The sequence below is a fragment of the Thalassophryne amazonica genome, chromosome 12 (genome assembly GCF_902500255.1).
Source record: "Thalassophryne amazonica chromosome 12, fThaAma1.1, whole genome shotgun sequence".
Classification (NCBI taxonomy): Eukaryota; Metazoa; Chordata; class Actinopteri; order Batrachoidiformes; family Batrachoididae; genus Thalassophryne; species Thalassophryne amazonica.
This window is the reverse complement of record NC_047114.1, coordinates 62102425-62321304: the sequence shown is the minus strand read 5'-3', so window position 1 is coordinate 62321304 and position 218880 is coordinate 62102425. Positions and strand designations below refer to the sequence as shown.

Here is a 218880-nt window from a genome sequence, read left to right as displayed (position 1 = left end):
CAGGTGAAGGATGCAAGCTAAATAATGACCATTAAATTTGTTCTTTTTCAGAGCTTAACAATCATTCCATTGAAAATCAGTAATCAAAATTACAAAATGCCTGTTGAAGTAATTAAGGAAGCCGATGGGCTGTGGCAGCTGGATATGAGCATATTCCACAGCAACGGACATTACAGTAATGTTGCTGCAACATCTGATAACATTTTGGTCAATGGCTGGTTGATTGATTTTATTTAGTAAGATCAATGTAAGTACATAATATAATTGTAAATGCATGAACAATGCTGACACCAGAAAATGAAAACACTTATTTCCATTGTGGTCCATCCATGCAAGACAGATGGCGATGTTGTCGCAACGCTTGCAGGAGGGCACAGATTTATGTTTTGTTAGGTTTTGTCACAGTTTCCGTTTGTTGCAACGTTGTGAAAACATAAAATTGTTAGTGAGAGACGCCTTGCGGAAGAAAGTGTAAAGAAAAAAGGAAAACCGATCGTTGTGCCGCCCGCAGTACAAATAACAAACGACAGGAGGGGCAAGAGAGCAGCTAAAACTGCAAAGACTGCTGGAAATGGATAAAGCGAAGAAGTGTGTTGTTTGGGGACGACGTCTAGTTCAAGATGGCTGCTGGAGATAACAGCGGCAGGCCTCCTTGCCTTAATTTCTCGGCTCCTGGTCCTTTGGGAAACAGTCAGCCCAGTAACAGCGTTTTTTCCATGCCAGCGTCTAACGGCGGAGCGGTCGGTTCGTCTGGTGGACCACAGGTAGCCGCGCGGCGTCCCAATCCACAGCTGGGGCCTGGTGGCGGAGACAGCAGCGGTGTTTCTTCCGGAGTTCCGCCGGCGGCGCAGAACTCCCTGCAGCAGCCTGCTGCGGCGGCTACCGCCATGGCCACCCCGGCGTCCAACATGATAGCCACAGCGGCGTCAAACGCGTCCGCGGCATCAGCGCCGACCCCTGCAGCTGCGTCCGTGCTGGTGTACCGAGAACCGGTGTACAACTGGCAGGCAACGAAAAGCACCGTGAAGGAAAGATTCGCTTTCCTGTTCAACAATGAGGTGCTGAGTGACGTTCATTTTTTAGTGGGCAAAGGAATGGGCGTCCAGAGGATACCTGCGCACAGGTAAAGTGCTCGCACTGTGCAGGTGCATCTACAACCCCTGGCTATAATTATGGAATCACCAGCGTCGGAGGATGTTCATTCAGTTGTTTAATTTTGTAGAAAAAAAGCAGATCACAGGCATGACACAAAACTAAAGTCATTTCAAATGGCAACTTTCTGGCTTTAAGAAACACTATAAGAAATCAGGAAAAATAATTGTGGCAGTCAGTAACGGTTACCTTTTTAGACCAAGCAGAGGGAAAAAAATATGGACTCACTCAATTCTGAGGAATAAATTATGGAATCACCCTGTAAATTTTCATCCGCAAAACTAACACCTGCATCAAATCAGATCTGCTCATTAGTCTGCATCTAAAAAGGAGTGATCACACCTGGGAGAGCTGTTGCACCAAGTGGACTGACTTGAATCATGGCTCCAACACGAGAGATGTCAATTGAAACAAAGGAGAGGATTATCAAACTCTTAAAAGAGGGTAAATCATCACGCAATGTTGCAAAAGATGTTGGTTGTTCAGTCAGCTGTGTCTAAACTCTGGACTAAATACAAACAACATGGGAAGGTTGTTAAAGGCAAACATACTGGTAGACCAAGGAAGACATCAAAGCGTCAAGACAGAAAACTTAAAGCAATATGTCTCAAAAATCAAAAATGCACAACAAAACAAATGAGGAACGAATGGGAGGAAACGGGAGTCAACGTCTGTGACCGAACTATAAGAAACCGCCTAAAGGAAATGGGATTTACATACAGAAAAGTTAAACGAAAGCCATCATTAACACCTAAACAGAAAAAAACAAGGTTACAATAGGCTAAGGAAAAGCACTCGTGGACTGTGGATGACTGGATGAAAGTCATATTCAGTGATGAATGTCGAATCTGCATTGGGCAAGGTGATGATGCTGGAACTTTTGTTTGGTGCCGTTCCAATGAGATTTATAAAGATGACTGCCTAAAGAGAACATGTAAATTTCCACAGTCATTGACGATATGGGGCTGCATGTCAGGTAAAGGCACTGGGGAGATGGCTGTCATTATATCATCAATAAATGCACACGTTTACGTTGATATTTTGGTCATTTTTCTTATCCCATCAATTGAAAGTCTGTTTGGGGATGATGAAATCATTTTTCAAGATGATAATGCATCTTGCCATAGAGCAAAAAACTGTGAAAACATTCCTTGCAAAATAGGGTCAATATAGGGTAACATAGGGTCAATGTCATGGCCTGCAAATAGTCCAGATATTAATCCAATTGAAAATCTTTGGTGGAAGTTGAAGAAAATGGTCCATGACAAGGCTCCAACCTGCAAAGCTGATCTGGCAACAGCAATCAGAGAAAGTTGGAGCCAGATTGATGAAGAGTACTGTTTGTCACTCATTAAGTCCATGCCTCAGAGACTGCAAGCTGTTATAAAAGCCAGAGGTGGTGCAACAAAATACTAGTGATGTGTTGGAGCGTTCTTTTGTTTTTCATGATTCCATAATTTTTTCCTCAGAATTGAGTGAGTCCATATTTTTTTCCCTCTGCTTGGTCTAAAAAGTAACCGTTACTGACTGCCACAATTTTTTTTCCTGATTTCTTATAGTGTTTCTTAAAGCCAGAATGTTGCCATTTGAAATGACTTCAGTTTTGTGTCATGTCTGTGATCTGCTTTTTTTTCTACAAAATTAAACAACTGAATGAACATCCTCCGAGGCCGGTGATTCCATAATTTTTGCCAGGGGTTGTAAAAGAAATAGAATATTGTGAAAAATTCAAATGCATATGGCATTTTCAGTTCTGAAATGTCTGACAAAAATACCGAACTCTTCACGATAGTCTGTTTTTTGTGATGCACTTGTAATTGTTGTACTTAGCTGTGCGCACTTAAAAAAAAGGTGATGTTTTTGTTGCTATCGCCAGGTTTGTTCTCGCTGTGGGCAGTGCAGTGTTTGATGCAATGTTTAACGGTGGGATGGCGACCACCTCAACTGAAATAGAGCTTCCAGATGTGGAGCCTGCTGCCTTTCTGGCCCTGCTAAAGTAAGGAGACAGATGATTTGTCTGGTATTGGCAGATTTTTGTCCTCTATTCTTCATCCAGATTTTGCAAGACAACCTTCACAAATACATTTTATGTGTGCTCATTCAGTCAGATGGAAGAGGGCGAAAAAGTAAAACACTTTAATCAGTAAAGCATGCTTACAACTGCAGAAGTGACTGTTGCTTTCACCATAGAATTTAGTCAAAGGCAAACTGTTTTGACTTTAACCTGGAAAGTAGACACCTGGTAACCAGATGACCAGGCCTACCTTGACTGAACCAGGGCTACCTGACTGGGACCAAGTGTGAACCTGGTGACATTTGATATATGGACACTCAAAATTTGTAACTGGGGTGCAAATATTATATGATGGATGGACCTCCCAGAACAAATATTACACTTGAACCCACCCCATGATCAAAGTACCACTACACACCCTTATTAAAAAAAAATATATATATATATTTTCACAACCTTTAAATAACATTAAGGCACAAACAATAGAGTATGTTTATTCATGCCTGCTAATTTAATATTGCCCATTTTTAAACTTATACCGCAATGGAACAATCAAAAAGCAAGTTTAGGGTTAGGGTAGCGTTTTCTGCAGGGCCCCCAGATGTTGTTCTGGGAGTTGCTCCCGTTTGTTGTTCACATCCGCACACATCCATCCACATTAGGATTTGGTACAAGTTTTATGCTGGATGCTCTTCCTGATGCAACTCCAGTTTTACCTGGAGAAACACACAGCCCCTAGTCTTCCAAAGAGGACTCCCAGCCAAGTACTAACCAGGCCCAACCCTGCTTAACTTCTGGGATCTGACAGGATAAGGCTTACATATAGCAGACTGACTGCACCCCTCCTTTCATAGATAAGAATTATAATTTTTGTTTTAATTGTTATTTATACAAAACTATAGCTTGGTATTGAACAAAATAAAGTGACAAATAATCTTTACAGTGGAACTTTGTGACATGACATGCGTCATATTTATTTATTTCACACAAACTTGTGCATGTTCTAGCACTGCTCAAGCATGCTCATCATCAGTGTTGCCAGATACAACTGATGGTTTCCAGCCCAAAAGTTGTTTAGAGGGTTCCAGAAGAAGAAAAATCTTGAACCAAGCTCATCAACTACAAGGTGAATTATGATCATAAAAAATAAAATATTTGCATCAAAAAATAATGGGGGTTAAAAAAAAGACAAAGGTACAAGACTGTGCACATAATTAATAATTAAGAAGGAACTACTCGTTCCATAATGCATTGAAAATCCAACCTTCTCGATCTTCTTCTCAACCTTATGAAGTCATCATAATTTTCATTATCGTTATCATAATTAATAATGGTATAATAATAGTTTTGTATATATTTTGTAGTTTTCTGTTGTGTCTGGGGCAACACAGTGGCTTAGTGGTTAGCAATGTTGCCTCACAGGAAGAAGTTAATGGGATCGATTCCCATGTTTCTGTGTTAGAGTTTGCATGTCCTCCTCGTGTTTGCGTGGATTTCAGCTTCCTTCCACATCCAAAGACATGCAGGTTAGGTGGATTGGAAACTTTAAATTGTCCGTAGGTGTGCGTGCAGGTGTGAATGTGTTTGTTTGTCTATATGTGGCCCTGTCCAGGGTATACCCCTCCTTCACACCTTAATTGGAGCAAGTGGGTATAGAAAATGGTCCTGACTGCAATCACTGTTTGAGTTTACGTTACAACAGTGACATTTGTCACTTGATTCATCATGTGCTCACAAATGTCAAGTCACATACCAAATCTCCTGTGGCAAATATGATAGTTTAGTGAGCAGCAAATTACAGCCACCCATGACAAAAGATGTCAAAACTAACAAAGGGGGCTGGGGGGTTCTGTAAACTCATCTCTAGCTTGATTTGAACTCAGTGCAGAGAAGCATTTACACAAACACTTAAGTGTGTTGCTCTGTACGGTGAACAGCTGAGATGCTTACTTTTGCAGCATTTCCCATATTGGTTCACAGGCTCAAAAAAAAAAAAAAAAAATCCTGGGAACAACGACGTCCGCCAGTCAGAGACATCACAAGTTTAATTTAGGATTTTGGTTAGTGTAGTTCTTTTTCACTGACATCATGGATAAAACACGTTATTTTTTTTTAGGTTGTTATAGACTTGTGGCTTCTGCAGGAGCACATACCATCATTACACAATGTTGTAGTGCTTAGTTAGTCTACTTTGGATGGTTACAACTTTTTAGCACATAATCTAAATCCCTATGAAGAAAATGAATGTGATTTTTAGTTTCAGAACCTTACTGCTGAGCTCTGCCTCGGATAGTTATTGTGACAATAAATCACACCTCAGTGGTTGTGTTTTGTGTCACATGTAAACCATTTCCAGATTCCTGTACTCTGATGAAGTCCAGATTGGGCCTGAAACAGTGATGACTACACTATATACAGCCAAGAAGTATGCAGTGCCAGCCCTGGAGGCTCACTGTGTGGAGTTCCTCAAGAAGAATCTGAGAGCGGACAATGCTTTCATGCTGCTTACACAGGTTAGATTCTTCAAACTATTGTCACATCACAGAATTATGACTTTATTTGCTTTTGAGAAATGCAAAAGTCTACAATAACAGTTTGTGTGGGAAACTGCTGTGCTGAAAAGCTTTATCTCTCTCAAGCAAAAACTAACTAAAAAAAGTTTTGGCAGCATCCCCAATCACACGTTCTGTCCCTTCTCGAATTCCTATTTTACTTTTGTATTCAGTTGTGTATTAGCCTAACTGATAATGGATTTTTTTGGGGGGCAATAGCAGTCCCTATATTAAAGAGTAAAAAATTTACGATACCGATATACATGCTGATCCATCCATCCATTTTCTTCCGCTTTATCCGGAGTCGGGTCGCGGGGGCAGCAGCTGAAGCAAAGCCGCCCAGACCTCCCGATCCACACACACCTCCTCCAGCTCCTCCGGGGAAACACCAAGGCGTTCCCAAACCAGCCGAGAGATGTAGTCCCTCCAGCGTGTCCTGGGTCTTCCCCGGGGTCTCCTCCCAATGGGACATGCCTGGAACACCTCTCCAGCGAGGCGTCCAGGGGGCATCCAGAAAAGATGCCCGAGCCACCTCAACTGGCTCCTTTCGATGTGGAGGAGCAGCGGCTCGACTCCGAGCTCCTCCCGAGTGGCCAAGCTCCTAACCCTATCTCTAAGGGAGCGCCCAGCCACCCTGCGGGGGAAACTCATCTCGGCCGCTTGTACTCGCGATCTCGTTCTTTCCGTCATGAGCCAAATCTCATGACCATAGGTGAGGATCGGAACGTAGATCGATTGGTAAATCAAGGGCTTTGCCCCCTACTCAGCTCTCTCTTCACCACGACGGTCCAATACAGCAACCGCATCACTGCAGATGCTGCACCGATCCGTCTATCGATTTCACGCTCCATCCGTCCCTCACTCGTGAACAAGACCCCAAGATACTTAAACTCCTCCACTTGAGGCAAGGACACTCCACCGACCTGAAGAGGGCAAAGCACTTTTTTCCGGTCGAGAACCATGGCCTCGGATTTGGAGGTGCTGATTTTCATCCCGGACGCCTCACACTCAGCTGCAAACCGCCCCAGTGCACACTGAAGGTCCTGATTTGATGAAGCCAACAGAACCACATCGTCCGCAAACAGCAGAGACGAGATTCTGTGGTTCCCAAACCAGACCCCCTCTACACCCTGGCTGCGCCTAGAAATTCTGTCCATAAAAATAATGAACAGAACCGGTGACAAAGGGCAGCCCTGGCGGAGGCCAACGTGCACTGGAAACAGGTTTGATTTACTACCGGCAATGCGAACCAAGCTCCTGCTGCAGTCGTACAGGGACCGGATAGCCCTTAGCAAAGGACCCCGTACTCCTGGAGCACCCCCCACAGGGTGCCCCGAGGGACACGGTCGAACGCCTTCTCCAGATCCACAAAACACAGGTGGACTGGTTGGGCGAACTCCCATGAACCCTCGAGCACCCAATGGAGTGTGTAGAGCTGGTCCAGTGTGTCCAGGACGAAAACAACACTGCTCCTCCTGAATCCGAGGTTCGACCATCGGTCGAATTCTCCTCTCCAGTACACTGGAATAGACCTTACTGGGGAGGCTGAGGAGTGTGATCCCCCTATAGTTGGAACACACCCTCCGGTCCCCCTTCTTAAACAGAGGGACCACCACCCCGGTCTGCCAATCCAGAGGCACTGTCCCTGACCGCCACGCGATGTTGCAGAGGCGTGTCAGCCAAGACAGTCCCACAACATCCAGAGACTTAAGGTACTCAGGACCGATTTCATCCACCCCAGGAGCCTTGCCACCGTGGAGCTTTCTAACCACCTCGGTGACTTTGGCCTGGGTAATGGATGAGTCCGCCTCTGAGTCCCCAGTCTCTGCTTCCTCTTCGGAAGACGTGACGATGGGATTGAGGAGATCCTCGAAGTATTCCTTCCACCGCCCGACAACATCCCCAGTCAGGGTCAACAGCTCCCCACCCGCACCATCGACAGTGCTTGTGGAGAGCTGCTTTCGCCTCCCGAGGCGTCGGACAGTTTGCCAGAATTTCTTCGAGGCCGACCGATAGTCCTCCTCCATGGTCTCCCCGAACTCATTCCAGACCCGAGTTTTTGCCTCTGCGACCGCACAGGCTGCGGCACGCTTGGCCTGCCGCTACCTGTCAGCTGCCTCCGGGGTCCCACCTACCAACAAAGACAAGTAGGACTCCTTCTTCAGCTTGACGGCATCCCTTATTTCCGGTGTCTACCACCAGGTTCAGGGATTGCCGCCGCGACAGGCACCAGAGACCTTGTGACCACAGCTACGAGCGGCCGCATCGACAGTGGAGGTGGAGAACATGGTCCACTCGGACTCCATGTCTCCAGCCTCCCCCGGGATCTGGGAGAAGCTCTCCCAGAGGTGGGAGTTGAAGACCTCACTGACAGAGAGTTCTGCCAGTCGTTCCCGGCAGACCCTCACGATATGTTTGGGCCTGCCAGGTCTGACCGGCTTCCTCCCCTCCCAGCGGATCCAACTCACCACCAGGTGGTGATCGGTCAACAGCTCTGCTCCCTCTTCACTCGAGTGTCCGAGACACGTGGCCGAAGGTCAGATGATACGACTACAAAGTCGATCATCGACCTCCGGCTCAGGGTGTCCTGGTGCCACGTGCACTTATGGACACCCTTGTGCTCGAACATGGTATTCGTGATGGACAAACTGTGACTAGCACAGAAGTCCAACAACTGAACACCACTCAGATTCAGATCGGGGAGGCCGTGCTTCCCAATCACCCCCCTCCAGGTCTCACTGTTGTCACCCACGTGGGCATTGAAATCCCCCAGAAGAACAATGGAGTCCCCAGTCAGAGCGCTATCTAGTACCCCTCCCAGGGACTCCAAGAAGGTCGGGTACTCTGCATTGCCGCTCGACCCGTAGGCCGAGACAACAGTGTGAGACCTGTCCCCAACCCGAAGGCATAGGGATGCGACCCTCTCATTCACTGGAGTGAACTCCAACACATGGTGACTGAGCTGGGGAGCAATAAGCAGTGCGACCCCAGCTCTCCGCCTCTCCCCGTGGGCAACACCAGAAAAATGAAGCGTCCAGCCCCTCTCCAGGACTTGGGTACCATACATGCTGATATATATACATAAAAGTGACAGTGATTCCTAACATTTCTTTATCAAACCCATATGACAAAGAAATGTAATTGAGGCTTTAAGCTATATTTTAGTTTAAACGTGAGCTCTATTATAAATAACTGAAAATATAACCAATGTCCAACCAACATTCTACAAATTGTTGTCACTTGGATTGGCAGTCATTATGTCACATTGGACAGCATTTGCATAAAATAAACTTCTTGTCTATTTTGATCCTGCCGAGCTGGTGGCATTGTGACCTCTTGTCTTGTCCTTGTTAAACCTCCACTCTTCATTAAAAATGAATGACAGCCGGTTGCTTTACCTCAGTCCTCTTGTAGATTATCTGACCAAGGGGTAATGTGGGTCCCAGCCATGCTTGACAGCATTGTGAACAATGCCCCCCATGCACCCTCTGCTGGACAAACTATATAATCATACCATTTCCATCAGCCAGTGTTTTTCTGGATTACTTATGGATTCTGGATTGCTCAAAACAAAAGTTTTCATATTGGCAACAATAAGACGATATGTTGGGGCCCCTTCACACATAGTATGATTGAAGCCAACTAGTGCACGAAGCATGCCATTCATGAAAAATCGGAGCCGCCTCTAACGCCTCGTCGCCACAACCATTCGTGCACATCAGTGGCCGAAAGACAGAGAGTGCCCTGTGAATGCCCGTTTGATCCCTCTCTCGGCAGGTGTCGGCCAAATTCCAGGCACTACACACGAACATCCAATACCACTCGTAGAGCAGTTAGGAAATGTGGTGGCTAACGTGCAGTCAGGACGAAAATAGTAAGTAGGCGGCCACTTTCGAGCTGGCCGGGAAATTTGCCTAAGTGCCCCCATGACTGTGGCACCAAGCAACACGTGGAGTCCAAGTGCCTGAGTGTCGGCTCCCCCCTCAACACATGTAGCGTGCGTGTGTTTTGCGCTGCCCCCCCCCCCCCCCCAATACATGAAATGCGGATTATGTATGTACAGATGAGGAGCGGCCAGCCACGTCTGAGCGCGCACAGCGAGCCGCCTCTCAGCTGATCACCGGCCAGAGACTCATCGACACCTGGAAATGACATTCAGATCACCTGCAGTCTGTTTCACCTGGGACAGCCTGCGACGTCCAGGTCCAGAGATCTCAACAGCTGCTGCTGTTGGCAGCCACGCCCCCTGTCTGTTCAGCGCACACACCAAAGTGTCACTCTCTGTTTCTGTGTTATGTGATCATTGTTTTTAGTTATTTTGGCATGTAATTGTGTATGTAATTATTGTAGTAATTGTTTCTATACCTGGATGGACATACTAAAACATAATAAGAGCACACCGCTTCATTCATGTCATTTCATGATTGTATGTCTATGACCATGGGTCATATACAGAGGCACAGAGGGATCATACTTGTATTGTCCACGCAATAAGAGTGATTAAATATTGGAAATTGCGGTGTTTTATATGGTGTGTGGTTGTCATTTTTTTTTCTCCGTAGCAGCAGCGCAATGTGTGCAACACGTTCCAGCTGCTCACATTATGTTCGTGCACACACGTGCACGAAACCATCGCAGTGGGATCATTCACGCCTGCCCCACTGCGTGATCCCTCCCGACGTTGGCTCGATGTTTTTGTGGTTCGCTCATTTGGGCTGTTTCGCTGTGATTTGCCCTGATTCGTACTTATTTGTGCTGTGTGTGAAGGGGCCCGAAATGAAAGCCTAATATTAGCCAATGTTATTGGCCAACCGATATATTGGTCAGGCTCCAGTATTTTGTCCTGTATTCACTCGCGCAGTGGCTAAAACATGAATTCAGCCACACAGACAGCCATCAGCCATGTAGGACTGCTTTTTTGCATTTACGCAATATCTCTAAAATCAGAAAGGTCTTGTCTCAGAGTGATGCTGAAAAACTAATTCATGCATTTATTTCCTCTAGGCTGGACTATTGTAATTCATTATTATCAGGTTGTCCTAAAAGTTCCCTAAAAAGCCTTCAGTTAATTCAAAATGCTGCAGCTAGAGTACTGACGGGGACAAGAAGGAGAGAGCATATCTCACCCATATTGGCCTCTCTTCATTGGCTTCCTGTTAATTCTAGAATAGAATTTAAAATTCTTCTTCTTACTTATAAGGTTTTGAATAATCAGGTCCCATCTTATCTTAGGGACCTCGTAGTACCATATCACCCCAATAGAGCGCTTCGCTCTCAGACTGCAGGCTTACTTGTAGTTCCTAGGGTTTGTAAGAGTAGAATGGGAGGCAGAGCCTTCAGCTTTCAGGCTCCTCTCCTGTGGAACCAGCTCCCAATTCAGATCAGGGAGACAGACACCCTCTCTACTTTTAAGATTAGGCTTAAAACTTTCCTTTTTGCTAAAGCTTATAGTTAGGGCTGGATCAGGTGACCCTGAACCATCCCTTAGTTATGCTGCTATAGACGTAGACTGCTGGGGGGTTCCCATGATGCACTGTTTCTTTCTCTTTTTGCTCTGTATGCACCACTCTGCATTTAATCATTAGTGATCGATCTCTGCTCCCCTCCACAGCATGTCTTTTTCCTCTCCCTCAGCCCCAACCAGTCCCAGCAGAAGACTGCCCCTCCCTGAGCCTGGTTCTGCTGGAGGTTTCTTCCTGTTAAAAGGGAGTTTTTCCTTCCCACTGTAGCCAAGTGCTTGCTCACAGGGGGTCGTTTTGACCGTTGGGGTTTTACATAATTATTGTATGGCCTTGCCTTACAATATAAAGCGCCTTGGGGCAACTGTTTGTTGTGATTTGGCGCTATATAAAAAAATTGATTGATTGATTGATCAGAAGGCAGAAAAGTGCTTCAAAAAATGTTTTTCTGCATTTTTTGTTACAAGCAGGCATCTATGCTAGATCAAGTCCTTATATAGTAAGGTTTCACATCAGGGGCGATGCCAAAAGTAAAAATCATTTTTGGGCCCAAAACCCCCATTTTGGGGTCAAAATTCAATAATGGTTCAATCCTTTTGATATGCATATCAAATTACTCGTCTTGACGAGTAGAGTTCAAAAATATATAGTTTGACCTATTTTTGACATTGCGTTATGTCACAATGACCGAAAATGTGGAAAGGTCAATGCACTTTTCGTGAAGGGTCAAATTCATAAAATCTGTTATGATGGTCCGATTATGACAATTTTGGTGTCTAATTATATGTTTTCTTGCACAAGAAAACCAATAAGACAACTTGCATAGACCATTATGCCAGTCGTAGCTATGAAAATACAATTATGTCAGATAATATGGGTCTGTTGATTAACTTTATCCAACTTCAAAATGGTTATGACATCAAAATTGATCAAAATTGGCCTCTTTTACATCAAGCACATTAATTAAATATAAAAATTGCATAAGTATGTTTTTTGTGAATATAAAGAAAATCAGAATACAAAAGCAAAGAAGACAGACATTTTAGAGTACACTATGGCTAATTTATTAAAATCATTTTTTATGATTCATTGTTTCTATTACACAACATACACTTGATACCTCAAGTATCAGAACCATTCAAAATAAGTTCAATACACCCACTAACATTATTTTTTTGTTATTAGTACCAAATTGACAAATTTTAGTTACCTTAAAGGGGCATTCCATAAAAAAATTAAACTGATTACCACCCATGTTATGGAAAAACATATATTAATATGAGGACTCTGAGGAAGATGTGACTCTCACATCGAAACGTTAGTCCCGTTGAACATTTTTTACTTTCAGCACCTTATTAAATTTTCTGGCACTTATTCCTGTGTTGCACCAGTTATTTTTCTTTTTTAAAAATTAGTCCTACTTGGCTGCACCAGATTTGATTGTGCTATACAGAAGCACGGTGAACTCTTTGTTTTTGATATATTAATATGATTTAGGTAAAACTATGATTTGATGTGATTTGCCATCATTTGAAGTATATTTGGGTGTAAATAGAGGGAAAAAGGGATATGAGGCAAAATGCAAGACTGTAGCCTGTAAGTGCTTTAAGAGTGGTCAGTGTTGCATGGGTGCCTGTGGGTTCCGTGCAGAAGGCTGTTTAATCCCAGGTTGATTGCTTTAAGTAGCTAACACAACAAAACACTTAAAATGCAGTATTTTCAGTTTGGAATTTATATAGAATGTCCTTTGAATGCTTTTATTTGTAACCTAATTTCAGAATTATGCAGTTTTGGATCTACATTTATTACAAGAGAAAAAAGGTACCTCTTGGAACTTTAACAACACAATTTACAGCTCAAGGCTCTGATGCTTGAACTTGCAAATTATAATGTGTAAAGTTAACAATGAATCAGAAAATGTGATTCTAAGAAAACTTATATTTTTTGCCCTAAGATGTCTTGTTTGGTTGTTGTTTGTACCCTTTTTCCTTCTTTTTGATCATTTATCCAGCATCTACTAACCATCCAGCAGGTGGCAAACATGTTTATAGGATATTATGTAGGAATAACAACAAAGTTGGTTTTTCAATCTGGTGCGTCAAAGTTTACCAGGTGAAATGGGATTGGTCGTCATTATGCGTTATTTTAATTTGGTGACAAGGTGATTGCATTTAGTTTGAGTTATTGTCTACATAAACTGGGGAGGATAGATTAACACACTCATCCACATTTTTGCTGTCCAAAAAATAAATAGATAGATAAATAAATAGACATGTAGACTGTTATTAAAATAATACACCATACAAGTGCATATTAGAGTGATATTTTGATGTATGAAGCAAACAGATAAAAATAAAATATTGTTGTATTAAATTACTTTAAAAACAATAGCTATTGCACATAAAACAATGGAATATATTGCACATTTGCAAGTTACACCTGAGTATACATGTCCTTGCCAGCTAATCTCAGGGATTTTTTCTGTGTATGTGGACACCTTGCAAACATGATCACTCAGTAAGAATACATAGTAGACACTTTATACTTATACTATGTACCATCTGGGGTGTTTGGAAAGTAGAATACTACTTCCACTTCTAGGCCTGGCTTTGTGCAGTCCTGGCAGTCTTGCTCAGTAGCACAATTGGTCCAGGTCCCCTCAGATTTATGGAACTTCCAGCACTGGCTTGTTTACAATATATAAGACTCTTGACAATTACACCATTGGTACCCTGTTTTTAAGTGTGCCGTGGACATTTTACTTATTTGCTGTGCTCTTTTGTTTCAGGCACGCTTGTTTGATGAGCCTCAGCTTGCTAGCCTCTGTCTAGAAAACATAGATAAGAACACTGGAGATGCGCTTGCTGCTGAAGGCTTTACAGACATAGATTTGGGTAATGTTGCTGTACTCAGTCTGAATGTTGTTTGTCCCTGTTTACATATTGCTGTCAGGCAATTTTATTTATATATATATATATATATATATATATATATATATATATATATATATATATATATATAATATATGTGTGTGTGTGTGTGTGTGTGTACCACCCCTCAAATTGCAAAACACATACACAGGCTCTTAGAAACACAAAGCAATGGAGGAAAATAAATGAATTCTTGAAAAAAATTACAGAAATATTTTAACATATAATAAATTGCAGTCTATGAACTTTGCAAACATGGGACACCATAACATACTAAGAATGATTTATTGCTGCACTACAAAATGTAGTTTTAATTTTTTTTATTTTTTTAAACTAAGGTTGATTCACTCTGCGGGATCGATTGAGGTTTTTAAATCTTCACTAAAGATGCACCTCTTCTCCCTGGCTTTTAATCAATTTTTAGTGGACTTAATTAATTTCAATTTATTCATTTTATATAGTACCAAATCACAACAGAGTTGCCTCAAGGCGCTTCACACAAAACAATTCAGGTTTCAGAGGTAAAATTAAGAGGATCTGTGGGGGTCGGGGTTATTTGTATTACATATGCTACAGAGATGTTAAACAAGTTGCTTCAGTCAGGAATTCTGCTTAAATCAGGAGAATATCAGTGACAACACTCATGGAATTGTGAGACATTGGCAATATTAAATATAAAATGCATGAAAATGTAAAAGACATACAAACTGGTTTGGCACTATAAAACCCCTTTAATAACCTTATCAAAGATCATTTCATTGTTAAATTTGTCCATTGAACAATAAAATCTGTATGAAAAACTATGAACCAAGCATAAGGTCTTAAACCTGGAGCTCTGTGGCTGCTAATTAACTATCGTTAAAGCTGAATTAGCATCAGAACCCATGTTCATGCACAAAACCCCACATTTGAGGTATAACAATGGCAGTTATTAAAGCAAGTTACTCTGGTATGAACAGTATTTAACAGTATTTCACCTGCATGTGTCACTGACCAGGAGGAAAAATTTGGCTCTTTTAGTCCTCATGTCGGAGAACAACATGAAGTTAATCTGTGTGGTGTAGATGTGCTGATGGTGTTGTACTTTCTTGGTGCTATTTAATATATACACACACACTTCTGGTCTAGTGCTGTTGTGTAAACCGTGCAGCAACAAAAACTGTCCGAATGCACGGACATTAAACCAGTTATTGCTCTCAAAAATCTGCTGTTTCCATCCAAGTTGGTAACGTCAAAAGAAAAAGGATCAAAGTGTGATTGAGATTTTAATCATTAGCAGCACTATGTTCCTCTAATTATTTTGAGCAGTGTATATTTGCCACATTGCATATTTACTGCTCTCTTCCTCAGACACATTGGTGGCAGTGTTGGAGCGGGATACTCTGGGAGTGAGGGAGGTACGTTTGTTTGGAGCTGCAGTGCGTTGGGCTGAGGCAGAAGCACACAGGCAACAGCTGCAACCCACGCCAGAGAACAAACGTAAAGTCCTGGGCAAAGCTCTCACGCTCATCCGCTTTCCGCTCATGACCATTGAGGAGTTTGCTGCAGGTGAATATAGTAAAACTTTCACTCTTGCTTTAAGTTCTTTTTCCTTGACCTGCTCTTGCCATTTCTCCTTTCATCTTTAAAATATATCAACATCTTCTGATGTGTGTTTTCTTGCCTTCAGGCCCAGCCCAGTCCAGCATTCTGACTGATAGAGAAGTGGTGAGTCTTTTTCTCCACTTCACTGTGAACCCAAAGCCACATGTTGATTTCATTGATCGGCCTCGCTGCTGCCTCCGCGGGAAGGAGTGCAGTATTACACGCTTTGGACAGGTGGAAAGTCGCTGGGGCTACAGTGGTACAAGTGACCGGATACGGTAAGAGAAGTATTTAAAAGTTTGGTTATGTTCTATGGAACTGTAATCATGTTTTTAGACAATTGTTTCCCAAGAGTATAAATGGCAAAGAAACACGTGTTGTTCATAAACCAAACACAGCACTCAATAATTAGTAGAGGACAATCCTCTCTTGCTCTGGAGTTTCCCCACCAGGTTTTTTTTTTGTTTGTTTTTGTTTTTTGGGAGTTGTAGTGTTTTGTGCTTAAATTTAGTTTCAGGCAAATTGCAACATATGTTTTTCATAGCTTACACTGTAACGTTTGCAAAGATTAAACTGAACATGCAAGACATGTCATTAATATTTCAGCAAGAAATTATAAAATATCCAACACAGTCCATAATCCTGTGCTTTGCTTCTTCGTATGTCTACTCGTGGTGGCAGGTTTTCTGTAAACCGAAGGATATTCGTGGTTGGCTTTGGCCTTTACGGCTCCATACATGGACCCACAGATTATCAAGTCAACATACAGGTATGATGCTGAACTAGTTTCCTTTCAGCCATTAGAAATTTAGTTTGATCTCAGTGAGTGCACACATGTTGTGGAATGGATTTTGTGCAGTTGTGTCTGGCTTCCTGCAGATAATTCACACAGACAGCAACACCGTGCTGGGCCAGAACGACACAGGCTTCAGCTGTGACGGGTCGGCAAACACCTTCAGAGTTATGTTTAAGGAACCAGTGGAGATATTACCCAATGTCAACTACACTGCCTGTGCCACACTTAAGGTATGTACGGAAGATAATACACATGTAAAAGTACTCTATGGTAATAAAACACACATGTGAATATGCTACTATGAAATGTAAATATACTTTTCGTTAAAATTACTTTCAAGTATTGTTAATGAGAATGAGGTCACCAACAGCAATTTACTTTCACTGTAACTGCAAAAAATAAGTTCATTGTTCTGAAAACAGACAGAAAAAGGACAATTATTGAAGTGGTCATACTGGAAAAAAAAAAAAAAAAAAAAAACTTTTAAAGTGTAATGCACTTGGGATATCATGTCAAAGTAGAGAAGCTTGAATCTTCGACTGGACTGGGTTGCTCGACGCGAGGACGTTTCGCTTCAAATCGCAGAAGCTTCCTCAGCTAAAATTCTTGCTCTGGAAGTCTGACTTCTGTCTGACTCTTGTAGAATCGTCTCTACAAGAGTCAGACAGAAGTCAGACTTCCAGAGCAAGAATTTTAGCTGAGGAAGCTTCTGCGATTTGAAGCGAAACGTCCTCGCGTCGAGCAACCCAGTCCAGTCGAAGATTCAAGCTTCTCTACTATGGAAACCACCTGGACAACTGAGAGCCTACACAGAAACATTTCATGTCAAACATCATCAAAGTCCCATGATTCTGCCCATTATAGTTTCTTGCCATAAGTAAAAAATTTAGGGGTACCGGCTGATAGGCTGCTAACCCTATGTCGTGGCGCGGCGTTGGTTGTAGTCGTCGGCATTGTCGTTCTTCTAGCAATATCTCAGAACTGTCTTATAACTTCTTTATAATTTCGCAAGGGCATAATATGGGTCATTAACATTGTTCCCATCTAAAAATTATATTTGTAGAGTCATTTGTTTGGAAATGGTGGCCATTTTAATGCCGAAAATAGCCATTTTGAGCACTTCAAGGCAGTTTTATCAAAAACTGTCTGATAACTTTTCTTCTAATTTGTCAAGGGCATAATATGGGTTATTGACAGATTTCACGTCGAAAAAGTATAGTCATATATTCGCTAGTTTGGAAATAACGGCTATTTTTATGCAGAAAACGGCCAGTTTGGGTATTAGGCTCAAATTTTCCCCAAAACTGTCCAATAACTTATTTTAATTTAACAAGGGTACAATTTTGGTCATTGACATTGTTCCCATCCCAAAATTATATGCCTAGATTTGTTTGTTTGGAAATGGTGGCCATTTTTATGTCGAAAATGGCCAAATTGCCTTAGACCATGGGTTAAAGTTCTCTGTCACAGCGACGGATTTGCGTCATTTGGAAAATTTAACCACACATACGCGTGCGCACGTGGTGTCATGCGTGTTTTGGGGCCGAAATATGATAGTCTCACTGTCAAAGCAACATCCCATTCTGCACTAATCAAAACAGCAGCAATGTCAGCGTGGACTGTGGAGGAAAGGACTGTGTGAATTTTCACTCCTCTCCGCTCTGTTTACTGCTTGCTATGAGCCACGGTCCTTCTCCTCTCTGTCTTCGTGGGAACATTGGCAGACACTCCCCAAGTAGAGCGAGGCGTGGCTTTGCTTTGAACCAATGAAGCAATGAGCCGACTCTGCTTTGATGGTTTGTCGCTTTATCTTAATTTTCCCCCTCTAAAACCCTAAAGAGCATATAATTTCCATTACGAGATTTGAGTGCAATTCCAAAAAGGTGCTTTCCGTGGTGCGAGTAATTTTTACCCAAATGAAAGATCGTGAAATTTAACGGTAAATTATTCAGAGTATATGCACAACTAATATAAACATAAGATAAAATAAAATGAAATGTGGACTAAGTAATGTAAAACGAGAATTATGTACAACTGGTTAAGTTTAATGACAATTTGTTTCGGTCAAACCACATCTGTGTTTTTACACAAAAAAATAAAATGCTGCAAATTGCACATTTGTGTCTTTTTCATGAAAATAACTTATTAAAGATCACATATTACATTTTAGTCAGGCCTTTAAAATACTTTTGTGGACTCTTGCTGTAATATGTTGTCAGTGGTTGAGATAGTTTCTGTAGGCATCTAAAAATGCTCATAATTGGACGAAACCTGATGGAAATCTCTCAAAATAAAACAAAACATTATTCGAGGTATGTTTTTGACGAGAATATAACATCATAACTTTATTACAAGGTCAAACGTTGATGTTGCGTGATAAAGGCCTTTTAATAATAACTCACTTCAAGAAATAATGGCAAAACTCACATGTAAGTAAAAAAAAAACAAAAAAAAAAAAGATTAATCGATTACTAAAATAATCGTTAGTTACAGCCCCAGTTTGTTTTAGGAGTGAGAGCATTTTACAGATTAAATGTGAATAAGCCAGTTTTGAGTTTCTCAGTGCGCATGCGTTTTCAAAACTGGTGACAGTGTTACTTTTTGCACAGCAGAACAACGTTGTCAGTTCCTTTAGGCCCTAATTTTGTATTTTATGGACTGTACAGCGACACAGCACCCATTTGGTGCATTCACTGGATTAGAACAAATCAAAATACTACAGAAGACAAAGAATTTTTACTTGACAGTTTGAAGTGCGTTTTCTTTGTTTCAGAGGGCTTCATGCCTATTAAAATTCACCAGAATATACAAAATTTGACTTGCTTTTAAAAAAAAAATTTCTGGGGGAGATCCCCCAGACCCCCCAATAATCAATACTGTGTTTTTACTTAACAGTTTGAAGTGAGTTTTCTTTGTTTGAGAGGGCTTCATACCCATTAAAATTCACTAGAATATACAAAATTTGACTTGCTTTAAAAAAAAAAAAAAAAAAAAAAATTCTGGGGGAGAACCCCCAGACCCCCCATAATCAATACTGTGTTTTTACTTAACAGTTTGAAGTGAGTTTTCTTTGTTTCAGAGGGCTTCATACCCATTAAAATTCACCAGAATATACAAAATTTGACTTGCTTTTTTAAAAAAAAATTCTGGGAGAGAACCCCCAGACCCCCCATAATCAATACTGTGTTTTTACTTAGTTTGAAGTGAGTTTTCTTTGTTTCAGAGGGCTTCATACCCATTAAAATTAACCAAAATATACAAAATTTAACTTGCTCTTTTAAAAAAAATTCTGGGGGAGAACCCCCAGACCCCCCATAATCAATACTGTGTTTTTACTTCACAGATTGAAGTGAGTTTTGATTCAGAGGGCTTCATACCCATTAAAATTCACCAGAATACACAAAATTTGACTTGGTCTTTAAAAAAATGTACTGGGGGAGCACCCCCAGACCCCCCCAGAATCAAGACTACACCCCACCCCCACCACCCTTTTATGTACCTTTATGTTCAGGTTTTGCATTCTTTTTATGCTTTGTCTGTCTCTCCTTAGAGGCTATTTAGAATTGATTTGTATGCTGTATAATGTGTTTATTGTATTTATTGAGGGAAAAAAACAGTGTGTGCCCCCACTACGCCACATTTTAGGGAATTGCTGGCATTGATTTTTGCCAGGAAAAAATTTCAGTCAGATGAAAATTTATTGCTTTAACCCATGCCTTAGACTTTAATTGAGCCCGTAACCCACAGGGCCCTTGGCACTCTAGTTTTGTGAATCTTCCCATGTTAAGCCTCTGTGGTATAACTAATGTAAACCCATATCTGGACTCCTGCTTCATTTGTGAGAAACACCCAAAGAGCTGGTCTGCACTCTGAGACACACTCACATAATTGGTAGGAGAGGGAATGCATCCAAACTGCTAGAATATGATTCACCAGTATTAACATCTCACCGTATGTGTTTTGTAGGGTCCAGATTCTCATTATGGCACAAAGGGAATGAGAAAAGTAACACACGAGTCATCATCAACAGGCACAAAGACCTGCTTCACCTTCTGCTATGCAGCTGGTAACAACAACGGCACTTCTGTAGAGGATGGACAGATTCCAGAGGTTATCTTCTACACATAGTCCCTCTGCATCATCCTTCCAGCTCATGTGATAATCCGAAGTCATCATGGGGCCAGAACACGGTGCCAGTCTCTGACATCAAACTGTTTTCTATGTAGAGCACTACTGTTGATACATGGGAAATCAAATGGCCGTCAGGTGATGTTGGCCACTACACTGGGGATAGCTTGTCATTTGAGATGCTGTCTCCTACAGCTTGTTTTATGCTATTTGGTTTTAGTCACATCAGCGTTCTAAACAAATATAACCCAACAATGCAAGGGAAGGACAGAAGAGGAGCCTCTTGGACTCATCACAGTAGTGATGTCACTGCTGTGAATTGAAGGCATGATACAGAGTATTTTACAAGTACTTGCTCTGTCATTCTTTCCTGTACTACACTGCATTAGTGCAAGGAAGTATTGGAAGTGCATAATGTATTGATTTTCTGAGAAATCATTGTCCTCAGCTGTTCAGTGCAGAGTGAGATTTTATGATTCCGCATCAGCTGTAAACTTCATTGAGTCGGAGTTCACTAGCCTTGACAAATTTGGCCCCAAGTTGTAAATCTTAATCACAACTATAGTAAGAAATTCTGTTTCTACATATAGTGTTCTTGCTTGGTAGTTGCCAATACCCCAAATATTTTGCACTACTTAGTCTGGCATGTGTGTTTGTTTGCTGTATGGATGCACGCTGGGATACTTTATTTCTGGCTTTACTTTAAAAAGTGTTGGTGGAAGAGACATTTTCCTTTTGGTGCAAAACAGTCATATGTATGATAAAGTGGCACTTATTAAGATATATATGTACCTTGAAGCTATTGATTAAAGAGTGCAAAAGAGGTTTATTTGGTTTTTCCAGGTCGAGCCTTTTGTCCAGTATGATAAGGGACTTGTGTTTGCAAGAATCTGTCAATGAATTACACAAAAAAGATCATGGATTAAATGTATTTATTCATAGCATCCACTGAACAAAAGTCCAATTCAGGAAGTACGAGCTGTGTAACACTTAATTCTGTGGTTTTTACTGGTCATAACCAATTTCCTTTATGTATTATTGCAGCAGTATCACAGTGCACTATACAGGCCCATCATGGCATGTGTTGGGCAGAAGGTGATGTTGAGAAAAGAAAAACAGAATTGGTAATACAACTGTTTCATGCCAAATTTTTACCCAAAACCCTCGCCCAAGGCACTTGGTGTACTGTAACTGTGAAATGAGGACAATAAGCATACTTGCTTACACCATCTTCTAACAAAAACTGCACCATCATTTAAGTTCCTGACTTAAGTCAAAATTTGAGCAATATAGTTTTAAGCCTGTGCACAGATCTTTTTTTTTTTTTTTTTAAGTGTCCATGGGGTAGGGTTTGGAGATTAATTTGGTTTTAATTCCACAAACTATTCAAAGTTTGTCCAAGTAGTTGTCAAGGGCGGGGATGCCTTCTTTCAGACCTTTACGTTTTCTGGTTTCAGCCACGATCTGGGAGGGTTTGGAAGTGGCATCAAAGGGATCTCCTTGGAGAATCTGCCAGTGATCAAACACACACTGAGGAAAAGCCTGGCCTCCTGTGTTACTGCGCAGGTCAGCTGTAAACCCTGGAGAAAGTATATACACAATTAGTACAGTTTCACGTGCTGGAATTTTCCTGTCTACTAAGAAAAAAGGAATCTTGAAGAAAAAGTTGGCGCCTAATCAAATAGTGACATCAAAGACCACCATTCAAACATGGAACAACACTAAGGAGCACTTGGTATGCTAGAAGTACAACTGATGTGCTTAAGACTGAAATGTTGTAATTTCTGCAACCAATAGATTGTTTTTATTTTTAAAATTCAGCTTCCTTTTCGATTGGTTTGACCAATTATTGTGCACACCTTATTAGGCCATTCTGACCTGAGGGACTGCATATATATATATATATATACATATATATACACACACACATTACTGCACATTTTGTCTAAAGGATGATCAGACACCAATGCTGTAAGAGTACCCTGATGAGCATATCAACATATTCCTCTTATATGACCATTCTAAATATTACATACACATTAGCTTTAGACCTTTTGTAACCTTGACATATGAGCAAAACCAAAAACACTATCCCTCCTGCATTACTGTGTGTGGATGTAAAAATATTTTTAAAAATAGGTTGCTGTTGTAAGATGAAATATTTGTACAATTTGTGTTAGTTCTCAAATTTATTATCGCTCAGAACTCATTAATTTTAAATGCCCACAAAAAAGGCCCCCAATCAAAAAACTGCAGTGTAGCTGGTCACTTGCTGAAAGGTCACAATGTGACGACACTGAGAAGCTTCTAAGTTTGAATGTGAAATGAGTGACGTGTCAATATACTTGTCAAAACATCATTAACCCCATGAATAAATAAAACTTAAAAAAAAAAATTATGAAAACATCTTTTTAGGGAAACATTGCATAATAGGAAGTTCTATCATGATCACATATGGCAGCCAGTTCTTTTATCAGGAGCATTCCCAGCTAAGATTTGAGCTAGCAGTCTTCTGCACAGAAAGTCGGTGCTCTAACCAGAGTATATTATGAACATAAATGAAACCAAAACGGTAGTTCCTGCAGTGACCCCCTTGATCACATTAGCAACAAGAGACAGAAGCAAAGCAACCAGTTGCCATTCAATCCTAATCAGAGTGGGCATTTTATAGTGACAGACAAATGGTCAATATACCACCGGCTAGGCGGGGCCCCTGCGGGACTTCTCTGTGTTCCCAGGGTGAAGAAGTAGTCAGCGGGTCAAAGGGTTTTTTCGTATCGTGCACCCACCCTGTGGAACAGTCTTCCTACGACCGTGAGGCAGTCGGAGTCTGTGGACATTTTTAAGTCAAGACTGAAAACCTATTTTTATTCTCTTTATGAACAGTTTTTACTTTTTTATTATTTTACTTCTGTTTTTAATTTTTTTTTAATTAATTTTTAATTATTTATATTTTATGTTGAATTGTTTTATGTAAGGTGCCTTGAGATGGCTTTTGCTGTGATTTGGCGCATTATAAGCTAATTTAAATTAAGTCTATTATTCAAATGCTGAGCGATGAGACACGACTGCCAATCCAAGTGAAGGTAATGTGACTGACAACATAGTGTACATTGGTTGGTTGCTTGAGAAAAAAAAAAAAAGTCTAACATGGCAATTTACACGCTCCTGGGCAGCTCTATTTCTGTATAAATGTAATATATTTAGCATTTTTTTCCTCTTTTGTCAAAGATTTGTCATAAACACTTTTATATTTCTAATACCTCTGAGGTGATTCCTATGACACATTACCACTAACAAGATGTACGCAAGCTATCAATACATGAGTGTCACCATGACACACTTTCCGGAATCAAATGAGTAGAACTTTGGTTCTGTCAAGCAGTCAAACATGGAGGAAAAGCTTATATAACCCCTGGCAAAAATGATGGAATCACCAGCCTCGGAAGATGTTCATTCAGTTGTTTAATTTTGTAGAAAAAAAGCAGATCACAGACATGACACGAAACTAAAGTCATTTCAAATGGCAACTTTCTGGCTTTAAGAAACACTAAGAAATCAGGAAAAATAATTGTGGCGGTCAGTAACGGTTACTTTTTTAGACCAAGCAGAGGGAAAAAAATATGGAATCACTTAATTCTGAGGAAAAAATTATGGAATCATGAAAAACAAAAGAACACTCCAACACATCACTAGTATTTTGTTGCACCACCTCTGGCAGCTTGCAGTCTCTGAGGCATGGACTTAATGAGTGACAAACAGTACTCTTCATCAATCTGGCTCCAGCTTTCTCTGATTGCTGTTGCCAGATCAGCTTTGCAGGTTGGAGCCTTGTCATGGACCATTTTCTTCAACTTCCACCAAAGATTTTCAATTGGATTAAGATCCGGACTATTTGCAGGCCATGACATTGACCCTATGTGTCTTTTTGCAAGGAATGTTTTCACAGTTTTTGCTCTATGGCAAGATGCATTATCATCTTGAAAAATGATTTCATCATCCCCAAACATCCTTTCAGTTGATGGGATAAGAAAAGTGTCCAAAATATCAACGTAAACTTGTGCATTTATTGATGATGTAATGACAGCCATCTCCCCAGTGCCTTTACCTGACATGCAGCCCCATATCATCAATGACTGGAAATTTACATGTTCTCTTCAGGCAGTCATCTTTATAAATCTCATTGGAACGGCACCAAACAAAAGTTCCAGCATCATCACCTTGCCCAATGCAGATTCGAGATTCATCACTGAATATGACTTTCATCCAGTCATCCACAGTCAACGATTGCTTTTCCTTAGCCCATTGTAACCTTGTTTTTTCTATTTAGGTGTTAATGATGGCTTTCGTTTAGCTTTTCTGTATGTAAATCCCATTTCTTTTAGGCGGTTTCTTATAGTTCAGTCACAGACGTTGACTCCAGTTACCTCCCATTCGTTCCTCATTTGTTTTGTTGTGCATTTTCAGTTTTTGAGACATATTTCTTTAAGTTTTCTGTCTTGACGCTTTGATGTCTTCCTTGGTCTACCAGTATGTTTGCCTTTAACAGCCTTCCCATGTTGTTTGTATTTGGTCCAGAGTTTAGACACAGCTGACTGAACAACCAACATCTTTTGCAACATTGCGTGATGATTTACCCTCTTTTAAGAGTTTGATAATCCTCTCCTTTGTTTCAATTGACATCTCTCGTGTTGGAGCCATGATTCAAGTCAGTCCACTTGGTGCAACAGCTCTCCAAGGTGTGATCACTCCTTTTTAGATGCAGACTAACGAGCAGATCTGATTTGATGCAGGTGTTCGTTTTGGGGATGAAAATTTACAGGGTGATTCCATAATTTATTCCTCAGAATTGAGTGAGTCCAGACTTGAAGTCTATTTTGGCCTGCCTAGGTGGTGGCAGAGTGACTGTTGTCTCTTGCAACTGCAAAACACCCACTCTGAAAATTAATTGCAAGTCGTCGCTTTGCCTGTAGCATGCTATCACTTGTAGCTAATGTGAGCGTAAGGTAACACTTCAATGCACGGAGTTCTGTAAGCATTGGCAGTCGGCAAAACTGCTGACAATAATGTCGGACCTCGCAGATTCAAAAACGACCCCACTAGTGGTGTAATGGATCACGGCTGATCCGTATGGACCGCCCCACGGATTGGCACACAGGTGAACCGTGGATTATTTGAACTTTACATGAATGTGAGTTTTGTGTCACTGTGACTTGTTTTTAAAGTATTAACTGTTTAATTTTAATGCATTTATGAGAAAGTTACATTCAGTGGATGTCAGCGTGTGCACGTCATGAACGCAGCCTGTGAAATCCACTGTGCACCCTGTTGATGTGAAATCCACTGTGCACCCTGTTGACAAATAGATGAAAACTGATTGAATACAGGAAGAATCAGTCCAATTTGTGACTTGTCAGTTAAACTTGAGTCACTCAAAAAAACTGTGTGCATACTCTCTCTTCATCTGCGAGGTGGAGCCAGCAGCCAGGGGATCAACACACAGCATTGTGTATTTTTAAAATGTACCTAGACACACTGCTTCGCTTTAAATACGCAATAAGTCTCTTTCAGATAATCAACAGTGAGCATTTGTTTTACTGTTTGATAGCGCAGAGTCGAACAGCCAGCAAACCCTCTTTCTCTTGTCTGTTCTCCAGCTGCACACATCTGGCAGGCCTCAGGTGCAAGGACGGGCCCACAGAGGATAGAGGTGGGAAAGACACCCCGCCGCCCAACCCCTTAAAGGTCCACTGTTGCAGCCATTTTAAAGACATTTTTTGGACATAGTAATACTACTAATAATAACCAGATTCTACTACTTTGAAAAAATGAGATTATTATTGATGTACTATCTGTAACATTTAATCAAATCAAATCAATTTTATTTATATAGCGCCAAATCACAACAAACAGTTGCCCCAAGGCGCTTTATATTGTAAGGAAAGGCCATACAATAATTACGTAAAAACCCCAACGGTCAAAACGACCCCCTGTGAGCAAGCACTTGGCGACAGTGGGAAGGAAAAACTCCCTTTTAACAGGAAGAAACCTCCAGCAGAACCAGGCTCAGGGAGGGGCAGTCTTCTGCTGGGACTGGTTGGGGCTGAGGGAGAGAACCAGGAAAAAGACATGCTGTGGAAGGGAGCAGAGATCAATCACTAATGATTAAATGCAGAGTGGTGCATACAGAGCAAAAAGAGAAAGAAACACTCAGTGCATCATGGGAACCCCCCAGCAGTCTACGTCTATAGCAGCATAACTAAGGGATGGTTCAGGGTCACCTGATCCAGCCCTAACTATAAGCTTTAGCAAAAAGGAAAGTTTTAAGCCTAATCTTAAAAGTAGAGAGGGTGTCTGTCTCCCTGATCCGAATTGGGAGCTGGTTCCACAGGAGAGGAGCCTGAAAGCTGAAGGCTCTGCCTCCCATTCTACTCTTAAAAACCCTAGGAACTACAAGTAAGCCTGCAGTCTGAGAGCGAAGTGCTCTATTGGGGTGATATGGTACTATGAGGTCCCTAAGATAAGATGGGACCTGATTATTCAAAACCTTATAAGTAAGAAGAAGGATTTCAAATTCTATTCTAGAATTAACAGGAAGCCAATGAAGAGAGGCCAATATGGGTGAAATATGCTCTCTCCTTCTAGTCCCCGTTAGTACTCTAGCTGCAGCATTTTGAATTAACTGAAGGCTTTTCAGGGAACTTTTAGGACAACCTGATAATAATGAATTACAATAGTCCAGCCTAGAGGAAATAAATGCATGAATTTGTTTTTCAGCATCACTCTGAGACAAGACCTTTCTAATTTTAGAGATATTGCGCAAATGCAAAAAAGCAGTCCTACATATTTGCTTAATATGCGCATTGAAGGACATATCCTGATCAAAAATGACTCCAAGACTTTTCACAGTATTACTAGAGGTCAGGGTAATGCCATCCAGAGTAAGGATCTGGTTAGACACCATGTTTCTAAGATTTGTGGGGCCAAGTACAATAACTTCAGTTTTATCTGAGTTTAAAAGCAGGAAATTAGAGGTCATCCATGTTTTTATGTCTGTAAGACAATCCTGCAGTTTAGCTAATTGGTGTGTGTCCTCTGGCTTCATGGATAGATAAAGCTGGGTATCATCTGCGTAACAATGAAAATTTAAGCAATGCTGTCTAATAATACTGCCTAAGGGAAGCATGTATAAAGTGAATAAAATTGGTCCTAGCACAGAACCTTGTGGAACGCCATAATTAACCTTAGTCTGTGAAGAAGACCCCATTTACATGAACAAATTGTAATCTATTAGATAAATATGATTCAAACCACTGCAGCACAGTGCCTTTAATACCTATGGCATGCTCTAATCTCTGTAATAAATTTTTATGGTATCAACAGTATCAAAACCAGCACTGAGGTCTAACAGGACAAGAACAGAGATGAGTCCACTGTCTGAGGCCAAAAGATCATTTGTAACCTTCACTAATGCTGTTTCTGTACTATGATGAATTCTAAAACCTGACTGAAACTCTTCAAATAGACCATTCCTCTGCAGATGATCAGTTAGCTGTTTTACAACTACCCTTTCAAGAATTTTTGAGAGAAAAGGAAGGTTGAGGATTGGCCTATAATTAGTTAAGATAGCTGGGTCAAGTGATGGATTTTTAAGTAATGGTTTAATTACTGCCACCTTAAAAGCCTGTGGTACATAGCCAACTAATAAAGATAGATTGATCATATTTAAGATCGAAGCATTAATTAATGGTAGGGCTTCCTTGAGCAGCCTGGTAGGAATGGGGTCTAATAGACATGTTGATGGTTTGGAGGAAGTAACTAATGAAAATAACTCAGACAGAACAATCGGAGAGAAAGAGTCTAACCAAATACCGGCATCACTGAAAGCAGCCAAAGATAACGATATGTCTTTGGGATGGTTATGAGTAATTTTTCTCTAATAGTTAAAATTTTATTAGCAAAGAAAGTCATGAAGTCATTACTAGTTAAAGTTAAAGGAATACTCAGCTCAATAGAGCTCTGACTCTTTGTCAGCCTGGTTACAGTGCTGAAAAGAAACCTGGGGTTGTTCTTATTTTCTTCAATAAGTGATAAGTAGTAAGATGTCCTAGCTTTACGGAGGGCTTTTTTATAGAGCAACTGTTGTGTGGGCCGCTGAAGAGGAGGTACTGCTGGCCCACCACCACCAGAGGGCACCCTGCCTGGAGTGCGGGCTCCAGGCACAAGAGGGCGCTGCCGCCTCACAGGAGCAGCCGGGGTGACAGCTGTCACTTATCACCCACGACAGCTGTCACCAATCATCTGATCTTCAGTGGTATATCAGCAAGACAACATCTCCACCTCTTTGCAGAGATATCGCTCTACCGAGGAGGTAACGTACTCAGCCGATTTTGTTGTCTTCCTGACAGGAATACCTGTTGCTTTGTTGGACAGCAGATATTTTGTTTCCTTTTTTTCCGACGAGAGGTGGAGGTGGTTTTCCACCATACGTGTTGCTGGGTGCAGACGCACCCACATCTAACTGTTTTTGTTCCTCGCCAGCAGTACCAGATCCGACAAGCGGAGGCAGTGGCCACCTGGGAGTTCGGGACTTGGCGGCTCCAGTATTCCCGGGGTTCGGTGGCGGAGGAAATCGTGTGATTCCGGTTCTGCTTTGGACAGACGTCTTTTATCTTCGAGCCTGCCCACACGACACATTTTTGTGAATTGACTTCATTGACTATTATTGTAATCTGCTGTGTTTGTTGTGCTTATTCACAACAGTAAAGTGTTGTTATTTGACTTCCTCCATTGTCCGTTCATTTGCGCCCCCTGTTGTGGGTCCGTGTTCCTACACTTTCACAACAGCAACAGACTCTTTTTCCAGGCTAAGTGAAGATCTTCTAAATTAGTGAGATGCCATTTCCTCTCCACCTTACGGGTTATCTGCTTTAAGCTGCGAGTTTGTGAGTTATACCACGGAGTCAGGCACTTCTGATTTAAGGCTCTCTTTTTCAGAGGAGCTACAGCATCCAAAGTTGTCCTCAATGAGGATGTAAAACTATTGATGAGGTAATCTATCTCACTCACAGAGTTTAGGTAGCTACTCTGCCCTGTGTTGGTATATGGCATTGGAGAACATAAAGAAGGAATCATATCCTTAAACCTAGTTACAGCGCTTTCTGAAAGACTTCTACTGTAATGAAACTTATTCCCCACTGCTGGGTAGTCCATCAGAGTAAATGTAAATGTTATTAAGAAATGATCAGACAGAAGGGGGTTTTCAGGGAATACTGTTAAGTCTTCAATTTCCATACCATAAGTCAGAACAAGATCTAAGGTATGATTAAAGTGATGGGTGGACTCATTTACATTTTGAGCAAAGCCAATCGAGTCTAACAATAGATTAAATGCAGGTTGAGACTGTCATTCTCAGCATCTGTGTGGATGTTAAAATCGCCCACTATAATTATCTTATCTGAGCTAAGCATTAAGTCAGACAAAAGGTCCGAAAATTCACAGAGAAACTCACGGTAACGACCAGCTGGACGATAGATAACAACAAATAAAACTGGTTTTTGGGACTTCCAATTTGGATGGACAAGACTAAGAGTCAAGCTTTCAAATGAATTAAAGCTCTGTCTGGGTTTTTGATTAATTAATAAGCTGGAGTGGAAGATTGCTGCTAATCCTCCGCCTCGGCCCGTGCTACGAGCGTTCTGGCAGTTAGTGTGACTCGGGGGTGTTGACTCATTTAAACTAACATATTCATCCTGCTGTAACCAGGTTTCTGTAAGGCAGAATAAATCAATATGTTGATCAATTATTATATCATTTACTAACAGGGACTTAGAAGAGAGAGACCTAATGTTTAATAGACCACATTTAACTGTTTTAGTCTGTGGTGCAGTTGAAGGTGCTATGTTATTTTTTTATTTTTGAATTTTTATGCTTAAATAGATTTTTGCTGGTTATTGGTGGTCTGGGAGCAGGCACCGTCTCTACGGGGATGGGGTAATGAGGGGATAGCAGGGGGAGAGAAGCTTCAGAGAGGTGTGTAAGACTACAACTCTGCTTCCTGGTCCCAACCCTGGGTAGTCACGGTTTGGAAGATTTAATAAAATTGGCCAGATTTCTAGAAATGAGAGCTGCTCCATCCAAAGTGGGATGGATGCCGTCTCTCCTAACAAGACCAGGTTTTCCCCAGAAGCTTTGCCAATTATCTATGAAGCCCACCTCATTTTTTGGACACCACTCAGACAGCCAGCAATTCAAGGAGAACATGCGGCTAAACATGTCACTCCCGGTCCGATTGGGGAGGGGCCCAGAGAAAACTACAGAGTCCGACATTGTTTTTGCAAAGTTACACACCGATTTAATGTTAATTTTAGTGACCTCCGATTGGCGTAACCGGGTGTCATTACTGCCGACGTGAATTACAGTCTTACCAAATTTACGCTTAGCCTTAGCCAGCAGTTTCAAATTTCCTTCAATGTCGCCTGCTCTGGCCCCCGGAAGACAACTGACTATGATTGCTGGTGTCGCTAACGTCACATTTCTCAAAACAGAGTCGCCAATAACCAGAGTTTGTTCCTCGGCGGGTGTGTCGCCGAGTGGGGAAAAACGGTTAGAATTTAAGAATAAAGTAATTTTACCTAAAACCCTAAAGCTTCACACACTACATACCTTTATCATACATTGTTTATTAAGTAAAGTAACTCTTAGAATAGTTAGACTAAATGCATATACGACAGTAGAAAACAAGAGCGATCAGGGATTTCTGATGTCCCCAATCCGAATCCGGATCACCTCTAAAATTCAGTGGAGTCTTCCATGTCCGAATATCTGTCTGTTGTGCAAATTTGGTGAGAATCCATGAAACTGCTTTGGTGTAATCTTTCAAAGTCTATATAAAGTGAAATCCTGAGCCAGAATCTGTTTCCAGGTCACCTCCAAAATTCAGTGAAGTCTGCCATGGCCTAATATCGATCTGTGGTGAAAATTTCATCAAAATCCATGCAGTAGTTTTGACATAATCCTGCTAAAAGGCAGACAAATAAAAAAATAAACGGCGATGATTTATTATGTCCTTGGCGGACGTAATAATTTAGAACATTTCATCAAAACAAGCTCTGAGGTAACGATAAATGCATAATATGGAAATTATGTCCATCAATTATAGGTGACTGTAAGCAAATGGTAAGTTGGGAGTTCTGCTGGTCATGTTCAGGTTCAATACACAAGTGTATACAAAATTGATTATGCACAGTCACAAAAAATGGTCCATCTAAGTGGAAATTTTTACAAAATTTCCTTTTCACTTTTGATACTCTGTGTACTTCTTACCCTGTGTGCTGCTGTACAGTGCTGCTGGAACCTCAATTTCCCTGAGGGAGTCTTCCCAAGGGATTAATAAAGTTCTGTCTTATCTAATCTAATATTGCTGCCTCTTATTAAATGTTAGCTGGTTCTAATTACTTGGTTGAAAAACTCTGTCAATGTGTGAATTAGGGCTGCTTTAGTTTATACTATACTAAGACATGGAATGAATATGAGAGGAAATGGTTTTACATACTTTACTCTGTGACACTCACCAAAGGATTCATTGACTGGCATGTATGCTTTCACCACAAACATTGGCGTGCCCACCACCTGACACTCCTCAAACACGTGGCCTCGCTTCCTGTTTAACACGCCATAGATCCCACCGACCACCTGCTCTGGGCACTGCACACACGAGGCAAAGAGGTCAGACATGTAAAGCAGAGGAGCAAACATGTTTCCCCCCCCCCCACTGATTAAATGACAATCCTGAAATGGTTGTCACAAAAAGTACTGAAAAAAAATCCTCAAATCAGTTCTGTAAGACCCTCGTCACACAAAGTAAGAATGAGCAGGAATCAAGCAGAATCATCCGGAATGGGGAAAAAACAAACATCGAGGCGCAGCTGGGAGGGACAGACAGTCGGACAACCATGTACGACTTCTGAACAACCACATAGAATGTGAGCAGAGCCAGTCCAGACTAAGTGGTGTACACCCACACAACTGCAGTCCAAACATTGTTGGATAACAGTACGTAGACACGGACTGCTGTCAGACTGCACCAGAATCATAAATACAGTAAATCGCCCAGACTGCTGGACAGATGCACCCGAATGCTGTCACTCACTCACTCACTCAATCACTCACTCAATGATTTGCTCATCCACTCGCTCCCTCGTGCGCACGGACCTCTGATCAGGACACCAGGATGGACATGTGTGGTACACTGTGCTCACAGACACAGCAGGGCGACAGCAATGTGTCGAGTGCACAGAAGAGCTGTGCTCCGCGCTGACCGTTTGGATCACCGGAGCACCACAGGACACCTCCTGACATGGGATATTTTTATGCCATGGTGGACAAGGCATTGTGGGCCGCTATTGTCAGCAGAGTGCATGGAAGAGCTGTGCTCCGCGCTAACCGGTCAGATCACGTGCGCGAAATGGGATATTTTTATGCCGTGTTGGACGAGGCATTTCTGAGCCGATGTCATCAGCACACAACGCAGCTGGGGAAAGAGGGGCTTTCCTGGCTGCCCTGCACTGTTAAACGCACCTGAGGCTGTACTGGAGGTGAATTCACATGTATATTTATGGTGTCATGGGCTGGCGAAACAATTCCACTGTCATTCCTCCAACAGAGTTAGATGGTGAACATGTCATAATCTGTGTATTACAGGGATGACATCTCATTCAGCTGCGTTGCAGGCACAGCGCCCTCCCTTTTGGCAGGCACAATGATGCATGGACTCGCAGTGACAGACTGTGCTTTCGGTTTGATTGCGCAATGTTCACATCCACTTCACATGATGGATGCGTGCCACATACATGTTGCATATCAATATGTGCTTTGCACTCCCTGAGCGGGATCCAGTGGAGGTGCATGTAGGTGACACAAGCGGGACGTGGACAGCATCTGATGTGCCCAATCCATTTCGGGGTTCCTCCGACCGTGATCACTTCCGAATGCTGTTATGATGCCATACGAATATGTAGACTGCTGTGGGACTGCGCTCAGACTGCAGATAGACTACAAATCGATGGGTGTCCCACCTGGACCACCTGCAAAGCATTCAAAGCAGGCGCGCGAATGGGCCCACCCAAGACTGCTGCCTGATGTTTTCAGACTGCACCTTGACACTTTTTGGATGTGTGTCAATTCACCATTCTGACCCCATTCATGCCATGTGTGACAGCGGTCTAAGCCTGTCACAGGATTTTGTCAGTACTTGGGCTCTAGTTCTTGTATATGCCTGTAGATATGAATGAACAATAAAACTTAACAAGATTTAGCTTTTGCTTAAACTGTATCCTAAAATATTTCTGCAAAACTGTAAAATGTAATGAAATCTAGTCTGTATAAATGTTCTACATATTGATGGATTAGTGACGTGACACTTCAGATCACACTTGACATCAGGATGTTTCTCTACACAAGTGGTTGATTTTACATTTGTTATTTCTGACTGAATTTGGTAGTGGTGGTTTTATGATCTGATGTGTTGTGGAGACGGCATGTGTTGATACACTACCTGTATCTCCACCAGGTAGACAGGTTCCATCAGGCGGGGCTGTGCCGTGAGCTGGCAGGCGTACAACACTCGACGAGCTGTGGGGATAATCTGACCTCCGCCACGGTGGATCGCATCTGCATGAAGTGTCACGTCATGTATGTCAAAGCGAACAGCGCGCATGTTCTCCTCACACAGAACACCCTGAAATATGTAACCGGAGACTGTAACCATATACCCAAGATGATAAAAGTTTGTTCCATGGTCTAAAATACTGCAAATAATCTAAATTTCAAAACTTGTCAGATATGATTGTAACTGGTCTCCATGACAACCTACCTCTTTAGATGCCCACTGGAAACCAGCCACCACGCTGTCCTTGATCTCATTGAGATACTGTACCCCTTTTGTTATGTCTATCAGCAGGTTTGGCCCAGTTCCATCTGGACCAAAGCACCAGATCTTCCTTGCTTCTGTTACTTCCCACTCAAACTTTTCAGCCAGGTAACGTGCACGAGTCTTAAGCTCCTGCCGAGAGGTGACATCCCCTTTGTCGATAGCCTCAGCCAGGCCATCTGGGAAGGGTCGGGCCTTCATATAGAGGCGATTGTGCTTGTTGGGAGACTTGGAAAGACACATCTGGTCTGATTCTTCACTGACCGTCTCTCTGTAAGACACCACTGGGTCGGATTTCTAGAAAGAGACGGAAAAAAAAACTGAGCCTATGGGTGGTGATACAGCTACAGCCAGTGAGAAATAGCTCTTTATACTTGCTTCCTGGCAAGACCATTTTTGTCATTTTCAACCAAGGTTCCACCCCCCCAACCCATTAAACACATTCAAACCAGTAAAAGCCATTTCAAAATGTCTAGCCACATTTACAAACAAGGTTAAGATCTTTAAATTTTCTGTAATTTTTACTGAGACCTCTCTAGCTAATATGTAACTGTACATGCTGTTTAGTTGTGTCCCTCAAAGTTTAGCAGGAGCAGAAACACCTGAGATTTTCCATCCATGCTAATTTGAATGTTCATGAGTTGAACTTTCCACCAACAGTTATTGTGGATTACGGAAATAAATACAAAGTCCCAGAAGCAAAGCCAGAGGAAATACACATCGCAGAGAATCACTATATAATTCAAACGTTCACAGCCAAAATTCAAGTGTGACCACAGCAAAAGCCTCTTCAAACATGCCGTATGTACACTGAAGTTATCATGAATACATGTTGAGTTAACTGAGCCAATGATGATGCAAACAAGCTTTTGGATTCTCTTCTGAGCTTTTAACATTAAATATTTCTTTTGAGTATCATTTGTTCTGCACTTAGGCAGCATTATACTGTATTTGAGAATTCTACTTGTCCGTTATTACTGTGTCACCTTGAGGGGAATGCAGGCATGATCCTCCTCCAGATCCTTAAGGCAGATCTCCAGATGCAACTCTCCTGCTCCAGCTATGATATGCTCTCCAGACTCCTCAATGATACACTGCACCATGGGATCAGATTTAGCCAAGCGCTTTAAGCCCTCTACCAGCTTGGGAAGATCAGCTGGATTCTTGGCCTCCACAGCAACTCTGACTACAGGACTCACGCTGAACTTCATCACCCTCATGTTGTGGGCCTGCACAAAGAGAACCAACAGCCTCAGAGAATTTCTGCTTGTGTGATTCCGTAAACTGATAAATGATTATGAATATCAGCCTGTGTGCAGAGTGCATGCAATATTTCAAAATAACTAACCAATGACTTACTATACCAGGGCTGTGAAATGAAAATTGCAAAATCCGAGGTAAATTTGCAGGGGGTCGAGCCAGGGTCTAAGGCCCGTGGGGCCCCAGAAACCAAATTAATTTTGTATGTAATATATTTTCAGCATCTCCTGGAAGAAAAAATCTCAAAAGAAGTGCATATTTAAATTATCCTAGACTCAACCTTTCATTTGACCTGTCAATGATAATGTTGAAATAACAGAATATGATGTGGAAGTAGGACCTGGAAAGATTTTTCTTTTAATTGTAAACCAAATTATACATTAACTCAGAACAATCCACAGTGTCTTTTTTCCCCATGAAAAAAATCTACATTAATAAAAACCCATTTATATTCTTGTGTAAATTCCTGTAAATCAATTCAAAGCCACAATGTCTTTTTTCCAATGAACGAAAGTGTAGATTAATAATAAAAAAAGTCACATAATCTTGTCTGAAATTCTGACTGAACAGCACAATGTTTATTTTGCAGGGAGAGAAAAATTTTTACAGTGTTTCCTGATGGCACAGTTCACTTTTCCCGTTTATCTTTCAGGTGTGTTGATGAAGCCAGTGACAATTCCACGGAGTCTTGTCATTGTCAAACCTTTTCAAACCGTCTTTCTCGCCATCTTCACTCTGTCTGATGTCGCTCCGTGACACAGACATGCTGCAAAATTCTTCTTTTAAAAACCTGAGAGCTCTAAAAGTTTGCGATGTCCACTACGTTTAGCTTAAGCGTCTTGCATGAGCCACACAGCGTCGCCGCAGCAACCAACCAGTTCCGCTTTACAACAAATGTCGTAACAGCTATGCTTTGAGTGGCTTTTTTCCTCCGCGAAGGTCAACGGATCCGAGAACACAGATTTGTATCTGTAACACACAGATCGGTGTCCGTGGACTTATAAAACTTGCATGATGTAAAAAAAGAAAACGCTTTGCGATAGGCATTTTAAAAACTCTGTGATGATCACAATTACAGAGTACAACACTAACCCCCCCCCACCACCACCACCAATAATGAAATCCGCAGAATTCCTCGGATCTGCAGAGTTTTCACAGCCCTGCTATACTCATATATTTTTGTACAATGTACGAGGTCTATTAGATAATAGAGGTTAGGAGATAAAAGAGGCTGGCATGAGGAGTTTATGCGGACATTCCACTGTTTAAGGACATTTTGTAATGAAAGACGTGCGCGCAAATTCGCCGAGTCATTTCCGTGACGACTCGGCAAATCTGTGTGCGCCACGACAGGAAAAACACCTCCGTGTTGAAAACCATTTGTAAAATTCAGGCGGCTTTTGATGGCTTTCAACAAGTGAGTACCTGAGAAATTGTTTAACAGCTTGGGCATGTTCCAACTTGCCCGTTAAGGTTTCCAACGGAGGTGTTTTTCCTGTCACGACCCCCCGCGGTCAGGTCCGGCCCGACATGCGACTCTGCCCGCACGTTCTTTCATTACAAAATGTCCGTTAACAATGGAATGTCCGAATAAACTCCTCATGCCGACTTCTTCTGAAAGTTCTCTGTTCTCTGACGACTTACTGGGTCAACAGAGCCGGAAATGTGGAAGTTTTTAACTTGAAACGGCGAGACACTGCCGCCTCGAAGCGCAGATCGCCGTCAGGCGCCGTGGGCCGTCCTTACGGCGACACTACCAGACCAAAATCTCTCATCAGCTGTTAAAATGTTTACCGAAAACCAGCTGAATTTATCGAATGGTGTCCACTCAGTTGTGCCTTACAGTTTTGAAAAAATTTTGATCAAACAAAGCAGCAGTCTCTGAGCCATTCCTAAACAATGAAAAAATCGACGAGAGGGTGGGCCACTCCTCACTCAAAGACTGCCCACAGGCGAATGACGTAACCGACAGGCGTGAAAAAACTGTCGCATGCCCACGAGCGTTCAAGCATGTCTGATGTAATCACACGTGATTCAAATCCATATGGTTTTTGAAAAAAATAATAAGGTCTGATACTTTTCTAATAGACCTCATATGTCTTAAAAAGCTTTAGGAGAGAGGAGAGGAAAAAAAATCCATTACGCTACTTGCTCAAACGTGGTTATGGTCCCTGTCTTAACCAGGAACTGGTCTACTCCAACAAGACCCACAATGTTTCCACATGGGACATCCTCGATAGGCTCTACATACCGACCCATCATCAGAATTGTCCTGATGAAGAAAGAGAAGAATGCTTTGCCAGAAATGTAATAAAAACAAATACACAAATTACCAGCCTCCTGTGACCCTTACCTGGAGTGAGTATAGAAAATGAATGTATGAATGAATGAATGAAAAATAAGAACAAAACAAAGAGCGGTATATGCCCCCGCTCATATGTTAAATTTCGTGTATGGTTTTAATTTAAAGGCGACAATTAAGTTGGAAAATTATTCCTATACCAAAAGACTGGTGCTTTGAATACTGTATATCGTGTATTTCTATACTGCAAGATTACCGCTTTACAATTGGAATGTGGTGTATTGACCCCTATTTTCACAAGGAACTACTCCTCCAGCCTCCCACAAGACACCACAGTGAACTGTTTTCAAACAGACATGGTGTTTTTTTTTACTGCATGAAAATAAATATTGAGACAGTGCCCATGGCAGCTTTTTAAGGAACCTTCCTCACGCCTATCCCAATTCACCTAGAAATGGTTCCAATCACATAAAGTGTAACTGCATGGAAATGAAAATCAAGATGGCGCCCACAGAGACCATAATGGATGAAAGATGACCCCCGATTTTTTCAAAGAGCGTTCCTCTAGAGTCTAGGCTATTCCAATTCACCAAGTGTGGAAATGAAATGTGTACAGACGGATGAAAGCATAATGACCTGAACTTCACTAAGCAGGGGCATAATAAGCTCACCTCTGGATGGGTTTGAGGTAGAGGTCCTCTTTTTTGCCAGGACTGAAGTTGGGTCCCATAATGCGCACCTTCTGGCCTGTGGACACGCAACCGGAGAAGACGCGGCCAAAGGCATAGAAGCGACCTTTGTCACTGGTTGGGACCATTTTGGAAATATACATCATGAGAGGAGCCTTGGGATCACAGTTCTTTATGCCTGAGTGGAGAACAGAAAGATCTCTCTGAACTGTCTAAATCTATAAACACATCTGGACACCATGTGTTGTTGTCTGCACAGCTAAAGGCAAAGGTTTACATACACCTTGGTTAAAAACTTTCAAACCAAATCTTCCCTGATTCCATACCTTTTCATTTAACCAAATAATGTCTTAAATCCAGAGCTGCAACTCACAGCTATTGTTTGCTTTTGTGTACAATGCATCCGGAAACTATTCACATCCAGAAGCTATACACAACTATTCACTAATCCAAAATGGATGAAATTCTCAATTTTTTCCCTCAAAATTTGATTCACAACAACTCATAGTGACAACATGAAAAATATTTTTTTTGCAAATTTTTAATAAATTTGCAAATTTATTAAAAATAAAAAACAAATCACATGCATATAATTATTCACACCCTTTGCTCAATACTTTGTTGATGCACCTTTGGCAGCAATTACAACTTCAAGTCTTCTTGAATATGATGTCACAAGCTTGGTGCACCTGTCTTTTGGCAGTTTTGTCCATTCCTCTTTGCAGCACCTCTCAAGCTCCATCAGGTTGGATGGGGACTGTCGGTGCACAGCCATTTTCAGATCTCTCCAGAGATGTTCAATCAGATTCAGGTCTGGGCTCTGGCTGGGCCACTCAAGGACATTCACAGAGTTGTCCTGAAACCACTCCTTTGATATCTTGCCTGTGTGCTTAGGGTCATTGTCCTGCTGAAAGATGAACAGTTGACCCAGTCTGAGGTCAAGAGTGCTCTGGAGCAGGTTTTCTTCCAGGATGTCTCTGTACATTGCTGCATTCATCTTTCCCTCAATCCTGACTAGTCTCCCAGTTCCTGCCACTGAAAAATATCCCCACAGCATGATGCTGCCACCACCATGCTTCACTGTAGGGATGATGCCTAGTGTCCTCCAAAGATGACGCCTGGCATTCACGCCAAAGTGTTCAATCTTTGTCTCATCAGACCAGAGAATTTAGTTTCTCATGGTCTGAGAGTACTTCAGGTGCCTTTTGGCAAACTCCAGGCAGGCTGCCATGTGCCTTTTACTAAGGAGTGGCTTCTGTCTGGCCACTTTACCATACAAGCCCGAATGGTGGATTGCTGCAGAGATGGTTGTCCTTCTGGAAGGTTCTCCTCTCTCCACAGAGGAATGCTGGAGCTCTGACAGAGTGACCATCGGGTTCTTGCTCACCTCCCTGACTAAGGTCCTTCTCCCCCGATCACTCAGTTTAGACGGGCGGCCACCTCTAGGAAGAGTCCTGGTGGATCTGAACTTCTGATGCAGGCCAATGTGCTCATTGGCACCTTCAAAAGAGCAGAAATGTTTCTGTACCCTTCCCCAGATTTGTGCCTTGAGACAATCCTGTCTCAGAGGTCTACAGACAATTTCTTTGACTTCATGCTTAGTTTGTGCTCTGGCATGCACCGAGGTCTACAGACAATTTCTTTGACTTCATGCTTAGTTTGTGCTCTGGCATGCACCGTCAACTGTGGGACCTTATATGTAGACAGGTGTGTACCTTTTCAAATCATGTCCAATCAACTGAGTTTACCCCAGGTGGACTCCAATTAAGCTGTAGAAACATCTCAAGAATGATCAGTGGAAACAGGATGCACCTGAGCTTAATTTTGAGCTTTGTGACAAAGACTGTGAATACTTATGTACGTGTGATTTCTTAGTTTTTTTTTTAATAAATCTGCAACAATCTCAAACTTTTTTCCACATTGTCATTATGGGATACTGTGTGCAGAATTTTGAGGGAAGAAATGAATTTCATACATTTTGGAATAAGGCTGTAACAAAATGTGGCAAAAGTGAAGCACTGTGAATACTTTTTGGATGCAATGTTATGTCTTACTAACCCATGGCAGCCTCATCATCTCCAGGGCCTTCGTAGAGCAGCTCACAACGATACCTCTGTGCTGTGACAGGGGAAGGCAGATGGATGGTGATCATTTGGAGAAGGGCCTCCCCAGCAGGCAGCCAGCGACGCATCACAGCCTTCAGAAGGGGTTTCCCCTCCTTGTCCTTATCTTCTGTGTCCAGTTTGATGCCCAGCTTCTCAATTAGCTTGGCTACTTCTTCCTTCTTGAAATTCATTATCGCATCAAACACCTATGAGCAGAGCAACAGAAGAAAGAATGAACTCTCCCAGTCTAGATGTGTCGTCATCACGGACCTTCATGACAGCATCCAAAGAGATGTACAAAATTAAATGATTTAAAAGTACTCATATGCATCTAAATAAAGAAATTAAAGTAATCATGACACCAATAAACCCTCATCAAAGCCTTCCATAAAATAAACAAAAAAATTCCTGGTGACTGGTACTAGATTTTTTTCACCTTAAAAATTGGATCCAAAACAAGCTGGCTAAAGGTGCGAGGAAATTTTTCACCGTTCGGGCCAGTTGCACTCTTACTGAACTTGCCAGCAGCTGGATCAAAATATCTAGGAGGGGAACCACAAAAAAAGTTTTTAGATATTTCATCACAACACTTACATGTCTTTAACATGTTAATTTTTAAACACTGGCACAATAAATGCTACAAGTAACAGGATGCGGTATCACAGAAAGCCAAGCCCATCCATGGGAAGTACCACTGACCGATAAGGGACGTGGCTGACATTAATGAGTCCAACCAGTGGCTAGAAAAGGTCTCCTTAAAGGACAGTACAGAGGCTCTGATCATAGCAGCACAAGAACAGGTCCTAAAAACCAGATCCATAGAGGCAGGAGTCTACCACAGCTGAGAGGACCCAAGCTGCAGGCTGTGCAAATGTGCCCCAGAGACAGTCCAGCACATAGCAGGATGCAAGATACAAGCTGGGACAGGGTACACTGAGAGAGGCACAACCAAATTCGCTGTTTCGCAGTTGTGAATCTCGTGCCATCTCACAGTCCGTGACTCACGTGAGAGGTCAGTTTCAACAGAGTTTCAATTTAATGCACAGTGTAAACAAACCTTGTGAAGTATGGACAATAAGACAACATCAGGGCAGAGGTGCTACACCTCTTCTAGATAACCCTCTCAACTTGGGAAAACGTGTCATCATCATAATCGCCTGTGAACTCGCTGGATCAACGCCATCCACATCCTCGCTTTGCCATTGTTCACATGCACTGTGAGACACCAGAACTCTGCTGTCACTACGGTGCATTCTGGGAAGCGCAGGGGGCCACCAGGGGGATTATGGGAAACATTAAAGTACCAAACAGCTGGAATAGTGTAAGGAACACCTGTGCTGCATATGGATTACAAATCCCAATGGAAGACACTTTCATAGGTGGTTGAGGTCTCTGTCCAAAAGAGTGCAGTACTAGCAACAGCTAAGAACACATGGGTGATTCTTTAACTACGGGCACTATTGGCCTTGTAAATGTAATTTCCACCACACCATTGCCTTACAATATAAAGCGCCTTGGGGCAACTGTTTGTTGTGATTTGGCACTATATACATCTGCTCTGATGTTACTGTTTATCTCCATAGAAACTACCCACACAACCTTTCATACAAACTTTTTAAAGGGACATTATTGTTGTGGTGGAAATTACGGCAATAGTGTGGGACAACTACATTTCGTTTAAAAAATCACAACAGTTGTATGACATTGAATACCCCAATTATGTTTTGATTATTTTACTGATATTTTATTCAGAGATATTTTAAAACATTAGAAAAAAACGTTTGTTTACTATTCATTTTTATCATTGAAGATCATAAGTCTGGGTGTGAGACAAGCACAAAACGGCAATATTTGCATATAATGATGCTGAAAAAAGGTGAAAAAGTCATCATAGACTACTAGGACAAATTTCTTAAAACACTTTCATTGTAAAGATAACTATAAAAGTGTGAAATTTCCCCTTTTTTCTTTTTTTTTCATAAAATATGATCAAGGGACATAAAAGTGCCCGTAGTCTAAGAATCACCCACATATACCATCCCCTGGGGAAGGTTGGCCCGGGGGGAATATAGGTAGTCTCTCGAGAGTTGAGCAAGACAACTTGTTGTGTCATCAGTTATGAGAACACAAGTGGCTTCATAATCCAAAGGCAGAAGCACAAACACAGTTACAGGTGAGACATGGAACACCAGTTGTAGGGAGAGGGGGCAAGGACAGCTTTGTGGCTTGGTCAGGGCATGCCAGCCTATTCTGTCTGTGGCAACAGCCTCCAGCTGTTTGGAATTGAGATCAGCCCATTTCAGGTACGATTTCAGATTGTCCTTGAGTCTTTTCCAAACTCCAATAATAAAATAATGCATGCCAATAATAAGAAGTACACTACAACAATGCACAAAAATCCAAAATTGATGAGCTGACGATACAGAAAAAAACCCCAAAAAAAAAACAGTACTCCAGTGCGATACTCTGGAAAATAGAATACACACACACATACATACATGCATACATAGAGAGAGGTTTCATTTACTTGTCACCCCATAGTTTCTTCATCATGTCCTCCACTTTCTTACACCGCTCTGCTGGTCCCAACTGAGCATACCCTTTTGCAGCAAACTTCGCAACATACATCTCAGCAAACTGCTTCAATGTAAAAGCCCATCCATGAAGGCCAGAACCAAACCCAACTGTACCAATCACAGGATCAATCTAAAGAAAACAAAAATCCAATTTTTATTCAAACACAGTCATGGACAAATAAAACAGGAGGCAGCAAATGTATTTTAAAAATCTCAGTGTCTGTAGACAACTGAGTGGACTTTTGAGTGCTCCTCACCATTATGTTACCCATTGGTCCTCCGTCTTCCTCTCCATAGGTGGAAATAATAACGTTGACGTTTTCAACTATACGCTGAAAGGTGTGGTAGAGCTCCTCGGGCTCCAGCTGAAGCTCAAGCAAAGCCCGGTCCATCTTGTTCATCATCAGAACAGGCTTGATGCGCTCAGCAATAGCCTGCCGCAGTACAGTCTCAGTCTGGACACACACACCTGACAGAGAAGTAGAATGGGTGACACTAGGTGACAAATATAGTGTGTATGTGATGTAGGACATGTGACGGCATTAAATGCTACTCAATTACCTGAGACACAGTCCACCACCACCAGGGCTCCATCAGTTACCCTGAGGGCAGCAGTAACCTCAGAAGAGAAATCAACATGACCCGGAGAGTCAATCAGGTTGATCAGGAAGCCACTGCCATCTTTACACTGTTTGATAAATGCCAAGTCATTGTCGCTGAGCTCATAGAACAAGGAGATTGCCCTGAATAAGAGCCAAAGAAAGTGACAACACCGGAGATAAGTATTACTGCACTGTATTTCAGATAGGTTGTTGCAATATTTTAGTCACCAAACCTCCTTCAGATTAGGTAAATGTGCTAAATGGAAACTAGCTAGAGTGAAAGGATTTCAATACATTTACCGAGGCCTGAATAAAGCCCCGTGTTTATTACTGGAATTAGCCTCGAACATCCTGAGAGGAATGCAAACTGTATTTACTGCATCTCTAACATTTCTGATGCTAAAGTTTCATCCCCATGAATTGCAATTGTAGTGACAACAGAATAACTAATGTGAATCAACCTAGCAAATACTGCAGTATATGGCAAATAAACTGAGAAAACAACAGCACCAACTGGCATTAAGAAAGTAGAGATGCTGATGAAGCCTGTGTGTAGCAGGATCAAACCAGAAACTGTCTTCAAGTATCTGAATTTATAACTAGGTTGTGTTACTGAATGTAAATGTTTCTGGACAGGGTGTTCCCATTTGTTTCTGGATCTTTTTTAAATTTAGTTTTTTCATCCCGAGACACATGTCCTTATTACTAATAATGAAAATACAGTAGCTTAAAATATACATGAAAATGTCCAAGGTCTTTCAATGTACTAGCTAACCCACAGCTAAAATTATGCACATCAGAGCTGACCAGACAAGAAAAAATGGTCAGAACATGTTGAACACAAAGTATTTAACTGGACCTTGTTAATTTCACCCGGTTCTTACTGTAATACTGTCTCTTATAGAGTACAAACTCAAACTATTTCACACTTTTTAATTTATTCAAAGTCACAGTGAAAAAACAGGCTTGGATTCTGAAGAGCTTCTCTCTCACAGGAGATCCATCCGTTCAGAACCTCGAACAATGGACTAAAACAGTTTTTATAAAGCACAACATGGGCAGGACAAAGACGAGACCTGCAATACACCTAGTGGTGCAACCTGGACACATCTTCAGTGACTCTCCCGAGATCACTGGGTGTTTCGGGTCTTAGTCATACACCCTCACTCGGGCGACCCAGCCGGGGGTGATCAGTCCCCCGACTTGTGTCCAGGTAGCGCACTACGCCACGCCTCCCCCCTCCTCAACCAGAGCCACCGTGAAGCCTTCTCAGCTGCTTCCAAGATGTTCTTGGTGGCTCTTCACCTATGCAGTCCGCAAATCCCAAGGAGTCCAAGGACGCGGTGTAGGGATCTGCCTGCAAAGCCCCTGCAGCCCACCTCAAGTGGCTCGCAGCAGGCATTCCAACCGTTCCTCCGGCACTCAGCCACAAGCTCTGCATATTTTGCTCTCTTCTTCTCCTGGGCTTCCTCCATTCTGTCCTCCCAGGGAACTGTTAGCTCAAGGAGCACCACCTGCCGGCTGGATGTTGACATCAACACCATGTCTGGACGGAGTGTCGTGGCTGCGATGTTGTCCGGGAATCGCAACTGTCTTCCCAGATCGACCAAGAGAGATCGACCAGATCAACCACCTTATCTTGCAAAATCCTTCCCTTATTGGTCCTGTGGGCATTCAAGGGAGGTCCCACCCCCCCTGCCAATAACCCGCATGATAACGGGACATATGATTTATATTGTAACTTGAATCTCTTTGTTCTAAGTGGTAAAAACCAGTTCAACATGCATTTAGACAAATAACAGACTAAAAGTCTATCAAACTAAGAATATAACCATTTAAGTAAAGTAATTACTTCATGTCAAAACAAATAGCAAAGAAAACAAAATAATAGATAAACACACAAATATATCTAACAACCACAACATACATTTTCAATTTAAAACCTTCACTGGATGTACAACAGGGGTCACCAACTCTGCTCCTGGAAATCACCTGCCCCGGATTTTGGTTACATTTTATTGATATGGTCATTCTTACATTTTATGGACATGTACAGTATATCATCAAATTTATCTTCCTTCTCAATTGGAATATTTTTCATATCATTATTTTCTATGTTTTATTTCTAGACTATGATTATTATTATTATTTTCATTTACATTATTGTAACTTGTGGTCTTGCTGGGGAAATTAAATTTTAATATTATTATATATGGAAGTACATAATGATCAATGACAATAAAGGAAAAGAATGAATTTTTCCAACTTTCCTGGCCACACCCACAGCTCATGAAATACTTGGTGGTGAGGTGTGCTCAGCCAGTCAATTGCTGGGAAACACCAAACTTGACTAATTAGTTGTGGTTGTAGCAGGTGATCTCCAGGAGCAGGTTTGGTGAACCCTGTGTGTGTGCATGTATGTGTGTGTGCAGCCCCAAAATCCGTACGTTGATTTGATGGTAATACAGCGCTCTTGTTCATCTTTGCGTGTGTCTGTGAAGCGGGTCTCTCCAGCCCGAGCAGAAGCAATGATTCCCGCCTTGGACACCAGGGAGTCAGTCAGAGTTGACTTTCCGTGATCAACATGGGCAATCACAGACATGTTCCTGATGTTGGACTTCTTGTCCATGATGGCACGGATCTGATCCACAGTGAAGTTCACCTGGGGGAGCACAGGAAGTGGTAGGTGTTACATCCAGCAAAACTGTATTTTGTTTCACACATCGCTCTTTATTTAACTACCATATGATTATCTCTGCAGCAGATACAAGCCAAGTTATAAAAAGAAAGATATGTCTGAAACTGAATCTATAAGCCTGACCAGCCCATGTGAGCAAACACTAACTTTACCATATGTCTTCAGAAAAAGCTACAGATCAGGAATTACTGAGTCATAAATCAGTTGCTGCAGAATGGGCGGAACTTTTCCATCTCACAATCAAATGAACAGCAGACCCAGTCCCACACAGGCCCTGAGGCCCACTGGGCAGGTGCCTCATCCTTGAGGCATGGAGCTGATGAGTGTCCACGACTACCCCTGGATGACATCCCAGTCCACTGCATAGTGAAGTACTCATTATTTAAATTTATTCTCTGAAAATATTCATAAAGATTATACTCAAATGTATCCAGAGCAAGTAAAACAGTTAAAGTGTTTCCTAAATGAATAAATCTACAATCAGTATAAAATATTATGTCGATATGAATGTGTAAGGTATTCTAAGCACTAAGAAAAACATGGCATCAATTTTAGTTAGGCTGTCAACAAATGTGCACCAAATTAAGCCATTATAACAGGGCTGTAGTTATCAGGTAGTGCTAATCTTCCCTTGTGAAAGGTGTTATTGAATTGCTGCAATATAGCAAATACAAATACATTCCCCATACAAAACTAGCAGTCACTGACCCATGACAGAGCATTACCCTGTGAAATTGAATAAGAAAAGTCACAGAGTGTTAATAGATGAGACGAGATTGCTATTGTGTAACAAGTATGAGGTTTATTAGATAATAAACCGACCCTTTTATTTTTTTTTTAACTATATGGATTTGAATGACGTGCGATTACACCAATCATGCTTGAACCCTCGTGCACATGCGTGAGTTTTTTCACGCGTGTCGGTGACGTCATTTCCCTGTGGGCAGGCCTTGAGTGAGATGTGGTCCCGCCCTCTCGGCTGAATTCCTTAGTTTCACACGCTGCTCGAGACGGCGCGCGTTGCTTTATCAAACTTTTTTCTGGACCTGTGAGGAATATCCGAGTGGACACTATTCGAGAAATTAAGCTGGTTTTCGGTGAAAAGTTTAACGGCTGATGAGAGATTATGGGGTGTTTCTGTCGGTGTAAGGACTTCCCACGGAGCGGGACGTCCTGCAGCACTTCCAGGCACCGTCATCGGCCTGTTTCGACCTGAAAACATCCTAATTTAAGGCTTAATTCACCCAGGATGTCGTGAGAGAACAGAGAAGATTCAGAAGAGGCCGGCATGAGGACTTTATGCGGACATTCCACTGTTTAAGGACATTTTCAATGAAAGACGTGCGCGCAAATTCGCTGCGTCGTTTCCGTGATGACTCGGCAAATCTGTGTGCGCCGCGACAGGAAAAACACCTCCGTGTTGAAAACCATTTGTAAAATTCAGGCGGCTTTTGATGGCTTTCAACAAGTGAGTAACTGAGAAATTGTTTAACAGCTTAGGCATGTTCCAACTTGCCCGTTAAGGTTTCCAACCGAGGTGTTTTTCCTGTCGCGACCCCCCGCGGTCGGGTCCGGCCCAACATGCGACTCTGCCCACACGTTCTTTCATTACAAAATCTCCGTTAACAATGGAATGTCCGAATAAACTCCTCATGCCGACTTCTTCTGAAAGTTCTCTGTTCTCTGACGACTTACTGGGTCAACAGAGCCTGAAATGTGGAAGTTTTTAACTTGAAACGGCGAGACGCTGCCGCCTCGAAGCGCAGATCGCCGTCAGGCGCCGTGGGCCGTCCTTACGGCGACACTACCAGACCAAAATCTCTCATCAGCCGTTAAAATTTTTACCGAAAACCAGCTGAATTTATCGAATGGTGTCCACTCAGTTGTGCCTTACAGTTTTGAAAAAATTTTGATCAAACAAAGCAGCAGTCTCTGAGCCATTCCTAAACAATGAAAAAATCAACGAGAGGGTGGATGACTCCTCACTCAAAGACTGCCCACAGGCGAATGACGTAACCGACAGGCGTGAAAAACTCTCGCATGCCCACTAGGGTTCAAGCATGTCTGATGTAATCACACGTGATTCAAATCCATATGGTTTTTGAAAAAAATAATAAGGTCGGATACTTTTCTAACAGACCTCGTAGATACATGTGCAGGTAGGCAGCACTGACAATACTCTATAGGAATTCAAAATTCTGTACAATTTTGAAAGTCTGAAGTTATCTTATCTGAGAATTTTTGTCCCCTGCCATGAAATAAGGGGAACCACTGAAATGGACTCCGTCTGTGTGTCCGTCCGTCACGTTTTGAGGGCTCTATATTTCCCTCTTACCCCTTGCATACATAGGACACACCCATACTATATTGTACAGAGACAAATGTGACATCCAGGCATACAGTATGACCTTGCTCCAGATGTTCAAGGCCATCCAAGATAATGACCGACAAAGATACCTACCACCTGACACCAGATTGTCACTTTATTTCTCCAAATATCACTTCTACAGCTTACAATTTTATTGAACACCTATAGGAAATCATGCATCCTGACTCCCTTGACCTGACTGCATTTGACCTTGGACCTCAAGGTCAAACATGACAAAGAGTGAAAAAAGGTCCTGTCTGACCCCAGACATGGTTACTTTCACTTTTATCCACACATTTTGGTCTGAAGAAATTTACACATAACAGTACACATGCACTTCAATTTCAGCAGTGATTTGTAGTCTTCAGTGAACTTGCCTCCACCTGTTATATATCATTCCATAGAAACTCATGTTTTCAATGCCCCCAAATATCTGTTAACACTTGCATCTACATATCACATGTACTGTACATATCTGCACAATCGGCCGGGAACCTCAGCCAAGTATAGGTTTGTTTTTTGTTATTGTTGTTATTATTATAAGAAATTAATTATTAAACTCCATACTAAGTACATAATACCTAATATGACTGTTACTAAATAATCATAACAAATCAAGCTAAACTAACTACTCACAGAACACTTTCCTCAATAAAGCTTAGTTACACCCCTGTTATAGTAGGACCGGGGGGAAAAAAGAACTGCAAAATGCTGTGTCCAGATTTTTTTAAATTTATTACTTTTAGCAACTAATTTGGAGAGGGTGGGTGGGGGGGGGGGGGGGGTATAATGTTGAAATATATAGAGAGAAGTGTGGCGGAGGTTAAGTCATCACTGTGCCTGCTGGTGTCCAAGCTATCTCATGCAGTTGACTGGTTTAGACAGAATTCTACCTGGGTGGGGGAGTCATAAAGGAAAGCGTTAGCTATGTTTTGATGTTCTTCTGGCTCTTGCTCAAAATGTTTCTTTCGTTCTTTTTTTTTTTTTTAGCAATTTCTTAAACACTGCGAAGCAGAGGAATGACATTAGGAAATGTTAACATTCTTGCTTTATGCCATCATAAAGCTCTGTAACAGCCAAACTCTAGGTTATTGGTGTTCACAAGGTGATTTGTGATTTGGTGTTTACAATCTACATCAATGTCCACTAAGAGCAAGCATAAACTAGAGAAGAATGATGACATCAAGAACACTGAAAACAGTCTTTGTTTGAGTAACTGCATCAACATTACATTCTTGACTAAATTAAAAGGAAAATAGTATCTCACTGGTGAAAGTAATAAACAATGCCAAAAAGGTTGGTGGTGGCTATCATATTAGCTATAAAATTATTAATGTGTACTGTAGACGCTGTGACTACGTAAATACTGGGGCCTACTCACTAAAATGCTTTCTATTAACTAGCCGCAATACATAATTTACTAAACTTCTGTCCTAGTGAAATATAAACTGTTTTATAAACACAACAATGCAGTTTTCATGTGGCATTCAGCTGGAAAATAATACTGGTTAGCAGTGGTGGGTACAGCTAACCAAAAAGTTAGCTTTGATAACATTAATCAGATAAATGAAAAGTTATCTTTTATGATGATAAACCGATACACTGCTAAAAAATTTAGCTTTATTACAGATAACCGATAACTTTTAGTATTGATTTGGACGCGGCCACATCAGATTACACTGTCAGCATCTGATAAACCAGTTTCACTTTAAGCGCCACAGGGGCTGCTGGGTAAATTCAAGGATCACAAACACAAAGAACACACGAAAAATGAATAAATAAAAAAATAAAACCCCAAACACTGTCATCATCTTTCAAAAGCAGTAAAACACAGTATTAGAAGTCACAGTTTACCTTGGTATTAGATACACCTTCATTTACAAGCTAAAAGCTGCCGCTTTTTTCACATGCTTTGAACCCTGTGACTTAAACAACCGAAATACATCCATTAATGCATTGATTGGCAGAATAAAATACTCATAGTAAATATAAATTCTTACCTGCTAGTTTCAGTGGGATTCATCTGATTAAATAATCCACATAAAGCATCCTTTTTAAAAAAAATCCAAAACAGTGTCTAAACATGAAGAAAAGTCCCTCCCTCTGTTCACACAGCTGCGCCGTGAGAGCTCATCTCCTCCACCTAGTCTTGGCGATTAAATTACAGCCACAAAGAAATAAAATAAAACAATGTTAAAGTTAGTCTGTTTTGTTTTTGTGTTGAGTGGACGGGTCACTGTAACGTCCAAAGTGAACCTGAACTACACTACCCACAATGCTCCCTGCATCGAGCGGCCAATCACTTTTTGCGATTAATGATGACGTCATCAGCAAGTGGCAGGCAGCCAGTCTGCTAAAAACACAATAAACGGACTAAAATGTTTGATTTTAGGGTTTACAAACTTTTTTGACGTTAAACTTTACCAGCAAAAAAATGTTATCGGACTGAAAGTTAATGGAACTAAATTTATTGGAAGATAACTGGTCCGATGATGGTTTTAAAACTTATCTGAAAAGCTAATCCGACAGCAAAAACATTAGCTTCGATAATTATCTGCTATCGGATTAGCTGAACTGTGCCCGCCAATGCTGGTTAGTACCAATGCACTCCCATCACATAATAGTATTGTTGGTTAGCACCCATGTAAGCTTAGCAAATATTTACCTTGGAAATAAGGCTGTCAAGCGTTCTGCTTCTGTGATGTCTTTGCACCATTCACATAAAGGCTTGGAGTCAAACCCAATTCTAATACTGTGTTATGTCAAAGGAACTAGTTTTTCATTATCTATCCAGACTGTTCAGAGATTTAAAGTTCTTCAAATAACACAGTTTTGAATAAATCTGACCTTCAAATGAGACTAAAACCACAATGAGTCAAAATAATTGTGTATGGAGTTTGTTTTTCTTCTTCATGCATCACAACTCCAACTCCCTTGATTGTTTGCCTTGGTCACATAAAGACATTTGCCATCTTAACAATGCCACCAAGTCATAAACCTACTCGCTGAAAAAAAATATTCTGCTTGAAATTGGAAACAAAACTTGCTATTTCTTCAAAAACTGCATATTGTTTTGAGTTAAGAATGTGTAATGATTGGCGTTCTCCCTTACCACTGTTGCTAATTTGCTTATTTATGGGGTAGATAAGGTTTATGCGCATGTGTTGCTGTATAAGTTAATTAAATTGCAACAATACAAAAGCTGACAGGGCTGGATATTGACTTTCAAAACTGTTGTGACAAAGATCAAATTGCTCCAAAAATACTGAGTAGTGAAAATTTCCTTGTCATTCAGTACCAAATTTCAAAAGTGAAACCGTAAATCTCAGCGTCTGTGAGGAAATATCACCACACAGGCATGCTTGTAACAGGATCTGAGAATGCTGGTTATTAGTTGGCTACCGTCATAGACATGTATAAACGAAAAACATTACGCCAAGGAAATTTTTAAAAGTTGTGAAAATAGGGGAGACTGATTGAACGGTCTCCCCTAAAAATCAGTCCACCTTTTGCATCTGTGCATGCATCATTAGCCGCGGTTCACGGATTAAAACCCCGTTTCTGCTTCAAACTGCACTCTAGTCATCATCTATCTCAGCGAGATAACTGAAGCTTTTGTACAACAATCATTTCCACATAAATTCAGCATTATTCATCATCAAAGGCGGCGGAAGCGATCAGAGCACCACGGCTAAATGAGCTGCTAACTGATGTGTTCACTGCGCGTCAGTCATTTCAAAGCATCACGGAATTTCGCCAAGTTTCTGCTTAAAACAGACTTTACAATGATTTAAGAGGTTTTACCTTTATCATCTGAAGGTTAATAATCCCATTAATCCATTTGATTGCTTTGAGTGAAGAGACCCCATCTCAGACGTACTGCTGTGGTCCGAAATGACGCGTGCGCAGATGCAAAAGGCGGACTGATTTTTAGGGGTGGATCGTTCGGTCAACGATACCAGAGAACCTGGTCTTTTATCATCACATTACAATTAATGTATCACATATTTCTGTAGTTCACTTGAGGATAGGGATGCACCGATCCACAATTTTTCCCTTACGGAACAATTCAGTTCATTTTTCGGAAAATCCGTGCTTGGTGACACAGACCATTTGAAATCGAGAGCCGGCGGAAATTTGCCATTACCAAACTCTCGGCTGCGATGCGCGGAAGAAACAACTTGGCTTCAAATCAGAAATGTCCCCCCTCCCCCTCCTCACACGCAGCAGTAAACAGAGCAGAAAGCAGGCAGCACTAGACAGGTTTCACAGATGTGGTTTCTCTCTGGTACCGGATTGGGAAATTCCGATCCACGAATTATGTCGGTATCGGAACCTGATACCGATCCTGGATCGATTCAGCCCCAACCCTACTTAAGGAAGCAAAATATTAATTTCAGCAATTTTGCCTGTGTTCTTAACACGGCTGCACAGGGAACAAAAACAAAAACGCTGCGCCCTCTACTGTTCTGGCAGTGAATTGCATTGCGACGCTCACCAACCCAGATGGAGACTTTGAAAGGTTCACAACTGCGTCAAAGCGGTTACATGGCCACGGAGTTACGGAGTAGCAGAAGCATAAAAAGGCTTTTATTCCCTGGGCCGAGATCCCCGCAGGTTAAACGTAGCAGACACGGAATATATGTTTTAGCATGCATGCAGTCTCGTATAAATTTTATGAAAGGCACACCAATGTACATTTTGGTAGCATAATGTTCATTTGCAATTGTTGTCATGTGGTTTCTTTATGTTGTTTAGACTGCAGCGACTCTCTGGCACACATCTGATTATGGGATATCTCAATAGGGTGAATAAACCTAAATTATCTTAACTGATAATTTTGTTATTTTAGTCTACTAAATGAGAAACTTTCTCGCTGATGTTTGGAGTTGTGTGGAGGTAGTAATACCCTTTGGAATGCTTGAATAATCATGTCAGTCGCACAAAGAAATCAAATAATAGCAAAAACATATTAATTGCGCCCAGAATGTTGGTATATTGGTTGTTGAACTTTCCTAGCATCGAATGTAAAGCCCAGGTCACACGGCACTAACGAAGGACACCGAAGCCAAAACAAAACAAGAAATCGGGACTTAAGTTGACTTCCGGAGACATCGTTTAACCAGCGTCCAGCTTCGATTGGTCAGCCGCTCTGTGGGGCGTCACTACATCCGAATGGTTAGCCGCTCCTGAGGCGTCATAACATCTGATTGGTTAGCCACTCTGTGAGATGTCATAACATCCGATTGGTTAGCCACTCAGTGAGGTGTCATAACATCCGATTGGTTAGTCGCTCCGTGAGGCGTCATAACATTTGAACGGTTAGCCGCTCAGTGAGGCGTCATAACATTTGAACGGTTAGCCGCTCCATGAGGCGTCATAACATTTGAACGGTTAGCCGTTCCGTGAGGTGTCATAACATCTGATCGGTTAGCTGCTCTGTGAGGTGTCATAACATCCAATCAGTTAGCTGCTCAGCAAGGTGTCATAACATCCGATTGGTTAGCTGCTCAGTGAAGTGTCATAACATCGGATCAGTCAGTCACTCTGTGAGGTGTCATAACATCCGATTGGTTAGCCGCTCCGTGAGGTGTCATAACATCCGATTGGTTAGCCGCTCAGTGAGGTGTCATAACATCAGATCAGTCAGTCACTCTGTGAGGCGTCTTAATATCCGATCAGTTAGCCGCTCAGTGAGGTTTCATAACATCCGATTGGTTAGCTGCTCAGCGAGGCGTCATAACATCCGACTGGTTAGCCGCTCAGTGAGGTGTCATAACATCAGATCAGTCAGTCACTCCGTGAGGTGTCATAACATCTGATCGGTTAGCCACTCAGTGAGGTGTCATAACATCCGATTGGTTAGCCGCTCAGTGAGGTGTCATAACATCTGATTGGTTAGCCGCTCAGTGAGGTGTCATAATATCGGATCAGTCAGTCACTCCGTGAGGTGTCATAACATCCAATTGGTTAGCCGCTCCGTGAGGCGTTATAACATTTGAACGGTTAGCCGTTCCGTGAGGTGTCATAACATCTGATCAGTTAGCTGCTCTGTGAGGTGTCATAACATCCGATCAGTTAGCTGCTCAGCAAGGCGTCATAACATCCGATTGGTTAGCTGCTCAGTGAGGTGTCATAACATCGGATCAGTCACTCCGTGAGGTGTCATAACATCCGATTGGTTAGCCGCTCCGTGAGGTGTCATAACATCCGATTGGTTAGCCGCTCAGTGAGGTGTCATAACATCAGATCAGTCAGTCACTCTGTGAGGTGTCTTAATATCCGATCAGTTAGCCGCTCAGTGAGGTGTCATAACATCCGATTGGTTAGCTGCTCAGCGAGGCGTCATAACATCCGACTGGTTAGCCGCTCAGTGAGGTGTCATAACATCAGATCAGTCAGTCACTCCGTGAGGTGTCATAACATCTGATCGGTTAGCCACTCAGTGAGGTGTCATAACATCCGATTGGTTAGCCGCTCAGTGAGGTGTCATAACATCTGATTGGTTAGCCGCTCAGTGAGGTGTCATAATATCGGATCAGTCAGTCACTCTGTGAGGTGCCATAACATCCAATTGGTTAGCCGCTCCGTGAGGCGTTATAACATTTGAACGGTTAGCCGTTCCGTGAGGTGTCATAACATCTGACCAGTTAGCTGCTCTGTGAGGTGTCATAACATCCGATCAGTTAGCTGCTCAGCAAGGCGTCATAACATCCGATTGGTTAGCTGCTCAGTGAGGTGTCATAACATCGGATCAGTCACTCCGTGAGGTGTCATAACATCCGATTGGTTAGCCGCTCCGTGAGGTGTCATAACATCCGATTGGTTAGCCGCTCAGTGAGGTGTCATAACATCAGATCAGTCAGTCACTCTGTGAGGTGTCTTAATATCCGATCAGTTAGCCGCTCAGTGAGGTGTCATAACATCCGATTGGTTAGCTGCTCAGCGAGGCGTCATAACATCCGACTGGTTAGCCGCTCAGTGAGGTGTCATAACATCAGATCAGTCAGTCACTCCGTGAGGTGTCATAACATCTGATCGGTTAGCCACTCAGTGAGGTGTCATAACATCCGATTGGTTAGCCGCTCAGTGAGGTGTCATAACATCTGATTGGTTAGCCGCTCAGTGAGGTGTCATAATATCGGATCAGTCAGTCACTCTGTGAGGTGTCATAACATCCAATTGGTTAGCCGCTCCGTGAGGCGTTATAACATTTGAACGGTTAGCCGTTCCGTGAGGTGTCATAACATCTGACCAGTTAGCTGCTCTGTGAGGTGTCATAACATCCGATCAGTTAGCTGCTCAGCAAGGCGTCATAACATCCGATTGGTTAGCTGCTCAGTGAGGTGTCATAACATCGGATCAGTCACTCCGTGAGGTGTCATAACATCCGATTGGTTAGCCGCTCCGTGAGGTGTCATAACATCTGATTGGTTAGCCGCTCAGTGAGGTGTCATAACATCAGATCAGTCAGTCACTCTATGAGGTGTCATAACATCCGATCGATTAGCCGCTCAGTGAGGTGTCATAACATCAGATCAGTCAGTCACTCTGTGAGGTGTCATAACATCCGATCGGTTAGCCGCTCAGTGAGGTGTCATAACATCAGATCAGTCAGTCACTCTGTGAGGTGTCATAACATCCGATCGGTTAGCCGCTCAGTGAGGTGGAGAGAGCATATCTCACCCATATTGGCCTCTCTTCATTGGCTTCCTGTTAATTCTAGAATAGAATTTAAAATTCTTCTTCTTACTTATAAGGTTTTGAATAATCAGGTCCCATCTTATCTTAGGGACCTCGTAGTACCATATCACCCCAATAGAGCGCTTCGCTCTCAGACTGCAGGCTTACTTGTAGTTCCTAGGGTTTGTAAGAGTAGAATGGGAGGCAGAGCCTTCAGCTTTCAGGCTCCTCTCCTGTGGAACCAGCTCCCAATTCAGATCAGGGAGACAGACACCCTCTCTACTTTTAAGATTAGGCTTAAAACTTTCCTTTTTGCTAAAGCTTATAGTTAGGGCTGGATCAGGTGACCCTGAACCATCCCTTAGTTATGCTGCTATAGACGTAGACTGCTGGGGGGTTCCCATGATGCACTGTTTCTTTCTCTTTTTGCTCTGTATGCACCACTCTGCATTTAATCATTAGTGATCGATCTCTGCTCCCCTCCACAGCATGTCTTTTTCCTGATTCTCTCCCTCAGCCCCAACCAGTCCCAGCAGAAGACTGCCCCTCCCTGAGCCTGGTTCTGCTGGAGGTTTCTTCCTGTTAAAAGGGAGTTTTTCCTTCCCACTGTAGCCAAGTGCTTGCTTACAGGGGGTCGTTTTGACCGTTGGGGTTTTACATAATTATTGTATGGCCTTGCCTTACAATATAAAGCGCCTTGGGGCAACTGTTTGTTGTGATTTGGCGCTATATAAAAAAATTGATTGATTGATTGATTGATTGAGGTGTCATAACATCCGATGGGTTAGCCGCTCAGTGAGGTGTCATAACATCAGATCAGTCAGTCACTCTGTGAGGTGTCATAACATCCGATGGGTTAGCCGCTCAGTGAGGTGTCATAACATCAGATCAGTCAGTCACTCTGTGAGGTGTCATAACATCCGATCGGTTAGCCGCTCAGTGAGGTGTCATAACATCAGATCAGTCAGTCACTCTGTGAGGTGTCATAACATCCGATCGATTAGCCGCTCAGTGAGGTGTCATAACATCAGATCAGTCAGTCACTCTGTGAGGTGTCATAACATCCGATCGGTTAGCCGCTCAGTGAGGTGTCATAACATCAGATCAGTCAGTCACTCTGTGAGGTGTCATAACATCCGATCGGTTAGCCGCTCAGTGAGGTGGAGAGAGCATATCTCACCCATATTGGCCTCTCTTCATTGGCTTCCTGTTAATTCTAGAATAGAATTTAAAATTCTTCTTCTTACTTATAAGGTTTTGAATAATCAGGTCCCATCTTATCTTAGGGACCTCGTAGTACCATATCACCCCAATAGAGCGCTTCGCTCTCAGACTGCAGGCTTACTTGTAGTTCCTAGGGTTTGTAAGAGTAGAATGGGAGGCAGAGCCTTCAGCTTTCAGGCTCCTCTCCTGTGGAACCAGCTCCCAATTCAGATCAGGGAGACAGACACCCTCTCTACTTTTAAGATTAGGCTTAAAACTTTCCTTTTTGCTAAAGCTTATAGTTAGGGCTGGATCAGGTGACCCTGAACCATCCCTTAGTTATGCTGCTATAGACGTAGACTGCTGGGGGGTTCCCATGATGCACTGTTTCTTTCTCTTTTTGCTCTGTATGCACCACTCTGCATTTAATCATTAGTGATCGATCTCTGCTCCCCTCCACAGCATGTCTTTTTCCTGGTTCTCTCCCTCAGCCCCAACCAGTCCCAGCAGAAGACTGCCCCTCCCTGAGCCTGGTTCTGCTGGAGGTTTCTTCCTGTTAAAAGGGAGTTTTTCCTTCCCACTGTAGCCAAGTGCTTGCTTACAGGGGGTCGTTTTGACCGTTGGGGTTTTACATAATTATTGTATGGCCTTGCCTTACAATATAAAGCGCCTTGGGGCAACTGTTTGTTGTGATTTGGCGCTATATAAAAAAATTGATTGATTGATTGATTGATTGAGGTGTCATAACATCCGATCGGTTAGCTGCTCAGTGAGGTGTCATAACATCAGATCAGTCAGTCACTCTGTGAGGTGTCATAACATCCGATCGGTTAGCCGCTCAGTGAGGTGTCATAACATCAGATCAGTCAGTCACTCTGTGAGGTGTCATAACATCCGATCGGTTAGCCGCTCAGTGAGGTGTCATAACATCCGATTGGTTAGCTGCTCAGCGAGGCGTCATAACATCCGATTGGTTAGCCGCTCAGTGAGGTGTCATAACATCAGATCAGTCAGTCACTCCGTGAGGTGTCATAACATCCGATCAACATCCGATCGGTTAGCCACTCAGTGAGGTGTCATAACATCCGATCGGTTAGCTGCTCTGTGAGGTGTCATAACATCCGATTGGTTAGCCGCTCCGTGAGGTGTCACAACATCCAATTGGTTAGCCGCTCAGTGAGGTGTCATAACATCCGATTGTTTAGCCGCTCCATGAGGTGTCATAACATTGGATTGGTTAGCCGCTCCATGAGGCGTCATAACATCTGGTTGGTTGGCCACTCCGTGAGGTGTCATAACATCTGATTGATTAGCCGCTCAGTGAGGTGTCATGACATCGGATCAGTCAGTCACTCCGCGAGGTGTCATAACATCCCATCGTCATAACAAGCTGTTGTTTCTAATGACGCAAAACATGCGAGCGAAAGGCTCAGTAACCAGAAGTTTTGGTTTCAAGATGGTGACACAACTTGAAAAACCCCCATTATACTGTTATAACCAGGCGGAGGTATACGTATTCTGAGTGCTCTTCTAGTTCTAGCATGTTATTGACTTCAGTGGGGCCTTATGTCAGCGGCCGTGTTCTACAAAAAGCTAATAATCCAATCCATTCCCGTCTGAATTTACACGTCCGTATTTGGAAATAAAACACCTTATAATATTTGGGCAGTAACTAAGTCATGGTGTACTAGAGTGATATTACCGGTTTGGCAGCGAACGGCCCAGAACACTGAGCGGGCCACAGCCCTGTTTGTGTCAGAACACTGCGTACGTTCTTATGTCACATTCACAGCCCGTATGTGGTGACATAACCACAGAACATCGACAGATATTAATATTAACAGGCTGCTTTTTTGCGCCCAAACGTTGAACTCCTACATGAAGGTTATACGCTGGAGTAGCTGACGGCGCTCATTTCATATGCGTCAGCCGGCGTGAAGACAAACATGGACACGCGTTAAGTTTAGTAATGACTCACCATTTTGACTGCGGGTCGTGGGTCTTCGCGTGTGAGTGGGTTATTGCTGTGAACACGGCCTCAGAGGTCAGCCCGTCCCGGCGCCGACAGGAAAAAAGACTGTTTCTTCCGTGTGGCTGCCGTATACAGTCTGCGATGCAACTCACACAGTCTACCAGCAGGGGGCGCTTGTGCTCTCTGAGATGACCATGACTCACAGAGCGACGCCACATTAAAAAAGTTGCCGAAGTTTTCCCACCTACAAAGAATAGAGAGGTCTGTAATTTTTCTATCGTAGGTACACATCAACTGCGAGAGACCGAATCTAAAAAAATAAATTCAGAAAATCACACTGTATGATTTTTAAATAATTAATTTGCATTTTATTGCATGAAATAAGTATTTGACCCCCTACCAACCAGCAAGAATTCTGGCTCTCACAGTCCTGTTAGTGTTTCTTTAAGAAGTCCTCCTATTCTGCACTCTTTACCTGTATTATTGCACCTGTTTGAACTCGTTACCTGTATAAAAGGCACCTGTCCACACACTCAATCACACTCCAACCTGTCCACCATGGCCATGACCAAAGAGCTGTCTAAGGACATCAGGGACAAAACTGTAGACCTGCACAAGGTTGGGATGGAATGGACTACAGGATAATATGCAAGCAGGTTGGTGAGAAGACAACAACTGCTGGCATAATTATTAGAAAATGGAAGTAAGACAAGATGACGGTCAGCCTACCTTGATCTGGTGCTTCATGCAAGATGGGTAAGGATGATTCTGAGAAAGTCCAGAACTACACAGGAGGACCTGGTCAGTGACCTGAAAAGAGCTGGGACCACAGTTGCAAAGATGACATTAGTAATGCACCATGCCATCATGGTTTAAAATCCTGCAGGGCACGCAAGGTCTCCCTGCTCAAGCCAGCACATGTCCAGGTCCATCTGAAGTTCACCAGCAACCATCTGGATGATCCCAAAGAGGCATGGGAGAAGGTCAAGTGGTCAGATGAGACCAATATAGAGCTTTTTGGTATCAACTCCGCTTGCCATGTTTGGAGGATGAGAACAACCCCAAGAACACCATCCCAACTGTGGAGCATGGGGTGAAAACATAATTTTTGGGGGTGCTTTTCTGCAAAGGGGACAGGACGACTGCATCGTATTGAAGGGAGGATGGATGGGGTCATGTATCGGGAGATTTTGGCAAACAACCTCTTTTCCTCAGTAAGAGCATTGAAGATGGGTTGTGGCTGGGTCTTCCAGTATGACAATGACTCGAGGCACACAGCCAGGGCAATTAAGGAGTGGCTCTGTAAGAAGTATTTGAAGGTCCTGGAGCGGCCTGGCCAGTCTCCAGACCTGAACTCAATAGAAAATCATTGGAGGGAGCAGAAACTCGAAACCTGTTTGATCTGGAGAAGATCTGTATGGAGGAGTGGACCAAAATCCCTGCTGTAGTGTGCAAACCTGGTCAAGAACTACAGGAAACATCTGGCCTCTGTCATTGCAAACAAAGGTTTCTGTACCAAATATTAAGGTCTGTTTTTCTATTGTATGAAATACTTATTTCATGTAATAAAATGCAAATTAATTATTTAAAAATCATACAATGTGATTTTCTGAATTTTTCTTTTTAGATTCTGTCGCTCACAGTTGAAGTGTGTCTACGATAACAATGACAGACCACCTCAAACTTGCAAAATCGACAGTGGATCAAATACTTATTTGCCTCACTATATATATATACACACACACACACACACACACACACGAGGTCTGTTAGAAAAGTATCCGACCTTTTTATTTTTTTCAAAAACCTCACAGGACATGTTGTGACATGCCCACCTCTTCCACAATTTCTCGGATAGTCACACGACTGAAAAGCCACTGAAAGCTGTCTGAATCTTCCGAATGGTGGAAGAGCTGGGCATCATTTTTCGGAGTCCAGCATGTCCTGTGATAATTCAACACGGAGGCGCTTTTGCTCCGTCGGCAGCTTCGTGCTGAAGCCATCGGCATGAATTTCGCTGCAACTCTTTTCATGGCCAAATCTTCTGTCACAGTGGAATATGCCGAAAAAGTGCTGATGTCTACCTCTTCCGCAATTTCTTGGATAGTCACACGACGGTCCCGCATCACCACAGCGTTCACTTAGGAAATGATCTGGTCATTTCAGCATGTTGATGGCCGACTGGAGTGCGGCGCGCTCTCCACCGTTGTGCGGCCGTCTTTAAACCGGTTGTACCGCTCCTTAATCTGTGTGATGCCCATAGGATCGTCACCGAAAGTCATCTGAATAATCCGAATGGTTTCCACCTGGTTGTCGCCCAGTTTCTGGCTAAATTTGATGCAGTCGCACTGCTCCAGTTGTTCCGCCATTTTCCTTGCAAAGAAAATCCGACGAGAAACTCCACCCATCCTCACACAAAGGCTGCTTACCAGCAAATGACGCAATCGACAGGCGTGAAAAAATTCATGCATGCGCACGAAGGTTCAAGGTTGGGTCATGCAAGCACACGTGATTCAAATCCATCAGGTTTTTGAAAAAAATAAAAAGGTCGGATACTTTTCTAACAGACCTTGTGTGTATATATATATATATATATATATATATATATATATATATATATATATATATATATATATATATATATATATATATATATATGAGACCAGGGAGGCTATGGGTGTGAAGCTTGATTTCTCATTACTATGTGGTAATTTTAATCATTATAATGTTAGCGGTGTCACGTACATAAGTTGGTATCAGGTGGGGTGGAGGTATTGGATCAGTCGAGATTAACAGCTGGGGAGATTTCTGGTGGATTTTTTGTATCTGTGCATATGAGTGACTATTTATGTATGTATTGTTGGTGTTCTAGCAATATGTTTCTGTAATTCACATTAATATTGGCATAATATATCATATCATACATAGCAAAAATAATTTACATATAAAAACTTAAATTATTTTATGTCATAAAACATTTGATCAATCCATTATTTATTGATTATCGGGGTGTAAGTCTCCAAGATGAGGTTTTTTTTTTTCTTATTTTTTTCCTCAAGTCTGGTGATTCTACTTGGTCCAATGGAATGGGAAAAAAAACAGCACTGGGCTTTTGCTTGCCCTGAAGCATCATGGGATATCAAGGTCCGACAAGTCCTTGGGGAGTCTCCCCATAGACATTATGGTTACATCCATGTCTATGGTTACATCTATTCAGCCTATGTAAGGCCAAAATCTGTCCTGTAGCCACAATGGATCCTGAGCCCTGAGGAAAGTGGAGCCGATGACTGTTCGGGGCCAATGACTCATGCCCAGGATCCTCTCTGTGGTCATCCTGCACCACTGACATTGGCAACACTGAGGGCTTCCAGACAGAACCTGAGGAGGGGCTGCTGCAGCCCTCCTACACATCATTTCCAGCTTTGGACACACAGTGATTCCCTGTGCCGACATCTGTTGTGCACCATCCACTGCAGAAAAAAACAAATGAAATATCATTGCATGTTTCCATTGATCTGGGTAAGATACAATCACATGAATCCTCTTATACTGGCATGCTGTCACTGAGGTCTGGTGGAAAAAATGAAGAGCAGCTAGATTGTTGTGTTTTGTTTGATTCCACAGGCTGGCTGTCAGAAGAGCAGTGTGAAGTTTGTGTCACGACTCACGACCAAACAAAGTGCCACATTTTCCTTGAGTCAAACGGTGACGGTGAAGGATCTGCTCTTATCCAACTTGGGACACAAAGTAAGGAGATAGAACACAGAGAGGAGTGGAACCATTCCAGTGAAAGAATTCAGATTTAATCCTTGTCTACTGGGACATTCAGTGAAAAAGAATTCAGTTGTGTTGAATAATTTAATACAGTAATAACAAAAATATATGAACAAATAACCAAATGGACTCTGAACTGAATCACCAACAAAAACTTGAAAAGTAGATGGTGCACTCAGAGCACCTGCACCTTACATTTTTTAGACAGATTTGTGGAAATTACTGCAAATCCTTGTGATTCACCATAATATATGACTGTGTGACAGCAGTCACAATTTGCAAACTACTCTGTACAACAAACTGCATCAAATAAATGTCATGTGATGTTTTGTTAAACTTGCTTGAGAGTTGATGTAACTGGAATATTCTGCCAGATTTCCCGGCAGGACCTTGTGCTTAGTGAGGATGAGAAGAAGCTTCTGGCTAAAGAAGGTGTGAGTTTACTCAGCAAGCTGCCCCTGACCAAGGTACAAGAACCACATCAACACACTTATGAAGGAGTAGGGCACAAACACAACCATACACATACTCTTTCTTCCTCTGTCATACACCAAAACTTTGTTTTTCTTGCGGACTTTTTGTCATCCCTCTCATGTGCTTTTCATCTGACTGACAAGTTTGAAGAGAAAGTTCTGAAGAAGATCCGTCGGAAAATCCACAACAAGTACTCAGCTCAGGAAAGTCGGAAGAAGAAGAAGGAATCCATTGATAGTCTGGAGGGAAGGTAGGGCTACAGATTTTAACAATTTCACACTAATATTCTCCTGATGACAAAGCACAATTCAGTAAATGCCTTTAATAGTCGTTTAAAAATTTTTTTTTAATTTCTTGTCAACCTAAAACCAATTGTCAAATTCAAAACCTTGCCTTGATTTTAATGGATTTCATTGGTTATTGTTATTATGTAGGCTTTTTATTTACTGTAAATGTAAATTTAAAAATACATAACTTCAATGAAGCGTGAAGTAATTTCAGAATGGTACAAATATTTTCACAGACAGCTTCACACACCAGCAGAGTGATATTAAATATATTTTTGTAAAAATCCCACAGTTCAAAATAAGGATTTTGCCATAGACCCAACATTCATTGAGATAAAATAGTGTTCAGGGTGCATACCCCCCCCCCCCCCCCCCCACACACACACACCCATCAGACCATGCAACATTAGTTCTATTTAAATAATAAATGATAAATGTAATAGATAGTACACCTCATCAAATTTAGTTACAAGTGTAATTTAATGTACCCTGAAATTAATTTAAGAATTACTTAACATGTATATGAATACAGGTACAAACCCTGTCCTGAATGCTTTATTTGTTAAATTTTTAAATGGTTCAACAGAGAATGAACAATGGACCCATAAATAACGCAACTTTTACTTATTTTTTCATTGTTACTTATGTACTTATGTATTGTTTATGAATCAAAATACAGTAATCGACATTATAATACCCAAGTGGCCTCTGTGTATGGCTTCGATCACCAAGGAGAGCTGACATTTGCTGTTTGGTATGTTTATGTATTTTGGGTCAAGGATGAAAGCTGTGAAAAAAGAAAGTTGATGGGACAAATATTTTTTTAAAGAAATTAGGAACATTCTTGCTTGATGTACAAGTTGTACATCAAGCAAGAATGGGAAAGAATTCCACCTTCAAAGCTTCAACAATTAGTGTCCTCAGTTCCCAAATGCTTATTGAGTGTTGTTAGAAGGAAAGGTGATGTAACACAGTGGTAAACATACCACTGTCCCAGCTTTTTTGAAATGTGTTCCAGGCATCCATTTCAAAATGAGCAAATATTTGCACAAAAACAATAAAGTTTATCAGTTTGAACATTAAATATCTTGTCTTTGTGGTGTATTCAATTGAATATAGGTTGAAGAGGATTTGCAAATCATTGTATTCTGTTTTTATTTACATTTCACACAGTGTCCCAACTTCATTGGAAATGGGGTTGTAAAGTCAGTTTTAAGCGGCAACGAGGGCATTTTAGGCAGAAAATGAGGCGATAATCGGTGAGTCGTTACTTACGCTCTGAAATGACGTAGGTGCAGCAACACGTCAGACTCAGATGTGCTCTGATCGCTGCCCCCCGTCTTTTATTATGAATTAATGCTGAATTTATGTGGAAATGATTGTTTGTACAAAAGCTTCAGATATCTGCCGCTGAGATAGATTATGCCTGGAGTGCAGTTATAAGCAGAAACGAGGTGATAATCCGTGAATCGCTGGTGATGCTCAGAAATGACACTGCTGAGCTCCAAAATGATGCATGCACAGTGACGGCAGGGCAGACCGATTTTTAGGGGGGGCCGTTCAGTCTGCAACACCAGGCTTGCATACAGTTGTGTTGTGATGCGTATGGAGTACACTGGAAAATTGCGCAGATTTGGCGTAGTCCGTGTATAAGCTGGTGTGTGATGGTGTATGGTTGCATTTCTAGTCTTGCTTACAGTTGCATATGGTTGCTTACTGTATGCTAACTGCCACGTATGTAGCCCTCGCCACGATTTTTCTGCCTCTCACAGTCCACTCCTACCTACTTTGCATTACTTGGTATTGTGGAAATGCGCTCCGTTCTGGAAACGGTACATGAAAGGCAAATAGCATTCACGTTTCCAGATGCACAGTGGGACAGACTGCTGTCTCCTCAGGGCTTGTAACATCAGATCGCAAAGTTCAGCATCCATTGTTGGCTCCCCCCACAAAAAAGTAGACAATATTGACATTTAAACCCAAAAGCATATTAAACATCCTGTTTCAGCATTCTAAAGAGAGGAAGGCAGAGGGAGAGAGAGAGAGAGAGAGAGAGAGAGAGAGAGAGAGAGAGAGAGAGACAGAGAGAGAGGGAGGGGGAGAGAGAGAGAGAGAGAGCGCAGTGTCTCTTTCGCTCTTTTTTCCCCAAGACTTGCTGTTTCTGTTCTCTGGATTTTGACAGAAATCCAATTTATGAATTGAAAGAATATAAACCATGTTTTCTGATTATCGGATTATATATATATATATTATATACATATAATGAATATGCAATCTTCCAGCACAAATAGGGGAGTTAAATGGTGTTGTTGCTGTGATTCAGTTTCTTAATAATAATAATAATAATGCATTTTATTTATAGTCACCTTTATCAGGTTGTGGATGGCCTTGAATGTTAAATGAATTTTGAATTTGATGCAGAATTTAACTTCATTATTTGTGTCCGATGCTGATCACATTTACACAAAAAATGTTTGATTTTTCTTCGTGAAGCACAAGACTGACAAAGTGAGAAAAGGAGGAGAGATGATTATTATCTTTTGCAGCCTGAGTTAATTTCTTGTTGTTTCTGTTTTGCACTAGGATGTTCTATAGAGCTCACAACCTCAGATTACAGAGAAAGATCCAAGAACTGGAGCAGACCAATAGGTGAAGAAATGACTGCTGTGGAAATGCCATTTACACAGCTCAGCGCCACTCACTGGTTTAGTCCATGTGGTCTCCAGTAGTATGAGTGCTAAAACCTCTTCAACCTTTTATCTAACAGAGGACATGTCCATCCATGTGGCCCTTTCAAGATAAACAAATTTAATATTAGGAATGCAGAAATAAATAATTGTTGAAATGTTGGCATGAAAACCTTTAAAACTAAAACCCTGGTTGAAGTCTGCAGCACTGCTAAAGTGTCTTCTTTTTTATTGTCCCTTTTTTTTTTAAATAACTGGACATCTTGTTTAGACTTCAGGATCTTTAGTCACTCAGTGCTGTGGCAAGTCCAAGCACACTCAGGTTCACACACACATTTTGTAATTTTACTTCTGTAATTTTACTCCTTTGTCAGATGATGTCTGTATCTGATGAGGTGCATTGTACAACATAAATACAACACATAACTGTTCAGGTTGTTCTCATATGAACACGTACCTTTCCTCAAGGAAAAATTTTAGTCTGTATTTCTGTTGTAGTGCTCTGATGGAACAATTAAGACAGCTGCAGGCTTTCCTTCCTAAGAGCTCCAGCAAAACAGCCCAAAGAAGGACCTGCATCCTGGTGAGACAGGCAAACAATCACCACTTTATTAGGCACATTCATCTTGCAGATGTCCCGTTTGCTGATTTCTTTGATTGGTCTGTTGTCTGACTTCTTGGATCAGGTTTTGCTCCTCTTCTTCTCATTCCTGATGTCCTCACATCTTCAGCCACACCAACACAACCCTCTCAACGGCGAGTACACAGAGACTAAAGGTTAGAAGACGGACTTTAGTGTCAGCCCACGGTGGATTTTTTAAATTTTTTTTTTAACAAATTCAAAATTCTAATATCACTTCTTTGCCATCTCAGTGCCGTCTCGCTCCTTGAAGTCAACTGAGGAAGAAGAAGGTATCCTTCCTTCCCGTCCACCATCTCAAAACAGTTGCACTCTTTGTTCAGCACAGTGGAAAAAATGTGGGCCTGGACAAATCCTCAGCCTGCTAACTTCCCATCATCCCACCACCATGATCACAGCCATCGGAATGGCTTTTGATTTCCAAGAGGAACCCCATGAAGACAAATATAGTAAATATAGGCAGCATCCGAGTGAGTTGTTTGGCTGCATGTCCGTGCGTTTCTCACTGTGGTTTTATGGAGTGACCCTCATCTGTTCCTCATGAGGAAATACACTTGTTTCCTTTTACTCCAGAAAAGGGGGAGCTACAGTGGATGAGGTACTGGACATTGTGGGACCTATCTTACAAACCAGCACAAAGTCACTGAAACAGCAGAACTTTCCAGTCGAGGCAGTTATGAACTATATGCCCTGTGCCTGAGTGCAGCACGGTGGTTCAGTGGTTAGCACTCTTGACTCACAGCAAGATAGTCTGGGGTTCAGTTCTGACCAAGGCAGCGTCTCTACATCTGGAGTTGGTCCCTGCGTGCTGTACTGTGGCTGACCACTACTGCTAATGGTTGGATTGTGTCTAACTGTCATCAAGATGGGTTAAATGCAGAGGACACATTTTGTTGTAAATGCCCTCCTTTCTCTTAATTTAAAAATAGAAAAGTAAGTCCCTTTGGTTGCACCCTTGTTTTCACTCTGGGTCACTACATATTGATTTGGAACAAGTTCTACACTGGATGCCACTTCTGACAACTCCACATTAGTGCAGCAGATAACAGAATATTTACAGAGAAATCTTTTATAGATGGAACAGACACCAATTTCAGCACAAATACTCCTCTTTTGAAAAAGCAGATTATCTACTTGATTTTTCAATAGGCGGCCAAGTATGACTTAATGAGGAATTACACAAGGGTCAAAATTTACAAATTCTCCAGTCATATTGGAAAGTATACATTATTCATCTGATCATAAAGACTCCAAAAAGGTATAGTGTGGACCATCTTTGAGTGCAGTGGCTTCTGGACAACTCTGTGAATGTCCTTGAGTGGCCCAATCAGAGCCCAGACCCGAATCTGATTGAACATCTCTAGAGAGATCTGAAAATGTCTGTGAACTGACGCTCCCCATTCAACCTATTGGAGTTTGAGAGGTGCTGCAAAGAGGATTGGGCAAAACTGCCCAAAGATAAGTACACCAAGCTTCTGGCATCATATTCAAGAAGACTTGAGGCTGTAACTGCTTGTAAAAACCTTGTAATTGTTAGAATGACCTAAGCTTTAGGTCACCCCTTTGAGTCTGGTCTGCTTGAGGTTTCTTCCTCAATATCATCAAGACTGGATTAGGAAATTTTGTGTAACATGTTAGCACAAAGAGTAAAAGAATTTCACTCTTCTTTTCCCTTCAGCATAAAATTTATATAACTGAAATTACATTTTTAGTCTTCTCATCATTCTCCAAACATGATTAATGCAACCTTTTGATGTTACTGTGTTGGTCTTGATATTACCTTCAAACTTTGAACAAAAACATTTCACTGTTAACACTTTTTTTTTTTTTTGAAGCGTACACTATGTGTAGTGCACATTGAACATGCACAAGGGACAAAAAACATTACTGTCTCAGCTAAATCACCTCAATCAGGTAGTCTGGTGATGAATCTAAATTCGGTTGTTAGTGTCAGAGAGTCAGGATACACTGTCCTGAAAGACACAGCATGAAGACGTCATGCTCAAATTTCTCTGCAATTAAAGGACATTTCTAAAATATTTGATACTGTAAATTAAAAAAAAAATCCATCGAGTGTAATTTAATCTGCCTTCTACAATTTCCAGTATATTGTAAAACAAAACAAAAATGGTCTGCAGCAGGTTCACAAGCTTTTAACAAATAGGACCCGATCATAACACCTCAGTCTTCATACTTTTTTGCAGTGGTGGGCACAGATAACCAAAAAATTAACTTCGATAACAGATAATCGGAAGTTACAGATAACCGATACATTCCAGTATTGTCTCTGATACATCTGCAACTACTAACAAGCTGAATTTGAGTTTTAACACTACGACCGCTTTTGGAAGCATCAAAAGCAATGTGCTTCTATGTTTGAACAAGCTGCCCCTGCTGGAAACTACACAACTACAGCACAGAAGCACCCTGAGAGCAGCCACAAAGCCAGCTCTCTACCAATCACAATGCTCCGGTCAGGCGGAGGTCTTGAAAAATAAAGTCATACTGACTTATGGTTTTGTGTGAATACTGATAGAATAACTCCATTAATGTCAATTCTGTCATTTGTACAAAGTTAAAATATAACATAAAAAGAAAAATAACTGGTGCAACACAGGAATAAGTGCCAGAAAATTTAATAAGGTGCTGAAAGCAAAAAAATGTTCAACGGGACTAACGTTTCGATGTGAGAGTCACAAAATGTTCAACGGGACTAACGTTTCGATCGAAACGTTAGTCCCGTTGAACATTTTTTTGCTTTCAGCACCTTATTAAATTTTCTGGCACTTATTCCTGTGTTGCACCAGTTATTTTTCTTTTTTACTAATTAGTCCTACTTGGTTGCACCAGATTTGTTTGTGCTGTACAGAAGCACGGTGAACTCTTTGTTTTTGCTTAAAATATAACTATATCTTTTAATGTTGAATAATGCACTAATTCTGAGGTTTTGTAACAAACATAGACAGATCGCAAAGGATTCTGGGTAAAAGTGCCTCTGCTAAACACTGATTGGTTCAGTCATTCATTATGTAAACCAACACATTAATGTGACGTGTCATGTGTTGGTGTTTACAGATAAATGTGCTTTTGTAAAATATTACATTTTTTTTATTTGTAAAAAACGGCATTTTTACAGAGCCCTGGAAGTGTCATCGCAAAATGTTTCTGCATGTGGAGAGAATGTGCGCACGTTTTATTAGTGCCGTGCGCACGTTTTATGATGTGTGCACGTTTTATGATGTTGTAAAACGTGCACTCAATATTGTCTTGACACATAAATGTTGGCTTTACACTGTGCGAGTTTTGGCCCTTTTTCAGATGATTTTTCATTTGTGCGAGAATTTTTTGGACCGAGTTTCAGGTTAATCGCGCGTCCTGCATCGTGTAGTGTACATGGAGTAACAAGCTGCGTTCAACCTCTTACGACCACCTCCTGATTGCCGATCGTATGGTCGAATGAAAATCAAACCTGTTTCATATTATTCTGTATCCTGCTGCTAAAGAGCTACAAGCATCCAACTGCTTGCACTGTGCATGTGCAAACACTGCAGACCTGTCTTGTAATGTTTTTTGTTGTTTTGTTTTTAAACTTAATTTGTAAAAAAAACAAAAAAAACAAAAACATTTGCAAAGCCAAAAAGTTGATTTGACAAACATCTGATATAACCGGGGTCAAAATAAATAGAACACTGCCATCTACTGGTGCCCAGACGCTTAGTACTTAGGGCAAATACTGCCATGAACACTACTGTCCAGTAGATGGCAGAAGAGGCCTTGAAAACTTGCCAAAACAAAATTCCAGATAATCTGTGTCTGCTACATTTAAGATGCATGGAATTTAACAAACGCAAATACAATAACGTCTAATACATTTGTCCTGTCGTGAATGTACTAAGATTACCCTAACCTACCCATAATGCACTGCTGGGCACAGCATGTGCTCACAAAACCTTAAAAATTAGCACATTACTTTAAAACTAAAACATATATCTGATATTTTCACTTATAAAACTTCAGACATGGCAGTAATTTTAAATAACTTGTCCAAAATTAGTTTGGTTAAAATTTGAACCACAAGTTAAAAATGTATGCCTCTGGATGACTTGGGTGATATTGCCAGTGTATCAGTATGGTGTTAAAGAAAATGATTGGTTTTTTTTTGTGACCAGTTCTTCTTTGTCTGCAGAGAAGAACTATACATCTCTTAGGAAACTTTTAACAGGTAGGTCTCAACTGATTTTAAATTTTAAAAACGTTTGCCTCTGAGAAGTTATCAGACGACAATTTATTGGAAGATAATTAGTCCGATAATGCTTTTTGAAGTTATCTAAAAAGATAATCCGATAATGAATACATTATCAGAAAAGGTCACAAAATCAGAAAGGTCTTATCTCAGAGTGATGCTGAAAAACTAAGTCATGCATTTATTTCCTCTAGGCTGGACTATTGTAATTCATTATTATCAGGTTGTCCTAAAAGTTCCCTAAAAAGCCTTCAGTTAATTCAAAATGCTGCAGCTAGAGTACTGACGGGGACTAGAAGGAGAGAGCATATCTCACCCATATTGGCCTCTCTTCATTGGCTTCCTGTTAATTCTAGAATAGAATTTAAAATTCTTCTTCTTACTTATAAGGTTTTGAATAATCAGGTCCCATCTTATCTTAGGGACCTCGTAGTACCATATCACCCCAATAGAGCGCTTCGCTCTCAGACTGCAGGCTTACTTGTAGTTCCTAGGGTTTGTAAGAGTAGAATGGGAGGCAGAGCCTTCAGCTTTCAGGCTCCTCTCCTGTGGAACCAGCTCCCAATTCAGATCAGGGAGACAGACACCCTCTCTACTTTTAAGATTAGGCTTAAAACTTTCCTTTTTCTAAAGCTTATAGTTAGGGCTGGATCAGGTGACCCTGAACCATCCCTTAGTTATGCTGCTATAGACGTAGACTGCTGGGGGGTTCCCATGATGCACTGTTTCTTTCTCTTTTTGCTCTGTATGCACCACTCTGCATTTAATCATTAGTGATCGATCTCTGCTCCCCTCCACAGCATGTCTTTTTCCTGGTTCTCTCCCTCAGCCCCAACCAGTCCCAGCAGAAGACTGCCCCTCCCTGAGCCTGGTTCTGCTGGCGGTTTCTTCCTGTTAAAAGGGTTTTTCCTTCCCACTGTAGCCAAGTGCTTGCTCACAGGGGGTCGTTTTGACCGTTGGGGTTTTACATAATTATTGTATGGCCTTGCCTTACAATATAAAGCGCCTTGGGGCAACTGTTTGTTGTGATTTGGCGCTATATAAAAAAATTTATTGATTGATTGATTATCTTCGATAATTATCTGTAGTGGATTATCGGAAGTGTCCACCACTGCTTTTTTGCCACCACTTTTATGGTTCCAAATAAACAGCTTTGTGTGTGTTCTTTACAAATTCCTTCATATAATTGTAATCTAGATTCTGATCATATTATTTGAGTCCAATTGGTAACTACATGACAAGAGACTAGGAGCCAAATACTCGTACAAAAGATCTGTTAGCAGGAATTTATTGTCAAAACACCCATATAAAAACCCCCACAAAAATAAACCAAACACACAAAAAGCTACTTTATGTCAAATAGTTTTTCTCCTGAGACAAACATTTACTTTCATACGTAGCTGGTTCCAGATTTTTTACTTGTTAAAATGTAATAGTCTATTTTAGACACAATAGAAACGTCACACAACAGAAAACCAAATGTCGTATATCGTTACATTTTTGTCCAGCTCCTCAACAGGTGATCATCACCTCTACTGTCTGCCACCAGATGGAGGGAGAGAAGATGAGACTTCTACATTTTGCTGTCAATGGCGCATTTAAGTATGAACAGAAAACTGTCACAAAAATGCTCTCAAATGTGTACTCAAGTTCAGCTGGTTTAATGTGGAGGACTGGAGGTAATTGTAAAGAGGAAGTTACCCACTGTTTGCATATGAGTTAATATACTATACAACCAGAGTGTTTGTTCAAAAGTAGTAATAGACCCCCCCCCCCCCAAAAAAAACCATACACATAATTACAATCACTGCACTTTAGACACAAAGGGCCACATCTTTGACCTATGCAAAACAGAGCACAGCAAGTGTCACTGAAGGTGTACAACTGGTGCAGTTTTTATGCCAAGTCCCCATATTGTGTACATAGTCAGAGGCATTGTGCTCATTTGTGCGCCCATAAGAATGTTGGTCTGAAAATGAGGAGTGATCAGATGCAGTGATGGAGTATTACTATCTTGAGGCAGCAGAAAGTAACTACATCACAGAACAACCAAACCTGGCTAAAGTCAAGCGCAGGCTGCTTGCTATTTATCCTTTGTGATACTCAGACGTGCCTTACATAAGTGGGTTCATGACACATGTACACCTTGCTTGTACACTCAATGACAATGAATTGAACAAAATCAGTAAATGGAATAAAAGTTAACATTTATGGGAAAACAAGTACTGAGTCACTGTTTCACATCAGGACGCTTTGGTGGCTGCTCTCTGCTGGCTTACTGTGATGCGTTGAACATTCCATAGCCCACCAGAAAACCTCTCACGAGCCTGCTTTCTAAATCATCGTGCACCAGGAGATCTCAGAGGACAATGTGACTTGTTGATTTCACGTTATGCCCAAAACATACCATGTTTTCTAGACTGTATGTCACACTAATGCATTACATGCATTTGTCCAAAAATGCATCATGAAGATAAAAACGACATAAGACACACTGGTCTATAAGTTCTATTTACTTTTGAATCATGCCACCTCATACAACAAGCAGTAAAGTGCATTTAACTGGCACATTAAATATTTATAGTACAAATGCTGCATTAGCAAGCAAAGGCTAATGGGCTAACTAATGTTTTTTTTTTATGAGCCTCAATACTCAACTGCTTCTTGTCGCCATTAAAAAAGACTATCATAGATGAAGTAAACATGCAATATTATACAAATAATGAATGTTTAAGAGTTCAATGGTACAAATATTTTATGAGGTGAAAGCTGGAACATACATTGTCATTTTATATTATACAACCCCTGGCAATAATTATGGAGTCACCGGCCTCGGAGGATGTTCAGTTGTTTAATTTTGTAGAAAAAAAGCAGATCACAGACATGACACAAAACTAAAGTCATTTCAAATGGCAACTTTCTGGCTTTAAGAAACACTATAAAAAAATTGTGAAAAATAATTGTGGCAGTCAGTAACGGTTACTTTTTTAGACCAAGCAGAGGGAAAAAAATATGGACTCACTCAATTCTGAGGAATAAATTATGGAATCACCCTGTAAATTTTCATCCCCAAAACTAACACTTGCATCAAATCAGATCTGCTCGTTAGTCTGCATCTAAAAAGGAGTGATCACACCTTGGAGAGCTGTTGCACCAAGTGGACTGACATGAATCATGGCTCCAACACGAGAGATGTCAATTGAAACAAAGGAGAGGATTATCAAACTCTTAAAAGAGGGTAAATCATCACGCAATGTTGCAAAAGATGTTGGTTGTTCACAGTCAGCTGTGTCTAAACTCTGGACCAAATACAAACAACATGGGAAGGTTGTTAAAGGCAAACATACTGGTAGACCAAGGAAGACATCAAAGCGTCAAGACGGAAAACTTAAAGCAATATGTCTCAAAAATCAAAAATGCACAACAAAACAAATGAGAAATCATTAACACCTAAACAGAAAAAAACAAGGTTACAGTGGGCTAAGGAAAAGCAATCGTGGACTGTGGATGACTGGATGAAAGTCATATTCAGTGATGAATCTCGAATCTGCATTGGGCAAGGTGATAATGCTGGAACTTTTGTTTGGTGCCGTTCCAATGAGGATTATAAAGATGACTGCCTGAAGAGAACATGTAAATTTCCACAGTCATTGATGATATGGGGCTGCTTGTCAGGTAAAGGCACTGGGGAGATGGCTGTCATTACATCATCAATAAATGCACAAGTTTACGTTGATATTTTGGACACTTTTCTTATCCCATCAATTGAAAGGATGTTTGGGGATGATGAAATCATTTTTCAAGATGATAATGCATCTTGCCATAGAGCAAAAACTGTGAAAACATTCCTTGCAAAAAGACACATAGGGTCAATGTCATGGCCTGCAAATAGTCAGGATGTTAATCCAATTGAAAATCTTTGGTGGAAGTTGAAGAAAATGGCCCATGACAAGGCTCCAACCTGCAAAGCTGATCTGGCAACAGCAATCAGAGAAAGTTGGAGCCAGATTGATGAAGAGTACTGTTTGTCACTCATTAAGTCCATGCCTCAGAGACTGCAAGCTGTTATAAAAGCCAGAGGTGGTGCAACAAAATACTAGTGATGTGTTGGAGCGTTCTTTTGTTTTTCATGATTCCATAATTTTTTCCTCAGAATTGAGTGATTCCATATTTTTTTCCCCTCTACTTAGTCTAAAAAAGTAACCGTTACTGACTGCCACAATTTTTTTTCCTTTTTTCTTATAGTATTTCTTAAAGCCAGAAAGTTGCCATTTGAAATGACTTTAGTTTTGTGTCATGTCTGTGATCTGCTTTTTTTCTACAAAATTAAACAACTGAATGAACATCCTCCGAGGCCGGTGATTCCATAATTTTTGCCAGGGGTTGTATTAATTTAGAAACAACAGAAAAGGGACTTACATTTCGGTACCTTCTCAGTGCAGCAAAAAAAAAAATAAATAAATAAACGTCAGAAATTGACATCAACAATCCAACACAAACTTTAAATAGGAGTCCAAAAATCATTCTGACGATGAAGTCCGCCATCAAATTGTTGTCCATCAGCAAAACAAACTTTGCCATGTTTGTTTTAAAGCTAAGCGCTGCCTGGCTTGTTTGAGCGTGCACGCGGTGTGCACTCACACAAGCGGGAAGGCACTTGTGTGTACTACCAAAAAAGCCTATTTCCTCAGTGCAACAACAACAACAAAAATCACGTCAGACAGCTTACAGCGCAGTGGATTTGTTTTGTGTGTGTGTGCATGTGTACGTGTGTGTGTGTGTGTGTGTGTGTGCGCGCGCATAGTGCAATGGTACCAAATGTATGGAACCAAATGGCACTCTAAATGTAATGCAACGCAAATGGGACGAATAATCCATGTCATGTGACATACAAAGCCCCAATCAAATGACAAGGATCCACTCAGCTGTTATATAAAATCAAATATTTTAAAACTTTAATGGAAAAAAATGCAGAAGATACAGCCTTAACTTACCAGCTTAGCCTAGCTGACCTGCTGCTGTAGTTCTTGTTTCATATGGTCCTAATAAGTGGAGTGGCAAGTAGTATGAATGTTATAATTCCCTCTTTTTATTCCAGAGTGTGGTCTTTCAGTTTGAGAGCCTGATTTCTTAAATTTGTAACATTTCTAAGACATAGAACATCACCCTTTTTCAGATCTTCTTGTTTTACAGTGGTTCACATCCAACTTATTGGTCCATTACAGCCACATTTTTTTCTGGCTTGTGAATCACAGTACTTCATTTTGTACATAGGAGCAACATGTCACACATGTAGATGGCACCATTTTGTGACCACAGATGATAAAAGATAACGCAGTATTCTGTGATATATAAATCACAGGACCTCAAAAACTAAAACCTAAAAACAACAACAACAAAACACAACAAACAAACAAACAAAAAAAAACCCTGTGACTTAGAGTCCGGAAAATACTGTACTCATGACTACTTAAGCAAATAAGTCCAACCCCTTTGCACTCTGCATCCTGTTTTCTGCTGAAATTATGTGTCCTCTAAATAGCAAAGTGGAGCTGAGCACACCTCAAATTCAGTTGCAATCTGCACCATGAATCACCAAGATAGGGCCTTTGTTCCTGACAGCTTTAGACAAGAAGCTCCGTCCTCTGAGTAATTATTCAAACCCTCAGCTGTAGGGTTGATTTGTGCCCGTATTGTGAGGTTGTTATAAGAACAATACCTGAGACTATTTTTCTTCATTTATCTTCACTGGAGAGTCTGTTCTCTCTCGCTTCAGCAAAACGTCCTCCTCATCCTTAACAATTTCGCTGTTGGCTTGCTGTGTTGTTCTTTTTCTCTCCTCCTTAATGATGTCCTGTTTCACTTTACCCTTAGCACTGTTCACACGAGGTGGTTTAATGTCTGTGTTGCCGTCAGAGGTGAGTATGGAGGTTTCACAGACTGTTGGCCCCTCCCACTTTGGAATGTCCAGTCCCAGCAGCTCCATTAGCCATTTCATGACTTCATCCACGTAACTATGGATGCGCAGGTCTGCATGTTTGTCCTACAAAACAGAGAATTTGAACTGTGACACTAGATAAGAACCGCTTTTCATTAAGTGGTAAACTCATTCCATCACATACACCAAAACACATACGTTAGTAGTACACCCTTAAATGGCAAATACTTCAAAGTGTCACATCTGAATAACTGTGTTAGTATGAGTACCCTTCATCATCACTTTTACAGGCTGTTTTTAAAAAGACAATTCAGCAAATAAATACAAGAACATTTCCACATTTCCATATGACTGAATATCTCTTGGTGTTCATTTATGTCAATCAGCAATGCATAGAAACAACAGGTGTATGTTCATTTTGTTTGAAGCAGGTTCACTTCAAAAACAGCCATAGTAAACAAAGCAGACAAGTGAGGGAAGCTTCATGGTAGAGTGGCACAAACAGACTTTTCAACTAAAGATGTGAAATTTCAGCTATACGAGGTCTATTAGAAAAGTATCCGACCTTATTATTTTTTAAAAAACCATATGGATTTGAATCACGTGTGATTACATCAGCCAAGCTTGAACCCTCGTGGGCATGCAAGAGTTTTTTCACGCCTGTCGGTGACGTCATTCGCCTGTGAGCACGCCTTGTGGGAGGAGTGGTCCAGCCCCCTCGTCGGAATTCCTTTGTCTGAGAAGTTGCTGAGAGACTGGCGCTGTGCTTCATCAAAATTTTTTCAAAAACTGTGAGGCACATCCGAGTGGATACCATTCGAGAAATTAAGCTGGTTTTCGGTGAAAATTTTAACGGCTGACGAGAGATTTTGGATTGTTTCTATCGCTGTAAGGACTTCCCACGGCGCGGGACGTCGCGCAGCGCTCCGAGGCGACATCGTCATCCTGTTTCAAGCTGAAAACCTCCAAATTTAAGCTTCTGTTGACCCAGGATGTCGTGAGAGAACAGAGAACTTTCAGAAGAGGTCGGAATCAGCAGTTTATCCGGACATTCCACTGTTAAAGGAGATTTTTTTTAATGAAAGACATGCGGACGGATTGGCGCGTCGGCTGCGCAACCACCACAGGAAAAACACCTCCGCTGGAAGCCTTAAGGACAAGTTGGAACATGCCCTGATGTTAAACAATTTCTCAGATACTCACTCAACTGAAAGCCACCAAAAGCCACCTGGATTTTACAAATGGTTATCAACACGGAGGTGTTTCTCCTGTGGCGGGCGCGCCACAGATGTTTTTGTATCCTCCTCCTGACTTGTCTGAAGACAACTGGCTGTAAAAGTGATGATTCAGATTTGTTATATTCAAGGATCTGCATACTTGTACTGACTTTTGTTACACCAAGTTTCTACTTTGGTGCCTATATTTTCAATTTCATCTTTGTTTGTCAACACAGACAAAATACAGTTACATTTACAGTTATGAGGCATGACATTAATGTGCACAGGGTGGAACTCACTTTTCTTCCATGCTATAACAACATTACATAGATGTGACTGGTGGAAGGAGACTCACATGTTTGGTGGGCTGTAAGTTGACTATGACCACTTTTCCACCGTTGCGCTTAGTGAGGAGGGGAAGGTCTCCACTGGGTTTGATCTGCATGGATGTGCCCAGGGTCAATGCCAGGTCTGCTCGTCTGTGCAACAAAATTTAGAAAATGCGTCATTAAATGACATGCACCTGTTTGAGCCACTGTTCCGTTATGCTCACTAATTTTCAATTTCTAGTTCTTTGGAATAATCTATCAAGATACAAGCGCAATGTGCCATCTGATGATTTTCCTGAAACACTGTTCAATGAATTTTTCTGGAATTTGGTACAGATAAACTTTGGGTGATTGTCTGTACACACAGAATACCCTCACCTCCCAGAAATCTTGTACACACAATCGTTGGGGGACTGTATGGTTTTCCTAAGTTGGACTTTCTGATTGAATTCTGGTAATTTGACAACATTTAGCCAGCGTTGGCGTTACTTCAGATTTTTCTAAAAGCAAGCTTAAAAACATGTATAAATATTGAAACAACTTATTTTGCAGGGAAGACCATTAGAAATCATTCCTGTCCAACTAGCTTCTATCAACTGTGACTGATGACATCTTCACTCATAATACACTGGAATAAAACCAAAACTGGAGATCCAATAAAATAAAAACTGAAGCACTGATGTGGACATATGGACGTTTTCCACAATGTTTCACTAAGCAATGAAGCTGAAGTACGTACATCATATCAACTCTGTATGTCAGGACAAATACAGTTTTCCGGATTTTGAAGGCTGATCCACGGGTTGGATTACATTGTGCTTTGGACAAAAAACTTTTTAAAACAACATTCTGAAGGTTCTGTGTAATTATGTCTGACCATCTTCAAATAATACATATTCCATCAATCCCTTTTATTTGCATATAATTTAAGGAAAATACTCATTAATAAAAGCAATATTAAATACTATACTTCATCAGTTTGAATATTATCAATACTTATTATAAAATCTATGCACATCAAATATTTTATAGTTATACTTAGTTTCTCAAGGCCACACCAGCTAAAAATATCATTATGTACACCTCAAAATTTTAAGAGCAAGTGTATTAAAATTCAAAAAGGCCTGTCAGGCTGTGGAGGAAAGTTTGTGGCCTGACCACAGGTCCAACAAGACAAGTCTAAGGAAAACAGCTTAAATCATATTGTTCCTCCCCACCTTATTTACACAATGACATAGAGGCTTGTTAACCCCCAAAACGTTTTGCTGAAAAAAATATCTCCCAAAACGTGAATGCAGGTCTTGCAAAAAAAAAAAAAAAGTATGTGTATATATATATATATCTGTGATTCTTTGTAACATCTTACATATTATAATTCTCTTTCACCATCAAGGCAGAGAAAAGCAGAGACTAGTGGCAATTTCCAGTTACATCACTCTTCAGTTTTCATTCCAGCTTCTTTTTGATTCTTTTGAACTAGCCAGCCCTCAAAGAGACACCATTATACTATAGTTTACTTGAGAACTGAATAAGGTGCAGCAACAGGAAATTAAAAATAATGGAAAATGAATGGCAATCTAGTTGGCATTCACGGTATTAAAATAAATATTACAGTAAAAAAAAGATATCTAGCAACAGTTGTTCTGGTTTTTCCCATTTATGTTCATGAAACATAAATAAATAAATAAATTATATATATATATATATATATATATATATATATATATAAAAATTAAAAAGGTAAAAACAAAAAAACTGACAAGTACCCTGTGGATTCTGGAAGCACAGCTGAAAGGACAGAGCTGCATTCATGGGCAATGAATCAACAGGACATTTTTAAACAAAGAGATTCTGAGTCCTCATTCTGTGTCTCACCTGCTGGCATCATCTGCTTTGTTCAGGTCTTTGTCGGGAAGCGCATCCTCCCAGTCCAGGATGGTGCTGATCAGCCTCCCTCTGTTTGGTGAGCGCGTGCACGCACGCACGCACGTGCACACACACACACACACACACACACACACACACACACACACACACACACCAATAATATGTATTTTCAATACCAATGCAACTTTTTGACGAATGAATTACATGTACAGTGCTTCTGGAAAGTATTCACAGCTCTTCACTTTCTTCCACATTTTGTTATGTTACAGCCTTATTCCAAAATGGATTAAATTCATTTTTTCTTCAAAAATACCCCATAATGACAATGACAATTTTTTTTTTTTTTTGCAAATTTGTTAAAAATGAAAGAAAAAAAATTAAGAAAGCTACAAATTGAGCTCAGGTGCATCCTGTTTTAAACTGATCATCCTTGAGATGTTTCTAAAGCTTAATTGGAGTCCACCTGGGGTAAATTTAGTTGACTGAACATGATTTGGAAAGGCATACACCTACCTACATATAAGGTCCCACAGTTGACAGTGCATAACAGAGCACAAACCAAGCATGAAGTCAAAGGAATTGTCTGCAGACACAATGAGTTGCAAGACATGGTTGCCTCGAGTTACAAATCTGGGGAAGGGTACAGAAACATTTCTGCTGCTTTGAAGGTCCCAATGAGCACAGTGGCCTCCATCATCTGTAAATGGAAGAAGTTCGGATCCACCAGGACTCTTCCTAGAGCTGGCTGCCCGTGATGTCAGGCAAGCTCGTTAGAAAACTTATATGCGTGTTCAAAAATTTGAGCAGTGATCAGGCAGAGAGATTTCCCACTACCTGCAAGTTTGTTTGCTGTTTTGTCCTCTGCTTGTCTTTTATTTTTCCTGCGGCTGTCTGACGGTTCATTCTGGGCTTCTGATTGGCCAAAGCTCCAGCACAAGCAGAGAAAGGAACTCTTTCTCCTCATCTCTCTCTCTCAGCAAGGAGCATATTTATCTATAAAGCTCCAGAGAAAACTGATAATTTGCCAATGGAAAAAATACTTAAATATTTAACTAATCCTTTTACTGCATCAGTCAGTGTGACATAGCCTTAAGATAAAACTAAAGCAATTCAGGGTTACTTTTGTTACATATGTCACACATGTCAAAAATCCTCAGTGTCCATGTTATGTTCTTTTTATAGCAGGAAAATTACTGTGAGCAGTTATACAATTATGAGACTTTGAGATTGTTTTATATCCAACCTCAAACACGTAAAAATTTAAAACATAGATCAAACTAATTTTGTACCTTATTTGATCAAGATTGTAATATAACGTATTTTCATTTTTGCATCTGCTACCTGAAAGTTAACCCCAAAAAACCTCCATGAATCATTTAATTTAAAACTGTTAAATAAATATTTTAAACATTTAACTTAGAATTAATGCAAAGAATGTCATGTAAATGAACTGGTGCTTGTTAACTTTGTTGCTCCTGTCACCTTACTTCATTCACAGCTCTGACAGCTTTTTTTTTACTCAACAGTTTAAGAAGACTTCACAGGAATATTTTACTTACAGTTTTATGTGTTTAACAAATAAGCACTGTGATAGCGAGGCCTGTGTATGTTTGCAGTTCATGCACAGAATCACATTTTACTCCATCTTTCCATGACGGTTTATCATCATATTGTATTTAAATCACAGCCTTTAACCACAATTTTATAATGGTGCAGGCTCCTGATGTATTTAATCATGGAACCCTGGAGTAAAGCATCAAATATTCATATTCCTGAAAATGGAAGCAGCAAAATTTGTGAGTTATATACACTCCTGAATAATCACATCATACTCCAATTATCTCAGGTGTAGGTACCACACAGAAGATTAATTCAAATGCGTGCATCCAAGAATGCATTACCTGCAGGCTCTGAGACCCCTGGAGCGGACAACATCGCAGTAACGTCCTGTTGGTTTCAACCCCATCACGCCGATCACCTTGTCTCTCACATATTGCCTGGAAAGCCAAGACAGTGAAAATCACCTCATTAATATTTAATTTACAGTTGCAGTAAGATCCAATACAAACCTGTTCACAAATGCTTAGACATGACAGGTGGGGATGAACATTTAGTGGTCACTTTATTAGGTCTACCTGCCAAAATGCACGTGCACTGAATGTTTAGTGTGCAAGCCACTGAGGTAAAATGAAGATCAGACATATTACCTCATTTGCCTTTAACTGTGACACAGTTATAAAAAATAACATTCAACATGAACGATGACCAAGGCATCATAACTTTAACTAGGAATTTTGACTCTACAATAAACTGTAGAGATGAGCAGTGATTGAACTTAACATCACAAATGAAAAAATGAGTTGACAAAACCACTAATCCTATACAGAAAATACATCTCTAATATATTGGTAATGGCTTCACTGTTGTAATTGCCACTTTAGCAAAAATGCCAAACTTCAACTGTTTCATCTTCTAAAATGTTATGTTTGGTCATTACGCTTTATATCACTGTATTTGAATATCTTTGAGCTTTTTCTGCTCAGAAAAACATGCAATATTTGCCAACTGTGTCAGTATTATCTACTGACTGAACACATAATGAACAAGAGCAATCACAGATTTCTAACATCCGCCAACATATATGGAGACTTCCATGCCATAATGTCTATCTGTGGTGCAAATTTGGTGAGAATCTGTGAATTAGTTTTGGTGTAATCCTTCAAAGCCTATATGAAGTGAAATCGTGATCCAGGATTCGGATCACCTCCAAAATTTAATGGAGTCTTCCATGCCCTAATATCTGTCTGTGGTGCAAATGTGGTGCAATCCGTGAAGTAGTTTTGACATAATCCTTCAAAGCGTATATAAAGTGAAATCTTGATCAAGAATCCGGATTCGGATCTGGATCACCTCAAAAATTTAATGGAGTCTTTCATGGCCTAATATTTACAACCCCAATTCCAATGAAGTTGGGACGTTGTGTAAAATGTAAATAAAAACAGAATACAATGATCTGCAAATCCTCTTCAACCTATATTCAATTGAATACACCACAAAGACAAGATATTTAATGTTTAAACTTATAAACTTTATTGTTTAAAAGTTATTGTGCAGTTATTTATTGTGCAAATATTTGCTTATTTTGAAATGGATGCCTGCAACACGTTTCAAAAAAGCTGTTTACCACTGTGTTACATCACCTTACCTTCTAACAACACTCAATAAGCGTTTGGGAACTGAGGACACTAATTGTTGAAGCTCTGTAGGTGAAATCTTTTTCATTCTTGCTTGATGTACGACTTCAGTTGTTCAATAGTCTGGGGTCTACGTTGTATTTTGCGCTTCATGATGCGCCACAGATTTTCAATGGGCGACAGGTCTGGACTGCAGGCAGGCCAGTCTACTACCCACACTCTTTTACTACGAAGCCACGCTGTTGTAACAGATGCAGAATGTGGCTTGGCATTGTCTTACTGAAATAAGCAGGGACGTCCCTGAAAAAGAAGTTGCTTGGATGGCAGCATGTGTTGCTCCAAACCCTGGATGTACCTTTCAGCATTGATGGTGCCATCACAGATGTGTAAGCTGCCCATGCCATGGGCACTAACACACCCCCATACCATCACAGATGCTGGCTTTTGAACTTTGCGCTGGTAACAAGCTGGATGGTCTTTTTCCTCTTTTGTCTGGAGGACATGACGTCCGTGATTTCCAAAAACAATTTGAAATGTGGGCTCAACAGACCACAGCACACTTTTCCACTTTGCGTCTGTCCATGTCAAATGAGCTCAGGCCCAGAAAAGGTGGCAGCGTTTCTGGATGTTGTTGATGTATGGCTTTCACTTTGCATGGTAGAGTTTTAACTTGCACTTGTAGATGTAGTGGCGAACTGTGTTAACTGACAATGGTTTTCTGAAGTTTTCCTGAGCCCACGTGGTAAGATCCTTTACACAATGATGTCTGTTTTTAATGCAGTGCCGCCTATAATGTTGGTTTTCGGCCTTGTTGGTTATGTGTAGAAAATTCTCCAGATTCTCTGAATGTTATGATTATATTATGGACTGTAGATGAAGGAATCCCTAAATTCCTTGCAAATGAATGTTGCGAAACATTGTTCTTAAACTGTTGGACTATTTTTTCATGCAGTTGTTCACAAAGTGATGATCCTTGCCCCATCTTTGCTTGTGAACAGCTTAGCCTTTTGGTGATGCTCCTTTTATACCCAATCATGACACTCACCTGTTTCCAATTACCCTGTTCACCTGTGGAATGGTCCAAATAGGTGTTCTTTGAGCATTGATCAACTTTCCCAGTCTTTTGTCACCCCTGTTCCAGCTTTTTTGAAATGTGTTGCAGGCATCCATTTCAAAATGAGCAAATATTTACACAAAAAACAAAAACGTCTATCAGTTTGAAGATTAAATATCTTGTCTTTGTGGTGTATTCAATTGAATATAGGTTGAAGAAGATTTGCAAATCATTGTATTCTGTTTTTATTTACATTTCACACAACGTCCCAACTTCATTGGAATTAGGGTTGTATCCGAGGTGAAAATATGGTGAGAATCTATGAAGTAGTTTTTACGTAATCCTTCAAAGGTTTATGCGGTCCCACGGAAAAGGCACGTTATGAGGAATGAAAGAAAAAAAAAAACACTACTGTGTGAATTAAACGGCAGACTTTTCTCTTTTCTTGCCCGCAACAGACAACAGTCCCTGTTCATCATGATTGACATCTTTAAATGTCTTTGACAGAGGTTGATGAATAAATTATGGACCTACTTCTAAATCAGAACCAGCAGGTCCACAATCAATGTAGATAAACGATCATTTTCACACCCTCGGAAACAGCGCAACAGCCCAGCTGCATCGTTATTTTTTCAGGGATGCTGTTCCAACACTGTGGGAATTAAAATGAGAATTGATTCAAAATCAATCTTTTCAACTTAGCACTACTTGTGCGTGCTAAAAACTATGCACAACAGAAAACACAGGGCGAAGCGCTTTTCTGACAAGATCTCTACATCGCTTTCTTCTTGAGAAAAGATTCCCTCCATATTTTCTGCTACATATTTACTTTTTACATGCACAAGCGCCAATTATGTACACACCTGTTTATTTATTGCCTCTTTTTCTCCTTCCTGACCAATCACAATGAAAAAATTGTTTCCACTTACAGAAATGACACTGACTGCATCTTAGTGTTTTTTTATTTTATTATTTAAATGTTATTTGTGCAGCTGCGCATCTGGTCTTACACTGTGGTGCATTACCCAAAATTTCTGGCTGATGTACCTGGCATTTTGTAATCGATCAGGATTGCTCATTAAAATGGCCACTAAGCAAATGTCACTGACTGAGATTATCAAAAAGAAAACTGAAAGGTTTGAGGAACTGGGTTTTTTGGAAACAAGTGTGTGTGTGTGTGTGTGTGTGTGTGTGTGTGTGTGTGTGTGTGTACGCTCACATACCTTCCACATTTCTCACATTCCTCAACAAACATGTTTCCATGGAGCTCTGAGAGCAGATCCCTAATAAAGTGAGATGTAGAAAAAGGCAACAAAATCACACAGATGACAGTCACTGAAATTACACAGTTAAATGCTTCTACAAAACTTTATACCATCCTTCCTTCTGAGCCACACTCTGAAATATAAATAGATTCCTTTCTAAATTGCATCTTCTGAGTGCACAGGTTTGTGCCTTCCGTCTCAGTTCAGCCTTTCTTTCAATTATATCTTTGGTGAACTTGCATTAAAATAGATAAAATAAAATAAGACAAAAAAAAAATCTAACATTAGGTGGAGAGAGAACTAAGAAAAAGGAAAGTAAATCCTGTGGGTCAAAAGTCACTCACTCATCTTCAACCACTTATCCAGGATCGGGTTGCGAGGGCAACAGCTCCAGCAGGGGACCCAAGACTTCCCTTTCCTGGGCCACATTGACCATCTCTGACTAGGGGATCCCGAGGCATTCCCAGGCCAGTGTGGAGATATAATCTCCCCACCTAGTCCTGGGTATTCCCCGGGGTATCCTTCCAGATGGACATGGCTGGAACACCTCCCTAGGGAGGTGCCCTGGGGGCATCCTTACCAGATGCCTGAACCACCTCAGCTGGCTCCTTTCAACACGCAGGAGCAGTGGCTCTACTCCAAGCTCCCCACAGATGACCAAGCTTCTCACCCTATCTCTAAGTGAGACACTAGCCACCCTCCTGAGGAAGCCCATTTTGGCCGCTTGTACTGGCGATCTAATTTTTTCAGTCATGACCCAACCCTCATGACCATAGGTAAGAGTAGGAACAAAGATTGACCAGTAGATCGAGAGCTTCGCCTTTTGGCTCAGCTCCCTTTTCGTCACAACAGTACGGTAGAGCGAATGCAATACTGCCCCTGCTGCACCGATTCTCCGGCCAATCTCACGTTCCATTGTCCCCGCACTTGTGAACAAGACCTCGAGGTACTTGAACTTCTTCACTTGGGTCAAGGCCGTATTCCCTCCCCGGAGTAGGCAATCCATCGGTTTCCTGCTGAGAACCATGGCCTCAGATTTAGAGGTGCTAATCCTCATCCCAGCCGCTTCATACTCAGCTGTGAACTGATCCAGTGAGTGTTGGAGGTCACAGGCTGAAGAAGCCAACAGGACCACATCATCTGCAAACACCAAACTGGAAACCCTTCTCCCCCCAATTATGTCTCAATATCCTGTCCATGAATATCACAAACACTATTGGCAACAAGGCGCAGCCCTGGTGGAAGCCAACCCCCACCGGAAACAAGTCAGACTTACTGCCAAGCACTCTAACACAGCTGTCGCTTTGTGCGTACAAAGATTGGATGGCCCTGAGAAGGGACCCCCTCATGCTATACTCCCGCAGCACCTCCCACAGTATCTCCCGGGGTACCTGATTATACGCCTTCTCCAAGTCCACAAAACACAGTTTTTGGGTCAAAATGAAATATCTATATTGTGTAAGCACTCAATATATGGGCCCAGGGGCTCGTTGGTGCTCGTGTTTATTCTCAGATTCTGTAGTGTAAAGCACAAATGCCTAATTATCACCCCTTGGAAACATCAGACAAGAATTATTTTCCTTCACACACATCTTCATATGAGGTGCTGCCATTATGCAAAAGTTTATCAAATCCACTGACCAGTTAAGGAAGAGTGGAATGTACAATACTCATGGACAGACAGCCAAAAAGACCTCAACTTTTATTTGTGTGTCTGTGTGTATGGGGTCCATAATAAAATTAAAGACAAAGTTGTAGAGATGTGCATCAATAAGTTCAAATTAAAATTAGGAATAAAACAGGACATAACCCACAAGATTCTAAACCCAGTGTTATGGTGTTAAAATGGATGCATGTGTTGGACAAAGATGAAGTAATTGGATCTGTTGTTTCTTATTGATATCCCTTTATTTCTTGCATAAAAAAGAAAGAAAAAAGAAAGAATAAAATAAACAAATGTTCACAGTAAAAGCTTCAAAGGTCACTTTCCCTGTCAGAAAACACATGAAGTGGGCTGTTACCAGAGAAAAGACTATGAATGCATGAATTTATGCAAACACTTGATTTCTGTGAATCATTACTTTTTTCTGGACCAAACCAGCCAATCACCAAAAAAAAACAAACAAACAAAAAAAAAAAACCCTCCCAGATCAACAGAACACCGCTAATGCCCAGACCTGCTGACAATGTATTTTGATGATTTTGGATCATATCTTGTAAGATCATGCACATTTCAATGCAACATTAACATTACAATTTATCCGTGAAATAATACATCCATTAATGTCCCCCAGTATTGACGATTTAAACTGCTTTACATCCATGTGTCTATAAATATCTTACCTTGGGAACCCTGAACGGACATGCAGGCCATCCACATTCTGGCTAATGAGGTATTTGAGGTATCCAGCCCTTTGCAATCCTAAAAGGGCCCTGTGAGTTAAACTGGGCCGGGCATCTTCAAATGTCGTTTCAAAGTGAGGTGTCTCACCCTTTTCTTCTAATGTCCATACACCTTTTGGGCCCCTGAAAGGAAAATGCTCATAAATACACAGACTCCAAAATATGTAATCATTACTGGAGAGACTGTAGTGCAGTGGGCAGTTTGGAGGCAGTATTAATTAATGCTACTACTACTAAAAACAACAACAAGATACTTTTTTAATTGATTAGCTGAGTTAAGGCTCTCTCTCTCTCTCTCTCTCTCTATAACCCATCTTTGCACAGTCACACAATCACTAGAAGCATAAATAGTACATGGACATGTCTTCATTACAACACATACTGAGCATTACCATTGTGATGAACTTCTACTAAGTCTGGTACTTTTACAGCTTTGTGCCAGACGTTGTTGCATCCCAACAGAGAATAAACGTCCTCAACAAAATCAAACATATATATATATATATATATATATATATATATACACACTGCGATTTTGCAAGTTCTCCCACTTAGAAATCATGGAGGGGTCTGAAATTTTCATCTTAGATGCATGTCCACTGTGAGAGACAAAAAAAAAAAAAAAAAAAATCCGGAAATCACAATGTATGATTTTTTAATAATTTATTTGTATGTTACTGCTGCAAATAAGTATTTGAACACCTGTGAAAATCAATGTTAATATTTGGTACAGTAGCCTTTGTTTGCAATTACAGAGGTCAAACATTTCCTGTAGTTTTTCACCAGGTTTGCACACACTGCAGCAGGGATTTTGGTCCACTCCTCCATACAGATCTTCTCTAGATCTTTCAGGTTTGGAGTTTCAGCTCCCTCCAAAGATTTTCTATTAAGTTCAGGTCTGGAGACTGGCCAGGCCACTCCAGGACCTTGAAATGCTTCTTATGGAGCCCCTCCTTAGTTGCCCTGGCTGTGTGTTTGGGGTCATTGTCATGTTGGAAGACCCAGCCATGACCCATTTTCAATGCTCTTACTGAGGGAAGGAGGTTGTTTGCCAAAATCTCGCAATACATGACCCATCCATCCTCCCTTCAATACGGTGCAGTCGTCCTGTCCCCTTTGCAGAAGAGCACCCCCAGAGTATGATGTTTCCACCCCCATGCTTCACGGTTGGGAAGGTTTTCTTGGGGTTGTTCTCATCCTCTAAACATGGTAAGTGGAGTTGATTCCAAAAAGCTCTAATCTGGTCTCATCTGACCACATGACCTTCTCCCATGCCTCCTCTGGATCATCCAGATGGTCACTGGTGAACTTCAAACAGGCCTGGACATGTGCTGGCTTGAGCAGGGGGACCTTGCTGCCCTGCAGGATTTTAAACCATGACAGCATCATGTGTTACTAATGTAATCTTTGTGACTGTGGTCCCAGCTCTCTTCAGGTCATTGACCAAGTCCTCCTGTGTTGTTCTGAGCTTTCTCAGAATCATCCTTACCCCACAAAGTGAGATCTTGCATGGAATCCCATACCGGGGGAGATTGACAGTCATCTTGTGTTTCTTCCACTTTCTAATAAATAATCATAACAGCTGTTGTCGTCTACCAAGCTGCTTGCCTGTTGTCCTGTAGTCCATCCCAGCTCTTTGGTCTTGGCTATGGTGGACAGGTTGGAGTGTGATTGATTGAGCGTGTGAACAGGTGTCTTTTATACAGGTAACAAGTTCAAACAGGTGTAATTAATACAGGTAAAGAGAGCAGAATAAGAGGGCTTCTTAAAGAAACATTTACAGGTCTGTGTGAGCCAGAATTCTTGCTGGTTGGTAGGGATTCAAATACTTATTTGCAGCAGTAAGATACAATTATTAAAAAAAAAAAAAAATCATACATTGTGATTTCCGGATTATTTTTTTTTTAGATTATGTCTCTCGCAGTGGACATGCACCTAAAATGAAAATTTCAGCCCCCTCCATGATTTCTAAGTGGGAGAACTTGCAAAACCACAGGGTGTTCAGATAGTTATTTTCCTCACTGTATATATATATATATATATATATATATATATATATATGAATCCCCATAAGGTGACAGGTTCAAGAAACTCAATATAAAATAGAAGAGATCTCTGTCTCCTTATCTGAATTTGTACCAACATTTAATAAGCTCTGCCTTGGCCCAAGGTGGACTTATCCACTAATATCCCCGTCACACATAGCCAGAATCACGCAGAATGGCGTCAGAATGACAAATCGGCGCACAACCGAAAAGTGTTGGGTTTCAGTTCCAAAATGTTCTGACAGCCATCTGTGAGAGTCCACACAGCTGGTCAAAATTGGTCAGCGGCCCTGAGTGTGATGCACATGCTCAAAATCCTCCAGGCACTGTTGAGATGGGACACCTATCCAACAGCGGTCCACGTGCAATCTGAGAACCATCTGACTGCAATTTACATATTCTGATGGCGGAAAAACAGGATCTGAAATGTTATGAGCGCATACGAGGGAACCTCGAGATGGCTTTGGTATGGCAAAGCCTGTCAGTATGACCTGCACGTGCCACGTATAATAATATTTGCCGTGTCGGGCTGGTTCCTGCACATTCTTGCTGTGTGTGACAGGGCTTTAAATTTCATTGAAATCTATTCATGTCTCACAGCTATCCAGCTATCTCCCTAACTCACGGTACAAAAAAAAAAAAGTTATTCCAGCTTTTGTATAAATTTTCATAAAAGACGTAAGTCTGACAGCCACTTTCTTGACTGAAGTTGTTGTTATGCTAATAAACACATATAACCCCCCACCTGAGATCAACTTTCACAAGAATCTGTTGGTACACTGAATTCTTTTTTTATTTTAATTATTGAAAAGTTAATACTTATGTTCCTTTATCTACATCTAACTCAAATTTTAATGATGTTGTTTGTTGTAAGATAGGCGAGACACTCAGTAAGTTTCATGAAAATCTGATCAATTATCAAACTCCGTTATTAAAAGTGTTTCTGTTTCCTGGGTATGCCCTTATAGCAGATTTAATGGCATTTAGCTAGTGTTACACTGAAATCTTTCCTCTATGTTTGTGAGTAATATGCTCACCCTGCCTAAGGACAAGGTTAGTGTCACTGTGAACAACATCATGAATGTCAAGCTTTTTGACGCATCCCTTTAACTTCTAAAACTTTAGATGAGCGTTTTTTTCCACAGAGGGGAAAAAAAAAGAAAAAATCATGTATAGGTGTCATGGCTTTGCATTTGTGCTGGCAAGTGTTGTGTGGGCCACCACCAGAGGGCGCCCTGCCTGAAGTGCGGGCTTCAGGCACGAGAGGGCGCCGGAGCAACCGGGAGTGGCAGCTGGCAGTCATCACCAGCACCAGCTGTCACTCATCATCACCACAACCACATCTCCATAAAAGCCAGGCAGCATCTTCACCTCACTGCCGAGAAATCGTCTACCAATCAGGTAAACACTCAGTTGTTGTTTTGTGCCGTACAACATTCTGAACATTTGCAGGCGTACCTGTTTGACTGGTCAGCAGCTGGAAGCTGGGAGGAGACGACGTTCTTCACTCCTCGGATAAGTAGTCTTTCAGGCTCTGCACGTTTTTGTTCCTGTGTGACTGTACTTAAGAGGTGGAGGTGTTTCCCACCCTTTCTGACTGTTTGCTGGGTGTTGACGCACCCACCATCACCTGTCTGTTCTTCCTGCCAGCAGTACCCGATCTGACAGCCGGAGGCAGTGGCCACCTGGGGACCCAGCGCTTGGTGGCTCCGGGGTGCTTCAGATCTGGTGGCAGTGGAAAGCGTGTGGGATCCGGCTCTTTTCTGGACGGGCGTCTTCTATCCTCGAGCCTGCCCACACGTCACCGTAAATTATTGACTGTTGATCTCAATTGTGTTGTCTGTTGCCCTGTTGTGCACATTCACAACATTAAATGGTTATATTTTGGCTTATTCCATTGTCCGTTCATTTGCACCCCCTGTTGTGGGTCCGTGTACCTACACTTTCACAACAGGATTTCTCGGCCAGCATCATGGATCCGAGGGGCGTCAACCATCGCTTGAACCGCCAATGGAAACACAGGGTGCACAGGCGTCGGCAGGAGACGTGTTAGGTGAACTGCACCACATCTTAACCGCCTTCACTGTTCGGTTGGACTTGGTAACCGAGCAGAACGTTATACTTTACCGGAGGATGGAGGCTCTCACCAGCCAGGTGGAAGCACGCACTCAGGGTGCTGCTGCAGCACCTCCTCCTGCTGACCGAGCACTGAATACAGACATTCCAGTGGTGATTCAACGAACCCCCCCCCCATCCCCTGAAGCATACATAAGCCCTCCGGAACCATACGGAGGTTGTGTCGAGAGGTGCGCAGACTTCTTAATGCAGTGTTCGCTCGTCTTTGCACAGCGTCCCATTATGTACGCGTCAGATGCCAGCCGGGTGGCTTATGTTATTAATTTGCTTCGAGGAGAGGCACGCGCCTGGGCTACGGCGCTCTGGGAGCAGAATTCACGGCTCCTAACAACATATACTGGGTTTGTGAGGGAGTTTAAACAGGTGTTTGATCATCCCAATAGAGGCGAAACCGCTTCGACCGTGCTGCTGTCAATGAGACAGGGATGTCGGAGTGCAGCCGAGTATGCAGTCGACTTCCGCATCGCGGCTGCGAGGTCTGGCTGGAATAACGTTGCACTCCGCGCCGCCTTCGTAAACAGACTGTCTCTGGTCCTGAAGGAGCACCTGCTGGCTAAGGATGAGCTGCGGGATTTTGACGGGCTTGTCGACCTGGTCATACGGTTAGACAGCCGGTTAAAAGAACACTGTCGGGAGCGGGGCGAAGGGCCTGGCCGGGTGCGAGCCGTCCCTCTTCCTTCCGGGACTGAAAGGGTGCCGCCGTCCCCACGCTCCACAGTCGGAGAGCTCCGTGGGGCAACAGCTCCCCCTGCTGACGAAGCTATGGACACGAGCAGGGCTAAAGTAAAATCACATGACAGACAACGGAGGCTGGCTCGCGGAGAATGTTTTTTCTGTGGCTCGAATGAGCACATACAAAGAAACTGCCCCAAGCAGTAAAACTTCAACGCCCGCCCTTAGAGACTGGGTTAAGGGTGGGCCATAACATCCACGCGGGGAAAGCCCGTAGATCCGAACGCATCCCCGTGACGATCCTTTGTGGGGATCTTACCCTTCACGCTCCAGCACTGGTGGACACGGGGTCTGAAGGGAATCTGCTGGACAGCAGATGGGCCAGGGAGGTAGGGCTCCCTCTAGTGGCTCTACCTTCACCATTGAAGGTACGGGCACTAGATGGCACCCTTCTCCCATTAATCACACACCAGACACCACCCGTGACATTGGTGGTGTCTGTGAATCACAGGGAGGAGATTGTGTTCTATGTAACACCTTCTACCTCCCGAGTGATTTTGGGATTTCCATGGATGATTAAGCACAATCCCTGGATTGATTGGCCGTCTGGGGTAGTGACGCAGTGGAGCGACACCTGCCACCGGGAATGTTTAGGATCCTCGGTTCCACCCGGTGTGACAGCTAATGAGGAGGTTAAAGTCCCCCCCAATCTGTCGGCGGTGCCGGAGGAGTACCATGATCTTGCTGACGTCTTCAGCAAAGATCTGGCACTCACTCTTTCCCCGCACCGTCCGTATGATTGTGCCATTGATTTGATCCCGGCGCTGAGTACCCGTCCAGCAGGTTGTACAATCTCTCTTGTCCTGAGCGCGAATCAATGGAGACCTACATCCGGAACTCCTTAGCTGCCGGGTTGACCGGAACTCCACCTCCCCGATGGGTGCAGGTTTCTTTTTCGTGGGCAAAAAGGACGGCGGACTCCGTCCATGCATTGACTACAGAGGGCTGAACGAAGTCACAGTTCGCAATCGATACCCGCTGCCTCTGCTAGATTCTGTGTTCACGCCCTTGCATGGAGCCCAAATCTTCACCAAACTAGATCTTAGGAATGCGTACCACCTGGTTGGGATCCGGAAGGGAGACGAGTGGAAGACGGCATTTAACACCCCATTAGGTCACTTTGAGTACCTGGTCATGCCGTTCGGCCTCACCAATGCGCCCACGACATTCCAAGCGTTGGTTAATGACATCTTGCGGGACTTCCTGCACCGGTTCGTCTTCGTATACCTGGACGATATCCTCATCTTCTCCCCGGATCCTGAGACTCGTGTGCAGCATGTACGTAAGGTCCTGCAGCGGTTGTTGGAGAACCGGCTGTTTGTGAAGGGCGAGAAGTGCGAGTTCCACCGTACTTCTTTGTCCTTCCTGGGGTTCATCATCTCCTCCAACTCCGTCGCACCTGATCCGGCCAAGGTAGCGGCGGTGAGAGATTGGCCCCAACTGACAAGCCGTAGGAAATTGCAACAGTTCCTCGGTTTTGCAAATTTCTACCGGAGGTTCATAAAGGGCTATAGCCAGGTAGTTAGCCCCCTGATGGCCCTAACCTCCACTAAAGTCCCCTTCACCTGGTCGGATTGGTGTGAAGCCACGTTTAAGGAGTTGAAACGTCGGTTCTCGTCTGCACCCGTTCTGGTGCACCCCGATCCCAATCGCCAGTTTGTAGTCGAAGTGGATGCCTCTGACTCAGGGATAGGAGCTGTGCTGTCCCAGAGCGGGGAGTCCGATAAGGTTCTCCATCCTTGTGCCTATTTTTCCCGTAGGTTGACCCAAGCAGAGCGGAACTACGACGTCGGCAATCGGGAACTCCTTGCGGTGAAAGAGGCTCTTGAGGAGTGGAGACACCTGTTAGAGGGAGTGACGGTGCCCTTCGCGGTTTTCACCGACCATCGGAACCTGGAGTACATCCGGACCGCCAGGCGTCTGAACCCCAGGCAAGCCCGCTGGTCACTGTTCTTCGGGCGTTTTTGACTTCCGGATCACCTACCCTGTCCCGGGTCCACGAAGAGGAGGTCAAGGTCAAGCTGTCAGATCCACTGGAACCCATCATCCCCGAGTCCACTATCGTGGCCGCCCTCACCTGGGACGTGGAGAAGACCGTCCGGGAGGCCCTGGCACGGAACCCGGACCCGCGGACCGGCCCAAAGAACAGACTTTATGTCCCACCAGAAGCCAGAGCTGCAGTCCTGGACTTCTGTCACGGATCCAAGCTCTCCTGTCATCCCGGGGTGCGAAGAACCGTGGCAGTGGTCCGGCAGCGCTTCTGGTGGGTGTCTATGAAAGCTGACGTCCTGGAGTACGTCCAGGCCTGCACCACCTGCGCCAGGGGAAAGGCTGACCACCAACGGGCACAGGGACTCCTCCAGCCGTTACCTGTGCCTCACCGCCCCTGGTCCCATATCGGCCTGGACTTCGTCACGGGCCTCCCGCCGTCCCAGGGCATGACCACCATCTTCACGATAGTGGACCGGTTCTCCAAGGCGGTCCACTTCGTGGCCCTCCCGAAGCTCCAGACGGCCCAGGAGACTGTAGACCTCCTGGTCCACCACGTCGTACGTCTGCATGGGATTCCATCCGACGTCGTCTCTGACCGTGGTCCCCGGTTCTCCTCGCAAGTCCGGAGGAGTTTCTGTAGGGAACTGGGGGCCACCGTGAGCCTCTCGTCCGGGTACCATCCCCAGACAAACGGACAGGTAGAGCGGGTCAACCAGGAATTGGAGCAGGCCCTTCGCTGCGTGACCTCAGCGCACCCGACGACCTGGAGCAACCATCTGGCCTGGATCGAGTACGCACACAACAGCCAAGTTTCATTTGCCACCGGCCTCTCCTGGTTTGAAGTATGTTTGGGGTACCAGCCCCCATTGTTTCCGCTTGTGGAGGGAGAGGTCGGGGTGCCCTCAGTCCAGGCCCATCTGAGGAGGTGCCGTCGGGTGTGGCGCTCTGCCCGCTCTGCCCTGCTCAAAGCCCAGACAAGGGCCAAGGCCCATGCAGACCGCCGGCGATCCCCGGCCCCTGCATACCAGCCCGGGTAGGAGGTTTGGCTGTCAACGAAGGACATTCCATTGCAGGTGGAGTCACAAAAACTAAAAGACCGGTACATCAGCCCCTTCTCCATCCTCAAGGTCCTCAGCCTGGCGGCAGTGAAGCTGAAGCTGCCAGCTTCACTGCGGATTCACCCGGTTTTCCACGTCTCCCGGATCAAGCTGTACCACACCTCTTCCCTCTGCACTCCCGGACCGGCGCCGCCTCCTGTCCGGATCATCGATGGAGAGCCGGCCTGGACAGTGCGTAGGCCCCTGGACGTCCGTCGACGGGGCCGGGGTTTCCAGTATCTGGTGGACTGGGAGGGTTATGGACCCGAAGAACGCTCCTGGGTGAAGAGGAGCTTCATCCTGGACCCGGCCCTCCTGGCCGATTTCTACCGCCGGCATCCGGACAAACCTGGTCGGGCGCCAGGAGGCGCCCGTTGAGGGGGGGGGGGGGGTCCTGTTGTGTGGGCTGCTGAAGAGGAGGTACTGCTGGCCCACCACCAGAGGGCGCCCTGCCTGAAGTGTGGGCTTCAGGCACGAGAGGGCGCCGGAGCAACCGGGAGTGGCAGCTGGCAGTCATCACCAGCACCAGCTGTCACTCATCATCACCACAACCACATCTCCATAAAAGCCGGGCAGCATCTTCACCTCGCTGCCGAGAAATCGTCTACCAATCAGGTAAACACTCAGTCGTTTTGTGCCGTACAACATTCTGAACATTTGCAAGGCGTACCTGTTTGACTGGTCAGCAGCTGGAAGCTGGGAAGAGACGACGTTCTTCGCTCCTTGGATAAGTAGTCTTTCAGGCTCTGCACGTTTTTGTTCCTGTGTGACTGTGCTTAAGAGGTGGAGGTGTTTCCCACCCTTTCTGTTTGCTGGGTGTTCACGCACCCACCATCACCTGTCTGTTCTTCCTGCCAGCAGTACCCGATCTGACAGCCGGAGGCAGTGGCCACCTGGGGACCCAGCGCTTGGTGGCTCCGGGGTGCTTCAGATCCGGTGGCAGTGGAAAGCGTGTGGGATCCGGCTCTTTTCTGGACGGGCGTCTTCTATCCTCGAGCCTGCCCACACGTCACCGTGAATTATTGACTATTGATCTCAATTGTGTTGTCTGTTGCCCTGTTGTGCACATTCACAACATTAAATGGTTATATTTTGGCTTATTCCATTGTCCGCTCATTTGCGCCCCCTGTTGTGGGTCCGTGTACCTACACTTTCACAACAGGCAAGATTTGTATGTGTGAGATACAACAATATGTGACAAAGAAACATGGAATTATTTTGGTGATTTACCTGAAGTCAGGGATGCCTGCAGAGGTGCTGATTCCTGCCCCACTGTGGACAACCATGTACTGTGATTCCTTTACCAACTGAGCTAGTGCCTCAACCTTCATCTTCAGTTCTTCTGGACAATCAAATGCCTGCCACACATCACACCACAATATGTTCAAGATTAATCTAAGAATGAAAGTACAGTCACAGAACAGAACCTCTCCAACTATAAATCTAAGAGAATTTGAAAGTAAAGAGCTGAATGGGTGCTTTTACGCAATATTTTATTTAAGCAAAGTGTGAGTCAAGTCAAGGCCGCCCAAATCTGCTCCTGGAGGGCACCTGCCCTGCATGTTTTCATGTCTAACTGCTCTACTCACTACAAATTATTTGATTCCTGTGTTTCCCAGTGCTTCATTGGCTGAGGACACTTGTCAGAGTTGATTGGCTGTAGGTGGAGCAGGGACGGAAAAACATGTGAGGCACATGGCAACCAGGAACAGATTTGGGCAGATCTGTATTAGATGAATGTCAACAGACAGGAACCACAGCTGGAAGTGTCAACTAACATAGATAAAAAAAACAAACAAACAAACAAACAAAAAAAAACACAACAAAAAAACTGTGTCATTGAAATAATACACATTGGTAACACCAAAATGAATGCATGAGACCAGCATCATTTCATATGTCAATCATGCAATTGTGGCTACTTTCAGAAAGTGTATGCTCAAAATCATTGCATAACTGGTACCACTGAGAAGCAACATAGCATCAGGCAGCTTCACTTTGCTCGAGTGCTGAGTCAACCAGATATTTAGCCAAAGGTTTCTCTTTTTTTTTTTAATTCATCATGTGGATAAAGCCAAGGGGACTCCACACAGTCAGGCCCACAAGCATTTGGACACTGACAAATTTGGTAGTCTTGTCAAGTATGTAAGTTCCTTCTGCCTATAACTTTTCCCCCAACTCTGAGTTGCCACAGTAGATCCGAGATGGATATGCTTGTTGATTTAGAAATCTTCTCAGGATTTTATTAAAAACCAAGATGTGAAATTTCAGCTAAAACACATGGAGACTCAAACCTAATCTATTTTTTTTTTTTTTTGTATGAAAACTCCTTTGTGCCACTCCATGAAACTACAGAACTGCAACAGACACAGGTTACACAACAGTTTCTCCAAAAAGCCTCAAAAACGTATAATTCCATCAGAAATGTCATGAAATGACTTGGTGTCTTCCCTTAATTACTTCTCATTGCATTCAGGTTTTGAGAACTGCCTCCTCCAGACAGATTCACCATACAGCACAACATTGTTTGTAGCTCTTACTGACTGATACAAATGAAGTAAAAAGTATATTTAGTAACTTGCAAATAGTAATGTATCATCCCGACTTGTCTAAAGAAAACTGGCTGTAAAAGTATTTGTATTTACAATAATCCTTATATTTAGATTGTCCGATTATAGTACTTACGGGCTCTGCAAATCGACTATGTATACAAATGGCCATAATTCCTAAATGTTTAATACAGTATGCTGAATATCTACACTACAAGCATATCTTTATTATTTTTTTTTTTACTTTAACTCCAACTTTGGTGGCAACATTACAAAAACTGTCACTGTCAAAAGACATATGGACCTGACCATCATCTGGCTGCGACAGACAGATGGTTTCTTTTGTGGAAGAGAGATCACTGGTCTGGATGTGGCAACATGAAAAAACAGCCTATGTTGCCAAACCTGACTCGATCCGAAAGAACAGTCGATTACCAACAAAGTAGTTACATACACATTACGTAAATAGCATTTTACGTCTTAACACATGACTGGGCTCTTGCTGCTATGAAGTTCGAGGATCACAATGTTAATAAGCGTCCCATTTTGAAAGCTTTTTTTTGTGAAGCAGACTTCATATATTTTTTAATGTAACTTCACTGCCCAAATATTTTTTTCTTTCTTCTACTGGTATTAAAATATCTTTATGTCGGGTTAGTACTAATGCCTTTCACCACTGCATTAAACAAATTATCCACTCTTTTAAAGGGCTAAAAGTAGTTAACAAAGCTAATGCTAACTAGCTCGCTCGTCTTTTACCTCAGGGAGTCCGCAAACTCCTTTGTTTGCGTACGGCGACAGCCCAGCAGCATAATTCACAGACATGGCTGATGTTAACAGCTTAAAAACGGTTAATTTGATTTATTTTTAGTCTCACAGATGATAAATTATGATCCCCATAGATCAGTGTTTGTCGGTTTTACACACTGACTGCCTCGTCGTGTTTTCGTGACGTCATCCTAAGCGACAGCCTGTGCTGCGTTCAAAGAAATGGAGGGTTAAAAGCAGTCTAGTTAAAACTAAAAACAACTTATGTGTGCAGTTCCCATCATAAATGGTCAAACGAAGAACTACCATATTCACATAATTCCATCTAATGTTGCAGTCGTAATTTAATTCTGCCCAGCAACATTTCACTCATTTCCAACAACAAAGCAAGGGCTTCCCCGCAGGATCCTAAAGGCACCAGAAGGCCCATGGCCTTTTCTGTCTCACTAGGCTCCAGTTCCCAACGAACAAATAATTACAATTAAAATGACCCCCCAAAAATAGGACATTTGTCAATCCTCAGGTGCACATGTATCTATTAAAATTTCTGAGTGAAATAGTTGTATTTATGAACTTACTGATTGAAATTATGCAGACCCACTCACTTAAGAGGTGCAGGTTGACTCTATTACACCTTAATTGCTTTAACTGCAATGTAATAGGTTGTACTTTTATTGCAACCACCCCCTCCCCCCAAAAAAATCAATTTAGTCTTAGTTTGATAAGTAACTATGAATATGACTTCCGTTTGAGCAGTGTGTATACAGATCTTGAACATACTGGGCTTAAATTCTGACCTTCGCTGTGACCTTTACTGATTTTTCTCAAACTCATCACTTTGTCCTTGGCTGACCGACCTTCAAACATTGTACCAGCTCAGTCAAAAATGGTTGCAACAATTAACATTTCACATTTACCAATCTGTGGGGTGTGTGCTGTTAAAACACTCACCCTCACACACTAACACATTCAGATATTGTAACATTACTATGCAAAAGGTAGGTGTAGTGCCCAAGTGGTTAATACACTTGATTTTAGTGTGGAAGGTTCCCAGTTCAAACCCCACCCCCACATTTCTTCATGTAATGTGGAGTTGCATCAGGGTATAAAACTTGTGCCAAATCAACATGCAGATCCACTTTGGATCTGTTGTGGTGACCCCGAGTGAAAACAAGGGAACAGCCGAAGGGACTTGCTATGTAAACTGCAATGTAAGAGGATATCCTGCTACAGAAACTGTAGATCCTCAAACCAATTGTTGAACATTTCAAGTGAGATTATTCCATCTTGAGAAAACCTGGCCATAGCAAACAGTGATTTGAACTGCACCTTGACCTTGAACCAGTGATTCATGCTGCACTGAGGCAGTGTTGCACACAAATCAGGTCAAAACAATTATATCACACAAGGATGGACACAGCACCAAAAATGCTTCCCATGCGCCATCAGTGCACATGGTGCTAATAAATTAATTTTGTATTGAAATTTATGCATTTATAACACACTGATGTGGTCAAACTTTGCATATATTTTTAGATGCTTTAAAAGGAAAATCTTCATATTCTGCGGAGTACCACGATTACATTTTGAAGGATGAACGAGTTTTTTCCTCCCCAGGGGAAATGGATGGGATGGATTCTTTCAAAACTGTTCCAGTCATCACAAGTAGGTGCAGCCCATATCAAAAGAAGGATCATCTACAGATGTATATGAACTAAGCATACAGCTTTGAAGAAAATGGATTTTCAAGCTTTTTCTCCAAAAACATAATACAAGCACAAAAATGAACTCTGCACCAGGTACTACAAACACTGAGTGTATATACCATCATTCTTGTCCAAGCTTTATTTTTCAGTTTTAAATAGCAGAAAAAGTAGAGAGAAGAAAAATGTGATCATCCGTACAGTGAAATGCGCATATCAGTAATTGCTGAACCAACTTAAAGAGTACAACAGTTGCTCATTTTAATTTAATCATATGTAATTAATGATCCTGAGAAATTCAGCATTAAGTCCAATTGGAGTAAACGAAACAATCAATATGCTGATGCAAAATACACACAAAGGGACACACATACTCGTACACTCTAAAAATGATGTCAAAACCTGTCCACTCTCCACTAGCACAAAAAAATAGCAACAAAAACTAAAACACCACCTCCTTTTGTTTTTCCACTTTCAGGGATGAAAACCGAGTCATACTGCAAAAAGAGTTTTCTGAAATACTTTTTCTAGCTTTTGCCAGTCTATCGCATCACAATCACTATCAGCCAAAGATTTCAGGCATTTATGCTCATCAAAACAAAGTGACTAAAATAAAATGTGGAAAAGCGTAAACAGCAAACAGACAACACGATAAAGACTACTGTCACAAAATGTTTCGGGCTTTCTTTTACACTGTGTTACATCTTTGGCTCCATCAGGTGTCTCGGAGAAAGAACCTGAGGAGAAATACAATTCTGATCAGTAATTAGTTCTGCCCCCTGAAAAACTTTGTATCTGAGCTACTTCACATAATAGAACCCCATACTTAAAATGACAGATAAACACAGCCAACAGTAACCAGAACACAGCAAAGATCAAATTCCTATTACCAGAAGTCTTCTTATAATGCTCTGACCCACTCCAGATAGGGAATTCTTAATGACCTCCACAGTCAAGTCTGTAGTTATCACAGAAGTGGACATGGGTCAAGATGTCGGTGAAGTCCACCGCAAAGAGACAAAAAGCTTCTGAGATGCTCTGGCATGCACAAGAACTTTAAAAACTTTGTCCCTTCACAACTGAGGTCTGTTCCCATCGAAGCAAGAACTAGAAATTATTCAGCACATCAGTGTTGGCAGTTAAGTGAAGTCCACATTCTTCTGTCAGTCACAGAGACAGACAACTGCTGACTAATGGCTGTGCAAAATTAGGGAAATAAAGATATGAAAGACAGAGACTGAAGAAAATGTGTAAGAGTTTGCACCAGTGCAAATGAGCTGTTGTTGACAGTGGTATTAACCCCCCACTAGCAAATGTAGGGGGTGCATCCTCAGAATACGACTGGGTTTGTGTCAAGATAAGGTTTCATGTGATAATAATGAAAGCAGCTTGCAAAACTGAAGAAACTGGTGATCTATTTATTTATTTTGTGCTGGTGCAAGTCTTAACATGTCAGACGCGCCCTCAGAGCGGTGCATTGTTTTCAGCCACTGAAATGAATTCAGAGAAATGAATTCAAATATCTGTTTTCATTGGTTTAACGTGGGAGGCCTCAAATCTTTCTTGGTTTTAGACCTAGAATTTCTTGCAACCCTAAAGACAATGGGCAACATGTTTCAGCAAATATAAGTGTGCTGTCAAGATGCACGTCACGACTCTTCATTGCCCGAGTCATCTTCATCATAGCAACAGTCGCCGTCCCCGCCCTCCAGGTCCTCATCGTCATAGTAATAGTCATAGAAGAGGTCTGAGCCTTCATCGGGAGCTGGGGCACGTGTGCGGACGCAGTACTCAGCCAGCGTGGTGGGAACCTTTACGCCATCACGTTCAGCCTCTGCCTTGGTGGCCAAAACCTGTTTCCTGAAGGAGATGTGAAATTATTTAGTCAGTCACTTAAAATTGTCCCTCTCTCAAACACATACATTTGGGCAAATGAACATGCAAGAATTTACCCCCTGATTAATTGACCTCAGTTTGTAGATAGGTCTCCTGCTGTTGTGTCTCTTTACCTGATGATTTCTACATATTCCCGGTCCTTGCCTTTGCTGTCTCTCCATTTACGGTACATGACAGAAGCATCCACATTGGCAGGTGAGAAAGTGTTTGGTTCGTTCAGCAGTGAGATTACACTCAGCAAAATGGTCCTGGAGGGTGAGTATATATGACAAATTACACACTGTCAAAATTATTCTATGAAAGACTCCAACTTGGCTATTCTCATTATAATGAAAGACCATCAATTCTAATAGTGATAATATACTTTCAAAATTAAAATGGCTTTCAAAGATTTAGACAAATGTATTTAAACACAACATTAGTTGTCATCATATCCTGAAATAAATAACTAATAGATTGTGGATATTGATAAATGGCACCTTCAACATCTGTGGCATGTCCACTCATGAGAGACAGAATCATGGACACAAGTCCAACTTTGATGCATGGCATAGTTTCACAACAAATAAACAAGGGATATGCTGATGCTCCAACAGTGTCTTTAATTAGAAGATAATTGTCCCTAGTGTTATTGCGAGCACAGGATGTAGAAGAGAGAAGTCAGTGGCTTAGACGTGTATTAAAATAAACCAAGGTGATAAAAGTAAAATCGGAGTGAAAGTTCATGGGCCAGGCAAGTTTTTGGTACCACTTAAGGTACCCAAACAACTATAATCCAACCTCAAAACACAATGGCCTGTACAAAATAATTTTGGTCCATAGGAAAATGTGGTATTGGATCACTCCAAACTCCCCCAAAAACAAAGAGTTGGGTGTGGCGTTCTTCGCACACCGATTCTTTCAGGAAGCGCCACTTTTCAAAGCAGGCCTTCCTCCCAACCAAACACAATTTCCTAAATGATTGCTTTAATATGTTTTCTAATTTTCATTTTGTAATGTTTTATGTTTGACTGTGTCTAAAATGATTTGCATGGCTGTTTTGCCCAGAACACTCTTGGAAGATCTTTTTTGTTTTGTTTTTTTATTTCTATGAGTCTTTTACTCCTAATTAAATAGCAGACAAATAAACTAAACTGCTTTTTTCCATTGAGTGTCAGCATAGTGTGTTGCTGTACCATTTGATTAATATGGGTGTCGGGAACACTTAACAGTAGCCAGAATATATATATATATATATATATGTGTGTATATGTGTATTTTACGCTAACAAGGGTGGCAATCACAATATCTTGAATGTCACTGTGACCTTGAAATTGACCCCAAGTTCACCGCAATTAACAGGTGTCAGGGGATCACCCAAGTACACACTTATGCTAAATATGAATGAAATTGATCAACTGGCGCTTGAGATATCGCGTGAACAAATGAAAATGAACCGACAGACAAGCTAATCGCTATATCCCCCTGTATTTCATACTGGGGAATAACAAGACCGGTAAACAAAGCAAAAAGAGATAATCTTTTAATGTCATTCACACAGATATAGATAAGAACAGTTTCTTCCCCTCTGCCGTTAGACTCATGAACTCCTCATAACTCAGTCACCTTAAGCTTAACTCTGTCACTTTATCATTTTATCACGGGTCACTTTAGAAAGTGTACTTTGGTTTTTAATTGCACTCCTCCCACTGCACTGTTTTTTCTGTTGCACACAGCCTTTCATATTTCTTTTTTTTATCTTATATTTTATCTTATTTTGACACATGTTATATTTTATCTTAGCATTTTATCTCTTCTTAATGTTGCACCATTGTACTGAAGCAAATTCCTAGTCTGTGAATCCTGTTCACTGGCAATGGCAATAAACTTCTTCTGATTCTGAGATATAAAACATGCATCTCATTTCCATTTTGTAACAGGTGTACGTGAGCTCATTCATTATTGAAATGAAAGATTTAGTGACAGAGTAATGTCAACTTTTGCAGTCACCAACCAAAAATGCAGTCATAAATGCCAACTCTGTCAAGCTAGTAACTTTATCAGAAAGCTGCCACTCATCTCTATGGTAACGTTTTTGAAGCTGAAGTCTGTGTTACTGTGTTAGTGGACTGTACTGCGTTGTCACGTTTCTAAAAATTTTGCTCCATACATGTAACGGTGGTGGACAAATGTTAGAAATACCTTTAAATATACGTAAAACCAGTACAACACCGCTGCAAAATAACCAGCCCAACACAACCAAACAGCATTCTTAAACTTCTGATGTACCCTGTTCTCCCATCAGAGGGCCCAAGGCTCTCTATGCAAAATTCTGACTGAAGAATTTACATACTAGCCATGCACGAGCATGGCCAATATCATGTACATCGGAATGCCAATTTCAATAAAATGCCTAATTTCATCACAAATAAAAACTATATCACAAATAACTCACCTGATTTTGTCCATTTTTCATTCATTAAATGCATTTCATGTAATTTTACTGAATTTCTGGTGGGCTTAAGTTTAACCAACTTTCTTCAAAAAAGGGGGTGGCCTGGTGCTTGGCCCTGAGCCCTGTCTTACTCACTCATCTTCAACTGCTTACTCCAATTAAGGGTCACAGGGGGCTGGAGCTATCCCAGCAGTCATAAGGTGTGAGGCAAGGTACAACATGAACAAGACGCCAGTCTGTCGCAGGGCCACATATAGACAAGCAAACACATTCACACCCGCACGCACCCCTACAGACAATTTTAAAGTTACCAGTCCACCTAACCTGCATGCCGTTGGAAGTGGGAGGAAGGGAACCCATGCAGGCATGGGAAGAACATGCAAACTCCACACTCAGGCCACAGGTTGGAATCAATCTCATGACCTTCTTGCTGTGAGGCAACAATGCTAACCACTACACCATCATGCTGCCACTAAATTTTGTCTGTGAAGGAATATTATCAATGTTCACTTGTGGTGGGTTTTTTTTCTGTAGTGATGGGATATCTTGATATGGACTGCTAAGCAAATTATTTTGTGGTGCTGTGACAAATCCACAATAAAACACTACGATTACATTTGTTAGGTATTTCTTTTCTTCTTCTTATTTAAAACACTCAGTACAAGTACAGTTTCTGCAATTTCACTGAACAAGATAGCAAAATGCTGCCCAAAACCAGATCATGACATACATCATGCTAGACACAAAACGTGGATTAAGTGTTGGCCCTCAGTGCCATCTGGAGATGCTTGATTGATGGCAAATAGCAGATGATATAAGTATGAATCAACCGAAATGAAGGAGTGCTCAGAGGTAGCGAGAGGAGGATGTATGAAGGACAGGAAGTAAAAGTAAACTTACCGAACATTTTGAGTGGGATTCCATCTCTCTGAAGGCAGCTCTCCACTCTGAGGGTCATCTACTGGAGGGTGCAAAATAGATATGCAGACATCTCCATTCTAAGACAAAAAAACAAACAAACAAAAAACAGAATGCACTCAATTTAGGCAAATGTTCATGTCTGATGGAGTTTGTGAACCGGGGCAGTCTTTTTTTTCCCCATTAAACTCTCAAATGTGACTGTCATTTCTGGAAGGGCACTGCACACTTACAGGGTTCCATGGCTTGTGTGTGCCACGACACCCCTAATAATGTGTGTGTGTGTATATATATATAGATATATATTGCACAACTTATACTATAGGATCAGGAAATAAAGGCTTCAACGCTTTACCTCATAAATGTTGGGGTGCCACATCTTTGTGAGAAATCTGAAGGCAGGTGGGGAATATGGGTAGTCTATGGGGAACTTGATCCGAGCCTAGGACAAAAATCAGGTCAGAATGCGCTGACATTACTTACAGGTTTGTCTGTCACTGATTTCACATCCTCCGCTTACCTTAAAATATCCCCCTTCATAATGAGTGTTTGGGGGTCCGAAGATAGCTACTTCCCAGTTGTACAAATCTGCCTCATCCACCAGTGTAATCTTAAATCCTTCAACAGGCTCCTCTTGAAGGCTCTTCATTTCCAACATGAGTGCTTTCTGAGAACTGGCTACATGTGTGGGGTCGTGCTGCGCCATAATGAACTTGATAAATGTTTTCTCCAACACCGCAGTTAACCTCGCTGCCTGAAGAACAATTCGTGTTTTCGATGCTCGTAGACAAAAAACAAAAACAACAACAAAAAAAAAAACAGGCCAAATCAGCCAAGCTACGTACAAATCAAACCAAGACTGGCACGAGTCGACCAATTATTTACCAACGCCAGTACTCAGAAGGGGTGATCTAATAAAATTCATTGTGGCAGAGCAGGTCTGAGAGGTTTAGATGTTAGCCGTGGTCAGAAAGCTGCGGATACAAGACGTAAATCTACTGGAAGCTGCTGCTAATATTAGCTAGCTATCGCCTGAAGCCGTTTGTGCACGAAACCGTAACTCATTTGTTTAAGTCCCTGTTGCTCACCCTCTAGAACGAGATTATAAAAAGAAAGCAAATACAGAACGAAGCGTTACCAAAACAAACCGTGATATCGGCTGAGAAGAGAAGAAATATTACTAAAAGCAGCCCCCTTCTCTCAAAACTGAGAATAACGCCTAGTGGTTTGTGGGATTTGTAGTCCTATTTTTATACATTAAACGCTGCTTGTTTCCTTACAGCAGCAAAATAATCACATAAGGCATACTATACACAAATTTGTCATTCTATTAAATAATTTCAATGAAATTAATCGATGTGCGGCTGGTATGTTTGAATTTTTTCCCCCAAAAGTAGATTTAAAACTGCAACTACTTGGAATCTAACCTCAAGAAAACGCGAATGTTGTTTGTCATTTCAATGAACTTTTTACTCTTTCATTCGATTACTATTTTAACATATCACTGTGAAGATAATTCAAGTGTACACAGGACATATGATATAAAAACTATTTCTGCGCTTTTGCTAAACCTTCGTGACGTCATTGATCTACGCGAGCGTTTTGGCAAGCCCCTTCATGAGACAGTTCAGGTGCCTGAATAATTTTTGGATATGCGTTTGCATTTTGTTTTGTATTTTTATTTTTATTTTCAAGTACGTGACGTAAGCACGCATGTATATACAATGAATGCATAATATTATACGCACTAGAAACGTAAACAAACAAAAAGGGATAGGTGGCTTTAAAATTACGACATATTTGTGTGACGCAGCAGAGTTAGGGCTCTGGGTGAAAAGAAAAAGAGTTCGCGACTTCTTGTGTTTTAACAGTTAAGCGTAAAGATATTCTTTAAGTTTTGTACAGTCAGTATTCGTTACCAACACATCAGTATTGATAAGGGGCCTGTGATGAGTTCGAAGTCACGTCGGCGGAGTCGCTCCAAGTCGAGAAGTCGGAGCCGAGGCCGACAGAACCGATCTAGAGTCAACGATTCAACGGCGGAGAGGAGAGGCCGCAGCCGGTCTGTGGATGAAAAACGAAGCGGTCGGAGATGCTCCAGTAGCTCAGACTTCAGCGACGGCTCTACCGGCCGACGGAGGAAGCAGCACCAGAGGCGTTCGACATCCAGGAGCGACCCAGAGAGTGACAGAGGACGGAGGAGTCGTCCGTCATCCAGGTAACTAGCTGATCGCTAACTGTTACTATGCTGAATATTATTTTTGATTGATTCATTGATTGAGCTTATTTCGTAAAGTCAATATAAACACACGGATGACACAAAGCGTAAACGCTTATTTCTATAACATTGAGGAGCTAGACTGAACATGATGTACATATTGCAAATACATTAGAATCTCATTAATTCATGTAAGTAGCAATAAATGTATAGTGTGTATGTATGTATATATATATATATATATATATATATATATATATATATATATATATATATATATATAGTTTACACTGGGATACCAATAAAATAAGTATGAATTGAACAGAGAATTTAATAAGATATTAATAAATGAATAAATTAAAATAAACAGCAACTGTATCTTTGTAGAAGTGTAGACAACAAGAAATTTAGATTTAGATAATATCGAGATTCGGACAGGAAAATAATGGACTAGAAGATAAGCTAGTCTCTTGGAGTAGAAATCACATTAAAAACAAATAAAAGGGTTGAGTTTCTGTAATTAAAAGCATCATCAAAATCACCATCATCGTAGGAGCCATACTAAAACGAAGTATATATTTTGCCGGATAGGGCAAACACGCACCTAGCGATATTTGAGCAGATCTCCTCGCTGATTGGCTAGTTCAAATGACGTCATTGTAGAGGGTATTTCAACATGGCGTGGCGGCATCCTCAGCATTGAGTGTTGCGGCGCCCTCGGTATTGAGTATTGGTGCTAATTTTTCATCTTTAAATGCCGTTTTGGGTGCCATAAAGCCATTTGAATCGGAACAGAAAATCACCTACTGGCGGAGGGATTCTTTGCTGTTTTGGGTGCCATGAAGTCGTTTGAATCTGAACAGAAAATCACCTACTTCCGGATGGATTCTCGGACACTAAAAGCAGCTCAAAAACGTGGCATAGCTGTGCCTGAAATAATTTCCACCACCGCAGCCGAAATGATCTCCATCGGCGCTTTTAGCCAGGCGGTGGAAATAGCTCGAGGGATTCTCGCACGCTAAAAGCAGCTCAAAAACGTGGCATAGCCATGCCTGAAATTACTTCCACCAAGTGTCGAAAATTATTTCCACTGTGTGGTGAAAATTATTTCCACTGCCGTGCCCAAAAATATGTCCACCGGCGCTTTTCGCCATGCGGTGGAAATAATTTCGGGCACGGTGGAAATAATTTTTGCAGTCTTGGTACCTGCAAATTCAAGACAGAATAAAAACAAAAATAAAACGTGTGTTTATCCTGTTTTTTCTCTGTCAGTGTCATGTCTGCAAAACCTTCTATCAGTCCACCCCTGAAAATAGTGAATGGTAAAGTATGCCAATTTTCAGTAATGAAAATCACCAATATTGAGCTACTATCATGAATGTGAAATAAGGAGATCTTAAACTCCGATCGCCTCTAAGTTCCCGCCCGACCGCGGCCGTTCTGTTGTGAATAAATTTAGACAGCAGACAAAACGGCGCAACCCGCCATTTTGCCAGTGCCGCCTACGCAAAATATCGTCCTGTTCAACTTTGCCGAGGGCGCCGCCATGTTGAAATAAACTCTACTATGATGTCATTTGAACTAGCCAATCAGTGAGGAGATCCGGTAAAATATCGCTAGGTGCGTGTTTGCCGTATCAGGCAATATATAACCTGCCATACTAAAATACAAAATGGACCAAAACGGGAGAAGAACAAGAAGAGAAGAGGTTCATTATTTAACATCGGTAGCAAAAGAAAGCCCTTTGTCACCAGCTTGTTTCCAGAAGGGCCCATGGCACGTGTCTCTCATTTCTCCCCAGCACATCTGTTCAAGGTGCCAGTTGGGAGCTTGGGTGCAATCGGGAATCGCAAACTCGGATCGCTGGCATCCTAGTCCAACTTGCAAACCATTAATAATCTCGTCCTCGTATTTTCGTTATATTAGAGTTGAATGTTGCGGGCATGTAGTCCACTGTTTTGTGCAGGGCTTTGAACCAGAATTTTTTCCAAACTGAAAATTGGGGCAGCATTTTAACATTTCCGGTTTTGGGTTCCACCCCAAAATTGACATTCCTGAACCGGTTAGAACAAAAGATATTGGTCCAAAACCAGTTAATAAAGTTCCATGGTAGCTGTGGGACACTGAAAACACTGTATATGCTGACCTGTATGTGGCGCTGTAATGCTCCCACGAAAAATGGAGAAGACAGTAGAACGTACTGTAGCAGGCAGCAGAAGTTGATCACTTGAAACAGACTTATCGTGTATTTAAAGCAAAGCAGTGTGTTTCGTCTTAAGACATGGCGCTGTGTTTTTCTTCGCTTCACAGAGAAGCCTGTGGTACCAATGTAATGGACTGAGGGCTAACCCACTGCTGTCCATTGATTGGCTCAGAAGCAAAAGCTTCAGTCCTCGCATGACCGTTTGTACAGTTTGATTGTTTAAAATTTTGAAACCCTTCACACACTGAATAAAAATAAAGTCTTAATCTGACCTGTTACGTCATTTCAATCAGATTCATCATCACAGCCTGAAGAGAAGATGTTATTGTGTTGGAAGACGACATTTAGGAAGCACTTTAATTCCTTATTGTGGAAATATACTAAAGAAATACAGCTTTTTTTTTTTTTTAAGAAGTCCCTCAATGTTTGTCTGCTTCAGATGAGTTTCTCAGCCTGAACTACGAGAGAACTCCAGCACTTTGTCCCGTCAGCAAAAAAAAGAAGTTATTTTAAAAGCTGAAATATATTCACGCCAGCGTTCAGCCATCTGATGCATCTTCAGCATTCTGCTTGCAATGAAAATAAATCCCATTTGATCCATGAGACAAAAAAAAGCATAATAATTACCTGAATAAATGTAGTATTTTTAAATAAGTCCCTCGATGTTTGTCTGCTCCAGGAGCATTTCTCAGCTTAAAATAAAAAACACGGGATGACAGCGATTTGTCCCACCAACGACAACCAAAATATACGACAGGTGGAAGTGAACCTCACCGGGTCTTCTTCTTCTGTCGAGTTTATTGGCGGTTTGCAAATCAGCCGGTGCATTACTGCCACCAACTGTTTGGGTGTGGAGCATTAATGGAGTCTGACGTCCTCACCAGGTCATTGTAAATGGAAATCTTTTCAAGAATGAAAAATAAGGGTATTAACCAGTTACCATTATTTTAAATAAATGGTTTTGTTCTGGACCATAAAAGAATATAAAGTTTCCGGTTCAGAACCATAGTTCTATAGTTTTATAAATCTTGTTGTTTGTTTTAGTTCTGATGCTGATGATCCCAAAGAGAGAAGACAGGAAAAGAAGAGCCAGAAAGGACTGAGGGGAAGGTCCCAGTCCAGCTCAGATTCCGGGAGCAGTGAGAGAGAAGGAAGACGATGGAGAAGTCCTCACCAGGGAAGTCCACTGAGAGACAGATGGAGGAGGGAGCGAGAGAAGTGCAGGAGCAACAGTAGGTCCCAGTCAAGAAAAGGAACCCAAGAGCGAAGGAAGAGGAATGAAAGCAGCGAGGAGCGAGAGAGGGATGAGGGAAGCAGAAAGGCTGATGACAGAGGGAGGCAACGCTCCAGTTCACCCGATTCCTCGAGTAACTCAGATTCTGATCAGGAAAAGTGTGCCACCAAAGAAAAGGAGGAGAGGCAAAAGCAGAAGGAGGTGATGAAGGCTCTGGAGACCCCAGAAGAGAAGCGGGCTAGACGATTGTTAAAGAAGGAGGCAAAGGAGAAGAAAAGGAGAGAGAAGATGGGCTGGAGTGAGGAGTACATGGGATACACAAATGCAGATAATCCCTTCGGCGATAACAATTTATTAGGTACCTTCAAATGGCAGAAGGTGAGTTATATAGAGCAGTTTCAGAAGGCCTTTTGAACATTTGCTTGTTGTAGAATGTTTAGAAATTTGCTGCCAAAAGTTGTATTTCATGCAGGATTCTTCTTTATTGTATTTTATCCTCCCAGGCACTGGATAAAAAAGGCATTGGACATCTTGGAGAAAAAGAGCTTAAAGAAAGGAACAAACTTATTCAGGAAGAGAACCGCAGAGAGCTGCAGAAGGTAGGAGCTGATGGATATGTTTTGGCAGAGAAAGCAATGCCAGATACGTATGTACATCTTGTACAACCCCTGGCAAAAATTATGGAATCACCGGCCTCGGAGGGTGTTCATTCAGTTGTTTAATTTTGTAGAAAAAAAGCAGATCACAGACATGACACAAAACTAAAGTCATTTCAAATGGCAACTTTCTGGCTTTAAGAAACACTATAAGAAATCAGGAAAAATAATTGTGGCAGTCAGTAACGGTTACTTTTTTAGACCAAGCAGAGGAAAAAAATATGGACTCACTCAATTCTGAGGAAAAAATTATGGAATCATGAAAAACAAAAGAACGCTCCAACACATCACTAGTATTTTGTTGCACCACCTCTGGCTTTTATAACAGCTTGCAGTCTCTGAGGCATGGACTTAATGATTGACAAACAGTACTCTTCATCAATCTGGCTCCAACTTTCTCTGATTGCTGTTGCCAGATCAGCTTTGCAGGTTGGAGCCTTGTCATGGACCATTTTCTTCAACTTCCACCAAAGATTTTCAATTGGATTAAGATCCGGACTATTTGCAGGCCATGACATTGACCCTATGTGTCTTTTTGCAAGGAATGTTTTCACAGTTCTTGCTCTATGGCAAGATGCATTATCATCTTGAAAAATGATTTCATCATCCCCAAACATCCTTTCAATTGATGGGATAAGAAAAGTGTCCAAAATATCAACGTAAACCTGTGCATTTATTGATGATGTAATGACAGCCATCTCCCCAGTGCCTTTACCTGACATGCAGCCCCATATCATCAATGACTGTGGAAATTTACATGTTCTCTTCAGGCAGTCATCTTTATAAATCTCATTGGAACGGCACCAAACAAAAGTTCCAGCATCATCACCTTGCCCAATGCAGATTCCAGATTCATCACTGAATATGACTTTCATCCAGTCATCCACAGTCCACGATTGCTTTTCCTTAGCCCATTGTAACCTTGTTTTTTTCTGTTTAGGTGTTAATGATGGCTTTCGTTTAGCTTTTCTGTATGTAAATCCCATTTCCTTTAGGCGGTTTCTTACAGTTCGGTCACAGACGTTGACTCCAGTTTCCTCCCATTCGTTCCTCATTTGTTTTGTTGTGCATTTTTGATTTTTGAGACATATTGCTTTAAGTTTTCTGTCTTGACGCTTTGATGTCTTCCTTGGTCTACCAGTATGTTTGCTTTAACAACCTTCCCATGTTGTTTGTATTTGGTCCAGAGTTTAGACACAGCTGACTGTGAACAACCAACATCTTTTGCAACATTGCGTGATGATTTACCCTCTTTTAAGAGTTTGATAATCCTCTCCTTTGTTTCAATTGACATCTCTCGTGTTGGAGCCATGATTCATGTCAGTCCACTTGGTGCAACAGCTCTCCAAGGTGTGATCACTCCTTTTTAGATGCAGACTAACGAGCAGATCTGATTTGATGCAAGTGTTAGTTTTGGGGATGAAAATTTACAGGGTGATTCCATAATTTATTCCTCAGAATTGAGTGAGTCCATATTTTTTTTCCCTCTGCTTGGTCTAAAAAAGTAACCGTTACTGACTGCCACAATTATTTTTCCTGATTTCTTACAGTGTTTCTTAAAGCCAGAAAGTTGCCATTTGAAATGACTTTAGTTTTGTGTCATGTCTGTGATCTGCTTTTTTTTCTACAAAATTAAACAACTGAATGAACATCCTTCAAGGCCGGTGATTCCATAATTATTGCCAGGGGTTGTAAATTCACAAGCATCAACCAGTGTTTTAGCTTCTGGGAATGTAGTATTATTTGGAAGAGCATATTTATTTATTTATTTTATTTATTAGTCCTTGTTTCCCACAAGCATTTATTCTGTGTTTCATGTGTAAATCATGGTAAAATGTATTCAAAGTCTAAATGCCAAATAAAATGTTGTAACAGGTAAAACAGCTGCGTCTGGAGAGGGAGCGAGAGAAAGCCATGAGGGAGACGGAGCTGGAGATGCTGCAGAGAGAGAAGGAGGCGGAGCATTTTAAGACCTGGGCTGAACAGGAAGACAACTTTCATCTGCAGCAAGCGAAATTACGGTTAGTGTGTTTTACCCAGTGTCTGTGTAGTTGATTGAGTTTGATTACATGGTGGACATATTTCAAGATTAAGTTTGTTCTTGTATCAGAGGAGGGATTAGCTAATTTTGGTGTGCATTTTTTTTCCTTCTGTTCACTTTCTTTAAAAATATAATTTTGGTTTATTATGTCCCTGACCAAAAGCACAACGATGTAAAGTAGTAGCCAAAGAATTAAATCTGCCCATCAGTTCAGAGATTGTTTTTGATCTGTACAATATTACAGAAAATACTAAACTGATTTTTTTTTTCTTCAGAGTTGGTGTATATCATCTGTGCCACTAATAGAGATGCAGTGCAAAATTTAACTTAATTTTATAATTTTTTTGGCAGTTTTTACATTTTTCAAATTTTGACCTCGAGAATTTTTTTGTTAAATTTGTCTATTTATAAAAATTGTGCAGATGCTACCTTTCAAATTATGCTCCAAATACATTTCAAAGTTTCAAATAATTTTTTAAATTTTTTTTTAAATGTAAGAATTTTTAATATTCATTTGTCTGTCTGGTTTTATGAGCGTTATTCAAGCAGTTCATTTACAGTTAAGTTCACGTAGTCAATGCTGCTGTAACCAACCAATTTTATTTTAATTTTATTATGAGTAGGGGGGCAAAGCTCTTGATTTACCGATCGATCTATGTTCAGATCCTCACTTCGGTCATGAGATTTGGCTCATCGAGATCGCGAGTACAAACAGTCGAGATGAGTTTCCTCCGCAGGGTGGCTGGGCGCTCCCTTAGAGATAGGGTGAGGAGCTCGGTCACTCGGGAGGAGCTCGGAGTCGAGCCGCTGCTCCTCCATGTCGAAAGAAACCAGTTGAGGTGGCTCGGGCATGTTTTCCGGATGCTCCCTGGACGTCTCGCTGGAGAGGTGTTCCGGGCACGTCCCATTGGGAGGAGGCATATATATATATATATATATATATATATATATATATATATTATATGGGGGTATTAGTTAGCATCATTTACTTTTCTGCTTGTCTCTAATGTCTTTAACATTCTTGTTATGATGTCAAAAATGGCCTATAAGATCCACGCACATTTCATGGTTGGCGTTTTAAAAGCTCTTCTTGTCCAACGGTTCTCAAGTTCCACCTGGGCTTTACAATTTTCACATCTCCGTGCTCTGCCACAAGCTGATTAGCTGTGATTGACTGTGCAGCCAATCACAGCTAATCAGCTGGACAAGAAGTGGAAAATGTGTAGGTCATGTGGTACTTGAGGATTAGGCTGAAAACCATTGTTCTTGTCTTTGTACCTCTGTCCTAGTTACGTTAGTGAAGGTTTGCTGTTTGTTCATTGCTGTTTTCATAATTCCAGTTCTTCCAGCATTCCTTAACACTGCAGACTATACAATGTGTCTTTTATGTTTAGGTCTAAGATTCGAATCCGTGATGGTCGTGCCAAACCCATTGACCTTCTAGCGAAGTACATTAGTGCTGAAGATGATGATTTTGCTGTGGAGATGCATGAACCCTATACGTTTTTGAACGGACTAACAGTCACAGATATGGATGACCTTCTGGAAGACATAAAGGTGTGTGTGTGTGAGAGAGACTTTGCTACATTTATAATAGTCCTGTAGCACAAGCGCAGAATATTATTTAAAGAGGACCATTTTTGTGAAGGAGTTTCACATATAAACATAATTATTTCTTCTTTTCTTTGTTGTCAGCAAGTTTTGCATTAGGACAGTTGCATCCTCTTTGACACCTATAAATATGAACTCTGATAAAATGGATGTCCAAGTTGATTTTTTAGGAATACTATCAAACCAGTTATTTGGTGACCAGTCTTTTGAAAGTGATATTTATATTATAACCACATTTTATTTCATGCTGTAGTCTGTGGATTACCCCAAATAAGCTTGCAGATAATGTTTGTTGTCTTTATCAATTAATCAGTTTGTCAATTTCATAATTAAAAGCCATTCATCTGTGGATTCTCAGAAAATTGCATGAAACTCATTGTTGAAAGTCATTGTTCAACCAACAGCTGAAAGCCTGAATAATAGTGAATATAAAGCAGGTCGGGGTGGGGGGCACTGCTTATATGCGTGGTCATCTGTTCATTACCCTCACTAACTGGACAATAAACAGTGCACAGCCATGTTTGTGTTGTATCAGTGAAACTTAAAATTAATCACTTCACTATAAGTGATTGCACATCCTCATCATAGAGACTCACCTTGGCTAATAGCATGGAAATGGTATTTAGAAGGCTTCTACTGTAATCAACTTGTAGCTCCTGGTAGCACACAGCCAAACAATTCTCTGCAGTATACGATTTACTAGCTGTAAACAGAAACGAGATTTCAACATGTACTGCACTATACCGGGGTGCTGTCCGGGTGCAGGTCTTGTCCATAGCAACAAACTAAACTATAATATATCAGCAGTTACCTCCTGTTTTCCAGTGCTTTCTGTAGTAAATAGAAGTCCTATACTAACTCTAAACAGAGGGAACGATCCCTCTGTTCCCATGGAAGGGAGGTGGGCATTGAACTCTAAATACCCTTGTGGGACATGATGTGCATTGAGGGAAAGTTGGATCCCTGTATCCCTGGGGGATGGTACTGAACTAGCAGGTGACTACAGACAAAATTGGCAAGGATTTACCGGAATATGCCTTTTTTTTTCCTTCATTAATAATCCCTGTGTCTCAAAATAGTTGGCACTTATGGCTCTCAGTGGGTTAAGCATTGAAGTGTAGTTGAAGGTGCTACACTGGTTTCCTTTCTGTTCCTATTTCCTTCCTGAACTACTAAATTTTACTTATGCAAAATTACCGCGACCATAAAGTTTACTTGTTGCTGCAGGTGTGTGTTTTTAATAAACTAAAATTTACTGTATGTACTGTTATTGCCCTGGCAGGTGTACATGGAGTTAGAGCAAGGCAAAAATGTAGATTTTTGGAGAGACATGACCACCATCACGGAAGATGAGATCAGCAAACTGAGAAAACTGGAGGCCTCTGGGAAAGGAGCAGGTACACAGTATTTTTTCCATTGCCTGTAAAAAGTACAGAAACTCTTGGTCCTTGATGCTCATCGAAGAGATTAACTTTTCGCTGCTGTTTGTCAGCAGGACATCTCAGGAGAATGTAAATGGATTTCCGTGAAATTTAGTGGAGGGTAGGCCTTAAGATGGGGAAGACTTGAATAATTTTTGGTGTGGTTCAATACACAGGATTGGAGCCTTTAAGCTTTGCTTTGTGGGCTTTACAGAATCAAAAATTAGCAATCAGTCAAACAAACAGATAGATAGATAGATAGATACTTTATTCATCCCCTATAAGGGGAAATTCATCTGTCCGAGAGCATACATACATACACAATTCATCCATACAATAAAATACCAATAAATAAGACAAATATAAAAACATATGGAAGTAAAACTACATTAACAAGAAGCGTTAAACAATCTCATGGCGGCCGGGACAAATGATCTTCTATACCTCTCAGTCCTGCATCTCATGGAGAGGAATCTGTCACTGCGGTTGCTTTTCTGAGCAACCACAGTGTCGTGTAGAGGATGAGATTTGTTGTTAATAACAATTCATAATACACCTCAACCTACACTCCACCAGACGGCCTCTGTGGGTGAACTGAGTGATTACAATTAAAAATAAGTATTGGAGATCAGGATAAATGATCTGGATCAACCCTTTGATCCTGAGCTTTGGTCTTGACCCTTACACAGAACTTTGAACCTGATTCCTTTCACTCACTCACTCACTCACTACTATTAAATACATCAAGATGCTTCTCGGTGTCACTGCCTTCAGTTACTACCTTGTGACTGCAGCTTTCCACTGGGAGGTGTCACTAGGTGGCATCTATCCTCCATCAGACTTTTCAACCCAGAACCACAGTGCCCTCAAGTTGGTGGCTCGGCAGCGACGGCCAGTCACTGCCCATCTTTTCCCGGCTTCCAGCTCATCTTGTCTGTTCCAGAACCAGCAAGAGGCTCTCTCTGCTGCTTCCCACAAACTGAGCTTCAGACTTCCTTCCTCTCCTTAATATTCCCAGAGCTGTAAGAGTCGTCCAAAAGACTGGCCTGGAATACCCCTGTAGCCAATAGCGCTTCACTTTTTCCACATTTTGTTATGTGACAGCCTTATTCCAAAATGGAGTAAATTCTTTTTTTTTCCCCTCAATATTCTGCTCATGACACCCCATAATGACAACATGAAAAAAGTTGTTTTTTTTCCCCCAGATTTATCTGGGGGAAAAAAAAAATCATGTGTACGCAAGTATTCACACCCTTTGCACAATACTTTGTTGATGCACCTTTGGCAGCAATTACAGCCTCAAGTCTTCTTGAATATGATGCCACAACCTTGGCGCACCACTTTTCCCCATTCCTCCTTTCAACACCTATCAAGCTACATCAGGTTAGTTGGGGAGCATCTGTACACAGCCATTTTCAGATCTTTCCAGAGATGTTCAATCAGATTCGAGTCTGGGCTCTGTCTGGGCCACTCAAGGACATTCACAGAGTTGTCCTGAAGCCACTCCTTTGATATCTTGGCTGTGTGCTTAGGGTCATTGTCCGGCTGAAAGATGAACCGTCGCCTCGGTCTGAGGTCAAGAGTGCACTGAAGCAGGTTTTCATCCAGGATACCTCTGTACATTGCTGCATTCATCTTTCCCTCAATCCTGCCTAGTCTTCCAGTTTCTGCCGCTGAAAAACATTCACAGCATAACAACACAGCATGATGGATCAGGCAGGGGCAGTGATGGCTTGTAACCCAGCGGCTGTGAAGGCGGATGAAGGCCGCAGCAGAACTTCACATCCCGATCATCTGGGATTTCCCAGCCATCGGACCAGGCTGATGATCTGTCAAGGACTGTGTGTTTGTTGGCATTCAACAACATTCCAACATTAAACAAACCCATGCACAGGTGTTTCTAGGTAGACCCTGGATGTAGATTTACTACATGTCAAGACAGGGCCTGCTTGGTCATCTCTTCATCCACTATACTGCCTGGGAATTGATCAAAGAGATGATCTTCCTCTCCACCAACAGACTGTCATGACGACTTGGTCCAGATAATGACCTTCGATCCAGATCTACACAGCAGTTTACTTTTTCCTTATGCAGAGTCTAACTCGCCACTAAATTTCATTGAGATATTGTGCTAAAACACAAATGGCAGTGACAGAGGTAAAAGTTAATGCTTTTATATGAAAACGTGGGTTTGAACTCTTACCAGAGTGAACACAAACAAAGTGTTAGAAAATACTCCCCCCCCCCAAAAAAAAATAAAACCTCTGGTCGTTTTGCTTCTCAGATCATCGGCGTGAAGGCATCAATACGGCTGTGAGCACTGATGTCCAGACAGTATTCAAAGGAAAGACATACAGCCAACTGCAGGCACTACATCTGAATATTGAGGCAAAGATTCGGGCAGGTGGATCCAATCTGGATATTGGTTACTGGGAAAGTCTGCTGCAGCAAGTCAAAGTCTACATGGCAAGAGCCAGGTGCAAAAGTTTGAACATTCCATGTCTATGCACGAATAACTCAAGTGAAGAATTTTAATGCCACTATCATCAGTAATGACCTCAACTGTGTTTGAGTTGATTAATTTGAGTTGCCTGAAATTGTTTAAATTAAATTTAAAAAATTCTCAGGTTGAGAGAGCGTCACCAAGATGTCCTGCGTCAGAAGCTGTTTAAGTTGAAACGGGAACAAGGAGTGGAGAGCGAACCTCTATTCCCCATCGTTAAGGAGGAGCCGAGGAGTGAGGAAGATGAGTGAGTCATAGCAAAACTCTGCACATCCTCGTGATAAGCCACTGGCACCCGGTGGTGACATATCATTCGGTTTAGGATTATTCATGAATTCTTTTGTATGACAGCAGGGGCAGCACAAGACAGCAAAGTGGGGAGAGTGCTGCAGAAGGAAGTGGGCAGGACGCAGAGGCAGGATCGTCCTCATCTGTAGTGGGAAACACAAATCAAGGTGATGATCGAGAAGAACAGGGAGACAAGGCAGAGGATGGAGAAAAGAGTGAGGTAGTGGAGGCAGTGCTGACAGAGGAGGATCTGATCCAGCAGAGCCAGGCAGAGTATGATTCTGGTCGCTACAGTCCAACGCTCCTAGCAGCGAATGAGCTGCCATTGGACACACACACAGTCACGCCTGAAGAGGACATGCACAGGCTGCAGCTAGCCCGCAGACAGCTGCAGGTCACAGGTACGAAACCACACATATGTGTAATGCTTCAAAGTTGGGAGGGTATTTAAAAAGAAATTATACCATAAGTAGCAGGAGAGAATATGTAGTTAGGTCAATAAGTACTTAGTTTTTCCAGAGTACAAGTCAAGTATTTATTTTCTTTTAACAATTTTGGAACATCATGTGACTTGTATACAGAAAAATCACAAGTTCCCAAATGAAAGAGCTGATTTAAAAAAAAAAAATCAAATTGGACTCACATTTTTCTTGTATAGTGTTTCCCTATAGGCGGAGAATCTGTGTCCATCTAATATCTTTTGTCCATACCATAACAAATAACATCCGATATATTGTCCAGCACGCTTATTAGTCCATCCTGCTTATGTTATTGAAAAGTCCCTATATTAAGAAACAGCACAGGCTGTAGTGTGCACATGTGCTACGCTGATGTCCTGTCTGTTGTTAAACACACTCCCAGGGAAATGCTGTGTGTAAGTTCCACATATAGAAAAAAGGTGCAACTTACGTGACTTGGACAGTGAGACAGTTTTTTGAATTTTGCCATCTACACTGTCACAAAAGAGTTGAAACCATCAAGATGTGCTTGTTAACTGCTCTGGATCGCTAAGCAGCTGACGCTAAATCCAGTTGAGCATGACCCTCACAAATACCTTTGCCCAGCAAAGAGGGCAGTGTAATAACCTTTTTGTTACAATCTAGGAGGTCACCTTTTGCTTTCCAGAGAAGGACAAGTTCTTTCTTCCTGTGTGTTTGGATAATACCTGCCTCCCAAATGCAAGTAGAGATTGCAACACCAAGCGCAATCTGCTTCACCTGTCTGAAGGAGTTCAGCTCCAGTACTGCAGATCCCCTCAAATGTTTCACCACCTTTGCAAACTCACTTTGATTTTGTGGTTTGCAGCTGACTGGATCAGCCACCAGAACCCTGGCATTGGAAATGTCTAACAGCCTTATACAGATATTTAAAGTAGCTGGACCAATGGGACACTACAGTAGATTCAGCTGTTAGGACCATGTCCTCACTTGCCCCAATGAGAGACAATGTGAAAAGTTTGGTGGAATGCAATGCTTCCATTCCTCTGTAAGCAGGCCCAGGATCACAAGACCACAGATGGTCTGTCACTTACTCACAGATGCCTCCTTATTGCTCCTCTATGCCATCACAGCCTGTCAGTTTCTGCTCCCTGTTGAGCCCAGAATTTGCACCAAATCATGTACGGGGACTCCTAGTGGATAGTCAGAATGGCCTCTGAAACACTTCGTCCTTTTTGATTCCAGTGCATTCTGCGGCAGCTTTCAGGGTTTTGTTGCAGAAGAATTCCCACATTCCATTCGGGCCGTCTGCAGGGATTAAAGTTCTCTGTTGCTACAACGGATTTCCATCAATTGGGCTGCCAAAAGTCAGAATTTGCAATCAATCAATCAATTTTTTTATATAGCGCCAAATCACAACAAACAGTTGCCCCAAGGCACTTTATATTGTAAGGCAAGGCCATACAATAATTATGTAAAACCCCAACGGTCAAAACGACCCCCTGTGAGCAAGCACTTGGCTACAGTGGGAAGGAAAAACTCCCTTTTAACAGGAAGAAACCTCCAGCAGAACCAGGCTCAGGGAGGGGCAGTCTTCTGCTGGGACTGGTTGGGGCTGAGGGAGAGAACCAGGAAAAAGACATGCTGTGGAGGGCTTAATGACGGTGTCTTTAAGCAAAATCAAGGCTGGATGCAAGGTATAAAATTTACCGCATTCAAAACATTCAAATTTTTTAGAATAACGTCTCTGTTTAGTTTTTTTTTTTTTTTTTCCCCTCCTGGCAGCGAGTCCCTGTGTCCTCCTGCATTCTGCAATAACGTTTTGCGCTTAATGATGATGTTATCAGAAAGCGACAGCTGCAAAGACACAACAGACTGACTAAAATGTTAGATTTTTCGGTTTACAAATGTTTTTGACCGTTAAACTTTGCTCATTTTACCAGCAAAAAAAAAATGTTAGTGGACTGAAAGTTATCGGAACTAAATTTATCGGAAGATAATTGGTCCATTGATGGTATTAAAAATTATCTGAAAAGCTACAATCCCTGGCAAAAATTATGGAATCACCAGCCTCGGAGGATGTTCATTCAGTTGTTTAATTTTGTAGAAAACAAGCAGATCACAGACATGACACAAAACTAAAGTCATTTCAAATGGCAACTTTCTGGCTTTAAGAAACACTATAAGAAATCAGGAAAAATAATTGTGGCAGTCAGTAACGGTTACTTTTTTAGACCAAGCAGAGGGAAAAAAATATGGACTCACTCAATTCTGAGGCATAAATTATGGAATCACCCTGTAAATTTTCATCCCCAAAACTAACACCTGCATCAAATCAAATCTGCTCATTAGTCTGCATCTAAAAAGGAGTGATCACACCTTGGAGAGCTGTTGCACCAAGTGGACTAACATGAATCATGGTTCCAACACGAGAGATGTCAGTTGAAACAAAGGAGAGGATTATCAAACTCTTAAAAGAGGGTAAATCATCACGCAATCTTGCAAAAGATGTTGGTTGTTCACAGTCAGCTGTGTCTAAACTCTGGACCAAATACAAACAACATGGGAAGGTTGTTAAAGGCAAACATACTGGTAGACCAAGGAAGACATCAAAGCGTCAAGACAGAAAACTTAAAGCAATATGTCTCAAAAATCAAAAATGCACAACAAAACAAATGAGGAACAAATAGGAGGAAACTGGAGTCAACGTCTGTGACCGAACTGTAAGAAACCGCCTAAAGGAAATGGGATTTACATACAGAAAAGCTAAACGAAAGCCATCATTAACACCTAAACAGAAAAAAACAAGGTTACAATGGGCTAAGGAAAACCAATCGTGGACTGTGGATGACTGGATGAAAGTCATATTCAGTGATGAATCTCGAATCTGCATTGGGCAAGGTGATGATGCTGGAACTTTTGTTTGGTGCCATTCCAATGAGATTTATAAAGATGACTGCATGAAGAGAACATGTAAATTTCCACAGTCATTGATGATATGGGGCTGCATGTCAGGTAAAGGCACTGGGGAGATGGCTGTCATTACATCATCAATAAATGCACAAGTTTACATTGATATTTTGGACACTTTTCTTATCCCATCAATTGAAAGGATGTTTGGGGATGATGAAATCATTTTTCAAGATGATAATGCATCTTGCCATAGAGCAAAAACTGTGAAAACATTCCTTGCAAAAAGACACATAGGGTCAATGTCATGGCCTGCAAATAGTCTGGATCTTAATCCAATTGAAAATCTTTGGTGGAAGTTGAAGAAAATGGTCCATGACAAGACTCCAACCTGCAAAGCTGATCTGGCAACAGCAGTCAGAGAAAGTTGGAGCCAGATTGATGAAGAGTACTGTTTGTCACTCATTAAGTCCATGCCTCAGAGACTGCAAGCTGTTATAAAAGCCAGAGGTGGTGCAACAAAATACTAGTGATGTGTTGGAGCGTTCTTTTGTTTTTCATGATTCCATAATTTTTTCCTCAGAATTGAGTGATTCCATATTTTTTTTTTTCCCACTGCTTGGGCCGGTGATTCCATAATTATTGCCAGGGGTTGTAATCTGCTAGCAACAACATTAGCGTCAATAATTATCGGTTATTGGATTAGCTGAACTGTGCCCACCACTGCATCTGTTTCCCTCTGACTCACTGTTCTGTTGTTGAACTGTTCTGTGTGTTGTCAGGTGATGCAAATGAGAGTGCAGAAGATGCTTTTGTACGACGGGCCAAGGAGGGAATGGGCAACGATGAGGCCCAGTTCAGCGTGGAGATTCCTGTCACAGGGAAGATGTACCTGTGGGCAGACAAGTACCGTCCCAGGAAACCCCGTTTCTTCAACAGGGTTCACACCGGCTTTGAGTGGAACAAATACAACCAAACTCATTATGACTTTGACAACCCTCCACCCAAAATTGTGCAGGGATACAAATTCAATATTTTCTACCCGGACTTGATTGACAAGCGTTCCACCCCACAGTATTTCCTTGAGCCAAGTCCCGACAACAAGGATTTTGGAATTCTAAGGTTCCACGCAGGGCCTCCATACGAGGACATTGCTTTCAAAATAGTGAACAGGGAGTGGGAGTACTCGCACCGACACGGCTTTCGCTGTCAATTTGCAAATGGTATATTCCAGCTGTGGTTCCACTTTAAGAGGTATCGCTATCGGCGATAAAGGCCATATGCCACAAGGAACTAAAACTTCCATCAAAGGACCACTCGGGATGTTTGATCTCAACATGTGAGATGGGCACACACACACACACGTTACTGACGAACCCCCAAAAGCTCAAGCTAAACAGAAGTTGGAAATATTTTTATTCCTTTCAGCTGTATTTGATTTGTCTGAGCACTTGTAGCTGTTAATGTACTTCGTGTTGATTCTGACATATGAATATTTGCTTTGAGATATTTGGTAACTATTGAAAATGGCCTGGTTATGAACTCGTTATTGATGTTTAAATCAAACCTTTGCTTTTCTACTGCCTGCCCTTTTGATTTGTGAACATGGCTGGCTGCTGTACTTTTCTTATTACCCTCACGATTCAGTTTGTTTTTGTAAAGTTTCCTAAAATACTGAAAGTGTTTTATGTAATCTCTCAGACATTTAAATTTCCAGGATTAGCTCCTTTATTTAGAGCCACCTCAAGATTAAAATGGTTGCTCTTTTCGAGCAGGATCAGAAGGCGTGTGGAGGTTTTGTCAATCAAAAATAGATTATCACCCAGTTCAGGGGCATCCAGTCTGCTCTTCATAAGTGCTGGCTATCTGTAGTCAAAAAATTATAATAACAGTTGCGGTAAGTAACTTCTCCATCTCTGTGGGCACATCAGCCACACGTGTCCTTTCTCATTAAAAAAAAAAATGCTTTGAGAATGTGTTGTTGCACTTCCAATCAAACTAAAGAGTTTACTTTGGTGAGAATATAAATCAGAGCAACCAGAAGATAGAGGCCTGTAAGATCCATCGCTTGATTATGGGAACATGAATGTTCATCAGTGCAATGATAATATTTTCCTGAATTAAAACATGGAATGTTTCATTCAATGAGGCAAAACATTCAATCTTTGAACAAATGAAAATATTCTTTCCATGGCACGAATGGAAAACGTTATTTGTGTCATATTACACCTAAACCGGTCCATGTCATTTGATATTTTATTTAAAATTGTTTCTTCTCTGAACAGGAAACCAAAAGCAGCGGGGCAGACGCGGCTTTGTGTCCGCACAGAGCTTCACTGTCGGGCAGACGAGCCGCCGGCACACTGCTAACAGCAAAAACCACTGAGGGCAGATGTGGGATGCTTGAAAGCAGACTTGCACTTTCTGCAGTCCAGAATACTGGATTTAGCTTCCTCATATCACAGACATGTTTTTACAAAAAGGTAGTGGAGTCATTCAAGGAGTGGAAAGGTATGGAACCAAAATCCATGAAGAATGGGATCAATCACACAACGGAATATTTTTCTATACAATGGGACAAATAATCGGTGCCACGAGACACAATCCACAAATCAAATGACAAAGATCTATAATGAATTATATCATGAATAGTGGCTGCACTGTTTTTAAATGTAACAATACCTTAAAGTGCTTAAAGGGGAGGTGATAGTCTAGTGGCTAAGGTGTTGGACTGAGTCCAGAAGATCATGGGTTCAAATCCCCACCTGACTGGAAAATCATTAAGGGCCCTTGGGCAAGGCCTTTAATCCCCTATTGCTCCCGGTGTGTAGTGAGCACCTTGTATGGCAGCACCCTGACATTGGGGTGAATGTGAGGCATAATTGTAAAGCGCTTTGAGCGTCTGATTCAGATGGAAAAGTGCTATATAAATGCAGTCCATTTACCATTTAGTGCTCAACACCTTGTTGCAGCCGTCATTCATGATATATGAAGTTCTAAGGCAGTCAAATAATGGTCATGTTAAAGTTCTGTTTATGGGTGATTCTTTAACTACGGGCACTATTGGCCTTGTAAATGTAATTTCCACCACACCATTGCCTTACAATATAAAGCGCCTTGGGGCAACTGTTTGTTGTGATTTGGCGCTATATACATGTGCTCTGATGTCACTGTTTATCTCCATAGAAACTACCCAAACTTTCATACAAACTGTTTAAAGGGACATTACAGTGTTGTGGTGGAAATTACGGCAAACTACATTTTGTTAAAAAAAAATCACAACAGTTGTATGACATTGAATACCCCAATTATGTTTTGATTATTTTACTGATATTTTATTCAGATATTTTAAAACATTAGAAAAAATGTTTCTTTACCATTCATTTTTATCATTGAAGATCAAAAGTCTGGGTGTGGGACAAGCACAAAATGGCAATATTTGCATATAATGATGCTGAAAAAAGGTGAAAAAGTCATAGACTACTAGATCAAATTTCTTAACACACTTTAATTGTAAAGATAACTATAAAAGTGTGAAATTTCCCCTTTTTTCTTTTTCATACAATATGATCAAAGGACATAAGTGCCCGTAGTCTAAGAATCACCCTTATTTAAGATGCAGCAGAAAAAGAGGAAAAAACAGTTTGGAACTGTGTCACATAATTGTCCAGGCTGCAACAGGTGAGGTGACTGGTTGGTAAATCAAACAAAAGACCATAAACTGCCTTGAGGAGAGCAACAGAAGGGATGAGCAGAGATCAGACAGGTCAATATACAATAAACAAAGAAACCAGACGTATCAAAATTATTTATTTTATAGATATTGAAATAATTTCAAGCAATTCTGAGATGGAAAAAAAAGTATATTAAAATGACAATGTCCATTTAAGTATTTAAATCAGGGAGTTGCCTCAAATTTAATCTTTAAAAGACAACGAAGACAACAGGCCTCTATGGCTGTAGGTACAGAGCAGATAAAACAGGTGACAGAAAGCAAAAAGGTGAAGAGTTTCAGTCAGGCTGGTGATCTCCAGACAGGAGCAGCCCACAGTGACAATCCTTCAGTGGACAAACTCAGAGACGCTGTCAAGGTCGTACCAGGTGGGTATGTGTTCTGTGAAATCAAGAGATCTGAAGTTCTAACGAGTAGTTGTAGAGTCCACAAATCAGGCAGAATATACAAAAGTATGAAAACAGTCCAATCTTTCTCCAAGAGGCTGAGGTGTACAGAGTATTTAGAGTGTCCATGGATGCTGATTGAGATCATCTGTCAGAGGTTGTGCAACAGTTATTTAAGAGAGGTGGTAGAAATGGACACAAGAAAGAAACTACACAACAGAGTATCAGAACAGTCAGGTTGGTTGATGTAGAGGGAGGAGGACAAGGGGGATTTGTCCTGGTGGTCCGAGTAGGAATTGCAGAACTTCCAGTCGCAGCAGTCATAGAAAATTGTATAAAGGACTTCATGCCACATGTAATTATGAATCTTTCCACACTTGTCTTTGTCAACACAGCCCAAACCCTTCATGATGGTGTGCTTCCCATAGCGAACGTAGGCCTTGTAGCATGTCTTATTGGCAAGATACTCAGTGGGGACAATCAGAGGTGTCCTCTCCTTTTCTACGATAGAGCTGTAGCGACACAGCAGCTTGTCAGAAAGGGCCGAGGGGAGGCGAAGGTAGACGCACAACAGCGCAGCGACACAAACTGGAACATCTTCAACCTGGTAGGAAGCAGAACAACTTACATTTAATCAGCATTACTGAGTGAAGACATCAAACACACATAGACCAGAAAAATAGACACAACTGGCTGAAGTCCAACACAATTATTCAAGATTAATTTAGTATATATTTTAAAATATATATATATATATATTTACAAGATATGCTGCTTACCTCTTAACAACCTGCCAGTGTGGGGCTCAAATGAGGCAGATTCAGTTGACACAGCCTTTATATCCTGATTCAAAAGGGCTCACGCATCATCAAGTGACTCCATGAGTCAGAGTAGCTGCTTTATGACATCACAACATGTAACTGAAGATGGCTGCTTTAACAGATCTCAATGATGTGAATATTTTAAAATATGAAAAATAGCTGATCACATTAACTGTAATATGACACACTTTAATCATCCCTGGGGCAAATGAAGCTAAAAGAAAACAATGTAGGAATCAAAACTGAATATTAGCGTCATCACAACTGACAAGTTTATCGGATCTGCTGTATTTAGCAAACTCCTCACTGACCCATTGATCATTTCTTCACAAGTTTTGTGCAAAATCCATTCATATTTTAAATTTTTAGAACTGTATTTTACATTGTTTGACACCAGTTGGTTTCCTGGACTTTGAATTTAACACAAACATTCAACTGCCAACAGTAACAAAATGTCCATGGAAATGTCTCTCTCTCACACACACTTCCCATGTTTACTTCTTTTTTCATGACATTAGTGACTGCACTGAGAAATGACCTATTTTATAATAGCCAAGCGGCCTCTGTGTGTGCGTACATGCGTATGTATGTATGCATGTATGGCTTCGATCACGGAGAAACTGAGGAGAGCTGATATTTGCCTTTTGGTATGCTATTTGGGTCAAGGATGAATGCTGTGAAAACGTAAAGTTGATAGGTTGTAATATTTTTGGGGAAATTAGCCATATTAGCTAACAACAGTGAACAATGGACATTGTGCTACAATGCACCATGGGAGTTTGGGGTTTTAAATGTTATTGTGATTCATTTTAGTTCAAGTGTTGTTACCGTTATTGATTTTTTTTTGTAGTTGAATTTGTTTACGTAGTCAGTTAAGTGTCATGTTGCCATAAAAGCACCTGTTTGTGGCAGAATGCAGAAAAGACAAAAAGCTCTGTGTGCGTACATGTGTATAACTTTGATCACAGGCAAACTGGAGAGCTGACATTTGCCGTTTTGCATGCTTATGTATTCTGGGTCAAGGATGAATGCAGCCAAAATGGAATGTTGATGGGATTAAACTACGGATATTAGCTAGGAACACTGAACAATGAATGTTGATAGTTACATTCTGAACTAACATGCCATTGTGGCAGAGGGTGGTAAATCATCTATATATTAAAAGCGTGTGTGCATGATTTTATTTAGTAAGTTCAATGGAAGTACATAATATAATTATAAATACATTAAAAATACATGGATGACGGAAGAAATTGAAAACTTATTTCCATTGTGGTCCATTTAAAAAATCAAATGACAAAATAGAAGTAAACATAAAATAATAATACCGATAATAATAAAAGTGTGTACATAACAAGAACCTAAACAATTTATAAACATATTAAGACCATAAATTAGCAATAAAAAATATGACATAATTATAAGGAAATAAGAGTTTAGTTCTAAAAACTGTTGAGGTCTAAGGTCAAAGGTTCTAAAAACATTCTGGACTCACACACCATTCCAACTCATTATAGAAACTTTGCATAATTTATTACCACCCTTTAAAATGTCAGCTACCTATTTTACAAACACTACTCAATCTAGAGCCGAGGGATCCCCACAGGAAACATGCTAGTTGTAATAATTATATTTCATGACTGTTATTATAACATTGACCACATCAAGCATCCAATATTGCAATAATGTGCACAGTTGTAATATTTCACATAAGTGACTTATTACAACAGTGACTGCATTGAGCAACCACTTCTGCTGTAATGGTCACTAATGTATTACTACTCACTGAACATAATTACTACAACAGCGCACATTATGATATATAATAGAGGTCACTAGTAAGGATCCCTTGAAAAGTGTTCATATTAATTAGTTCTTTCAAATTTATCACTCGAACACAATATTAAGGTAACAGAATTTCAAAATGAACGATGAGATGGACTAAAACAGTGAGGTAAGTAGCCACTGACACATACACAACCCCTGGCAAAAATTATCACTGGCCTTGGAGGATGTTCATTCAGTTGTTTAATTTTGTAGAAAAAAAGATCACAGACATGACACAAAACTAAAGTCATTTCAAATGGCAACTTTCTGGCTTTAAGAAACACTTTAAGAAATCAAGAAAAAAAATTGCGGCAGTCAGTAACGGTTACTTTTTTTTTAGACCAAGCAGAGGGAAAAAAATATGGACTCACTCAATTCTGAGGAATAAATTATGGAATCACCCTGTAAATTTTCATCCCCAAAACTAACACCTGCATCAAATCAGATCTGCTCGTTAGTCTGCATCTAAAAAGGAGTGATCACACCTTGGAGAGCTGTTGCACCAAGTGGACTGACATGAATCATGGCTCCAACACGAGAGATGTCAATTGAAACAAAGGAGAGGATTATCAAACTCTTAAAAGAGGGTAAATCATCACGCAATGTTGCAAAAGATGTTGGTTGTTCAGTCAGCTGTCTAAACTCTGGACCAAATACAAACAACATGGGAAGGTTGTTAAAGGCAACATACTGGTAGACCAAGGAAGACATCAAAGCGTCAAGACAGAAAACTTAAAGCAATATGTCTCAAAAATTGAAAATGCACAACAAAACAAATGAGGAACGAATGGGAGGAAACTGGAGTCAACATCTGTGACCGAACTGTAAGAAACTGCCTAAAGAAAATGGGATTTACATACAGAAAAGCTAAACGAAAGCCATCATTAACACCTAAACAGAAAAAAAAAACAAGGTTACAATGGGCTAAGGAAAAGCAATCGTGGACTGTGGATGACTGGATGAAAGTCATATTCAGTGATGAATCTCGAATCTGCATTGGGCAAGGTGATGATGCTGGAACTTTTGTTTGGTGCCGTTCCAATGAGATTTATAAAGATGACTGCCTGAAGAGAATATGTAAATTTCCACAGTCACTGATGATATGGGGCTGCATGTCAGATAAAGGCACTGGGGAGATGGCTGTCATTACATCATCAATAAATGCACAAGTTTACATTGATATTTTGGACACTTTTCTTATCCCATCAATTGAAAGGATGTGAGGAAAGATGCATCTTGCCATAGAGCAAAAACTGTGAAAACATTTCTTGTAAAAAGACACATAGGGTCAATGTCATGGGCTGCAAATAGTCCGGATCTTAATCCAATTGAAAATCATTGGTGGAAGTTGAAGAAAATGGTCCATGACAAGGCTCCAACCTGCAAAGCTGATCTGGCAACAGCAATCAGAGAAAGTTGGAGCCAGATTGATGAAGAGTACTGTTTGTCACTCATTAAGTCCATGCCTCAGAGACTGTAAGCTGTTATAAAAGCCAGAGGTGGTGCAACAAAATACTAGTGATGTGTTGGAACGTTCTTTTGTTTTTCATGATTCCATCATTTTTTCCTCAGAATTGCGTGATTCCATATTTTTTTCCCTCTGCTTGGTCTAAAAAAGTAACAGTTACTGACTGCCACAATTATTTTTCCTGATTTCTTATAGTGTTTCTTAAAGCCAGAAAGTTGCCATTTGAAATGACTTTAGTTTTGTGTCATGTCTGTGATCTGCTTTTTTTCTACAAAATTAAACAACTGAATGAACATCCTCCGAGGCCGGTGATTCCATAATTTTTGCCAGGGGTTGTATTAGTTGCTGTTATTACAATAGTGGTTTCTTGACGCAGTTACTATTGTAATAACATCTAAAATACATAGTGAGGTTTTGGGGGTTAGAGGGGTGACCTGTACATGCCTCTATGAGAATGGCCTTTATTTTGGTAAGGGTTAGGGTTAACCTAATCCTAACTCCTGATCAAAACTTTCATAGGCCCTTTCAAACTACTAACATAATAATTATTACAATAGACTGTTATGACAATAGTGATTTTGGTGATTGTGATGGACAACAATCATTACACTGCTTTTTATTGTTTTACTTATGTAGTCTTGAAACTATACATTCAAAAGCCATTTTATTGTGTTTGTTGCAAGCTGCCACTGGGAGATATGCATCTGCTTGGGATGGAATAGTAAGGTTTCATTTTATAACACTTCAAACATGTGGAAAAACTTTCACTATTCAAAAAGAGACCATCCTCAAGGATAGAATTGACAGAAGTACAGCGGAACTAACTCAAAACTGCAAACAATTTCCACATCTGTGCTTCAGACATTCTTGGCAAGTCCGGTCTCGTTGAGAATCGGCTAGATGTGCAAGCTACTGGCATACCAAGTAGAAAAGTTTTACTACAGTTCCACAAAGTCTTTGTAGCATCTGGGAGTGAAATAGGTCAATTTCAGTAACTTCCCCCTGTAGAATAATACAAATAAAACTGACGTATTATGAGCCAGTGAGAAGTAAAGTTGGCTCTCCAACCTGACGGACATGCTGAGATATTGGCCTTTTAAAGTTCAGGGAAAAGACACATACAAAAAAAAAAAAAATTACAATGTGAGAATTTTTTAGGAACTATAAAATATATGAATTATATCCAAAAAATATTTGGAATATTATTATTCATTAGCTTAAAAAAAAAAGTTCATTTTTTTGTGGGTTAGTCCTCTTTACGGCTCACCAGCTCATATCTGAATATTTGGATTAGGCACAGTTAGTGAAAAATAGTCACTCACTCTAGAAAATAAAGTAGTAAAGTAAAACAGGAGCTCAAATGTATCAATCAGTTGCATTAAAAAAAGTAGTTTCATAGAACTTGACAATCTCAACTTGGAATTTACTGCATTAGAAATGTAGCATTAAACCAAACACTTTTTAGTCATTTGTTTTGATTACACTAGAACAAAAAGTCATTTTTAGTCATCATATTTGATGAGTAATTTAGAAAAAGTACTGTGCTTATGATTTTTAAATCTCTGACTCCTCATCCACACTCTGCAGAGACTTTAAGATAACTTTCACAGAATCGTTGTGCTGCTCGTCGTTGTTAGATTCCGCCTCACTGCTGGTGTAGTTGTTCTTGGTGCTGCTGTCGGCTCTTCCAGGCGTCAGGGGCTTTTGCTCCGTGTGCTGGTGCGTTGCGCTGGAGCTGAGTTGTGGTTGTTCTTGTTTCTTACGTCTACAGGACAGGGGTAAGTGGCCTTTGTAAAGGTTCCAGCCTAAAAGAGCAGCAAGAAGAATCACAAGGACCGCCACTGCCGCCTGTAGTCCAGACACAGAGGGACCCCCTGTCTGGGGCTCAGGGCTCGTTATGTGATTTCTGCTGCGGGTGTCCACTGGAATGATGCTGACTTGGTACTCGACCACAGCTGTGGTGTACTCATTTGCTCTGGAGTGCTCTACAGATAAACAGCGATATAAACCGCCGTCTGAGTCCGAGGCGTTGAGAATAAGCAGTCCGTCAGGTAGAAGCTGCAGGTGAGCTGAATTGACAACAGGGACGGTGTCCCGCTGCCAGATGGGTTTTGCAAGGTTGGAAGGATTCGGGCAGTGTAGCTTATGTCTGCTGCCTTGCCAGATGGACTGATTGACAAATTTCACATTGTCTGAAAACAAAAAGATTTTCATCTATACATTTTCATTGCGACAACTTGATCAGATAACTGAGATAATGTATTTGTGTAGAATTAAAAAAAAAAAAAAAAAAAAAAAAGCTCAGAGGTTCAAATTCTTCTCATATACAACCCCTGGCAAAAAATTATGGAATCACCGGCCTCGGAGGATGTTCATTCAGTTGTTTAATTTTGTAGAAAAAAAAGCAGATCACACACATGACACAAAACTAAAGTCATTTCAAATGGCAACTTTCTGGCTTTAAGAAACACTATAAGAAATCAAGAAAAAAAGATTGTGGCAGTCAGTAACGGTTACTTTTTTAGACCAAGCAGAGGAAAAAAAATATGGAATCACTCAATTCTGAGGAAAAAATTATGGAATCACACTGTAAATTTTCATCCCCAAAACTAACACCTGCATCATATCAGATCTGCTCGTTAGTCTGCATCTAAAAAGGAGTGAACACACCTTGGAGAGCTGTTGCACCAAGTGGACTGACATGAATCATGGCTCCAACACGAGAGATGTCAATTGAAACAAAAGAGAGGATTATCAAACTCATAAAAGAGAGTAAATCATCATGCAATGTTGCAAAAGATGTTGGTTGTTCACAGTCAGCTGTGTCTAAACTCTGGACCAAATACAAACAACATGGAAAGGTTGTTAAAGGCAAACATACTGGTAGACCAAGGAAGACATCAAAGCGTCAAGACAGAAAACTTAAAGCAATATGTCTCAAAAATCGAAAAATGTACAACAAAACAAATGAGGAACGAATGGGAGGAAACTGGAGTCAACGTCTGTGACCGAACTGTAAGAAACCACCTAAAGGAAATGGGATTTACATACAGAAAAGCTAAACGAAAGGCATCATTAACACCTAAACAGAAAAAAACAAGGTTACAATGGGCTAAGGAAAAGCAATTGTGGACTGTGGATGACTGGATGAAAGTCGTATTCAGTGATGAATCTCGAATCTGCATTGGGCAAGGTGATGATGCTGGAACTTTTGTTTGGTGCCTTTCCAATGAGATTTATAAAGATGACTGCCTGAAGAGAACATGTAAATTTCCACAGTCATTGATGATGCCATAGAGCAAAAACTGTGAAAACATTCCTTGCAAAAAGACACATAGGGTCAATGTCATGGCCTGCAAATAGTCTGGATCTTAATCCAATTGAAAATCTTTGGTGGAAGTTGAAGAAAATGGTCCATGACAAGACTCCAACCTGCAAAGCTGATCATCAATAAATGCACAAGTTTATGTTGATATTTTGGACAATTGAAAGGATGTTTGGGGATGATGAAATCATTTTTCAAGATGATAATGCATCTTGCCATAGCGCAAAAACTGCAAAAACATTCCTTGCAAAAAGACACATAGGGTCAATGTCAATGAGCAGATCTGATTTGATGCAGGTGTTAATTTGGGGGATGAAAATTTACAGGGTGATTCCATAATTTTTTCCTCAGAATTGAGTGATTCCATATTTTTTTCCTCTGCTTGGTCTAAAAAAGTAACCGTTACTGACTGCCACAATCTTTTTTTTCTTGATTTCTTATAGTGTTTCTTAAAGCCAGAAAGTTGCCATTTGAAATGACTTTAGTTTTGTGTCATGTCTGTGATCTGCTTTTTTTCTACAAAATTAAACAACTGAATGAACATCCTCTGAGGCCGGTGATTCCATAATTTTTGCCAGGGGTTGTAGATGCTGCACACAGTATGCAAATGTGCAATATTCCAAGTGACAAGGCTTGTGCACGACTCTCCCATCCTGGTGCACATACACATATATTTGTTGCACGAAGTTCAACAAGTGGAAATATTCTGGAACTGGACAAAGCACTGTATCGTAATTCTGCTATTGTGCAAGATGTCTGTAGGTGCACAAAGCCATGACCAAGCAGCGAAAGTATTGTTCAAATTTTTAAACATTTCATGTATTTCAATAAAATTAAACCCCAATGACTACTATTATCCTAAAACAAAGTCATTTCAGATAAAGTCATATATGCAGGGTTTGCTTGCTGAGACATCAGGTTTAGAGCCTTGTTACGACACCAGAAGCGCACAGCGCCCTTCCAGAAACTGTGGTCCATTTTATGTCAACTTAAGTAGGTGTCAGTGTCCACACATCCACCATACCACAAAACCAACCTGGGTACTGGATGGCAACCATCCAGACAGACAATCGGCTTATCCCCACCCCTGGAAAGTATTCATGTATCTGCTGCATCCTGTTGAACCGTGAGCGTCCCCTTGGCCTTTTCCAGCTGCTGGGTCCTCAACATTGAGGCACCTACATGCTGGATCATATGCAGAGAAACTCGCCAAATGTTTGACACAAAGTAATTCTAGTGGTACCCAAGTTGCCTCTGCAAAGACCTAATGCCAAAGACATCCAGCTGTCCCCTTAGGTCAGGTTCAGGTGTGCCTAAAAGTCTTACGTTTCTCTCGACTGTGTAGGACATATACACCTTGGACAAACAGAGGCCTTGCATTAAAGTGTGCACTAAATAATGTGGGTCACTGTACTCACCAGAATCTGGGCACAGAGAGGCATCTCCATGTAGCACACTCTGGATGAGCTGACTGGAGCAGAAGAGGAACATTTAATATAAATATCACTCGGGGTTCCAAACCCTGCTCCTGGAGAGCACCTGCCCTGTGGGTTTTCGTAGTCCCTGCTCCAGGCACTGCTAACTAACCAAATTAGGTCTGCTCGAGAGCTAGGAAACACCAGACTTGACTAAAGAGCTGTGATTACAGCAGGCAGACGCGGAGAACATGCAGGGCAGCTTTCCCTCCAAGGAACAGGGTTGGTAACCCCTGCAATAAGTCACAGAATGGGATACACTATAACATCATCACAATGTGCTGATAGTTTCCTACCTTTGTGCATCAGAAAGAGCAGCACATTTTTCCGTTTGTGTGTCCCAGCCGCAGTACGGGTCTCTGGCTAGAACACAGTCCACACAAGATAGGGACCGCCCACAGGTGGACAGTGGAATCTGCACTGCTCCATGGTTTGATCCTGCATAGATGTGTCTCTGTACACACACACACACAGACATGCCTTAATGTGGCATACTGTGCATCAGATTTGGCTCTGCTGTGTACATAGTTGTGTTAATTTAAATTAAAACTTGAAGGTGTACTGTAAGAGCGCACACCTCCATTCAAATAATAAGCAGCCTTCATGATGTTTGCAAATTGCCAAAGGAAGGTGAAGATTTTTGTGGCATTGTAAAGTGAGGATGCTACAAACTGAAATAAAAGAAAAACTTATACAATGACAATTAAAATAACTAAAAATGAAGAGGCTTAATTATGAGACATATCTGGGTTACATCACAATTTCCTCAACTCTTTATTGACCAAAGAATCGTCTCTTCATAAAACTTGATTTTGAGTTTTGGTGTCCCTAAACAGATAAATATGACTGATAACCCTCTTCATTACTGTGACTATATTAGCACTTTGCTTTACCGTGCGATTAGAGAACTGCAGAATCTTGACTGGATCCGGGTGCTCGAAGAGCTGTACTTCCTCAATAATAAACATTTCTCCATCGTAGTTCACAGCTTTCAGCAAGGTACCTTCCTCTGTTTAAAACAGACATTTTGTGTAATCATCTGTCACAGTAAAGTTAGCCTTAAGCCCAGGTTACACATAGACGGTTTTGTCGGCGGGTAGTACGTAGACCGAAGTTCGCGGTAGTTCCGGCTGTTTTCGCGGTGGAAAGGGGCAGAGCATTTCGCCGGCGTTTTGAGCGCCATATTAGCCGCAAATACGTGAATAAAACGCCGCTAAATCTGCCGAATAAAGCAGAGTTTTGACGCCGTAGCATCCGGCACACGTCAGGCAACGGGGGTTAATACTCAGTTCTATCCTTTACGATCGCAGGTTAAGACGCGCGTGAGAATGGCGGTGTTCTGCTGCAGCCAATAATGCCCTGTGTACCGCTGGATTTATCCAGGCAAATCCTGCGTTACTCCAGGAACTTTTGCTTATAGGCACCGCCCCCAGAGTATAATAGGCTAAAGCAGCTGTCAGTGCAGGGGGAGGGAGTGACAGGGAGCTCATCTCTCAGCCTTTTCTTTTCTCTCCTTTTTCCCCTCCTCAACGTGTTGCTCGTTTCCACCACAGGGCTACCCTCTGCTTCTGAACCAGACCTCTTGGTAAGTCCTTGCCGCTGCCAATTTTATTTTAGGAGGTATACTGGAGCTTTTCTGCAAAAATATCTGGAACTGGCCGCAAGTGAGAGACCTGCATGCAGCGTGCTAGAGTTTTTATACTGACCGCCGCCTATCGGCCGTTTGGAACGCCGTTAACCAGGAGGTGGAACAGCGTACTGTCCGCTAGCGCCGCCGTTTTGTCTGCCTCTGTCGCCGGTTAAAACGCCTTTGAGGACGCCGATGTGGGCTCTATCGCCGTTTTACATGCCGTTGGTTAGGGATACAACGCCGGCCGGCAATTACGGCGGTGTAAACTGCGGCACTACAGGAAGGGGCGGGATGACACAGCGATTAAAAAGTATCAAACGCCGTTGTTCGCGTTGTCTCCGTCATCAGGCCACTTCTCCGGGAGCGCTCCTGGAATTATTCAACATGTTGAATAATTTTTTCGACGATTCCCGGTGAAGCCGGAACCAAACCACGCCCCCGTGCGCCGGTGTTAACTACGGCGTTTGATCCCTAAAACGGCCCGGAGGGGGCAAAATCTCTGCCGGGACGCTTCCGGGAGAGTTTACTGTCTATGTGTAAACGGGGCTTTAGACAGTAAGTGGGTGTATGTCCTTCTGACAATCCTGCACGTACACACCTGTACCTATGAACATCACGCGGTATTTCCGCCCATCTGCGGCCTCCACTTGGTCAGCTATGATGCGTGTAAATCGAGCTCCTCTCCACACCAGATCGGCCTTTCCTCCTATTGGCTGAATAGTCTGGTCCATGAGAGGCTTGTCTCTAATAAATTGAAGGGTCTGGTCTGGGAGGTCTGACGTCTGACTTATGCCTGCTTCACGAGCTTCATTGTCGATACACTGAAGAAGTGACGAGAGAAGAAACATGGGAAGGGGAACTCAGGAGTCATTAGGAAAAGACAGTCTTCCTAAACATTCATTTGTCATCTGCTGCTAAGAAGTGGCCCTACTCAAAGTCCCTCCTGGACAATCAAGCTTCTCACCCTCTCAAGGAGTGTAAGCCCAAATACCGAAGAGAGGAAACTCATTTCCACTGCTTAAAATGATGCCTCATATTCACCCATTGATGCCAGGGTGCTGCCATGCAAGGCACTCACCAAACACCAGGAGCAACTTGGGGATTAAGGACCTTGCCCAAAACCCTTAGTGATTTTTCATTCTGGCTGGGGTTTGAACCAAGGGTCCTCTGGTCTCAAGCCCACCACTTAACCACTAGACCATCACCTCCCTGCTTGTTTCCGCAACACACCTGTCTACATATGACGTCCCACAGTTGACAGTGCATGTCAGAGCACAAACCAAGCATGAAGTCAAAGGACTCCGAGACATGATTGTCTCGAGACACAAATCTGGGGAAGGTACAGAAACATTTCTGTTGCTTTGAAGGTCCTAATGAGCACAGTACTCTCCATCATCTGTAAATAGAAGCAGTTCAGATCCACCAGGAGTCTTCCTAGAGCTTGCCACATGTCTAAACTGAGCAATCATGGGAGAAGGACCTTAGTCAGGGAGGTGACCAAGAACTGGGTGGTCACTCTGTCAGAGCTCCAGGATTCCTCTGTGGAGAAAGAACCTTCCAGAAGGACAACCATCTCTGCAACAATCCATGAATCAGGCCTGTATGCTATCATGTTTGGAAGAAACAAGGCACCATCCCTACAGTGAAGCATGGTGGTGGCAGCATCATGCTGTGAGGATGTTTTTCAGCGACAGGAACTGGGAGACGAGTCAGGATTGAGGGAAAGATGAATGCAGCAATGTACAGAGACATCCTAGATGAAAACCTGCCCCAGAGCACTCTCGACCTCAGACTGGGGCGATGGTTCATCTTTCAGCAGAACAATGACCCTAAGCACACAGCGAAGATGTCAAAGGAGTGGCTTCAGGGAAGATCTGAAAATGGCTGTACAATGACGCTCTGCATCTAACCTGATGGAGCTTGAGATGTGCTGCAAAGAGGAATGGGGCAAAAAACAAACAAAAAACCCCCACCCTTTTCCATGTTGTCATTATGGGGTTCTGTGAGTAGAATTTTCAGGGAAAAATGAATTTACTCCATGTTAGAATAAGGCTCTAACATAACAAAATGTAGAAAAAGTGAAGCACTGTGAATGCTTTCTGCATGCACTGTATATGCTCGCTCACACACACACACACACACACACACACACATCATACTGGCCCACCCATTTAAAAGTATGCCTCTGAGAGTTAATTTTGTAATGAATACCGATCAATGCTTAATATTAATGAGCAGACTCACAGCTCCAGGACGAGGGACGGGGACTTCTCCACTATACATCACCCATTTAACAAAGGAAGTTTCTACATGTACTGGGGTTTTGTAATTCCCCTCTCTGAACACTGTGCTGATGTCTGAGGCACGGTACGAACACACTGCAGACAGATCGGATGTGTCACTGAAACACAATGAAGGAAAAAAAAAAGTCAAGTGTGTGCCAAAGTTTATGTGTTACAAAACACCAAATCTCACCCCTACAGACACACAAACAAATCTGTTAAAACATACGACTGTGGTGTGAAGATGGCAAAGAACAGGCAGTCCTTCCAACGCTGCTGGGGCCCACACCAGCGGTAAACATCCTGGATAACATGTGGCAGCTGAGAGTGCAGCACAGGACAGTCTATTCTGGCCTTCAGAAAGGACGTCCATTTCTTTTGCAAGGTCCTCAAGCCTCCAATATCCCCCTGTTAAACACAAGTGTCTTCATATATATCACAGGTAAAGGAAAAAAATGTGCAGCTAATCAAGAGTTAGCAAAGAGGCCAGAGTGATGGAAATGAAATGAGGAAGGCCTGTCAATATATTATTTTTTAAACACAAGTGTCTTCATATATATCACAGGTAAAGGAAAAAATGTGCAGCTAATCAAGAGTTAGCAAAGAGGCCAGAGTGATGGAAATGAAATGAGGAAGGCCTGTCAATATATTTTTTTACTGATATCGTGTGAGCATTTTTGATATATTTGATATGATCAATCACAACAGTGCTCGGTTAGCATAAACTACTGTAACCGTGACATTATTGGGAAAATAAATTCACTTTGTCACTAAATAAGAGCACAGCTCCCACAGAAACCTGTGATACTTTGTTCTTATTGTAGTTACTGAGCTTTGATTTCAGCAGATAGTGATGAGTTTTGTGAGGGTGGACGGGCTTAGGATGTTCCCAACATGCTGAGTTTTGTGGAGGGTAGACTAAATCCTCAGTCATTTCAGTTTGAAAAACATGATGCTACCGAACAACTTGGTAGAACTGGCTTGTAGTCAGAGGGTGTTCAGACGAGTTGCCAACTTCGTCTACTTTTGCTGAGATTTTCATACTGGTGCTCATAAGGGGTCCATACCCGATCACGTTATTATTGAAGTACTGGTATAAGATAGTCTGTGCACCGGTAATCCAGATCTTGCATCTATATATTAAAAGCCAAGTGGCCTCTGTGTACATGTATGCGTGTGTATAACTTCGATTACAGAGAAACTGGGGACAGCTGACATTTGCCATTTGGTATGCTTATGTATTTTGGGGCAAGGATGAATGGCGCGAAAAAAAAAAAGTTGATATCCAATATTTCTGGAGAAATTAGGGATATTAGATAACAACAGTAAGCCAGGAACCTATGATGTGAAGCACTATCTTTTTTTTTTTTAAATAATGTCTCAGCTCAGGCATTACTGGATCTGTTTGGGGTTCTTGCTTTAAAATCAGGTCAGTTAGGTTTCAGGAAGCCATAAATATTGAACATGATTACAGCTCTTGGGGTGAGTTATCTTAATTTGGGATAAAAGCAAAGATAAGGTAAAAATGTGCAAAAGAAAATATTGATACAACATATTAAGCAGTACAACTAAATTGGGGGGGAATTGGGAGTGAGCAAATAGTTATCAAAAATACCCCTCCAGAACGCATCCTGGGACATCAGGAAACCAAGCATTTCTGGGGGCCATTACAGGAGGGGGTTTGTGGGCCTCGGCACAAAAGTTCACCAAAAACAGAACCCCCCCCCCTCAGATCCTGGGTACAGGCCTATAGGAACCATAAGTATTTCCGACCTTGCAGACACGGGCCACACGAGACACCACGGATTTGTCGAAACAGTCGTACTCCACAGCTGTCTCACTGAAGAAAATGTACACCTTGTCATCGTCTCCCCGATTGCTGTGCTTACTCTCTTCCATTAAGGCCATGGAAACAAAATTGGGCTCTGGAATAGGAAGAGGAGAGAGACTTGAATACACAAGATTTCACTGTATAAACACAAACCCTAGCCGTAGAACACACCATCAGATCTTACCAAACAGCCAGGTGCTCTTGAACTCGGTGCGTACAGACACAGGAGAACTGCGCATCACAACAGGTTCAGAGCCCAGGAAATTCACTGAGGTGGCTGAGTATAGGTCATTATCTGGCAAGGCAGCAAATACAGAGACATTACATTAATATTCATCGCCACTTCCTTATACCATCTTGTAATAGCTACTTACCAACCATGAGGGAGGCATATCTCTGAAAGGGATCAAATGGACACTTTCCTTTCCCGTCCTCTGGTTTTTTCTCAAGTATCAGCTTTCCATCCTCAAATGACTATACACAGAAACAGTGATATTCATTCAGAAAATTCTCAGATTTTAAACCTAAATGTGTTCTTCTTGACTAAATTAGGATGAAATAAAGTGTTGAATTGGACTCACCATATGATCACACTCTGGATCGAAAGCATTAGTTCCACACACGTACATTCTGTTGTCTTTCAACTTCTGCAGGATCCTTATATAGTTCTTGCATTCAGTCTGTGAAATGTCATGTAAAATGCAAAGACTAAATATGTTGCATATACGTCTTGTTTTAATTCAGTGTAGTGAATTTTCCATCCTTTTAAGGAGGGTCGGTGTGTTGTGCACGCAAAGGAGCATGGACGAAACCGTTGCAGACGATATCGTTCACGCTTGCCCGACCGTGTATCCCTCCCGACGTCTTGGTTCGATGTTTTCGGGGTTCGCTCATTTGGGCTGTTTCGCTCTGATTCCTACTTATTCGTGCTATCTGTGAACGGGCCTTTAGACTTGACCATATTCATCTGTTGTATTTATTCAGGCTTGAGACTTGCACCCATTTTGGATGTTGTACTCTCTAGTGACTCTCCAAAATATGACAATTATGCAATCAGGTAAAAACAACAACAACAACAACAACAAAAAAAAACAAGATTAAACTGACCCACCTCAGGATTTTTTCCTTTGCCTTGACATGCATCTTGTTGATTTCGTGTCACTTCCCATTTCACCTAAACAACGGATAATAAATATTAATTACAAACATTCAAAATTTTTCTGTAGTTCTGAACTTTAAGAAACTAGCATGGTGGCCAAGCAGTTAGTGTGCTTTCCAGAGCAGAAGGTTCCCGATCCAAGACCTCCCGTGCCCAGTCTCCATGTAACGTGGCTTTGTGCCAGGAACAGCATCTAACATAAAACTAATGCCAAATCAACATGCAGATCCATATTTGCAGTAATGATCCCAAATGAAAAAGGGAGACGCTAAAATAAGTTACTTTTGACGTTTAAGAAGTTCAAACTACTTTAAGATGTGTGAAACATTTCCAATGAGTGAATGAAAGATCTGCAGTAGGATGGAATCCATGTATAAAGCAGCACTTCAAATACACTAAAATATATGTGAACTGGAGGTACAACTTAAAAATCAGCAACATTTAATAAAGCTGCTTGGCTTTGCTTGGTTTAGTATTGTCTGATATCAAGTACTGTGAGAGATGGGCAATTCAGGTACAACTCTTTGGTGCCGGATTCCCTTTTAAGGTTCCCTGACACTTGCATGACTTTGATTCACGCACGTATATGCAGTTTGCCATGCAGGAAGGTAAACTTGTCTCAAACTCACTGTAAACTGCTGTAAACTGTGCACGGCTTTGTGCAAACAAAATTTTTGAAATGTTCAAAATCTCCATCACGCATTAATAACGTGAACATTAAGCAAACGAGATGTAAAATCTATCATAAAATGTAGTTTTACATATGCCCACAAGAAGGAATGAACATGCAACTGATTTATCAAGCCATTACAATATAAAACATGACATATTTACCTTTTAGACAATTCCAAATATGTTCTCCACCTCATGCAGCGGACGAGAGAGTGAGGAAAAAAAAAGGTCCAGCTGAAACGGTCCTGTGTGATTCCGGAAATGATTAGAGATGTTTTCAACAGCCAACTCTGACAGAAAATGATTAATCCACCAGGAAATAATTATTTTATATAAGCAGCACCCAGCGCACTAAAGTGCAGCGTCCAGTGGAACAAACTCTGGCATCCAGCTGGAAACACAGTGGGGGGGGGGGGGGGGGGGGGGTGTTGTCATGACGAAGTGCGTGCAAGTGCGCGGATCAAAGTTGTGCAAGTGTCAGGGCACCATTACACTAACCATAATAATGACTCACTTTGGGTTGAAAATCATGTCAATGTCTACTTCATGTCCCTATAAATTTATTTTAAAATAATAGCTAAAAGAGTTCAACTGTTATTCACAATGTTATATTTTGAGCGGTTCAACAGCTTATTCACACAATGTTGATGACCTCATTAAACAACAGCATACAAGATTCCAGAAATGGATAATTACTTTTAAATGCTGCCAAATGCCAAGGGATAATTTGTGCCCTGTGGATATATGCAAGGGTCAGCCCATAGAATTTCCCAAGTGTTTAAAAGCAGAGTGATAAAGCAAAGACCTCTTCATACATAAATCAGGTTCCTCCACAGTAAGTATTTCCAAAACCTTCAAGGTACCCCAAGCAGGTGTGCAATCTACTGTACAAAAATATAAGAATTTTGGGAACATACAGATTTTACAGTACACTGTTCAGAAGGAGGACCAAATTAACACTCAGTGATGAACTAATGTTGCTACAGAGAGTCCAGCAGAAACCCAGGATCACAACTAAGAAAGCAATGAAGGGGATAGAGGTATCAGCCAAATATTAAAAGAGCTCTCTATCACTTCATCTATAAACATATCAACGAAGGATGAAGTCATTACTCAAAAAAAATCAAAAATTAAAAAAAAAAGGCTAGGCCTTTGTTCTGGTGATCAACTACAAAGTTGATCACCAACTTGCACTTGGGTGAATGTTTTTACATTAAATGGATTGCCCATAATTCTACCAACTCCATCTGGCAGTTGGTGGGAGACTGGTGTTGATAACAAAATGACTTTTAAAAACATAATTGAATACAACACTGTTTTGCTATAAACTGCTGGAGAAAACCAAAAAGAAACTGTGGAATTGTTATTTTCACCTAAAAAAAGGACACATTTAAAATAAAACATGATCACAGATGTCAAATTTTAATTCATTCATGATTCAAAATGTTTAATTCAAGTTTCCAAAATTGACAAAAGTACACTTACTGAAGCAAGTTTCTTTGAGATGTCATTGAGGTCAAGTGCATAAAGTGCCTCCCTGGCACCGAGCACAAGCAGGCCCAAGTCTTCATTCAGCAACATGGTGGAGTAGTTGAACACACCCTCCTCATGAAACAGATGAGCATTTTCCGCTGTGGACAGAATTAGACATATCAACTCAGCTGTGAGTAAACGGTGATTAAGCTTTGTTGTTCTGCACAAACTGCCCTTTAGCATTGCCACATTGTTGGTCAAGGTTAAAATAAACAGGCAAACCCAAATGTGATAGGACTCACAGTGGTAGGGCACAGTTTTGCGGGGGATACAGTCTAGAGGTGAGTCCTTGTCCAGCATGAAGACCATGGGCAGCAACCAAAAAACAGTAAGGATCAAGAGCTGATGCATGGCTCCTTTGTTTCAACTGAAGTTTTATTGTCCTTATAACAGTCAGGCATGTACTGGTAAAGGCAATAAGTGGCATCTATGATGTGATGAAGTCTGCACTGATTGGTAGGCACTGGTCCCTTTAGTGGCCTCATGCAGCAGGTTGTTCATGGTGAGCTGGATGGCACTGATCTAAGAGACAAAGAGGAGGAGAACTAAAAGAGAGAAATTCAACAATCTAAACTGATCCACAAAAATGAAGAACTGACAGACCACAAGCTATTTCATCAAAAGCAAAGAAATGAAGTAGTAAGATGAGATAAACATTTTTCACTCCTAAAAGGAAACAATGTAACAACAAAGGTAAAGCGACAGAAAGAAAAAGCAGAGCGAGCGAAAGTCACCACGGCAGTAATTCTGTCAGTGCCATAGTGATGTTAATGCAGAGCTGTGAAAGGCATTCAGCAGGGTGCAGGGATGTCAACTTCAGCCCTCCTGCAGGACCAAACACAGCCGCACAATAAGAGATTCACTGGGGAATCGAAAGTCGGTCCCAGACTCTGGAACACTCTGCCCCTACATGTCCGATCTGCTCCCACTGTGGAGTGTTTTAAGTCCCGTCTTAAGGCCCATTTTTATTCCTTGGCTTTTAACACCGCGAGTTGTACGGTCCTTGTGTCTTATTTTATTTTACTGAAATTTATTTTTTTTATCATGGCTTTATCTATTTATGTATTATTTTATCTTATCTATTTTATTGTTATTATTATTATTATTATTGCTATTTTCCGTGTCTATGCTTTTGTTGTGCAGCACTTTGGAGACTCGGGTCTGTTTAAATGTGCTTTATAAATAAAGTGGATTGGATTGAAACTAAAACCTGATGCAGAGGACTCTGCTACAAAAACACATCTGCTGCAAGAGCAGTTTCACACTTGGACAGGAAACATGTTGATCTGTCTCACCGTTTTACCCAGTGTCTGAAATCATCAGTTTACACAACTCTGCCAACAGAACATCAAAAACCCTCCTCTATGTGCACCGTTAGCAGCTGTTTTTTGTTTAATTTCTCAAGTATGAGTACTAAAACCTGCAGAGTGGGTGTGTCCTTCTTTTAGAAAGAGGCGTGTCATGCTTCCCTGATGAGCCACAACATGTCAGAGAAGGCAGGCCAAATAAGATGCTTCACATATTTAACCCCGAGGGCCAAAGTTGGCTTCATTCAACACCCATCTGCATGCACATACACACATGCACTCTCCACCTTGGTTTTCACGTTGATGGATTAATGAACAAATCCAAGATGACACTAAATTCTGTCACCTGAGTGAAACTATTGTTGTTTCAGCTAACTGACAAGTGCAAAATGCTTTTTCTGCAAAGGTATGTTTGAAATAAATGCTAAAAAGAAATGTGCAACAATTACAGAATACTGTGACAGAAACAAAGAAGCATGGATGCATTTTTAGGCAACAGGCAGAAACAAATTATGAACTTTTTGAAAACCATTTTAACTTATTTACAATATTTACAGCTAGAGCATGTTCACCAAGCTGGGCATCAAAATGTAACAGCAACAGTGAAAAAAAAAATCTTCAAAACAAGTGGAACATGTATTTGTTTTTAAGTATGGACCACTAGGATCTTGAGAATGTAGTTTTTTTTTTTTAAACAATATTCTCTGAATAAAATCCTGGTCGCTCTTTTGCATGAAAAGGCCCAAAACTGGAATATTTTGCCAAAATAATGATCCCTGCTCCACAAATGTGTCAAAAGACACATTTCCAAATAGGTATGGAGCTATGCTAACTTCCTGCACAGTTTCATTGATGCCAGTTGTTGCACCATGCATCAGTGTGGTAAACAATGTGTTAAGTTTGAATTTTTTTAAACAGGTCCATTATTTCACTTGCTGTAAAAACAAAAAAACTGTGTTTGAAACATGCCTTCTGTAGTGCCCAAGCCTCATGCAAGATGTTTTGCTGCAAGGGGTATAGTTTTATGTAGCGAATGTGTTGAAATATCTGTGATGGACGGACACTGTGGGACAATGTGCATGTGACAGACAGACACTGTGGGACATATAGACCATCAAAAATATAACAAGGACTTACATATAATGTTTTCTATGCATAGAGCACTGAAATGCAAATGATATTAAAGCCGTTGTCCATTTGAATTAAGCGTGCCACAATTAATTTCCTTTTTTGTTTACTTTTCAAAGACGCTTGCATTTTCTAATCTGGTCTGTCAATATCGCAAATCCTATTTAGCCAAGTTGCCAATACAAACATAAATTAAAGGGCAAGGTTTTATAGGAGTAATTTACTAAAAGTAAACAAAAGCCTGATTTTACATGGAATGGACCATGGCTTTAAGGATTTACATGCAATTGAAAAGGCTGTATTAAAGGGACACTCCACTCATATTAAAATAGCAGTTTCTAAAAGATAAAGATCATATCAACCTTGAAATACAGTTTCTGACAATTACTGAAATTTATTTTTTGAGAATTTTTCAAATAAAGTTTCCTCCAGTTGCCTGTGCTATGACATCACATGTGCTCTTAACACACTGTTGAATGTAAACATGTATAGAGATATCAGTAAAACTCCTTACAAAATCTCAAAAATAGGCTAATGACTAATATTCATAAATAAGAGCAAGAAATATAATTTGCTACTTTCTGATGTCACATTATAATTTAAGTGTAAGATTTTCAGGTGTTTTACTGCAGTATCTATTCATGTATGCACACCAGGCTGCGCAAATTCAGCACTTGTGACTTCATACATGTAGCACAGTTTTTTAAAAATCATAAAAATTAAGCTAATCTATTGCAAATCTTGTTTTTATTTAATATGTCACTATTTCAATATATAATCTCTTATTTTAGGGGTTAACATTGATGAGCAAAGTGTCCCTTTAAGCATCCAAACATACCTTGAAATGAAAACAAATTGACAAGATATTAACGAGTTATTTAGTGGAAACTAAAATCAAGATGGCTGCCATGGGGGCATCTTGATTATTGGAGCATGCCACAAATCTATATGAACATACTTAACATACTAACATACTTTTAGTACCCTGAGAAAATGAAAACAAAAGGACCAGGCATTTTTAAGATTTATAAGGCAGAAAATAAAATCAATATGGCCACCATGCATGTAGTAGCCATCTTGATTTATCAGAGTGGGATGTGAATTTAAAGGGAAATCATAGCAGGATGTGCATAAAAAGGAATCATCCTAAAACCAACCTCAGCACACCCTAGAATAATTGACACATGCATTTTTTTACTTATCAAAAGTCAAATTTGACAAACAGCTTTTGAAAGAATGTGAACTGATGGAAAATCAGGAAACTCATGGTGACTCAACTTCAGAAAGCTTTATAGAGGAGGGCTATATCTGTACAGTTCAAGATTTATCTCCAATATCATTAAAAAGAACAAAATCAATGAGCCTTAAGAGATCTGTCATCATGCAAAAAGTAAATCCAATTTGTGAAAAAATGCACAAATATCTGTTGTAAACACTGTGACTATGCAAAAATTATGCATACAAATGATACCTTTTCCATACAAATAATGTACAGTACCAAAGGAAAAAATGCCCCACAGTGTGTTTGTCCGTCACATGTGTGACGGACGGACATTTTGTGAGACGGAAATGGTTCATTAGTTGTGGGGATTTGGCCACTTGAATTTTTTTTTTTTTATGGATTTCATTATAGAGTATGCTTGTGGGTAGGTATTCATCACACTTAGGTCAACATTTTTTATCTTCCCACAGTGAGGAGCAACATGTAGCGTTATGGACGGATACTGTGGGACAGAAAAAATATGCCCAAAATAAAAGGATTACAGTATCAAATTCCAAAAATCTAATGAAAAGTTGTTATTTTTGTCAACTCTTATCAACCAATAGGTGTTCTAGGTACTTCCACAAGTTTTAACATGTTTTTTTATCCACTAAATGCAAGGTGAATTGTGTGTACGGTAAATTTAGGTATTTTTGCATTATGCTTCAGTGAAGAAAAACAGGACAGACCAGCTCTAATTGCCCCAAAGTATTACATGTGATATATCAATGGAAACTACAACCCCTGGCAAAAATTATGGAATCACCGGCCTCGGAGGATGTTCATTCAGTTCTTTAATTTTGTAGAAAAAAAAAAGCAGATCACAGACATGACACAAAACTAAAGTCATTTCAAATGGCAACTTTCTGGCTTTAAGAAACACTATAAGAAATCAGGAAAAAAAAACTGTGGCAGTCAGTAACGGTTACTTTTTTAGACCAAGCAGAGGAAAAAAATATGGAATCACTCAATTCTGAGGAAAAAATTATGGAATCATGAAAAACAAAAGAACGCTCCAACACATCACTAGCATTTTGTTGCACCACCTCTGGCTTTTATAACAGCTTGCAGTCTCTGAGGCATGGACTTAATGAGTGACAAACAGTACTCTTCATCAATCTGTGGCTCCAATTTTCTCAGATTGCTGTTGCCAGATCAGCTTTGCAGGTTGGAGCCTGGTCATGGACCATTTTCTTCAACTTCCACCAAAGATTGGATTAAGATCCGGACTATTTGCAGGCCATGACATTGACCCTATGTGTCTTTTTGCAAGGAATGTTTTCACAGTTTTTGCTCTATGGCAAGATGCATTATCATCTTGAAAAATGATTTCATCATCCCCAAACATCCTTTCACTTGATGGGATAAGAAAAGTGTCCAAAATATCAACGTAAACTTGTGCATTTATTGATGATGTAATGACAACCATCTCCCCAGTGCCTTTACCTGACATGCAGCCCCATATCATCAATGACTGCGGAAATTTACATGTTCTCTTCAGGCAGTCATCTTTATAAATCTCATTGGAACGGCACCAAACAAAAGTTCCAGCATCATCACCTTGCCCAATGCAGATTCGAGATTCATCACTGAATATGACTTTCATCCAGTCATCCACAGTCGATTGCTTTTCCCTAGCCCATTGTAACCTTGTTTTTTTCTGTTTAGGTGTTAATGATGACTTTCGTTTAGCTTTTCTGTATGTAAATCCCATTTCCTTTAGGCGGTTTCTTACAGTTCGGTCACAGACGTTGACTCCAGTTTCCTTCCATTCGTTCCTCATTTGTTTTGTTGTGCATTTTCGATTTTTGAGACATACTGCTTTAAGTTTGCTGTCTTGATGCTTTGATGTCTTCCTTGGTCTACCAGTATGTTTGCCTTTAACAACCTTCCCATGTTGTTTGTATTTGGTCCAGAGTTTAGACACAGCTGACTGTGAACAACCAACATCTTTTGCAACATTGCATGATGATTTACCCTCTTTTAAGAGTTTGATAATCCTCTCCTTTGTTTCAATTGACATCTCTCGTGTTGGAGCCATAATTCATGTCAGTCCACTTGGTGCAACAGCTCTCCAAGGTGTGATCACTCCTTTTTAGATGCAGACTGACGAGCAGATCTGATTTGATGCAGGTGTTAGTTTTGGGAATGAAAATTTACAGGGTGATTCCATAATTTATTCCTCAGAACTGAGTGAGTCCATATTTTTTTCCCTCTGCTTGGTCTAAAAAAGTAACCGTTACTGACTGCCACAATTTTTTTTTCTTGATTTCTTATAGTGTTTCTTAAAGCCAGAAAGTTGTCATTTGAAATGACTTTAGTTTTGTGTCATGTCTGTGATCTGCTTTTTTTGTACAAAATTAAACAACTGAATGAACATCCTCCGAGGCCGGTGATTCCATAATTAGTGCCAGGGGTTGTAGAAACAATAAGGATGCTGCAAATATGTTTCCTAATGATTAATATGTGTATATCTTATTTCCAGCTGAATTTACATTATATCAAAGATGTTACATTATTTTGGAAAAAACATATTTTTGGGTCAATTAATACTCACTGTGGGACTACTAGAAATGGTTGTCCTTCTAGAAGGTTATCCTCTCTCCACAGAGGAATGTTGTAGCTCTGACAGAGTGACCATTGGGTTCTTGGTCACCTCCCTGACTAAGGCCCTTCTCCTCCGTTTGTTCAGTTTAGAGACACGACCAGCTTCAGGAAGAGTCCTGTTGGATCCAAACTTCTTACATTTATGGCTGATGGCGGCCAGTGCACTCATTGGGACCTTTAAAGCAGCAGAAATGTTTCTGTACCCTTCCCCAGATTTGTGTCTCGAGACAATCCTGTCTTGGAGGTCTACAGACAATTCCTTTGACTTCATGCTTGTTTTGTGCTCTGATATGCACTGTCAACTGTGGGACCTTATATGTAGACAGGTGTATGCCTTTCCAAATCATGTCCAATCAACTGAATTTACCCCAGGTGGACTCCAATTAAACTGAGGAAACATCTTAAGGATGATCAGTTAGTGGGGCGGCATAGCAAAACAACTGTTCATTTTGTGATAAAAGCATGGAATTTGGCACACATATTCTAAATTAAGTAATGTTTATTTTCAGATATGGAGCCATCCTGGAGCTGACCTCTAATGAGCTACAGGGATCAATATAAGAATTACACAGGGGTCACAATTTAAAAATGCTCCAATCATGCTGAAAACTATACCACATTATTTGTCTGATCACAACTATTCCAAAAAGGTATTGTTTGGACCATCTATGACTGAATGTTCTGAAGTTACGTGGTAAAAACAGCAAAAATGGTGACAAAGATCAGTTTCAGTTTGTACAGGGGTCAAAAGTTAAAGCTGCTCCAATTTTGGTAAAAAAAGTGATGCAAATTATTGGATGAAATAAGAGGATTAATAAAGGGAATAGCTTTGACTGTTGAATGCTAGGTCTCCAAAGTAAAGGTCAAACAAGGTCGACATCCACTGGATTCTATGACGTATGACATGTTACCCCATAACATGATAACTAAGCATGACAGATGATCAATCAATCAATTTCAATCAATTTTATTTATATAGCGCCAAATCACAAACAGTTGCCCCAAGGCGCTTTATATTGTAAGGCAAGGCCATACAATAATTACGTAAAAACCCCAACGGTCAAAACGACCCCCTGTGAGCAAGCACTTGGCGACAGTGGGAAGGAAAAACTCCCTTTTAACAGGAAGAAACCTCCAGCAGAACCAGGCTCAGGGAGGGGCAGTCTTCTGCTGGGACTGGTTGGGGCTGAGGGAGAGAACCAGGAAAAAGACATGCTGTGGAGGGGAGCAGAGATCAATCACTAATGATTAAATGCAGAGTGGTGCATACAGAGCAAAAAGAGAAAGAAACACTCAGTGCATCATGGGAACCCCCCAGCAGTCTAAGTCTATAGCAGCATAACTAAGGGAAGGTTCAGGGTCACCTGATCCAGCCCTAACTATAAGCTTTAGCAAAAAGGAAAGTTTTAAGCCTAATCTTAAAAGTAGAGAGGGTGTCTGTCTCCCTGATCCGAATTGGGAGCTGGTTCCACAGGAGAGGAGCCTGAAAGCTGAAGGCTCTGCCTCCCATTCTACTCTTACAAACCCTAGGAACTACAAGTAAGCCTGCAGTCTGAGAGCGAAGCGGGTTGCCATAAAATTGCCATTGGGGTGATATGGTACTATGAGGTCCCTAAGATAAGATGGGACCTGATTATTCAAAACCTTATAAGTAAGAAGAAGAATTTTAAATTCTATTCTAGAATTAACAGGAAGCCAATGAAGAGAGGCCAATATGGGTGAGATATGCTCTCTCCTTCTAGTCCCCGCTAGTACTCTAGCTGCAGCATTTTGAATTAACTGAAGGCTTTTCAGGGAACTTTTAGGACAACCTGATAATAATGAATTACAATAGTCCAGCCTAGAGGAAATAAATGCATGAATTAGTTTTTCAGCATCACTCTGAGACAAGACCTTTCTAATTTTAGAGATATTGCGTAAATGCAAAAAAGCAGTCCTACATATTTGTTTAATATGGGCTTTGAATGACATATCCTGATCAAAAATGACTCCAAGATTTCTCACAGTATTACTAGAGGTCAGGGTAATGCCATCCAGAGTAAGGATCTGGTTAGACACCATGTTTCTAAGATTTGTGGGGCCAAGTACACATGTACACACATGATGAAAACTATTCCTTTTTAAAATGCTATTAACACTACAGGGGGGCATCACACTACTCAGCCTCCCTGGTAAAGTCTACTCCAGGGTGATGGAAAGGAGGGTTCGGCCGATAGTCAAACCTCTGATTGAAGAGGAACAATGCAGGTTCCGTCCTGGTCGTGGAACAACTCTTTACTCTCACAAGGATCCTGGAGGGTGCCTGGGAGTATGCCCACCCAGTCTACGTGTGTTTTGTGGACTTGGAGAAGGCGTATGATGATCGGGTACCCCGAGAGGTACTGTGGGAGGTGCTGCGGGAGTATGGAGTGAGGGGGTCCCTTCTCAGGGCCATCCTATCTCTGCACTCGCAAAGTGAGAGCTGTGTTCGGGTGCTCGGCAGTAAGTTGGACTCGTTTCCAGTGGAGGTTGGCCTCTGCCAGGGCTGCGCCTTGTCACCAATCCTGTTTGTGATATTCATGGACAGGATATCGAGGCATAGTCGGGGGGAGGAGGGTTATGACCAAAAGAACTAGATCGTGGATACAAGCCGCCGAAATGGGCTTCCTCAGGAGGGTGGCTCGTGTCTCCCTTAGGGATAGGGTGAGACGTTCCGTCAACCGTGGGGAGCTTGGAGTAGAGTCGCTGCTCCTTCGCATTGAAAGGATCCAGCTGAGGTGGTTTGGGCATCTGGTAACGATGCCCCCAGGCGCCTCCCCTAGGGAGGTGTTCCAGGCACGTCCATCTGGGAGGAGACCCCAGTGAAGACCCAGGACTAGGTGGAGAGATTATATCTCCACAATGGCCTGGGAACGCCTCGGGATCCCACAGTCAGAGGTGGTCAATGTGGCACGGGAAAGGGAAATCTGGGTCCCCTGCTGGAGCTGTTGCCCCCGCGACCCAAACCAGGAAAAGCGGTTGAAGATGATGATGATAAATGAGTGTTTCATTTTATATTTTAACAAGAAATGAATGGATCATTAAAAATGTCCATGAAATCAAAGCCCCACCCCTATTATGCACAATTTTAAAACATTCACAATCACTAGTCAAATTCATATGTTAGAAATTTTATTTATTTAGGTTTATCTGAATAGGGACAAGTATGTTCCATGAGTTATGTTACATACAACATTTTAGCAAACGCTAATTCGCAATGTCCGTCCCTAGATGGCTCTTGCATGAAACAAAAACAACAACAAACAAAACAAAACAAAAAACATAAACACAATAAAAGACATTACAAAACAAAGTTAATAAGCGGTCAGTTCTGATCACAACATTAAAGGCAATCACATATTCTGATGTGATTACAAGTTGAGATGACTCAATTAAAAAAATATATCATGAGGTTTATGTCATATTAAGAAATCTTACTTTACAATCACTGCAGTCATTGTTAAACCATCTGTTGCATTTATAATAAACATTTGTATTTACTTAAAGTGTCTGTTTTTCTTGTTGAAATGAGATATGAATAATCTACTGGACTTAAAAATGTACACATTTCCATGCTATTTTACTTGTCAAAAAATAAATGTCCAAGGTTCCTTATGTTAAACAAGAAATCATCTAATCTGAAATAACAAGTAAGTTATGGTTACAGATGATTTCGAAAAAAAATCTTTTTTTTTCTATTTTAATTGCAAGTGTTCTAAAGTTTTTACAGTAATCAGAAATTAATTTTGAGGTAAAAGAAAAACTAAGGATTTTCATCAGAAAACTGCTTGTATAAATGAGCAGTTCTGTGACACGTTTCTGCCACTGATCTGTATATAACACAGTGTTTTATACAGATCAGTGGGTTCTGCAGTGTAGTCTTCTGTGTTTTGGTCTTATGCCTCATTTCTATTGGACAGCGCAGCGCTACATAACAGCACACAACAGCAAAAGTTGGATTGGGTTGAACTTTGACCGTGGCAGCTTGACAAGTGGCAACGCGCACTCCTGGCGAGGCATCACTTCAGCTTGGTTTTGGACACAACGCATCAAAGACACAAAGCCTCTCACTGAAAATAATGCTTTTTAGACCGATCTGCGACGCTTCTAACACCGTCAACGCTTCCGGTGTAAAAGGCCCATAAGGTTTCAGACAAGTTTGATGGTGGGCTCAGATTTGTTACCATTTTCTCTTATATTCCTGTTATGTGTGTGACTGTCTTGAACCAAGTGGCTGAAATTTGTTTTAGTGTACACATGGTGCAAAATTGTAACCATGTGTGTTTTAGCATTTAATTAATTTATTTTTTAAGGTTGCACATTAGAAATGACAGGTCACAGACCAAAATATATGTGCATATGAGTAACAACTGGTATGATTTTTTTTCCAGTCACTACTGTGTGAATGTAGCAGAGATTTATCAAGTTTTCAAGAAACTACTTTCAGAAATAGATAAATAAATACATCTGGAATACTATCACATCAACAAGAGAAAAAAAAAAGGTGACTAAGCCAGGTGACTAAGCCAGTTGAGGTGCGTGATAGCTGTGACATTAACACCTCACTTTATCAGGTTCCATCATTGCTACTATGACACACCCCAGGATGTAAACATAAAACTTCTGATCGAAGAGGAAACAGTGTGTTTTCATGTAATAGCTTACATATTTGCTATGCTTATGAATACTACTGTGTGAAAGCAAACTAAACCAAAGAAATAGTCCAACTGTAACTGAGTCCAACATTGTAACTGATCCCTGGTCTGGAGCTAAAGGAACTAACTATAAATACAGGACTGCAACTAATTATTATGGCAATAAATTAATCCATCTGTATTTTTATTATTATTCGATTAATCTAACATTTTTTTATTAGTTTAATTAATTTCTGATTAGTCAATTATCCTTTGCTTCATTTACCAGTAAATCATAACCATAAATCCTACCAATAACTTTCAATCTTGCATTCAAATATTCTGTCATTAAACAAAAAGTTATTTTACAAATTTAAAAAAGAACTACTGACATCTAAAGGATATGAAGTGCCAAAATTAATAAGACAGTCGTGGAAAAAAATATGAAAGCCTTACATACAAAAAGAAAATCAAATCAAAACATTTCAAAGGACTGCAACTCAATTATCTTTATTACCAATTAATGTTATTTTCTGGATTAATCCATTAGTTTCCTGGTCCATACACTGTCATAAAATGATGAAAAATATCATCAGTGTTTCGCAAAGCCCAAGATGGCATTGTCCATAACCTAAAGATATTGTGTTTATTGTCACTTGGACATAAAAAAAAAAAGACTCAAAATGATTAATAAAACACCTAAATAATTAGCAATTATCGTTTAAGCTTTACATAAGTGCAAAAAGCAACTTATGGAAAAGGTTAGTGGGGGAACGCGTCCCCTCTGGCCCCCCTCGTTCCATCGCCTATGCTCACTGCTGTAATTTAGAGCGATAAGAAAGTAAGGAAACGTTTATTATCACGTTAAACAATTCATACTGATAATATGCAGTCTAATGAACGCAAAATTCACAAAAAATTCACTCAATAAGCTACGTTAACGTTAAGCACTCACCTGCAGACACGCCCAAAAAGCGTTCCACTTGCAATAAAATAAAATTAAATAAAAGCCACCACCTGTTGAAGGTTTAAATGTAAACCAAAGCGATTAACACTTTTAGCACATTTGTAAACGCATTTCAAGATAAACCCACGGCGTCGTTAGCAAATTTTAACCCACCTTAATGATTAGTGAAACTTTCATTCCACTTCCTTAATCCGTAGAAGGACACTTTGACTTCTCAAAAGCCAGAATTAAAGCGTCTGCGGCTGTGAGGGAAAAAAAAAAAAGCCAAAACAATGTAATGAAAAAAGCACTCGGTGGTCCTCCGTGACTGCTCGGACTCCGACCAGAACAACTGTCCGCATGCGGCCTCGCGAGCGCTTCTTCAACCCAAGTGGTGCCGCGCGCGGATTCCCTGTGCCATAGTTTGAAACTGGTCGCTAGAGGGCACTGTAAACACAGAGTTTTACTCACGCTCACGAGCGCCACCAGCTTATTTTATGGCAAGCGAAAAGTGGACACTCTCGTTTTGGGCGAACTACTGTGGTAGTATGCGCCGGCGGCCGACGTGCTTGATGAATTCCTGCTCAAAAAGTAGTTCCCAAACAATGCTGTATTTGCGATGACAGTGCGTTTACATGGGTAACAAAAAGATCAAGAGTATATTCGGCACAAGAACTTGTGTATCTCGTGTGTTTTTGCGCCTAAATCATCGTAAGTCAATATAGTCACTTCAGCGCTGGGTCAAGCGAAAGTAGTCCGGCGAGTTATCCCACAATGCCAAAATAGCAGAGATGTCGCTGAGCAGGGTGGGTTTTACTCCTTAAATAACAAAAGCCCTTTTTTTTAAACAAAAAATACGCAGTCACATTGAAATTCTTAAAGTATTGAGTTTTTCGTATGTTTATTCATGATTTCTAACTGTCTCATGATTAAGATAACTCGTCCGCTTCTTTGATGCAGTTATATTTGGAAAATTCCACATAAGTACTTGTCATAATTATGTTGAAGTTATCCTGTTTAACTCTACAATTTGAATTGTAATACCAGAAGACGCTCAAAAAAAACCCCAAAATTCATTATCCTCCTGCACACCAAATTTTGTCAACACACAATACCCATAATGAGAATGTGACTTTTTTTTATGATTTTTGCAATTAAAAAAAAAGAAGAAAAAAAAAAAAAAAGAAATCACATTTATATAAGTATTTACAGCCTTTGCCATGAAGCTCAAAATTGAGCACAGGTGCATCCTGTTTCCATTGATCATCCTTGAGATGTTTCTACAGCTTAATTGAAGTCCACCTGGGGAAAATTCAGTTGACTGGACATGATTTGGAAAGACACACACCTGTCTGCATACGAGGTCTGTTAGAAAAGTATCTGACCTTTTTATTTTTTTCAAAAACCTGATGGATTTGAATCACGTGTGCTTGCATGAGCCAACCTTGAACCTTAGAGCGCATGCGTGATTTTTTTCATGCCTGTCGGTTGCGTCATTTGCTTGTAAGCAGCCGCTGTGTGAGGATGGGTGTAGTCGCTCGTCGTTTTTTCTTTGCAAGGAAATGGCGGAACAACTGGAGCAGCGCGACTTCATCAAATTTTGCCAACCATTTGGATTATTCAGACGGCTTTCAGTGACGATCCTCCGGGCATCACACAGATTAAGGAGTGGTACAACTGGTTTAAAGACGTCCGCACATCGGTGGAGAGTGCGCCGAGCTCCGATCAGCATCAACACGCTGAAACGACCGGATCATTTCCAAAGTGAACGCTGTGGAGATGTGGGACCGTCGTGTGATTATCCGAGAAATTGCGGAAGAGGTGGATATCGGCACTTTTTCGGCACATTCCACTGTGAAAGAAGATTTTGCCATGAAAAGAGTGGCGGTGAAATTCATCAACACAAAACTGATGGCGCAGCAACAGCGCCTCCGTGATGAAGCCTCACAGGACATGTTGTGGCATGCTCACCTCGTCCACAATTTCTCGGATAGTCACACGACTGAAAAGCCACCAAAAGCTGTCTGAATCTTCCGAATGATGCAAGAGCTGGGCATGTCAGGGCATGTCCTGTGAGGCTTCATCACGGAGGCGCTGTTGCTGGACCATCAGCTTTGTGCCGATGAATTTCGCTGCCACTCTTTTCATGGCAAAATCTTCTTTCACAGTGGAATGTGCCGAAAAAGTGCTGATGTCCACCTCTTCCGCAATTTCTCGGATAATCACACGACAGTCCCGCATCACCACAGTGTGCACTTTGGAAATGATCCGGTCGTTTCAGCGTGTTGATGCCGATCGGAGCGCGGCTCGCTCTCCACCATTGTGCGGACGTCTTTAAACCGGTTGTACCACTCCTTAATCTGTGTGATGCCCGGAGGATCGTCACTGAAAGCCGTCTGAATAATCCGAATGGTTTCCACCTGGCTGTGGCCCAGTTTCTGGCAAAATTTGATGCAGTCGCGCTGCTCCAGTTGTTCCGCCATTTCCTTGCAAAGAAAAAACGACAAGAGACTACACCCATCTTCACACAAAGGCTGCTTACAAGCAAATGATGCAACCGACAGCCGTGAAAAAAATCATCCATGCGCACGAAGGTTCAAGGTTGGCTCATGCAAGCACACATGATTCAAATCCACCAGGTTTTTGAAAAAAATAAAAAGGTACGATACTTTTCTAACAGACCTCGTATAAGGTCTCACAGTTAACAGTGCATGTCAGAGCACAAACCAAGCATGAAGTCAATGGAATTGTCTGTAGACCTCCGACAGGATTGTCTCAAGGCACAAATCTGGGGAAGGATGCAGAAACATTTCTGCTTCCTTCAAGGTACCAATGAGCACAGTGTCATCCGTAGAGCTGACCGCCCATCTAAACTGAGTGATCGGGGTAGAAGGCCTTAGTCAGGCAGGTGACCAAGAACCGGGTTGTCACTCTGTCAGGGCTCTGTGGAGAGAGAACCTTCCATAAGGACTGTCATCTCTGTAGCAATCCACCAATCAGACCTATATGGTAGAGTGGCCAGATGAAAGCCACTCCTTAGTAAAAGGCACATGGCAGCCCACCTGGAGTTTGCCAAAAGTCTTACAAAGGACACTCAGACCATGAGAAGCAAAATTCTCTGGTCTGATTGAGACAAAGATTGAACTCTTCGGTGTGAATGGCAGGTGTCATGTTTGGAGAAAACCAGGCACTGCTCATCACCTAATGCCATCCCTACAGTGAAGCATGGTGGTGGCAGCATCATGCTGTGGGATGTTTTTCAGCAGCAGGAACCGGGAGAGTCAGGACTGAGAGAAAGATGAATGCAGCAATGTACAGAGACATCCTGGATAAAAATCTGCTCCAGAGCACTCTTAACCTCAGACTGGGACGACGGTTCATCTTTCAGCAGGACATCAAGAATACTTGATGTAATTTCTGCCAAAGGTGCATCAACAAAGTATTGAGCAAAGGCTTTGAATACTTATATACACCACTCACTCATCTTCAACTGCTTATCTGGGATTGGGTCGTGGGGGCAACAGCTCCAGCAGGGTTCACCAGACTTCCCTTTCCCGGGCCAAACTGACCACCTCTGACTAGTGGATCCTGAGGCATTCCCAGACCGGTGTGGAGATGTAATGTCTCCACCTAATGCTGGGTCTTTTCCGGGGTCTCCTCCCAGATGCTCGAACCACCTCAGCTGGCTCCTTTCAACACGAAGGAGCAGTGACTCTACTCTGAGCTCCCCACAGATGACCAAGGTTCTCACCCTGTCTCTAAGGGAGACACCAGCCACCCTCCTGAGGAAGCTCATTTCGGCTCCTTGTACCCACGATCTAGTTCTTTCGGTCATGACCTAAACCTTATGATCATAGGTGAGAGTAGGAATGAAGATTGACCAGTAGATTGAGAGCTTTGCCTTTTGGCTCAGCTCCCTTTTTGTCACAACAGTTCGGTACAGCGAATGCAATACCGCCCCTGCTGCGCCGATTCTCTGGCCAGTCTCATGCTCCATTGTCCCCTCGCTCTTGAACAAGACTCAGAGGTACTTGAACTCCTTCACTTGGGGCAAGACCACATTCCCTACATGTGGGGCAAGTCACATGTACATGGTTTTATTATGGGGTGTTGTGTGTAGAATTTTTAGGGAAAAAAATGAATTTACTCCACTTTGGAATAAGGCTGTAACATAACTAAATGTGGATAAAGTGAATTGCTGTGAATACTTTCTTTATGCACTGTATTTGTTGTGATGTACCAAACATCCTTCTGGATTGCAGTTCCACAATACACTCCAAAACTGAATCATGCATTTCCTGGAACATTACTTATCTGCTCACCAAATTTAATTGAAATCAGTTCATTACTTTTTACCCCCCGGTATGAAATTCGGGGGACATTGCAATCAGTGTGTCAGTCTGTCTGTCCGTTTTCGCTTGTTAGCACGATATCTCAAGAACTAGTTGACCAATTTCATTCATATTTAAGATAAGGGTGTACTTGGCTAATCCCCCAACACCAGTCAATTATGGTGACCTTGAGGTAAATTAATACGGTATAAGGAAAAAAAAAAGTGGTTGTGTCTTTGGCAGCCAACCAGAGACTTTCAAAAAGGAAACTGCCAACCTCATTTCACAGTACGGGCAACTTCAAAACCACACGTTTGTAGCGACAGAGAGAAAAAAAATTGTTTTAGCTACATTCATACAAAATCCTTTCTGTAGGATTGTGAGGACTTATTTTAGTTTTAGAACTTAATTGTTGCAAAACTTTTAGAAAATAACATACTTCTGATTTCATAAATTGCTGTGCAGAAATGGTCTCATCACTGCTCCTAATTTCCGTTATCTCTCCAGTATCCACTAACTCTCCAGCAGGTGACAGTGTTCAGCAGATGAGTGGCAGGTCTACATATTACATAACATCAGAATAGCCTTTATTTGCCAAGTATTTTCAAAGAATACAAGGAATTTGACTCCAGGTTGAACTGTACTCTCTCACTAAATAATTCACAACAAAAATGTGCAAATAAAATGTGTACAAAGGAGAACCAGATTGAAGTTGTATATGAAACAGTGAGTTTTTTGGCAGGTTAAATTGTTCATCAGTATGATGGCCTGTGGTAAGAAACTGCTTCTGTGTCTGGTTGTTTTGACGTACAGAGCTCTGTAATGTTGACCAGAGGGGAGGAGTTTAAACACTGTGTGAGGGGTCTGCAGAAATGTTACCAGCTTGTTTCCTCGTCCTGGAATGGTATAAGTCCTGGATGGAGGACAGGCTGGCTCTGATGATTTTTTTTCTGCAGACTTGAGTTTGTTGAAGTCTGTGCCTGTCATGTTTGGAGGCAGAGGGAACCTAAACAGAGATGGGAGATGCACAGGACAGACTGGATGATGGATGTATAAAAGATGATGATCAGGCTGAACTTCCTGAGCTGTCTGAGGAAGTACATTCTCTGTTGTGCCTTTTTTTCCTGATGGAGTCTATGTCTGGTGCATTAAAGTTCTCCACATTTTAAAATCAGTTTATAAAATTCCCGTAAAACAAATTAAATGTAAACTGGAGTTGTTAAATAGTATTTACTGTTTGTGAGTCATGTTGAGCTGCAGGTGCTGGACTCATTCATTTATCTGTTCCCTCACCACATTTTATAGGGTGCCTTGACTGAAGCCTAGGAATTATAATAAATAATTCTATACCAGTTGCAGGAGCGCCCCCCCCCCCCCCCAAAATGTAATAGCCAGATATGAAAAGGATACAAACGACTTGGTGAGTAACGCCAATATTTGCTTTGTTTTGTGTGTTAATCTGACTGCAGGATTGAGCAGATAAAGTGTATCGACACCATTTATTTGGAAAACAGTCCACTAGAGGGTACCCTAGGACTCAAATACAGTACAGTGACTTTGACTTTAAACACGGGTCAGTCATAGCACCAAACAGTAGCACATACACAATATCAGAAAAGTAGTAAACACTTTGAAATAAACACCAGTAAGTTGCATCATAAATAAACAACAGCAGTTCCACTGAATGAGCAAACGGCACATGAATGCTTACAGCAGTGGTTCTGTCAGTTTCTTACCAACTACACCTCAGAAGTATTCAGCTGATGTTGAAGTCCCGCATATGGAGGTGATTTAGTAGAATATCGAGCTGGAACACGAGTGTCTTTGGGTCATTCGGTAGTTTGCCGTTTCTTCTGGAGCAGCAAGTACGTAGTCAACTTGGACACAAAAACATCACATCCCTTTGCTGGTTCAGGACGTGTCTGTGGTTCTCTCTTCGGCTGTACAGTTTTGTTTTTGGAGAAATGCATTCAGGAGACTTGTTTATGACACCTTTTTTCCTCTCCTCTCAGAGGCAAATTGTAAACTGAATGAAGCTCTCCTGCCTTAATCAGTGAGGAAAAGAATCACTTTGAGGTGCTGTGTGTCTCTAATCAGGTGCTCAACTAAACAGTGTTTCACTTAAATCCAAAGATTACACACCAAAACCTAAAGAACCAAACTGAGAACACCCTTGCGCTCCCATAACCAAAAGTGTCGGCGCTTGTAGCCACATTTTTCACCTTGAAGGCACGGGATGGATCTCCAGCTGCAGTGAGTAAAAGGTTGGCACTGTAGATTTGGCTGTGCTTTGATAAAAAATTAGTCCTCATGATGGGAGTCACTCCTGACTGGCTCGTCTCTTCTCCAGCTTCATCTTGAGCTCCTCGTTGAGTGCTGCAGAGCAAGAGGTCAAACAGCACAAACAGAAGAGGTGACAAAGGACATCTGAAGTGACATGGAGAAAATGAGTTTGAACATCATCTACTCACTCTGCGTGAGAGGAGAAGGGGAGAGAATGAGTCGTCTCATCGGGTTGGTGGGCGATGACGGCACCGGTGAGGTTAGGATACGGCGGTCTGGGACAGGGGACCTGGAGAGGGAGTTACTGGCCCATCGATCTGCACCACAGTTAAAAAAAAAAAAATAGTGACCACTATTGTCATCCAACTGTGCCTGTTTGCACGCAGCTCGGTTAAAAGAGAGAAACCTTGTTTGGGAGGCAAGAGAGGAGCCTTCTGCAGGGGGCTGGACGGGGCAGTATGGAGGATCCTTTCCCCATTTTCATCATTGGCGGAAACGTATGCTGAAAATACAGAGATTAACATAAGCAATCTCATTGTTTCATACAATAGAAGAGCACAGAAATACAAAATACAGGCTCATGAGGGTGTGTACTGCACGGCCGGCTCACTGATGTTCTCCTCATAAGGCTCCTCTAGGAGGAAAGGCTGCAGCGTCCCAGCTGTCTTCTCTACCAGGGCATCAATTACTTCATGAAGTGTGGCACAGGGAATCTGCATCACAGCAATTGGAAGTATTAGAAGTTTGCACTACTGCTTTTACTTCTATACAGTATACAATTACTCCAACAATATGCAGTTTATCTTCAAAGTGAGTAGTGACTGGAGTGGACATCAATGAGAATATTGGCGAAGGGAACGGAGGTGATGAGTAGATATAGTGTCTAAGAGGAATTTGGTAGGACAGATGGTGGTGGATTTGGGAAATTGATAGAAAATGGTGTGGTGAACATGTTAAGTGCACACAGGTGGACTATGTGTTATGCAGGAAATACAGCCTGAAATAAAGTGGAGATTGTGAAACAGTGACTTTGGATGTGAATAACAGGAAGAGTGTGGGCTCCAAGAAAGGTCTGATGGTCAAAGTGGAAGGAGGAAGATGTGAAATTCATGGAGGATGGGAGACAGGTGCAGGGTGGTGGTAAAGAGATACATACTGGATGAATGGATATCTACAATAGAAGTGGTGAAGAAGATAGTTAGAAATGGACTGGATGCAACATCAGTAGAGAGGAAGGAAGAGAAGTTAGTACAAGGATGAAGAGATTATAAAAAATAATTAGGATAGCCAGATTAAAGTAGCCAGGAATACAAGGAGATGAGGATTAATGTTGAGAGAGATGGCAAAAGCAAAGGAAAAGACATACATTTAGGTGTATGGCAAGTCGAACAATAAGGAATGAGAACGTTATATATCAGTTCAGGGAAGAGGAAACTGATTGTGCAGTAGGTGCAGACTGAAATCGGCCAACAAGTGAGGAGAGCTGATAATGTAGAGGTGGTACTTTGAGGAGCTGATGAATGAACAAAAGAGGGAGTGAAGGTTGGCTGATGTGGAGAGCCTGAATCAGAAATTGTTTTGGATTAGTAAGGACTAATGAAATAAGGACAGTTATGAAGAATAGAAAGGTAGCTGATCTTGATTACGTATAAGTGGAGTCATGGAAAGGTTTAAAGAGAAATTCTTTGGACCCGAGGAAGACACTTTAATGTAGACCTGGGTTTGAATCCTGCTTGTGCTACCTGTTTGTGTCCTTCTCAGCCCAACCAGCTGTAAAAATGGATACCAGCTTTGGCTGGGGAAGTACAGTAGTGTTCAGAATAATAGTGCTATGTGACTAAAAAGATTATTCCAGGTTTTGAGTATATTCCTTATTGTTACATGGGAAAACAAGGTACCAGTAGATTCAGTAGATTTTCACAAATCCAACAAGACCAAGCATTCATGATATGCACACTCTTAAGGCTATGAAATTGGGCTATTAGTAAAAAAAAAAAAGTAGAAAAGGGGGTGTTCACAATAACAGTAGTGTGGCATTCAGTCAGTGAGTTCGTCAATTTTGTGGAACAAACAGGTGTGAATCAGGTGTCCCCTATTTAAGGATGAAGCCAGCACCTGTTGAACATGCTTTTCTCTTTGAAAGCCTGAGGAAAATGGGACGTTCAAGACATTGTTCAGAAGAACAGCGTAGTTTGATTAAAAAGTTGATTGGAGATGGGAAAACGTATACGCAGGTGCAAAAAATTATAGGCTGTTCATCTACAATGATCTCCAATGCTTTAAAATGGACAAAAAAAAAAAAAAAAAAAAACAGACGCGTGGAAGAAAACGGAAAACAACCACCAAAATGGATAGAAGAATAACCAGAATGGCAAAAGCTCACCCATTGATCAGCTCCAGGATGATCAAAGACAGTCTGGAGTTACCTGTAAGTGCTGTGACAGTTAGAAGACGCCTGTGTGAAGCTAATTTATTTGCAAGAATCCCCCGCAAAGTCCCTCTGTTAAATAAAAGACGTGCAGAAGAGGTTACAATTTGCCAAAGAACATCAACTGGCCTAAAGAGAAATGGAGAAATATTTTGTGGACTGGTGAGAGTAAAATTGTTCTTTTTGGGTCCAAGGGCCGCAGACAGTTTGTGAGACGACCCCCAAACTCTGAATTCATGAGAACCTACTGGTACCTATGTAACAATAAGAAATATACTCAAAACCTGGATTAATCTTTTTAGTCCCATAGCACTACTATTATTCTGAACACTACTATAAATGTGAGGCATCACTGTGCATTTTGAGCATCTCCTAGTTGGAAAAGAGCCTTCTTTGATGTGTAGTGAGATGTTGGGGTCCACTGTGGGGGTGGGTGGGGGAAGGGTTCCCAGCCAGTCCGACGTGACATCTGGATGTATCCTTCCTGAATGACAAAGATCCTGCATTGATGTACACACCAGTCCATTTACAGTATATGCACTTTGTTTCTCTGGAACTCTGATCTACACCTCATTTTTATGTTTTCATTGTCCTGCCACTGTGCACAATGAGCTATAGTTGATTGTTCAGTAGAGCATTTCCAGTGCACTCGCTTCCAAAACAGAAAAGTTCCCGGTTCAAGGCCACCTGTGCCATTTTTGATGTAATGTGGAATTATACCAAGAAGGGGTTGCAAAGTAAAACATCATGAAGGTCTACAGGGGAGGCGATGGTCTTGTGGTTAAATGTTGGGCTTCAGACCAGAGGATTCTCAGGTCAAATCCCAGCCTGACCGGAAAATCACTAAGGACCCTTGGGCAATGTCCTCCAAGTTGCTCCTGGTGTGCAGTGAGCACCTTGCATGGCAGCACCCTGGCATTGGCGTGCGAGTGTGTTTGTGTGAATGTAAAGTGCTTTGAGCATATGATACAGATGGAAAAGCGCTATATAAATGCAGTCCATTTACCACTTACATCAGCTCTGCTGTGTCAACCCTGAGCAAAACTAGAGAAGCTGAAAGAACTTACTAGTTTCCTGTTGTAAGTAACTTCATATTCTGTCAATCTTGTGTAGTGCCTTTGATTCCGTCTTGATGGAATGTCTAACTTGCCTAGTCTGTCCCCACAGTTCATCACCATTTTTAGTCTGACTAAAGCTTGACTACGAAGTCTGTCTTCCTTAGTACTGCTTCATAAATCTGGGCCCTGGTACTTCCTGTCTTACTGTATGGTTTGGAGACTTGGACACTAACCAGTAGTCGAGGCAATGACTGTCAAATTAATGCATACTAAGATTTCAATTTTCAGTTTATTTCAACTTATTTTCATTTATATAGCACCAAATCACAACAAGGTTGCCTGAAGGTGCTTCACACAAGTAAGGTCGAACCTTACCAACCCCTAGAGCAGGGGTGGCCAAGTTCGGTCGTCGAGAGCCACATTCCTGACACTCTTAGTTGTCTCCCTGCTCCAACACACCTGAATTCAATGAAAGACTCGTTAGCAGACTTTTAACGAGCCTTTCATTGGATTCAGGTGTATTGGAGCAGGGAGACAACTAAGAGTGTCAGGAATGTGGCTCTGGAGGCCCAAACTTGGCCACCCCTGCCCTAGAGTAATAGTGGCTAGGAAAAACTCCCTCTGAGGAAGAAATCTCAAGCAGACCAGACTCAAATGGGTGACCCTCTGCTTGAGCCATGCTACAGACACAAATTACAAAACAATTCACAAAACGAATATACAGGAAATGTTGCCGGTGCACAGACAGTTTCTGGAACAGATACCACACCCATCTCTGGATGGAGCCACACCTTAAATAGAAAGGAAAAAGAAAGAAAGGAAAAAAAAAAAAGCAGAATCAAGCATTAGAAAGACAACAAATATAGTGTAATTTGTCAGCATTAAGCAGCAAGAAAAACAGAAGAAATACTAAGGTGATCGCCGGCCACTAGCCCTAAGCTTCACTAAAAGACCCAGAATTTAGATAAAGTTGAGGCTGCGGCACACTCTGTTCACTAATAAAATTAATTAAAAGAGTAAAAAGCATAGTAACATACTATGCCAGTATGCTAGCCATACAAAAAGAAAAATAAGTGCGTCTCAAGTCTGGACTTGAAAGTCTCTACAGAATCTGACTTTTTTTTTTGACGCAGGGAGATTCAGATGAGGAGATTCACTTGCCCCATGAGGACATCAGGTATGACATTTTGGCTATGATCCAGCACGTAGGTGTCTCAGTGCCGAGGACTCCAGCAACTGGAAATAACCCACCTTCCATTTCACTTTGGCAGATGGATGGTTACTTTTAAGCCATGTGGTTGGACCAGTTGTATTATGCACTTGCTTTTGGTCTTGTTCCGTCATGTGGTACAGTCAGGTCCATAACTATTTGGGCAGCAACACAGTTTTATAAACTTTGCCTCTGCACATCACCACAATGAAGCTGAGAAGAAATGATCCACCTGCATGTTTGCTAAAGAAGAATGTAAAATTCATTGCGGAATTACAGCCACTTCTATAGAGTGCCTTCATTTTCAGAGGACACAAGCAAGTGGACAAACTAAATATCAGGACTAATGTTAATACAAATAAATTTTACAGTCCGTTTGCTGTAAACAAGTTAGGGGATGGATACCTGAACATTTTCAAGTCAGTAAATATATTGTGGACTTAATTTACACCTATCATGTTGACATACAAACAGTATGGTACTGTATGGTAAATCTGTCTAGAGAATACAGTTCTTAAAAACTGAGTGACTATGCAAGAAGACTCGTAAGGGAGGCCACTGAGACACACATGACAACTCTGAAGTTATTGATTTCTTGTGGGTGTGACTGGAGAAACTGCACAGTGTAATTTTTGTCTGCTGCATCATTAGTTGTACAATTTCATGGTGTAGTGGGGCAGAGAAGGGTTTCTTAAATTGAGGACATACAGAAGACAGAAATTTCAGCTACAGTTCACTCAAAGGCATGCAGGGCACACATGCCTATGTTTGATCGGTTTTCTTATTTGAAAATCTGTCTCTCTTGCACTCCACTATGACAATAGGGAACACTTGTATTATCTTCAGTTTTCCAATCACAATCTTGGTGGCTTCCCTCACTGGTCTCCTTCTTGGACAGTTTGGTAACAATCCAGCCACCCAAACCTGACTACTCCATGAGTGCAGGAGCACTCGCTATTTTAGGAACATGTGGGCTGGACATGAAAACACCAACTATGGAGGTTGGAAACTAGCAATAATGCACATACTGCACTATGGGCTGCTTTGGGTGAATTGTAGGGCCTGTAATTTTAATGGCTACAAATGTGAAGCAGATTTTATACAAAACATAAAGAGAACTTTGTAATTCCAAGATGGTGTCCGCAGGCAGGATGCACTTACTGGATTTTCGACATCAATGATGTAACCACCTTGGTCCCTCTGAGTGACACGATAATGTCTAAACACTGACCTAAAGCATAGGAGAGACACAGGATGGTTTGCTGTGACTGATGCCTGACCATGCAGCTGGATGTTGTGCAGCAGCCCTACCCGTTGAGGTCCTGTCGTGTTGTGACGGCCAATGAGCATCCGTCTCTGCCTGGACGCAGCAACATGTTGCCGCAGTCTGGATGTCTCTCCAGGAGGACTTCAGCTTCTGTCCGAGAGACAGGTCGGAAACACCTGCAAGCCAGAAACATAAGGGTGTAACACAAGCATGCAACACAAGCGCTGATTAGACCAAGTCCAACTCACGGTGGGATCTCTCCTACTAAGGGTACAGACAGAGGTGACGGGGGAGCACGCATAGGAGTGCGAGTTCTTCGCCTGGATCTTTCTTTGTCCACCACCTCCTTCAGCATCTGCAGCTGGCCTGGCAGCAATGTGAGGCATGACGGCACGTTCAGCTGCGAAGCAGAAACGTGTGATAGGATGGCAAAGTAATAAGCAGTCTGCTACAGCAATGCAGATATGGACAAAATATTTACGTCGATAACTGAGTAGAGGAACCCCTTCCACAGTTCCCTCGACTCCAAGCTGGGTGCCTAAAAAACAAAAGCACAATTGCATTTTGACTCCTCGCAGAAACAGTGCAGTCTTTGTGTGTGCACTGAGTGACATTACTGAGAGTTTAGTTTCTCCATCCTTCATGCGAAGGATGAGCCTGGCTGCCTCCAGGTTCCTGTCTCTGCTGCAGTCATCCTTCAGGGACACAAACCCACTAAGGTCCAGCTTTTCCACATACTGGAAGACAACACATACGTGCACATTTCAGCATCAATGTACAGCATAAAATAATAATAATGATAAAAAAAACCTGACTTACATGACTGTCCTTAGCATTGTTGAAGAAATACAAAGCATTCCCACACAAGCAGGTCCACAGACGCCTGGAAGCCTGTCACAAATGAGACAGGAAAAAGGGGATTCTGTGTGCCGATGTGTAATGGCTATCCCATACTTTTGTGTCCCAAGAGATACGAGCCACAGCTGCTGCCAATCTGCAACTCTGCACCTGAACCACGCTCAAAGGACATGACAAACCTGCCTTTTCCATCACCCCACGCGTGCAAAACAATCCTTTAGGAGGATTCTCTTTACTGTCACATGCACTCTGCACGCAGTCAAATCTAAGTGCACAATCAAGCGGTTTTCCCACACAAATCGCCACCAGCAGCGGAGATCGCCTCGCCCATTCATCCACGAGGAAGTGTCAGTTTCCACACCACGCGCACAACACGGCTCACGATCGCCTACCTTTTCTTTCGCTCCCCGCTTCTCCAGGTAGCCTTCGTAATAGCAAGGCGGGAGCTGCGCCCGGGCTCCGCCCGGCCCCGAGCGCTGCCTGACGGGTGCAGCCGCCATGAGTGTCGCTGGCTGGACACCGAGCGAGGACAAAGGGCCGCTGAGTGATTCGGAGAGTGACACGCCTTCCCAGATGAGACCGAGCACTGTGGCAACCAGACAACAGCTGTCTGATGAAGCCTGCTGTGGTTTGGGGATTAAAATTATGGTTGGGTAATGAATGGCCAAAGCACGATTTCTTTTTTTAAAAGAGCATGGATGAATGAGGCGGAGTGTATTAACTCTATTATTGAGATAAGCCTACACCCATACATAAATATCAAACAACACCGTGAGCCAAATTTTAGTTATTTATTTAAAGAAGCAAATGACATTCTCTTTACACAATAAAAATACAATATAGAGATTACATTTAATACAGAGGTAACTTGTATGAACAGAAGATAAACCCCACCAAAGGTAAAGCACATAAATAGTGTCTTTAATGAAACATGCCAAAGTAGTAACACAATAATACATAAAGCTTTTACGTCACATAATGCTTAATTCACCACTTTTGCAAAATTGAGACATTTGTGTGGGTTTTGTTATAACACCACCCAGAGAATGCAGTGTATTTTTTTGAAAATCCACAGTGCCCCCCCCCCATTGATCTTTGCCCTTTGATCCACAACATTAATGAATGTTAGAACTGCTTAATAGTTCAAGCTGAGCCCCTCAAGCTCCAGGCTTTTTTTTTAGTGTAATGAGGCACATTAACACACACCTGAACCACACATTTATTCAGCACAGACAAGCCCCGTAACACAACATGAATAGAAGGAGGGACATGCAAACATAAAGCGACGAGGCCCGTACAACGCTAACGATGAAGAAACTATCCCAGGGAAGGACCAGAAGACTGATCTCCAGAGGGATTGAGACAGGGCACATAATGAGAGCCCGGGCTTGCAGGGGCAGGTGCTGAATTAAGACCAGTGGGGGAGGGCATAATCCACTGCTGTGTGCCCCTCTCTGGTGAAAAGACCTGTCTGTTCCACTCCAAGTGTGAATAGAAACAGTGGAGATGATCGAGGCAGGAGGCGGTCAAACAAGAGAATCACGACAGAAAGATAAAGTTGGCATTTTAGTGAAGAGCATAAACTCTCACAGTTCGTAATCGCTTTACGGTAGTCTTAAATGAAACTGATGCCAGCCATCTCCCAACTATTGTGTGCGGCGCTTCCTCATTATAAATATTCTGCACACAAAAACAGCACTTTTTGTCAGTCTGGGTAGTTTCACACTGAAAACAGAAGCAGGTACAACAATGCCCAAAACCCATCATTAATTTCCATGCTCAAAATTGTAGGTTTGGGCACCAAAGCCAAGCCAATGGCAACACGGAGGAGGATAACATTCCATCCTGAAAATTCAATGACAAACTGTTGTAAAGTCCACAAGATGTGAGCTACACTGCCAGCAGTATCAGCAGAGCCTGAGAAAATAAGCTTATGGCTTAACGCAAGGGCTTTCTCCCCTCCTTAATTTCTGCAGGGGTGGGGCACTGGAGTGTCTACATAATGTTTAATATTTTATTTTATCCTTAATGGAATGTTGTAGATAGGATGGAGGCCAGTCTCCAAAATTTCCAATTTGTGACACACTGCATGCTCCTGCAGTCTGGGAATTAACTGCTCAGCCTTTCTTTGGTGTCAGGTCTAAAAAGTTGAGGATAAAGCACAATGCATTGGAATAGCCGAAAATACACACACACACACACACACACACACACACACACACACATACATAGATATATATATACACATACACACACACATATATATAAACAATCACATACAGCTGAGCATCTCCTGTAATAAAGTGGGCAAGAAAAAAAAAAAAAACTAATGGAAAACTTCTGAATGCCATCAAATCATGTCCAAAACAAAATCACAAGCTTTTTTTTTTTTTAGACTAAATGTAGCCTCAATATTTTGCATAAAAGACACCAAAAACCTAAGTCAACCTATAACATGAAGATTTGGGGAAAGCAAACTGATGTCCAGGAATAGTGTCACACAAACCAAGCCATCCATGAGCCAACAGTGATTCCACCACCAGATGGGAGTAGAGGATAGCCTCAAACAGCAACACAAGTCAGCCAGTCCTCCATGTTGGCTTGAAGGACTCCATGATGATGACGACTGTACTACAGCTCTAAGGCACAGAGGTACTTTACAAACACAGCCGTGTCTGTTTGTGGAGTACAAATACCAACAATACATAAAAACGAAAATGGTATCTCATACTTAAACTCAAGAATAAGAGGGGAAAAAGTTACACGTTAGTGTTCATGTAAACTTTCTGGCAGGTGTTATTCTTTTTTGAGGATTTCTTCTTCAGCCCCAGCGACAAGTATGGTGTGCAAAGTGCAGAGGTGCATAAAAAAAAAAAAAAAAAAAAAAAATCAATGGAATGGGGAATCAGAGAATATTAACTGCACCAAAACATTGCACCAACATTTTTCTTACTGAAAGTCCAATCTTAATCTAAATAGAAAATACCTTGCTATCTTTGAATAACTTCTACATTAATGTTTAGATCCCTGTATTGAGAAGATTTTCCTTTGATCACAATAATATTTAAAAAGCCAGCTATTGATTGTTGAGGATAAGGCTCCATCATCCCTTCCATCCTCTCCACGCCATCAGTCCACTTTATCCATTTTCAGTACTGCAAAGGTACGATCACTTCAACATAGTTGTTGGGGAAGTATCCAGATCTGCCATGAAGCATTCCCTCATACCAATTCTCGTCAATTTGACTGACCAAGGTGATTATTTCACCCTCGCTGAAGCCCAGCTCGCCATCGTTCTCTGGCTCAAAGTCATACAGGGCTTTACAGCACGGCTCTCCTGGAGAAAGATTCACACAAAACCACAATCAGATGGAGAGAGAGAAGGAACAAATTCAGCCATCATGGGAACAGGGTGTTAATACTGAGATGGAATTGTCCCTGAAAGGTTAGTACAGTCCTGGCCATTATAACTGCACAACATGAACTTTAACTACAGAACATAAAATATATTCAGAAACAAATGCAAATGAACCAGTTATGCATATGTAAAATCAGAATACCAAATGTCCAAATTTAGTGAACAACAATGAAACATTTTCATAAAGAGAATAAAATATACATGGCCATTAAGAATGTACAGTAAATCACTTTTAGATCCAATTTCTTTTGATAGAAATGTTCATCTGTTATTTGACCTAAGAGTTGATGTGTTTTAAGCTAAGTGCCATGTCACACCTTGACGATTTAGTCAGCCCATGCTGACATACAAAAAATATGCCAAATCCGCTGGATACGTTGGATAATTTATGCAACTGTCACACCACTCACAATTCAGCCAGAGTATGCCGACGTACAAAAAATATGCCAAATAAAATTAAGTTATGCAGCTGTCACACCTTTGACGATTTAACCAAAATCAGGACGCTTTATGTGGATAATGTTTTCGTCAGGCTGTGATGATGAATCTGACTGAAACAAACAGGCAAGATTAAGACTATATTTACTCCATGTGTGAATGGTTTCAATATTTGTAACAGTCTGAATTGTTTGGATAACAACTGCAGCCTTCAGCAAATCAATGGACGTATTTCAACTTATGAATAACTTACAAGAAATGTGTCAACAATCGCATAACTTACCTACAACTTATGTCCCGCATATGCGGAACGTATGAGTCATACGCTGGCATCTGTCAAAAATATTGTGCATGCTCAAAATTTTTGGTGTAATCGCCGTATATCAGTGTGCTTCAAAATGCTAACTTATTAGATGTACGCCAGTGTATGCCAGCATTTTTAATACAGTCGGCATACGCTCAATAACGCTGGACATTTTACAAAATATTATGATTATATGAAATTGGTTAATTTGCATTTTTTGCTGAATATGTTTTAAATTTGTTATTTATAATACAGGCGTGCCAATAATTATGGCCAGGACAGTATAATGATGTTGCCAGTTCATGTTCCAGTAAGGCTGCTGAAGCACTTTGGAACATGGGAGAAATTAGGAGTTACTCAACCTGTAGAAGGTTAAAATTGGTTATTGGTGTAGTTCTAAAGACACACAATCCTTCTGAAGCTCAAGATCAATGTTATATGACCACAGTCAGATTTTGGGGCTTGGAATTGCACGTTTAGCTTGTATTTTCTGAACACTGGTAAACAAGAAAATAAAACGCAGCACCTCTACACTTTAATAACAGCGTGACATCAACAATGCAGTTTGACATCTTGAGGCTCAGAAGCATATCATTCAATACACAGGCAGGGATGGGAATTGAGTAAAGTTTGATTAAGATTAATCTCATTATCAATTCTGATTACTGGTCCTGTTCCTTAAAGATTCATCATTTTTCTGTGTGGAAAAATGTAGATCTACAGATGCAGAGTTTGGCATCATGATGTCATGTCTGCATGAGTTTTTGAAAAGCCAAACTCAGAAAAACATGGTGGCATTGATAAAAACAAATCAATAACGTCTGATGCATGCAATACCATTGGACTGAAAAATCTGCAACTAGTTCTCGATTCCCATCCTTACACAAAGGCTGACAGTGAAAAACATACAATTCAGCAAACTGGAACAGTGGCTAAGACACAGAGTATTAAAATGATGTCATTTTGCTAATAGCATGGATTAAAATAGCACAGCCACTATAAAAATGGAAAGATGGGGAGGATTTTGCTGACCAGTATGCCTCAACAGCAGTGATCAAACAGTCTGGCAGTTTCATTTCACTGCTCATTGTGGTGACCCAAATACTGAAGACAATGGACCCAACAAAACACCTTTCTGCCATGTTAGTGCAACATGTTCCCATCACATAGTGAGCATGTCTCTTCCACACAAATGTGCAAATGAATGAGTACAATTAGTGCCTCGAATTCTAACAGACTAACTTTATCTGTCTCACTCACGCGGTTTGCTCTTGAATGACGACCTTTTGAAGGACGGACCTGGATATTTTACTGGTGCTGGTTAATTTAACAAAAGGAAAGATACATCAGTCCTAAAAATGAGTCTGATTTACATGACATCTTGAGAGTCAATCCTGCATTCAAATGCTTTGAGTGCACTTAATGCAGCTCTTGCACAAAATACAGAAAAATGTTTACCAGGACTGGAAACTGGAGAACTTATTGGAGCTGGCGAGGGTCCCCCATTAGCATTAACTGGCTCTCCAAAGTCGAAGGCTGGTCGAGGTTTGGGTGTATATTCACGCTTGGGGCGAGCTTGGGCTTCACTCACCCTGTAAACAGTTATAACAAAAACATCTGTCTGAGGCCACAGGTAACAAATTATGAATTATAAAAGTACATTATTGTCAATACCATAAAATTGCTACAAAAATACCCTTTTAGGCAGGGGGTTAGCATGATTCATTTCCCACATGCAATGAGAGAATCGTCACATCACAATTAAGTTTTGTCACAGAACAAAAGTAAATCATTTTGAGCTGTTCATTAAAATAAAAAGTTTAAAAGTTGAGACAGTTACTGTTCTCTTCAGAACCTTGTAACATTACGTTTTTGAAGAAATAAATTTAAAGTTTTTCCTGACAATTCTGAACAGCAGGTGCTCACAAAGTTTATCAATAGGCCTTGTACTGACATTTATCCCCATTTTTAAATTCATGATGGAGTGTCACAGGTTAATTACAAGTAATGGCTACACCTATCACTGTTAACTGTACAATAAGGTCATCAGAGCCCTTTTTTGCTAGTTGTGAAGAGAACTGACATGATTTTTTTAATGAAGTCTACATCTATTCAAGTTTCCTTGGTGTCCAATGTTAAATGAAAGAACTTAGCGATATATTTTAATAAGATTGTAATATTCACATTCCATACTTTATCATCTTTCAGTTGGTCAAAAACTATCTCAAGGAGGCAATCCTATGTGCACAACCCAAGTGTGCCATTTACAGATCTGGAAGCCTAGACTGGAGTTAAGAAACCTGAATATAAACTTGCACAAACAAAGTAAAACAATTAGCTTTACAACACACACTTAAACACATCATGCAAGTGTGTTTATTGTCTGTATAATTCAATAATTTATATTGCACTAAATCACAACTTAAGTTGCCCCAAGACGCTTTCCAAAATTAAGGTCTAACCTTACCCATATAAGCACAGTGGCAACGGTGATACGGTGATGTGCTCGTATTTACAGGCGTATCCTATGCTCTGGTTAAACAAACTTGTTTACAAACTGATGTTTCAACGGTCCGGTCACGGATGAGCTAGCTAGAACAACCTCAAAGGGCCAAAATTCAATTGCATAAGATGAGAAGGCATACCTGCTTTACTGTACAACATATCTGACCCACGGTGAATTGAGTTTGACACAAAACACAATGAAATTTATTTAGGGGATATATGAGGGGTTAAAATACAATTAAATATTTCCAGGTGACAGAAGAGGGCGAGCCTGAGCGGATTTGAACCAAGCTCCCACCAGGAAAAGAAAGAAGAAGAAGAAAAAAAAAAGAATAAAAAGAAAGCACTCAGCAAAAATGCAGAAAATGAAAGTACTCAAGGTCTTGTTAACAATAGGTTTTACAGATACATACTTTCAGACCTGTGAAGATCACCACATAATCCCTCATTATGAACGAGACAATATGAGCTCACATACAAAATGCATGGAATGGTCCACAGACAGCCACAGTGCTGACCTTCCTCTGAGTCTGTCAGAAAGCTCCTCCAGGATCTGTGAGGCCTGCCTGTGGTACTGCAGCAATGACTCCACAAAAGAAGACAGCTGACTCACCTGCTCCACCTACGTACACCCAAATACACACAAGAGCTTTTTTAAAATGAAAGCAAACACTTAAGACCAGTCATGCTCCTTCAGTAATCTGGTTTTACTGTGTTTGCTGCCCTCTGCCACCCTTTTTCCATTCATCATAATTCCACTGTTGTCACAACAAACTTGTCACACTAAAACCTTTCCAATAATTCAGTAGCATGGGTATGAAATGCTAATTGCCACACCAAACAGGTTTGACAAGTTATTAGTCAACCATCACAGACGAGATTTTTGAGATTCTGAGAACAACTTCTCAAGATAAAATGTTAACGTTTTCAGAGTTTCTCTTCAAATACCTGCTGATGGGTTGAGCATGCAATAGAATCATAGCTTTCATAGAATCATAGCTTTCATATACAGGCATGAGAAAGATGACATTTAAAAGTAGAAATTCAACAAAAGTTAGTTCAAGTATGCATGGATTTAAAACAAACCATGCAAATCACTTTTAAAGTCAGTTTGTGTGTGTGTTTTTTTAAATACATGTCATGGATTCTGCAGAAGAAGATAAATATAGTTTGTTCCACTGGCTACTCACATCTGTTTCCAGTAGGTTGTGCATAGAGCTCTCAGCCAGTTCTTTGGACTCATGAAATTTCTCCAGGGCCTGCCTGATCTCTTCATCCTGGATTTTACCTTGACGTCTCTTTTTATAATCATAATCCAGACGGCGACCTTCCAGCTTCTTGAGGTGGTACTAATACAGAAAAACAGTTTGGATTCAAAATATTACAAAAAACATTATTATATGACCAAAGTATTTATCAAAATTTAAGAACTTCACTTTGTGGGATTCAAACATTTACGTCATTTAACTGTAATGATTTCTTTAAACAAGTTGAGGTAACACAATCATCAGCCCAACTTACACATACAGAAGCACTCTGCTGTTTTAATTCTACCTGAATGTCTTTGACGTCTTTCTCCACAACCGCCTGCAATGGGTCAATAACGTTTTGCTTGACATCAATATCTAGAGAGTCCTTGATCTCAGCCATCCTCTTCATTGACTCGCCTACATCTACTAGAGCACCACCTGCCGTATACACATGAAACATACATGCCAGTATTAGGAAACTTGGGTCTTACAGTGCATCTAAAGCTTTCACAGCGCTTCACTTTTTCTACATTTTGTTAAGTTACAGCCTTATTCCAAAATGGATGAAATTCATTTTTTCCCCACAAACTTCTACACACAATACCTCATAATGACAATGTGAAAAATGTGTGTATACAACCCCACTTCCAATGAAGTTGGGATGTTGTGAAAAATGTAAATAAAAACAGAATACAATGATTAGCAACATTTAAATGCAACCAGTTTGAAGGGAAAAAACGAATTTACTCCATTTTGGAATAAGGCTGTAACATAAAATATGGAAAAAATGAAGTGCTGTGAATACTTTCCAGTTGCACTATAATACAGCAGAAGTAAAATCATTGGCTCTATGTATGATGGCAAAAACATGAAAGAAAAAAATATTCCACATAACTCCATAGCAGTCTATTCTGTAAAATATATAGCCCTGAACACATACTGCATTTTCTGAGTTATAAATTGCAGCTGTTAAAGAACAACTCATGAGGGGAGAGGGGGAGCATATGTGGTGCTACCACTTCATGCAGCAAGAAGCAAAATTAATTTAATCTGCACATTATTTATTTGTAACACAAACACCATGTTAAGGAGCACAAGCTAATTAATGTTACTGTACCGGGCACAAAACACATAGTGGTTGTTTTGCTTGCCGAACAGACAACCATGTGTGAGGCAAACAATGAAAAATAATTAAATTAAATATTTAAAAACTTGTCTCATTATTTATTCATTTATAACACAGTGTTGACCAGCAGATGCTAACAAGCTAATTAATGTGATTTTAACAAACAGAAAACATTAGTAAACTACTTCTTTTTGCCACTGAACAGGCAATCATACATGCATAAACATTTGCATTTTGTAAAACATAACAGACTTAGGGAAAATCACTTTAAAATAAGGATCTTTACTTGATGAAAGATGTACACCTCACCAACTTAAAAGTAATTAGGTGGACTTACTGGGGTTTGCATTTGAACTCTTTGTACACAGTCAAAGAGTGTGAATCAAATTACCTCATTTATTATACAGGAGCAGCTTGTCACATGTACACAGACTGTGCCATCATGTTGCCGTAGATGATAGTATTTTTTTTTCATGTACAAGGTGCACCAGAGTGCAAGTTGAAGGATCTCCCAAACTTGGGGAGGGGAAAAAAGAAACAAACAAACAAACTAACAAACAAACAAACCGTGATTTATAATACAATAATATTGTACTCGTTTAAAGTAGTTTTCAATGCAAGCTTGTTTTTTTCTTCTTTTTTTTTTGCACTTCAGACCCTTTTTCCATCAAGCTTTTGCTTTGGCGTATTTGTCTGACTCACTTCTATGCTGAAACACTTGAGTGTTTCCACTAAGCTTAAGCGTATGCTTCGAAGTCAGAACCTGTGTCGCTGACTGAACAGTCCCCCCTCAAAATCCGTCCACACTGCCTTCACTGTGCATGCATCATTAGCCGCAGTTCGATGATCACCTTGTTTCAGCTTAAAACTGCACTTCAGTCTTCATCTATCTCAGCGATATTTGAAGCTTTTGTACAACAATCATTTCCACATAAATTCAGCATTATTTCATCATAAAAGACGGAGGAAGCGATCAGAGCACCACAGCTACATAAGCTGCTAGCTGATGCATTCACTGCGTGTTGGTCATTTCAAAGCATCACAGAGTATCGCCTCGTTTCTGCTTAAAACGACCTTGTTTCTACTTAAAACTGACTTTAGAATGATTTTAGAGGTTTTACCTTGTCATCTGATGGTTAATAATCCCATTAATCCATCTGACTGCTTTGGGTGAAGAGACTCAGTCTCAGACAAGCGGCTGAGCTCAGAAATGATGCATGGGCAGCAGAGGCAGGGAGGACCCTTTTTTAGGGGTGGACCGTTCGGTGTGCTACAGCAGATGCAACTGACGCATCTGCAGGGAATTATAATCTTGATGGATGCCTTTTCTGTGCTGTGACGCCATCCATGTCACATAGAAAGCAAAAGTCTATGGGCCTGTTCATCAAGAGTATAGCAGTAGTAAGCTATTCCTGTGCTCAGCATGTGGCAGAACGTTTGTTTATCCTGCAGAAAAATAAGCAATACATTAAACACAGGAAAGCTAATTCAAGCTACACAGAAACGAGCAATGCTGTACGATAAAACCGAACGGGACCACATCGACTGTGATGTTCATCCTCCACCTCTTCTATCTCAAATTCCCCTTTTGTCAGCCATGCTGCACCCAAGAGTTGATCAAGCAATTTTAGTTCGTTATGTGAAATTTCAGGCTCAAAAACCGAGAAAGCATAATCTTGGTGTCAACATTTAAATGCAAAATGAAATACCGACATTAATGCTGATGCTGTCGCCAAAGCTTGGTGGAAATGGGGTCTTCATCTTTTAAAATATACACAACTAGTCTGTTTCAATTATTTCACCTTTTAATGATTTACTAAACATATATGATTACATCCCTCTTCCAAGATACAGCCCATCTTCTCACCAGCTGTTCTTACCAAAGTTTGTGTTTTCACCCATTTCCCGTCCATACTTAGTCATGCATTCCCCCAGGAGGCCTTCAGGCTGGGGGTAGCCAGGACTATTCACCTGCCCACGGATTTTGGACACAGTATTGAGCATGGACAATTTAGCTCTCGTTGTTGGGTTCGGCTGGAGGTACTCTGAGGTCTTAGAAATGACTTCCACCACTGCTTTACTGGTGACATCTGCTCTCTGTGGAAAAACAGCAAGAGAGAGAAATTAACCACTAGCCAGACACGCAAACGTGGGTGTCTCTCTACAGGTGCAATACAACTTAAAACATGTTGCATTACATGAACTATGGATGTGCTTAAAATGTCTAATTTTACCCTCTCCAGGTCTCTGAAGTCCTCATCAAATTTGGTTCCTTCAGAAGCACCAACTTTTTCACTCACCAACTACATATGAAGACAGAATAATCCAGCATTTACAATTATGACACATTATGTCATAAAGATTTTCTGTGCTTTCGACATAATTATGACATCAATTTGGTTAAATTGCAAATTGACAAAATCATAGTTTTTCATTATTTATATTGATACTGCAGAGTTTTAAGCTTTCTGTCAGTTTTTGCTTAAAAATCTACAGAGGTTGGAGGCAAGACTAAACTAAACACTGGGTCTCCACTCATGTGCAGGAACAACCAAAAGCATGCAGGTTTTCATGGCAGCCAAAGACTCCACTGGCTGATTTCAGTGACTAACATCACTGAGTAGAGGTGAAACGTTCATCAGTAAAAACCAGCTGATAAGACTTCAGCTGCTGTGAAGGCCCAATGGCTGCTGGGACAGGCTCCAGCCTCCCATGACCTTTAACTGGAATAAGCAGGTATAGACAATGAATGATGTCAACATATATTGTGACAGAGTGATGCAAAGTGTTGTTTACGTTCCAAATTTTGTTTTCCAAAACCTGGTCAAAAAACTATTCTGTTCCAAGCGGTGTCCACTTTTTCAGAAGTGGATAAACCTCTAAAGGTCTGCCTGAGTAAATGGGTACTGTGTGGACTTGACATTCCTCACACTACAGAAAGCCTTGGTTCCACTGGCATTCCACAGTGGGTTCTCCATTTCCATAAGGTCAGCATGTTCACTGCAGTTCCTGACAGGCACACCCATGCATAGCTCTAACAAAAACTACAACTTATTCTTAATGCATGTCCTCACATTCTGCTCTTCTCACAAAGAGCAATAAAGTCCAGTTTGGCAGATTAAACAAGTCGTTACCTCTGTCAAAGATGTCATAATTACATTAGTCACTATTGGCTGGTTGGAGGGTTAATGATTTTGTTGTTGTCAGGATCGCTCATACATTTATGGATTAATTTTCATGAAAGTTGAGGAGGATGATTGACGCACAGGCCATGAAAGAACACATACGATTTTTGTGCAGGTTTCACTTTTTTCAATTTTGCAAGACAGGCATTTTATGTTATTGTCTCATGAAACAATGCATGGAGCCTAAAATGTATATATTTTAAAAAATTCTAACAACAATCCTACACATGTACAATTTTAATGTCTATAAAAAAAACAGTGAAAATTAAAGCCAGGAACTATGGGCAGTTAACAGTCTTTACTGACTGAAAGGTTGCAATATTGTTTGGAATATTGCAACAAGCCCTTCAGCTGGTTTGTCGCACTTTACACACATTGTACTGTACAAGTTCCTCTCTAGGTGCTGTGCATTTTCACTTTGTTCAATTTGATGCAGCTGTTATCATTACAAAGGACATTAAACTTTGATCAGATGTAACAATCATCTGCTAGACCTGAAATACTGTATTTTCTGTTGTGTGTTTTTTGTTTGTTTTTTTTTACTAGTTTGAGAGGTCCTGCAAATTATCCTCAGGAAAATACAATAATTAGTCAATCAGTTGCAGAAAAAAAATGAGTCAACTGCTGTGATGGCATTTGCTGACACACACACAAAAAGAGTTTGACTATAGGCTAAGTCCTAAGTCACTGTAAACTGGTCACTGTGGACTATATCATTTGAAGTAGACAAAAGGAGTTTTTTAAATACATATTTTTGTGAAATAATATTAATGCTTTATATATATATATATATATATATATATATATATATATATACACACACATACATATACATACACACACACACAAGGTCTGTTAGAAAAGTATCCGACCTTTCAAAAACCTGGTGGATTTGAATCACGTGTGCTTGCATGAGCCAACCTTGAACCTTCGTGCGCATGCGTGATTTTTTTCCACGCCTGTCGGTTGCGTCATTTGCTTGTAAGCAGCCTTTGTGTGAGGATGGGTGGAGTCGCTCGTCGTTTTTTCTTTGCAAGGAATTGGCGGAACTACCGGAGCAGCGCGACTGCATCAAATTTTGCCAGAAACTGGGCGACAGCCAGGTGGAAACCATTCGGATTATTCAGACGGTTTTCGGCGACGATGCTATGGGCATCACACAGATTAAGGAATGGTACAACCGGTTTAAAGACTGACGCACAACGGTGGAGAGCGCGCTGCGCTCCAGTCGGCCATCAACATGCTGAAATGACCAGATCATTTCCAAAGTGAACACTGTGATGTGGGACCGTCGTGTGACTATCCGAGAAATTGCGGAAGAGGTGGACATCAGCACTTTTGCTGCGCCATCACCTTCGTGCAAATGAATTTCACTGCAACTGTTTTCATGGCAAAATCTTCAGTCACAGTGGAATGTGCCAAAAGTCATTTCCTTTGGCTTCTCAACCAAGTAATATTTTAGTCATTATTAAATATATAAATGTTTATATACATGTGCCATAAACAAGACAGCACCCCCACACCCCATCCTCATTTTGAGCCAGGAAAAACCCTGAGGGGTTTATTTTGTCACTTCTTCCACTGAGAAAACAAATAATAATAAAAAAAAAACAAACAAAAAAAACCCTGGATTATAAACTCATCTGGGAACATAAGCAGGATTCCATGAGCTGTACTTACAGACACACCCACTGAATAAGGAGCCGTCTGTCCTGTCACTGGTATATGATACAGGGCTCTCCCTAAGTAATGGAATAACGGCATAGTGCTATCATGCACATTTTCAAATTTAGGGTGTTCCCTCTCAGTTTTCTCTGGTAATTTTGCTTAAATTCATTGAAATTTGTCCATTTGCATCCGCGTTGCATCATTTTCCTCAACGGCCATTATTTTCCTGTAAAATCTCATAAAGTGGCATCATAGCATCATAGACCCATTTCTCTAACCTCAGCCCCAACCGTAACAAGAACAAAAAAAGTTTTTTTTTTTTTTTTAATAATGAATTTTTCTCATTGAGCACAACGCAGTCTCTCGCTCATCACAGATGATAGCAGAATGCTGAAGAGACAGAGAATGGCTGTGATAAATGCTGATGTTAGCAAAGGGACCTCTGTGACACTTTCAGCTTTTAAAATAATTTTTTTCCCTTCTTCTTAAGGGTAGGTTGAGAAACGCACCCAGAGCAGACAACCACCGAGGGCAGTTTCCACAACAAGAAATTAGAGCATTTCTACATTGTCCTCTAAAACAAAGGCGTCTCATGTAGATAACAGCTTTTGGCAAGCTGTGATGATAAATCCGACTGAAAGGACGCAACAGGTCAGATGAAAGGGCTTCATTTTACTCAACGTGCCACTTTGTAAAATTCTAGCTTCTGCTGCTACACTGATTAGTTCCTTACACCAGTTATGCAAATGCTCCACAGGGTTCTCCCCAGAAATTTTTAGTATCACGCTGCTGTTGGTAACTATCATCGGAAGCGGCATGCAACGCTTCCACTCGGGGTCCTATCCGACCCCGTGTCCTGAAGTCCTAAGACAAAGTAAAATTTTTTTAGTACTGTTTCTGGTCTGATTCTGTGCTTAATTGTTGATTAGTGACATTAATTTAAACTGTTTGTATTCCACTGACACACTGTATAGATGTTACAAATGTGTAATAAACATATTTGAAAGGAAAAAAAAGAATGTACAGAAAGACAATTGAAAATGTGGGAGAAAACGTAAAAGTTTGAATTCCCAAGTCACAATATCATCAGGCTGGAAGCATTCACTTTAAAGTGTGAAATTCTCACATTGTCCTTGTGATTCAGATTTTGACACCCCTCTACAATTGTTAAAAAATAAAATAAATAACTTGGCAAGGGCCAAAGGCCCAAAGCCCCTGCCGAGGGGTCTGGGGCCTCAACCTCCAATCTGATAGATCCCACAGCAGACGGTGTCAATCGAGGCGGTTGTGCAAAGGCCTTGGCCTCCATGACGCTCTGCGCCGGTATGCCCACCTCCTGGGACGGACTGGAGGTCGCAGCACCCCGCACATCGGGATGTTTTTCTGGCTGCTCCTCCTCAGCTACATGGGCTGTGGTCACCGCCAAGAGGAAACAAAAAAATGCAGAGACTGTCCTCTCATCATCAGGCTTTGTGTAACGCTTGCATTTTGTCATTTTTTTGTATCATCTGGATGTAAATAGGATAAAATAAAGAGCTGAAGTTCTTTATGTGAAATTCATTCATTCATTCATCTTCTACTGCTTAGTCCAATTAAGGGTCGCTGGGGCTGGAGCCTATCCCAGCAGTCATAGAGCGCGAGGCGGGGTACACCGAGGACAGGACGCCAGTCTGTCGCAGGGCCACAAATAGACAAACACAGACACACCCACACACACACACCTACGGACAACTTTAAAGATTCCAATCCACCTAACCTGCATGTCTTTGGATGTGGGAGGAAACCGGAAAACCCGGAGAAAACCCACGCAAACATGGGGAGAACATGCAAACTCCACATAGAAAGGCCACGGGAATTGAACCCACGACCTTCTCGCTGTGAGGCACAGTGCTAACCACTAAGCCACCGTGCTGCCCCTCTTTATGTGAAATTTCCCCGCAAAATTGGGTTCGCGGCTTTGCGCACGGTCAGATTCCCACCAAGTCTCACGCTAAAACACGGCAAGATGATGCCACAGTATAGCAGACTATGGTGGCAGTATAATGGCACTGCGCTGTAATTCCATTATCTGGGGAGAACCCTGCTCCACGTAGTCTTCTTTGTTTTTTCTTGGGAGCATTACAGCTCCACATACACGCCTAGCATATATACTACAGCGTTTTCGGTAGATATTTCTTGAAATAGCCCTGTGTTTACACAACACTTTTTGAAAACGACAAAAAAATTGTATCCGTTTCCTCGTGGACAAGGCCTTAGTTTGTAATTTTAGATGAGATGTAAAGTTAAAGTTCCAGGAAATGGCTTCCACTGGTATTTGAAAATGGCAAAATGCTCCCCTAATGTGACCTCTAGCACCATCATGCCTAGGGCAGTCACAATTATTACAATATTTGCCAATCGCGATTATTTTTCATATTCGCGAATATTTTTCATAATCGCGATTACCGTGAATTACTTATTTTATCCACAAAGTTGCATAAAACGACTCAGAATCTGACGTCATCGTGTTGCAGCAGCCGCACGCAGCATCGCTGCCTCACTCACTCCGTTTCCCTCTCGTCTTGGTCGGATGGTTAGTGAGGCTTGGATAATAACACGGAGCGTGAGGAGGTTCTGGTTCCAAAGCCATGTACCACGGCACCGCTGTGGATGCATTTCGGTTTTAAGTAGGGCTGCCACGACTAGTCGACTAGTCACGACTACGTTGACGATTGAAATCGTTAACAACTAATTTAGTAGTTGACGAGTCATTTATTTTATTTAAGTCTTTGTTTTTCTTCTCAATTCATAGTTTTAGGCAGCCGTCCCGCCGTCATTTGGACGTTCGGCTGATTAAAACAGTGGCCGTCTTATTCAAAGCCATTTAAAATGGGTAGTTTACCGAAGGAGCTGTGTGTGTGTGTATGCGCGCGGAGAGTAAACTCGCTACAGAGTGCGAGGGAGAGAGCAGGTGAGGGAGTGAGATTCCTGAACGGAGGCACAAGACGTTACGCTCTGCTGTGAACCATCAGTGCACTTAAGACAGCGAGCGCGGAGCAAAGAGAGGATTTTAACCTGAGTGAACATGTTAAAAAAAACAAAAAAAAAAAACAAACAAACCTTGGAGCTGCCTTTACTCTCTGTACTTTCTCTACACGTGTGGTTCTGGTGCCACCGACCTGTTCACACCATGTGCGCGTCGTATACTGAATTTATGAGATCACGAGATGAAATATCCTTAAAAAATGAGAATATATAAATGAACTGAGCAAAATTTACACACACACGGGTTTTAAAAAACCCTGCTGTGGAGAAGCTGTGCAGAGGCACAGATCACAAAAAGCTGAACTTTAACAGCTGTTTATTTTCCAAAGGTATGTATTTGTTCAATCTTGAGCTTAATGTAGTGTTCAAGCACAAAACGTAACTGATGAGAAAAAAAGGACGACTTCATCACAGTAAAATGAACTGGAGTCAGAATAAAAATACAAGCTGCTGATTTGTTATTTTTCAAAGTTATTAAGCTGTAGCTATATGTTTTAATTATTTCAAAGTGAGTTGCCTCTTATTGTATTCTGATTTATTTATACAAACAAACAAACAAACAAAAAAAAACATGGGGAGTCTAATCAGCCTGCATTGTTTTAAGTTTATTCGCCCTACTGATGTATCCCATAATCCCCTGCGTGCCAGAGAGCCGCTGCAGTCAAACAACATATAGAGAATCAACACAATGACAGTTGTAAATGAATATTATACTACAAAAGTCATTTTTTTTATGCTTTTCGTCACGTTAATAAAGAGACTGCTGCATGATACCCTGAAAACTTGCTAAAACAATTATAACAAATAATCCGTGTCCGTTACGTTTAATCTGTGTGGAATTTAATAAACTCAAACCAAATTTCAGACATACCGGTATTATATATATTAGTCTGGAACAAAGAGGACAAACAGTGTTGTAAAGAACAATAACCAAGACGTTAAAGAGCAAACTTCACTTTCCCCCAGAACGACATGAACAGGAAGCGAGCGTAGCTCACAGCAGCTCCCATTGAAAATAACGGAGAGACAGCCTGTGATTCGCGCATGTTTACATAAAACAAACGCAACAACGTCTATAAACCCACAGAATATATTCACGAGAGTTTTAGGCACAATATAAAAATAGTTTTAAGTTGCGATGTTAATGGTGTTGTCTGTGTGCAGCGGTTAAAGTGCAGCGTGATCAGAGCATCTCAATGCAGTTCTCAATGTTACTGAGATCTCGCAGCGCGGCAACCTATCCAAGGTTTTGCGGGATTTGAAACGTCAATAGGGCGAATATCAGTTTATCTGCACATGCCCAGGTGTTTTTCCTTCTTTATAAGTGTTTGGTGTTTGCTCCACAAAGTTTTAAAACACAATATAAAATGTTCACACTGTTCTTTAAAGCAGTTCTGTAATTTCAGAAATGCAACAGAAACAACCACAAATCATAAAAGTTGGGACTATATGTAAAATAAAGATAAAAATAAAAATGTTGCACTATTCCCAGTTTCTCCACTCACAGAAGCCAAACGTTCTTCCAGAGTTGTGTAATCATACTACGATAGTAGAATATAAAGAAGGGAAAAAAGAAGAAAAATAGACAATATAATCGTCAATCGCAATTATTTGCCTGACAATCGTCTCCAGAAATTCCTAATCGTGACAGCCCTAATCATGCCCTACATTTCTGGGGAGAGCCCCGTTATATGTTGTTTGGCCAAAGCAAAGACATGCTTAATGTCAGGTCTCATCAAAACATAACCCGCTGGTGTCATATTCTGTTAGTTGTACTGTTAGCCGAGTCTAAGCAAACTGTTACAGTTCAGTCACAAGACAGACATACAATATGCTGCAGCATATCCCTCTCAGTGGAGAATTGATTTGTGTTGAGATGCCTGAGGAAAGTTAATTTGAGGAAGAAAAAGTTGTGCATCACAAAAGACAGCCAACTGTTAAACTACACGTGGACAAAATTGTTGGTACCTGTATATTTAATGTGCACATTTTAATATATGGCCAGAAATAAATGCAAACAAAGCAATTTTGTTTAATTGATTTTTTTTTAAATGTCCAAAATTATGTGGGTGTCTTGTTGGCTTCATGAAGCATTACAATACAACCCCAATTCCAATGAAGTTGGGATGTTGTGTAAAATGTAAATAAAAGCAGAATACAATGATTTGAAAATCCTCTTCAACTTATGTTCAATTGAATACACCACAAAGACAATATATTTAATGTTCAAAGTGATAAACCTTATTGATTTTGTGCAAATATTTGCTCATTTTGAAATGGATGCCTGCAACACGTTTCAAAAAAAGCTGGGACAGTGGTATGTTTATCACTGTGTTACATCACCTTTCCTTCTAACAACACTCAATAAGCGTTTGGGAACTGAGGACACTAATTACTGAAGCTTTGTAGGTGGAATTCTTTCCCATTCTTGCTTGATGTACGACTTCAGTTGTTCAACAGTCCGGGGTCTCTGTTGTCGTATTTTGCAGTTCATAATGCGCCACACATTTTCAATGGGCAACAGGTGTGGACTGCAAGCAGGCCAGTCTAGTACCCGCACTCTTTTACTATGAAGCCACGCTGTTGTAACACGTGCAGAATGTGGCTTGGCATTGTCTTGCAGAAATAAGCAGGGACGTCCACGAAAAAGACGTTGCTTGGATGGTAGCATGTGTTGCTCCAAAACCTGGATGTACCTTTCAGCATTGAAGGTGCCATCACAGATGTGTAAGTTGCCCATGCTATGGGCACTAACACACCCCCATACCATCACAGATGCTGGCTTTTGAACTTTGCGCTGGTAACAATCTGGATGGTCTTTTCCTCTTTTGTCCGGACGACACAATGTCCATGATTTCCAAAAACAATTTGAAATGTGGACTCAGACCACAGCACACTTTTCCACTTTGTGTCTGTCCATTTCAAATGAGCTCAGGCCCAGAGAAGGCAGCGCCGTTTCTGGATGTATGGCTTTCACTTTGCATGGTAGAGTTTTAACTTGCACTTGTAGAGACGAACTGTGTTAACTGACAATGTTTTCTTAAGTGTTCCTGAGCTCACGCGGTAAGATCCTTTACACAATGATGTCGGTTTTTTTATGCAGTGCCGCCTGAGGGATTGAAGGTCATGGGCATTCAATGCTGGTTTTCGGCCTTGCTGCTTACGTGTAAAAGGTTCTCCAGATTCTCTGAATTTTCTGATTATATTATGGACTGTAGATGATGGAATCCCTAAATTCCTTGCAACTGAATGCTGAGAAACATTGTTCTTAAACTGTTGGACTATTTTTTCATGTAGTTGTTCACAAAGTGGTGATCCTCGCCCCATCTTTGCTTGTGAACGGCTGAGATTTTTGGGGATACTCCTTTTATACCCAATCATGAGTGTCCTCAGTTCCCAAATGCTTATTGAGTGTTGTTAGAAGGAAAGGTGATGTAACACAGTGGTAAAAATACCACTGTCCCAGCTTTTTTGAAACGTGTTGCAGGCATCCATTTCAAAATTAGCAAATATTTGCACAAAAACAATGAAGTTTATCAGTTTGAACATTAAATATCTTGTCTTTGTAGTGTTTCAATTAAATACAGGTTGAAGAGGATTTGCAAATCATTGTATTCTGTTTTTATTTACATGTTACACAACATCCCAACTACATTGGAATTGGGGTTGTATATGTATATGCATTACTTTGTGAGTTATTGGCAAAATGTATCCCATATTTTGAATTTTAAAAAATCTAAATTAGGCATTCAGATCTTCAGCTCATTGAAGACAGCATGTCATCACAATTACATTACTTACCTAGCAATATCTTTAGGGGTGTGCAATACAACAATCACAATAATATCGCAAAATAACTTTTCCTCCATATAAACAGAAGACAGTTGATAGAACTAATGCCACCCGTGTGTTGAGGGACAACATACAGGGCTCTCCCTAAGCAATGGCACTGCGCCATCATGCAGATTTTCAAAATTGGGGTATTCCTTCCTTGTTTTCCCAGGTAATTATGTTTCTGCATTGTTATGAGTTTTGGAGCTTTCCCGATTGTAAGCGCCAGCGGTCAGTGAAATCCTCAGTCAGTTTCCCGTGCACGTGAACACAGTCTATGAAAAACTGAGCTGTGGAGTGCCACTTTTCCACAGAAGCCGGATTGATAATTTCATTGTGCAATACGTAGACGGAAAATGATCGAAACCGAATAAAGGCATTTCTTTGAATAGTTATATTCACTTAAAGTGTGCATCCTTTCACTTCAGGCAGTAGATTAACACAGCTCATTGTTTTTAAAAATACACAAACACCCTGCTTTGCTTTAAATATGCAGTAAATCTATTTCAGATAACTAGTGCGAACCCTATTTCTGTTAAAACGCTTGATTTCCCTTAGTTCTAGCTTCTGCTGCTACACTGATAAGCTCCTTATACTCGTTATGTGTGGGAGCATTACAGTGACATATACAGCCCTGGTGTATATACACAACAGCGGTTGCAGAACACCTTTTGAAAAAGACAAAGAAAAAGATTGCATCTGTTTCTTGTGGATAAGGCCTAAGTTTGTAATGTTAGATAAAGTAAAGCTGACGTTTCAGGAAAAGGCTTCCCATTGGTATTTGACAAAGGCAAAATGCTAGAGCTTCTCCCTGACAGAGGGGGGACCAGCAAATTCAGTGTTCTTTTATAAAACTTGAAACCTTGAGTGTTCAGAAATTAGATTTTTTTTTAATTTTGTGTTGCTAATTTATTTGAAGTTAACCAAGAAATTAAATATCTTTTGCTGTAAAACTTGAAAGGTTGTTATTGAACAGAATTTAGACTTTATTTTAATTTTGTTTAAGCTGTTATTTATTTGGAGTTGACCAAATAGGCTAATTTAGTTGTCCATTTTATGCTCTCCTGTAACACATCAGTCTTTTGAGCTAAGAGTTTACTGTATAATAGAGGTATGTTTATATAGTTGTATAATGTTCTACGGTGCATTTGCCATGTTTGATGTCTGTCAAAAAATGTAAAAAAATTCAGACCCAAAGGAACCTTATTCACATCTCAAAGTTGCCTTTCCAGAAATAGTGATTTGATTATATTTGTATCAACTGATATGAAAAAAATATCATGATAGGAATTTTTCCATATCACTCACCCCTAAGGTCACAACAGTTTAAAGCTAGCTGGAACAGCAACTCTTCCAATCACCTGTAACCATTTCATTCTGTCTCCTTTGTCTACCTTTGGATCAAGCAACCATTGCTGTTGCTGACAAATGACAACAGATTTTGGGCATGATTAAACAATGGACGTCCCACAAATCTGACTGAAGAAGTACTGAAGGTTTTGTGTTACAATTTGCGCTAACTGGTATGGCACATAGTGCATTCTGGGAGGGAAATTAGACTTCTTCTATGTCCAGGTATGGAAGCATGCATTGGTGTAAAGTGTCACTCTGTTGACCACATTACAGAAAATTCAGACCTTCAGTGAAATACAACTGCTTCTTCATTAACAGCAAACAACATTTACACAAACTTTATTAAAATTGTTTTTTAACGTTGTATAACCCAGACAGACAAACCAAGGATAACCAGGCTCGAGCCTGGTTCAGTGAAATATATGGTGAACTGCCAATGGATTCAAGTCCCGGTCATGCAACCTGTCTGTGCCCTTGAAGAAGATACTTCATCTGCATTGTCAAAGCCCCCCAAACTGTAAATGGTTGCCAGCCTTGGCTGGGGAAGTAAACTGTAATGGACTGGTGTCCCATCCAGGGAGACTCATAGACTCTCCTCTGCTTCATGCAAGGTTGGGTAGGATTACATGTATGTATGTACATACATTTGGATTACTTGTAATCTGATTACTTTTGGATTACATTTCAAAGGGTTCCTACCCAACCTTGGCTTCATGCTACAGAATTCATGCATAAACACCAGCATCAATGGGCCTCGTGGCCTATATAGGACTTACATGACAGAGGCAATGAAACGCTTGAAGTAGAAAATAAACATTAAAACAGCTGACAGTAAACAATAACCCAAGTCCCTATGTCATATTATGAAGGCTTAACATATTTGATATACTTAATAATCCACTTCTATAAAAGGTCTTGCTTTTATTACTTTATTTTTAAAAGTCTGGAAGTTACATGGTACAGTATTGGGTTAAATCAGAGATGGGCAACTGTATGCCACCAAGGGCTAATGTGTCATAAGTTCCAAACAGGAGTTTTAGATAATAGATTCCATAAATTCAAAGACTGATTATTTGTAATGAGAACCTGCTGTCAACCCTAGATGGTACAAAATTTGTACATTTCTGATCTAGAAGGACAGGGAGAGAGAGGAAAAAAAAAAGAAGATACAAAATGCTTATTGACGAGATGATGAACAATGGTGCTTTTGATCTTTGTAATTTCAAATAAGATATGAAAGTACTATGAACCACTTTAGACAAACTTCATTTAGACGACTGTGGAGGGAGTTTGTTATTGAATAATTTAGCTCACGTTAGCGTTATTTTCTAAACTCGAAACTTGTATATTAGAGGACGCGTACTAAATGGTTAAACGAAGAGCTTGACAATATAAAGCTAACTTGACTCATAAGCTAACGTCGACGCCAATAAGTCAAGTAGTACAGTTCACAAAAAGGCAGTTAACATTAACATCACCAGGACTTTATTTTATGAAAGCAATGATGAAACAACCCTTTTTTACTGCGTTATTTAAGTTTTGTTGAAGTGGCTAAGTTTAAGCTAGCATTGGCTCACATTAAAAGCAAAGTAATGATAATGTTAGCTAAAAAAAAAAAAAAAAACGGCTAGTCTTCACAAATGGGCATTTAGCGCTTTTTACCTGAGTTGCTTTGCAAAATTGTTTCTTAAATCCCGCCACGGACATCTTGCACCGTCGACGTTTGGTCCTTTATGGACAATAAATATTGTTGAAAAGCTGCGCTGGAAGCTAACAACAAAAACGCCAGCGTGTCTTCAAACTTTGCACCGGGGATGTGGAACTTCACAACCACTCCGACCTCGGCTCAGTGAGGGAGGCTCCTCTGTGTCCTGGTGGATAAAGTGGGTCATCACAAGTATGTTTGGTTTTAGCACTTCAGCTGACACTGAATTTCTTTCAATTATTCCACACACATCTGTCGTACAGTCCAACCTGACCAAATTCAGTACAAATACTCCTTAGACATTACTCTTTTGAAAAAACCAATTGGCCACTTGAATTTTCAATAGGCAGTCAGGTAGGGGTCAATTGAAGAATTACACAGGGACCACAATTAAAAGATGCTCCAATCATATTGAAAACTGTACCACATTATTTGTATAATAATAAATATTCCAAAAAGTATAGTTTGGACTATCTATGACTGAAGGTTATTGGGTAAAAACAGCAGGAATGGTGACAAAGGTCAATTTCAGCTAGTACAGGGGTTAAGAGTTAAGGTTGCTCCAGCTTTGGAAAAAAAGTGGTGCAGATTATTGGTTGAGCTAATAGGATTAGGATTAATAAATGGAATAGTTTTGACTGTGTTGAATGCTTGGCCTGTAAAGTATCTCCATAACTTTCAGTCACAGATAGTCCAAATGATACCTTTTTGGATTCTTTGTGATCAGACAAATAACGTGGTATAGTTTTCAATATGGTGGCTTTGTGGTTAACACTGTTGCCTCACGGCAAGAAGGTCATGGGATTGATTCCCACCTGTGGCCTTTCTGTATGGAGTTTGCATGTTTTCCTCATGTTTGCGTGGGTTCTTCTGGGTGCTCTGGCTTCCTCCCACATTCAAAGTCATACAGGTTAGGTGGATTGGAAACTTTAAATTGTCTGTAGGTGTGCGTGTGGATGTGAATGTGTTTGTCTGCATGTACCTGCGACAGACTGGAGTCCTATCCAGGGTGTACCCTGCCTCACGCCCTGTGACTGCTGGGATAGGCTCCAGCCCCCTGACTCTTAATTGGAGTAAGCAGTTAAAGATGAGTGAGTGAGTGAGTGAGTGAGTGAGTGAGTGAGTGAGTGAGTTTTCAGTATGATTATCTATATGAGTATCTTTAACATTGATCCCTAATTCTTCATCTGACCCCTACTTGGCTTGAAGTGTGCCACCAGCGCATCTCTTAGAGTTGATTGATTTGACCATTATAGACTAAACAACTATATAGTGTTATAGGATGGGAAATGTAAAACACTCAGAGTAATCGGCTGAGGTGCTCCTTGAGTAGGACAGAGCCCCACATTGGCAATTGGCTTTGTAATATCTCAGTGGACAGCAGCACCACTGGACTGGTAGGAGGCTAAGGTAAGCGGCCAACTTTGTATTTGGCTGTCTTAAAAATATTATGTATTTAGTGAGGAAAACATGCACATTTACCTGTATAGGTATCCTCTCCACACTACCAGACACTTTGAATGAATTTTTTTTTCCTGTTCAGTGATGGTAACAATTGATTTACTGTGTGCTTTTGATTGCTTCATTCACATAATAATGTTGCATAGCTGGTTAGCCTGTAAGTGTGGTTGAGTTCTAAACCAGTATTGCACCAAATAAATTGTCTGTTGTCCCAAGTGGAAAAAAAGACTCTCAAAGATCTTAACAGAGCTCAGGTTGAGAAATTCCAGAGTTGTCCTTTAATTACAGGAATCTCAGTGGCCTTTGCTGTGGGTGTAGCAACTGTACTTAAGCCCACAATACAGATTAACTCTTAATTTTGAAAAATTTTGTGGAGACCGGCTTTTTGCCCTCAGAAGTGAAGTCGGATTCAGATTTTGTAATGATTGGACCAAAAACACCAGAGCAGAGAACATCAGTGCTTACTAAATGGCTTTTATTTTGCACAAGTTCAGCTGAAACAGTCAGTATACTCAGAGGAATCTCATAAAGCAATAGTGTCCATCCAGGAACAGGAAGAGATTGGTGGAGGACACAGGTGACTGTTTAGTACACAGGAAGGCAGCTTATCAAACAATGGTGTCGTTGAGGGAAGCAGCAAGAGTGTAAGCCAGATAAACACGCAGAGGGTCAAAGTACCATAATTGAACACAGCAAGTCGACAAACCAGGAAACGGCAGGCTAATCTCAGGGGACATGGAAAGGCAGTGTGGGTCGGCAACTGTAAGACATACATAAGGAAATAATGTGAGAAATCAGGTATGAGAGTGAGCCAATCTGCTGAGGGAGTAAAGGAACTGTGGTGGTTGAATAATGCTTGAAACAATCTACAAGGAAACCAAAATGCAAATTTTGGCCCCAACTCTAACGCAGGAAAAAGAGGATGTTGATACTCAAATGTGCTGTAGAACAGCCCGGTGGAGGAGACAGGGAGTAAATTATGGGTGTATTCAACCCAAACCAAATGATCAGCTCATAAAGAGGGCTGTGTAGCATCCAGGCATTTCAACATAATTTCAACTCTTGGTTATACTGTTCAGTCTCCCTATTTGACTGTGGATGGTACATAGAAGAAAGTCTAAAAGTCGCACCAATCTGCCTGCAGAACTCCTTCCAAAACCTAGAAATGAACTGAGGACCTCAATCAGAGACAATGTCACTGCATCCATGCATGTCAAGCACATACTGAACAAGCACTTCCACAGTTTCTTTAGCAGAAAGCAGTTTGGACTAAGTAATAAAAATAACCATTTTAGAACAGCAATCAACTACCATGAAAATCATAGGGTTAACCCCTGGAGGGAGGCAACCAGAACTAGGAGAGGTTTTAGGAGACAAGTTGGTGGGGGGTTGATGGAACATGCAGCAACAAACTCCCAGACATCTTTGGCCAAGGTGGGCCACCAAAATTCTTGGTGGGTGTTGACTGTTGGCAGCCACTGTGTTCAAGGACATAGCCTGAAGAGGCTCTCTCACAGGGGTTGAGAATTAAGTTTAATATTGTGCCAGGGATTTGTCCATAAAATTCTTATCTGTACTGAAGTTGGCTAACACACAGTGTTATAAATTCCCGGAGTGTGCATACAGGGTGGCTGTCACAATAGGCCGCTGGGTGCAGGACTTGGTGGAGGTGTTAGTCTTCCTTTTCCTGAAGGGAACCTGATCTTTTAGTGGATAGCGACTACGTAATGTCCCAGTGCACCACAGTAAATACAGAGGTGCATCCCCATCCACCCCTGACATTCCTCCAAAGACAGGTAAGCACACCCAACCAGCACGGGTACTTCTGTGGACACTGGGAATAGAGTTGATGATCTACTGTAGGAGGTGAGGCGGGTATTGCTCACTGATCTTTATATGTTACTGGATAGCTCATTGGCCCACACACTCCGTACAATCCACTGAAGCAAACTGGTGGCCATCTTGCCACACCCAACTTATGTGGACCGCACATTAGCTTAGTAGAACATCAACAATTTCAAGTAATAACTGAGCTGATTCTCTCATTTACTTATTTTTCTTCTTCGGATAATGTAAGATTGATCCCTCCTAATCTATACATGCCATGATTAGCTATTTGATTTATTTTCATTCTTTCTTTTATTACTTTGACACTTTATTCCCTTCTATTCTCACTTACTCATATCTCATTGGGACAAATACTCAGTTCTAAAAATTATCATTCTTTAAGCAAAGTGTATACAAATTTTGTGGAATCATCAGCAAGCTACATACAACCCCAATTCCAATGAAGGTGGGACATTGTGAAAAATGTAAATAAAAACAGAATACAATGATTTGCTATATTCAACCTATATTCAATTGAATACACCACAAAGACAAGATATTTAATGTTCAAACTGATAAACTTTATTTTTTTTGTGCAAATATTTGCTCATTTTTAAATGGATGCCTGCAACACGTTTCAAAAAAGCTGGGACAGTGGTATGTTTACCACTGTGTTACATCACCTTTCCTTCTAACAACACTCAATAAGCGTTTGGGAACTGAGGACACTAATTGTTGAAGTTTTGTAGGTGGAATTCTTTCCCATTCTTGCTTAATGTACGACTTTGTTTGTTCAACAGTCCGGGGTCTCTGTTGTCGTATTTTGCGCTTGATAATGCACCACACATTTTCAATGGGCAACAGGTCTGGACTGCAGGCAGGCCAGTCTAGTACCTGCGCTCTTTTACTACGAAGCCACGCTGTTGTAACACATGCAGAATGTGGCTTGGCATTGTCTTGCTGAAATAAGCAGGGACGTCCCTGAAAAAGACGTTGCTTGGATGCAGCATGCGTTGCTCCAAAACCTGGATGTACCTTTCAGCATTGATGGTGCCATCACAGATGTGTAAGTTGTCCATGCCATGGGCACTAACACACCCCATACCATCACAGATGCTGGCTTTGGAACTTTGCACTGGTAACAATCTGGATGGTCTTTTTCCTCTTTTGTCCGGAGGACACAACGTCCATGATTTCCAAAAACAATTTGAAATGTGGACTCATCAGACCACAGCACACTTTCCCACTTTGCATCTGTCCATTTCAAATGAGCTCAGGCCTGGAGAAGGTGGCGGCATTTCTGGATGTTGTTGATGTATGGCTTTCGCTTTGCATGGTAGAGTTTTAACTTGCACTTGTAGATGTAGCGATGAACTGTGTTAACTGACAATGGTTTTCTGAAGTGTTCCTGAGCCCACGCGGTAAGATCCTTTACACAAAGATGTTGGTTTTTAATGCAGTGCCGCCTGAGGGCTTGAAGTTCACAGGCATTCAGTGTTGTCTTTCGGCCTTGCCGCTTACGTGTGGAAAGTTCTCCAGATTCTCTGAATCTTCTGATTATATTATGGACTGTAGATGATGGAATCCCTAAATTCCTTGCAATTGAATTTTGAGAAACATTGTTCTTAAACTGTTGGACTATTTTTTTCACGCAGTTGTTCATAAAGTGGTGATCCTCGCCCCATCTTTGCTTGTGAATGGCTGAGCCTTTTGGGGATGCTCCTTTTATACCCAATCATGACACTCCAATTTCCAAACACTCCTGAAACACTCCTGTTTCCAATTAGGTGTTCTTTCAACTTTCCCAGTCTTTTGTTGCCCCATCCCAACTTTTTTGAAATGTGTTGCAGGCATCCGTTTCAAAATGAGCAAATATTTGCACAAAAACAACAAAGTTTATTAGTTTGAACATTAACTATCTTGTCTTTGTGGTGTATTCAATTGAATATAGGTTGAAGAGAGTTTGCAAATCAGTGTACAGTATTCTGTTTTTATTTACATTTTACACAACATCCCAACTTCACTGGATATATATATATATATATATATATATATATATATATATATATATATATATATATATATACACGAGGTCTATTAGAAAATTATCCGACCTTATTATTTTTTTCAAAAACCATATGGATTTGAATCACATGTGACTGCATCAGACAAGTTTGAACCCTCGTGCGCATGCGTGAGTTTTTCCACGCCTATCGAGGAGCGGAGGCACTGAGATTCCTGTCGAGGAGCGGAGGCTTCGCACGTTGCGGCACCACCGCTCCTCCGCTCATCCGCTCCCTTAACCCTATGATTCTCCTCTTTCCATGACAAAAACTCCTGTAACAGTGGAATGTGCCATTCATTTCCAAACTGGATGCTGTGTTTTATCTGGGATGTCGTCTGACTAGCACAGGAATTGTGAAAAGACGTGGACATCAGCACTTTTTCGGCACATTGAGACAGACTTCCGCGCGTCACGGCGGTGCCGCATGGCGCAAAGCAACGCCGTGATGAAGCCTCACAGGACATGTTCTGGCATGTCCAGGCACATCCACAATTTCTCGGATAATCACTCGATGGAAAAACCACCGACAGCTGTCTGAATGCCATCTCAAAGCCTTCCTGTGAGACCAAAACGGAGGTGGTTTTGTCTCGCTCCAGTAGCGAATCCATCGTGATGCGTGAAGCCTCCGCTCGGCTTTCCATGACAAAATCTCTTGTTAAAAGTGAAATCTGCCGGAAAATGGTTGATGTCCAGCTCTTGTGATAACCAGAGAAATGGCACACGATGGTCACGGATCCAGACAGCCATCCGTTTAGAAATGAAATGGTCGTTGAGCCTGTCGATGGCGGCTTCGGAGTGCGGCGTGCCCCACAGCCGCTGGGGGCCCTCCTTAAAGCGACAGTAACACTCCTTATTCTCTACCAAGCCCGTAACATTTTCACCTGAAAGCCAGATAAATTTTTCTAATGGTTTCCAGCTGCCAGTCTCTAACAGTTTCTGAAAAAATTCTGATGGAAAAAAAGCCCAAATCATTCTGCCATTTCCTGACAATGAAAATCCGCTGAGGGGGTGGACCACTCCTCACTCAAAGCCTGCTCACAGGCGAATGACGCAACCGACAGGCGTGGAAAAACTCATGCATGCGCACGAGGGTTCAAGCTTGTCTGACGCAATCACACATGATTCAAATCCATATGGTTTTTGAAAAAAATAATAAGGTCAGATACTTTTCTAATAGACCTCGTATATATGTATATACAGTGAGGAAAATAGTATTTGAACACCCTGCGGTTTTACAAGTTCTCCCACTTAGAAATCATGGAGGGGTCTGAAATTTTCATCTTAGGTGCATGTCCACTGTCAGAGACATAATCTAAAAAAAAAAATCCGTAAATCACAATGTATGATTTTTTAATAATTTATTTGTACTATGTTACTGCTGCAAATAAGTATTTGATCACCTGCCAACCAGCAAGAATTCTGGCTCACACAGACCTGTTAATTTTTCTTTAAGAAGCTCTTTTATTCTGCACTCTTTACCTGTATTAATTGCACCTGTTTGAACTTGTTACCTGTATAAAAGACACCTGTTCACACACTCAATCAATCACACTCCAACCTGTCCACCATAGCCAAGACCAAAGAGCTGTCTAAAGACACCAGGGACAAAACTGTAGACCTGCACAAGGCTGGGATGGACTACAGGACAACAGGCAAGCAGCTTGGTAGAAGACAGCAACTGTTATGATTATTTATTTGAAAGTGGAAGAAACACAAGATGACTGTCAATCTCCCTCGGTCTGGAATTCCATGCAAGATCTCACTTTGTGGGGTAAGAATGATTCTGAGAAAGCTCAGAACTACACAGGAGGACCTGGTCAATGGCCTGAAGAGAGCTGGGACCACAGTCACAAAGATTACATTAGTAACACATGATGCTGTCATGGTTTAAAATCCTGCAGGGCAGCAAGGTCCCCCTGCTCAAGCCAGCACATGTCCAGGCCCATTTAAAGTTCACCAGTGACCATCTAGATGATCCAGAGGAGGCATGGGAGAAGGTCATGTGGTCAGATGAGACCAGAATAGAGCTTTTTGGAATCAACTCCACTTACCATGTTTAGAGGTTGAGAACAACCCCAAGAAAACCATCCCAACCGTGAAGCACTGGGGTGGAAACATCATACTCTGGGGGTGCTATTCTGCAAAGGGGACAGGACGACTGCACCGTATTGAAGGGAGAATGGATGGGGTCATGTATTGCGAGATTTTGGCAAACAACCTCCTTCCCTCAGTAAGAGCATTGAAGATGGGTCAGGGCTGGGTCTTCCAGCACGACAATGACCCCAAACACATAGCCAGGGCAACTAAGGAGGGGCTCCGTAAGAAGCATTTCAAGGTCCTGGAGTGGCCTGGCCAGTCTCCAGACCTGAACTCAATAGAAAATCTTTGGAGGGAGCTGAAACTCCAAACCTGAAAGATCTAGAGAAGATCTGTATGGAGGAGTGGACCAAAATCCCTGCTGCAGTGTGTGAAAACTTGGTGAAAACTACAGGAAACGTTTGACCTCTGTAATTGCAAACAAAGGCTACTGTACCAAATATTAACATTGATTTTCACAGGTGTTCAAATACTTATTTGCAGCAGTAACATACAAATATATATATATATACACACAATGTTCATTTCTCTACCATAAGCCGTCTCCAAAGGCGTTTCAGAGAATTTGGCAGTACATCCAACCAGCCTCACAACCGCAGACCACGTGTAACCACACCAGCCCAGGACCTCCACATCCAGCATGTTCACCTCCAAGATCGTCTGCGACCAGCCACTCGGACAGCTGCTGAAACAATCGGTTTGCATAACCAAAGAATTTCTGCACAAACTGTCAGAAACCGTCTCAGGGAAGCTCATCTGCATGCTCGTCGTCCTCATCGGGGTCTTGACCTGACTCCAGTTTGTCTTCCTAACCGACTTGAGTGTGCAAATGCTCACATTCGCTGGCGTTTGACACGTTGGAGAGGTGTTCTCTTCACGGATGAATCCCGGTTCACACTGTTCAGGGCAGATGGCAGACAGCGTGTGTGGTGTCGTGTGGGTGAGCGGTTTTCTGATGTCAATGCTGTGGATCGGGTGGCCCATGGTGGCGGTGGGGTTATGGTATGGGCAGGCGTCTGTTATGGACGAAGAACACAGGTGCATTTTATTGATGGCATTTTGAATGCACAGAGATACCGTGATGAGATCCTGAGGCCCATTGTTGTGCCATACATCCAAGAACATCACCTCATGTTGCAGCAGGATAATGCACGGCCCCATGTTGCAAGGATCTGTACACAATTCTTGGAAGCTGAAAATGTCCCAGTTCTTGCATGGCCGGCATACTCACCGGACATGTCACCCAATGAGCATGTTTGGGATGCTCTGGACCGGCGTATACGACAGCGTGTACCAGTTCCTGCCAATATCCAGCAACTTCGCACAGCCATTGAAGAGGAGTGGACCAACATTCCACAGGCCACAATTGACAACCTGATCAACTCTATGCGAAGGAGATGTGTTGCACTACATGAGGCAAATGGTGGTCACACCAGATACTGACTGGTATCCCCCCCAATAAAACAAAACTGCACCTTTCAGAGTGGCCTTTTATTGTGGACAGTCTAAGGCACACCTGTGCATTAATCATGGTGTCTAATCAGCATCTTGGTATGGCACACCTGTGAGGTGGGATGGATTATCTCAGCAAAGGAGAAGTGCTCACTATCACAGATTTAGACTGGTTTGTGAACAATATTTGAGGGAAATGGTGATATTGTGTATGTGGAAAAAGTTTTAGATCTTTGAGTTCATCTCACACGGGAGCAAAACCAAAAGTGTTGCGTTTATATTTTAGTTGAGTATATGTATGTATGTATGTGTGTGTATATATATATATATATATGTATTGTGTGTGTATTGGTGCCATATCATGAACAAAAGTGGATGGATAACAAAAGTCATGATGGATAATACAGAAATAGTAGATTTTTTAAAATAGTTGCACTAAAAGAATAAAACACTACTGAACTAGCTACAGAAGAGTTAGTTTTCACTGCAATGACAACATTTACAGTATTACACACAGCTCTATGAGCTTCAGCCTAATATAACTAATAAAGCTCGTAGCAACAACGCCTAAAGCTCCAAAACTATGCACAAGTAGACCTAATAAATGTCTTAAAATAGTTCATCCAACATAAAACACAACATGTGGCTACACATGTTGAGTTAATAAGCCACTTATTATTATTATTATTGTCTATATGCTGGAATAAGGGAGAGAACTCTTCAAATTATTGTTCATTACTTAAAGTGGAACTTGGTTACCAACAAGTTCCACTTTACACTTGGAGGCACCCAGATTCCATCCATCACCAACAAGCCAGTGAAGAGCCTGGGGAAGGTTTTTGACTGCAGCCTGAGAGATACAGCAGCCATCCAGTTGACCAACCAGGAGTTAGAAGGTTGGTTAACCACCTTGGACAAGTCAGGTCTCCCGGGCAAGTTCAAGGCCTGGGTGTACCAGCATGGTATCCTCCCAAGAATTCTCTGGCCCCTTTTAGTGTATGAGGTACCGATCTCCACAGTCGAAGGCTTTGAGAAGAGGGTCAGCAGGTTCTTGTAGCAGTGGCTGGGTCTACTGCGAAGTCTGAGCAGCATTGCCCTGTATGGGAAAAACAACATGCTGAAGCTCCCCATCAGCAGCCTGAATGAGGAATTCAAGGTGAGCCGCACTAGGGAGGTGCTGCAATACAGAGAGTCATGTGACCCAAAAATCTCTCAAGCTGGGATTGAAGTCAGGACCGGGCGGAAATGGAGGGCAGCAGAGGCCGTAGATGTTGCCGAATCACGGCTGCGGCACAGAGCTCTGGTGGGGACAGTGGTGCGGGGAAGAGCAGGCCTGGGCTGCAGTACAACACCTCGCTACGACAAGGCAAAGGGGAAAGATAAGAGGGCACTGCTCCTGGAGGAAGTGCGAGTGGCAGTTGAAGAAGAGAGAGCAGGCAGGATGGTGGGAATGCGGCAGCAGGGAGCCTGGACGTGATGGGAGCAGGCAGTGGAGCGCAAAGTCACTTGGACCGAGTTGTGGAGAGCCGAGCCCCAGCGCATAAAATTTCTGATCCAGGCTGTCTATGACTTACTGCCAAGCCCGTCCAACCTGTTCTTGTGGGGGAAGGTGGAGTCTCCAGCATGTGCTCTGTGCCAGAAGAAAGGGACCCTGGTGCACATCTTGAGCTGCTGTCCGAGAGACCTGAGCGAGGGGCGCTACCGTTGGCGGCATGACTAGGTCTTGAAGGCCATAGCAAACACCATCTGCATGGGGATTACGCAGTGCAAGCGTCTTCGCCCAGTGAAGAAGACCATTTCCTTCGTCAGAGCTGGGGAAGAACCAACAGCTGCTGCCAGGACCTCTTCTGCTGGCCTTCTAGCAATGGCACAAGACTGGGAACTGAAAGTGGACCTAGGGAAGCAATTAAGGTTCCCAGAGAATGTAGCCAAAACATCTCTAAGGCCAGATGTGGTGCTGACCTCAGTGAGCTCCAAGCAGGTGGTGCTCCTAGAACTTACGATCCCCTGGGAAGATCGTATCGAGGAGGCCAATGAGTGGAAGAGGGCCAAGTACCAGGATCTGCTGGAGGAGTGTCATCGCAACGGATGGCGAGCAAGATGTGAGCCCATTGAGGTGGGATGCAAAAGGTTCGCAGGCCAGTCCCTCTACAGGGCCTACAACATCCTGGGCATCACTGGGGTCAACAAGCGTAGAGCCATTAAGGAAGCCACAGAGGCGGCAGAGGTTCCCTTGCGGTGGCTGTGGATCAGACAAGGAGATCCGTGGGTAGGGTAACGCTTCCTTGACACAAGCTGGGGGATTGATCACCCCTGGCTGGGTCACCCGAAGGAGAGTGTATGATGTTTGAAAGACCCGAAACACTCTGTGATCCCGGGTAACATCACTGATGATGTGTCCAGGATGCATCACTAGTTGATGTATGTTACAAGCTTCTGCCTGGCTGAGCCAGTGACTATCAGGAAAGACTGGTTGACTACCAAGAATAGAATGGTGACAGCTAGAGAGACAGCGGACAGCCCGGAGAGACGGCATTGGGGCAGTAAGGGTTAGCAGCCCAGACCTGCATCTTCCTCTCTATCAGGAGGAAGAACCCACCCCAAAAGCTACAGATCAACTTACGGAGAAATACCCCCAGGGATCTCCGAGAGGGGAGGAGGATGAGGATCCTACTCGGACGGACAAAGGAATGACGATACTAGGCAATGGAAATACGACAATAAGTCAATCAATCAATCAATCAATTTTTTTATATAGCGCCAAATCACAACAAACAGTTGCCCCAAGGTGCTTTATATTGTAAGGCAAGGCCATACAATAATTATGTAAAACCCCAACGGTCAAAACGACCCCCTGTGAGCAAGCACTTGGCTACAGTGGGAAGGAAAAACTCCCTTTTAACAGGAAGAAACCTCCAGCAGAACCAGGCTCAGGGAGGGGCAGTCTTCTGCTGGGACTGGTTGGGGCTGAGGGAGAGAACCAGGAAAAAGACATGCTGTGGAGGGGAGCAGAGATCGATCAATAATGATTAAATGCAGAGTGGTGCATACAGAGCAAAAAGAGAAAGAAACAGTGCATCATGGGAACCCCCCAGCAGTCTACGTCTATAGCAGCATAACTAAGGGATGGTTCAGGGTCACCTGATCCAGCCCTAACTATAAGCTTTAGCAAAAAGGAAAGTTTTAAGCCTAATCTTAAAAGTAGAGAGGGTGTCTGTCTCCCTGATCTGAATTGGGAGCTGGTTCCACAGGAGAGGAGCCTGAAAGCTGAAGGCTCTGCCTCCCATTCTACTCTTACAAACCCTAGGAACTACAAGTAAGCCTGCAGTCTGAGAGCGAAGCGCTCTATTGGGGTGATATGGTACTACGAGGTCCCTAAGATAAGATGGGACCTGATTATTCAAAACCTTATAAGTAAGAAGAAGAATTTTAAATTCTATTCTAGAATTAACAGGAAGCCAATGAAGAGAGGCCAATATGGGTGAGATATGCTCTCTCCTTCTAGTCCCCGTCAGTACTCTAGCTGCAGCATTTTGAATTAACTGAAGGCTTTTTAGGGAACTTTTAGGACAACCTGATAATAATGAATTACAATAGTACAGCCTAGAGGAAATAAATGCATGAATTAGTTTTTCAGCATCACTGAGACAAGACCTTTCTGATTTTAGAGATATTGCGTAAATGCAAAAAAGCAGTCCTACATATTTGTTTAATATGCGCTTTGAATGACATATCCTGATCAAAAATGACTCCAAGATTTCTCACAGTATTACTAGAGGTCAGGGTAATGCCATCCAGAGTAAGGATCTGGTTAGACACCATGTTTCTAAGATTTGTGGGGCCAAGTACAATAACTTCAGTTTTATCTGAGTTTAAAAGCAGGAAATTAGAGGTCATCCATGTCTTTATGTCTGTAAGACAATCCTGCAGTTTAGCTAATTGGTGTGTGTCCTCTGGCTTCATGGATAGATAAAGCTGGGTATCATCTGCGTAACAATTAAAATTTAAGCAATACCGTCTAATAATACTGCCTAAGGGGAGCATGTATAAAGTGAATAAAATTGGTCCTAGCACAGAACCTTGTGGAACTCCATAATTAACTTTAGTCTGTGAAGAAGATTCCCCATTTACATGAACAAATTGTAATCTATTAGACAAATATGATTCAAACCACCGCAGCGCAGTGCTCTAATCTCTGTAATAAAATTTTATGGTCAACAGTATCAAAAGCAGCACTGAGGTCTAACAGAACAAGCACAGAGATGAGTCCACTGTCCGAGGCCATAAGAAGATCATTTGTAACCTTCACTAATGCTGTTTCTGTACTATGATGAATTCTAAAACCTGACTGAAACTCTTCAAATAGACCATTCCTCTGCAGATGATCAGTTAGCTGTTTTACAACTACCCTTTCAAGAATTTTTGAGAGAAAAGGAAGGTTGGAGATTGGCCTATAATTAGCTAAGATAGCTGGGTCAAGTGATGGCTTTTTAAGTAATGGTTTAATTACTGCCACCTTAAAAGCCTGTGGTACATAGCCAACTAACAAAGATAGATTGATCATATTTAAGATCGAAGCATTAAATAATGGTAGGGCTTCCTTGAGCAGCCTGGTAGGAATGGGGTCTAATAAACATGTTGATGGTTTGGATGAAGTAACTAATGAAAATAACTCAGACAGAACAATCGGAGAGAAAGAGTCTAACCAAATACCGGCATCACTGAAAGCAGCCAAAGATAACGATACGTCTTTGGGATGGTTATGAGTAATTTTTTCTCTAATAGTTAAAATTTTGTTAGCAAAGAAAGTCATGAAGTCATTACTAGTTAAAGTTAATGGAATACTCAGCTCAATAGAGCTCTGACTCTTTGTCAGCCTGGCTACAGTGCTGAAAAGAAACCTGGGGTTGTTCTTATTTTCTTCAATTAATGATGAGTAGAAAGATGTCCTAGCTTTACGGAGGGCTTTTTTATAGAGCAACAGACTCTTTTTCCAGGCTAAGTGAAGATCTTCTAAATTAGTGAGACGCCATTTCCTCTCCAACTTACGGGTTATCTGCTTTAAGCTACGAGTTTGTGAGTTATACCACGGAGTCAGACACTTCTGATTTAAAGCTCTCTTTTTCAGAGGAGCTACAGCATCCAAAGTTGTCTTCAATGAGGATGTAAAACTATTGACGAGATACTCTATCTCACTTACAGAGTTTAGGTAGCTACTCTGCACTGTGTTGGTATATGGCATTAGAGAACATAAAGAAGGAATCATATCCTTAAACCTAGTTACAGCGCTTTCTGAAAGACTTCTAGTGTAATGAAACTTATTCCCCACTGCTGGGTAGTCCATCAGAGTAAATGTAAATGTTATTAAGAAATGATCAGACAGAAGGGAGTTTTCAGGGAATACTGTTAAGTCTTCTATTTCCATACCATAAGTCAGAACAAGATCTAAGATATGATTAAAGTGGTGGGTGGACTCATTTACTTTTTGAGCAAAGCCAATAGAGTCTAATAATAGATTAAATGCAGTGTTGAGGCTGTCATTCTCAGCATCTGTGTGGATGTTAAAATCGCCCACTATAATTATCTTATCTGAGCTAAGCACTAAGTCAGACAAAAGGTCTGAAAATTCACAGAGAAACTCACAGTAACGACCAGGTGGACGATAGATAATAACAAATAAAACTGGTTTTTGGGACTTCCAATTTGGATGGACAAGACTAAGAGACAAGCTTTCAAATGAATTAAAGCTCTGGAAGTGTGCAAAAACCTACGTGTACCAGAACATCGTCGGGTTAAATGGCCCCAAGCAAACAAGGAGCAGGAATGGTGCCAGTTTGATGAAGACATCAATTCCATCTTGGAACAACAGCCAAGGAGGAAGTCGATCGACGTCTCCAGACCATGACTACCATCATCATCAGCTTAGCAACTGAGAGATTCGGCCTGGAGGAGAAGAAGGTGGTAAAGCTTCCCTATACCAAGAGCAACCGAGCAAACAAGATCCATCTGCTCAGGCAGGAATTGAAGGTCCTGAAGTGGCGGTTCAAGTAGGCAAATGAGGAGGAGAGGGGACCTCTGGCAGAGCTGCGGCGCATACTCCATAAGAAGCTCTTGACCTTGAGGAGGGCTGAGTGGCATAGGAGGAGGAGGAAGGAAAGAGCCAGGATGCGCACTGCCTTTCTAGCAAATCCGTTTGGGTTTACAAAACAGCTGCTGGGGCAGAAGCACAGCGGCCAACTTACCTGCACCAAAGCAGAGATTGACCACCACCTGGCTGCAACCCTCGCAGATACATGCAGGGAGCAAGAGCTGGGCCACTGCCAGGCCTTGACTGACCCACCTGTACCAACGCTGGACTTTGATGGGAGGGAGCCCAGCTGGAAGGAGATCCAAGATGTGGTCAAGAAGACAAGATCAAGCTCAGCCCCAGGACCTAGTGGGGTACTTTATAAGGTGTACAAGAACTGCCCAAAGTTACTCCACAGGCTCTGGAGGATCCTGAAGGTGATCTGGAGGAGAGGAAAGGTTGCTGAACAGTGGCGGTTTGCAGAAGAGGTATGGATTCCAAAAGAAGAAAAGTCTAAGAACATCGACCAGTTTAGATCCATCTCCCTGCTCAGTGTTGAAGGGAAACTATTCTTCAGCATTGTCGCCAGGCGTCTGACAGACTACCTCTTGAGGAACTCCTACATCGACACCTCAATCCAGAAAGGAGGGATCCCGAAGATACCAGAGTGTCTGGAACACAACGGGGCAGTCACCCAGCTGATAAGGGAAGCCAGAGAGAACAAAGCTGACCTAGTCGTGCTGTGGTTGGACCTCACAAATGCGTATCACCCGAAACACTGGTTTCGGGTAACATCACTGATGATGTGTCCAGGATGCATCACTAGTTGATGTATGTTACAAGCTTCCCATTTCAATCATACAGGTGAAATGTTCATCACCAGCCTTTGATCTGGCGATTTGTGCAGTTTATAACTGCACATGAAGGTATTTTTTAACAAAATTACAAAGAATAAAGTTGCGTGCGCCTCATTAAACATCAATAGAAAAGAGCGTTCAGGAGCGGGACATCGGAGTGGTAATATGGCGGCCGATTTGCTTCAAAAATATTGGCCAATGAGTGATCCAGTGTTATATAGATATCAGTGGGTGTTGCTGTGGGGGGCCCTGGGGAATGTGAGCACTACCAACAGCCCAGAGTGGTACATAGATGTTCTAACTTTCATTCATGTAGTACTGATCTATCTTTGTGGGTAAGGCCACCAGGTTGTCTCAGTTTGAGGGCAGGTTGAGAGGAGCTAGATCTATCTTGGTCTGTTCAGATAATGCCTTGAAGGAATCACAAAGGACAGAAGAGTTTCAGGTGGTATCTGCTGCCAGGGCCCAGAATTTGATAATACTGTTCAAATCTCTTCCAAAGTCTTGGAATAAAGACAGCAACCTATGAATTGCCTCACATCCACTTGAGTGACATCGTGTGAGTGAAAGTTTGTGCAGAATGACACACCCCTCAAGAATCAAAATGTGAACACCAGAACTGTGAACCATGATAGATTTTTGTTACTTGAACACACAGACACAAATCATGTATTCGTACATTTTGTTTACTCCAAAAAGTGACACACTAACCTTAACTCATATTATCCGTTTTGTAGCTTTAATTTATCCATTAGCCCTCATTATGTTGGAACTGCCTGCCTTTGATTGACAGTGAATGCACTGCAAAATATTGTCTGTATAAGAAATTTGACCTTGTATTTATTAAGCCATTTCAACCAGCAGATTATTGATATGAGTAATGGTAGCAATGTTCAAAGAGTACAAAAAATAATTTGATTTAACAAGAGGTGGGTCAGAAAAATTACAGATGAATGATTTAAAGGCATTGTGCCACTGCAGTTTTTTTTAAGGTTTAAGCCATAAAAAGAATTTTCTTTGTCACACTATAATTTTGTTCCTTTGCAGTTATATAAGGTATTCATAACATGATATTGCCAATATGATCAAAATGTATGCCGTCCGGAAACAATTTAGAATTTCAACCCCTGACGGGGAGAAGTTCAAGACATCAGATGCTATGACTAACATTTGGTAGTTTGAAGGGATTTACAAGAAATCTTTTGGATGTTAACGTAAGATGAGCCACAAGTAATCTCAAAGCCTCACATACGCACACACATGCTTCCTCCTGTAGTTAGTCTGCATGACAGTGATGAAGGAAAAGACAATATTTGCTATGAGATTCCCTCCCAGATAAATACTGTATGTCTTCATTAAAAAAAAAAACCTGTAAATTTGCAACATGTTACAAAAATAAACCTACATTATAATGCTTGGATTTTGATAGAAACTAAATTTTCTCAGTTTTGTGAAATTTGAAAGGCCGTATAGCTTTAAAACAAACAAAATTTAATGGGCAGACTTCACATGCATTCCAAAATGAAACTCAGTTTCAGATTCATATTGTCTTATTATATTTTTATTAATTTATTAAAAACACAAGACACAATAAAACAGTTCCAAAGGAAAAGAACCATTTATTACATTCTTAAAACCACATATAATGTATCCAACTGGACAAAACTGAGCTGAGTGACTCATGGACTAGTAATATATCTTTTGTACATTTTCTCATATAGGCAAAGACAAGACGGAGAAACAATTCTTTTCTGGTTTGTTTTTATGTTTTCCTAATCTTTCTTAAATTAAAAAAATAGATCACTGACTTTACATGACAGAAAGAAAAACGTGGATAAAGGACTGACAAATAAATGAAAATCACATGCACGCACACACACAACAACCACTAAACCCCAATAATGAAATTGATCTTTAAAGCTACAGTGTGTAGGATTAATGCCATCTAGTGGTGTGGTTGCAGATTGCATTATGGCGTCAGTCACGATATTACTTCCATTTGCATTTTTGTGAATTCAGGCTCCCATGCCTAGTCTTGTGGTAAACAATATGTATGATTCTACTACTGACTTCTGTTCTTTTTTCTTCTAGTCGTGGTGAAAAATTTGAAACAAAAATGGTGTATGCATGTCCCATTTAGGCTACTGTATCAACATGGTGGCCTCTATGAGTGGGCCCACTCCCATGTAGATATGAAGGGCTCATTCTAAGCTTCTGAAAACACATTGTTGCAAGTAATTGTACATTATATAATGGCTGAGTGGATCCTTGTCATTTGAATGGTGGCTTGTATATCACATGACATGGATTATTCATACCATTTGCCATTGTGTTTCATTGACTGTGCAATAGTTCTGTTTTAGTGTGTAATTTTGGTGCTATATGAAATGTGCTATTGCACGTCCTGACCACCGCACATACTCACACTACCGGGGTGGCGTTTAGCTAAACATGGCAGAGTCAGTGGACGGCATCATGGACTACATTGTCCCTTTTCTATTGTTAATACACTCAATAAAATTATAAACGCAACACTTTTGGTTTTGCTCCCATTTTGTTTGAGATGAACTCAAAGATCTAAAACTTTTTCCACATACACAATATCACCATTTCCCTCAAATATTGTTCACAAACCAGTCTAAATCTGTGATAGTGAGCACTTTTCTTTTGCTGAGATAATCCATCCCACCTCACAGGTGTGCCATATCAAGATGCTGATTAGACACCATGATTAGTGCACAGGTGTGCCTTAGACTGCCCACAATAAAAGGCCACTCTGAAAGGTGCAGTTTTATCACACAGCACAATGCCACAGATGTCGCAAGATTTGAGGGAGCGTGCAATTGGCATGCTGACAGCAGGAATGTCAACCAGAGCTGTTGCTTGTGTATTGAATGTTCATTTCTCTACCATAAGCTGTCTCCAAAGGCGTTTCAGGGAATTTGGCAGTACATCCAACCAGCCTCACAACCGCAGACCACGTGTAACCACACCAGCCCAGGACCTCCACATCCAGCATGTTCACCTCCAAGATCGTCTGAGACCAGCCACTCGGACAGCTGCTGAAACAATCGGTTTGCATAACCAAAGAATTTCTGCACAAACTGTCAGAAACCGTCTCAGGGAAGCTCATCTGCATGCTCGTTGTCCTCATCGGGGTCTCGACCTGACTCCAGTTCGTCGTCGCAACTTCGCACAGCCATTGAAGAGGAGTGGACCAACATTCCACAGGCCACAATTGACAACCTGATCAACTCTATGCGAAGAAGATGTGTTGCACTGCATGAGGCAAATGGTGGTCACACCAGATACTGACTGGTATCCCCCCCCAATAAAACAAAACTGCACCTTTCAGAGTGGCCTTTTATTGTGGGCAGTCTAAGGCACACCTGTGCACTAATCATGGTGTCTAATCAGCATCTTGGTATGGCACACCTGTGAGGTGGGATGGATTATCTCAGCAAAGGAGAAGTGCTCACTATCACAGATTTAGACTGGTTTGTGAACAATATTTGAGGGAAATGGTGATATTGTGTATGTGGAAAAAGTTTTAGATCTTTGAGTTCATCTCATACAAAATGGGAGCAAAACCAAAAGTGTTGCGTTTATATTTTTGTTGAGTATAAATTAATAAACTATGAAATAACAAGGATCATTTTAGTCATTATATAAAACAAATAATGAATGTTTTTTCATTCTCTCAATGGAACGAATATTTAATTTGGTGGAAGCTGGAATGTACCATTCAACTCGGTTTCGCCTCGTTGCATGAACATTCCATCTTTCACCTCATGAAATAGTCATACCACTGAACTCATAAACATTCATTATCTGTATACGAATGAACAGATGATTATGAATGCTGCATTTCACATCTCCTAACGGCCCTAAACCTGACACACTGTAGCTTTAACTGAGTTTATCATTTAATTCCTACATTAAAGTGACTTTAATGTTACAATATCAGGACGAGCAGGAAGGGCTTTGACACTTTGTCAGCAACATTCACAAAAATAGAACTTATGTCCACAGTGATTATGATTATGGGCATCAAAGGTGTACAAGGTTAAAAACGACACAGGTAATAAAGGGACGAGAGGTCACGGCTAGCTCCCTGAGTGGCAGGTCCTCAACTTCTCAGCACCCCCACTAAGACATTATCAAATACTATCTTTGTACAGATAAGTGTAAACAGCTGTAGATGACCTTATGACAGATATGGAATGAAGGAAAATACTGCAGTAATAATAATAATAATAATCATAAAACAGTTGAAGTCTTGCTCGCTTTGAGGTTGAACTCAGGGGGGCAGCTGGCAGCTCTGTGTGGCGGTCGACTATTGTCCAGTGGAAAAGAGGAAAGTTTAAGTGCTCCATGTTTGGACAGGTGTTCCATTTTGGACTAAAAGGAAAAAGAACCTGCAAATGTACAAAATGATACAGTCGTTCCAACCAGCACAGAGGTTTTATGTTACATGTTAGGTGGTTTCAGTGAGGAAGAAGCGCGGGAGACCTTAAGCGTTTCCTGTTGTACAGTCCACGAATCTTTGCTTTGTGTCCACTTTTTCCTTCGTGTGCTGTTTGTCCTCATTTCTTTTGGCAGCAAGGGGTAACAACAGCATGGAGTGAAAGCTCTCAGTTTTGTCCTTATTTATTTATGCATTTCCCCCCCTTTCTTTTAGGTAAGAATGCCTCCCCTGCTGTGCTGCATCCACAAATCTCCACCCCGTCGCTTACTGCGGCTATCCCTGCTGGGCTGCAGGCACGGGCTGTTGCCATAGGAACCTGAGAGTACTGTCAATAGAGAAAAATAGTCCAGAAGAATCCAAAAATTAACTTTTTCCACACATCTGTCTTTCCCTCCTTTGCTTCTTTCCATCTGTTTTCCCTCCTTTTCTGTCTGAAAAAACTCCCCCCTCATTCTGACTCTCTATACACTTACATAGTCATCTATTTACATTCTTTCAAAAAGTATTAGTTCAGAAATGCGTATATAAATTAACGATTTCATTAATGTCCTGTCACTAAGTGGCATTTTCAGGGAAAGGGGTATGTGGGACTGAGGTTTCTCATTGCATTAAAAGAGCCTACAAAAGTCAGCACCAAACACAGTCTAAAATGTGTGAATTTTGTTTTTGTTTCCAGCTGATCCAGAAGGAGAGCTTAAAATACGAGCCATATTCAGTACTGTGCAAAGGTTTCAGGAACATCTATCATACCTATAACTTAGAAAAATAACAAAATGTGAATAGCAATAAGTAAATTATGTGCTTATTTTCACTTTTGGGAGATAAAACTACAAAAAGTCCTTTCACTGTTTTCCTGCAATCAAATTTACAAGAAAATCAGCTTGTACTGTATTTAGTTTTGAACAATCATTACCTCTGCCAAGGAGATTAAACTTTTACTATCGTTTGTTTGTAGGATACCTCAAGTAGCTCCCCCCCCACTCATTTAATGGTGGAGCACTGAAAAAAGAACTAACTTAAAAAAGCATTACAATTGGTAAAACCTGAATGAATTAAGTTGCTTGAACTTAAGTTTGTAAGTAAAGCCCCTTTCACACCGGGGGTGCTCCCGGTTGCTCCCAGTTGTGCCATGCGTCATTATGACGACGCCACGTAGAAGCAACTCAGTGCCGAGATGATGCAGCTCGGCGCCACAACAGCGCAAAGGGCGCAAAGGAGGAAGCAAGTCGGGTGCCGACCTGTTTAATTTTTTTGGCGTCCTGTGCTCAACGCAGAAAGGAAGTGGTTCCAGCGCAAGTCGGGGCAAAGAGGCATAACTTGGGGCAAAGAGGCGTTACCAGGCGTGACTCGGAGCCAATTTATGATTCCTCCTGTGTTCCATTGTTCCCACAGTATAAATCACGCAGGATTGTTTTTATTTAATGCAGTAAAAACTACACGCTAAAAAAAAAAAGACCACAAAAAAATAAAATAAAATAAAATACAGACTGATTGCCAGAAATATCCAGTAAAAAGTCTGGACATCTCTAGTCCACTCATGGACGTTCGTTCACGCGCGTACATGTGAACAATTAAAAGAAAAAAAAGTCTGGCTGCAGGCAGTTAGTTCCTTGTTCTCTGCTCAAACTCTCACATCACAGTTAAAAAAAGGACAATAAAGGACATACGTCCTGAGACAGGACATGTCAACATCAAGTAGAACTCCAGACACATTTGCTCAAGGACAGTTTGTGCGCGTGCGCGCATCTCGCGGTCAGGGGAGGAAAGATAAACTATAACAGAACTCAGAGTGCAGCACTGCAGCTCAGCACAACAAGTAGAAGAGAAGTCAGAGTGCACAGTCTGTCTGCAGCCAAACTGTGCACTCTGACTTCTATGTGCAGAGATCCTGCAGGCTGCGTTCTCACCTCCTCTCTGCCCCCTGCTGCGCGCACCTGACGCAGAAATTCCTGCGTCGTCATGACACCACAGGAAGCAATTGGGAGCAGCCCCAGTGTGAAAGGGGCTTTAGATCAACTTACAAACTTAAGTTCAAACAACTTAATTTATTCAGGTTTTTCCAATTGTAATGCTTTTTAATGCTGGTTCAACTATTCTCTTTTTTCAGTGAGAGT

At 41.4% G+C, this 218880-nt stretch overlaps 9 protein-coding genes and 1 long non-coding RNA gene across 15 annotated transcripts; 4 read left to right on the top strand and 6 right to left on the bottom strand.

The window, feature by feature from the left end:
• Nucleotides 1-620: 620 nt before the first annotated feature.
• LOC117522279 (BTB/POZ domain-containing protein 2) lies at nt 621-21385 on the top strand. The gene is made up of 9 exons (XM_034183670.1): nt 621-1123; nt 3029-3148; nt 5523-5679; nt 13966-14071; nt 15458-15655; nt 15777-15969; nt 16373-16460; nt 16571-16717; nt 20454-21385. Exons 1-9 carry the CDS (start codon nt 621-623, stop codon nt 20613-20615), a joined length of 1674 nt encoding a protein of 557 aa, XP_034039561.1. The 3' UTR covers nt 20616-21385.
• Nucleotides 21386-21533: 148 nt separating this feature from the next.
• Nucleotides 21534-60162, bottom strand: eef2b (eukaryotic translation elongation factor 2b). The gene is made up of 14 exons (XM_034183669.1): nt 60010-60162; nt 46527-46741; nt 44039-44220; nt 43735-43946; nt 43429-43607; nt 41338-41443; nt 40855-41107; nt 38779-38974; nt 37954-38077; nt 35532-35774; nt 34489-34842; nt 34171-34353; nt 32189-32321; nt 21534-22195 (listed from the first exon to the last, which is right to left on the bottom strand). The coding sequence occupies exons 1-14, from the start codon at nt 60010-60012 to the stop codon at nt 22002-22004; spliced, it is 2577 nt and encodes an 858-aa protein (XP_034039560.1). The 5' UTR covers nt 60013-60162; the 3' UTR covers nt 21534-22001.
• A 3161-nt stretch (nt 60163-63323) lies between these two features.
• On the top strand, nt 63324-68748 carry LOC117522112 (cyclic AMP-responsive element-binding protein 3-like protein 3-B). The gene is made up of 8 exons (XM_034183492.1): nt 63324-63522; nt 63628-63750; nt 64152-64244; nt 64395-64501; nt 67122-67187; nt 67724-67808; nt 67912-68002; nt 68099-68748. The coding sequence occupies exons 1-8, from the start codon at nt 63490-63492 to the stop codon at nt 68407-68409; spliced, it is 909 nt and encodes a 302-aa protein (XP_034039383.1). The 5' UTR covers nt 63324-63489; the 3' UTR covers nt 68410-68748.
• Nucleotides 68749-77804: 9056 nt separating this feature from the next.
• Nucleotides 77805-101015, bottom strand: sirt6 (sirtuin 6). Of its 2 annotated transcripts, none has more exons than XM_034183780.1 (8): nt 100706-101015; nt 98628-98755; nt 89336-89518; nt 86951-87010; nt 83381-83476; nt 81468-81548; nt 79619-79742; nt 77805-78151 (listed from the first exon to the last, which is right to left on the bottom strand). In XM_034183780.1, exons 1-8 carry the CDS (start codon nt 100769-100771, stop codon nt 77834-77836), a joined length of 1056 nt encoding a protein of 351 aa, XP_034039671.1. In that variant the 5' UTR covers nt 100772-101015; the 3' UTR covers nt 77805-77833. The 2 variants fall into 2 exon arrangements, with proteins under 2 accessions (XP_034039671.1, XP_034039670.1); XM_034183779.1 differs by having other exon boundaries at nt 98628-98792; nt 100706-101004.
• A 1521-nt stretch (nt 101016-102536) lies between these two features.
• Nucleotides 102537-109026, bottom strand: cdc34b (cell division cycle 34 homolog (S. cerevisiae) b). Its single transcript, XM_034184157.1, has 5 exons — nt 108186-109026; nt 108021-108107; nt 107648-107745; nt 104427-104561; nt 102537-104277 (listed from the first exon to the last, which is right to left on the bottom strand). Exons 1-5 carry the CDS (start codon nt 108369-108371, stop codon nt 104067-104069), a joined length of 717 nt encoding a protein of 238 aa, XP_034040048.1. The 5' UTR covers nt 108372-109026; the 3' UTR covers nt 102537-104066.
• A 456-nt stretch (nt 109027-109482) lies between these two features.
• Nucleotides 109483-126890, top strand: cactin. Of its 2 annotated transcripts, none has more exons than XM_034184156.1 (10): nt 109483-109883; nt 113131-113698; nt 113824-113919; nt 115852-115997; nt 117412-117574; nt 118911-119025; nt 121334-121526; nt 121677-121799; nt 121907-122241; nt 125970-126890. In XM_034184156.1, the coding sequence occupies exons 1-10, from the start codon at nt 109615-109617 to the stop codon at nt 126458-126460; spliced, it is 2499 nt and encodes an 832-aa protein (XP_034040047.1). In that variant the 5' UTR covers nt 109483-109614; the 3' UTR covers nt 126461-126890. The 2 variants fall into 2 exon arrangements, with proteins under 2 accessions (XP_034040047.1, XP_034040046.1); XM_034184155.1 differs by having other exon boundaries at nt 109484-109883; nt 121904-122241.
• A 7154-nt stretch (nt 126891-134044) lies between these two features.
• sema4e (semaphorin 4e) lies at nt 134045-159533 on the bottom strand. The gene is made up of 15 exons (XM_034183392.1): nt 159405-159533; nt 147572-147851; nt 147282-147427; nt 145077-145139; nt 144547-144645; nt 144340-144439; nt 144150-144260; nt 143908-144059; nt 142364-142542; nt 142097-142253; nt 140451-140673; nt 139116-139231; nt 138519-138676; nt 138166-138218; nt 134045-135614 (listed from the first exon to the last, which is right to left on the bottom strand). The coding sequence occupies exons 2-15, from the start codon at nt 147678-147680 to the stop codon at nt 134977-134979; spliced, it is 2304 nt and encodes a 767-aa protein (XP_034039283.1). The 5' UTR covers nt 147681-147851; nt 159405-159533; the 3' UTR covers nt 134045-134976.
• A 5987-nt stretch (nt 159534-165520) lies between these two features.
• stap2a (signal transducing adaptor family member 2a) lies at nt 165521-173328 on the bottom strand. The gene is made up of 11 exons (XM_034183736.1): nt 173058-173328; nt 172627-172698; nt 172425-172544; nt 172289-172345; nt 172056-172207; nt 171852-171983; nt 171702-171771; nt 166455-166557; nt 166251-166346; nt 166033-166161; nt 165521-165937 (listed from the first exon to the last, which is right to left on the bottom strand). The coding sequence occupies exons 1-11, from the start codon at nt 173163-173165 to the stop codon at nt 165882-165884; spliced, it is 1095 nt and encodes a 364-aa protein (XP_034039627.1). The 5' UTR covers nt 173166-173328; the 3' UTR covers nt 165521-165881.
• A 116-nt stretch (nt 173329-173444) lies between these two features.
• Nucleotides 173445-196636, bottom strand: LOC117522338 (endophilin-A2-like). Of its 4 annotated transcripts, none has more exons than XM_034183733.1 (9): nt 196430-196636; nt 183941-184009; nt 183587-183803; nt 180885-181018; nt 180521-180679; nt 179849-179952; nt 178284-178417; nt 178086-178142; nt 173445-175999 (listed from the first exon to the last, which is right to left on the bottom strand). In XM_034183733.1, the coding sequence occupies exons 1-9, from the start codon at nt 196472-196474 to the stop codon at nt 175815-175817; spliced, it is 1104 nt and encodes a 367-aa protein (XP_034039624.1). In that variant the 5' UTR covers nt 196475-196636; the 3' UTR covers nt 173445-175814. The 4 variants fall into 4 exon arrangements, with proteins under 4 accessions (XP_034039624.1, XP_034039623.1, XP_034039626.1 ...); XM_034183732.1 differs by having other exon boundaries at nt 173445-176002; nt 196430-196635; XM_034183735.1 differs by lacking the exon at nt 178086-178142 and having other exon boundaries at nt 196430-196635.
• Nucleotides 196637-210701: 14065 nt separating this feature from the next.
• LOC117522341 lies at nt 210702-216966 on the top strand. Its single transcript, XR_004564201.1, has 3 exons — nt 210702-210712; nt 210761-210763; nt 216809-216966. It is a non-coding gene; the product is annotated as an uncharacterized LOC117522341 (long non-coding RNA).
• Nucleotides 216967-218880: the final 1914 nt, after the last annotated feature.

Bases quoted from the DNA above. Each gene is read 5' to 3' on its own strand.
- LOC117522279 (XM_034183670.1), top strand. From the start codon at position 621: ATGGCTGCTGGAGATAACAGCGGCAGGCCTCCTTGCCTTAATTTCTCG. The intron at 1,124-3,028 runs GTAAAGTGCTCG...TGCTATCGCCAG, and splicing joins CAGAGGATACCTGCGCACAG to GTTTGTTCTCGCTGTGGGCA. The intron at 14,072-15,457 runs GTAATGTTGCTG...TCTCTTCCTCAG, and splicing joins CTTTACAGACATAGATTTGG to ACACATTGGTGGCAGTGTTG.
- eef2b (XM_034183669.1), bottom strand. The intron at 38,078-38,778 runs GTGAGCTTATTA...TTTCTTCATCAG, and splicing joins TACCTCAAACCCATCCAGAG to GACAATTCTGATGATGGGTC. The intron at 35,775-37,953 runs GTAGCGTAATGG...CTCTTTGTGCAG, and splicing joins CCATAACCACGTTTGAGCAA to GCCCACAACATGAGGGTGAT.
- LOC117522112 (XM_034183492.1), top strand. From the start codon at position 63,490: ATGAAATATCATTGCATGTTTCCATTGATCTGG. The intron at 64,245-64,394 runs GTACAAGAACCA...CTGACTGACAAG, and splicing joins GCAAGCTGCCCCTGACCAAG to TTTGAAGAGAAAGTTCTGAA. The intron at 67,809-67,911 runs GTGAGACAGGCA...TTCTTGGATCAG, and splicing joins AAAGAAGGACCTGCATCCTG to GTTTTGCTCCTCTTCTTCTC.
- sirt6 (XM_034183779.1), bottom strand. From the start codon at position 100,758: ATGCTGCTGGGCTGTCGCCGTACGCAAACAAAGGAGTTTGCGGACTCC. The intron at 98,793-100,705 runs GTAAAAGACGAG...TTTCATTCTTAG, and splicing joins GAGTTTGCGGACTCCCTGAG to ATTAATCTTGAACATATTGT. The intron at 78,152-79,618 runs GTGAGTCTCCTT...TCTGTTTTGTAG, and splicing joins ACTTACAGCCCACCAAACAT to GACAAACATGCAGACCTGCG.
- cdc34b (XM_034184157.1), bottom strand. From the start codon at position 108,371: ATGGCGCAGCACGACCCCACACATGTAGCCAGTTCTCAGAAAGCACTC. The intron at 108,108-108,185 runs GTAAGCGGAGGA...TTTTTGTCCTAG, and splicing joins ATGAAGGGGGATATTTTAAG to GCTCGGATCAAGTTCCCCAT. The intron at 104,278-104,426 runs GTAAAGAGACAC...CATCTCCTTCAG, and splicing joins GAATATGTAGAAATCATCAG to GAAACAGGTTTTGGCCACCA.
- cactin (XM_034184155.1), top strand. From the start codon at position 109,615: ATGAGTTCGAAGTCACGTCGGCGGAGTCGCTCCAAGTCGAGAAGTCGG. The intron at 115,998-117,411 runs GTTAGTGTGTTT...TTTTATGTTTAG, and splicing joins CTGCAGCAAGCGAAATTACG to GTCTAAGATTCGAATCCGTG. The intron at 122,242-125,969 runs GTACGAAACCAC...GTGTGTTGTCAG, and splicing joins CAGACAGCTGCAGGTCACAG to GTGATGCAAATGAGAGTGCA.
- sema4e (XM_034183392.1), bottom strand. From the start codon at position 147,680: ATGCATCAGCTCTTGATCCTTACTGTTTTTTGGTTGCTGCCCATGGTC. The intron at 144,261-144,339 runs GTAAGTAGCTAT...CTGCCTTGCCAG, and splicing joins ATATGCCTCCCTCATGGTTG to ATAATGACCTATACTCAGCC. The intron at 135,615-138,165 runs GTGAGTACAGTG...TTTTGTTTTCAG, and splicing joins CTCTCTGTGCCCAGATTCTG to ACAATGTGAAATTTGTCAAT.
- stap2a (XM_034183736.1), bottom strand. From the start codon at position 173,165: ATGGCGGCTGCACCCGTCAGGCAGCGCTCGGGGCCGGGCGGAGCCCGG. The intron at 172,346-172,424 runs GTAATGTCACTC...TTTGTTTTTTAG, and splicing joins ATGGAGAAACTAAACTCTCA to GCACCCAGCTTGGAGTCGAG. The intron at 166,162-166,250 runs GTTTCTCTCTTT...ACTGTGGTGCAG, and splicing joins TCTCTTGCCTCCCAAACAAG to ATCGATGGGCCAGTAACTCC.
- LOC117522338 (XM_034183732.1), bottom strand. From the start codon at position 196,474: ATGTCCGTGGCGGGATTTAAGAAACAATTTTGCAAAGCAACTCAG. The intron at 184,010-196,429 runs GTAAAAAGCGCT...CTTCATATGTAG, and splicing joins AATTTTGCAAAGCAACTCAG to TTGGTGAGTGAAAAAGTTGG. The intron at 176,003-178,085 runs GTGAGTGAGACA...ATCTTTCTCCAG, and splicing joins GTCATTCAAGAGCAAACCGC to GAGAGCCGTGCTGTAAAGCC.